At 52.0% G+C, this 268,366-nt stretch overlaps 3 protein-coding genes across 5 annotated transcripts; 2 read left to right on the top strand and 1 right to left on the bottom strand.

Annotated features, from left to right (window-relative positions):
• Positions 1 to 41,526: 41,526 nt before the first annotated feature.
• NDUFAF5 (NADH:ubiquinone oxidoreductase complex assembly factor 5) lies at positions 41,527 to 58,482 on the bottom strand. 2 transcript variants are annotated; one of them, XM_048501307.1, is made up of 11 exons: positions 58,220 to 58,482; positions 55,206 to 55,246; positions 52,886 to 52,949; positions 52,425 to 52,472; positions 52,217 to 52,320; positions 51,208 to 51,247; positions 48,437 to 48,634; positions 45,728 to 45,788; positions 43,791 to 43,887; positions 42,185 to 42,267; positions 41,527 to 41,862 (listed from the first exon to the last, which is right to left on the bottom strand). In XM_048501307.1, exons 1-10 carry the CDS (start codon positions 58,436 to 58,438, stop codon positions 42,249 to 42,251), a joined length of 891 nt encoding a protein of 296 aa, XP_048357264.1. In that variant the 5' UTR covers positions 58,439 to 58,482; the 3' UTR covers positions 41,527 to 41,862; positions 42,185 to 42,248. The 2 variants fall into 2 exon arrangements, with proteins under 2 accessions (XP_048357264.1, XP_048357274.1); XM_048501317.1 differs by lacking the exons at positions 41,527 to 41,862; positions 42,185 to 42,267 and having other exon boundaries at positions 43,868 to 43,887; positions 48,391 to 48,634.
• A 933-nt stretch (positions 58,483 to 59,415) lies between these two features.
• ESF1 (ESF1 nucleolar pre-rRNA processing protein homolog) lies at positions 59,416 to 156,582 on the top strand. Of its 2 annotated transcripts, none has more exons than XM_048501294.1 (14): positions 59,416 to 59,496; positions 76,549 to 77,185; positions 81,607 to 82,013; positions 86,512 to 86,625; positions 89,014 to 89,114; positions 95,591 to 95,743; positions 99,233 to 99,347; positions 101,030 to 101,168; positions 115,838 to 115,999; positions 124,740 to 124,864; positions 132,737 to 132,827; positions 151,964 to 152,028; positions 153,890 to 154,042; positions 156,010 to 156,582. In XM_048501294.1, exons 2-14 carry the CDS (start codon positions 76,573 to 76,575, stop codon positions 156,274 to 156,276), a joined length of 2,505 nt encoding a protein of 834 aa, XP_048357251.1. In that variant the 5' UTR covers positions 59,416 to 59,496; positions 76,549 to 76,572; the 3' UTR covers positions 156,277 to 156,582. The 2 variants fall into 2 exon arrangements, with proteins under 2 accessions (XP_048357251.1, XP_048357241.1); XM_048501284.1 differs by having other exon boundaries at positions 59,419 to 59,496; positions 76,543 to 77,185.
• An 18,679-nt stretch (positions 156,583 to 175,261) lies between these two features.
• Positions 175,262 to 241,948, top strand: TASP1 (taspase 1). Its single transcript, XM_048506361.1, has 11 exons — positions 175,262 to 175,553; positions 177,988 to 178,204; positions 181,165 to 181,232; positions 182,771 to 182,839; positions 197,993 to 198,113; positions 199,966 to 200,050; positions 204,911 to 204,990; positions 214,319 to 214,425; positions 219,444 to 219,563; positions 221,977 to 222,042; positions 241,916 to 241,948. The coding sequence occupies exons 2-11, from the start codon at positions 178,060 to 178,062 to the stop codon at positions 241,946 to 241,948; spliced, it is 894 nt and encodes a 297-aa protein (XP_048362318.1). The 5' UTR covers positions 175,262 to 175,553; positions 177,988 to 178,059.
• Positions 241,949 to 268,366: the final 26,418 nt, after the last annotated feature.

The following is a 268,366-nucleotide window of genomic DNA, read 5'->3' as shown; positions in this document are numbered from 1 at the left end:
GGGGGGGGGGGGGGTGGGGGGGGGGGGGGGTGGGGGGGGGGGGGGGTGGGGGGGGGGGGGGGTGGGGGGGGGGGGGGGTGGGGGGGGGGGGGGGTGGGGGGGGGGGGGGGTGGGGGGGGGGGGGGGTGGGGGGGGGGGGGGGTGGGGGGGGGGGGGGGTGGGGGGGGGGGGGGGTGGGGGGGGGGGGGGGTGGGGGGGGGGGGGGGTGGGGGGGGGGGGGGGTGGGGGGGGGGGGGGGTGGGGGGGGGGGGGGGTGGGGGGGGGGGGGGGTGGGGGGGGGGGGGGGTGGGGGGGGGGGGGGGTGGGGGGGGGGGGGGGTGGGGGGGGGGGGGGGTGGGGGGGGGGGGGGGTGGGGGGGGGGGGGGGTGGGGGGGGGGGGGGGTGGGGGGGGGGGGGGGTGGGGGGGGGGGGGGGTGGGGGGGGGGGGGGGTGGGGGGGGGGGGGGGTGGGGGGGGGGGGGGGTGGGGGGGGGGGGGGGTGGGGGGGGGGGGGGGTGGGGGGGGGGGGGGGTGGGGGGGGGGGGGGGTGGGGGGGGGGGGGGGTGGGGGGGGGGGGGGGTGGGGGGGGGGGGGGGTGGGGGGGGGGGGGGGTGGGGGGGGGGGGGGGTGGGGGGGGGGGGGGGTGGGGGGGGGGGGGGGTGGGGGGGGGGGGGGGTGGGGGGGGGGGGGGGTGGGGGGGGGGGGGGGTGGGGGGGGGGGGGGGTGGGGGGGGGGGGGGGTGGGGGGGGGGGGGGGTGGGGGGGGGGGGGGGTGGGGGGGGGGGGGGGTGGGGGGGGGGGGGGGTGGGGGGGGGGGGGGGTGGGGGGGGGGGGGGGTGGGGGGGGGGGGGGGTGGGGGGGGGGGGGGGTGGGGGGGGGGGGGGGTGGGGGGGGGGGGGGGTGGGGGGGGGGGGGGGTGGGGGGGGGGGGGGGTGGGGGGGGGGGGGGGTGGGGGGGGGGGGGGGTGGGGGGGGGGGGGGGTGGGGGGGGGGGGGGGTGGGGGGGGGGGGGGGTGGGGGGGGGGGGGGGTGGGGGGGGGGGGGGGTGGGGGGGGGGGGGGGTGGGGGGGGGGGGGGGTGGGGGGGGGGGGGGGTGGGGGGGGGGGGGGGTGGGGGGGGGGGGGGGTGGGGGGGGGGGGGGGTGGGGGGGGGGGGGGGTGGGGGGGGGGGGGGGTGGGGGGGGGGGGGGGTGGGGGGGGGGGGGGGTGGGGGGGGGGGGGGGTGGGGGGGGGGGGGGGTGGGGGGGGGGGGGGGTGGGGGGGGGGGGGGGTGGGGGGGGGGGGGGGTGGGGGGGGGGGGGGGTGGGGGGGGGGGGGGGTGGGGGGGGGGGGGGGTGGGGGGGGGGGGGGGTGGGGGGGGGGGGGGGTGGGGGGGGGGGGGGGTGGGGGGGGGGGGGGGTGGGGGGGGGGGGGGGTGGGGGGGGGGGGGGGTGGGGGGGGGGGGGGGTGGGGGGGGGGGGGGGTGGGGGGGGGGGGGGGTGGGGGGGGGGGGGGGTGGGGGGGGGGGGGGGTGGGGGGGGGGGGGGGTGGGGGGGGGGGGGGGTGGGGGGGGGGGGGGGTGGGGGGGGGGGGGGGTGGGGGGGGGGGGGGGTGGGGGGGGGGGGGGGTGGGGGGGGGGGGGGGTGGGGGGGGGGGGGGGTGGGGGGGGGGGGGGGTGGGGGGGGGGGGGGGTGGGGGGGGGGGGGGGTGGGGGGGGGGGGGGGTGGGGGGGGGGGGGGGTGGGGGGGGGGGGGGGTGGGGGGGGGGGGGGGTGGGGGGGGGGGGGGGTGGGGGGGGGGGGGGGTGGGGGGGGGGGGGGGTGGGGGGGGGGGGGGGTGGGGGGGGGGGGGGGTGGGGGGGGGGGGGGGTGGGGGGGGGGGGGGGTGGGGGGGGGGGGGGGTGGGGGGGGGGGGGGGTGGGGGGGGGGGGGGGTGGGGGGGGGGGGGGGTGGGGGGGGGGGGGGGTGGGGGGGGGGGGGGGTGGGGGGGGGGGGGGGTGGGGGGGGGGGGGGGTGGGGGGGGGGGGGGGTGGGGGGGGGGGGGGGTGGGGGGGGGGGGGGGTGGGGGGGGGGGGGGGTGGGGGGGGGGGGGGGTGGGGGGGGGGGGGGGTGGGGGGGGGGGGGGGTGGGGGGGGGGGGGGGTGGGGGGGGGGGGGGGTGGGGGGGGGGGGGGGTGGGGGGGGGGGGGGGTGGGGGGGGGGGGGGGTGGGGGGGGGGGGGGGTGGGGGGGGGGGGGGGTGGGGGGGGGGGGGGGTGGGGGGGGGGGGGGGTGGGGGGGGGGGGGGGTGGGGGGGGGGGGGGGTGGGGGGGGGGGGGGGTGGGGGGGGGGGGGGGTGGGGGGGGGGGGGGGTGGGGGGGGGGGGGGGTGGGGGGGGGGGGGGGTGGGGGGGGGGGGGGGTGGGGGGGGGGGGGGGTGGGGGGGGGGGGGGGTGGGGGGGGGGGGGGGTGGGGGGGGGGGGGGGTGGGGGGGGGGGGGGGTGGGGGGGGGGGGGGGTGGGGGGGGGGGGGGGTGGGGGGGGGGGGGGGTGGGGGGGGGGGGGGGTGGGGGGGGGGGGGGGTGGGGGGGGGGGGGGGTGGGGGGGGGGGGGGGTGGGGGGGGGGGGGGGTGGGGGGGGGGGGGGGTGGGGGGGGGGGGGGGTGGGGGGGGGGGGGGGTGGGGGGGGGGGGGGGTGGGGGGGGGGGGGGGTGGGGGGGGGGGGGGGTGGGGGGGGGGGGGGGTGGGGGGGGGGGGGGGTGGGGGGGGGGGGGGGTGGGGGGGGGGGGGGGTGGGGGGGGGGGGGGGTGGGGGGGGGGGGGGGTGGGGGGGGGGGGGGGTGGGGGGGGGGGGGGGTGGGGGGGGGGGGGGGTGGGGGGGGGGGGGGGTGGGGGGGGGGGGGGGTGGGGGGGGGGGGGGGTGGGGGGGGGGGGGGGTGGGGGGGGGGGGGGGTGGGGGGGGGGGGGGGTGGGGGGGGGGGGGGGTGGGGGGGGGGGGGGGTGGGGGGGGGGGGGGGTGGGGGGGGGGGGGGGTGGGGGGGGGGGGGGGTGGGGGGGGGGGGGGGTGGGGGGGGGGGGGGGTGGGGGGGGGGGGGGGTGGGGGGGGGGGGGGGTGGGGGGGGGGGGGGGTGGGGGGGGGGGGGGGTGGGGGGGGGGGGGGGTGGGGGGGGGGGGGGGTGGGGGGGGGGGGGGGTGGGGGGGGGGGGGGGTGGGGGGGGGGGGGGGTGGGGGGGGGGGGGGGTGGGGGGGGGGGGGGGTGGGGGGGGGGGGGGGTGGGGGGGGGGGGGGGTGGGGGGGGGGGGGGGTGGGGGGGGGGGGGGGTGGGGGGGGGGGGGGGTGGGGGGGGGGGGGGGTGGGGGGGGGGGGGGGTGGGGGGGGGGGGGGGTGGGGGGGGGGGGGGGTGGGGGGGGGGGGGGGTGGGGGGGGGGGGGGGTGGGGGGGGGGGGGGGTGGGGGGGGGGGGGGGTGGGGGGGGGGGGGGGTGGGGGGGGGGGGGGGTGGGGGGGGGGGGGGGTGGGGGGGGGGGGGGGTGGGGGGGGGGGGGGGTGGGGGGGGGGGGGGGTGGGGGGGGGGGGGGGTGGGGGGGGGGGGGGGTGGGGGGGGGGGGGGGTGGGGGGGGGGGGGGGTGGGGGGGGGGGGGGGTGGGGGGGGGGGGGGGTGGGGGGGGGGGGGGGTGGGGGGGGGGGGGGGTGGGGGGGGGGGGGGGTGGGGGGGGGGGGGGGTGGGGGGGGGGGGGGGTGGGGGGGGGGGGGGGTGGGGGGGGGGGGGGGTGGGGGGGGGGGGGGGTGGGGGGGGGGGGGGGTGGGGGGGGGGGGGGGTGGGGGGGGGGGGGGGTGGGGGGGGGGGGGGGTGGGGGGGGGGGGGGGTGGGGGGGGGGGGGGGTGGGGGGGGGGGGGGGTGGGGGGGGGGGGGGGTGGGGGGGGGGGGGGGTGGGGGGGGGGGGGGGTGGGGGGGGGGGGGGGTGGGGGGGGGGGGGGGTGGGGGGGGGGGGGGGTGGGGGGGGGGGGGGGTGGGGGGGGGGGGGGGTGGGGGGGGGGGGGGGTGGGGGGGGGGGGGGGTGGGGGGGGGGGGGGGTGGGGGGGGGGGGGGGTGGGGGGGGGGGGGGGTGGGGGGGGGGGGGGGTGGGGGGGGGGGGGGGTGGGGGGGGGGGGGGGTGGGGGGGGGGGGGGGTGGGGGGGGGGGGGGGTGGGGGGGGGGGGGGGTGGGGGGGGGGGGGGGTGGGGGGGGGGGGGGGTGGGGGGGGGGGGGGGTGGGGGGGGGGGGGGGTGGGGGGGGGGGGGGGTGGGGGGGGGGGGGGGTGGGGGGGGGGGGGGGTGGGGGGGGGGGGGGGTGGGGGGGGGGGGGGGTGGGGGGGGGGGGGGGTGGGGGGGGGGGGGGGTGGGGGGGGGGGGGGGTGGGGGGGGGGGGGGGTGGGGGGGGGGGGGGGTGGGGGGGGGGGGGGGTGGGGGGGGGGGGGGGTGGGGGGGGGGGGGGGTGGGGGGGGGGGGGGGTGGGGGGGGGGGGGGGTGGGGGGGGGGGGGGGTGGGGGGGGGGGGGGGTGGGGGGGGGGGGGGGTGGGGGGGGGGGGGGGTGGGGGGGGGGGGGGGTGGGGGGGGGGGGGGGTGGGGGGGGGGGGGGGTGGGGGGGGGGGGGGGTGGGGGGGGGGGGGGGTGGGGGGGGGGGGGGGTGGGGGGGGGGGGGGGTGGGGGGGGGGGGGGGTGGGGGGGGGGGGGGGTGGGGGGGGGGGGGGGTGGGGGGGGGGGGGGGTGGGGGGGGGGGGGGGTGGGGGGGGGGGGGGGTGGGGGGGGGGGGGGGTGGGGGGGGGGGGGGGTGGGGGGGGGGGGGGGTGGGGGGGGGGGGGGGTGGGGGGGGGGGGGGGTGGGGGGGGGGGGGGGTGGGGGGGGGGGGGGGTGGGGGGGGGGGGGGGTGGGGGGGGGGGGGGGTGGGGGGGGGGGGGGGTGGGGGGGGGGGGGGGTGGGGGGGGGGGGGGGTGGGGGGGGGGGGGGGTGGGGGGGGGGGGGGGTGGGGGGGGGGGGGGGTGGGGGGGGGGGGGGGTGGGGGGGGGGGGGGGTGGGGGGGGGGGGGGGTGGGGGGGGGGGGGGGTGGGGGGGGGGGGGGGTGGGGGGGGGGGGGGGTGGGGGGGGGGGGGGGTGGGGGGGGGGGGGGGTGGGGGGGGGGGGGGGTGGGGGGGGGGGGGGGTGGGGGGGGGGGGGGGTGGGGGGGGGGGGGGGTGGGGGGGGGGGGGGGTGGGGGGGGGGGGGGGTGGGGGGGGGGGGGGGTGGGGGGGGGGGGGGGTGGGGGGGGGGGGGGGTGGGGGGGGGGGGGGGTGGGGGGGGGGGGGGGTGGGGGGGGGGGGGGGTGGGGGGGGGGGGGGGTGGGGGGGGGGGGGGGTGGGGGGGGGGGGGGGTGGGGGGGGGGGGGGGTGGGGGGGGGGGGGGGTGGGGGGGGGGGGGGGTGGGGGGGGGGGGGGGTGGGGGGGGGGGGGGGTGGGGGGGGGGGGGGGTGGGGGGGGGGGGGGGTGGGGGGGGGGGGGGGTGGGGGGGGGGGGGGGTGGGGGGGGGGGGGGGTGGGGGGGGGGGGGGGTGGGGGGGGGGGGGGGTGGGGGGGGGGGGGGGTGGGGGGGGGGGGGGGTGGGGGGGGGGGGGGGTGGGGGGGGGGGGGGGTGGGGGGGGGGGGGGGTGGGGGGGGGGGGGGGTGGGGGGGGGGGGGGGTGGGGGGGGGGGGGGGTGGGGGGGGGGGGGGGTGGGGGGGGGGGGGGGTGGGGGGGGGGGGGGGTGGGGGGGGGGGGGGGTGGGGGGGGGGGGGGGTGGGGGGGGGGGGGGGTGGGGGGGGGGGGGGGTGGGGGGGGGGGGGGGTGGGGGGGGGGGGGGGTGGGGGGGGGGGGGGGTGGGGGGGGGGGGGGGTGGGGGGGGGGGGGGGTGGGGGGGGGGGGGGGTGGGGGGGGGGGGGGGTGGGGGGGGGGGGGGGTGGGGGGGGGGGGGGGTGGGGGGGGGGGGGGGTGGGGGGGGGGGGGGGTGGGGGGGGGGGGGGGTGGGGGGGGGGGGGGGTGGGGGGGGGGGGGGGTGGGGGGGGGGGGGGGTGGGGGGGGGGGGGGGTGGGGGGGGGGGGGGGTGGGGGGGGGGGGGGGTGGGGGGGGGGGGGGGTGGGGGGGGGGGGGGGTGGGGGGGGGGGGGGGTGGGGGGGGGGGGGGGTGGGGGGGGGGGGGGGTGGGGGGGGGGGGGGGTGGGGGGGGGGGGGGGTGGGGGGGGGGGGGGGTGGGGGGGGGGGGGGGTGGGGGGGGGGGGGGGTGGGGGGGGGGGGGGGTGGGGGGGGGGGGGGGTGGGGGGGGGGGGGGGTGGGGGGGGGGGGGGGTGGGGGGGGGGGGGGGTGGGGGGGGGGGGGGGTGGGGGGGGGGGGGGGTGGGGGGGGGGGGGGGTGGGGGGGGGGGGGGGTGGGGGGGGGGGGGGGTGGGGGGGGGGGGGGGTGGGGGGGGGGGGGGGTGGGGGGGGGGGGGGGTGGGGGGGGGGGGGGGTGGGGGGGGGGGGGGGTGGGGGGGGGGGGGGGTGGGGGGGGGGGGGGGTGGGGGGGGGGGGGGGTGGGGGGGGGGGGGGGTGGGGGGGGGGGGGGGTGGGGGGGGGGGGGGGTGGGGGGGGGGGGGGGTGGGGGGGGGGGGGGGTGGGGGGGGGGGGGGGTGGGGGGGGGGGGGGGTGGGGGGGGGGGGGGGTGGGGGGGGGGGGGGGTGGGGGGGGGGGGGGGTGGGGGGGGGGGGGGGTGGGGGGGGGGGGGGGTGGGGGGGGGGGGGGGTGGGGGGGGGGGGGGGTGGGGGGGGGGGGGGGTGGGGGGGGGGGGGGGTGGGGGGGGGGGGGGGTGGGGGGGGGGGGGGGTGGGGGGGGGGGGGGGTGGGGGGGGGGGGGGGTGGGGGGGGGGGGGGGTGGGGGGGGGGGGGGGTGGGGGGGGGGGGGGGTGGGGGGGGGGGGGGGTGGGGGGGGGGGGGGGTGGGGGGGGGGGGGGGTGGGGGGGGGGGGGGGTGGGGGGGGGGGGGGGTGGGGGGGGGGGGGGGTGGGGGGGGGGGGGGGTGGGGGGGGGGGGGGGTGGGGGGGGGGGGGGGTGGGGGGGGGGGGGGGTGGGGGGGGGGGGGGGTGGGGGGGGGGGGGGGTGGGGGGGGGGGGGGGTGGGGGGGGGGGGGGGTGGGGGGGGGGGGGGGTGGGGGGGGGGGGGGGTGGGGGGGGGGGGGGGTGGGGGGGGGGGGGGGTGGGGGGGGGGGGGGGTGGGGGGGGGGGGGGGTGGGGGGGGGGGGGGGTGGGGGGGGGGGGGGGTGGGGGGGGGGGGGGGTGGGGGGGGGGGGGGGTGGGGGGGGGGGGGGGTGGGGGGGGGGGGGGGTGGGGGGGGGGGGGGGTGGGGGGGGGGGGGGGTGGGGGGGGGGGGGGGTGGGGGGGGGGGGGGGTGGGGGGGGGGGGGGGTGGGGGGGGGGGGGGGTGGGGGGGGGGGGGGGTGGGGGGGGGGGGGGGTGGGGGGGGGGGGGGGTGGGGGGGGGGGGGGGTGGGGGGGGGGGGGGGTGGGGGGGGGGGGGGGTGGGGGGGGGGGGGGGTGGGGGGGGGGGGGGGTGGGGGGGGGGGGGGGTGGGGGGGGGGGGGGGTGGGGGGGGGGGGGGGTGGGGGGGGGGGGGGGTGGGGGGGGGGGGGGGTGGGGGGGGGGGGGGGTGGGGGGGGGGGGGGGTGGGGGGGGGGGGGGGTGGGGGGGGGGGGGGGTGGGGGGGGGGGGGGGTGGGGGGGGGGGGGGGTGGGGGGGGGGGGGGGTGGGGGGGGGGGGGGGTGGGGGGGGGGGGGGGTGGGGGGGGGGGGGGGTGGGGGGGGGGGGGGGTGGGGGGGGGGGGGGGTGGGGGGGGGGGGGGGTGGGGGGGGGGGGGGGTGGGGGGGGGGGGGGGTGGGGGGGGGGGGGGGTGGGGGGGGGGGGGGGTGGGGGGGGGGGGGGGTGGGGGGGGGGGGGGGTGGGGGGGGGGGGGGGTGGGGGGGGGGGGGGGTGGGGGGGGGGGGGGGTGGGGGGGGGGGGGGGTGGGGGGGGGGGGGGGTGGGGGGGGGGGGGGGTGGGGGGGGGGGGGGGTGGGGGGGGGGGGGGGTGGGGGGGGGGGGGGGTGGGGGGGGGGGGGGGTGGGGGGGGGGGGGGGTGGGGGGGGGGGGGGGTGGGGGGGGGGGGGGGTGGGGGGGGGGGGGGGTGGGGGGGGGGGGGGGTGGGGGGGGGGGGGGGTGGGGGGGGGGGGGGGTGGGGGGGGGGGGGGGTGGGGGGGGGGGGGGGTGGGGGGGGGGGGGGGTGGGGGGGGGGGGGGGTGGGGGGGGGGGGGGGTGGGGGGGGGGGGGGGTGGGGGGGGGGGGGGGTGGGGGGGGGGGGGGGTGGGGGGGGGGGGGGGTGGGGGGGGGGGGGGGTGGGGGGGGGGGGGGGTGGGGGGGGGGGGGGGTGGGGGGGGGGGGGGGTGGGGGGGGGGGGGGGTGGGGGGGGGGGGGGGTGGGGGGGGGGGGGGGTGGGGGGGGGGGGGGGTGGGGGGGGGGGGGGGTGGGGGGGGGGGGGGGTGGGGGGGGGGGGGGGTGGGGGGGGGGGGGGGTGGGGGGGGGGGGGGGTGGGGGGGGGGGGGGGTGGGGGGGGGGGGGGGTGGGGGGGGGGGGGGGTGGGGGGGGGGGGGGGTGGGGGGGGGGGGGGGTGGGGGGGGGGGGGGGTGGGGGGGGGGGGGGGTGGGGGGGGGGGGGGGTGGGGGGGGGGGGGGGTGGGGGGGGGGGGGGGTGGGGGGGGGGGGGGGTGGGGGGGGGGGGGGGTGGGGGGGGGGGGGGGTGGGGGGGGGGGGGGGTGGGGGGGGGGGGGGGTGGGGGGGGGGGGGGGTGGGGGGGGGGGGGGGTGGGGGGGGGGGGGGGTGGGGGGGGGGGGGGGTGGGGGGGGGGGGGGGTGGGGGGGGGGGGGGGTGGGGGGGGGGGGGGGTGGGGGGGGGGGGGGGTGGGGGGGGGGGGGGGTGGGGGGGGGGGGGGGTGGGGGGGGGGGGGGGTGGGGGGGGGGGGGGGTGGGGGGGGGGGGGGGTGGGGGGGGGGGGGGGTGGGGGGGGGGGGGGGTGGGGGGGGGGGGGGGTGGGGGGGGGGGGGGGTGGGGGGGGGGGGGGGTGGGGGGGGGGGGGGGTGGGGGGGGGGGGGGGTGGGGGGGGGGGGGGGTGGGGGGGGGGGGGGGTGGGGGGGGGGGGGGGTGGGGGGGGGGGGGGGTGGGGGGGGGGGGGGGTGGGGGGGGGGGGGGGTGGGGGGGGGGGGGGGTGGGGGGGGGGGGGGGTGGGGGGGGGGGGGGGTGGGGGGGGGGGGGGGTGGGGGGGGGGGGGGGTGGGGGGGGGGGGGGGTGGGGGGGGGGGGGGGTGGGGGGGGGGGGGGGTGGGGGGGGGGGGGGGTGGGGGGGGGGGGGGGTGGGGGGGGGGGGGGGTGGGGGGGGGGGGGGGTGGGGGGGGGGGGGGGTGGGGGGGGGGGGGGGTGGGGGGGGGGGGGGGTGGGGGGGGGGGGGGGTGGGGGGGGGGGGGGGTGGGGGGGGGGGGGGGTGGGGGGGGGGGGGGGTGGGGGGGGGGGGGGGTGGGGGGGGGGGGGGGTGGGGGGGGGGGGGGGTGGGGGGGGGGGGGGGTGGGGGGGGGGGGGGGTGGGGGGGGGGGGGGGTGGGGGGGGGGGGGGGTGGGGGGGGGGGGGGGTGGGGGGGGGGGGGGGTGGGGGGGGGGGGGGGTGGGGGGGGGGGGGGGTGGGGGGGGGGGGGGGTGGGGGGGGGGGGGGGTGGGGGGGGGGGGGGGTGGGGGGGGGGGGGGGTGGGGGGGGGGGGGGGTGGGGGGGGGGGGGGGTGGGGGGGGGGGGGGGTGGGGGGGGGGGGGGGTGGGGGGGGGGGGGGGTGGGGGGGGGGGGGGGTGGGGGGGGGGGGGGGTGGGGGGGGGGGGGGGTGGGGGGGGGGGGGGGTGGGGGGGGGGGGGGGTGGGGGGGGGGGGGGGTGGGGGGGGGGGGGGGTGGGGGGGGGGGGGGGTGGGGGGGGGGGGGGGTGGGGGGGGGGGGGGGTGGGGGGGGGGGGGGGTGGGGGGGGGGGGGGGTGGGGGGGGGGGGGGGTGGGGGGGGGGGGGGGTGGGGGGGGGGGGGGGTGGGGGGGGGGGGGGGTGGGGGGGGGGGGGGGTGGGGGGGGGGGGGGGTGGGGGGGGGGGGGGGTGGGGGGGGGGGGGGGTGGGGGGGGGGGGGGGTGGGGGGGGGGGGGGGTGGGGGGGGGGGGGGGTGGGGGGGGGGGGGGGTGGGGGGGGGGGGGGGTGGGGGGGGGGGGGGGTGGGGGGGGGGGGGGGTGGGGGGGGGGGGGGGTGGGGGGGGGGGGGGGTGGGGGGGGGGGGGGGTGGGGGGGGGGGGGGGTGGGGGGGGGGGGGGGTGGGGGGGGGGGGGGGTGGGGGGGGGGGGGGGTGGGGGGGGGGGGGGGTGGGGGGGGGGGGGGGTGGGGGGGGGGGGGGGTGGGGGGGGGGGGGGGTGGGGGGGGGGGGGGGTGGGGGGGGGGGGGGGTGGGGGGGGGGGGGGGTGGGGGGGGGGGGGGGTGGGGGGGGGGGGGGGTGGGGGGGGGGGGGGGTGGGGGGGGGGGGGGGTGGGGGGGGGGGGGGGTGGGGGGGGGGGGGGGTGGGGGGGGGGGGGGGTGGGGGGGGGGGGGGGTGGGGGGGGGGGGGGGTGGGGGGGGGGGGGGGTGGGGGGGGGGGGGGGTGGGGGGGGGGGGGGGTGGGGGGGGGGGGGGGTGGGGGGGGGGGGGGGTGGGGGGGGGGGGGGGTGGGGGGGGGGGGGGGTGGGGGGGGGGGGGGGTGGGGGGGGGGGGGGGTGGGGGGGGGGGGGGGTGGGGGGGGGGGGGGGTGGGGGGGGGGGGGGGTGGGGGGGGGGGGGGGTGGGGGGGGGGGGGGGTGGGGGGGGGGGGGGGTGGGGGGGGGGGGGGGTGGGGGGGGGGGGGGGTGGGGGGGGGGGGGGGTGGGGGGGGGGGGGGGTGGGGGGGGGGGGGGGTGGGGGGGGGGGGGGGTGGGGGGGGGGGGGGGTGGGGGGGGGGGGGGGTGGGGGGGGGGGGGGGTGGGGGGGGGGGGGGGTGGGGGGGGGGGGGGGTGGGGGGGGGGGGGGGTGGGGGGGGGGGGGGGTGGGGGGGGGGGGGGGTGGGGGGGGGGGGGGGTGGGGGGGGGGGGGGGTGGGGGGGGGGGGGGGTGGGGGGGGGGGGGGGTGGGGGGGGGGGGGGGTGGGGGGGGGGGGGGGTGGGGGGGGGGGGGGGTGGGGGGGGGGGGGGGTGGGGGGGGGGGGGGGTGGGGGGGGGGGGGGGTGGGGGGGGGGGGGGGTGGGGGGGGGGGGGGGTGGGGGGGGGGGGGGGTGGGGGGGGGGGGGGGTGGGGGGGGGGGGGGGTGGGGGGGGGGGGGGGTGGGGGGGGGGGGGGGTGGGGGGGGGGGGGGGTGGGGGGGGGGGGGGGTGGGGGGGGGGGGGGGTGGGGGGGGGGGGGGGTGGGGGGGGGGGGGGGTGGGGGGGGGGGGGGGTGGGGGGGGGGGGGGGTGGGGGGGGGGGGGGGTGGGGGGGGGGGGGGGTGGGGGGGGGGGGGGGTGGGGGGGGGGGGGGGTGGGGGGGGGGGGGGGTGGGGGGGGGGGGGGGTGGGGGGGGGGGGGGGTGGGGGGGGGGGGGGGTGGGGGGGGGGGGGGGTGGGGGGGGGGGGGGGTGGGGGGGGGGGGGGGTGGGGGGGGGGGGGGGTGGGGGGGGGGGGGGGTGGGGGGGGGGGGGGGTGGGGGGGGGGGGGGGTGGGGGGGGGGGGGGGTGGGGGGGGGGGGGGGTGGGGGGGGGGGGGGGTGGGGGGGGGGGGGGGTGGGGGGGGGGGGGGGTGGGGGGGGGGGGGGGTGGGGGGGGGGGGGGGTGGGGGGGGGGGGGGGTGGGGGGGGGGGGGGGTGGGGGGGGGGGGGGGTGGGGGGGGGGGGGGGTGGGGGGGGGGGGGGGTGGGGGGGGGGGGGGGTGGGGGGGGGGGGGGGTGGGGGGGGGGGGGGGTGGGGGGGGGGGGGGGTGGGGGGGGGGGGGGGTGGGGGGGGGGGGGGGTGGGGGGGGGGGGGGGTGGGGGGGGGGGGGGGTGGGGGGGGGGGGGGGTGGGGGGGGGGGGGGGTGGGGGGGGGGGGGGGTGGGGGGGGGGGGGGGTGGGGGGGGGGGGGGGTGGGGGGGGGGGGGGGTGGGGGGGGGGGGGGGTGGGGGGGGGGGGGGGTGGGGGGGGGGGGGGGTGGGGGGGGGGGGGGGTGGGGGGGGGGGGGGGTGGGGGGGGGGGGGGGTGGGGGGGGGGGGGGGTGGGGGGGGGGGGGGGTGGGGGGGGGGGGGGGTGGGGGGGGGGGGGGGTGGGGGGGGGGGGGGGTGGGGGGGGGGGGGGGTGGGGGGGGGGGGGGGTGGGGGGGGGGGGGGGTGGGGGGGGGGGGGGGTGGGGGGGGGGGGGGGTGGGGGGGGGGGGGGGTGGGGGGGGGGGGGGGTGGGGGGGGGGGGGGGTGGGGGGGGGGGGGGGTGGGGGGGGGGGGGGGTGGGGGGGGGGGGGGGTGGGGGGGGGGGGGGGTGGGGGGGGGGGGGGGTGGGGGGGGGGGGGGGTGGGGGGGGGGGGGGGTGGGGGGGGGGGGGGGTGGGGGGGGGGGGGGGTGGGGGGGGGGGGGGGTGGGGGGGGGGGGGGGTGGGGGGGGGGGGGGGTGGGGGGGGGGGGGGGTGGGGGGGGGGGGGGGTGGGGGGGGGGGGGGGTGGGGGGGGGGGGGGGTGGGGGGGGGGGGGGGTGGGGGGGGGGGGGGGTGGGGGGGGGGGGGGGTGGGGGGGGGGGGGGGTGGGGGGGGGGGGGGGTGGGGGGGGGGGGGGGTGGGGGGGGGGGGGGGTGGGGGGGGGGGGGGGTGGGGGGGGGGGGGGGTGGGGGGGGGGGGGGGTGGGGGGGGGGGGGGGTGGGGGGGGGGGGGGGTGGGGGGGGGGGGGGGTGGGGGGGGGGGGGGGTGGGGGGGGGGGGGGGTGGGGGGGGGGGGGGGTGGGGGGGGGGGGGGGTGGGGGGGGGGGGGGGTGGGGGGGGGGGGGGGTGGGGGGGGGGGGGGGTGGGGGGGGGGGGGGGTGGGGGGGGGGGGGGGTGGGGGGGGGGGGGGGTGGGGGGGGGGGGGGGTGGGGGGGGGGGGGGGTGGGGGGGGGGGGGGGTGGGGGGGGGGGGGGGTGGGGGGGGGGGGGGGTGGGGGGGGGGGGGGGTGGGGGGGGGGGGGGGTGGGGGGGGGGGGGGGTGGGGGGGGGGGGGGGTGGGGGGGGGGGGGGGTGGGGGGGGGGGGGGGTGGGGGGGGGGGGGGGTGGGGGGGGGGGGGGGTGGGGGGGGGGGGGGGTGGGGGGGGGGGGGGGTGGGGGGGGGGGGGGGTGGGGGGGGGGGGGGGTGGGGGGGGGGGGGGGTGGGGGGGGGGGGGGGTGGGGGGGGGGGGGGGTGGGGGGGGGGGGGGGTGGGGGGGGGGGGGGGTGGGGGGGGGGGGGGGTGGGGGGGGGGGGGGGTGGGGGGGGGGGGGGGTGGGGGGGGGGGGGGGTGGGGGGGGGGGGGGGTGGGGGGGGGGGGGGGTGGGGGGGGGGGGGGGTGGGGGGGGGGGGGGGTGGGGGGGGGGGGGGGTGGGGGGGGGGGGGGGTGGGGGGGGGGGGGGGTGGGGGGGGGGGGGGGTGGGGGGGGGGGGGGGTGGGGGGGGGGGGGGGTGGGGGGGGGGGGGGGTGGGGGGGGGGGGGGGTGGGGGGGGGGGGGGGTGGGGGGGGGGGGGGGTGGGGGGGGGGGGGGGTGGGGGGGGGGGGGGGTGGGGGGGGGGGGGGGTGGGGGGGGGGGGGGGTGGGGGGGGGGGGGGGTGGGGGGGGGGGGGGGTGGGGGGGGGGGGGGGTGGGGGGGGGGGGGGGTGGGGGGGGGGGGGGGTGGGGGGGGGGGGGGGTGGGGGGGGGGGGGGGTGGGGGGGGGGGGGGGTGGGGGGGGGGGGGGGTGGGGGGGGGGGGGGGTGGGGGGGGGGGGGGGTGGGGGGGGGGGGGGGTGGGGGGGGGGGGGGGTGGGGGGGGGGGGGGGTGGGGGGGGGGGGGGGTGGGGGGGGGGGGGGGTGGGGGGGGGGGGGGGTGGGGGGGGGGGGGGGTGGGGGGGGGGGGGGGTGGGGGGGGGGGGGGGTGGGGGGGGGGGGGGGTGGGGGGGGGGGGGGGTGGGGGGGGGGGGGGGTGGGGGGGGGGGGGGGTGGGGGGGGGGGGGGGTGGGGGGGGGGGGGGGTGGGGGGGGGGGGGGGTGGGGGGGGGGGGGGGTGGGGGGGGGGGGGGGTGGGGGGGGGGGGGGGTGGGGGGGGGGGGGGGTGGGGGGGGGGGGGGGTGGGGGGGGGGGGGGGTGGGGGGGGGGGGGGGTGGGGGGGGGGGGGGGTGGGGGGGGGGGGGGGTGGGGGGGGGGGGGGGTGGGGGGGGGGGGGGGTGGGGGGGGGGGGGGGTGGGGGGGGGGGGGGGTGGGGGGGGGGGGGGGTGGGGGGGGGGGGGGGTGGGGGGGGGGGGGGGTGGGGGGGGGGGGGGGTGGGGGGGGGGGGGGGTGGGGGGGGGGGGGGGTGGGGGGGGGGGGGGGTGGGGGGGGGGGGGGGTGGGGGGGGGGGGGGGTGGGGGGGGGGGGGGGTGGGGGGGGGGGGGGGTGGGGGGGGGGGGGGGTGGGGGGGGGGGGGGGTGGGGGGGGGGGGGGGTGGGGGGGGGGGGGGGTGGGGGGGGGGGGGGGTGGGGGGGGGGGGGGGTGGGGGGGGGGGGGGGTGGGGGGGGGGGGGGGTGGGGGGGGGGGGGGGTGGGGGGGGGGGGGGGTGGGGGGGGGGGGGGGTGGGGGGGGGGGGGGGTGGGGGGGGGGGGGGGTGGGGGGGGGGGGGGGTGGGGGGGGGGGGGGGTGGGGGGGGGGGGGGGTGGGGGGGGGGGGGGGTGGGGGGGGGGGGGGGTGGGGGGGGGGGGGGGTGGGGGGGGGGGGGGGTGGGGGGGGGGGGGGGTGGGGGGGGGGGGGGGTGGGGGGGGGGGGGGGTGGGGGGGGGGGGGGGTGGGGGGGGGGGGGGGTGGGGGGGGGGGGGGGTGGGGGGGGGGGGGGGTGGGGGGGGGGGGGGGTGGGGGGGGGGGGGGGTGGGGGGGGGGGGGGGTGGGGGGGGGGGGGGGTGGGGGGGGGGGGGGGTGGGGGGGGGGGGGGGTGGGGGGGGGGGGGGGTGGGGGGGGGGGGGGGTGGGGGGGGGGGGGGGTGGGGGGGGGGGGGGGTGGGGGGGGGGGGGGGTGGGGGGGGGGGGGGGTGGGGGGGGGGGGGGGTGGGGGGGGGGGGGGGTGGGGGGGGGGGGGGGTGGGGGGGGGGGGGGGTGGGGGGGGGGGGGGGTGGGGGGGGGGGGGGGTGGGGGGGGGGGGGGGTGGGGGGGGGGGGGGGTGGGGGGGGGGGGGGGTGGGGGGGGGGGGGGGTGGGGGGGGGGGGGGGTGGGGGGGGGGGGGGGTGGGGGGGGGGGGGGGTGGGGGGGGGGGGGGGTGGGGGGGGGGGGGGGTGGGGGGGGGGGGGGGTGGGGGGGGGGGGGGGTGGGGGGGGGGGGGGGTGGGGGGGGGGGGGGGTGGGGGGGGGGGGGGGTGGGGGGGGGGGGGGGTGGGGGGGGGGGGGGGTGGGGGGGGGGGGGGGTGGGGGGGGGGGGGGGTGGGGGGGGGGGGGGGTGGGGGGGGGGGGGGGTGGGGGGGGGGGGGGGTGGGGGGGGGGGGGGGTGGGGGGGGGGGGGGGTGGGGGGGGGGGGGGGTGGGGGGGGGGGGGGGTGGGGGGGGGGGGGGGTGGGGGGGGGGGGGGGTGGGGGGGGGGGGGGGTGGGGGGGGGGGGGGGTGGGGGGGGGGGGGGGTGGGGGGGGGGGGGGGTGGGGGGGGGGGGGGGTGGGGGGGGGGGGGGGTGGGGGGGGGGGGGGGTGGGGGGGGGGGGGGGTGGGGGGGGGGGGGGGTGGGGGGGGGGGGGGGTGGGGGGGGGGGGGGGTGGGGGGGGGGGGGGGTGGGGGGGGGGGGGGGTGGGGGGGGGGGGGGGTGGGGGGGGGGGGGGGTGGGGGGGGGGGGGGGTGGGGGGGGGGGGGGGTGGGGGGGGGGGGGGGTGGGGGGGGGGGGGGGTGGGGGGGGGGGGGGGTGGGGGGGGGGGGGGGTGGGGGGGGGGGGGGGTGGGGGGGGGGGGGGGTGGGGGGGGGGGGGGGTGGGGGGGGGGGGGGGTGGGGGGGGGGGGGGGTGGGGGGGGGGGGGGGTGGGGGGGGGGGGGGGTGGGGGGGGGGGGGGGTGGGGGGGGGGGGGGGTGGGGGGGGGGGGGGGTGGGGGGGGGGGGGGGTGGGGGGGGGGGGGGGTGGGGGGGGGGGGGGGTGGGGGGGGGGGGGGGTGGGGGGGGGGGGGGGTGGGGGGGGGGGGGGGTGGGGGGGGGGGGGGGTGGGGGGGGGGGGGGGTGGGGGGGGGGGGGGGTGGGGGGGGGGGGGGGTGGGGGGGGGGGGGGGTGGGGGGGGGGGGGGGTGGGGGGGGGGGGGGGTGGGGGGGGGGGGGGGTGGGGGGGGGGGGGGGTGGGGGGGGGGGGGGGTGGGGGGGGGGGGGGGTGGGGGGGGGGGGGGGTGGGGGGGGGGGGGGGTGGGGGGGGGGGGGGGTGGGGGGGGGGGGGGGTGGGGGGGGGGGGGGGTGGGGGGGGGGGGGGGTGGGGGGGGGGGGGGGTGGGGGGGGGGGGGGGTGGGGGGGGGGGGGGGTGGGGGGGGGGGGGGGTGGGGGGGGGGGGGGGTGGGGGGGGGGGGGGGTGGGGGGGGGGGGGGGTGGGGGGGGGGGGGGGTGGGGGGGGGGGGGGGTGGGGGGGGGGGGGGGTGGGGGGGGGGGGGGGTGGGGGGGGGGGGGGGTGGGGGGGGGGGGGGGTGGGGGGGGGGGGGGGTGGGGGGGGGGGGGGGTGGGGGGGGGGGGGGGTGGGGGGGGGGGGGGGTGGGGGGGGGGGGGGGTGGGGGGGGGGGGGGGTGGGGGGGGGGGGGGGTGGGGGGGGGGGGGGGTGGGGGGGGGGGGGGGTGGGGGGGGGGGGGGGTGGGGGGGGGGGGGGGTGGGGGGGGGGGGGGGTGGGGGGGGGGGGGGGTGGGGGGGGGGGGGGGTGGGGGGGGGGGGGGGTGGGGGGGGGGGGGGGTGGGGGGGGGGGGGGGTGGGGGGGGGGGGGGGTGGGGGGGGGGGGGGGTGGGGGGGGGGGGGGGTGGGGGGGGGGGGGGGTGGGGGGGGGGGGGGGTGGGGGGGGGGGGGGGTGGGGGGGGGGGGGGGTGGGGGGGGGGGGGGGTGGGGGGGGGGGGGGGTGGGGGGGGGGGGGGGTGGGGGGGGGGGGGGGTGGGGGGGGGGGGGGGTGGGGGGGGGGGGGGGTGGGGGGGGGGGGGGGTGGGGGGGGGGGGGGGTGGGGGGGGGGGGGGGTGGGGGGGGGGGGGGGTGGGGGGGGGGGGGGGTGGGGGGGGGGGGGGGTGGGGGGGGGGGGGGGTGGGGGGGGGGGGGGGTGGGGGGGGGGGGGGGTGGGGGGGGGGGGGGGTGGGGGGGGGGGGGGGTGGGGGGGGGGGGGGGTGGGGGGGGGGGGGGGTGGGGGGGGGGGGGGGTGGGGGGGGGGGGGGGTGGGGGGGGGGGGGGGTGGGGGGGGGGGGGGGTGGGGGGGGGGGGGGGTGGGGGGGGGGGGGGGTGGGGGGGGGGGGGGGTGGGGGGGGGGGGGGGTGGGGGGGGGGGGGGGTGGGGGGGGGGGGGGGTGGGGGGGGGGGGGGGTGGGGGGGGGGGGGGGTGGGGGGGGGGGGGGGTGGGGGGGGGGGGGGGTGGGGGGGGGGGGGGGTGGGGGGGGGGGGGGGTGGGGGGGGGGGGGGGTGGGGGGGGGGGGGGGTGGGGGGGGGGGGGGGTGGGGGGGGGGGGGGGTGGGGGGGGGGGGGGGTGGGGGGGGGGGGGGGTGGGGGGGGGGGGGGGTGGGGGGGGGGGGGGGTGGGGGGGGGGGGGGGTGGGGGGGGGGGGGGGTGGGGGGGGGGGGGGGTGGGGGGGGGGGGGGGTGGGGGGGGGGGGGGGTGGGGGGGGGGGGGGGTGGGGGGGGGGGGGGGTGGGGGGGGGGGGGGGTGGGGGGGGGGGGGGGTGGGGGGGGGGGGGGGTGGGGGGGGGGGGGGGTGGGGGGGGGGGGGGGTGGGGGGGGGGGGGGGTGGGGGGGGGGGGGGGTGGGGGGGGGGGGGGGTGGGGGGGGGGGGGGGTGGGGGGGGGGGGGGGTGGGGGGGGGGGGGGGTGGGGGGGGGGGGGGGTGGGGGGGGGGGGGGGTGGGGGGGGGGGGGGGTGGGGGGGGGGGGGGGTGGGGGGGGGGGGGGGTGGGGGGGGGGGGGGGTGGGGGGGGGGGGGGGTGGGGGGGGGGGGGGGTGGGGGGGGGGGGGGGTGGGGGGGGGGGGGGGTGGGGGGGGGGGGGGGTGGGGGGGGGGGGGGGTGGGGGGGGGGGGGGGTGGGGGGGGGGGGGGGTGGGGGGGGGGGGGGGTGGGGGGGGGGGGGGGTGGGGGGGGGGGGGGGTGGGGGGGGGGGGGGGTGGGGGGGGGGGGGGGTGGGGGGGGGGGGGGGTGGGGGGGGGGGGGGGTGGGGGGGGGGGGGGGTGGGGGGGGGGGGGGGTGGGGGGGGGGGGGGGTGGGGGGGGGGGGGGGTGGGGGGGGGGGGGGGTGGGGGGGGGGGGGGGTGGGGGGGGGGGGGGGTGGGGGGGGGGGGGGGTGGGGGGGGGGGGGGGTGGGGGGGGGGGGGGGTGGGGGGGGGGGGGGGTGGGGGGGGGGGGGGGTGGGGGGGGGGGGGGGTGGGGGGGGGGGGGGGTGGGGGGGGGGGGGGGTGGGGGGGGGGGGGGGTGGGGGGGGGGGGGGGTGGGGGGGGGGGGGGGTGGGGGGGGGGGGGGGTGGGGGGGGGGGGGGGTGGGGGGGGGGGGGGGTGGGGGGGGGGGGGGGTGGGGGGGGGGGGGGGTGGGGGGGGGGGGGGGTGGGGGGGGGGGGGGGTGGGGGGGGGGGGGGGTGGGGGGGGGGGGGGGTGGGGGGGGGGGGGGGTGGGGGGGGGGGGGGGTGGGGGGGGGGGGGGGTGGGGGGGGGGGGGGGTGGGGGGGGGGGGGGGTGGGGGGGGGGGGGGGTGGGGGGGGGGGGGGGTGGGGGGGGGGGGGGGTGGGGGGGGGGGGGGGTGGGGGGGGGGGGGGGTGGGGGGGGGGGGGGGTGGGGGGGGGGGGGGGTGGGGGGGGGGGGGGGTGGGGGGGGGGGGGGGTGGGGGGGGGGGGGGGTGGGGGGGGGGGGGGGTGGGGGGGGGGGGGGGTGGGGGGGGGGGGGGGTGGGGGGGGGGGGGGGTGGGGGGGGGGGGGGGTGGGGGGGGGGGGGGGTGGGGGGGGGGGGGGGTGGGGGGGGGGGGGGGTGGGGGGGGGGGGGGGTGGGGGGGGGGGGGGGTGGGGGGGGGGGGGGGTGGGGGGGGGGGGGGGTGGGGGGGGGGGGGGGTGGGGGGGGGGGGGGGTGGGGGGGGGGGGGGGTGGGGGGGGGGGGGGGTGGGGGGGGGGGGGGGTGGGGGGGGGGGGGGGTGGGGGGGGGGGGGGGTGGGGGGGGGGGGGGGTGGGGGGGGGGGGGGGTGGGGGGGGGGGGGGGTGGGGGGGGGGGGGGGTGGGGGGGGGGGGGGGTGGGGGGGGGGGGGGGTGGGGGGGGGGGGGGGTGGGGGGGGGGGGGGGTGGGGGGGGGGGGGGGTGGGGGGGGGGGGGGGTGGGGGGGGGGGGGGGTGGGGGGGGGGGGGGGTGGGGGGGGGGGGGGGTGGGGGGGGGGGGGGGTGGGGGGGGGGGGGGGTGGGGGGGGGGGGGGGTGGGGGGGGGGGGGGGTGGGGGGGGGGGGGGGTGGGGGGGGGGGGGGGTGGGGGGGGGGGGGGGTGGGGGGGGGGGGGGGTGGGGGGGGGGGGGGGTGGGGGGGGGGGGGGGTGGGGGGGGGGGGGGGTGGGGGGGGGGGGGGGTGGGGGGGGGGGGGGGTGGGGGGGGGGGGGGGTGGGGGGGGGGGGGGGTGGGGGGGGGGGGGGGTGGGGGGGGGGGGGGGTGGGGGGGGGGGGGGGTGGGGGGGGGGGGGGGTGGGGGGGGGGGGGGGTGGGGGGGGGGGGGGGTGGGGGGGGGGGGGGGTGGGGGGGGGGGGGGGTGGGGGGGGGGGGGGGTGGGGGGGGGGGGGGGTGGGGGGGGGGGGGGGTGGGGGGGGGGGGGGGTGGGGGGGGGGGGGGGTGGGGGGGGGGGGGGGTGGGGGGGGGGGGGGGTGGGGGGGGGGGGGGGTGGGGGGGGGGGGGGGTGGGGGGGGGGGGGGGTGGGGGGGGGGGGGGGTGGGGGGGGGGGGGGGTGGGGGGGGGGGGGGGTGGGGGGGGGGGGGGGTGGGGGGGGGGGGGGGTGGGGGGGGGGGGGGGTGGGGGGGGGGGGGGGTGGGGGGGGGGGGGGGTGGGGGGGGGGGGGGGTGGGGGGGGGGGGGGGTGGGGGGGGGGGGGGGTGGGGGGGGGGGGGGGTGGGGGGGGGGGGGGGTGGGGGGGGGGGGGGGTGGGGGGGGGGGGGGGTGGGGGGGGGGGGGGGTGGGGGGGGGGGGGGGTGGGGGGGGGGGGGGGTGGGGGGGGGGGGGGGTGGGGGGGGGGGGGGGTGGGGGGGGGGGGGGGTGGGGGGGGGGGGGGGTGGGGGGGGGGGGGGGTGGGGGGGGGGGGGGGTGGGGGGGGGGGGGGGTGGGGGGGGGGGGGGGTGGGGGGGGGGGGGGGTGGGGGGGGGGGGGGGTGGGGGGGGGGGGGGGTGGGGGGGGGGGGGGGTGGGGGGGGGGGGGGGTGGGGGGGGGGGGGGGTGGGGGGGGGGGGGGGTGGGGGGGGGGGGGGGTGGGGGGGGGGGGGGGTGGGGGGGGGGGGGGGTGGGGGGGGGGGGGGGTGGGGGGGGGGGGGGGTGGGGGGGGGGGGGGGTGGGGGGGGGGGGGGGTGGGGGGGGGGGGGGGTGGGGGGGGGGGGGGGTGGGGGGGGGGGGGGGTGGGGGGGGGGGGGGGTGGGGGGGGGGGGGGGTGGGGGGGGGGGGGGGTGGGGGGGGGGGGGGGTGGGGGGGGGGGGGGGTGGGGGGGGGGGGGGGTGGGGGGGGGGGGGGGTGGGGGGGGGGGGGGGTGGGGGGGGGGGGGGGTGGGGGGGGGGGGGGGTGGGGGGGGGGGGGGGTGGGGGGGGGGGGGGGTGGGGGGGGGGGGGGGTGGGGGGGGGGGGGGGTGGGGGGGGGGGGGGGTGGGGGGGGGGGGGGGTGGGGGGGGGGGGGGGTGGGGGGGGGGGGGGGTGGGGGGGGGGGGGGGTGGGGGGGGGGGGGGGTGGGGGGGGGGGGGGGTGGGGGGGGGGGGGGGTGGGGGGGGGGGGGGGTGGGGGGGGGGGGGGGTGGGGGGGGGGGGGGGTGGGGGGGGGGGGGGGTGGGGGGGGGGGGGGGTGGGGGGGGGGGGGGGTGGGGGGGGGGGGGGGTGGGGGGGGGGGGGGGTGGGGGGGGGGGGGGGTGGGGGGGGGGGGGGGTGGGGGGGGGGGGGGGTGGGGGGGGGGGGGGGTGGGGGGGGGGGGGGGTGGGGGGGGGGGGGGGTGGGGGGGGGGGGGGGTGGGGGGGGGGGGGGGTGGGGGGGGGGGGGGGTGGGGGGGGGGGGGGGTGGGGGGGGGGGGGGGTGGGGGGGGGGGGGGGTGGGGGGGGGGGGGGGTGGGGGGGGGGGGGGGTGGGGGGGGGGGGGGGTGGGGGGGGGGGGGGGTGGGGGGGGGGGGGGGTGGGGGGGGGGGGGGGTGGGGGGGGGGGGGGGTGGGGGGGGGGGGGGGTGGGGGGGGGGGGGGGTGGGGGGGGGGGGGGGTGGGGGGGGGGGGGGGTGGGGGGGGGGGGGGGTGGGGGGGGGGGGGGGTGGGGGGGGGGGGGGGTGGGGGGGGGGGGGGGTGGGGGGGGGGGGGGGTGGGGGGGGGGGGGGGTGGGGGGGGGGGGGGGTGGGGGGGGGGGGGGGTGGGGGGGGGGGGGGGTGGGGGGGGGGGGGGGTGGGGGGGGGGGGGGGTGGGGGGGGGGGGGGGTGGGGGGGGGGGGGGGTGGGGGGGGGGGGGGGTGGGGGGGGGGGGGGGTGGGGGGGGGGGGGGGTGGGGGGGGGGGGGGGTGGGGGGGGGGGGGGGTGGGGGGGGGGGGGGGTGGGGGGGGGGGGGGGTGGGGGGGGGGGGGGGTGGGGGGGGGGGGGGGTGGGGGGGGGGGGGGGTGGGGGGGGGGGGGGGTGGGGGGGGGGGGGGGTGGGGGGGGGGGGGGGTGGGGGGGGGGGGGGGTGGGGGGGGGGGGGGGTGGGGGGGGGGGGGGGTGGGGGGGGGGGGGGGTGGGGGGGGGGGGGGGTGGGGGGGGGGGGGGGTGGGGGGGGGGGGGGGTGGGGGGGGGGGGGGGTGGGGGGGGGGGGGGGTGGGGGGGGGGGGGGGTGGGGGGGGGGGGGGGTGGGGGGGGGGGGGGGTGGGGGGGGGGGGGGGTGGGGGGGGGGGGGGGTGGGGGGGGGGGGGGGTGGGGGGGGGGGGGGGTGGGGGGGGGGGGGGGTGGGGGGGGGGGGGGGTGGGGGGGGGGGGGGGTGGGGGGGGGGGGGGGTGGGGGGGGGGGGGGGTGGGGGGGGGGGGGGGTGGGGGGGGGGGGGGGTGGGGGGGGGGGGGGGTGGGGGGGGGGGGGGGTGGGGGGGGGGGGGGGTGGGGGGGGGGGGGGGTGGGGGGGGGGGGGGGTGGGGGGGGGGGGGGGTGGGGGGGGGGGGGGGTGGGGGGGGGGGGGGGTGGGGGGGGGGGGGGGTGGGGGGGGGGGGGGGTGGGGGGGGGGGGGGGTGGGGGGGGGGGGGGGTGGGGGGGGGGGGGGGTGGGGGGGGGGGGGGGTGGGGGGGGGGGGGGGTGGGGGGGGGGGGGGGTGGGGGGGGGGGGGGGTGGGGGGGGGGGGGGGTGGGGGGGGGGGGGGGTGGGGGGGGGGGGGGGTGGGGGGGGGGGGGGGTGGGGGGGGGGGGGGGTGGGGGGGGGGGGGGGTGGGGGGGGGGGGGGGTGGGGGGGGGGGGGGGTGGGGGGGGGGGGGGGTGGGGGGGGGGGGGGGTGGGGGGGGGGGGGGGTGGGGGGGGGGGGGGGTGGGGGGGGGGGGGGGTGGGGGGGGGGGGGGGTGGGGGGGGGGGGGGGTGGGGGGGGGGGGGGGTGGGGGGGGGGGGGGGTGGGGGGGGGGGGGGGTGGGGGGGGGGGGGGGTGGGGGGGGGGGGGGGTGGGGGGGGGGGGGGGTGGGGGGGGGGGGGGGTGGGGGGGGGGGGGGGTGGGGGGGGGGGGGGGTGGGGGGGGGGGGGGGTGGGGGGGGGGGGGGGTGGGGGGGGGGGGGGGTGGGGGGGGGGGGGGGTGGGGGGGGGGGGGGGTGGGGGGGGGGGGGGGTGGGGGGGGGGGGGGGTGGGGGGGGGGGGGGGTGGGGGGGGGGGGGGGTGGGGGGGGGGGGGGGTGGGGGGGGGGGGGGGTGGGGGGGGGGGGGGGTGGGGGGGGGGGGGGGTGGGGGGGGGGGGGGGTGGGGGGGGGGGGGGGTGGGGGGGGGGGGGGGTGGGGGGGGGGGGGGGTGGGGGGGGGGGGGGGTGGGGGGGGGGGGGGGTGGGGGGGGGGGGGGGTGGGGGGGGGGGGGGGTGGGGGGGGGGGGGGGTGGGGGGGGGGGGGGGTGGGGGGGGGGGGGGGTGGGGGGGGGGGGGGGTGGGGGGGGGGGGGGGTGGGGGGGGGGGGGGGTGGGGGGGGGGGGGGGTGGGGGGGGGGGGGGGTGGGGGGGGGGGGGGGTGGGGGGGGGGGGGGGTGGGGGGGGGGGGGGGTGGGGGGGGGGGGGGGTGGGGGGGGGGGGGGGTGGGGGGGGGGGGGGGTGGGGGGGGGGGGGGGTGGGGGGGGGGGGGGGTGGGGGGGGGGGGGGGTGGGGGGGGGGGGGGGTGGGGGGGGGGGGGGGTGGGGGGGGGGGGGGGTGGGGGGGGGGGGGGGTGGGGGGGGGGGGGGGTGGGGGGGGGGGGGGGTGGGGGGGGGGGGGGGTGGGGGGGGGGGGGGGTGGGGGGGGGGGGGGGTGGGGGGGGGGGGGGGTGGGGGGGGGGGGGGGTGGGGGGGGGGGGGGGTGGGGGGGGGGGGGGGTGGGGGGGGGGGGGGGTGGGGGGGGGGGGGGGTGGGGGGGGGGGGGGGTGGGGGGGGGGGGGGGTGGGGGGGGGGGGGGGTGGGGGGGGGGGGGGGTGGGGGGGGGGGGGGGTGGGGGGGGGGGGGGGTGGGGGGGGGGGGGGGTGGGGGGGGGGGGGGGTGGGGGGGGGGGGGGGTGGGGGGGGGGGGGGGTGGGGGGGGGGGGGGGTGGGGGGGGGGGGGGGTGGGGGGGGGGGGGGGTGGGGGGGGGGGGGGGTGGGGGGGGGGGGGGGTGGGGGGGGGGGGGGGTGGGGGGGGGGGGGGGTGGGGGGGGGGGGGGGTGGGGGGGGGGGGGGGTGGGGGGGGGGGGGGGTGGGGGGGGGGGGGGGTGGGGGGGGGGGGGGGTGGGGGGGGGGGGGGGTGGGGGGGGGGGGGGGTGGGGGGGGGGGGGGGTGGGGGGGGGGGGGGGTGGGGGGGGGGGGGGGTGGGGGGGGGGGGGGGTGGGGGGGGGGGGGGGTGGGGGGGGGGGGGGGTGGGGGGGGGGGGGGGTGGGGGGGGGGGGGGGTGGGGGGGGGGGGGGGTGGGGGGGGGGGGGGGTGGGGGGGGGGGGGGGTGGGGGGGGGGGGGGGTGGGGGGGGGGGGGGGTGGGGGGGGGGGGGGGTGGGGGGGGGGGGGGGTGGGGGGGGGGGGGGGTGGGGGGGGGGGGGGGTGGGGGGGGGGGGGGGTGGGGGGGGGGGGGGGTGGGGGGGGGGGGGGGTGGGGGGGGGGGGGGGTGGGGGGGGGGGGGGGTGGGGGGGGGGGGGGGTGGGGGGGGGGGGGGGTGGGGGGGGGGGGGGGTGGGGGGGGGGGGGGGTGGGGGGGGGGGGGGGTGGGGGGGGGGGGGGGTGGGGGGGGGGGGGGGTGGGGGGGGGGGGGGGTGGGGGGGGGGGGGGGTGGGGGGGGGGGGGGGTGGGGGGGGGGGGGGGTGGGGGGGGGGGGGGGTGGGGGGGGGGGGGGGTGGGGGGGGGGGGGGGTGGGGGGGGGGGGGGGTGGGGGGGGGGGGGGGTGGGGGGGGGGGGGGGTGGGGGGGGGGGGGGGTGGGGGGGGGGGGGGGTGGGGGGGGGGGGGGGTGGGGGGGGGGGGGGGTGGGGGGGGGGGGGGGTGGGGGGGGGGGGGGGTGGGGGGGGGGGGGGGTGGGGGGGGGGGGGGGTGGGGGGGGGGGGGGGTGGGGGGGGGGGGGGGTGGGGGGGGGGGGGGGTGGGGGGGGGGGGGGGTGGGGGGGGGGGGGGGTGGGGGGGGGGGGGGGTGGGGGGGGGGGGGGGTGGGGGGGGGGGGGGGTGGGGGGGGGGGGGGGTGGGGGGGGGGGGGGGTGGGGGGGGGGGGGGGTGGGGGGGGGGGGGGGTGGGGGGGGGGGGGGGTGGGGGGGGGGGGGGGTGGGGGGGGGGGGGGGTGGGGGGGGGGGGGGGTGGGGGGGGGGGGGGGTGGGGGGGGGGGGGGGTGGGGGGGGGGGGGGGTGGGGGGGGGGGGGGGTGGGGGGGGGGGGGGGTGGGGGGGGGGGGGGGTGGGGGGGGGGGGGGGTGGGGGGGGGGGGGGGTGGGGGGGGGGGGGGGTGGGGGGGGGGGGGGGTGGGGGGGGGGGGGGGTGGGGGGGGGGGGGGGTGGGGGGGGGGGGGGGTGGGGGGGGGGGGGGGTGGGGGGGGGGGGGGGTGGGGGGGGGGGGGGGTGGGGGGGGGGGGGGGTGGGGGGGGGGGGGGGTGGGGGGGGGGGGGGGTGGGGGGGGGGGGGGGTGGGGGGGGGGGGGGGTGGGGGGGGGGGGGGGTGGGGGGGGGGGGGGGTGGGGGGGGGGGGGGGTGGGGGGGGGGGGGGGTGGGGGGGGGGGGGGGTGGGGGGGGGGGGGGGTGGGGGGGGGGGGGGGTGGGGGGGGGGGGGGGTGGGGGGGGGGGGGGGTGGGGGGGGGGGGGGGTGGGGGGGGGGGGGGGTGGGGGGGGGGGGGGGTGGGGGGGGGGGGGGGTGGGGGGGGGGGGGGGTGGGGGGGGGGGGGGGTGGGGGGGGGGGGGGGTGGGGGGGGGGGGGGGTGGGGGGGGGGGGGGGTGGGGGGGGGGGGGGGTGGGGGGGGGGGGGGGTGGGGGGGGGGGGGGGTGGGGGGGGGGGGGGGTGGGGGGGGGGGGGGGTGGGGGGGGGGGGGGGTGGGGGGGGGGGGGGGTGGGGGGGGGGGGGGGTGGGGGGGGGGGGGGGTGGGGGGGGGGGGGGGTGGGGGGGGGGGGGGGTGGGGGGGGGGGGGGGTGGGGGGGGGGGGGGGTGGGGGGGGGGGGGGGTGGGGGGGGGGGGGGGTGGGGGGGGGGGGGGGTGGGGGGGGGGGGGGGTGGGGGGGGGGGGGGGTGGGGGGGGGGGGGGGTGGGGGGGGGGGGGGGTGGGGGGGGGGGGGGGTGGGGGGGGGGGGGGGTGGGGGGGGGGGGGGGTGGGGGGGGGGGGGGGTGGGGGGGGGGGGGGGTGGGGGGGGGGGGGGGTGGGGGGGGGGGGGGGTGGGGGGGGGGGGGGGTGGGGGGGGGGGGGGGTGGGGGGGGGGGGGGGTGGGGGGGGGGGGGGGTGGGGGGGGGGGGGGGTGGGGGGGGGGGGGGGTGGGGGGGGGGGGGGGTGGGGGGGGGGGGGGGTGGGGGGGGGGGGGGGTGGGGGGGGGGGGGGGTGGGGGGGGGGGGGGGTGGGGGGGGGGGGGGGTGGGGGGGGGGGGGGGTGGGGGGGGGGGGGGGTGGGGGGGGGGGGGGGTGGGGGGGGGGGGGGGTGGGGGGGGGGGGGGGTGGGGGGGGGGGGGGGTGGGGGGGGGGGGGGGTGGGGGGGGGGGGGGGTGGGGGGGGGGGGGGGTGGGGGGGGGGGGGGGTGGGGGGGGGGGGGGGTGGGGGGGGGGGGGGGTGGGGGGGGGGGGGGGTGGGGGGGGGGGGGGGTGGGGGGGGGGGGGGGTGGGGGGGGGGGGGGGTGGGGGGGGGGGGGGGTGGGGGGGGGGGGGGGTGGGGGGGGGGGGGGGTGGGGGGGGGGGGGGGTGGGGGGGGGGGGGGGTGGGGGGGGGGGGGGGTGGGGGGGGGGGGGGGTGGGGGGGGGGGGGGGTGGGGGGGGGGGGGGGTGGGGGGGGGGGGGGGTGGGGGGGGGGGGGGGTGGGGGGGGGGGGGGGTGGGGGGGGGGGGGGGTGGGGGGGGGGGGGGGTGGGGGGGGGGGGGGGTGGGGGGGGGGGGGGGTGGGGGGGGGGGGGGGTGGGGGGGGGGGGGGGTGGGGGGGGGGGGGGGTGGGGGGGGGGGGGGGTGGGGGGGGGGGGGGGTGGGGGGGGGGGGGGGTGGGGGGGGGGGGGGGTGGGGGGGGGGGGGGGTGGGGGGGGGGGGGGGTGGGGGGGGGGGGGGGTGGGGGGGGGGGGGGGTGGGGGGGGGGGGGGGTGGGGGGGGGGGGGGGTGGGGGGGGGGGGGGGTGGGGGGGGGGGGGGGTGGGGGGGGGGGGGGGTGGGGGGGGGGGGGGGTGGGGGGGGGGGGGGGTGGGGGGGGGGGGGGGTGGGGGGGGGGGGGGGTGGGGGGGGGGGGGGGTGGGGGGGGGGGGGGGTGGGGGGGGGGGGGGGTGGGGGGGGGGGGGGGTGGGGGGGGGGGGGGGTGGGGGGGGGGGGGGGTGGGGGGGGGGGGGGGTGGGGGGGGGGGGGGGTGGGGGGGGGGGGGGGTGGGGGGGGGGGGGGGTGGGGGGGGGGGGGGGTGGGGGGGGGGGGGGGTGGGGGGGGGGGGGGGTGGGGGGGGGGGGGGGTGGGGGAGGGGTGGGGGTGGGGGGGGGGGGGGGGGGGGGGGGGGGGGGGTGGGGGGGGGGGGGGGGGGGGGGGGGGGGGGGGGGGGGGGGGGGGGGGGGGGGGGGGGGGGGTTGGGGTTGGGGGGGGGGGGGGGGGGGGGGGGGCGTGGAAGGGGGGGGGGGGGAGGGGTTGGGGTTAAGGTGGGGGTGGGGGGGGGGGGGGAAGGGGGGGGATGCTGGGGGGAAGAATTAGGACTAATAAAAGGAAACACTTCTTCACACAACGTGTGATTGGTGTTTGGAATATGCTTCCACAGGAGGTGGTGATGTTCACTACCCTGGATAGCTTTAAAAGGGGCTTGGACAGATTTATGGAAGAGAAGTCGATCTATGGCTACCAATGTTACAACTGATTCACTTTCTCATATTTTGCTTTATTGTTCAAAATACAACAAGATTAGAACTGATTTGAGGACTGTATTACCAACAGGATTTATGCTCCTTTCTATTAAGTTAAAAATGGCTAAGCTTCTAAATAATTCTAATGTTGAAATCTCAGAAGCTGTTGCTATATTTTTACTCTGTGTACTACAAGTTGTGCAATAATGACCTTCTTATTGTATTTGGAATTCTTGACACACACCGATTTTATGCCTAATAAAGGTTTTGGATTGGATTGGATTGGATTGGCTACCAATGTTGATCCTCCTTGATCTGAGATTGCAAATGCCTTAGCAGACCAGGTGCTCAGGAGCAACAGCAGCAGAAGGCCATTGCTTTCACATCCTGCATGTGAGCTCCCAAAGGCACCTGGTGGGCCACTGCAAATAGCAGAGTTCTGGACTAGATGGACTCTGGTCTGATCCAGCAGGCTCACTCTTATGTTCTTATGTTCTTATCAGTGACATAGGTATAGATTTTTTATGGGAAGGTTCGGAGGTGGGGCCACGCCCCCACCCACCCCTGGGGGCATGTCCACACCTTCCCAAGCCCCGCCCTCGGCCTCAGTGCTTATAAAAGCAGCTCTCTGAGGCCAGGGACAGCAAACTCCCCTGCCCCCCTGCCCCCTACCCCCACCGGCTGGGCTCCCAGCTGGCAGTCGGCAGTCCCTTCTGCCCTTCCCTCCTCTCCTCTCCCCTCCCCTCTGGGCAGAGGTGTAGCTAGGAAAAATGGAGCCCGGTGCAAAATCTGAGCTTTGCGCCCGCCACCCCCCGCCCCATGGACGACCGCTGTGATGCTGGAATCAACCCCCAAATAGCATCACTTTCAATGGTGTTTAAACTAAGGAGCCCAGATTCTCCTTTCAAATCCACCTTAAAGGGAGAATCTGGGGTCCCAAGTTAAAACAACATTGAAAGTGATGCTGTTTTGGGGTGGATTATCCCCCACTCTGAAACAGCATCACTTTCAATGTTTAAACTGGGGACCTCAGATTCTCCCTTTAAATCCATGCCTAAGGGGGTGGATTTAAATGGAGAATCTGGGGAATCTGGAGAATCTGGGTAAATTTGAGGGGTGCCTGCTGTCAAGGGTGCAATTGTTAAGCTAGCACCATCAAACATTCAGGGTATCTTTAGGAGACTCTCCTGATGATACCACCCAGGTTTGGTGAAGTTTGGTTCAGGGGGTCCAAAGTTATGGACCCTCAAAGGTGTAGTCCCCATTTTCTATTAGTTCCTATTGGAAACAATGGGGGATGGGGGCACCTCTTCTGGGAGTCCATAACTTTGGACCCCCTGAACCAACCCCCCCCCCCAAACCTGGGTGGTATCATCGGGAGAGTCTCCTAAAAGCTCTCTGAAATTTTGGTGCTGCTAACCTAAAAACTGCACCCCCTGCAGGTAAAAAAACACTGAAAATACAAAAAAAACCCACAAACGGAAGGCAGAGCTTTGGACATGCAATGTGGGGGTTGAACCTGAGGGAACCCCCCCCCCACCTACGTCCTTGGTTCTTATAGCACAAGATCTTTATTTTATAATTTTAAGAGCAAAATCAAAACTGCTGGATTGAACCCAACCCACTTTTCCACCACTGAGAAAGGCCAAAAGGGGTTCCCTTGGGTCATGAAACAAACTGCACTGGGGATAATGGGATCTGCATGGGGAAAAGTCTGAGACAGAGGCGTATCTGCCCGGTGACACGGGGTAAATTAGTTTGCATATTTCGCAAAAGCGCATGGGTATGTTGTTAAAATGATCACTATAACTTGAAAACATAGTCCAAGGCACTGACCTTGGAGATCAGGAATGTGGCCCTGTCTCCCTGCTTTTAGCAGGCCCAGTTCTGCCTTGGAATATCTTTTCAAGTTATTTGGGAAATGCTCACCATAACTTGAAACAATAGTTCAAGGCTAAAAGACATGGAATAAGGCCATGGCTTGGATCTCCAGGCAGGCGCGGGGGTGGAACTGAGGGAGGCTAATCTCTGCACACTTTTGCAGGGGGCAGGGCTGGGGCGTTTCCAGGAGGCTCCAGGGAGGGGACGCCTAGAAGAGGCTTTGTCTCTAGTCGGAGAGGGTTGCTGCTGTAATAAGGGTGGGGATTGGGTGAGACGAGTAATAAAGGTGGCTGCATCCAACCTGCTGTCTTCTTTACTGAAAGATAAACTCACTCCATGTCGAAAAAAACAGTTCAACGAGTACAAGCAATGCTGCTAAAACAGGATGAGATTTACGCCACTTCTCTACTAGTTTAACCCTGACTCTTCAAAAGACAGCCCTGATCTCAAACAGATCTTGCATTCCCAAAAACTTCCTCCAGCTGTCCGGGCCCTGTGAGACCTTGGCGAGTTCCGCAGGGCCTGTAAGACCGAGCTGTTCCACCGGGCTTTTGGTGAGGCTGGCTGCGGACTGGCTGCCCCCTGGTGAAGCCCTGCCATAGTTTTGTCATCTCTGGCAGTGCCCTCGCTGATTTCATCTTTGGGCGCTACCAGCCCCTCCCAGCCTTAAGGCCGGCTTATGACCGGGGGCCACCAATATGGTTAGTCTGTTATTATTGGAATTGATGCTGCATATTGAACCTTAAATGTTTTAGATGTTTTAAGTAATTTATTGGCTTTTATTGTATTGTGAACTGCCTAGAGCCCTTTGGGGATGAGGCGGTCTATGAAATAGAATGAATGAATGAATGAATGAATGAATGAATGAATGAATGAATGAATGAATGAATGAATGAATGAATGAATGAATGAATGAATGAATGAATGAATGAATGAATGAATGATACTTAGGAGTGTATTGGCCACTGTTTTTTGGTTCTGAGCCCTGATTGCCAGGGAAGGAGTGGGATAAAAATGGAATGAAATAAAAATAATAATAATGTGATGTTGACATGAATCCTACGTTACCCCAAGGAGCCTTTTTCCAACTTAAGTCTGGAGGAAGGCTTCCTGCTTTGCTCAGAGGAAAGGGGTCAGATCTACTCAACCACGTTGCTATCAAAGCTCCCTTCACACATATCTGATCAGGAGGTAGACCATGTTGTTGGATATCATGTGCCATTTTCACAACGCTCTTGAAAAGCGGTCAGTCAGCATTACGGAGGCACAAAACAGAATTATGCTTGACTTAATTATTCCAACTGTCTGGTAATAATAACCATGAGATAATTTTTTTAAAATGTCTTTGTTTTCCAGGCAATGTATTTGCTGCAGTTAAAATAGGAGATTACCACTACTATGGCTTTGGAACACAGAGAGATTACACCTCAGCAATAGTTCATTACATCCTCGCTGCTAGTCAACTCAGCGCTCAAGCCATGTTCAATATGGGATATATGTATGAGCACGGCTTAGGCATTTCTAAGGTAACGCTAACTTTCAACTATAAAGTTTCTGCTTAATAAAAAGAAGCGGTGAAGCGGAGTTTCCTATGGGGTTATGTAGCATGACTGTTAAAAGAAACGTGGCCAACTGATCAATTACGCCAGGAGTCCCGAACCCTTCTGAGCTGGTAGGGCACTTTTGGAATTCTTACACAGGGGGATGGGCACAGCCACAAAATGGCTGTTGCAGGAGGTGGGGTCAGTCACCAAATGGCAGCCATAGGAGGCGGAGCCATGCACAGAGGAGAAGCCCCAGTTCAGGGGAGAAGGGGGTGATTTATAAATATATATTGGGAAAAGAGAGTGGCAAAGAGTAAATACACGGTGGTGGCAGCTGCTGCCAAAGCAGCATTACTTTGATCTGCCTAGCCAATCAGAAGACCTCCTGGGCAAGAGCCCCACCTGGCCACACCCACTTTCTAAACTACAAAAAACACCAGGAAAGGTATCGGAGGTCCCCACGATGCCCTCAGCATCTCATTCAACACTAGCCCAGTGGTTTTTAAAAGCTTTGGTATCTTAGGACCAACAAAGGCCCACAACATTTGACTATATTAACTTACAAGGATGACTGGATCTCAACCATGCAGGTCAAGAATAAGGACATTTATGAATTTGTGATATAGCCAGCACAAATTATTTTGGCATCAACATAGCCTGCTTCCACACAGCACCAGTGCTCCAGCATGGTGTAGTGGTTAAGAGCGGCGGGCCGAGGGGAGGGGTGTGGGGGGTAATTCTTCACCCCTCATGTGACCAGCTGCCATGCGCCCGGGGACACATGGCCACACATGTCCCCGTGAGCGCTCAGCCTCTGCCATAACCTCCTCCTGTTTCGATATCAAACCAGTGCAGAAGTGCCATGCAGCAGAAACTGTATTGAGAAAGCTCCATGAGCCCTTGTCTCAGGTCCAAGAGGAACCTTCTGTAAGCGCACAAAGTCAGTATTTCTTTCCAGTGGTACCCTCTCGTGCCTTATGGGGCAGTGTTCCAGAGGACCCCAGAACTTTGAGGTGGGCCTTTCATGGAAATGGGGACTGCCACTGGAAGGGGTAGCTGAAGAATTCCCATACCTGAGCTGAAACTACAGATCCTGACTGGCCTTTCTAAGATGTGTGTTTGTATACAGTGCCATCGAGTTGCAGTTAACTTATGGCAACCCTGTAGGGTTTTCAAGGCAAGAGGTTTTCAGAAGTGCCTTGCCATTGCCTGCCTCCATGCTGGGACCCTAGTATTCCTTGGAGGTCTCCCATTCAAATACTTGCCAGGGTCTGACTGACCCAAGGAGAGGAGACGTCTGAGGGGGGATATGATTGAAGTCTATAAAATTATGCATGGGGTAGAAATATTGACAGAGAGAATTTTTTCTCTCTTTCTCACAATACTAGAACCAGGGGGCATTCATTGAAAATGCTGGGGGGAAGAACTAGGACTAATAAAAGGAAACACTTCTTCACGCAACGTGTGATTGGTGTTTGGAATATGCTGCCACAGGAGGTGGTGATGGCCACTAACCTGGATAGCTTTAAAAGGGGCTTGGACAGATTTATGGAGGAGAAGTCGATCTATGGCTACCAATCTTGATCCTCCTTGATCTCAGATTGCAAATGCCTTAGCAGACCAGGTGCTCAGGAGCAGCAGCAGCAGAAGGCCGTTGCTTTCACATCCTGCACTTGAGCTCCCAAAGGCACCTGGTGGGCCACTGCGAGTAGCAGAGTGCTGGACTAAATGGACTCTGGTCTGATCCAGAAGGCTAGTTCTTATGTTCTTAAGGTCACCCAACAAGGTTCCATGGCAGAGTGGCAGTTTGAACCAGGGTTTCCCAGATCCTAGTCCAACACCTTAACCCCTACACCATGCTCACTCTCGTTTTTAAAATAACTTTCGGCTATAGCCTAATGTACTGAAATTCTGTTCTGATTAATGGTAGATAAGGACAGGTAATGGTCTTAAGAACCCGGAGCGAATCACGGCATCTAAACGCATTTGCAAGAATTCCATTTTGTTGTCTTCAGTGGGTGAATCAGTGGGAATTCCAAGAGTCCACCAATTCCTTTATTCCTGGAAGTCAACTCCAGGTGGCTAGCTCTTGTTAGTTTGCTGAAAGGTGCCATAATTTTAAGACACGTGATCAGAGTCGATCGGTTAGAAATGACTTCCTACTTTTAGGATATCCATTTAGCTAGAAGATGGTACAACATGGCTGCGGAAACAAACGGCGACGCTTTGACCCCGGTGTTTCTGGCGAGTGTTAATCTAGAAGCTACCCATCTGCTCAGCGAATTACAGCTTCTCAACGTAAGGAATGTTTACACAAACTCAAGTCTTGTCATTTTGTGTGTGTGTAGGGCCTGCCTTTCTAAGTCAAGTTTCTTCTGAAAATGCTGTCTCTTTCCCCCGACTCCCTTTGGAGATTCTTCACTGTTGTCAAACTTAGGGTGTTGTTACAGCAGTTCTGAAATTCGGACCATCTGAACTGTGCCAAATACGTAGATGCAATTACTGACTGAAATTTCACACGCTGCATCCTTAAAAGTGGGAAACGGCTCTTAATCCACGGAAATGTGAATACAAGTGTCCAGTCCTCAAGATGAGGCTCTGGGAAGGTTCCTGTTGAATTTAATGGCAATGCTGCTTCGTCTACTCTTTCCTTAAGGGAAGGGCAGTTTAAGCTATTAGCAGGCAAGATCCAGAGCCCTGTAAATGATGGGTTGGATCCAAACTAAATTTTCTGCGAAGGGAAAGGCTGGCATAATTTTCAATCAATTTCCTCTTCCAGGCTGAAGACCCCTGATTTGCCTCTTGTACTGTTCCTGGGAGCCCCCCTCCCTCCTCCCACGAAGCAGCATTTTGGGCACAGTGGTTATGGGTTGCAGGGTGCAAGGGGCAGGAATATTTGTAATTAAGCTGAGTGGAAAACTTAATCTGGATCTAACCCACCAATCCCTAAATCACGCCAGCATTTGTTCAGCTTTCACTGCCAAACATCCGCCGCCTTTTTGTTGTTTTGCGGCTAGGAATAGAAACTCTTAACAAATATGGATCAATGGGGAAAAAATTGCATGGGTTGCATTCTGTCACCTCTCCGTGTCACTTGGGAACAGAAAGGAGACTCGCCCCCCCCCCCCACTCCAAGGAAACTATTTGGGGCCCTTGGCAGTCCTTTTGCTGACACGAGGAAACAAACCATAGCTTATTCGGTTAACAACTCTCATCCCCAGTCGGGAGAAGCTCCCTCTGCTGCCTTTGAGTTTGGGCGCTGGAGAGATGATTGTCTGTTCAGGCCTTCTCCTCAGGACTTTCCAAGAATGGCAGGGAGATGTCTAACCCTGGTATTTGTCTGCAAAAATGTGTGCCTCCTTTCTGCCTCAAGGAAGACAGGGCGGTATGGGGGCTGGGGCAGTTCACGTCTCTCTTCTTTTCAGTTCTCTTTCCGACTTCTCTGGTTAGGATCTGAGTTCATCTGTTTGGAGGGGGGGTACACATTGCGAAAGCAGCAAATGGATGGATATATTATTGTCTTCAGGGCCGCTCCCGCACAGCCACGCTGGGGGTTGGGTTGGCGTACCTTCCCTGCGACCGCCAAAAGATATAAAACGCCGAGGCAGGGGACACCCTGCTCCTGCGTGATCAGCCTCCGAGTGCGCAGGGCAGGGGCATGTCCCCAGGCCTCGGCAACACGCCGGACGGTTGCAGGGATGGTAAGTCGATCAGGCAAGGGGGAAGGAATGGCACCTTCCAGCTGCTGCCGTTCCCACGGCAGCGGCTGGAAGCCGCTGTTTTCCAAAAACCTCACTCAGGGAGCGAGGTGGGAAAATGGCAGCTTCGCGCCACTGGGGAGGAGCAAGGGTGGCGCGGCTGTGAAGCAGCTGCGCCCCCTTGCAAACAGCTCCCTTGGGACGACGTTTTTGCCGTCCCCAGGGCGCTGTAAAAGGCCCGTGCAGAAAGGTTTTCCAAGAGCAACAGCATCTTTTCTCAGCTCATTTCAGGATGGCGAAACTCTAACTTCGTCTCCTGCCCTCAGATCTGGGGAAGATGCAGTATCTGTCGGTGTGCCCATGAACAATATGTGCTTGCCCCCATCCTAAATTCATTGATTACAGCCCCTGCACCACTTAGGGGAACAACGTGAAGACTTGGTATTACACCTGTGAGTTTTGTGCTTCCCAGCCAGACTCTGGCTCTTTTCAGTTTGACACACCAGCATACAGGGAGAATCATCTCTATTCTCCCTCCTTTTTACATCTACATACTGAGTTTTGTTGGGAAACTTATTTGTAACGTGGCAGATACTTTTTACAAGGGAACCAATAGCATCTCTCTGATGGGGAATGGGTTGCAGGCATGAAAATAGTTGAGCTGGGAACAACAGATATTTCCGTCCGTGTGCATCAGATTCTTATCTCACTACTCGCAAGCATTTCTGCCCCCCAAGCGTACTGATTACATTACAACATGCATGGTCCCTTTGTACCCTTTACAAGCATTCTTTACAACACCTCTCTCATCTTCTTAATGGGATAAAAAGACTCAGAGATCTGTTCCCACTGGTGTCTGATAGAGCTTGGACTCTCAAAAGTTTATTCCCTGAAAATCTTCTTGGTCTCCAAGACGACATTGAACTCAAATCTAGATGTTCTAGTGGAAACCAAAATGACCACCTTCTGAAACTGTGCGCTGTGGTTGAAAAAAAAAAGAACCAGTTTTTGTCTGGGAGGTACAGAACCCCCATCACAAGGACTCTACAACTTGTAGGTGACCCTTAATTTGTTGTCCACACAAGTCACACAATCCCCAGCAAAGTCTTTTTGGTCATTGAAAGAAACCCCTTCCTCTGTAGGGGCAAAGGTTGTTGGATCAAACCCAGCATCTTCCAGAAGTCACCGGAACATTAAAAGAGCGATTTAGGAACCAATATAAAGAAAGAACGTCTCTTGTACATAAAAAGGGACAGGGCTTTGCAATCCTGACCACATAGGGCAGTGACGGCGAACCCAGTGCGGACCGAAGTGCCCCAAATTGCAACCCAAAACCCAATTCCATTTGCTTCGCAACGATGCCAATAATGCAATTTTAACTCTGAATACTGAGGTTTTAGTTTAGAAAAGCGGTATTGGCTCCCAGTAGCGTGCGCTACTCGGGGAGCCGAAGCAGTGGTAGTCGGTGGCTTCTAGCTTTGAAGCCAACCGTGGCAACTCTTCCAACGGGTTGAATCACGACCCTAGGGGTTTACTCAGAAGCTAAGCCCCATGTGCCAAAGCAACCGAACTTACTGCCAGGTAAAGGATCGCGCTGTAGTTCTTCGCATGAAAATCAGTGGGGTTTAAGTGCGCTTAACAGGGTTACCTACACTGCTTCCCCAAAACTAGGTCTTAGGTTTAATGCTAATAATCGAGCCCAGCGGCCCAGGCCAGCCTAGATGTGTGTGTGTGGGGGGGCCACTCTGCATGTGCCCACAGAGAGGGCTCTGAGTGCCACTTCTGGCACCCGTGCCATAGGTTCGCCACCACTGACATAGGGAAAGGACTTGAAAACAATTCCTGGGACTTGACAGAAGCTAATAAATGGAAGAAAGATTAGGATGAAATAGTTATGAATAGTCTTTCTTGTGCCAACTTTAGCTATTAGTGGAATTCCTAGGGACACCCACCTGTTACACATGAAACTGGATAGGAACAGAAAGGATACAAACTTCTGAGCCTCTGTAAAGCTTTCCTTGTGATCCAAGCAAACAAAATCCAAAAGTCATAGCAGCAGCCAGAAAGGACTCAGCCTAGAGGGCCCCCATATTATAGCGTGCAAGCCCCACTTTCTAAAGGGCGCGGGTCTTTCCTTTTGTAAAAATATTTCCCCCCTCTTCTACACACAGCTCACAGAAATCTGGAAACTGCCCGAACTGCGCAGAACAATAAGACGACATTGGGATCTGTTTTTGATGCTGTCCATTGTTATTTTACTTGTACTGCTAATAAACGGCAGGCAAGGCTAAGCAGCGGTGGCACACAAGGCTGTTTTCTGAGATGGTCTATTTAAAATAAAAAAGCAAGTCTTTATTCAATATTAAAAAGAAACAAAAAAATGATGTATTACTTCTTGAAATACAGGCAAAAATCTTTTAAATGCATTCAAAAGGTGCCTGACTGAAACTCACATGCTGTGCCTACACTGGTATTTCCCTACTCTAGCTTGAGAAATTCCTAGAAATTTGGGGGTGGAGTCTGGGAAGGCGGGCTTGGGGGGACCCAGAGGTGGGATCCAGCAGGTTCTCCCAGGTTCCCGAAAGCAGGTTACTAATTATTTGTGTGTGCCGAGAGGGGGTTCCTAATTGGCGATTTTGCCACGTGATTTTGGCCTTCGTTACGCCCCTCCTCTCAGCAGTAGCGCGCAGAACTTGAAGCAGTCTAGCAGGAGGTGCACCGGCGTGCGTGGCAGCCTGCGCCTGCGTGCATTCGTTTCCCGCCCAAGGACCGGCACAGCGGCTGTAAGTCGCTGCCACAGCGCCCCGCCTTCAGGAATTGCCACCCGCACTTCAGGAATGTTCCCGAGTCATGCTGCCTGCCGTCATGCCCCGCCCAGCCCCATTGGCGCTACGCCACAGTTTGAATCCCACCACCATGGGAACCTGTTACTAAAATTGTTGGATCCCACCACTGGGGGGACCTCAGCAGGGTACAATGCCATTGAGCCCACCCTCCAAAGCAGCCATTTCCTCCACGGGAACTGATCTGTCATCTGGAGACCTGTTCTAATTCTGAAAGATCTCCAGGGCCCGCCTGGAGACTGACAATCCTAGCAAACATCCAAGCTAGAATTGGGCAATACCTGTCCAGAAAACACCACATGAAAGGGGCTGGATTTGTCACTCATCAAAGGGGGAAAGCCTTCCAAAAATGGTTCCATCCCTTCATTGTCCTAGGGCCAAGAAATCCTGTCTGGAAATGTAATTGTCAGCTGCTACTACTAAGCGGGTAGCTGCTATCCTGGGCGTGCCATTTTCTGAAGGTCAACGTTTTTGTCTCGTGCGTCTGGTCCCAGCCTCTTTTGGACTGTTCGTTCTTGAAATTTCTGAAAGGGCGCAGCTTCAGATCACCTCGGCTTTTGATATTGCTATCTTAAGAGTAGTCCCAGGAAGACCTACCAGCAAGCCACCTTTTCAGTCTTTTCAAAAGGACCACAAAGGCTCAGAGTGCAATATAGTTACAGCTAAGTCTGTTGAAGGCAGTGGGCGTACAAAGGTGTAAACGTGCACAGAACTGCACCGGTAGACATTATTGGATGTTTAAGTTGATTTCAGCCAGGCTGTATATTTGAGTCGGCTGGCACTCGCATTTTTACCGTATATTTTGTTGTGTGTCATTTTGCCGTCAAGTCACAGCTGATTTATGTGGACCCCATAGGGTTTTCAGGATAAGAGAAATTTTGAGGTGGTTGGCTGTTGCCTGCCTCCCTCTGTTTTTTTTTTTCATGATAGCCTTTATTGGCATTCCAAAATACAATAAATACAATAAAACAATTGTCCATGAAAGACAGATAGTTACAGCAGCCATTCAGAGCCTCCCTGTGTGTGTGGTGAGGGAGTTTTAAAGTCGAAGGAGAGTTTGGATTGATACCTTGCCTTTGTCTCCTGTAAGGAGACTCAAAGGGGCTTACAAACTCCTCTCTTCCTCTCCCTGCAACACACACCTTGTGAGGTAGGTGGGGTTGAGAGAGTTCCCAAAAACTGTGACTAGCCCAAGGTCATCCAGCAGGAATGTAAGAGTGGGGAAACAAATCTGTTTCACCAGCTAGAACTCCACCATTCATGTGGAGGAGTGGGGAATCATACCCAGTTCTGTTCTTAACCACTATGCCTTGCTGTGTCTCAGCAATTCTGTTATGTAATTTTAAATAGTGTTTATCACTCAGCAACTTTGGAAGACTGAGATAGAAACCAAAAGACAGCCCCCAAAACATTCAGTAATAGCCACAGGAGGACTATGTGGGGGACAAGATTGCATGTTTGATAACAAATGCATTGCGTTGAAAGTGGTGGCAATTACCCTGGCCAGCAGCACAGAAGTTGGCCAAGGGCTGGGTGTTTTGGGACTCTCCCTTATAGATCAGTGGTTCTCAACCTGGGGGTCAGGACCCCTTTGGGGGTTGAATGACCCTTTCACAGGGGTCGCCTAAGACTCTCTGCATCAGTGTACTCCATCTTAAAATGGATAAATGTTAGGGTTGGGGGTCACCACAACACGAGGAACTGTATCAAAGGGTTGCGACATTAGGAAGGTTTAGAACCACTGTTATAGATCCTCAGACTTCCAGAAGCTGACGGATTTGAACCTCTTCGTGAGCACTTTAGAGACTAAATAAGATTTACCGTGTTAAGTGAGATTTTCTTGAGAGTCAAATCTCCATTTGTCTGACTGAGCTTTGACTCTGGAAAACTCTTGCCCCCAAAGATCTTGCTGGTCTCTGAGGTGCTCCTGAGCTCAAATCTAACTGTTCTTCTGCAGACCAATGTGGCTACCCTCTGAAACAATCTTCCGGAAGCTGTTCAGGGAGGCATTCTTCCAAAGAAGCCTTTGCTATGGTTCAAGGGGCTGCGTTTGGAGGGGGAAATCATCATACCTGCAAAAGTCCCTTGTGCATGCATCCCAGGAGCAAGGAGCTTGAATGTGAAATTTCTTAACTGGTCATGGCCTCATTCTTAGCAAATACGAATTGTTTTTAATACATATACACCATGATGGCTAGACATCTCATTAACAAACCAAGTGTATGCTGGGAACAGAGTCATTGACGTACATGAATTCCTCACACCGTGGAAAAGTGTCAGCAAAAGTTACATCTAAGGCCAAATAAGTACATAGAGAGAGAGACCCTGGGGCCTAAAATCGCCATCTATCCTTCCACCTAGATGGGCGGAGGCAGCCAAGTACACATGAAGACTGAACAATTGCAGCTTTCCCACAGTGAGAAGATTTTGTGTACATCAGTGATTCTCTTCCCAGCATAAACTCTGTTAATGAGATGTACCCCCAACATTTGCTTCCCACCTCCAGCTGCCTCAAAGGATAGCAAGTAAGACTGTAAACAGTACTGCTGAGTCACAATGCAGTTTGTTTCTGCCCGGTTATGCGTTCATCACTGTAAAAGCTCGTTTTCAGAATCAATTTCAACTCAGTTAAAAGCCCCCGCATGTGCCTGAACCTTTTAAAAAAACAAACCAAGGAATTTGTATTGGCATAACATAATAATTTATTACTGTATATCTGGTTTCAGAAGGGCTACATTCAAGTCCAGTAGCACCTTAGAAGCCCCTTCCGCACATGCAGAATAATCCACTTTCAAAATTGTTTGAAAGTGGATTTTGCTATTCCGCCCAGTGAAATCCAGGTGCAATGGACATTGAAAGTGGACTGAAAGTGCATTATTCTGCATGTGTGGAAGGGGCCAGAGATCAACAATATTTTCAGGGGGTGGTGGTGGTGGTTTGTGTGTATGTTTGTGTATATGTATATATACATATGTATATGTATGTATATATATATGTGTGTGTGTATGTGTGTGTGTGTACATCAGTGATTCTCTTCCCAGCATACACTTTGTTAATGAGACCCTGACCTGGCTTGCCCGATCTTGTCAAATCTTGGAAGCTAAGCAGGGTTGGCCCTAGTTAATACTTGGACGGGTGACCAACAAGGAAATCCAGAGCCCCTACGCAAAATCAGGAAGTGGCAAACCACCTCTGAACACCTCTTGCCTTGAAAACCCTACAGAGTCACCATAAAATGTGATTTGATAGCCATCAAGTGATTACTACCATGAAGTAATCCTGCAGATCCTGGCTATTTTGGCTGAAAAAGCATCAATGTGGTGTTAAGGAAGTATGTTGGCTGAAGGGTATTTGTTAAATAGTTGCATGGTTGGGGCAATAAATGGTCCTTCCCTCCAAACTTCACTATTGGTAGGCCAGCTGTTGGCTTCGCTCTGCTGAAAGATATGGCCCCGTAGACAATACATTATTTCTTGTTATATTATCATAATGTTAGACAGGCCCTTTACACCACCACAAGATGTCACAATTTTATTTGGCAGACGCTTCACAAAATAAAATTCACACAGTTTACAAAAATGAGCACAACCAATGAAAAAAGAGAAAAGCCAAGCGTCGTGTATTATCTCCAGGACACAAGTTAATACGTCAGGAAGTCTCAATGTTGTGCACTTTTCAAAACCGACTGCCAAAAAGTGTCTACAGTGATGATTTATGAATCTGGGGCATCCAAGACTGTCACGCCACACCTCAAAGTTTTTTCCTTCCTGCCGCAGATGCGTTAATCTTTTTAAGGTCTCCAAATGACGCTGTTGCAGAACCTCTCTGGGCTGGCCTTGCCTGGAAGGACACAAACCATCATTTCATTCAGTCACTGTACATTTAACTTTTCCATGTCTGTGCTTCAAGAATGAGAGGCCCTGAAAACATAACATGCATTATAGCAGGGGTGTCCAACTCTGGTGCTTATGGACTACAATTCCCATCGGCTCCTGCTGGCATGGCCAAGACTTCAATTCCCATCAGCTCGTGCTGGCATGGAGCTGATGGGAATTGTAGTCTATGACCATAAAAAGGGTCAGAGTTGGACACCCCTGGATTATAGGCAATGCTTTTTTAGGCACCCCTATGTGTAACAGCAAGAGAGAAGGGGATACATTACCTGTGATTCATGAAACTTCCATCCTATCATGTAATAGATCTGAAAGGTGGCAGGTACTGTCCCGTCACTGTTTCCCGCTATTACTTGGGTAAAGAAACATACATATTGCCACAATAATTAAAATCACCATCCTCACGCTCACGCCTTTTTTAAATGGCAACGAATTGGCTTAAATGCTACGGTGGATTATTTATTTTAAACATTTTTAATGCGGCCTTTGTATCCTGCAAGGATCTCCGAGGTGGCACACATTTTAAAACGTTCAAGCACTTAAAAACATGCAACGTTTTAAAATCATTCAAGAAAAACACATAAACAATACCAGAGCCCAAGAGGAAGGCCATTAATAGGTACTGGCCTGCCTAAACAAAACACAAAAGGGCTTCGTTTAAATATTTAGCTTGCTAGCATTACAATGAAACAGATTGTATGGCGCATATTAAATACTGAGAAAACGGATAATTGATTAAATTACTGCTCCTGGATACTGACAAGCTGCACATCCAACAGCGTCGAGCAAACGGTCCTGTGCTGTTTTCAAGCAGGCCTAAACAGGCTGATCCTACTTGTTTTTCCCGCTGTTGTCTTTGGGGACCAAGAAAAAATCAAATCGTCGTGGTCTCTGTGCTTTACACTAATAGATTTCGTGCCTGCACAGAGGAGCAATTCAGAAGAGTATACGTTCAGGCACAAAAAAAAGACTTTTCAGTCCAACAGTTTTGGCTAACCGGGAGGAACCACATCTGCCCGCTCAGTTTCTTCCAAAATGTAGCAAGGCGAAGACACGGCCGTCGAAGCGCAGTGCTATGTAAGGCTCGGGAGCACAAAATGCATCAGTGATCACTTCTGGCGTGCAGGCAAGCGTTCCGGATTGGTCACGCATTACACCAAGTTGGTATTCGGTACATTTCCTTGGACAGCAAAAAATGGTAACCAGCGTAGCATTGCCCTGTGCCAAACTAGTCAGCCTCAAAAATATGTGCTGAGATTGGATTTGCAAGTGGCAAGAGAGAGAGAGTGAGAGAGGAAAGGCGAGGAACTGGCACAACCAGTCACGAAACACAGGACTGATGAACCCAGCAGTGGTATGAAGCAAGAATCTTCCAAGCCAACCATCACTCCCAATAGTGCCATCTAAGCTGGAGCATCTGTACCAAAGCTGCCCATGTCACGGCAGGACAACAGATGAGTCCCTTGTTCTGTACTCCAAGGGAGGTTTCTTAAAATTGACTCATTGATGAAAATGGCCCTAATTCGGTATCATAGGCAAGGTGCAATCCATGGAATATATAATGCCTTTAATCCGCCCCAGTACATGGTAGCTAGGACTAGGCTTTTTACTCTTCTTCCAACTCAGCGAAGGAATACTCTGTTGCTGGGAAGGTTGCATTCCTACTAAACAACTCTTCTTCTGTGATTTTACATTCTGTAGCTAGGTTCCTTTTAGGAACTTTGGAATAATACCTGTGATGGTTTTATGTATGGAACATTTGTCTGGATAAGTCTGGTTGTTATATTGGTATTATGCCCAATAGCGGTGGTTTCAAGGTGAGCTATGTAAAAAACAGGTGAGTCCAGATGGGTAATTCTGTTCCAGAAGCATTACCCTTGTATACTCATTTTGCCAAGCCACAAATATGGTTTCCCTGTGGTGTGATTTCCGGCTCTTCCTACTCCAGGTGGAGCAATGCATTCTCCCATACCTAAAAAAAAACAGCTCGCAGGCTTTAAAAAAAATATACAGTATTAATTTCCGCGAGTTTCACATGTTGTGCGCACTTCCAGTCAACAGCACGGGGTCAGATCAGTGAGTTGGACCCCAAGAACTATCAGCAGATGTTGTTAGATGTATTTTTTCTTTTCTTTTTTTTCCTGTGCAGCTGCACAGGACAGAAAAGGCAGGGATTCTTTCCTACTTCCTTCTGTTTACTGCAGCCCCAGGAAGCATTTTTCAGGGGCTGGGAAGGGATTCTCGGGAAGGAAAGGAACGTGACAAAAACCCACACTCCTGACAGATCCCAACTCAGCAATAACTTGGCTGGATTTTGTAACTAAAGATCTCCTTGCTCCAGTAAAAAAAACCCTGCAGCTCTATGCACTCTTCGAAAAGTGAAAATATGCAGATGGAAACTGACTGAACTCAACTGTCCTGAAATTCAAGTATCTTCTGTGCTGCTACGGGGGAAATAAATTTCTATACCCATTTAATTCAACATGGTTTTAAAACTATAGTTTTGTCTCTAAGCACCACCACTGTCAATCCACATTATTACACGCAAGAACAGAAAGGGATGCTCAACCAGATCTGAAGTTAGATTGAACATTTACAACTAAATTGGCATTGCAGAGTGCTTATTCAAAAGGTATACTTCTAGCTACATTTATTAAACAGGAGCAGCAGTGGCATAGGAGGTTAAGAGCTCGTGTATCTAATCTGGAGGAACCGGGTTTGATTCCCAGCTCTGCCGCCTGAGCTGTGGAGGCTTATCTGGGGAATTCAGATTAGCCTGTACACTCCCACACACGCCAGCTGGATGACCTTGGGCTAGTCACAGCTTCTCGGAGCTCTCTCAGCCCCACCTACCTCACAGGGTGTTTGTTGTGAGGGGGGAAGGGCAAGGAGATTGCAAGCCCCTTTGAGTCTCCTGCAGGAGAGAAAGGGGGGATAGAAATCCAAACTCTTCTTCTTCTTCTAAACAAGAGTTTTATCTTGCTTCGGAGGCTAATAGGCAACACGGAACAATGAAAGTGACTATCAGTTCAACACCCACAAAAAATATTTTGCTTTGATGAACCTATGGAGTCAGCAGCTAGCTCACTGCATAGCCAGTCACAGCGTCACAGCAAAGTTTTAAGTGTTCGACCATAATATATAGAAGTTACTAAATCATGTAATGCACAGAGTCTGCTTTCCTTTAAGGTGTGCAATTCCTATAGTGTGAAGTTAAACTTCTCATTACTCCAATGCAGGGTACTGAATGGACCTACATTAATTCCCAACAGCAATAGCACACAGGACATGAAATGCAAAAACAAGACAATAATGCAGCTAATTAAAGCAACAGTAGACAATTTATAGAAAATAAAGCAGGTACAAAACTACACAAAATATAACAATACAGATTCTACGTCGTGTAAATAATCTATAGTTCATGCAATGGAAAATCCTAGCTTCAAATCCATGCATATTCCAATACCAAGTGGAATCTGTACTGTTACATTCTGTATACTTTTGTATCTGTTTTCTAGAAACTGTATACTATTTCTTGCAATTTACTCTCTAATCCTTCCCTGGTGTTCAGAAGTTTCAAAACACTGTGTAGAACTGAACAGCCTGGGAGAACTTCCCATGCCAGGCGGCCCCTTATCTGCGCAGCACCAATATGGTGGCTGAGCCACAGTTTACAGGGAATGATGGTTGCTTAAATTAGCCAGGTTACAACATTAATCCCCAGAAGTGTACCACACCTCAACCGGATGTCCCACTCGCTCCTCCAGAACTTATGATTATGCTGGCTTGCTATTGAAAAAGCGTGAACTTGCCTTGTAGATCATCCATAAGTTCAAACATCCCAGGATAGTTAACTTGAATTTCATCTGTATCCTAGAAATTGCAACATTTATATTTTTAGACATATTTAAAACAATGCGTTTTTCAAAATCGAATAAAAGAATGACTCACTGCCCGCTGGCTGGACTTCAGTGTTGGCTGGACAGAACATTTGTATGCACTTGAGGGGAAGCTGGGCGAAGGGGACGAAGGATGGAGGCAAAGGGTGGTTGATAACTAGGCTTGGAGATTCAGGTGCAACAAATACCAGATTTGGCCTGAACCTGGGCAAATTTGGGCACATTCAGGAAAAAATCGGCCGAATACGTCCTGCCTGAATATGAACAAATCTGAATGCAAGGTATTTGGAGATTTTTTGGGGTATATTTTGCATTTCAGCCTGCAGGGGGCGCATTCTTAAAGCTAGCGGCACCACAATTTCAGGGTATCATCCGGAGACTGTCCTGACGATACCACCTGAGTTTGGTGAAGTTTGGTTCAGGGGGGCCAAAGTTATGAACCCTCAAAAGGGTAGCCCCCATCTCCTGTTAGCTCCCATTGGAAACAATGGGGGATGGGGCACCCCTTTTGGGAGTCCATAACTTTGGCCCCCCTGAACCAAACTTCACCAAACACAGGTGGTATCATTAGGACAGTCACCAGATGATACCCTGAAATTTTGGTGCTGCTTGCTTTAAAGATGCGCCCCCTGCAGGCCAAAATGCAAAACCCCACTAAAAATACAAAAAAAAAATCAGACAGACCTGAATTGTTCAGATACGCCCGAATATTCGAGTACATCCGAATATGTTATTTGTCTTATTTGGACTTACAGACAATTTTATGCCCGAATAAATCCAAATCCGAATTTTATCGAATTACTAGGGTATTGACCAAGCCTACTGATAAGTTCAAAGGTAAACTGGAGGGAAACCTCTCCGAAAGCAAGAGGAACAGAGCAGGCTCATAAAGGAATTCAAGAAAGACTAGTGCCGCCAGCAGAAGCACATGGCAAAGGGGAACAAACCTACATGGGGACATTGCAGAAAAAGAAGAAAATAACTGGAAAAAATGAAAGAAAAATGAAAGACCAGACGCTTCCAGGTAGAAAGAAAATGGATGTGATAATACAGGAGAGGCATTAATTGGAAGAATACAGAACCTATGCTGCATTCCCTAAACCAGTGGTGGCAAACCTTTGGCACTCCAGATGTTATGGCTGTTTCATCAGCCTTCGCCGCGTGGTGGTATGCTGGCAGGGAATGATCAAAGAATAACCTATCAGGTACCAAGGTCAACTGACCACAGGTCTAACAGGGAAAAATCAAAACTTGTCTTGCTTAGGATACAGCTGTTTTACCACAGTTTCACTTCCATAACAGGACTCCTGCCCAGGAATTATATGTTTCTCATTTAAGTGAGATTCTAATCCGAGATAATCTTTTTTTAAAAAAATTCCGTGCATATGGAGACAGAACCTTGGGAGTTTGCCATTAGGTCTTCTTATAAGCCACACACCTACTGCAATGCTGTGTTGATACAGCTGTTCAGCAGTTCTGCGTGAATCATATTGTTCTCTGCCAATAAAGGCACAAAACTGTTGCTACTGTAAATGTACTGAATCAAATCAGTCTCCTTGCACGGTGTGCAATATTCTGCACAGATGATCTTCCAATTCAACATCTACTTCAACTATATTCACCCTTTTCGAGTTCGAATATACATATTACTTTAAAATCCGTTCAATGTACACCCAAAACTCTTGAGATTAAGGCTCCTTCCGCACATGCAGAATAATGTACTTTCAATCCAATTTCATAATTGTTTGCAAGTGGATTCTGCAATTATACACACTCAAATCCAGCTGCAAAGTACACTTAAAGTGGACTGAAAGTGCATTATTTCTGCGTAATATTGAAGGGACTGGGGGCACTTGAGCTCATTTGGAGGTTCTAGCAGGAGAGAACAGCTGTCGTATATCCTTGACCTAAAAACAGTACACTCCTATCTGGGATGGGTGTCCTCTTCCACCAAGTGCGCAGCTTTGGGAGAGATGCACATGGAGCGGTGAAAGAGGTAGGGGGCACCGGCCTAGCCAGCAAGATCAGCCAAACCCACCCTAGTGATCAATGGGGTAACAGATGTTGCAGCCGGACCGCCCTCACATTCAAAACCACTGCATACTTCTTTTTCCGATGGATCGACAGATAGATAATTTTAAGTATAAATGTAATTTTAATAACCCGATTAGAGTAAGGACCTTGTGAAGTACTGCAATACTTTTTGCATTATGTACACAAAATTATATGTATTTGATTATTAATTTTTTATCTAAATATAACTAATGGGAATGCAGCAAAAAAATTAGACTGTTTAAATGATTAATGAAGATGGCTGTTCTCCTTCAGTATACTAATTAATATTAGCTTATTTTTAATTAACATAAGAAACTTATAAGATTAGAAATGCAGCTCCATTACGATTGTTTTTAATTGCATTATTAGGTCTATGCTTGCTTAGGATCACTTTTCTTGTTCTTTCAATTTTTTCCCTTTCTGTAAATTCTGTTGGCGAAAGAAAAAAATAGTTTAAAAAAGAGATTAAGAGCTTGCATCCTAACTTACTACAAAACAAAAGAACAAGCACTGATCAGCACCTGTAGTAGTTTTCTGGGCTGTTCCTTTCTTGCTACTGATAGTTACCACGGTCAGCGTGTTGAAGCCGGCTCTTCCTAGCAGATGTCCCAAATCGCTGACAGCAGTAAAAGGAGACACGTGTGGAGCAAATCCACCTTCTCTTTCCAGTTCTGCCAGCTGCAAAGAACAGCGAAGCTCGTAGAGGGTGTCTCCCCCAAACATGGCCCCAACAAACACTCCGTCGGGTTTCAGGACTTGATGTATCTGGAAGAAGTCGCCATAACTGTGTATAAGTCATCCATCAACGCTTCTTTAATAGTTCGCATTATTATTATTGCGTTATATTTATATTCCACTCTCCCTCAGCTGAAGTGCAGCTCGATGATAAATCAGGGGAACGTAGAAACAAATTACTCGAGCAAATGAGAGACCCTGTAGGATATCTGAGGCAACAGTCCGATCCTTTGCGAAGTAGGAGAATTTGGTCTACCACCTGCTTTTCACAGCCATAAAGAGTCTCAAAGCTGCTTACAAATGTCTTCTTTTCCTTTCCCCCGTTTGTAACGACTATATCACGCTGGCCTGTTGGCACCTTTGGAATTCTGACATGGAGTGGCAGGTGCAATCACAAAATGGCTGCCACACAACAGCTGCTGCAGGAGGTGGAGTCAGCCACAAAACGTCTGCTGTGGCGTATCGTCCATCAGACAGTGAAGATCCTTGAGCTATGGTGGCAGATGCCGCCGAAGCAATGTTTTAAGAAAATTTGCATGGCCAATCAGATGCCGAGTTCGTGTTTGGTGGACGAAAGCCATACCCTAGGCCCTTGCGCTTTTATGCAAGAATAATGCATTTTCAATCCACTTTCACAACTGTTTGCAGGTGGATTTTGCTATTCTGCACAGTAAATTGCAGCTGCAAAGTGCATTGAAAGTGGATTATTCTGCTTGTTCGGAAGAGGCCCTAGTCTCAGCCACTGTCTAAAACACTTGATAGGCATCAGGAAAGGTGCTGGTAGGTACCATGGCCCCCATGGGCACCAAGTTGAGGACATCTGCCCTAGAGTAACAACATTTAGTTCAGGATGAACTTTTGTGATCCACTTTTCATCTCATCCAAAGAAGCGAGTTCTGACTCTTGGAAGCTTATGCTACAGGAAATGTTGTTAGTCCCTAAACTGCCAGCAAATTTCAGCTTTGCCTTCTGGAGCAGCAACAGGTAAGCTGTGAGACGGAAGATGTTGTGCTCTTGAACCTGATTTTACACAAATGAGAGGGATGACTCGCCATGGTAAATTTCTAAACTAAGACTGCTCTGCTGGAAAAGATCTTACATGACCACTGTAAGCACTGGGCCATTTAAGAAATGTTTAACCAGCACGTATGTACCCTACCCTCTTCTAGGCAGCTGAATTATCTGCTACCTTTTTCTCACAACCTTCCTGTTAGGCAGAAGCAGCAGTAAGTCGCCCATGACAAGCTAATGAACACTGGGAATTATCAAGTAAGAAGAAGTTTGGATTTATACCCTGCTTTTCTCAAACGTAAGGAGTCCCAAAATGGCTTACAAACTCCTTCCCCGCAACAGATACCTCGTGAGGTAAGTGGAGCTGAGAGTGCTGAAGGCTACTGGCTGGCAAGATCATCCAGCAGGCTTCAGCCCGGGAGGAGTGAGGAAGCCTGGTTCTGGATGGAAGTCGACCACTCCTGTGAAGGAGTGGGAAATCAAACCCGGTCTTCCCGATTAGAATCCACCTGCTCTGAACCCCAATCTTTCATCCACTACTACCCCACACTGACTGAAACTGAAATTTCAAGTCTGACCAGCAAATTATCAAGGCCGAGACAGCACAAAGATTAAATTGAGACGGAGGACATCACTAGACACTGAAGAACTGGTTCAAAACAAACAGTAAACAGGATGCCTTAGTGGGCATCGGACAAACAAGTTGCAGTCCTTGATATGCCCAAGAACCGATCATAAAGAAAATGGAAACTGTTCCAGTAATTACTACCATCTAGGAAAAGAACAGTAAATCTGCGCAGAGAATCAACGATTTCAAGACTAGAAATGTACTCCAAGTGTCTATTTTATATGGATCTAACTGCAAACTGTTCTGCCATAAACTATGGCATTGGCAAGTGGAAAAAATCAATGTTCCACTTCATCTCTCAGAGATCAGGCATGGGATTAAGAACCAAAGCGTCAGAATCAGAAGGACAAACAGCAACAGACTGAGGGCGGCGACAGATCAAGGCTGGTGGAAGACAAGAGTTATTTTGAAGGGAAGGCAGTACGGGGAAGGAAAAAACCATGATTATAGCATAGAAAGGAAAAGAAAGCACGTTATTACAACGTCTGTGGCAATGAGTGCTCATAACCGCTCTGATCTAGTACCCAGAGTAGTTAGAATGAAAGACTAGGATCTGGAAGACCAAGGTTTGAATCTCTGCCATGGACACTGGCTGGGTGATTTGGGCCAGTTACCTGCAGTCCAACCTACCTCAAGGGGTTGTTATGAGGATAAAATGGATCAGAACAGAATGATGTAAGCCATAGGTGTCAAATTTGTGGCCCTCCAGATGTTATGGACTACAGTTCCCATCACCCCTGCTAGCTGTCTTTGCTTGGGCTGTAGTCCATAACATCTGGAGGGCCACAAATTTGACACCTGGGATGTAAGCTGTTTTGGGTACCCACTAGGGAGAAAGTCAGAATGTAAATCAAGTAAATAAAACAAACAGTTCCTTTATCAATAGTTCTAGAGAGAAAACTGACAAACAGTAACAAATGAGGCATATCAGCATCTTCACAAGTTCAGCAAGATTTGTGTTTACCTCATGCAAGGCTTTGGGAAGGTCATTCACCCAATGCAAGCTAAAAACAGATAAAGGAGAAAATGTGTCAAGAGATGGAACAAACATTTCCTTACGCTGCACATTTGCGGAATGCAGCTCAGGCTGGCTTATCGATACAAAGGCGCAAGTGCCCGAATGGGGACAAACACAAAAGAAAGAAGAGTTTGAATTTATATCCCCCCTTTCTCTCCTGTAGGAGACTCAAAGGGGCTTACAATCTCCTTGCCCTTCCCCCCTCACAACAAACACCCTGTGAGGTAGGTGGGGCTGAGAGAGCTCTGAGAAGCTATGACTAGCCCAAGGTCACCCAGCTGGCGTGTGTGGGAGTGTACAGGCTAATCTGAATTCCCCAGGCGGCAGAGCTGGGAATCAAATCCGGTTCCTCCAGATTAGATACACGAGCTCTTAACCTCCTACGCCACTGCTGATCCATACTGAGGTTCCTTCAACACTAAGGAGATGAGGTTTGATTTATACCGGCTTTTCTCAATTGTAAGTAGTCTCAAAGCAGCCAACAAACTCCTTCCTTTCCTCTCTCCACAACAGACGCTTTGTGAGGTAAGTGAGGGTGAGAGAGTTCTGAGAGAACTGTAACTGGGCCAAGGTCCCCCAAACAGCCTTCTTGTGGAGAAGCAGGGAAACCAGTTCACCAGATAAGGGTCCGCTGCTCAATGTAGAGTAGTGGGGAATCAAACCCAGTTCTCCAAATTAAAGTCCACCTGCTCTTAACCACTACGCGGTGCTGGTTTCCTATTTAGCATTTTTTATTTGCAGCTGGGCACTTCAACACACATACAATTGTAGACACACTGATGAAATACATGAAGTAATATTAGAAAAAAATAAGATCAACCAGCAGGGAGGCTTCAGCAGTTTGACCCTCTAATGTCCAACATTTAACCTAATATTCAGTTTTAAATCTGTGGGCTGAGACCCCGGAAAAACCACTGCCCTGTGAGTTCACTACAATCCAGTAAAAATCAATTACCTTAAGCTGCTGACGACCAGGTCAAATGTGTTCTCTTTGAAAGGAAGGAATTCTTCATCCGCTACAACACTGACCGTGGGTATCTCTGATTCCATGCTGTTTTTCTAAAATGGATTAGGATGGAAATGGTTTAACAGCAGCAATTTGGACCATTTTACTTATCAGCAACAGGCACTGAACAGCAGGCAAGGGCTGCGCAGGAACTTACCAGCGCATTTTCTGCAATGTCAGCTCTGCAAAACTTTTCAACCACATCCTGAAACAGAAATGGATCACCGTTCTTAAGCGTTTCACATTATTTGGGGGGTGGAAGCCCTGGCTTTGGGTGGGAGAGGAAGAAAAACAGGTTCCACCTCATATACTGATCTGCAAAGGTTTCATTCAAAAGCAGACGACCCTTTTGGGTGTATTTTAAAAACTAATGCGCTTTTTTCACTTCAGTCTACGCAACTTAACAGACCAGGTGATCGGGAGCAACAGCCGCAGAAGGCCATTGCTTTCACATCCTGCATGTGAGCTCCCAAAGGCACCTGGTGGGCCACTGCAAGTAGTAGAGAGCTGGACTAGATGGACTCTGGTCTGATCCAGCTGGCTTGTTCTTATGTTCTTAACTTTAAACTCACATCACATGCACACAAACGTCAGACACAGAGAAAGCACAATCAATACCTTGTTTAAATGCTGAGCTACGTAGCTTCGTCCACAACCAAGGTCCAAAGCAAGCGAGAAAGTCCTTTAAGATCAACAAACAGAACTGGATTACAAAAATGCAGCTGAGCCAGTATTATGCCTTGACAAAATGGATGCTTTTCCCAACAAAATGGAGGTTGAGCTTAGTTGGGAATAAGTCCCTCTTAGGTTTCTGAAACTTAGGTTAGAAAAAAAATATTCCCCTTGATGTGACTATATATAGATTTTATGATGAAGTCACTTCATCAAAAAATATGTACTACCTCCGTGCCTTCCCACTACATCTGATTTAGTCAGGAGAACGTTCTCCGTATCTACCATAAGTGCAAATACAGGAACTTCCAATACTAACTTACTACCCTGTTTCCCCGAATATAAGACATCCCCTGAAAATAAGACGTAGTAGAGGTTTTGCTAAAGTGCGAAATATAAGGCATCCCCCGAAAGTAAGACGTAGCAAAGTTTTTGTTTGGAAGCATGCCCGACAAACAGAACACAGAAAAATAAGACATCCCCTGAAAATAAGACATAGACCATATTTGAGAGCAAAAAATAATATAAGACACTGTCTTATTTTCGGGGAAACACGGTATTACATTCAAGAGTTCTAAAAAATAATTGAAAATATTTTTGGACGTACTTCTTAGATTTGACAAGAAGTTCCACGTATGTCTGCTAATTTTTGGGAGTTCCATCCACATCCTCATTTGAGTTAAAATAGGCAGGGTTGTGGGTGCAGCTCCCAGAAATTAGCTGCCTCGCTTGCAAATGGGCGCAAATCACACGTAAACTCTTGAATGGCTAACACTTATACCTTAATCTTAGTTTGCAAGGATGACTTCTTTCAGATAAATATATGCCCTGTTGTAAAGATGGCAGAAGATAGTTATTCAGAGAAGTATGAAAGGAAAAAACAAAGATAACCTTCAGATATCCTCCCATTTTTTACAACGCACAGAATAACATGTGTCCTACGCCCCAGGAGGGGACCGCCACTGGGGCCCCTGTTGCCAACCCTCCTTCCCCTGCCCGGATGCTGGAACCTCCAGCCTCACTCCCGTTCTCTGGGCAGTGGACTAAGTGAGTCAGCCTTTTTAGCCACAGCTTGCTTAGGCTGACCACAGCTTGCCTAATGACTGCCAGAAGCTGAGGAGAATGGCTAGAGAAGTCCTCCTGCCAGCCTCTGCAGTGGGGCTCTCCCTTGTTACCCCAGCCTCCTCTAGTTCCCCGTTCACTCTCCTTCTCTCCCGCTCACTCTCTGTTCGTTCTCCTTCTGTGCACCCCCACTCCTTTGGTCTTTTCTCCCCCTCTTTCCACTTCCTCTCCTCTGTTCCTCTGCACACAAACTCTCCCACCTTCCACCACGCACGCCCCCCTCCTTCTGATTCCCTTCTGCCTTTTATCTTCTTCCTGTTCTTCAACGGGGCTTAAAAAAACCGCCCCTTTGTCCCGCCGCCTTCCCCGTAGTCTCTTTGGCTTGCCGTGAGCCTTCCCAGCGCGTCCGTTTTGCTGCCCCTCCCCGTTGCCGCAACGACGGCTGGCATCTTCCCCACCGCTTGTCACCCTGTCTGGGGAGGGGGCGAGGCACGCCCTTGGACTCTCCCTGCCGCTCGTCGCCGTGTCTGGGGAGGGGGCAAGACATGCCCTCAGACTCCTGGTGGCGCTGGGCCAGTCATGCGCCCATCCCCGGCCAGAGGAGGGGTCGTTGTTCATCGGCGAGTCCAGGGATGGGTGGGGCATACCCCCGCTCCCAGACACCATGACTTTTGCCAACAACTCCCAAACACAAACAATGCAAATATTCAGATCCTCTGAAGATGCCAGCCACAGATGCAGGCAAAACATCCGGAGAAAATACTACTGGAGCCTGGCCACACAACCCGGAAAACCCACAACATCCTAGTTCACAGGTGTCAAACTCGTGGTCCTCCAGATGTTGATGAACTACAATTCCCATCAGCCTTTGCCAGTATAGCCAGTGCTCATGTTTGGAGGGACTAGTGGGAATTGTAGTTCATCAACATCTGGAGGGCCGCGAGTTTGACACCCCTGTCCTAGTGATTCCGGTCATGAAAGCCTTCCACAATGCAAATACTCTAAAAGAGTATCTTATTGTAGAAGAAATACAACCCAACCCCAACTTCCTCACTCCTCCAAATATAAATATCAATACTGCCTAGTGCCACTAGGCAGGGAACTTCTTAACACGTGCCCATATTTTGAAGCTTTACATTAGACGTGCCTGGGGGAAAAATCTTTATGGAAAAGATACATACCAGTAAATATGTCAATATCTTACCTAGAAATATCAAAGACACGGTCTGCTATTCTCCCACCAACCTGTAAAGGAGTAAAAATTAAGATGAGCTAGTACACTTAACGGGTAAATCAATATTGCTATTGCATTTGAACTGAGAAATGGCTTTATTTTTCCAAATTTCCCCTCAAAAGATACGGTGCGACAGTGGCTTAATTCAGACATGGCACCAAGCGGCTTTTAAGTTCGTACACAGAAATCGGAATCCTCAAAAATGCATGGTTCAGATTCCACATTAATGCATAAAAAGTTCCAAAAAGAAATTCAACATAGGTACATAGAATTGACATAGACACAGAGACCATGCATGGCTGGGCCGTGGTGGGGGACATGGGGGTTTTCAGACGCCGGTATTGGAAGGGGTGTCTCTCACCCCTACTTCCCTGGCCCGCAGCCTGGGGGTCCGCCTGGACTCTTCCCTCTCTATGGAGAGCCAGGTGGCCCATGTTACCCAGGTTGCCTTTTACCATCTCCGCCAGGCCCGACGGCTGGCCCCCTACCTCTCCCAGGCCGACTTAGCCACTGTGATCCATGCAACGGACACCTCCAGGCTGGACTACTGTAACTCGCTCTACGTGGGCCTTCCCTTGCGGCTGATCCGGAAACTGAAACTGGTCCAGAATGCGGCGGGACGGCTGTTGGTGGGTGGCTCCTTTCGAGAGCATATCACCCCCGTGTTGCGTCGCCTACACTGGCTTCCAGTGGAATTCCGGATCACTTTCAGGGTGCTGGTGTTAACCTTTAAGGCTCTTCGCGGCCTGGGACCCTCATATCTTCGTGACCGTCTCACCCCATATGTCCCGGGTAGGCCTCTCCGATCAGCTGAGGCCAATCTACTGGTGGTCCCCAGCCCTTCAATGATGCGGCTTGCCTCTACCCGGGCCAGGGCATTTACGGCACTGCCCCCTGCCTGGTGGAACACCCTTCCATCAGATGTACGGGCCCGGCGGGACCTTGGTGAATTCCGCAGGGCCTGTAAAACGGCTTTGTTCCACTGGGCTTTTGGCGAGGCCGGCCGCGGATTCCCCCTCCAGGATGCCCCTGTGTTGCGTGCTGTTCCGCTCTTGGCACGCCCAATATAATATCTAAAGTTTAATTGCTGCCCCGCTACTATCTTTAGGATCGGGCGTCACACTTTTATAATGTATTTTATAATGCTGTCTGATGCTGCTAGGTTTTAAGAAATCTGTGAATTGTTTTAACTTATTTAATGTATTTTATGGTGTGTAATGTAATGGCCTATTGTGCGTAATATTGTTTGGCCTTCTGTACACCGCCCAGAGCCCTTTGAGGGTGGGCGGTTTAAAATAATAAATAAATAAATAAATACATACATACATACATACATACATACATACATACATACATACATGTAGTCGACCCACGCGGTCAGCGTAAGAACGAGACGAGACGCGGAGATAACATCTGGTGGAGATCGCCAGCAGCGGGAGACCGGAGGTCCGTGTTCCTAGCGAGTCTCCCGTCTGCCGGTTCCTGGCACCTTTTATTGTTATTCTATCGGGGGCGTGTAGGAGGGAGGACCGGGGGGAGTTCCGGGAGAGCGGGAGGCGGGAGGTCGGGAGATCATGCATGTGATGCATGATCTCATCTGGCTACGCATGAGAGGACAGTAAGCTGCCTGAGCCTAATCCTCACCTGGGGGCAAGACCATTGTCCCTGCGCCCGGTGATTGAGCCAGACAGTTCATGACCCGTGACGCATGGGGGGATGAGGAGTGGGGGTGCGGTGCGACCAGCAAGGCCGTAGGTCCGTTGGCGTCCCAACGTTCTACCACGGCACTGCTGGGTCAGCAGTGCATCACTACACATACATACATACAAATAATGAAATTTGTGAAAGGAAATACTGGTTTAAGCCCTAGTCAAGCACTGTGGTATAGGACTGCACCAAATGGCCCCATGACAGCTATATACACGCACCGCTGACTGGAATGGACAAACTATCCAGAATGCTGAAGCCTCCCCAGTGGCAAAGCGGGGGGTGGGGGGCCTGCAGAGACAGTCAGCAGCACATTCGGGGTCAAAGCAGTCTGGCATTGGGAGTTTTGGTTAATGACCTTGAACGGGCAAGCAAGTCTCTAGTTCCCATACAGAGATGATGAAAAGGACTCTCCTATTTCAGTCCCATTCATTTCCAAAAAAACTACATGAAAAATGAATATGGGAGATATATGGGAGCTGGCTTCTATTGTCTCGCAATCACTCCAGAATTCCAAGTATCACCTGTAGGTGGGCAACTCGAATTCTTTGCTCGGCTAACTTTCTACCTGTAAGGTACACATGCAAAGGAAGTGTGGTGTAGTGGTTAGCACGCTGGACTAGGATCTGGGGGATTCAAACTCACATCCTCACTCTGGCGTGGAAAGATGACCTTGGGCTAGGATTGCTGATTCTGAATTCGGAAATACCGGGAAAATTTAAGGGTGGAGCCTAAGGAGGGCGGGGTTTGGGGAGAGGAGGAGTCTAAGCAGGGCACAATGCCAGAATCCATTCTCCAAGGTGACAATTTTCTCCAGATAAACAGATCTCTATCTCCTGGAGATCAGTTGTATTAGCAGATCTCCACCTCCCGTCTGGAGGTTGACAACCCTCCCTTGGGCCAGTCACACGTTCTCAGCTTAGCCTACCTCAGGGTTGTTGTGAAAATAAAACGGAGGCGAGGAAGCCACCTTGGGTCCCCACAGGGTACCCCAGAGATCATGGTGAGCATATTAACCACAATCTGGGAAACCCAGGCTCAATCCCGACTGGTGCCATAGAAGCTCACGGGAGTCTTGGGCCAGCTGCACCTTCAACCTAGCCTACCTCACAGGGTTGATGTGAAGGAGGAGAACGATGGAAGCCGCTTTGGGTCCCCACTGGGGAGGAAGGCAGGATAGAAATAAAGCAAATCAATAATCAATAATAAGCCACCACCTCCCCCCCCCCCACCGGCCGCGAGGTTCAGAAGCGGCCCCGCCCTCCTCCAGCCATGACCTCGTGGCGCAGGTACTCGCACTGCTCGGGATGGGGCTGCGCGGCCGCCCAGTTCTTCTGCTTCCTCTTCAGCCGCCGGTCGAAGGGGCTGAGGGCTCCGGGGCCGCCGGAGGAGCGACACCTCGCCGCTATCACCGGGCGCGGGGGGCGGCAGGGCCAGGCATCCCAGCACAGCCGCCCGGGCAGCCGGCGCCATCGCTTCGCCAGCGCCGCCGCCATTTTGTCCCCTGCGGGCCTCCGTCGCCAGGACCTCTCCTCGTCTTCCGGCCGCGACCATAGAGGGCAACCTTTCCATAATGGGCTCCCTCTTTGCGGAAGGCGCGCGCCGCTCTGTCCGCGGTATCTCGGTGGTCGGGCGTAAAAGTGGTCGGGAGGGCGCAAAGCGGTGCTTTCCCTAAAGCCGTCTTGTCACCGCGCATGCGCTGCTCCCCAAGACTCCGGTCCTCTGCTAAGAAGGGCGAGAAAAGCGCCTTCCAAAGGCTTCACGGAGACGCTCCGGTTGTTTTAAAGAGCCAAACAAATGAGTGCCTCTATCGATCGATGTACACAAGCATTTATTTACATGTACACACACACACACACACACACATATACATGGATGCACATAATGTACATACATCTATAGATTAGCCAGATAGATACATGTGTACACACATACACACGTGTGTTGGTTGTTGTGGGCTTTCCGGGCTGTGGCCATGGTCTGGTAGAAGTGTGTGTATATATGCATATGTGTATCTATACACACATATATACATGATGTAGATTATTTGTCCATATATACATACATATGTATCCATGTACAGACAAACATGTATATATATGGATGTGCACAGAATCATAGGCTGATTCCGCATGGGCCAAAAACAGCAGCGTGAAAACGGTGTGAAAATGGTGTAAAGGGGTTTAAAATGGTCTAAAAGGGTTTATACTGTTTTCACACCGCTGTTTTTGGCCCATGCGGAATCACCCATAGAGTTGGAAGAGACCCCAAGGGCCCTGCAAGGCCCAGCAGCGCCCCACCTTTCAGCGCTCCAGGGCCTCGGAAGTCGCCGGCTGGGAGAAGCGAAGCCACTTTACATGCAGCAACCAAACTAGCCTGCCCCACTGGAACCGGCAGTATTAAGCCAACGCACCAATCTTTTTGTCCCTCTTGAGCCGCCGTCGTTCCTCCTCCGCAAGTGCTCTGAAAACAACGTCATCTCCCTGCGCTCGGAAGTTGGGAGAAGGCGGCGTGGCGCGCGTGGGTACGGCTTCTCAGCTGCGAGGAACTGAAGGTGAGCGGTTGTTATTATTTATTTATTATGATTGAAAACGAGCGTCGCCGTCTCCTGACGGGCCGCTCCTTCCGCGGCGCTCCTGCTCTGTCCCCGCTGAGCATTCACACGTGACGTTTTCGTTCGCCCCTGCCAGGCTTGGCTCTATCGTTTGAGAGTATGCCTGATGACGCTTAGGGTTGCCAGCCTATCTGTGGTATTTATAGTCTGCCTTACTTCCTGGGACTCACTGAATAAGTGGATCTGATCGATGGAGCAAGATATCCAATGGGCAATACAATAGGATTTGATTTGGAGAAATCTGGAAACCAGTCGGGGTGAAGCACAGCATAAAGTATGAATACAGCATGTTATCAACTAGCCAGTAGTAACCTACTTAAGCAACAGAAAGTACTAACAGCACATGATGGTATAGTCTACAGTCCCTAACCCTTTATTCTAATTCCTTCTGAGCTCTGTTGTTACAATGTGATCTAAATTCCTGCACAAAAAAAGCCCAATTGAATAATTCAGTTTTTCACGGTATACCGAAAGTTAGGAGGGCTTTCTGAGTTGGGAAATTTCTGAGTTGAGAAGTTCCCAGAGGTTTAGGTAGTTGGGCAAGGTTTGAGGAGGGGAGGGGCTCAACTACAGAGTCCACCCTGCAGAGCTGTCATTTTCTCTGCAGGAACTGATTTCTGTTGCCTGGAGATCAGTTGTAATTCTTGGAGATCTCCAGTCCACAGCTGGAGGTTGGCAAGCCTACTTGAGGATCTGCAGCTTCTCAGTTCTGCGAATAATAGGAACAATTTCCCTTTAGGATAGAAGCTAATCAAGTCTCAGGGTTTCCAGCTCAGGATTGGGAAATACCTGTAGATTTTAAGGGAGGCGCTTGAGGAGGGGAGGGACTTCAGAAAGGTATAATGCCATAGAGTCCAGCTTCTAACTCCATTTCATCTAGGTGAATTGATTTCTGTAGTCTACAGATCAGTTATAATTGCAGAGATTGGGTACCCTACTATCAATGAACACATTTCTTTCTTGAGGTGCATCAGTAAGGTGGATTCGATCTCAGAGTTTTAGACTTTAACAGATTTATTGCCAGAGAAGCTTGGGTGGATGCAGCAAATAAGGTTACACTGTGAGAAATATCCCGATGCTCAGCCATGTTAGCTGTAGCAGCAAAGTAACAGAGGCGTCCAGGGCTCCTTAGAGACTTAATAGAATTTGCCGCAATATAAATTTCAGTGAAACATAACTACCTTCATCAGATGCATGATGGCTCCATTAGGATCTCTTTGTTTGTTTCACTGCTGCAGGGTGCCAAAGGTAGCGCCCTGCACTTATTGTGACCGGAGACGCTGTACTCTAGCCGTATGGAACAGAAATGCATCAGTAAATGCATCTAACACAGTGTTTCCCAACCTTTTTGAGGTCAGGGTACCCTTGACCTCACTCTTCATATCTCACGGTACCCCTGCCGCCACCCTCCACCTTCCCCTCCCATTGCCCCTGCTTGCCACACCCCCACCTTCCCCTCCCAGGGTGAAGGGTAGCACTGGGGGTGGGGGTGGCTGCTGACCTTGTGGCAGGCCCTGCCCCATGGGCCAGCTCCATGTCCTTGCTGGCGCCAGTGGGAGACACCACAAAAATGATGGGGGGCGGTAGTGTTGCCGCAGTACCCCTTGGACATGCTCATGGCACCCTAGGGTACCACTGAACCCTGGTTGAGAATGGCTGATCTAACATTAAGTGCTGTGGTTCCCAAACATTTTCTGGCCCCTATCCGCCTTTTTTCCATAAGCTCCTATCCAGTGCACCCTACCCTATAAATAACATTAGTCAGAACAGTGATTTACACAACCCGCTAAGAAAAATCATAACAATATTCAAATTGCAACAATTGATTGAACACTTATTCAAAATTCAGTTAAAACTTTTGCATAGGGATATAGCAGGGCATGGTTGACTCTTAATAGTATATATAATATTGGAAGATTCGCAAATGAATGCACCTGAGATGGTGTCGCTGCTGGCGTTAGATCCAGTGATTGTGTTGTCAACATGCATACATGTGTGTGTAAAGTACAGGCAAGTCACAGCTGAATTATGGTAACTCCACATTGTTTTCAAGGCAAGAGATGCTGAGAAGTGGTTTACCATTGCCTGTCTCCTCATGGACGAAGAGAATTCTGAGAGAACTGTGACTGACCCACACCAGGTGGCTGTTGTGGGTTTCCGGGCTGTGTGGCCATGCTGTGGTAGCACACCACAGCCACACAGCCTGGAAAACCCACAACAGCCAGTTGATTCTGCCCGTGAAAGCCTTGTATAATATGTCACCCAGCAGGCTTCATGCAGAGGAGTGGGGAATTGAACCTGGTTGTCCAGATTAGAGTCTGTTGCTCTTAACTACAACACTACACTGGCTTACCTTTCATATTAGAGGCAAAGCTAGCATATTGGTTTATTGTAGGCCTACCAGTGGTGGCGAACCTTTGGCACTCCAGATGTTATGGACTACAATTCCCATCAGGTCCTTCCAGCATGGCCAATTGGCCATGTTGGCAGAATGATAAGAATTATGAATCCATAACATCTAATTTTGCCAAGGACTCACTCCCTACAACCCTAGTCCACATTAAGCCCATATTAGTTATTGCATTACCATGAGACATTGTTTTGCTTGCATTGGGGGGGCTGTCTACAGGGGAAGAATCAGGCACAGTCCTGCTTGACTAATGTCTGAACATGGAATATTGGTTTGCATCATAGGTTGTAGGTCATTAATAATGTATTGAACTGGAAAAAAGCCTTGAACAAATTGTTTTGGCATCTGAGTTGCTACTAGACTTGAATCTTGTTACACTATTCCAGACTTAACATGACTACCTAGCTAGCTGAAACTAACTCTGTGATAGTTAGCCTATCTATCCCCTTTACTATATAGACCAGTGGTGGCGAACCTTTGGCACTCCAGATGTTATGGACTACAATTCCCATCAGCCCCTGCCAGCATGGCCAATTGGCCATGCTGGCAGGGGCTGATGGGAAGTGTAATTCTTATCATCTGGAGTCTCAAGTCACTCCTCTATGAACTCTCGAACTCTTTGAATTTGTCTCTCTTTTTTAAGGATTTGAAAAGGGGGAGATGTTTGAATAGATGGCATCGTAGACGCTAGGGTTTAGTATAACAAAGAGATAATGTCACTTTATCAGCGAGTTACACCATTTTGAGCCTGTTTACATCAATGGGACTTAGAAGGATGCAAGCTTGTTTAGGACTGCACAGTTAAAATGCTGGTCCTAATCCTGCAAAAATCTCTTCTGCCATGGAAGATTATCAGATGACCTTAGGTCAGTCATCAGTTTCAAACCATCCTCTCTTGCAAGGTTGTTGTGAGGATAAAATGGAGGAGAGGAGAATGATGTAAATCGCTTTGGGGAGAATAGCGGGGGTATAAAATAAACAAATAAATAAATGAGTTTGTTTACATTCTGTCCATAATAGCAGTCCCCTTGCACCGTGAGAGAAAGGCCTGGGATCCCCACCCATATTTAAGAACTGTAGTAATGCACCGCTGACCCAGCAGCACCGTGGTAGAACGTTGGCACACCAGCGGACCTACGGCCTTCTGGTCGCACCGCACCCCCACTCCTCATCCCCCTATGAGTCACGGGTCATGAACTGTCTGGCTCCAGCTTCACGAGGCGCCAGAGGACAATGGTCTTGCCCCAGGTGAGGGATTGAGGCTCCAGGCACCAGCTTTACGCCTCTCCATGACGTGAGCCAGGTGAGATCATGCATCGCTATGATGATCTCCAGGTCTCCCGGGTCTCCCCAGCTCATCTCCCTACCGCACCTCCTTTTAGCGCCACAATGAGGCCTCCTAATAAAGGTGCCAGAGACCAGCACAGGGCAGAGTTGTCAGGATGCAAGGGATCCCGCTTCCTTGTTGCTGACGCCTGCACCAGATGGAACCTCCCTCCCGTCTGCGCCTATTCCTTAGCGGCGACTCACGCGGGATGACTACAAGCTAGTGCCGAAACCGGAATCTCAGAACCTCCCACCCCTGCTCACGTGCGCTTCGGGAAGGGGCGCGATACATACCGAGAAGTCCGGCTGGATCGAGCGATCCAGGGGACTCACCCGTTTGATGTCGCCTCGTCCTCTGGATCGGCAGCCCAGAGACATCGTCGGCCCTAGGACCTCTCTCGTCCGGCCGGAACACCCGGTGAGTATGGGGAGCTTGCAAAAAGCGGGGCTTGCGGCAAGCATGCGTTGGCGAACTGAAAGCTGCTTAGCGAAATGCGGCAGGAGTCCCGGTGAAGAGAAGGAGCTGCGCCAAAATTGGTTGAGGAGATTGAAGCTCAATGTCCATGGTAAAATTCCAGAGGGGGGACATTGGAATCCCTTAAGGACTGGGGAAAACATCGAGCGACTCTTCTAGCACAGAACCTGTGGCGCCACGATGTCACTGCTACTGGCGTGGAGACAATGTTATGTAAGCCATCAGCCTGCAGACCTATGGCTCCCTTACGTGAGCCGCCCCTCCTTCGATCTTTCACCTTCAATTTCCAACCCGAGATTTTCTCTATCCGCTAAATTGGGCGCTTCGTCCTCCTTTTGCCCCTGCTCATACCAAGCCCATTTCACAATTCTCCAGCGGCTCAGCCGCTACTCTACTGCTCGCCGCCTTCATTTTCCGAAGCCACGCACCTCCGTCAGCCGCGTATAATGGCCTTGGCGGGTTTCAAAACTCTACGCCCAGGCGTGGTAGCCCGCGATCTGCAAAGGAAAGAAGCCCTGGCGGAAGGCGATGCCGATATTCTCGCGTATTGCGCCCTCATTCATCCACAGATACCGAGGGGATGGCATTGTTCAAGTGGGTTGTCGAAGTACCGCCCCTTGAAACTATGGCATCACTCACTGGAAGCTCCATAAGCGATGCGGGGCGTAAAGAGCCACTAGCCCTACTCGTGAGAGGCATGCTGGAGGCAATCGCGAGGGGAATCACCTAATGGTTCCGGTTGACTGGAAGACCACCTTTCGCTGTGCTCACAGAGCCCTGCACAATTTGTGATCTGGGAAGCGAAGTTCCGCCAGCAGTGCTTCAACAGAACTGACCGCATAGGCGCTTACACGCGCCACAGCGCAGCTTTTCGGCTTCGGGATGCCTTCTGCACCAACCCCATGATCAGATTGTCCTGCCTGGGGCCACCCTTACGGTGCAGCCTCTGAGTGCGCTACAAAGCGCGTTTATCAGGTTCCCAATGCCGGCCAGCCAAGCCAGAGTTTCTCCACCATCCGGCAAAAATCCCCAGAGCCCTATGCCGAAGTTTGTAGACAGGCTCCAGGAAGCTCTCAAAAGGCAGGTTGACGCGAGGGAGGCCCAGGGCGAAGACTCCTTAAAGCGCCCTCGCCAAAGAGAACGCACTCAGCTGAGTGCCGCGAAAGCAGTCACAGGCTTGGGTAGGAACCTCCTGAATTTGGCGACATGCTCCAAAGCTTGCCAGGTTTATCGGGTCTTTAGCCCATCAAGCCAGCTCTTCTTAGCTGCAGCCCTCTCCATTGCCCTGAGACAGCCCCCCCCGGAGACAAGTGTTTCAATTGCAACAAGCCAGGACACCTCCGTGGGACTGTAGACTGCCAGCTGAAGGACTTACAGCCCGAGCGAGGAGGGTCTCCCCAGAGGCGAGGCTAAGACTCCCCGGGAGGTCCCTGGACGGGTGCTCCCCAAAACCTGCTGGGAGGCAGTCCGCGCAGACATCTCCCCAGCCGGAACCGAGGCCCACACCTCAAACCCTTCCCGGGCTCCCCGCGAGATCGCCCGGCTGCTCCAGCTCAGGTATAGTGATCCCACATCCCCACGAGGAGACCATTAGGGCTGGTCTTGCCAAAAGCTTCCCGCCCGCTGAACAGGGGTTGTTCATCATCCCAGGGTCGCCGACTCCAGCCACCAGGGGAGCCAATCCACCATCCAGGTATGGACAAACATCCCATGCAGAAACTGCCAGGATTCATCTGAACACCCTGCCTCTATGCTCTCACTTTCGAGGTCTAATCTGCAAGTTCAGCTAATCTTAAATCTGGATTGCTGCTCCCCTCTACGTCTATACTTCCTGCTCTGGCTAGCCCCTCTTCTGTTTCCAAAGTCACCATGTACCTCCGTAGCCAGTGCCACAGGTGGCGCGATTTCAAAATCTCTGCAGAGTCCACAATCACTGAACTACTGAAGCGGCTGTGGGATCAAATCAGATCTAAGTAGCCTCTGAGCCTGTGCAAAGCCTTCTAAAGCTCAAAGCCCTGCAGTGGCAGCAAAATCGTCAATACCTCAGAGAGAGCAAGATCTCAAATCAGAGTTACCAATCCTCCTCATTACTTTTATCTTGTGGCTCTGTATGCCTATATATATGCTCTGTATGTCTTTACCCCTTTCAAGAGAGACCCTAAAATTTTCCCCTTCATCAGAGGGATTTGTCCGTTGCTTCCTAAGCTATGCTCTTGTGCTTCAATTAAAGTCTCTCCTTTTGATTATGTGTGCCAATGCCTTGAGGAAGGCTTCACCCATTACAGCATCAGCCTTAAACAGGACTGTGTGTGCACCAAGCTGACTCTTGCAGCACCGTGGTAGAAACGTTGGGCATGTAGCGGACCCTCACGACCTTCTAGTCGCACCAGCACCCCACTCCTCATATCCCCTATGAGTCCACGGGTCATAGCAGGCTGTCTGGCTCAGTCACCGGGCGCAGGGACAATGGTCTTGCCCCAGGTGAGGATTAAAACCCAGGCAGCTTTACGGCTCCTCTCTCCATGACGTAGCCAGGTGACATGCATCATCCCATGATGATCTCCCGACCTCCCCGGGCCTCCCGCTCTCGGAACTCCCCGGTCCTCCCTCTGCGCCCCGCATAGAATAGCTAATAAAAGGTGCCAGGAACCAGCACGCGGGGGGGCTAAGCTGGGAACCACGGACCTCCTCGGGCTCCCCCGGCTACTGGCGTCTCCACCAGATGTTATTCCACGGCCTCGTCTCGTCACCGTTCTTCGCTGACCACGTAGATTGACTCGGCACAGGGCGCCTTCGTGCATGCTCCCTAGGTTGCCATGAGGGGAGTCAGAGCATTTAGAAGAAACCAAAGGTCCATCCAGTCCAGCAGCCCACTAGTGGTCAGCCAAAGGCATCCAGGAGAGAACTGCTTCCTTGAAGGTTGCATGAGATCATTACTCTATTTTGTGCAGTGACATCATGAAGGGGGTGGGAGGGTCTAGTTTGTGATTGGTGGTGTTACTATATGCAATCCTTATGTATGTATGTATGTATGTATGTATGTATGTATGTATGTATGTATGTATGTATGTGCCATCAAGTCATAGCTGATTTATGGTGATCCTAGCAAGGGGGTTCCAAGGCAAGTAAGAGGAGGCAGATGTAGTAATGCACTGCTGACCCAGCAGCACCGTAGTAGAACGTTGGGGACGTTTTCAGCGGACCCTCACGGCCCTTCTGGTCGCACCGCACCCCCTACCTCATCCCCTATGAGTCCGCGGGTCGCCCAGACTGTCTGGCTCAATCGCGAGCGCCCAGGGGACAATGGTCTTGCCCCCAGGTGAGGGATTAGGCTCAGGCAGCCACGGCCTTCCTCTCGCAAGATCGCGTAGCCAGGTGAGATCATGCATCACATGATGATCTCCCGACCTCCCACGCCCTCCCGCTCTCGGAACTCCCCGGGTCCTCCCTCCCTACGCCCCGATAGAATAACAATAAAAGGTGCCAGGAACCCGGCATCACGGGAGACTTCGCTTAGGAACAGGATTGCACTCCGGGTCTCCCGCTGCTGGCGATCTCCACCAGATGTTATCTCAGCGTCTCGTCGTTTCTTTACGCTGCCAGCGTGGGTGACTCTACTCCTGGCTAGTGCCGAAACCGGGGAATCCCTCCCGAACCTCCACCCTAAGCTCACCGTCGCCTGGGAAGGGCAGCGGTACGAAGTCCAGCTGGATGGCGCATCCAGGGACCACCCGTTTGTTATCGCCCTGCTCCTCTGGATCGAGCGCGCATCCAGAGATGCTGATCCTAGGACACTCTCGTCTCATCGGCCAGACACGGTGAGTATGGGGAGCTTGCAAAGAAGCAGGGCTTATGACAAGCACGCGTTGAAGCGAACTGAAAGCTGCTTAGCGAGAAATGCGGCAGAGTCCCGGTAAGAGAAGGAGCTGCGCCAAGGTGGTTGGAGGAGATTGAAGCTCAGTGTCCATGGTACCCAGAGGGGACGTTGAATCTTAAGGACTGGGAAGGCTTGTCAGAGGCGACTCTTACGCGCGACCTCGCGCCGATGCCGGCTAAGCTACTGGCGATGGAGACAATGTTTTGTAGCCATCAGCCTGCAGACCCTATGGCTCCCTTTGCCCAGCAGGCCGCCCTCCTTTGATCTTTTCACCTTCAATTTCAACTCCCGAGATTTTCTCTATCCACTTCGGTGGGCCGCCTGTCGCTCCTTCTCTGCCCCCCCCTTGCTCCCTTCACCCGGTTTCAAACTTCCTCCCAGCTGGCTCAGCCTCTACCCTTTGCTCCGCCTTCATTTTCCGAAGCCACTGTGACCTCCCGGTCAGCGCCCGCGTAATGGCGCGGGTTTCGAAACTCTCGCCCAGAGCGGTATTGATAGCCACGATCTGCAGAAGGAAAGAAACTCCTGGCGGAAGGCGATGCCCGATATTCTTGCATTGTCAGCGCCTCCGTCCATTTCCACAGATACCGGGGGGGGGAGGGTACTGAAGCGTCATTCGTGAGGGTTAATACAAATTACAGCGCTTTACAACTATAACATCCTCACTGGAAGCTCCGCCAAAGCGATTACGCGAGGCGTGTAAGGAATCACTAGCCCCTACATTAGAGGCATGCCTGGAGGCAATCATGAGGAATCACCTAATGGTTCCGGACGCTGGAGAAAACCACCTTTTCGCATGCTCCTGGAGCCCTGCACAATTTAGATGATCTGGGAAGCTGGTTCAGCCATGGCAATGCATCAGCAGGAGCCGCCTCCGGTGACCTACACACCCGCTCAACTGCGGTTTTGATGCTTTTCGGGCCAACCCCAACTGATCAGATTGTCCTGCCTGAGGCCACCCTTACGGTGCGCCTCTGGAGTGCGTTATAAGGCATTTATCAAAGTCCCCTAATGCCGCCGGCCAACCAGCAGAAGTTCTCCACCATCCGGCCGAAACCCCTAAGAGGCCCTATGCCGAGTTTGTAGAACAGGCTCCAGGGGCGCTCAAGAGAGGCAGGTAGATGGCGAAGAGGCCCAAAGCGAGAGCTCCCTCATGCGCCCTCGCAGAAAAGAGAGAACGCCTCCAGTCGGAGTGCTTGGAGGGCAATCCGCGGGCCTGGGCAAAAATCCCTGAACTGGCCGACATGCTTAAAGGCTTGCCAGGACGCTCGGCGGATCCACTCCGCACCACCAAAGCTAGCCTCCTCCGCCACCAGCACTCTCCACCCGGCGGAGGCAGCCTCAGGATGACTGCTTTTAACTGCGCGCAGACCGGACACTTCGAAGGGAGTGTAAGGCAACCCGGTGGGGAGCCTTACAACCCGATGGGAAGGAGGGTCCTCCCAGGAGGAGGAGGCCACCTAAAACCGGTGCCCAAATGATGCCAGAAAGGCTTCCACTGGAGAAAGCGACTGCCCGTCTGGAAACTCCCACTGCCAGCGTCTCCCAGCCCAGGACCAGGAGGAGAATGCCAAAGAGCAGACCCAAAACACCAAGGCCCCTGCCAAAGCCACCCCCCCCCCCTCGTGGCATCACCATTTCGCCAAGATGCATAGCCCATCTCCTTAAGGATTCCCCGAGCAGGTTCTTGTCGCCCCAACCCAGTATGGCCGAACGGCCCATCCCTACCGGGACCATTGGGCTGGAGTGCTGCCCAAAGAGCCTCTACCGCTTCGAACAGGGACTGTTCATGCGTCCCGGAGTGATCGACTCACGCACCAAGTGACCCATCCATCTCCAAGTCTGGACAAACATCCCATCCACAGGAGTTTATGCCTGGAGCCAGCTGCGCTCAGTTGATTCTTCTTGCCCCATGCGCTGCCTGCTGCCCGACCCAATAAAAGGCTAGCAAGCCCCAGCAGCCAACATGAAGCGAGCCTACACCACCGTGCATGCCCGCGTGGAGGCGCTTCCTATCAGGGAGCTTCCCGCCCCATACCTGGAGCTTCGCCATAGAAGGGATGTATGTTCCAAGGGGCCTGGTGGACACCGGTGGCGCTGATGTTACCGTCTATCAGGAGCAGCCGAAAGTGGCCCGACCAGTGCGGCCGACCGAGGCACCTACTTCCGCACATCTGGGGGGTGGGGGGGGAACAAACCACAGCCGAGGCAGAGCATCCGCCAGCTCACGTGTCAACAACAGCCCAGGACTTCGAGCGGCAGCTCACAGTCCATGCCCCATGCGCTTTAGACATCCATGTCAATCTCTGGGGAAGGGACCTCATGGAGTCCAGGTCAAAAGCGACTTTGGTCTGGGATGGGTAAAGCCGTCACAGATCATTGATCTGTCGTGCCTTCCGAAAATTACTTTCTAATTTCCGGCAGATGAAAACTGTTTCCCTCTCCCCTCCTCTTCTCCTTCTGTTTTCGACCAGTAGAGGCGGGAGGGCCAATTGGCTGACTGGCCCTCCCTGGATTAAAATCTGGGGCCCGATCCTGATACCGCAGCACTGCCAGGATAGCCCCAGCAGGCAGGTTAAAGGGGCTGCCATACCATTATGCTCAATACCCAAACCTGTTTGGGTTATGAGAAACTGTGGCCTACAGCAACTTTATCAATACCACGTTAAAGGCCGGAAACTTAGCGGGAAACTCGCCCTTAAGCAGAGCCCGGTCTGGGCGAAGCGGCAATTCCCCAAGATAATTAGATCACAAAACTTTAGCACCATCCAAAGCTTCCCTGGGTCAGCCACCAAGGTACACGCGGTAAGTGCAACTCCCTTGCAAAGAAACCCCTTTTTTTTGTTTGTGTGCGAAATTCGCCCTCTAACGCCTGGATTTGTATCATTCTCCTCGATGCACCTATCCCCAAAAAAAGGCGCCTAAAAGCCCCCTCTTTGTGTTGCTGATTAAGCATGCATACCCACAATCCCCCAGGACCTTCCCCTCGAGGCTGGGACTCCACCAGCTTTGCAGCACCCTGATGGCAGCTCTGAAGCCAGATTCCCACCAGGGTAGCCCTACCTCCTGCCACTCCCCTGTCAAACAATTAAAGAAGAGAGGAGTGGGCTGCCCTCAGGAGGATTGCATTAAAAGCAACCTTCACAGGCTGCCAAAACAAGCCTTCTTATATTAGAAGCTCACTAAATACTCTAAACCCCAACTCAAACAAAAAACCGCATCCTGATCTCCCGCCATGCCGGCTCTAGGGCCCAGAGCCTGGGCGGGACCATTTCGCCCCCCCCCCCATAACCTGGGGAAAGGGGTGATGTTTCGAGTCCCCTCTTCCTACAGGTCCCTGTAGGACTCCGATTAAGCCATGACAGGGCCAACCGGTATGGAGATGGCGCCAGAAGGAAACCAACCCCATCGGAGATGGAGACACATCTTCTCTAAAGCGATCCCGCCCCAGCCAGGTCTCAACAGGAACGCCCGTCGCCAAGCCCGAAGACCCGGAATGACCTTTGGGGAGGCGTCCAAGGCTGACCACCAACCAAGCTCCTCCAGAGCTGCTTTCACCAGCCAAGACCACCCCCCGGAGCTTACACCGAGAACCTCTGTGCGGCTCTCTTTGCGATCATCACCGCCTAACTTCGGCGGCCACCACCATCCTTGCCTGCTCTGCATGCCTCCTGCCACAGTGGCTATCGGCCCACCCCACAACCATTTCACCAGACCAACATCTGGGAGCAGGTTTGCTGCAGCTGCCAGCGTCTCATCTTTCTGCCTGGGCCGGTACCACAGGAGTCCGAGGAGCCTGCTAAGCTCCCTGCCTGCTCCCGTCTACCGGCAAAGCCGGAGACTTCCTAGCGGAGTCTGGGCTAAAGCCCCTTCATGAATGCCTTCATCCATCAGGGTACTCTATGGCGCCTCGACTGGGGACCCACGTCGTCCAAACCCTCGGCTGGCGCTCTCTCACTTGTCCACCAAGACTGTCTTAAGCTAACCACGAATCTAACACCTGCGCCCGCCATCACCGGCGCCGAAATTGACCAAGCGAGGAACCGACCGGGCCCATTCATCCGGCTCGGCCAGGTGGAACTGCACACACATGGGAGTGACATTCCCCCCCGTGGTTGGAAACATACCTGCTCCCCAGGGGCTGGTTCCCTGGACCTCTGGGGGGGAGAAGGCGTTTAATTACATTCCCGCCCGACTCTCTGCCGGAACTCTTTGTTTGCCTCCAGTGGTCGCCTCACCATCGTCCTACCCCAGGCTCCCACACCCGGGGGGCCGGGCCGCCCGGCAGCCGCCCGGCTCCGGCTCTGCCTTTCTCGACCCCTCCTGTCCATCGGCGGCCACGCGGTCAGCCTCTCTCGAAGCCGGGGACCGTCTCCCTCGGGCATAGCTTCCTAGTGGGAGTCCCGGACTTCGCTTCTGCCTGAATGCTAAGACTATTGGCCGGCTGGCCTGTGCCATCGCTCTGAGCGATCCATCAACCCCTACCTCCATTGCTCTGGATGCTCTGGCCTCCGAGGCAGCAGGGCTTTTCGATCCATGACCCTGAACAATCGTGCAGCTATTGATTACCTTGTGTTGTTATTACATCACACCAAGGTTGGCCCGAGGAATGTACATAATATGTGTTGTTTTAATCTTTCCTGATAATTCCCAATTGATTCATAAGTGAAATCACGTGAGGCTGCAAGAAGTTGTATCTAATCTGAAGTATGATGTTTTGCCCCATTGGTGGTCAGCCCTCTGGAGCTGGCTGCCGGGGAGGGATGGTTGAGTGCTATTGTGCAGCTCTGCATTGGTTTAGTTATTGTGCCCTCGTTATCGGATCTTGTTTGGATTTCAATGTGTGTCTAATATTGCCTGTAGCGTGTGTAAGAAGCCCCTCGAATTTCCCTTACCCGCCAACCAAGTTCTAATCGTTACACAAGCAGCTTCGGTCAAGCTTGACCAAGGCGAGCGGAGGAGACCAGCGTCCCGCCTTTTAAATCACAATTCCCACTTAGCATTGGTCCCCTTCTAAAATGTAAAAAAGGAGGAGATGTAGTAATGCACTGCTGACCCAGCAGCACCGTGGTAGAAACGTTGAGGCAGCCGCGGACGACCTCTCTGACCTCCTGGTCGCCCACCCGCGCCCCATTCTTACCTCATCCCCTATGAGTCCACGGGTCGCTTATGACACAATGCAGCTCAGTCACGGGGACGGTGAATTGTACGCTCCCCAGGTGAGGGATTAGGGCCTCAGGCGCTTACGCTCCTCTCCTTGCAGTAGCCAGGTGACATCATCAATACACGCATGATGATCTCCCGACTCCTCCCGCCCTCCCGGCTCTCCCGAGACTCCCCGGTCACTCCCTCCCTGCGCCCCGATGGGAATAACAATAAAAGGTGCCAGAAGACCAGCCAGCCGCGGGGGGGGCTTCGCTTAGGAACCACGGACCTCAGACTCCCAGCTACTGGCGATCTCCACCCGGAGATGTTGCTATCTCCGGCGTCTCGTCTACGTTCTTACACTGGCGCTTTGACCACGTAAGATTGACTACACAGGGCCTTGGCTTCGACGTTCGCATGCGCTCCCAGGAGGCCGATGGGACTCGCTGCTTCATGGGGCCGCCTCCATCTTAGTTTAAACCCTCAAAAACTCTTCTTCAAACCTTTCCTTGAGAACCTTTTCCCTTCGATCCATCTGAGCCTACACTGCCCACATTGGCGTAGGCATAAGGATTTATATAGAAGCCAAAATCATTTTCCCATGCTCCCACATTTCTCTGCTGTAAGCTCCCTGGCTAAGTTACGAAGGCAGTGCCAAGGGGGGTCTCTCAGCCCACACCTATCTTACACAGCCTCACGCTGTGAAGGTAGGGAAATGAGCTCAAACCCGGCCAAAGTCCCCTTACAGGAGGGAAGGTAGAGCTGACTTCCAAACCCTTCCCCCCAGCCTTCCTTTCTTTGCACACCCTCCTCTTCTTTCCTAATGGGCTGGCAGCTTTTCCCCACCTCTAGATCCAGGATCTGATAAAGGGTTTTACAAGCCCCTCTCAATTTGCTCCCTGTGATCAAAACCTCAAACTAGGGAACTGTTTTTTCTTTGCATCTTCTCTACATCTTTCCTATAGATGCTGTATTACGATATGACTTATAATTGTGAATTGTTTGAAGTTGCTTTGCAAAAAAACCCACACCTTAGGCCCGGTGATTGGGATTGTTTTACAAACATCAAACCTGGATATGACCTCTCCCTTCTCCTAAGCCTTGGGCAATTCCTCGCCTTGTATCTCTTAACGCGCCTTGAGATGTTTGCAAATTGTCGATTTGTGGGAATGGGGCCAACTATAAGCCCTTTAACGAACAGCTTCTTGGCCAAAACAAGCGAGAAAGAAGGGGGGATGAGTCCCCCCCTATCCCCCTATCGCACTCCAATCGAAGGTCTCATCCAGCAGACCATATCCAAAGTATCGTTCTCTCATCAATCATTCCAAAATTTATATTTCGGCCCCCCCCCCCCCCCACTCAGGGCTCAGGTCCTCTATTGTCATCTACTAACCCTGCCATAGCGCATAGAGCCCCTGGGGAAAAGCGTTGCTTGTTTTTTTCTCTTCCATACAGGAGTCCAGCCGCCTCGGCCATGCCAGGCCAGCCCCATCCCGAAATGGGTGGGCTGGCTCCCTGGAAGTGATCCAACTCCAGCAGCCTCTGTCGAGGAGGGGTCCCGACAGGTGCCCCCAGCCTGGGCCGAGATGGTGGGAGGGATCTCTCTGGAGCCAGCACACCCACATTCTTCCCACAGGGATCCCCACAGCCCCGCTGCGTTCACCCCCTGGGGGGTGACGGCAGCCTGGGCCAGCTGTGGCTCAGGAGAGGAGTTGATGCAGATGTTGCTGCTCCTCATCTACAATTAGCTATTCTCTCTCCCTCTCCTGCCGTTTCCCCTGGCTGAAGCAGGAGTTGCAGCCAGGGACGATTTCCCTGATAGGTTAACCCCTTGGAACTCTCCGCTGTTCTCAGCCGCTTGAATATTGTTGGAACCGCGCTTCTCTCACAACCTTGCTTTCGTTGAGAATCACTGAACCTGCAATGCTAAAGACTATCAGTAGCTCTCCCTAAGCTCTTGAGAAATCCATGGACTCTAACGCCATGCGGCTCTGTAGCTTTGGTAGTCAAACAGCAAGAGCCATGCATTGGACAATTATGCAACCACGGGTTTGCCTTCCTTCCGATACATCATCCAGCCTGTGTATCGTTTAGCCATGTTTTATTGCTTGCATGAACCAACTATTGCTGAAGTTGTGCATGCCTTAATTTTTAGAAGTTATGTTATTTGTTGTTGCTGCATTTCCGCCTGTGTCTGCGGAACTCTCTGCTACCGCCTCACCGTTCTGCCTCAGGCTTCACCCGGAGCCCAAGCACAGCTCCTGTCCAGCCCTTCCCTCGACCCCTTGCGGGCGGCAGTGACTCTAGCCAAGGCGGTGTGTGTTTCCCTCGCCAGCTTCCCTTGTGGGAGTCCCGGACTTGTTTCCTGTAACACCAAGACTATTGGCGGCTGGCCTGTGCCCTGCGAAGTCCATCAACTCCACCTCCATTGCTCCTGGATGCCCTGGCCTCCGAGGCAGCAGGAACTTCGTCAAGCGACTTTAGATAATCGTGCGCCATTGATTATTTGTTGTTATTGCATCCTGGGGTTGTGAGAATGTACATAATATGTGTTGCTTTAATCTCTCTGATAATTCCCAGTTGATTCATAGGAAAGTCGTGAGTTGCAAGAAGTTGTATCCAATCTGAAATCGATGTATTGCCCCATTGGTGGTCAGCCCTCTGGAGCTGGCTGCGGGAGGATGGTTGAGTGCTATCGTACAGCTCTGCATTGGTTTGATTGTATGCCCCATCGTCCGGGTCTTGTTTTGTTCAATGTGTATCCCTGTATTGCCTGTAGCGTGTGTAAAGCCCTCGACTTTCCTGCCCTTAAGTTCTGACGTTGCACAAGCAGCTTCGGTCCAACTCGACCAAACAGCGGGGGACAACGTCCCCTAAATGCATCCCTCAGCATTTTGGCCTCCCTTCTAAAATGTAAAGGAGGAGATGTAGTAATGCACGCTGACCCAGCAGCACCCGTGGTAGAGCGTTGGCAGCACACCAGGGGACCCTCTGACCTTCTGGTCACCGCACCCCACTCCTCACATCCCCTATGAGTCACGGATTGTAGACTGTCTGGCTCCAGTCACGGGCAGGGACAATGGTCTTGCCCCCCAGGTGAGGATTGGGCTCAGGCATGCAGCTCCTCTCTCCATGCAGCCAGGTGAGATCATGCATCACATGATGATCTCCCAGTCTCTCCCGGTCTCAGCTCATCTCCCTACCCACCTCCTTTGAGCCCACAATGAAACCCTAATAAAAGGTGCCAGAGACCAGCACAGGGCAGAGTTGTCAGGATCACGAAATCCCGCGCTTCCTGTTGCTGACGCTCTCCACCAGATGGAACCTCCTTCGCGTCTCGCCTATTCCTTAGCGACGACCCTGCGGGGATGACTACAAGAACCAAGTTGCAGTTTAGCATAAAGGAATTGCTGATGACAAGATTATTATTATTGTTATTGTTATTAATTATATAATTAATTAATTAATTATATACCGCCCTCCCCCGGAGGGCTCAGGAGTGGGGAATATTATGCAGAAACCATTCTATGTGCCCAGATCATGCCATATACTTTGGAGTGGATCATTTGCGTGCTTGTGCGTACGTACGCACAGACACACAGACCCGTTACAGTAACGTGAAATTATTATACTGCTTAATGATACTTTGCTATTTTACTAGAACTACCTCTGTAATTTTACAAGGAGCTGTTGTTCTTTTCATGTGATGTAGACACTTTATCAATTTAATCTTCCTTTTTCTTCCCTCTGTAATTCAAGCTTGGATCTTTAAAAAGCATCAAGATGTCGTCGAAGAAGGAGGTTATTAACGACCAGCGGTTCACCCGTGTTAACAAAGACCCGCGTTTTTGGGAAATGCCGGAAAAAGACCGCAAGGTCAAAATCGACAAAAGGTTTCAAGCCATGTTTCATGACAAGAAATTCAAGCTGAAATATACTGTGGACAAGCGAGGGCGACCCATTCATCGCAGCTCCACAGAAGATATGAAACGCTTTTACGCCCTTTCTGATTCAGATTCGGATCTCTCGGAGGACGAGAAGAAAACGAAGGGAAAAAAGGCAAAACCTAAAGGAGAAGGTGACTTTGGGGAGTCCAGCGATAAGAACCCGCAAGAGGAAAACAAAGTGATAAATGACGTGTCAGTTTCAGAATCCGTTTCCGCAAAAAAAGGTCAGAAAAGGACATTCCTCAAGCCCCAAAAGAATCGGAAAGAAACAAATGCCGCTAAATTGCCGCAGGATAAAAAGGAACTTGTACCAAAAAAGCAAAGAGGAATTTCTGCAGAGAACACAGGATTACCTCAGAGAACTTCGCAGAAGTTTGTAAAAGACTCTACTGGAGCAACAGAAGATCGCAGCGGTGAAAGATATTTAGAACCTCAGAGAATTGCATTAGGTTGGTTGAATGAAGTTAATCCTTTTTCTGGGACCTGGGCCCTTACTGCTTTTCCTTGGAAGTAAATTTTATTTATTTCAGTGGAATTTACTTACAAGGAAGTTTAAGGTTTCAGCAGTAATGAACGGTCTGTTCTGTGCTTCAACGAGGCTTCTACATGTGAATTCACATTTTAGGGCGGCATGCAGGGTTCTCCTCGCTTACATTTCTTGCTCACGAGGCCCTGTGAAAGAGTAAGCTGAGGGAGTTACTAGCCCATGAGTTTTATAGCTGAACACAAAACTGAACATAAGGGTTGCTGGTCATAGTGAAATACTCTGAATGCTATGCCATACCATCTCTCTGGCTCTTTCCGCACACGCAAAATAATGCGTTTTCAAACCACTTTCACAACTGTTTGCAAGTGGATTTTGCTATTCCGCACAGCTACAAAGAGCACTGAAAGCAGTCTGAAAGTGCATTATTCTGCATGTGCGGAATGAGCCTCTGTTTTGATCAAGAGGGTTAATTTGATTTGTGACAAAGACAGTATGGGAAGACAAAGAAGAGTTTGGATTTATATCCCCCCTTTCTCTCCTGTAGGAGACTCAAAGGGGCTTACAATCTCCTTGCCCTTCCCCCCTCACAACAAACGCCCTGTGAGGTGGGTGGGGCTGAGAGAGCTCCGAGAAGCTGTGACTAGCCCAAGGTCACCCAGCTGGCGTGTGTGGGAGTGTACAGACTAATCTGAATTCCCCAGATAAGCCTCCACAGCTCAGGCGGCAGAGCTGGGAATCAAACCCGGTTCCTCCAGATTAGAATGCACTTGCTTTTAACCACTACACCACTGCTTCTCCCAGAGGCCCAGAGGTGGGAAGGAAATGCTGACTGAGCTGCTAACGAGGTGGGGGAGGGTGGGGGATGTTGCTCCCCTCCTTGCTCTGCTCTTCCTGCGCTGCTTGTAGAGTCCCAAGAAAAAGTCCCCAGGTACTCTTCAGGTACTGTTGTTACACTGCCTGCCTTTCTTACAGTCTCTACTCTTGGATCCAGTTGTTGTTTGAAGTTCTGTGTTTGTGTAAAGCCCTTAACTTGGCATTAAAGAAATCATGCCACCCGAGACCCACATTTGGAAAGTCTTACTCATCAGCATCGCTGGATATTGCAGAAAGCAGTTTGAAAGCCGTTCGATTTTGACGGTTTTCTCAAAATGCTGAAATCCTGAGACTGAGAGACCCATCTAAATTTTCAATTAGTAAGCTCTTTGGGGTCACCATAAGTCCGCTGTGACCTGATACTGAATGTGTGTGCCTGTGCATGCCCACAGACATACGCACGTCCTGACCAAGATAGCCTGCTCAGACTTGCCTGATCTCATCAGATCTCAGAAGCAAAGCGGGATCCACCCTGGCAAGTATTTGGATGGGTGACCTCCAAGGAGTATCCGAAGAGCGATGCAGTGGCAAACCACCTAAATCCAAATCCAAAACCTTTATTAGGCATAAAACCGGAGTGTGTCATGAATTCCAAATACAATAAAAAGATCATTATTGCACAACTTGCAGTACCCAGAGTAAAAATGTAGCAACAGCTTCAGAGATTTCAGCATTAGAGTTATTTAGTAGCTTAGCCATTTTTATCTTATCAGAAAGGAGCATAAATCCTGTTGGTAATACAGTTCTCAAATCAGTTCTGATGTTGTATTTTGAACAGTGAAGCAGAATATGAGAAAGTGAATCAGTTGTGTTAGGACAAAAACGACAGCAACGCTCATTTTGTGGGATATTAGAGAAGCAACCTTGAAGATGTACTGACGGAAAAGAGTTACACCTTGCTCTAGTCATGACCCATCTGCAATTGTAATTAACAAGATGTTCCAGGTATATAGCAGGGCTGGATTTCTGAGGGATAAAGGCAAACCACCTCTGAATGTCTCTTGCCTTGAAAACCCCATAAGTCAGATACGATTTGATGGTCAAAAAAATAAAAGTAAAAATGTAATAATAGTTAAAGTGATCTCAAGGAAGGGTCAAACAACTTGTGTGCTTTTTCCTGAATAAGCGTGGTAATTCTTCACCACTATCACACCCCGCCCCTCTATGATGCAGGGTCCCTGCGGGACCTTGGGGAGTTCCGCAGGGCCTGCAAAACTGAGCTTTTCCACTGGGCTTTTGGGGGGGGGCTGGCCGATGAGCTGCCACCCCTTCCTGATGCCCATGTACCATCTGTTTCTCTTCGGCTTCTGCCGGTCCCCTCCCGGGGTTTGGACTGGACGCCATCCATCAAATTGTGGGTGGGTTATATCGCTGCTACCTATTTTATTGGTTTTATGTATTTTAATGATATTATTCGATGTTTTTTTGTATTCTGATATTTATTGCTTGTACACCGTTCTGAGCCCTTTGGGGGAGAGCGGTTTATTAAGTCGACTAAATAACAACAACAGCAGCAATCTTTTAAGAACTGGTTGTCTTGTATTCTATCGCTCCGCTCTGCCAAGGTTGAAGCCTTGTTCTGACAGAAAAGGAGGAACAGCTCAGGTTGGAAGAAGGCTAGGTTAGACTGGAGGAAGACTTCCTGCTTAGGTGAGAGGCACGGTAGGATAAGGACCTTGAGACTCTAGGGCCCCTTCCGCACACGCAAAATAATGTGTTTTCAAACCACTTTCACAACTGTTTGCAAGTGGATTTTGCAATTCCGCACAGCTTCAAAGAGCGCTGAAAGCAGTTTGAAAGTGCATTAGTCTGCATGTGCGGAATGAGCCTAGGTTTCTGTGCTGCTGAAAAAAAGAAGGCAAGAGTCTCCTTCGTCCACCAAAGAAGACTATGCTGGTTGTCATGGGATCTGAATGGACAAAAGTTGTATCTTGCTGGAGGAAAGAGGGAAATTGGATGAGATGGCAGGAACAAACTGGCTGAACCCAACCCCATTGATTTGCAGGCCCCTTGATAAAGATTTCTGTTTGCCACTCAGCCGGGTCATTGTGGGCAGCCGTCAGGCATTTCATGTCCACGATTGCAAATTGCTGTTTGGTTTATTGTTACCTGTATTTATTTGGTCAAAGGAAACGCAGCCGCTGTGTAGCACGAGCAGCGAGACTCCCTTTTTTACCTGATACGTATTATGTGCTCTTTTTGCTTTCGTGAGCCTGTACCACCTCCGTTGGCTGCCCATCGAGTTCCGAGTCACGTTCAAAGTGTTGGTTTTGACCTTCAAGGCTATTAGCGGCCTTGGACCTACATACTTGAGGGACCGTGTCTCCCCATATTGCCCCGTTAGGTCCCTCCGATCTTCGGAGGAGAACCTACTAGAGGTCCCCGGCCTGAAACACATCCGGCTGGCCTCTACTAAGGCCAGGGCTTTTACGGTCCTGACCCCTCTCTGGTGGAACAGGCTCCCTAGGGAGACCAGGGCACTGCAGAACCTACAAAGCTTCTGCGGGGCCTGTAAAACGGACCTGTTCCGCCAAGCATTTGCCAGCCTGGTTGATTATTACCCCGGACGATCCGGGCCTCCGGAAGGTCATAAGAACATAAGAACAAGCCAGCTGGATCAGACCAGAGTCCATCTAGTCCAGCTCTCTGCTACTCGCAGTGGCCCACCAGGTGCCTTTGGGAGCTCACATGCAGGAGGTGAAAGCAGTGGCCTTCTGCTGCTGCTGCTGCTCCCGAGCACCTGGTCTGCTAAGGCATTTGCAATCTCAGATCAAAGAGGATCAAGATTGGTAGCCATAAATCGACTTCTCCTCCATAAATCTGTCCAAGCCCCTTTTAAAGCTATCCAGGTTAGTGGCCATCACCACCTCCTGTGGTAGCATGTTCCAAACACCAATCACACGTTGTGCGAAGAAGTGTTTCCTTTGATTAGTCCTAATTCTTCCCCCCAGCATTTTCAATGTATGCTCCCTGGTTCTAGTATTGTGAGAAAGAGAGAAAAATGTCTGTCTGTCAACATTTTCTACCCCGTGCATAATTTTATAGACTTCAATCATATCCCCCCTCAGCCGTCTCCTCTCCAAACTGAAGAGTCCCAAACGCTGCAGCCTCTCCTCATAAGGAAGGTGCTCCAGTCCCTCAATCATCCTCGTTGCCCTTCTCTGCACTTTTTCTATCTCTTCAATATCCTTTTTGAGATGTTGTTGAAGGGGGTAGCTTTTGTTGTTGTTTTTTAACCGCCATCTGTTGTAGATGAGTTCCTTTTTTTGGTATTTATTGTTGTTAGTTTTAAATGGCTTTAACTGAATGGATTTTATGATATTGTATAATTTTATGTTGATCACTGCCCTGAGCCTCTCGGAGGAGGGCGGTCTAGAAATTTAAAATATAAATATAAATACATTATGATAGGTGTCATAACTTTTTTTTCAAGAAGGAAAATATTGGCTCAGATGTCGCCCTCTAAATGTGCGTTAACGGTATCATCTGATGACTTCCTTCTCTGTATAGCAAAGGACGGTGATGTCTCTGCCGCTCACGTCAACAAAAACGATGCGGAAAGTAAAACATGTAAAAAGGCACAGAGCTCTGAACGTGAAGAATTAATTGCTGGAGCACGAGCTGACACGGAAAGCGAATCGGAAGACAGCGGAGATCTGGAAGAGGAAAGCAGTTCGGGAGATGAAGGAGAAACGGCAGAAGAGAGCGATTCAGAAAGCGAAGGGGAAACGGGAGATGAAATTGGAACAGATGGTGACGAAGATGACAGCGGACCAGATTTGGCCAGGGGGAAGGGCAACGTAGAAACGAGCTCTGAAGATGAGGATGAGGAGGATTTGACTGAGATAATTCCAAAGGAGGCTGAAATTGTGCATGACTGGGGAGAGCTGGCTAGAGATGCCCCTCGGGCGGATCAGGTAAGTCTCTAGAAAATATAATAAAGCAGAGGACCAGTGTCCCTTTCAAGACTAGGTTCATGAATCAGAGGTCACTTCCTCAGATGCACTTGAGGGTATGTCCATTAGGTCGATGCTGACCTATTTATCCTTTCCGTAACTCTTGGAAATACTCTTTGCCCTGGCATCCCAGTCTGACTTGCATTTGTTCTGAAGAAAGTCCCACTAGGTTCAATGAGACTTGCCACAGATTTACAGGGTAGACTGCTGTCGATCCAGTGAATGTCTTGCCCGGTAAAGGGAATTTCAGATTTGCCTTTCAGCGACAGCTCGATCGTTTGACCTTGAAGCCGCCTTGGCTGTTGAGAATAGATATTTCTGCCACCAAATCGGGCAGTGGCAAAGTTAGCTGACTTCAGGAGCAGCAGTGGCGTAGGAGGTTAAGAGCTCGTGTATCTAATCTGGAGGAACCGGGTTTGATTCCCAGCTCTGCCGCCTGAGCTGTGGAGGCTTATCTGGGGAATTCAGATTAGCCTGTGCACTCCCACACACGCCAGCTGGGTGACCTTGGGCTGGTCACAGCTTTTCGGAGCTCTCTCAGCCCCACCCACCTCACAGGGTGTTTGTTGTGAGGGGGGAAGGGCAAAGAGATTGTAAGCCCCTTTGAGAGAAAGGGGGATATAAATCCAAACTCCTCTTCTTCTTCTTCTTCTTCTTCTTCTTCTTCTTCTTCTTCTTCTTCTTCTTCTTCTTCTTCTTCTTCTTCTTCTTCTTCTTCTTCTTCTTCTTCTTCTTCTTCTTCATTTACACCTTTCTTTTCTCCCCAGTGGCTTATGTCATTCTCCACGCCTCCATTTTATCTTACCAACACCCCTGCGTGGAAGGCGAGCGTGAGAGTTTGTGAGGACCGAAAGTCCCCCAAGAAGGGTCAGTCTGGGTCTCCCAGAGTTCTAGTCCAGCACTGTAACCAGTACACAGTCCTGCTTTGTGTCCACATTGGGAAGAAAGGCAGGGTATAAAGCAGGGGTGTCCAACTCTGGCACCCCAGATGTTCATGGACTACGATTCCCACCAGTCCCTGCCATGCTGGCAGGAGCTGATGGGAATCGTAGTCCATGAACATCTGGGGCACCAGAGTTGGACACCCCTAGTAGAAAAAGGAATTAAATGAATCATGCAGGGTAGTAGAATACTCTCACTGGGCTGAAAGTCAGAGCAGTGTGTTGGATCCAGAATTACTTTGTGTTTACACCAGGGGTCTTCAAACTATGGCCCTCCAGATGTTCATAGACTACAATTCCCATGAGCCCTACCACTTGGCCATGCTGGCAGGGGCTGACGGGAATTGTAGTCCATGAACATCTGGAGGGCCATAGTTTGAAGACCCCTGGTTTACACCTATCTTGTGTTCCCTAGGTGGGGAAAGCCCTGAAATCAGTGAAAGAGAGGGTAGTGTGTATGTGTGGTCACCTTTTGGACTAAGTCAGATTTACGGTATCCTCTATCGTTTCTGCTTGCGTGATGTCATATGCAACCAATTTTCGGGCACCATAATAACGTAGGGGAAAAGTGCTGGGTTCCATACAACGTCTTTCCCCAGCAGAACTGCAATGTGTGGGTTTTCGTTTCTGCTTGCGCATTGCTGGATCAAAGTCCCGAGCAGTGTTACACGTGACCCTGCTTAAATTATGCACCCGCTTCAACGCAGTGGCCATTCCTCTTCCTACATTTACGGGATGTTTTTCAGGAGTGTGTAGTTAACACACAGACCCACGAGACAATCCTCATGCAGCTTTCTTGTGGGAGACTGAATGCGACTCAGTGGTGTTCTTTCTAGTGCCAAGTATTTTTTTTTATTTATTTATTAAGCTTGTATACCGCCCTCCCGCGAGGGGCTCAGGGCGGTTCACAACATAGTTATGCAAATACAATTAAATATATAAAGAAACTCCCTGCATCTCAATACCCCTCCCCGTTAAAATACAGCGCTCAATTACTACATTACATTACATTACAGAAGATAACAGATGGCGTCCGACAGTTTAAAACTCCCCTAAGGGAGGGCAGCAGGGCTCGCGCTGTCAGAAGTAGATGGTCTTGGGTTCTATCCCGGGATCTCCCGTTAAAAACCAGGCAGGAGGTGAAGGGGAGGAGCTTCTGCCTGAATGAGCAAACAAGACTGACCCAGATGGACCAGGAGTCTGATTTCAAACAAGGCGGCTTCACTTGCCCATGTGTGTCCGTGTGGTATGGCTATCAGTGGTTTGGGGTCATGACTCAGTGGAAGAGATTCTGGCCCTTTCCGCACAACCAAAATAAAACGTTCTGAGGCAGGAAATAAACCGTTTCCTCCTAGGAGTTCCGCAACATTTTTAGCCCAAAGGGTTTTATTTCCAGCCTGAAAACATTTTATACACGTCCTCGATTGTAGTGGTTCTTTTTCTGAAAACGTATTGAAAACGTTCTCGCTTGCTGGGCGATCTCTTTGAAGCGTTTCCCACACATCTCTGCAGTCCCCAGACTTTCTCCTCGGCACCATATTCTGAGCTCACTCAGTTGTCTCGCCTGTTTATTTTAATCAGGTTCTTTTTTTTAATTTTGGGGGGAGGGTGATATCTTCACATACTTCAGTGCATGACCTACGAAGAATTGCAGCACGCGACTTTGAAGCATCAAAGCATCACGTCCGGAGAAATTTTTTTTAAAAAAGGAATAAATCACAAAATGGCAGCCAGGAATTGTTTCGAGGGGGCGAGTGTGAAAAAACAACGTGGGCGGGGATTGAAAGCGTTTTGCAACGTTTTCATTGGCTTGTGCGGAAAGGGCCTCTGTTTTGCCCGCAGAAGACCCCAGGTTAGCTCCCCATCAACTCCAGTTAAAAGGACCAGGTAGCAGGTGATGTGAAAGACGTAAAGCCTGCGACAGATTTATGGAGGAGAAGTCAATCTATGGCTACCCATCTTGATCCTCCTTGATCTGAGATTGCAAATGCCTTAGCAGACCAGGTGCTCAGGAGCAGCAGCAGCAGCAGAAGGCCATTGCTTTCACATCCTGCATGTGAGCTCCCAAAGGCACCTGGTGGGCCACTGCGAGTAGCAGAGTGCTGGACTAGGTGGACTCTGGTCTGATCCAGCAGGCTAGTTCTTATGTTCTTATGTTCTTATGACTCTGGAGACTGCCAGTCTGCCTCAGACTGCCAGTCTGGAGTTGACGCTGGAGACTGCGACTCTGGAGACTGCCGGTCTGCCTCAGACTGCAAGTCTGAGTTGACGGTGCTGGTCCTGATGAACCAAGGCTCTGATTCATTGTAAGGCACCTTCAGGTTATCTGCGTGAGAGTCCTTCAATCATTTTGATCCCTTTGGAAGACCTCTGCGTTGGCTGCCTTTTCGTTTTCTTTTAACACGGCTCTTGGTTCCTGGCCCCTGACTGCATACGCCGCTCGCCTCACAGCCCATTGCTGCGAAGCAGCAGCATCTGACCGTCACGCTGACTGATCGAGGGTCACAAATAATCCAGGCTTAAAATGAATGCTGCGTCACTCCCACACCCATTTTTTCCTTTGCAGCAGTACTGGGTTGAACAGCGTATGTACATCTCCTGAATCCTGCCTTCTGGAGTGCGGTCCGTCTTGAACTCGTGCTGGGTTTGTGCCTGTAGACACCGAGGGGGGAAAAAACCCAGCCTCAGTGAAATGGGACTGTTCACAGGTGGGGAGAGGGACGGTCCCTGCTTTTTGGCCCTCCCCCAAAGCAGGAAGCCCTCCCCCAAAGCAGCTGCAAATGCATCACTCTGTCCTTGGTTGTGCCGAAGTCTGATTTTCCAGCTAAACGGCCCCCTCCTGCTTTTTCCTTGCAGCGGCATGACACGTTTGTTGGATTCTCAAGGACCCCTTCCGCACGTGCAGAATAATGCACTTTCAATCCACTTTCAATGCACTTTGCAGCTGCTTTTTACTTGCAGCGGGATGACACGTTTGTTGGATTCTGAAGGACCCCTTCCGCACGTGCAGAATAATGCACTTTCAGACCACTTTCAATGCACGTTGCAGCTGGATTTTACTTGCAGCGGGATGACACGTTTGTTGGATTCTCAAGGACCCCTTCCGCACGTGCAGAATAATGCACTTTCAATCCACTTTCAATGCACTTTGCAGCTGCTTTTTACTTGCAGCGGGATGACACATTTGTTGGATTCTCAAGGACCCCTTCCGCACGTGCAGAATAATGCACTTTCAATCCACTTTCAATGCACTTTGCAGCTGCTTTTTACTTGCAGCGGGATGACACATTTGTTGGATTCTCAAGGACCCCTTCCGCACGTGCAGAATAACGCACTTTCAATCCACTTCCAATCCACTTTGCAGCTGGATTTTACTGTGCGGAAGAGCAAACTCCACTTGCAAGCAATTGTAAAAGTGGATTGAAAGTGCATTATTCTGCACGTGCGGAAGGGGCCAAGCTTAGGTCCAATCTAGTTAAGCAGACAAACTGAATACCTGGTTATTGTCTTCCATGCAGATCACATCCAGATTGGCAGTTTGCAGCATGGACTGGGACCGGCTGAAGGCTAAGGACCTCTTGGCTTTATTTAACTCTTTCACACCAAAGGGGGGTGTTATCTTTTCCGTCAAGGTAAGCGGTGGTCTTCAACAACCAAATGCAGGGGTCTGATGGGTGAGACCAAGGGACTTCCTTCCTTTATTTTGATCTTGTTGTTCTGTGAGCCCTGATTGGGATGACCCAGGCTAGTTTGATCTCAGCAGATCTTGGAAGCCAAAAAGGGTTGGCCTTTTGAATGGGTGACCCCTAAGGAAGCCCGGGGTTGCTATGCCGAGGTTGACCATGGCAATCCATCTGTGGCCGTCACTCGCCTTGTCATCAGTCTGCCAGGAATCGGTGCCCGCCCCCCACAACGGTGGCCCGCACTGGCCAATCCTGGCGCCGAATGCCTGTGACATCTACCCTCGGGGGAAAAACCCGCCATTTGCAAAGCGCAGCCGTGCGAAGCGCCGCGGTTAAGCTGATGCACTACCTATCCACGGAGCAGCTGGCCATGCAAATGCTGCAGCGTTGCCAATAACACCGACAGCACAGTGCTGTAATTGGCTGGGCAGAAATGGCCGTAGAGTTGGAAGGGACCATATACGCCACTTAGTCCAATCCGCTTCTCAACGTAGGACCAGCCTAAAGCAGCCCAAACAAAGCGTCTAGTACAGGGGTAGGGAACCCGCGGCTCTCCAGATGTTCAGGAACTACAATTCCCATCAGCCTCTGTCAGCATGGCCAATTGGCCATGCTGTTAGGGGCTGATGGGAATTGTAGTTCCTGAACATCTGGAGAGCCGCAGGTTCCCTACCCCTGGTCTAGTACCATGTTAAACCTAACATGCTTGCTGTGGAATATGAGTTGGATCCAAAGCAGAATTTATTTCAGCTGGTGGAAGAGGGTATTTTAGCCAGTCCCTTCCACTGGAGACCTTCAGCTTTCCTCTCATGGTGTTCCTGTGGGCTCCCTTGTCCCCACTCTCAACCTTTGAAGAGACCTGTGTGTTCCTTGTGGTGCTAGAGAGATATTCGTTCAGTTGCTAGCTTCTGCATTTTCTATAAGACGCTTCTGTGTCTTGCTTCTTCCTCTCTCAAAGGTCAGAGTTGCAAACCATTTTAAATACGCGTTCCTGCTCAGAATTTCACACAGGAGGTTTGTTTGTTTGTTTGTTTGTTTGTTTGTTTATCATATTTATATACCGCCCCATCCCCTGAGGGCCCTGGGCGGTGAACAACAAAAATGTTACATAAACAGCAATAGCAATAAAAATTAATATAGCTAACATCATTGAAACATAAAATTACAGTGTTCCACATAAATCACTTGGCGTCCAGCATTAAATTATCAATAAAAACCCTCCCAGAGAGCAGGACGGTAAATCCAGATGTCACAAGCTCCCAGAATGTTAAAAGGGAGGGACAAAAAGGTTTGAAGACAAGGCCTTAAAATCTTGGCCGTTCACGTTCTCCCTCCCTCTTCAAAACAATCTAACCTGAAGAAGGGTACTGAAGAACCCAAAAGTTCTATACCGAGCGTCTGCTGTCTCTTTGAAAAATAAATAATTGAACGGCTTCCAATCTTGATCCTCTTTAATCTGAGATTGCAAATGCCTTAGCAGACCAGGTGCTCGGGAGCAGCAGCAGCAGCAGAAGGCCATTGCTTTCACCTCCTGCACATGATCTCCCAAAGGCACCTGGTGGGCCACTGCGAGTAGCAGAGAGCTGGACTAGATGGACTCTGGTCTGATCCAGCTGGCTCTTTCTTATGTTCTTAATGTGTACAAGTGCATTTTCAGGCATCTGTTGCTCCATTTGCTTGTCTGTGCTCCCTCATCTCTTCTAGATTTGAAGGCAGGCTTGGAATAGAAGAGAAATGATCCTTGGTGATAGAAAAGATGAAGGAGAGCCGAGTCCACAGCATTCCTGAATATGGAAGGCCAGCGGCTGGATTCCTGTTTAATTTTTACACTGTGCACGCAACGTATCGCCCCCTCAGTTGTTCAACCCCAGACTCATCAGGTGGCCAGTGAATGTAAATCTGGTCGCCGTAGATCCCACGAGGTCTTTTTGGGTCATGAAACTCTGTGACGCTTCATGACAAGTAATAAATAGCCCTTGGGGATGCTGGCGTATCTTTTCCACGGAGCTTTGGAAGCAGAGGAGCAGCAGGAAAATGGCCCGGTTACCTTCCTGCTCACACAGTGCATCGCTCACTGCCCTCCATTTCCAACCTCTTCTTTTGGACAGGTGAATTAGGTCTTCCTTAAAGTCGCAAGCCAAAAGACTGGTTGGCATTTGCAGTTTCAGGTTAGCAACGCTGATTTTTCTGTGACTTGTTTATAGTGCTCCGTGAGTGGCAGATACTGTCATATAGCGGTCTGAGCGACGGGTGTGCGAGAGAAGATCTAAGCCTTGTACACCTCTCAAGTCTTTTTTGTCGCTGTGATCCGTTTGAACCTTGTTCTGCTGTTTCTAGATTTACCCGTCTGAATTTGGGAAAGAGAGGATGAAAGAAGAGGAGGCAAATGGGCCGACGGAACTGCTGAGCCTTCCTGAAGATGTCACGGAGAAAGACAGGTATCAAATATGACTTTCTATCCCTCTGAGCCTTCAGGCCTGTGCACACTTGGGAGTAAGCTCTATTTGACTCAGCGTCACTTAGTTCTGAATAAACATGCCCAAGAGTAGGATGTCAGTCTTCGAGGCTCAAGTCAAGAAACGGCCTTAAAAAACTGTCTCCATAAGTATGTCCTTGAGCATCGAGCTAAAAAGAGCAGATAACGATATTTGTCATCACCGTGAAGACGGACCACGATGGATTTAGACAGATGGACAAATAAAAAGCAAAGATAGTCAACATTAAGCAAAATAAAATGTAGTGTTGAGTCTGAAAACTAAGAGTTTTCAGTCATATCTCAAAGGTTCTATAGCAGTGATGGTGAACCTTTTCGAGACCAAGTGCCCAAATTGCAACCCAAAACCCACTTATTTATCGCAAAGTGCCAAAACAGCAATTTAACCTGAATACTGAGGTTTTAGTTTAGAAAAAATGGTTGGCTCTGAGGCACGCGAGTGAAGTAACTGTGCAATGCTTCAAATGGGTGAATCACGATCCTAGGAGGATTTACTCAGAAGCAAGACCCATTGCCAGCAACCGAGCTTACTCCCAGGTAAAGGATCATGCCCAGGCCAGCCTAGATATGTGTGGGGGGGGGAGTGATTTTCCATCCCCCTCGCACATGATGAACTCTGTGCGCGAGTGCCCACAGAGAGGGCTCTGAGTGCCACCTCTGGCACCCGTGCCATAGATTCGCCACCACTATTCTATAGGAAGACTCACCTTGCCAAACGTCAATGCTTGGCAGAACCAAAGCTCACCCTTTGGCTGTTGATTCCCTAAGTTAGAGAGAATATAAATAGTTAGCTTCTGTGTAGTTTTATAGCATGTTCAGCCCCACAGACCTCATAAGGTGTCTGTTGTGGGGAGAGGAAGGGAAGGCGTTTGTAAGCCACTTTGAGACTTCTTACAGGTAGAGAAAAGCAGGGGATAAAAACCAACTCTTCTTCTTCTGAGAAAGGATACAGTAAAACCAGAATTGCTGCTCTGTGAGTGTATATGTGTGTGGGGGGGAGGGGGTTCAGATTTTCCAGCTGACGTGGCAGCCATTTTTCCTGTCCCCAAGGATATCCTTTCCTTCCCTACCACTGGGGAGCCTTTTCTTTTTAAGAAATAAGCACTAAAAGATTGTTATGGCATGATGCTGTTGTAAAAATAAGGGTAGCATTGTCCCTGAATCCCTAGCTTTTACTTTAAAAAGTAAATCTCAGGCCCCTTACGCACACGCAAAATAATGTGTTTTCAAACCACTTTCACAACTGTTTGCAAGTGGATTTTGCCATTCCGCACAGCTTCAAAGAGCACTGAAAGCAGTTTGAAAGTGCATTATTCTGCATGTGCGGAATGAGCCTCTGTCTCTTTACCATGTGAAGAGATGCCTTTTCCCTTATATCTCCACAAAGGAAGGGTCTAGAGATTTTTTTTAATGAAGCTGAGAATTTAGAGAAACCTGTAATGAGAAGTACAGTGGAACCTCGGTTTTCGTTGGTAATCCGTCCGAAAAGAATCGATGAAAACCGAAACCGATGAAAACCGAGGCAAACTTTTCCATGATTCCATAGGAATCAATGTAAATCCAATTAATCCGTACTAGGCACTCCAAAAAACATACCAAAAACACATTTTTGGTGAATAAACATAGTGTTTAATGCTGTGAAAACAGTAACAAACAATCACAATAGGACCAGCTTCAGAGCCAGTGGACCAACGTCGCACCAGAAAGCTGTCCAAAGAGGTCTGTTTCTGACGCCTCTTGAAGATTTGTCTGAAATGGGGCGAGACGTGGTCATTAAACAAGTTGCAGACACGGCCTGCAACAGCTTGGTCCGGGTGATTTTTCTCCACAAACCCCTGCACCTTACTGCAAATTGATGAAAACCAAGACACATTTTTCACTGAAAAAAATCGATGAAAACCGAAACCGATGAAAACCGAAGGCAATGAAAACCGAGGTTCCACTATATCAGTGGTAGCGAACCTATGGCACAGGTGCCAGAGGTGGCACTCAGAGCCCTATTTGTGGGCACGCGAGCTGTCGCCCCTGTTTGGGCACTTGGCAGTGGCATAGTGCCAAGGGGGCGAGGGGTGCACGACGTACTGGGCGCGTGTCCCTATGGGGGAGTGGAGAGGGTGTTTTGGGGGCAGAGCGGGGTCGTGAAAGTGGCACAGGGCGCACACGTGCCCCAGGTGCAGTTTGCCCTCGCTCCGCCCCTGGCACTCGGTCTCTAAAAGGTTCGCCATCACTGCACTATATAGTATGGTATATCAGTATAATGCTATCCTGATGCTTTAAAAAAGATTTCCTGAGCTTTTGTGGCCCAGGTATGGGGATCTCTACATCAAGGGGATCTCTAGTAGAAAAACTGGGGACTTGCCACGTGGAATCCCTGTTTATGCTGCCATTAATCTGCCACTGCAGCAGAATGGGGAACCACAAAATCACATCCCCAGTGTGGAAGATGCCTGCGTTTGGGACGACCAGTTGTTTTGCAGCACACATTTAACTCTAGGTGGCGCTTTCCTCCAGCACTGGGTGACTGAGCGGTCTGGAAATGTGAGAGCTGTTTCGCCTTGAACATTTGAAGAGGGAAAACGCTTGCTGGCTTCAGCTCTTCTTTTCGTACTTTGCTTAGCCTCTTCTGCATCTCGGGCGATTTGGTGAGATTGTCGGGTCCCGAACCTTGAAGCGATAAACGGACTCTGTGTTGTTAATCGGCAGCGTTTATTGTTAGGCAGCAACGCAACCAACTTGGAAAAGCCAGTTCTGCTGAATCTGGCTTTTGCTATCCCCTTTATTCAGAAGTGGATCCCCCCTCCCATTTCCCCAAGAAACGTGAGAAAGAATTATTCCAGAGCCCCGGCACCCCAAGATCGGCGATAGATAGAGATAGAGCCACCTGGCTCCACCCCCCCACAGGACAATGGAAACATCCCGTTTCCCATGGGACCAAAAATGCCAGGAGAAGCCTAGTTCCCGTGTTTCCCCGAAAATAAGACAGTGTCGTATATTAATTTTTGCTCCCAAAGACGCGCTATGTCTTATTTTCAGGGGATGTCTTATTTCTCTGTGTTCTGTTCGTCGGGCATGCTTCCAAACAAACACTTTGCTACATCTTACTTTGGGGGGATGCCTTATATTTCGCACTTCAGCAAAACCTCTACTACGTCTTATTTTCAGGGGATGTCTTATATTTGGGGAAACGGGGGTATCTACTGTGCCATAAAAGAAGATCGAGGAAAGAATGCCTCTGTTAACATAAAAGAAGATCAAGGAAAGAATGCCTCCATTAACACGTAGCAGGCTGGTTACGTATATCTTGGCGCGATTGCATTGTGTTAGGAACGCCTCTCGGCTATAATCCCTGGCAATATATTTTGTAACAGCTTCAGAGGCTAGGAATACATCTCAGTGAACTTGGCGCATCCCTGACAGAAACTGAGTGTGGCGTGATGTTTGCCCAGAGAGTCTTTTCATCTCACTGGGGGGAAGTTCTCAGCGCAGCCACCTGTGCTGTGGTCTACTTCCTGCCAAGCGGCTCTTAAGGGGGAATGTGGAAGAACTCATCACTACTTCTTACTGAAGTGTCTGTGCTACGTTCTGGCCTGGGTAGTAAAACTGGGGTGGGGAGAGGTGTCCCCCTGCACAAGGCAGGTGCCCCATAGCATTCTACAGTCTGGTAAATGAGCCGGCGCCAGGAGGGACTCCCAAACTCCAGCCAGTATTGTGAGGACTGGATCCTAACATCTGGAAGCAGAGTTTTGTGCGTGGAACAGGGCTTCCCTGCTTTCTTTGCTGTCGCGCCACCCGTATGCCCTGGAAAGCCATTTCTGAGCATTAGGAGACTTCTGGAATAGCATGGTTCAGTGGTTAGGCATGCAGTGCTTCGCAGGTAGAAGATCCCGGTTCACTCTCCAGCTTCTCCAGTTAAAGAAATTGGCAGTAGATAAATTGAAATAACTCTATGATTCTTGAATTTAAATATCTAAGATGGCAAGCACCATATCTGTTTTTCCTTGAAAACCGTAACACAAGAAGAGCTTTCTCATTGGCCAGATGTAATTCTCTTCCCTCCTCACTGTTAGAGGGGAAATACAAGAAAATCCCTTATGAAAAGAGGCTCTGCCCCTGCCCTCTAGGCTAAATAGATACATAAGAACACATGTTATTTAGATGTCCCACTTTTGAAAAGCCCCGAAAGGAAATCCTCAGCCCAGCCATGACAGGTCTAATAGGCCTAAACTACAAAGATGTACTGGCCTACATATTGACAGGTAGGGACCAGAAAATTACACGGGCAACAGCCCGTTTTTGTTCTTTAATCTGCAAACACAATAAGAGATATCTGCCGGCTGAATAGTTTAGGGAGGGAAAGACTGAATAAATTGTGATCCTTAGAAGATATGGTCGGAGGCCGGAGTTTTCTAGTAATGTCACTATAGGTTTTAGCAAGACTGCACAGGCACTTTACAAGTGTAGCTATATTAACTTTTTAATCTTTTGTCATAATCAAATGTATTTTACCTACTACTTGCTTTTTCGCGAGTTGACCTTTTAGTAAACAGTCACCGACTGTGTATAAGTGCACTCCTCAGTTTGTATTATTACGTGCTGGTCTTTGACTGCAATAAAGAATTTGATTTGATTTGAATTTAAATATAATTATGAGTTAATGTTAATTTATATGGATTTGATTTGTGCCATACTGAGTTTGTTTTCAGTAACGATTTATTCTGCAAAGTAGTGGAATAAGAGGAACACCTAAATTAGAAGATAGATGATAGGGGGGAAAAGGGAGTAAATTGACTATACCGCGAGAGGAACACTTAAGTTGCTATGAAGACAGTAACTGTGGTAGAAGTATTAAGGCGACTAAAAAAAAGGAAATATTAAGAGGTGGGAATACCTACCTCGCATCAAAGAAGATGATAATGAATTATGTAAGTTTTTGAGATCTGTTACGTTGGTTTCTTTCATTTGTAGTGAATCAGGAAGTAAATGGACTGTATTTTTTTAAAATTTTAATAAATTCAGTAATAGTGAAAAAGAAATTGGCAGTAGATGATGTGTCGGACCTCGACTTGAGAACCTGGAGTGCTGCTGCCAATCTATGTAGACAGTGCAGACTTGATGATAATGTTAGCAGCTTCCCATTTTCAGCTAAACGTTAGGAAAAACTTCCCGAAAGAGCAGTTCCTCAGTGGAAGCTGGTTCCACTGAGGAACTTCTCTTCGGGAAGTTTTTCCTAATGTTGAGCTGAAAACGTCAAGCTGCTAATATTATCACTGGGAGGTGATGGGCTCTCCTAATATTATCGTTAGGAGGTGATGGGCTCTCCTAATATCAACATTGGGAGGTGATGGGCTCTCCTAATATCATCATTGGGAGGTGATAGGCTCTCCTAATATCATCATTGGGAGGTAGTAACAATCCTTTATTGGCATAAAATAAACATACAAAATAAGCATACACAATTTGCCCATTATTGCTCACCGTTATAAACACTGGTACTAAAATATATACATGGTCCTTCTGTAGGACATTCCTTCAGCTAAGTTGACTCACGTAAACGTCATCATCATTGGGAGGTGATGGGCTCTCCTAATATTATCATTGGGAGGCGATGGGCTCTCCTAATATTATCATTGGGAGGCGATGGGCTCTCCTAATATTATCATTGGGAGGCGATGGGCTCTCCTAATATTATCATTGGGAGGCGATGAGCTCTCCTAATATTATCATTGGGAGGCGATGGGCTCTCTTAATATTATCATTGGGAGGCGATGGGCTCTCCTAATACTATCATTGGGAGGTGATGGGCTCTCCTAATATTATCATTGGGAGGCGATGGGCTCTCCTAATATTATCATTGGGAGGTGATGGGCTCTCCTAATATTATCATTGGGAGGTGATGGGCTCTCCTTCTTTGGAGGCCTCACAAGGCATCTGTTGTGGGGAGGGAAAGGAGCTTGTGAGCTACCTTGAGTCTCCTTACAGGAGGGAAAGGTGGGGTATAAATTCAAGCTTTTCTTCTTCTTTGGTCATAGGATTTGTTCACATGGCATTGAATCCGGGAAAGAAATTCATGAGTTGACACATACTCTCATGTGATCCTTCCCAATGTGTGTATAACAAAGAAATTTGATCGCAATGCGTTGCTTGGCATGGTGTGAGTGAAAAGTGCTGTGAAGTCACGGCTGACCTACGGCGACCCTGTAAGGTTTTCTAGGCAGGAGACATTCAGAGGTGGTTTGCCATTGACTGTGTTTGTATAGTGACCCTGGCCTTCCTTGGTGGTCTCCCATCCAAAACAGGGCTGACTCTGTCTTCCAAGATCTGACAAGATTGGGCTAGCCTTGGCCCTCCAGGTCTGGCCATATTCCTTTGCAGCTCCTTAGTTTTGTAATCCTGACTTCACCGTCTCCGTTTTTTTGGCAGCATTTTCAAGGAGAAACTAAGAGACTACCAGTTCAAGCGGCTGAAATATTTCTACGCTGTTGTGGAATGCGACTCTCCAGACACGGCCAATAAGATTTACGAAGAATGCGATGGGCTGGAATTTGAAAGCAGCTGTTCTTTTGTGGACCTGAGGTATAGTGAATTGACTGCTTGCGTAATTTCTTTTGAGAAGCATTGGCTCATTCCGCACACGCAGAATAATGCGCTTTCAAACTGCTTTCAGTGCTCTTTGTAGCTGTGCGGAATGGCAACATCCACTTGCAAACAATTGTGAAAGTGGTTTGAAAACGCATTATTTTGCGTGTGCGGAAGGGGCCTTAGTTTCAAATTATTCCATTTAAGCATCTTTTTCAAGCTGATGCTGAGAAGTGCTTCAAATCTCTGTCAGCGTGAAAATCTTCCAGTGCCTTCAGAGAACTTGGAGATAAATTCAGAATACCCTAGAACCGTGGTGGCGAACCTTTGGCACTCCAGATGTTATGGACTACAATTCCCATCGGCCCCTGCCAGCATGGCCAATTGACCATGCTGGCAGGGGCTGATGGGAATTGTAGTCCATAAGATCTGGAGTGCCGCAAATTTGACACCGCCCTAGAAACTTGTGTGGGAGAACTGCCTGCAAAAAAACCAGGAATAACTCCAAAAAGCAGCATGGAGATGCAAACGTTGAACTTCACACTTTGTCTAGATACGTGCATCAGCCTAGCGCTCATTGGTTATTTGATTGGCGGTGGGATGAGCAGGGTGTATGAAGGGTTAACAGTATACGTTCAGTTTTAGAGGATTCTAGCCAGCGGTGGGATTCAAATTGTTTAACAACCGGTTCCGGTGGTGGGATTTAAATCATTTCACAAGCGGTTGTTTACAAGAGGCATTTTAACGACCGGTTCTGCTGAAGTGGTGTGAACCTGCTGAATCCCACCACTGATTCTAGCCATGAAACTTCCATGATTCAGAAGTTGCCACCCCAGGGTATTCTTTTAATACTGTTTTGACACGATCCCTAAGGCCCCTTTCGCACATGCAGAATAATGCACTTTCCATGCACTTTGCAGCTGTGTGGAATAGCAAAATCCACTTGCAAACAGTTGTGAAAGCGGATTGAAAATGCATCATTCTGCATGTGAGGAAGGGACCTAAAAGTCCCAGATATGCCATATTTTAAAGTTATCAGTGTTGGAGTTTACTGCACGGAGAAGTAGCCAACACACTGATTAAAGAGGTAAAAGGTAAATGTTTGTTAAGAACTAATTTAGGATAGGGAAGAGGAAAAGGTAGCTGTCAAGGCTGAGCCTGTCAGCGACGGATGGCAGGCCGAGCAGGGGGAGGCAGTTTACCACTCCTTGATACTGGGTGAAGGTCCGGTGTCCTCCCCTCGCCACCCCAGGACATCCCGGACACAGATCCTATCACAGGAAGGTGTGAACTGTTCCCATGCTCGCAGTGCTTTGTAGTAAATGCTTTGTAGTTTGTAGTGGGGATAGTATTGATTGATTGATTGATTGATTGATTGATTGATTGATTGATTGATTGATTGATTGATTGATTGATTGATTGATCTTATATACCGCCCTATCCCCCGAAGGGCTCTGGAGCCGTTTGGCTTGGTGGGAGGGGGCAATGGGATATAGTTGGTGGGTTTGAGCGGGAATCGCCAGATTCCTCTTTTGACGATGTTACCTACACTCTGAAATAAAGGCTTTAGAACAAATCTACAGTTTCCATTGTTTTCAGTCCCGAGGTCTGGCAATAGCATGCTACTATGCTAACTAGGAAGAATCTCTGCTGCTCACCTCCAAGAAGAAGCAGGATATTAGAACTGAGAGTATCGGTCTAAGGACGGACAAGAGACGACACAAAAGGATGCAGGGGTTGCTAACTTTGCAGCCCTCTCCAGCTGACCACTTGACCACCTTCTGGGTCTTCATCTCAGTTCCTTGGCACGTTAGACATTGCTACATCCAACAATCACCACCGATCAATTATAGGAAGGTCTGGGTAGAGTAGATGTAGTCAGAGGTGGGATCCAGCAGGTTCTCACAGGTTTCCAAGAGTAGGTTACTAATTATTTGTGTGTGCCGAGAGGGGGTTACTATTTGGTGATTTTGCCACGTGATTTTTGCCTTAGTTACGCCTCTCCTCTCAGCAGTAGCGCGCAGAACTTGAAGCAGTCTAGCAGGAGGTGCTCCGGCGTGTGTGGCAGCCTGTGCCTGCGTGCATTTGTTTCCCGCCCAAGGACCAGCGCAGCGGCTGCATCCTTGACACAGCCCCGCCCAGGAATGCCCTGCCCCTGGAATGCCTGGCCACGCCCCCGTCGTGCCTTGCCCAGCCCCATTGGCGCTACGCCACAGTTTGAATCCCACCGCCATGGGAACCTGTTACTAAAATTTTTGGATCCCACCACTGGATGTAGTGACTTCTATCCATGGTGTCTAAAGGGAACCACCACATTCAGAGACAGTAAACCTCTGAATCCCACTGCCAAGAGTCAACATGAAGGGAAGGCCTTAGCTCTATGCCCTGTCGTTGGACCTCCAAATGAACTGGTTGGCCACTGTGTGAGACAGGATGCTGGACTGGATGGACCACTGGTCTGATCAGGCCAGGGTTTTCTTGTGTTTCTAGAATGCCCTCACCATCTGCCAAAAGCAGAATGATAATTGGGTCTGCCAGGTGTGGATTCAGTGTTGTCGTTCGATCCTAGGTTGGATCCAGAACACCATCAGGAGTGTGGAGTTTGGAACTTCTCTCTCTCTCCTCCTGCAGCCCTCCTGGCAGTGCCAGGGAGTGAACTCTACTCTGTTCCACAGAAAGGTGATAGTAGGGTTGTATGTTCCTCCGCCACAGAACAAAGCATGCTTCTTTGTTGTCGAATCCTCCGCCTGGGTCCTAGTGCCTACCTAGTCCTGCTCCCCCTGTCCGTTTGAAAGTGAAAAATACATGTTGGCATAAATTCTTTTGTATCAAAGTACCATGTACTGAGCCCTTTGGGGGTAGGGCGGTTTATCAAATCGAATAAACAACAACAACAACAACAACAACAACAACAACAACAACAACAACAATAATAATAATAATAATAATAATAATAATAATAATAATAATAATAATAATAATAATAATGTTCAATAATGCACAAAATAGTGCCTTTGACAAAGGCAGTGTGTAAAAGTTAATGATAATTCTCATATTTGTTTGGGACTATATTCTAATGCAGAAGCATACGATTTTCTCAGCCACTGCCCCTCAACTGACAGAACTACCATCTTTCTGAGGAACAGAGTATTGCAATTTCATGCCTACAAAGAGAAGGCTGAGATCAGGACTTCTTCTTCCAAGATGTTATCACATAGTCTGTCCTCTTCTTGTCAGTATCAGTAATCAGAAAATGGACCTTGACCATTTTTCATGGAGCTACTCTGGAGGTGGTCAGACATTTCCAGTGGCCAACAAAAGATCAGCCTCCCCTCCCTTACTTAGCCCAAAGAACAAGTCTGTTTATTTCTCAGCTAATATGTACTGCATTAATGGGAAAGAAACCGGGACCTATTACTGTTTTCCTCCTTTGAAGCCTTGCTCTGTGCAATTTGAATAACACTTCATTTTCTTTTGCCTTTCAAGATTTATTCCAGATGATGTGACATTTGACGACGAGCCAAAGGATATGGCGTCAGAAGTGGACGGAGCACCGTATAAACCGAAGTTCTTCACATCTGCTGCTGTAGCGACATCAAAGGTACCTTAACAATGTTTTTTTTCCAATTCCTCAGAAGTTGTTTGGCTTTGCATGGTCTTAATTTGTAGATTATGTAAATACAACTGTGATTGCGCTGGAGACAGAAGGGTTATTGGAGCTGTCAAAAAACGGTTCTAAACCATTACGATCCCCGGGGACTTGTGCCACAAATTCCAGTGGACACATCTTGTCATTATGTGGATGCCAAGATGCAGTTGACAGTGCTGATTGACAATCGCAAGACTTCAAAATAAACATAACCCCCTTTTTTCTGTTATTGCCTTGGTTCCTTTATAATCTGCGTGCCGAAGTTGTACGGAACTCCAAAAGCATTTGGACGTTAGGCACGTCTTGCGGACAAGATGTTTCTGTGCTCGGAAACAAAATAATTTTTTTAAAAAAGCAGCTTGATATGGAACACATTCTGAAATTGGCGTTCTCGCTGTTTATGGATACAGCTGTTTTCCCCAGAGAATTTAAGTACGTCCGTCGGCGAAGGGGGTTTCTGCTGTTGAAAGCACTTGTCTGTTTTGTCACAAATAGTTTGTTCCACGTTTTGGTTTTTCGATCTTGGGAATATGATAAACTGGAGGAGAAGTATAAATCAGAAAGAAAAGATGATCTTTAATTGCTAGAATGATAGCAGACAGCTAACGACTAACAGAAATGTGTGTCCTGAACCCATTTGGATCGTATAACCAACATGGGGAAGTGGTTGCATAGGTGTCAAACTCACGGCCCTCCAGATGTTATGGACCACAGTTCCCATCATCCCCTGCCAGCATGGTGCTGGCATGGGATGATGGGAACTGTAGTCCATAACATCTGGAGGGCCACGAGTTTGACATCTGTGGTTAGAGTATCAGACTAGGATGTGGGAGACCCACGTTGGAATCCCCACTCTGATGTGGAAGCTCCTTGGGTGATCTTGGGTCAACCATACACTCCCGCCTAACCGACCTCACAGGGTTGTTGTGACGACGAAATTGAAGACAGGAGAATGATGTCACCTGTTCGGGGGGCCCCGTTGGGCAGAACAGCAGTGATAAAGGAAGTAAATAAACAAATACAAATTAAATGTTATGCATGTGTTGGGCAGGGTTGCGGAAGAGCATGTTTCAAACTGTTTACTCTGCAAACCATAAATCCTTAAACTCTAGCAAAGGGAAAGAATAGGCAACTGTTTGTCCACTTACCGACCTTTTGTCAAGTAAAGGGCTGCAGCAGCACCCCCATCGAAGCAAGGGAGAGAAACAGCCCTACTAGCTACCTGGCCTTTGCCAAACTCTGCCCCTTAGGGTGCTTCAAGGCTGTGTGCACTGTGAGTTCTAGTCTGGTGGCTGTGAGTTCCAATTCTGCGTGTTAAGTTTGAATCAGTGTCCCAGGATCAGAACATTTGTGTGTGTGTGAGCTTTTTAGAGTGCAAAAAGACCTATCCCACTAATACACAAGCCTCAATGTAAAGTGCGCAGTGCATTTATTGGGCTAGTGTGATTCCAAACTTCCACTCATAACTGTACCTAGCGGACTACCACTATTTAGTCTAATGCCTGTTTACTTTCATGCCTAATGCATTGTTGAATATTAGCTTTTAGAGTGCACACAGCTTTAATTGTATGCGATTTTCAAAAGCCTATTGAGAGTGCCAGATCTCACAGGGTTCCTTTTTGCCCTCCCTGAAGATAGACATCACATGGGATGAGACAGATCATGAACGGGTGGCGTCCCTAAGCAGAAATTTCAAGAAAGATGAACTTCTGGACATGGACTTCCAAGCTTACTTGGCTTCATCAAGTGAGGAAGAGGAGGAAGAACAGCCAGGTACCGCTCACTTTCTATGTTTTGTGTAGCTCAGAAGTGAAAAGCAAGGCAGCACCAGGGTTTGCAGACTATTTCTTTGCTTTTGTCTGTTATCTCCTCCACCCCCCCGCCCTGCCCAAAGGTAAAACTGAAATATCAGTCATTCTTTTAATAATGAAACGTTTTGGGGTTTTTTTAAAAAAAATATTCCCTGATCGCTTGCTAAATGGAATTGCAGTCCAGTTTAGCAAACCACACGAGCTGATGGGGTTTATTTTATATAGAGCCAAATTAACTAATATTTAACTAATATTTAGTCTCTGGTTTTATTGTGCTCTATCAATGTTTTGTTGTTCACCGCCCTGAGCCCTCCGGGGGAGGGCGGTATATAAATATAATCAATCAATCAATCAATAAAAGCTATAAAACAGAGGCCTTGGTTAAGGGACCAATAGCTCCATCCAGAGCTGTCGGGCAGGCAAGGGCGGTGCAGCTTCAGCGCTGCTCCCCACCCCCCCTCGCTCCAAAAGGCTTTCCCGTGGCACAGAACACTTGAACAGTAAATAAAAAGAACTCACTTTACACTCCCCTGTAGCACAGAATAGAGATGTGCCACAAAAATCGTGGCATATCTCAACCGGCAAATCTGGCAGTTCAAGCAGGCCGAACAGGGTCTGGGGGCCGACTATAGTTGGCGCAGACCCCCAGCCTGCCCTTGGAACGCCCCTAGCCAGGCCAACGCAGTGTTTTGCCCTCTTAGGCCTGGGTGATGGATGCTGCTTCCGGGTCGGATGCTGCAGAGCCACGTCACCCGTCCGCCCAGCCAACTACCTCCTCTGCCAACGCATTGGCCCCTCCTGCTGGCAGAGTGGCCATTCCCGTCGGTGCAGGGGCACGCCTGTTCCACAGGTGGATCCCCCCCCCGATGGGGCTGCCCGTCTTTCTGTGCCATAATGCGTGTCCACTCACTGATCGTTCGAAGAAAACGACTTTTTCTGAACATGCTAACATTCAAAGTGCCCCAGAGTTCTCTCTAAGCAGCACGTCACGGGTTGACATGATTGCTTTCTCTTCTCCCCGTGCCCCTTCACCCCCACTCTCAGAAAATCTCCACCTGGACAAGTCAGCGCTTGGCTCTCGTGGCCCTTTCTTACCTGCCCAATGTAATGCCGACCGCCACTCTGGGGTCCGGAAGGAATTTTCCTCCAGGCCAAATTGGCTGTGGTTCCTGGACGTTTTTTGCCTTCCTCTGGGCATGGAGCAGAGATCACTGGAAGAGTAGGAAAGGAGGTAACTGTGAATGTTTCCTCCTTGTGTAGAAGTTTGGAGTAGATGATCACGGAGATACCTTCCAGCTCTGTGTTTCCATGCCTGGCTTGTAAGTCTGTATGTCAGTAGTGGTCACTACCAGTGGTGGGATCCAAAAATTGTAGTAACAGGTTCCCATGGTGGTGGGATTCAAACTGTGGCGTAGCGCCAATGGGGCTGGGCGGGGCACGATGGGGGCGTGGCCAGGCATTCCGGGGGCGGGGCTGCGGCAAGGATGCAGCCGCTGCGCCGATCCTTGGGCGGGAAACGAATGCACGCAGGCGCAGGCTGCCACTCACGCCAGTGCACCTCCTGCTAGACTGCTTCAAGTTCTGCGGCCTACTGCTGAGAGGAGGGGTGTAACTAAGGCAAAAATCACGTGGCAAAATCACCAAATAGTAACCCCCTCTCGGCACACACAAATAATTAGTGACCTACTCTCGGGAACCTGTGAGAACCTGCTGGATCCCACCTCTGGTTACTACAGAACTGTGACAGAAAGGAACATCTTTTTATAATTTCTGTACTAGAGACAAGGATTGTGACTGGTTAATAGAAGTTTGTCCGATACTGTCTGGTGGATTGGCAGCTGAACTCTCAGCAGGCAGTATTCAGTATTCTACACCAATTTATTGTGTACGCTGTCATATTTTTGGAGTAGGGATGAGAATTTGAAACCCACCCCTCCACCCCCGAAGAAAAAAAATGACAGTGGAGATTTTCATTATTTGAACATCAGTTTCCCTGATTTAAGCATGAAATTGCTGTGCTTCACGATACGTTTCAAGGGAGCTGCTTCTTGGCTTCCTTCAGATTTTGCATTTGGTGTTGCGTTGTCCTATCCACCATAACCAAAATTGGTAATGGTCCTCTCTCACCGTCTCTGTGTGCTTTGGCTGTATGGAAGCAGGAAAATTGTTTCTTCTTTTTCTGTAAATACTTTGTGAATGTAGTTGTGGCGCCTCCCCTGACCGCCTGTCCCCCTGGGGCGAGTGTGCCGTCCCTCCTCCCTTTACCTGGGGATTGTCCTCCCCAGCCGAGATCTTAAATAACCTCGCCCACAGGGTGCCTCAGCTCTAGGCATACCCTGACACCCTTCCTGCACCTTTTCCCCCACCCCGTTGCCTCACGGAGCGAGGGTTAGCCCGCCTACTGGGCTCCCCACTCTCCCTCCCTTGTTGCACCTTCACAGGGTCGGGTCCCAACAGGAGTCCCCCAGCACCGCTGGGATACAAGACTCTCCCAGTCCCTGCCCTCCTGGGCTACACCCTCCTCTTTCCCTGCCTTCACACAGCTCTCTCCTCCGCCCTCTTCCCTCAGACAACGCCCCTGAGCTTCCTTTCCCACCCCTTTATATACCCTTCCTCCCCTCATCTCCCTGCCTCGTCCCAGCTGCCGTCCCCCCTGACCAGGCTCAGCTGAGACTGGGCGAGCCCGGCCGGGCTCAGAGCCCCACCCCCGCAGTCCCTCGGCCTGGTTCGTTTGTGGCGGCGGATTGGCTGATCGCCCGTCTGAAGGATCGGTAGGTCGACGTATCGACATGGCGTCCGGTCCGGGTGCCGGTGAATCGCCGTGTCGGGGCGGCGGCGTCCCATCGGGGTGGGGAGGCGGCAGATCGGCCCAGCAGCGCGTCATCCCCTCTCTGGCCACGGACGGGGCCGCAGTCTAGCGCGGCACCGGAACAAGTCCGGGCGCCGCACTGGGGCTCGCGTCCAGACAGTTGTTTTAGTGAGAGACCCCGCACATTTTTAAAGTTTGTGCTACCTTAGTCACGAATGATGGATAGAATCCTGTTTTTACAAAGCCAGGTCTGAAAAGTTTGGCTAATTCAGCTCTTCAAGGTAGAGCTGATCATACTGTAAATAATACTTCTGGCTTGGAGAATATACGTAGCAGAATCATTGTGGAAAGAGTACCCCTTCTTGGTGCTGAGGAATGGAGTTTGTTTTCAATTTAATTCTTGAAACAGCCTTTCCTAATTTCATTCGTGACTCCCAACTGGGATTTTTTAAAAAGTGGTTTGAAATATAATTGTCCCCGTTTGACACTTCGGCCTGTACATTTAGCTTAAAACTTCAGAGTACAAACTGTTCTCTTCCTGTATTGGAATGAGGAATCCAATACATGAACAGGTTTGAACAAATTAATCAAAGGGGCTGTCTCAGTTCCCCAAACCGTACATAATTTCACAGGTGCTGAAAACGGCGGGGGGGGGGGGGGGCTGCTCTTTTTCTAGGTTTACCTTCTCCATGATCGTATGTTTTGAACACACATCCACACACATGAATTGCTTCATGCTAAATCAAATCATCAGTCCAGCAAGATCGATATTGTTTGGGTTTTTAAAAATTTTTTAATTGTATCATTTGAATTTTACAGTTTATAGTATTTTCCTTCTTCATACATTTTCAAACGATACTTTCCCCCCCTTTCCTCCCTCCCCCCATTACTTCTTCTTCATAGTTTTGTCACACAAACAACAGTAAGTTCATTCTCTGTAGCCTCTTCTCCCATATTTCTTCATCGACTCGAGCTTCTTTCATCCAGTCCACGTATATTATCCATATCTCTTCAAAATTTCATTCTGTTTATCTTGCCACGTCTTATTTTCGGATAATATGTCGAAAATATCAAGTGTCACTTGTTCCCAGATATATTCTAACCATCTCTGAAGTGTCCATTTTTTCAAGATCGATATTGTTTGACTGGCAGCCGCTCTCCAGGGTCTTGGAAGGAGGTCTTTCATACCACGTCCTGCTTAGTCCTTTTTAACTGGAGATGCCAGGGGCTGAATCTGGGACCTTCTGCATGTGAAGCAAGAGACTGATCCGCTAAGCCAGGGGTCTGCAACCTGCAGCTCTCCAGATGTTCGTGGACTACAATTCCCATCAGCCCCTGCCAGCATGGCCCATTGAGCTGATGGGATTTGTAGTCCATGAACATCTGGAGTGCTGCAGGTTGCAGACCCCTGCGCCAAGCCGTAGCCCCTCACTGCAAATGTTAAACTCTAAAGAAGTTTTAAAGCAGATTTCAATTCTTTGACAGGCTGCTGTTGGGTTTTAAAACTGCAGCTGTTGAAGTAGGATCACCTCAGCCTTGATGGTGGGAACAGGGCCGTTCAAATTAGCTTTTTGTACATGGTTCGAATTAGCTCACCGGGAGAACTTGATTGCTGCAGTTTGTAGCTGGGTTTGGTTTTTTTGTCTTCGTCGTTCTCGGTGGAAAATATTTCTTTCCCTTAGAAACTGAACTCAAGATGTGCAGTTGTAGAACCCCACATGATGTGGAGCATAGACCTTGACAGCTAAAGTGAGCATGTAACCGTTTATATTTGGAATAAGAACATAAGAAGAAACCAGCTGGATCAGACCAGAGTCCATCTAGTCCAGCTCTCTGCTATTCGCAGTGGTCCACCAGGTGCCTTTGGGAGCTCACATGCAGGATGTGAACGCAATGGCCTTCTGCGGCTGTTGCTCCCGATCACCTGGACTGTTAAGGCATTTGCAATCTCAGATCAAAGAGTCCCAAACGCTGCAGCATTTGGAATATATTTTATAGGCTTGAATTGTTGGTGTGGTTGCCAGGTGAAAGAAGAAAATTATTCTCAAAATGAGCTTTTACAACGATGAATGCATAACCGGGCCGAAACAAACTGCACTGTGAATCTGCAGTACTGTTTTCAGTCTTACCTGCTATCCTTTGAAGCAGTTGGAGGTAGGAAGGAAATGATGGGGGTACATCTCATTAACAAAGTGTACGCTGGGAAGAGAATCACTGACGTACACAATGCTCATTCACAAAAAACGAGATTTAATTCTCAAAAGCTCGTATGCAAACAATCTTGTTGGTCTCTAAGGTGCGACAGGACTCAAATCTAGCTTCTGGAACAGTGATTTTCAACCAGGGTTCCGTGGTGCCCTGGGGTACCGTGAGCATGTCCCAGGGGTACCGTGGCAATGCTACCCCCCCCCTTTTGTGGTGTCTCCTGCCGGCGCCAGCAAGGGCATGGAGCTGGCTCGGGGCAGGGCCTGCCACAAGGTCAGCAGCCACTTCCTCCCCCCCCAGTTCTTCCCTTCACCCTGGGAGGGGAAGGTGGGGGGTGGTGCAAGCAGGGGCATTGGGAGAGGAGGGGGGGGATGGCAGGGGTACCGTGAGATATGAAGCGTGAGGTCAAGGGTACCCTGACCTCAAAAAGGTTGGGAAACACTGTTCTGGAAGGATACAAGGATCTATGATAACTAAGGGAGAGTCCCAAAACACCCATCCCTTGGGCAACTTCTGTGCTGCTGGTCAGGGTAACTGCCCCCACTTTTAACGCAATGAGTTTCTTATCGAACATTGCAATCAAACAGTAGCAAGGTCACCATCAATTTCCATCTCGCTGTACTTTCTCAGCAGCTCCCAAAAAGGATGCAGGACCATCCTCAGCTCTTTTGGCATGTGGTGCGTCATCGGGTTATCATTTTAATTTTGAATACAAAAAGCAAAAACAAAAGTATAACAATAGAAACGCTATAAAAGATGTTGTCATTCAAAATAAGCTGGTTGACTGGATCCCACCCATGGTGAATCATCTATCCCAAGTCATCCCATTGATTTCGGTAGGAATCTTACCAGTGGTGGGATTCAGTCCATTCGCACCTATTCGGTAGAACCGGTAGCTAATTTTTTGTCTAGTTCAGAGAACTGGTGTAAACCCACCACTGAGTCCTTTTGGAACTGGTTGTTAAATTATTTGAATCCTAACACTGAATCTTACCCCATCTTTAACTTTTCCCCATTGAAGGCATAGAACTGATTAAAATTCACCAGATTATGGCTAAATAATTTTCTAAATTCTTTATAATTATTTGGGAATAAAATCACAATGTTGAAACAATCTTTGACTCTTTCATAAGAACATAAGAACTAGCCTGCTGGATTAGACCAGAGTCCATCTAGTCCAGCACTCTGCTACTCGCAATGGCCCACCAGGTGTCTTTGGGAGCTCAAGTGCAGGATGTGAAAGCAATGGCCTTCTGCTGCTCCTGCTCCTGAGCACCTGGTCTGCTAAGGCATTTGCAATCAGAGATCAAGGAGGATCAAGATTGGTAGCCATAGATCGACTTCTCCTCCATAAATCTGTCCAAGCCCCCTTTTAAAGCTATCCAGGTTAGTGGCCATCACCACCTCCTGTGGCAGCATATTCCAAACACCAATTATGTGTTGTGTGAAGAAATGTTTCCTATTATTAGTCCTGATTCTTCCCCCCAGCATTTTCAATGAATGCCCCCTGGTTCTAGTATTGTGAGAAAGAGAGAAAAATTTCTCTCTGTCAACATTTTCTACCCCATGCATAATTTTATAGACTTCAACCATACCCCCCCCCCCCCCCCCGGACGTCTCCTCTCCAAACTAAAGAGTCCCAAATCTTGCAGCCTCTCCTCATAAGGAAGGTGCTCCAATCCTTCAATCATCCTCGTTGCCCTTCTCTGCACTTTTTCTATCTCTTCGATATCCTTTTTTTTTTGAGATGTGGTATGCACTAGAACTGAACACAGTTACTCCCAAGTCTGCGGTCGCACCACTGCTTCTATATAAGGGCATGACAATCCTTGCAGTTTTATTATCAATTCCTTTCCTAATTATCCCCAGCATAGAGTTTGCCTTTTTCACAGCTGCCATGCATTGAGTTGACATTCCCATGGAACTATCAACTAAGACGCCCAAATCCCTTTCCTGGTCTGTGACTGATAGCACTGACCCCTGCAGCGTGTATGTGAAGTTTGGATTTTTTGCCCCTATGTGCATCACTTTGCACTTTCAAGCAGCTTGGGTCTTGCTGTAGTAAACCATATAAAGTTGCTAGCATTTGCTCTGACTGGGACATTAGACAGTTCACTTGTTACATTTCTGATAATCATCCAGGTTGCCTCTGCCATTCGAATGTCTATTCTTCTAACATATTCTTCTGACGTAACTTTTAAAATTAACAAACTAACTTCTTGACTGCAACAAAATCTGACCCGTTCAAAACTTGGCCACCCTCTTCTAATCGGTTTATGCAATTGTCGTGTTTGCACAAAATTAGTGGTGTGAAAATTATTGCAGTGATTTTGCTTAAGTATTCCAAGTTGCTTCAGGAGCCTGTTTGACTGAGAGTGTGGGTTAAATGTTATTAAATTAGAAATAGGTCTGAAATCATTAGATGGCACTTCTAACCACTTTATATTAATATTTGGAGTGGTGCTCCGTGGGCTTGGATTATAGGTGTTCTGGGGTAAACTTAAAAGTTACCAACAGATGACTAAGAAATTCTTCTACTCCAGAATAAAAACCTCCTTTCTGAGAAGCTGTCTTATTCAGGTTTATTTTCCCTTCATTTGAATTCCAGGGATGAGTATGCCTAACATGTATTTAATGGGGAAAAAATGGCCGAATACCTAGTCGTTTTCAGTCTCCCGTATTTTTAAAAGGGTGATTTCAGCTGTTTGCATTTTGCTAAATGAAGACCATTATAGGTGAATCACAGGAACAAGAGAGTTCCACAAAGCAATGACTGCAGTTCTAATAATCCAATTTTTTTTCTCTTTGGCAACACCCTCCTCCAAATTTTTCTTGGTTAGTTTTTTTTTCCAAAGACAGTGCCCATTTTGTATGCATTTGTAAAAGAAAATAAGCAGCGATCCAACCAAAATTGAGCTCTTTCATTTCCAAGAGAGAAGTTTTAAACATACTTTATTTTCCTGTTGAAATCAATTAAGCTTGCTTTGGTTGGATCTTGCTCATGTATTATAGAATTTTTAAAAACGGAAGGGGCCTAAAGACAATACCGTTCCACACACTGCCCCTTTCAGGATGACATAAAACATCCCTGACAAGTAATTGTCCAACCTCCATTTAAACACCTCCAAAGGGGGGAGAACCCATCATCCCCTGGGCAACCAATTCCACCACTGAACTGCCTTTATTGTTAAAAAATTTTGTTGTAATATCCTGACGATACCTCCCCACCTGTAATTTAAACCCATTATTCCGAGCTCTATCTTCTACTGGCAACTGAAATAGCTCCCTGCACTCTTCTAAATGACAGCCCTTCAAATATGTAAAAGAAATAATCATATCCCCCCTTCAATGTCTTCTGCAGGCTGAATGTTCCCAATTCCTGCAGACTTTCTTCATAAGGCTTAGTCTTCAAACTCCTGGTGGTGGGATTTTGTTGTTTGTTTGTGTGTAGAACACTTACAGCCCCCTTCTCTACCCAAGTGGACACAAAAGGGACTCGCAGTGAAAAGTAAAAATAGTCACAACAATATTTGCAAACAATTTCACAAAAAGGGGCTATCCTACTAAAGACCCTTGAGTTCCCTCCTAAATATCTTAGTTGTACCATTAAGAGGAAGCCACGTATTCAAGGCCATGTACGTTGCTCTGAATACCTTGAAGAAAGGGCACAATAAAAATATACTAACCAGATAAGGCCGTGGTGGCGAACCTTTGGCACTCCAGATGTTATGGACTACAATTCCCATCAGCCCTTGCCAGCATGGCCAATTGGCCATGGTGGCAGGGGCTGATGGGAATTGTAGTCCATAGCATCTGGAGTGCCAAAGGTTCGCCACCACTGAGATAAGGAAATGAAAGGGCAGATGCCTTCCCACTGTTTTTTGGGGAGACCGTCGCTTCCCGTCGAGTCTACCATTTTGAAAACTTGGGTCTGCTAAGTGATCGTTCTTGCGTCTATACATGAGGAAGTAGAGAGGAGACATTATATATACGGTACATACTATTTTCTCTACATATAGAAACACAAAAAGAAATAATAAACGTAAACACGATCCTACCTCACCAGACCAGTACAAAACATAAGCATGAAATACAAAAAAAAAAGAGAGAAAAAGATCAAAGAAAGCAGAAAGATATCCAAATAATGACTTCCCATTGCCTCGCTATTGAATTCTAATCCATTCTAATTAAGATAAAGCATCTTATCGGTTACACTCTACATAATTTCTAATACACTATTTCAGTCTGCTGTTTTCTTTTAAATCTCAAATCCTGCGGTTAATTCTCTTCTAGAAGAAGAAGAAGAAGAAGAAGAAGAAGAAGAAGAAGAGTTTGGATTTATATCCCCCCTTTCTCTCCTGCAGGAGACTCAAAGGGGCTTACAATCTCCTTTCTCTTCCCCCCTCACAACAAACACCCTGTGAGGTAAGTGGGGCTGAGAGAACTCTGAGAAGCTGTAACTAGCCCAAGGTCACCCAGCTGGCGTGTGTGGGAATGTACAGGCTAAACTGAATTCCCCAGATAAGCCTCCACAGCTCAGGCGACAGAGCGGGGAATCAAACCCGGTTCCTCCAGATTAGATACACGAGCTCTTAACCTCCTACGCCACTGCTGCTCTTAACACGAGCTCTTAACCTCTTAACTGCTGCTGTTAACACGAGCTCTTAACCTCCTACGCCACTGCTTCTACCATATTTTCTCAGTAAGTAGTCCATAAAACATTTCCAGTTTTCTACAGAATTTTCTCTATTACTGTCTTTCCCTACAATTGTTCGCTTTGCCATTTCTGAATATTCTGTGACCAATCTTCCTGGGCTGGTGCTTTCTCCTCTCTCTGTTTTTGGGCATACAGTGTCCTTGCAGCAATACACATGAACATGGAAAGCAGTCTATATTGATTTGGGAGAGAGGAGACATTGATAGGGTGGGGCAGAATTGCTGCACAGGTTCACGCAAGGAAGAGGCAGTCCTTTAAGTAAGTGCATTTCAGGCCATGGAAGGTTTGAAAAGCAAGAACCGGCACCTTGCGTTGAACCCAGAAATGAACGGGCAGTTGACACTGGGATCTCAAAGTCGTGATAGTTTGTGCAAAGAGATTAAGTGTAGGTAGCCATTGAGCTGACAAATTCTGGATTGACTGAAATGTCTTCAAGGGCAGCCCCGTCAGGAACAGATTACAGTCATCTAGTCTCAAGGTTACCATCGCATGGATTTGTGGAGGTTATTGGCTGATCCAATGAGGGAGAATAATTGAAGGTGACTTTAGTGAAATCACTTTTAGCCATCAGGCCAGATTTGTTTTTCTAAGAGTGCTGGATCAATAAAAATCTGTATCAAAGATAGCCTTGCTCTGCCAAGGATAGGCAGCTGAGTTCCTTTCAGGACATCAGTTTTGCCAACCAAAACTGACTCCACCTTAACCGGATTTCAGTTTCAGCTTGTTCTCATTCATACACTTGAGGATGGGGGAAGAACGCAGTCCCAGGATTTCTAAAACAGCATTTCATTCATTCATTCATTCATTCATTCATTCATTCATTCATTCATTCATTCATTCATTCATTCATTCATTCATTCATTCATTCATTCATTCATTCATCAGATTTAATATACTGCCCCATCCCCAAAGGGCTCTTGGCGGTGTACACCCAATAAAACCATCACATTAAATCATGATCACGAAAACAACATTTTCAGTTAAACATAATTAACAATCAGCTTCAACCTCCATCTTAAAATCAGATGATGACATAAACAATGGACTCATCAGGCGGTCGGCATAATATCCTCTGGTCTCATCATCTCATATGCTTCTGGCAGTACAGCCTAATCCAGGGGTCTGCAACCTGTGGCTCTCCAGATGTTCATGGACTACAAATCCCATCATCTCAATTGGCCATGCTGGCAGGGGCTGATGGGAATTAGAACATAAGAACATAAGAACTAGCCTGCTGGATCAGACCAGAGTCCATCTAGTCCAGCACTCTGCTACTCACAGTGGCCCACCAGGTGCCTTTGGGAGCTCACATGCAGGAGGTGAAAGCAATGGCCTTCTGCTGCTGTTGCTCCCGAGCACCTGGTCTGCTAAGGCATTTGCAATCTGAGATCAAGGAGGATCAAGATTGGTAGCCTTCTCCTCCATAAATCGGTCCAAGCCCCTTTTAAAGCTATCCAGGTTAGTGGCCATCACCACCTCCTGTGGCAGCATATTCCAAACACCAATCACCAGAGGCGTACCTCCCATTGGGCAAAGTGGGCAGCTGCCCTGGGTGCCACCTTGTGGTGGGCGACAAAATTGCAGGTTTGTGAGGGATTTTGTATTTTCAGTGTTTTTCTGTTTTCGGCCTGCAGGGGGCGCAGATTGTAGGCTAGCAGCACCAAAATTTCCAGAAGGAGTTTTTAGGGAGACTCTACAGTAGATATCACTTCAGGTTTGGTGAGGACTTGGTTTAGGGAGTCCAAAGTTATGGACTCCCCAAAGGAATGCTCCCATCCCCCCTTGTTTCCAATGTGAGCTAATAGGAGATGGGGGCTACACCTTTGAGGGTCCATAACTTTGGACCCCCACAAACCGAACTTCACCAAATCTAGGTGGGTATCATCAGTGGGGTCTCACGCAGAGATACTCCTGAAATTTTGGTGCTGCTATCTTAATAGTACACCCCTGACAGCAGGCACCTCAACATTTCCCCAGATTCTTTTTTTTAAATTCACCCCCCCTTCCCACATAATGCTTGTTTTCTTTCTTTCTTTTATACTCTCAGTGCCTAATAAAGGTTGTTACATTTGTTGTTGTTGTTGTTATTAAAATCTACCCCCTTAAATGGATTTAAAGGGAGAATCTGGGGTCCCCAGTTTAAACACCATTGAAAATGATGCTGTTTGGGGGTGGATTCCAGCATCACTTGTTTAAACTAGGGAGCCCAGATTCTCCTTTTAAATCCACCTTAAAGGGAGAATCTGGGCTCCCTAGTTTAAACACCATTGAAAAGTGATGCTGTTTCCCTCAGTGGGGGGGACTGGATACAACACCATAAAATGTTTTCATAGCAGTAATAAAACATTTTGAAAGCATTTTGAAAATGTTTTCCAAATATTATTTCAGCTGTGTGGCATGGCCCATTGCTATGTTCAGATTTGTGAGTTGGGGGATGTTCTATAATGTGACGGTGACTTTGAAATGACCTGGTGGAAAAAATCATTGTTTGGTCATGGTGGGGAGGGGGGCCACCCATGGGGGGGGCATCAAACTCAGGTTTTGCCCAGGGCTCAAGTTCGCCTAGGTACGCCCCTGCCAATCACACGTTGCGTGAAGAAGTGTTTCCTTTTATTAGTCCTAATTCTTCCCCCCAGCATTTTCAATGAATGCCAATTGGCCATGCTGGCAGGGGCTGATGGGAATTGTAGTCCATGAACTCCTGGAGAGCCATAGGTTGCAGACCCCTGGCCTAATCTCTCTGCTCCACATGAGGATTGGGTTGCCAACCCTCAGGCAGCACCTGGAGATCTTCCGGAATTACAGCTGAGCTCCGGACTGCAGGGATCAGTTTCCTTGGAAAAAAATGGCTGCTTTAGAGGGCGGAGCCCATGGCACGATATTGCATCGAGATCCATCCCTTCACCCAACTCCACCCCCAAAACGTCCGGGAATTTCTCAGCTCAGAATCGGCGAGCCTATTTGAAGACCTGGATAGTGTGAGTGTGGGATTGGAGGAAATGAACAGCCAACTCTTCTAACATTGGGAAGCCACACGAAAGACTTCCAAATTAAGATGCCTCTCCTTTTGCGCTACCGTGACCCTGAATAGTGGCGACTAATAAATGTTATGCTGATCCGGGACACACCCTAACCTAGCAGTCTCCAGTGCCCGCCCTCTTCATAGCAACACTTCCTTTTTTTCCAGTTCATCCTTTGCATTGGAATGTGGCATTGTAACTGAGCCCTCTGGGCTAAGCATTTCAATTTTTCCTGTATTGTTTTCTTTGTGGTCCTGTGGGCGACATGAAAGCGCACCGTCAGCGACAGCTAAGAATCCTGCTTCAAGCTGTGTCACCGGGCCAGAGACATGCTAGTGTATTTTCAACCTGGAAAGTTCTGGAATTTAATAATGTTTTCAAAAATAAGCTTTCAGTAGAATGGGACTCTGCCATTTCTTTAACGGGTTCCTGATGTTTTATCCATTGAGTTATAAGGCGCACAACTTAATTTTTGCCAGTGTGTTTATTGTGGCATTGAGTACAAACAGGGGGAAAAACAAATGTCAGCTCTTTGATTAAAAATGTAAAAACTGTGATAGACGGAAAAAATGTTCTGTACTTACTTACAGAGAGCAGCAGTGGCGTAGGAGGTTAAGAGCTCGTGTATCTAATCTGGAGGAACCGGGTTTGATTCCCAGCTCTGCCGCCTGAGCTGTGGAGGCTTATCTGGGGAATTCAGATTAGCCTGTGCACTCCCACACATGCCAGCTGGGTGACCTTGGGCTAGTCACAGCTTCTCGGAGCTCTCCCAGCCCCACCTACCTCACAGGGTGTTTGTTGTGAGGGGGGAAGGGCAAGGAGATTGTCAGCCCCTTTGAGTCTCCTGCAGGAGAGAAAGGGGGGATATAAATCCAAACTCTTCTTCTTCTTCTTCTTACATGTATTCATAAAACACACAGATATTATACATTTAAAAGTGGTAAATCTGTTTCATCCTGCCCTGATACTTGGACATACTTCTTGGAAATAAAACTAAATCTGAGCAAAATCTATTAATTATCCATCCTCGCCACCTGAGCGTGTGGCCGACATCTGACCTGCTTATCAGATAGATGGAGCCACTGCTTTTAGAAATTGAAAGGTTAGGATTCCAGAAATGTCCATCTGCTCTTTCATTTTCTATTTTTGCATATGTTTTTCTCTAAAACCAACTTGTAATCCAGATAAACAAAGTTGATCTCAAAAGTGACCTTGCCGTTTGCTGTGGAAAATGAAGCTCCGATCTAAATTTCATAGCCTCAAGGGGATTGAGCTGCGGCCAAAACCAGCAGGACCTTATTAGTGGTGAGGCCTTCATTGTGGAAGTTCACCTTATCTGTTTTTCTCTTTGCAGGGATGTCAACCATGCCTGCTCAGTTTCCATTTTGTAAACATTGATTCAGCCTTCCTTTTTGGAACAGTTTTGTGGGGTTGGAAAGTTAAGAGTTCTGCTTCTGTGCCACCTAGATTATGGAGTTGGTTGATGCAAGGCACAAGTGATTACCACAAGTTTAGATGCCTGGGTGGGGGAGTAGTCAAATTCATGATAGCGTTTAGGCATTTTAACAATGCTGCTTCCATGAACTGGCACTGTGCTACATGTTCGTAATTGATTTTGTAATTCATTTCCAAGAATATGTCCAGGAATTCAGTGGTCCTGTATAAATAACCAGGAAAGACTTTGTTGGTCTTCTTCTGTACTTGCTTGACACATTGACTATGCAGTCAAGGAATGGTCTTGTTATCATCTAGGTTTAAAGCAACAGAACCTCTGACCTATTTCTTGGACATTTGTGTTTGTCAGTCCCGGCCATATTGCTCAGAACAACCATGGCTACCTTGTGGTTCTCATGAATGTTGGGTTCCCTGCTTCTTTACAGAGGATGGTGGAATACTCACAGCGGATCTTGACGGGCACGTGTCCCACCACAAGGACGATGAAGAGCAAATTGCAAAATACCGAGAACTTCTGCAGAGCATCCAGGAGAAAGAGAAGAGGCATCGAGAAACTGATATGGAGATGGAGATCAAGTGGGTTCCAGGTAAGTGACTTCGGTTCTTTGCAGTGTTCATTCTTCAAGTCTGTTCCCTTTCCAGTACCCACCAGCTTCAAATCAACTGTAGAAATATGCAGTCATTCCTCAACGGGAACTGGCATTGCTTTACGTCGTTCTCGTTCCAGGACATACTAGCAGAAATATTAAAATATTTGTTCAAGGCTAAGCTTTCAGTGTCGGTGTTTGCTAATATATTCAGTTGAGATTTGAACCACTCACATGTTTGAGTGAAAACATATTTGAGGAAGAAGGACTGTCGAAGTTTGTTTTTAACAGAGACCAAGTTGGCTATTGCTTTTGTAGCCTCGGTGATTTTCTATTTCCTGAAAGTGGCACGAGTTGCCAACTACCGACCCACAGTGGGCCTTTGTGTTCTAATGTGCGTGTGGAGAGATTTTCAGTAAGCATGGCTGTTTCCACAACGGTGCTTCAGTGATGCTAATAACTAAAGTTCTCCTTCCTGTGAAGCTGCTAAAAGCCAAGGAACAGACCTCAAAAACAGGCATCGGTTAGATAAGCTTTATTTCTTTGTAAAAATCAGCCTTTCACTTGGGCCTTTGAGGTTAAAACGAAGAAACTATTTCCAAAGCAGATCAAACAATAATAATAAAGGTTGGAACCCACAAAGACTTATAGTGGGTATCTCATATTTCTCTGTATACCTTCCCCCACTGTTTCTTCTTTCCTTCCTCCTGACTGCCCCTAAATCCTTTTTTTGGCTTTCTTCGCTGCTCATCGCCTTTTACCTGTCCCCCTCCCCAACTACAGCTGTATTTATTATTTCACTTATACCCACTCATTCTCCTGTCTTCTATTTGATCATTCTCCTGTCTTTCAACATCCTGTTAGGAAGCTTAGGTTGACAGCATATGACTGGCCCAAGGTCACCCATTAAGCTTCCATTACAAAGTGGAGATTTGTACCTCAGTCTCCCAGATCCTAGTCTGAACCTCTAATCACTGAACAACACTGGCTTTCATGTGGCGGCTGCTGTATAGTAGTAGAATAATAGACCAGCTGGAACTGCCAGTGGTTGTTGCCAGACCTAGCTCTGAGAAGTCCACTCTCAAAGGCCAAAACAGCCCTGGAAAAGGCCCTGCTTCCTCCCCTTCCTGTTACTGGCAGAAACCCAGGCTTGAATGCTGGCAATATTGTTATGGTTGCCTGGCCACCTGTGCAGTGGGCACTGACTGGGGAGGGTATTTCTTAAAAGTACAGATGCTATCCTTCTCATTATTAAAGATTGCTGATTTTTTTCTGGGCCTTTTCTCATGTTTATAGAAAGATTTGTCTTGGGTGTCTATGGCTCCAGACTTTGGATTTAAGTATCCACAGTTAAGGCCACGTTGAGATTAGATAGCGTGATGATTCCAGGAATCCTTTATCTGAGGCCATTTCAAGGGGATTTAAGTTGGAGTTAGCCACTTTGTGACACCTCAGCGAAATGTCTTACTGGGGAAGGAAGAATTATATTTTTGAGGATGCTTCTATCCTACTGCTGGGCAAGGAGGAATTCCACCGCACCTTTTGATAAGGCCTAATGAACAACATGGGGAAAGCAACGGCAAAACTACCCCACAAAAAAGGCTTGCCTGTGAAATCACTGCTTGCAGGGTCAGACACGACTGAAGGGGAAACTTTACCTTTAATGAACAACAACAATAAAAGGGTATAATTGGTCTATCTGCTGGCTGTGGCAAAGAACAGCATGCAAAGAAATTATCTTATAATAATAATTGTGCTGTTTGTCAAGTTGCAACTTACTTATGGCAACTCCTCGTGGGGTTTACAGGGCAAGGCCTCGGCGTAGCAAGAAACGGGCTTGCTTGAGAAAGTATTTTGGATTCTTTTCTTGTGGGGAAGGTGGGAGCCCTTGGAAGACTTGAAAATGACCAGGTTAAATTGACCAGACCAGAAATAGTGTGCATCGCTTCTAAATTGGGTTTTGGAAGAATCCTTTTAAAAACAAGTAGTGTAAATTATTGTCGAAGCTTACAGGGGACAGGAAGGACGTGCTCAACACTCATCTGGGATCTGATTTTTCTATAACTTTTTTAAATCGAAAGGTTGGAAATGTTGACTTATTGCATGCGTTTGAAAGGACGGATGTCAGATTGACTAGCCACATGGTAGTTGTCTGTTTCATGAGCAGCAGTGGCGTCAGAGGTTAGGAGCTCATGTATCGAATCTGGAGGAACCGGGTTTGATTCCCAGCTCTGCCACCTGAGCTGTGGAGGCTGATCTGGGGAATTCAGATTAGCCTGTACACTCCCACACACGCCAGCTGGGTGACCTTGGGCTAGTCACAGCTTCTCGGAGCTCTCTCAGCCCCACCCACCTCACAGGGTGTTTGTTGTGAGGAGGGAAGGGCAAGGAGATTGTCAGCCCCTTTGAGTCTCCTGCAGGAGAGAAAGGGGGGGATATAAATCCAAACACGTCTTCTTCTTCCTCTTCTTCATGAGAGGCGGTATAGAGTTTATATGGTGCTACCACCTCAGTCTCATGTGGAAAACTATTTTTGGGAAACGCTCTCCGTGTGGGGAAAAAATAAACAATCCGCAATAAACAATCTGCATGTGCTCGTTGTCCTCAGTGTTATTTTTTGCTCTGCGGTTCACGGCCTCCATTTTCTCCAGAACGTCTTTCTCTTTTTTGATGGAGGAAAAATCCAAATTTCATGGCACAAAAAGTAGCCCAACCTTCCACGTGCTAAAGAAAATTCTGAGCAATCCATCACTGGGGTGCTGTGTGGTTTCCGGGCTGTATGGCCGTGTTCTAGCAGCATTCTCTCCTGACGTTTCGCCTGCGTCTGTGGCTGGCATCTTCAGAAGATCTGATGCTGGGAAAGCAAGTGGAGTATATATAGCTGTTGGAGTGTCCAGGGTGGGTGAAGAAACATTGTCTGTGAGTAACAAAGAAGACAGCCAGGTCAATAGGTGAGGGCATCTGAATAGAAGTATGAGTAACAATGAAGTCTGTAGCATGGGAGTAACAATGAAGATAGCAAGGTCAATAGGTGGGAGCATCTGAATAGAAGTATCCAGCTCCACACAAACATAGGATGACTATAGACCAGGGGTAGGGAACCTGCGGCTCTCCAGATGTTCAGGAACTACAATTCCCATCAGCCTCTGTCAGCATGGCCAATTGGCCATGCTGGTAAATGATAGGAAGTGCTGGATTCCTGATTATCAGCGCGAAACTCCAGCTCTGCCAACACCAAAGTGATTCCAGTAGCAGTGAAAGCCTATCGTGCAATACATCACTGTCCTTTGCGGCACTTGAACATCTGCACTGATGGAGAATAATTTTTGTGTGGTGTTTTTTTTTAAAAAAAATCAATTTAACATGTGTGTTTTGTATCCACAAGCTCTGTTGAAAGTGAACGGTTCCTTTTATTTCTTCAGCTATGTCCTGTTCAGCCCCCTCTGCCTGCCTCCAGACAAACCCTTTCTTTAGTCGATTTGGCCTACCGTTTATGGGAGAATCTAATCTGCGGAGGAAGTTGAATCCCTTTCTGGCTTCCTGAAAGGCCTCGTTATCCCCCAAGCCCGACTTTTCCAGATGGAGCAACTGATTTCATTTTCTACACAGCTGAATAAGAAATTTCGAAAACTGGTTTCTTGCGTGCGTGCTTTCGTACTCCCTCCTAGTATAGTTCAGCACGTCGCTTCTTATAAAGACAGATAATCTGATTACTTGGTCATCGCCAGATGTGATAACTGGAGAAAGGCCATTGTGATAACTCTACGGTCAACAACCCAACTAGTGATAACCATTTATTTGGATATTTATATCCAACTTTCCCCCTCATTGTGGGCCTAAAGGGGCTCATCCAGAGGTGGGATCCAGCAGGTTCTCACCAGTTCCCGAGAGTGGGTCACTAATTATTTGTGTGCCCCCAGAGGGGGTTACTAATTGGATCTGCTTTTGCGTTAGAAATTCCATTAGGTCCAAAAATCATGAAGTCCTGTTGTTTCCTATGTGGCTGGTTAGCGAAGGTAGAAAACGGGATAATTCTCCCTGTTGGGCTGTTTCAAAAACATCTTTTAGAACTATGGTAAAGTTCCTTGTTTAAGGAAAGTATCCTTCTTTTGATTTCTAGAAACAAAATTAAGTATTTGAAAGTATTAAGTATTTGACAGGCAGTCAATTAGAGGAGTGTAGGGGTGAGCCCCGCAAACCCAGCAGAGCCTCAGAGGGAGCGCAGGAATGCCTGTGCCATCTGTGCCCTTCTGTGCGCACACGCTCACCTGTCACAAGACCCCCATGAGTCATAGGTCATGAGATGCCTGACTCACTGTCACAAGATGTCCCGGACAAAGGGGTGCATACCCCCAGGTATGGATTGGAAGGCCCGGACAGGAGCGTTTCCTCTCTCACTGTCACGCAGCCGCCCATGAGTCATGTGCACTGTACAATATTCTCCCACTCTCCGCCTCGACCCGCCTCTTGGCAAACCCCTAATAAAGGTGCCCAGGAGCCAAACTACATCCACGAGTAGCCAGATCCACGGATCATGCTTCCTACCACTGGCTCTCTCCACCGGATGATATTGCTGCGTCTCGCCTCTTCCTTGCAACCCTCGCGGGCCAACTTCAGAGGAGAAGTAGTTGTTTCTGTTGGCAGTAGACGATAGGACTTGCTATAATGAGTTTAAATTATGGACAGAAAGATAACAGCTGGAAGTTAGGAACTTTTTTTTTACAGTAAGAGTTTTTTACAGTAACAGAGGAATTATTAATGCCCCGCCCCCGGAATGCCCGGCCACACCCCTGTCGTGCCCCACCCATCCCCATTGGCGCTATGCCACTGTTTGAATCCAACCACCATGGGAACCTGTTACTAAAATTTTTGGATCCCACCACTGGGCTTATCACAAAATTTCCAGGAAGGAGGTTAAGTTGAGAGTGTGTGACTCGCTCAAGGCCGCCTTCCAACCACCCGTGACAGAATGAGGTTTTCAACCTAGGTCTCCCAGGTACCAGTCTGATTGTCTAAACACAGTGCTTATGCTGTCTTACAGTTCTAGAAAAAAGAGATTTGGAGCCCCTTCCAAAGGGAAGGGGCAATTCTGCCATTGGCGGCGGTGTGGGGCCACACTGGTGGATTTGCCCTCCCCAGGGCACTTACCTGGGATCCAGAGGCAGGCAACCGTCCCAGTTCTCCATGGTCGATTCCGCACTTGCGTTATCGACCTAAGTTGGAGCTGCGTTAAGACCCTAAGGTGCTCCAGCTGGCAACGCACTGGGATGCGGCGGTGGTTTTGTACCAGCTTTGCCCCGTGTAACGGTCAAATTTCCGACTCCAGTTGGGAACTACTACTTTTTCAGGGAGCCACGCTCGAACTCAGCTCAATTCCAGTAAAGTGCGGAATCTCTGGTGCCAGGATCCCCCCATTCAGCCAATCACAGCTGAAGGTGTTTTGGGCATGCATACAGCCTGGCCAATCAAAAAGCGCCACCTGCCGTCCCTCCATTTCCTGTGGCAGTTTTTTTTTATAGCAGGTGTGGGATGAGGCCGGCGAACATGGCCATAGAACAGTATGTCCAATGGCGGAGCGAAGCCCGGTGAAGAGGCACAGGATGATTCCGCCCTCCGAGCTGGGATCAAGCTGGTTGCAGTGGGGAACGACAATGGCTTCGACCTAGGTCAGTACCCTTCTCAGGGAACTGGGTCGAACCTATTTTACTTGTGTGCGGAATCGCCCCATGTCAGCGGGACGCAGCACTGAATGCTGCATCCCTGCACCCCCACCGTCGGTTTAGTAGGGGCAGTCCGGGGGCATGGCCGGGGAAGAACCGACAGTTCTCAGCTTCCACCCAGCCATTGCCTCTTTACACCGACATCCAGGGCTTTGGACTAATGCCACGTTTTCGGTGGCATAAGTCCATTAAGCCCAATGAGGACTTTTCAACGGTAGGGAGGGGTTTTTTAAATGTTTTTGGCCTCCCCACACAGCTGGAAAGACCCCTCTGGAATGGCGGCACTGCATTTAGGCACCCGACCACTTGGATGGGGATGTTGAATTTGTTCCCTTCCTCGTTTTTTTAATTCCGCTTAGCAGTTTGATAGCATTTTACTTTAAAGTGCCATACTGCTGTTTCTTTCATCAAGCACATTTAGAACAAGTACGTTTAAGGGGATGAAGTGAAGAAGGTAACCATTTTCTCTTAGGTGAAGAGGCTAGTGGGCAATATCTCCTCTGGGCTTCCACTATGCCCTTTCCCCTGATTTGAAGGACCTCTGTCACACTTCTCCTCACCAGCACCGTGCTCACCTTGCCCTTTGTGGTCCTGTTTGAACACAACTCTCCCCTTTGATCATGAAGTTGCTGTGCAGAAATTTACCCGTGGCTACAATTCTCTTCTAAATGGGTGACTGTTAAAAGAGTTAAACATTCTCCCGTGACAAAAAAAAAGTACTGTTTGACCTTCTGCTTAATGTCCACTATGAAAATAACATGAGTGTGTCTAAACCAGTGGTGGCGAACCTATGGCACGGGTGCCAGAGGTGGCACTCAGAGCTCTCTCTATGGGCACGCACAGAGTCCCCCCCACACACATCTAGGCTGGTCTGGGCCACTGGCTCGATTATTAGCATTAAACCTAAGACCTAGTTTTGGGGAAGTAGTGTAGGTAACCCTGTTAAGCACTGTTAAACCCCACTGATTTTCATGCGAAGAACTAAAGCGCAATCCTTTACCTGGGAGTAAGCTCGGTTGCTTCTGAATAAACCCTCCTAGGGTCGTGATTGGAAGAGTTGCATTGGAAGAGTTGCACGGTTGCTTCAAAGCAAAGCCACCGACTATCACCAAGCTTACTCCCAAGTAACGCACGCCTCGGAGCCAACCGTTTTTTCTAAACTAAAACCTCGGTATTCGGGTTAAACTGCCCTGTTGGCACTTTGCGATAAATAAATGGGATTTGGGTTGCAATTTGGGCACTCGGTCTCGAAAAGGTTCGCCATCACTGGTCTAAACAAACATGCTTGTGTATTAAGGCTTGGATCGAAATTCACCCGTTTCTCCACCGTCATCTGCAGCATAGAATGGCGCACCAGTTCCTCTCGCCCTCTGGAGTGGCTTTTCTGGATCCCTAGGGGGGCAAGAAAGCCCCTGTGCATGTGCAGAAAACCGTCAACCGTTCTTCAGACCGAAGCCTGAATCTTTGCAAAGATTTGCTAATTTTGAGACTTCTTTCGGTGAAGTTTCTGAATAGGTGTGTTGATTTTTTTTTAAAAAAGTGTTTTTGATAGCTTCCCATAGCTTTTTCAGGCTTTGGGGGTGGGAGCGATGGAGCTGTTCAGTATGCGTTTCTGTGAAATGCCCCTCCCCTCTCCCCCGCCCGTCACCTTTATAAAGTTGTCACTTGCTGTGGATGAAGAGGATGTTTCTTTCAACCCAGCATTTAATGGGATATCCCGAGTTCTTCCGACTGTTGACAGGCCAAGATGTGGGAACTTCGACTTCTTAGATCGCCTAGATGACAAGAGGGCAACAGAGAGATGAAAATCCGAGTTAACAATTTGATGGTCTCAGCTCATGTGGCATACATTGGGGGGCGGGGACAGCAACCGCATGTCCTTTAGATCTTTCAGTTCTTACAGCTGCTGAACATAAACTAGTTTATGAAGCAACTTGATAAATTCCAGCAAATGAGAAGATAATTGTTGGACTCCTTTAATTCTTTTTCCTGGTACTGGCCACTCCAGAATGATTTATTGGTGTGGGTTTCTGCAATTTCCATAGTCATGCTAACAACTATTTTTACAGCAATCAAATTACCTTTGAAGCTTTTGAGTCTTGGATTTCCTTTTCTATCAGGAGTCCTCTGTTTCTAATTTATAAAGTGTGCTTCCGTAACCAAAGAGGCTGTTAAGGTTTAATAAACAATGGTACGTATGAACGTGGCATCTTTTCTTCCAGTGAAATCAATTGCTCCCTGCGAAAAAGGGTGTATAAATAAGATTTACCTAGAGAAATTAAAGTTATAGAGGTACACGCTCTGGTTACCATTAATCCTTCCCAATCTCCGTGGTTTTTTGATGCATTACCAGTTGTTCCAACTCCCTTTTCTATCTGTTTCTGCATCGAACGGCCTGAAAAAAAACTTGTTAAGATGTTGACAGCCATCGATTTGAGCAAAATGTACCCGTGACGTTGACAGGCTATTGAGTGGATGAAAAAAAATAATTAGATCTGAGCAAAGTTGGTGAGAGGGAAAAGGAAACTGTTGTTCATCCCATGTTGTTCATCCCAAACTCCAGCCTAGTCTAATGGTCTCATGTACATACTGAATAGGAAGGGTAATGAGATAGAATTGTGCAGAATTCTACAAAGCAGATCCTGGGAAGGCAATAAGGGATAGGCAATTTTCGATGACTTCCCTGCAAGATAAGTATGAAATTCTTTAACAGCGGCTCTGCAGAAGTTTCGCTCTACACCAAGGGTCTTCAGACTATGGCCCTCCAGATGTTCATGGACTACAATTCCCATCAACCCCTGCCAGCATGGCCAGGATGGGAATTGTAGTCCATGAACATCTGGAGGGCCATAGTTTGAAGACCCCTGCTCTACACTGTTGTGTCATCAGTATTCATACGGCATTTTTCTCCATTTATTATTTTCTCTGCGTTGTGATGCATCTCCTTTCTTGAACCTTTTAAAGTACCAGTTTTGGTTAATTGCTGCGCAAACTACGTGTGTTTTTCCGGTTGACCTTAGGGCTGAAGGAAACCGCTGAGGAAATGGTAAGGAACAAGTTGGAAGGAAAGGACAAACTGACTCCGTGGGAACAGTTTCTGGAAAAGAAGAAAGAGAAAAGGAAGACCAAGAAGAAAAAGCAGAAGGTAAGGCATGACTGAGTCAGGTGGTTTTCGAGCTTGTTAGCTTCATGAAACTTTTGCCATGTAAGACATATCTGACAAGGGCCCCTGGCATGTCTGCTGTGAAATGCCAAAGAACAACACGTTTTAGGTCTCACCCTGTTCGTGCAGTGTGTTTATTTTGCAAAATTTATATCCTGCCTTTCTGCCCCCATAATGGCCACTCCAAGGGGCTTGCAGATTGTAACATACATCCTAAAATCCCATCTAAACACACACACACCCCGTTAAAACAAACAAACAAAAATCATTAAAACAGTTTAAACCAGAGCTAAAATATGTTCAAAAACATAAAAACAACAGTTAGAATGTATCGTCGACGGCTTTCATGGCCGGAATCACTGGGGTTCTGTGTGGTTTCCGGGCTGTATGGCCGTGTTCTAGCAGCATTCTCTCCTGACGTTTCGCCTGCATCTGTGGCTGGCATCTTCAGAGGATCGGATCCTCTGAAGATGCCAGCCACAGATGGAGGCGAAACGTCAGGAGAGAATGCTGCTAGAACACGGCCATACAGCCTGGAAAACCACATCACCCCAACAATTAGAATGTTGGTTAGGAAGGAGGGATCATTGAAAGGACACCAAACAAAAAGAGAGAAGTCTTCAACTGCTTTTGGACGATGGCAACAGAGGAAGAGTTTGGATTTATACCCCGCTTTTCTCAGCTGTACACATTCTCAAAGTGGCTCACAAACTCCTCTCCCCTTCCTATCCCTTCAGCAGACTCTTGTGAGGTAGGTGGGTCTGAGAGAGCTTTGAGAAAACTGGCCCCAAATCACCCAGCAGAGTTCATGTGGAGGAGTGGGGAAACAAATCTGATCCCCCCAGATTAGAGTCCGCCACTCTTAACTATTGTAACACGCCGGCTCTCAAGGGGGTGGATGGGTCTCCCTGGAAAAAGCGTTCCAGAGTTTTGGTGTCACAACATTACTGGGCAGGCCATTCAACCTCCCTCAGGATCCCCTCCTAATTCTCTTGTGAACTGGAGGGGGCGGGGCAAGTGAGCAGCAGTGGCGTAGGAGGTTAAGAACTCGTGTATCTAATCTGGAGGAACCAGGTTTGATTCCCAGCTCTGCCGCCCGAGCTGTGGAGGTTTATCTGGGGAATTCAGATTAGCCTGTGCACTCCCACACACGCCAGCTGGGTGACCTTGGGCTAGTCACAGTTCTTCTGAGCTCTCTCAGCCCCCCCTACCTCACAGGGTGTTTGTTGTGAGGGGGGAAGGGCAAGGAGATTGTAAGCCCCTTTGAGTCTCCTGCAGGAGAGAAAGGGGGGGGGGATATAAATCCAAACTACTCTTCCTCCTCCCATCACCACACACTGACTTTAAGTGCATCATCAAATGCAGCAAACTCTTGACCATGGCTGTGCATTGGGTTGGATCCAGCAGAAAACCTCAGAGAAGGTCTTGTAGGAGTGGCTATCCCCAGCCATCCCCTTCCCCAATCATCTTGCTGTTTGTATTGAAAACCCTTTCCAAGGTTTCCTGAGCATCTCAGAAACAGAAGACTCCTGACCATGGATGGCCCAGAGTAGCCCGATCTCATCAGAACTGGGAAGCTATGGGTTGGCCCTGGTTATTACTTGGGTGGGAGACCACCAAAGAAGTCCAGGGTTGCAGTGCAGAGGTAGGCAATGGCAAACCACTTCTGTTTTGACCTGGGTGCCCCTGGGTAGCCTGGTCTCATTAGATCTCGGAAGCTTAGCAGAGTCGTCCTGGACAGGAGGCCACCCAGGAACACCTGTCAGGGATGCTCCAAGCTGATCCTGCACTGAGCAGGGGAGGGGGGGGTTGGACTAGATGGCCTGTTTGGCCTCCTCCAACTCTGTGATTCTGAGTCCAGAGTCACTTACAGAGGTAGCCAATGGAAAACCACCTCTGAATGTCTCTTACCTTGAAACCCTATGGCCGTGGTGGCGAACCTTTGGCCCTCCAGATGTTGTGGACTACAACTCCCATCAGCCCTTGCCAATTGGCCATGCTGGCAGGGGCTGATGGGAATTGTAGTCCATAACATCTGGAGGGCCAAAGGTTAGCCACCACTGCCCTATGGAGTCACCTGTGTCTTGGCGGCATTTTCCACCACCAGAAACTGAGTACCGCATGGCACTGCATTGATGAGACAGAACTGTGTAAAATCACTGCTTCCCTGTTATTCTGATGGCTTGCATCAACAAGGGCAATTTAACCTGATTTTCCTGTTTGTTACTTAACAGTGCCCTTTGCAAAGAGGATTTCCTTTGCAAAGAGGATTTTCAGGGCAGACAACAAATTGTTTGGGGATCAGCTTCCCCAGCTCCTTATATCAAAAAAGGATATCGAAGAGATAGAAACAGTGCAGAGAAGGGCAACGGGGATGATTGAGGCACTGGAGCACCTTCCTTATGAGGAGAGGCTGCAGCGTTTGGGACTCTTTAGTTTGGAGAGGAGACGTCTGAGGGGGGGATAGGATTGAAGTCTATAAAATTATGCCTGGGGTAGAAAATGTTGACAGGGAGAAATTTGTCTCTCTTTCTCACAATACTAGAACCAGGGGGCATTCATTGAAAATGCTGGGGGGAAGAATTAGGACTAATAAAAGGAAACACTTCTTCACGCAACGTGTGATTGGTGTTTGGAATATGCTGCCACAGGAGGTGGTGATGGCCACTCACCTGGATAGCTTTAAAAGGGGCTTGGACAGATTGATGGAGGAGAAGTCGATCTATGGCTACCAATCTTGATCCTCCTTGATCTGAGATTGCAAATGCCTTAGCAGACCAGGTGCTCAGGAGCAGCAGCAGCATCAGAAGGCCATTGCTTTCACATCCTGCATTTGAGCTCCCAAAGGTATCTGATGGGCCACTGCGAGGAGCAGAGTGCTGGACTAGATGGACTCTGGTCTGATCCAGCAGGCTCTTCCTTATGTTCTTATGTTAGGTTTTCCTCTGGATCTAGTCCATTGCGTCCGGTGATCTGCCATGGTAGACAGGTTGACTTTTCAAAGAGGCTTATGCGCCTTTACCGATCCTGATGAACCTAGAGATCCCCAGTTTAAAAAGAGTGCCCTGTTCATTGAAGTATTCAAATTTATACCGCGAAGTTCCCAGTGCATTTGCAGAAACCATAAAGGTGGACAAACGATTGACCCACAGGAGTCATAGCAGCCGTGAGCACTTTTCATCTGCCTCTGACAACCAACCAAAACGAGGGGGAAAAAAGTTCTGATTCCAGGGAAAGAAATGCATTAGCGCCAATGCTGAATAATCCTCCTTTGATCTTGCGTCCTTGATAATTTTTGCATTGCTTAAAGGGATGGTCATTCACGCTGGGGAAATATCATTACGTTGAGCTGCCAAGCCTTGGATAAGGATTATAGCATTGTTCAAATAAAAACAAAAGATGAGCAAATTTTGCCTGCAGAAATGTTAGATGCGCTTGGGAAAAAAAACTGGGAAAGCCTTCAAAGAAAATACTCGTTTTGGAGATTCTTTTTGGAAGGCTGACGACATTGTCTTCCGTAATGACTGACTTTCTCCGTCGTTTACAATCAGGAGTAGAGTTGCTAGGCATTAACTGTTCTAAGGGCGCCTTTTGGTTTCTGGAGTGTTTTCCCTCCATATGGGGGAGCGGTTCATTTCAGAACGCACTTGCCAAAGGGACTTCGTTGAACAGGCTGAGGAGCTGCGACGTGTGCCTGATTTTTGGAGATCTTAATTGCGAGACGGTGGGCGGACTTTGCTGCTTGGTTTTTTGATCGACAGCTGTTGAATAGGCCGTCCATTTTCATAACACTGTAGATATGCTTTTGATCTTGAGATTGGTGTACATGTGACAAATGAAGGGATCTTTAAATAGCTTGTGAGTTCTTTGTACATTTGGGTTGGTTTCAATAGTCCCTCTAATCGTCCCCAATGCTGCATGGAACTTAGCCCACGTGGGAGAGTTCTCCCTGCCGGGTGGCTCCCTATCTGCGTGGCACCCATACGATGCCTGTGTACCTGCGCGGCTTACAAGGAACATTGGTCGGCTTCCCAGATGGCTGGTTTCCTAGATGGCCAATTGGCCATGCTGGCAGGGGCTGATGGGAATTGTAGTCTATGAACATCTGGAGCACCATAGGTTGGCCACCCCTTACCCCCTGCTTTGCCAGATAGACAGGAACAAGATCGTCTTCTTCCTGTTTCTGCGGGAGTGCCCTTTCTCTCTCTCTCTCAGTCCTTTTCCTGCCTTTGGGAAGAGCAGACATCCTTTTGCTATTCTGTCTGAAACTTTATTCCTTTTCATTCCCTAATTCTCTACCTCTCCTCTTGTGATCTCCTCTCTGTACTGTGCTGACTCTGCCTCTGTTCCTTTTCTAGTGCTTCTCCTAGGACAGAGATGGCGAACCTTTTCAAGACCGAGTGCCCAAATTGCAACCCATAACCCACTTGTTTATTGCAAAGTGCCAACACGGCAATTTAACCTGAATACTGAGGTTTTAGTTTAGAAAAACCAGTTGGCTCTGAGCCGTGCGTTACTCGGGAGTAAGCTTGGTGCTGGTTGGTGGCTTTGAAGCCCCCGTGCAACTCTTCCAACTGGTGAATCACGACCCTAGGAGGGTTTACTCAGAAGCAAGCCCCATAGCCAGCAACCGAGCTTACTCCCAGGTAAAGGATTGTGCTTTAGTTCGTCACATGAAAATCAGTGTGGTTTAACAGCGCTTAACAGGGTTACCTACACTGCCTCCCCAAAACGAGGTCTTAGGTTTAATGCTAATAATTGAGCCCAGTGGCCCAGGCCAGTCTAGATGTGGGGGGGGGGGGCTCTGTGCGTGCCCACAGAGAGGGCTCTGAGTGCCACCTCTGGCACCCGTGCCATAGGTTCGCCACCACTGTCCTAGGAACTAGCATTAGTTTAGGTACAAGGAAGAGAAAAAGAGATCTCACTAAGAGAGGAAAGAGAGCAAACTCCTCTCTGCTGAGGGATAATGTTGGATGCCTCTGATTTCATGGAGGGCAACCCAGCGCAGGTTGCAATTGTCCTGGATGGGACTTTAGCGCTGCTACTGGCAGGCATGTCCCTCTGGGCTGCCTCAGCCGGGGGCATGAAGAGGGGGACGCCATTACAGTCACCTGAGCAAAAGCGCATGAAAATGGACGGCCACAAGATGGCGCTCGTGTACACTGTCGCCACAGATTGTGCCCAGGACAAAGGGAGCAAAGGCAGCCAGGAGCGAAGCAACATAACTTTGGTTGGGGGGTGCGTGCTGCCTCTGAAAGCAAGTTGACATGTCAGAGGGGTAACATACCACCTAATGCTTCCTTAACCATTCACCCTGACTTCATGGACTTTCTAAGGCCCCTTCCGCACATGCAGAATAAAAAGGTAAAGTTTCCCCTTCAGTCGTATCCGATGCAAAGAGTGATTTTATAGGCAAGCCGCTTTTGTAGGGTAGTTTGCCATTGCTTTCCCCGGCTATTTTTTACCCCTTAGCTATGAGCTAGGTCAGTGATGGCGAACCTTTTTGAGACCAAGTGCCCAAATTGCAAACCAAAACCCACTTAATTATCACAAAGTGACAATTTCACCTGAATACTGAGGTTTTAGTTTAGGAAAAAATGGTTGGCTCCGAGGCGCGCGTTACTTGGGAGTAAGCTTGGTGAAGCAACTGTGCAACTCTTCCAATGGGTGAATCACGACCCTAGGAGGGTTTACTCAGAAGCAAGCCCCATTGCCAGCAACCGAGCTTACCTCCCCAGGTAAAGGATGGCGCTTTAGTTCTTAGCATAAGAAAATCAGTGGAGTTTAACAGCGCTTAACAGGGTTACCTACACTGCCTCCCCAAAACTAGGTCTTAGGTTTAATGCTAATAATCGAGCCCAGCAGCCTAGGACAGCCTAGATGTGGGGGGGGGGGCACTCTGCGAGTGCCCCCAGAGAGGGCTCTGAGTGCCACCTCTGGCACCCGTGCCATAGGTTCGCCACCACTGAGCTAGGTACTCATTTACCGACCAAGAAATGGATGGATGGCTGAGTTGACCATGGGCCAGAGCTGTTCTGTACTCAAAAGGGACATTGGATCAGATCCAGGGGGTCCTTCCAACCCTCCTAATCGCAAGAACCCCCTTGCAATAAGGATAAGGGAAAGCGGAAACCTTGGCTCGCAGAGGCTGCTGTTAATGAGTTAGCCCCACCAGTGTTTCTTCCCCAACCTCAGACAGTAATTCTGATTCCAGGGAAGAAAGGGAACGTCTTTCCTTAACTCAGCTGAAATGGACCTTTCCTTAACTCAGATGAAAAGTACCAATAGTCATTCTCCCCCACCCCCAATAGAAACTGATTGCATCCGCTTATCGCATCTGTATCCTGGCTTATTCCAAGAATTTCAGAGCCTCATACAGAGCTTGGGGTGGCAACACACTCTCGGCTTTTCGCCGAGCTTCAAGACCGAACGTGGATTTCCTCCTGGCCATCTCAAACCAGAAATCACTCTCCTGGCCATGAAGTTGCTTTAGTTCCATCTCCACTGTACTCGTTTTGCAATTTATTCAAAATTGTGACCTGAGAATCTGCTTCCTATAAGAAAAAACCTCCCATCATAGCTGCTCGTTTCTGGTCAGCTTTTGAGCAGAAGCAGCTAGAACAGGGGTCTGCAACCTGCGGCTCTCCAGATGTTCATGGACTGCTGGGAATTGTAGTCCATGAACATCTGGAGAGCTGCAGGCTGCAGACCCCTGAGGTAGAAGCTCCGCTTCTTCTTTCGGACCTGGCACCTCGGCCACATTAGAAAGGCAGAGCTTTTTTCTGAGTGGCGACAGATGATGACGTCATTGGTTTAGGACCCGCTGTTGTTTGTGGTGGGCTGGTTAGTCGCAAGTGGCAGAAGAAGAAGAAGAGGAGGAGGAGGAGGAGGAGTTTGGATTTATATCCCCCCATTCTCTCCTGCAGGAGACTCAAAGGGGCTTACAATCTCCTTGCCCTTCCCCCCTCACAACAAACACCCTGTGAGGTGGGTGGAGCTGTTCCTAAGCCAGTCCTGTTCCTATCGTCAGGCGGCAGAGCGGGGAATCAAAACCGGTTCCTCCAGATTAGATACACGAGCTCTTAACCTCCTACGCCACTGCTATGTAGGAGTAGAAGAGTAGAACAAGAGTTTGCATTTATACCCCTCCTTTCTTTCCTATAAGGAGATTCAAGGTGGCCTACAAACTCCTTGTGAGGCACCTTGTGAGGTAGGTGGGACTGAGAGAGTTCCAAAGAACTGTGACTAACCCAAGGTCACCCAGCACTGCTGCTCCTTTTTATCCTATACCCCACCTTTCTCTCCTGTGACTCAAGGTGGCTGACAAGCTCCTTTCCCTCCCTCTCTGCACAACAGACACCTTATGAGGCAGGTGGGGCTGAGAGAGTTCCGAAGAACTGTGACTAACCCAAGGTCACCCGGCAGGAATGTAGGAGTGCGGAAACACATGTGGTTCACCAGATAAGCCTCTGCCCCTCAGGTGGAGGAGTGGGGAATCAAACCCGGTTCTCCAGATTAGACTGGGCATTAAAGCCATCTTCACTCGCTGTCCGCTGCAGAACAACCACTGCACTTAAAAACAAATACAAAGCCCAGCAGGAGGAGGGATCCGGTCTCATTGAAAATAATCTGGTTCGTTTGGTTGTTTTTGCACATGCGGCTATATTCAAGCTCATCCTGACTCCTACTTTAGTTTCATCGACTTCAGCGAATGGTGGTCGTGGAAATCACTTCTTGTGTTCCAGGTCCGGGCCCTCAGGGTACTGCTTAAAACTCGTATGTGGCCGCTTTGTTTGCCAGTGAAGTTTTACGTATGGCTAACCAGTGTTGGTTGTGCGATCTGTTTCATTTCAGGCTGCTGCTGAGGACATCCTGACTGACGACGAATGCCCGTCTGATGTTGATATGAACGACCCGTTCTTTGCTGAGGAGATCGCGAAGCCAGGTTAGGTGTCGTTCTTTACGTGCCGTCTGCTGAAGGGCGATTCAGACGGCCCAGACGTCTTTTCACAAAGACACTTAAGGAAACTTTGGCCTTTCTTAATCATTGGTAATTGGCTTAAAGAGGGGCGGGATTAAGTAAAAATGGAGTGCTGGCTGTTGTGAGTTTTCCCAGCTGTGTGGCCACACTCTGGTAGTTGTTGCTCCTAACCTTTTGTCTGCATCCATGGCTGGCCTCTTCAGCGGTATATCCAGAGGTGGGATCCAGCAGGTTCTCACAGGTTCCCGAGAGTAGGTTACTAATTATTTGTGTGTGCCGAGAGCGGGTTACTAATGGGTGATTTTGCCACGTGATTTTTGCCTTAGTTACCCCCCTCCTCTCAGCAGTAGCGTGCAGAACTTGAAGCAGTCTAGCAGGAGGTGCACCGGCATGTTTAAAGAATGTGCATGTGGATTTCGGGGGAAAAAAGCACAAGTCTATTTCTCACAATACTAGAACCAGGGGGCATACATTGAAAATGCTGGGGGGAAGAATTAGGACTAATCAAAGGAAACATTTTTTCATGCAACGTGTGATTGGTGTTTGGAATATGCTGCCACAGGAGGTGGTGATGGCCACTAACCTGGATAGCTTTAAAAAGGGCTTGGACAGATTGATGGAGGAGAAGTCGATCTATGGCTACCCATCTTGATCCTCCTTGATCTGAGATTGCAAATTCCTTAGCAGACCAGGTGCTCGGGAGCAGCAGCAGCAGAAGGCCCTTGCTTTCACATCCTGCCTGTGAGCTCCCAAAGGCCTCTGGTGGGCCACTGTGAGTAGATGGGCTCTGGTCTGATCCAGCAGGCTCTTTCTTATGTTCTTATATTTTTAAGTAAAAATTGGAAGATATGAAAATTGCTTAGGGCCTATCTCCTGAACAATGAAGGAAAACACAGCGATGATTGACACCAACGTTGGATTAGTAGAAGTTTATAATGTTGTAAGGCTGGCTAAAAGAGCTTCTTAACCCAACACAATAGAAAATACAGATTTGGGTCAAGAGAGTCCCCTTCCAAAAGAAAATCCAGCTTCCCAGTACTCTGACATCAGACTTGGCGTTTGCAATAAGCTTAAAATATATATCCTTCGATTGGTCTCTTAAATCGAGCTCCCACCGGGCTCCCATCCAAGGGACTTATTGTATCCGCACCTGCTTAGCGTCGGCTGCTTCCCCAAATGCTTTCTCAGCTATTCTTGAGACCCTTAAACTTCATCATGCAAAAATGTTCAGCTTCAATGAAAGCCTAACATTCTGAAACCAGGAAGTCAACAAAGCCAGACTTGCAACTGGAGAGGGAAAACAGCTGATTAAAAGCGTCAGATAGAAAGGGGGATGAGCCAGGTTGGCAGAGCAGTGTCTGATGCTAAGATCTGGAAGTCCCCGGTTCAAATCCCACAAAGCTTGCTAGGTGACCAAAGCCACAAAGCTTGCTGGGTGACCTTAGGCCTATTAGTATTAGTTTGCCCAGGATAGCTGCAAACGAAAATAACAGTAGTACCATGGAAATGAGAAAAACATTGGACAGCAGTTGTGCCTGGGTTCTCACATGAAACAAATGAATACGTTCCAAAAAATTTATTGTGCTTTATTTTTGCACTCCAGATTTCTGTAAATCTAAAATTTAGAGATTGCTATAAATCTGCAGTATTAATCAGTTACAGCAAAAGTTTGCACAGGTTGGACACCTTTATTGCAGATTGAAGTACTGCTGTATGAATAGATGAATATGTTATATATCATCTCTAAAGGGGGTACCAGATTCTACTAACAAGCAAGACCGGTTTTTAAGCAGAGGCTGGGTGAACATATGTCGGGAGTGCTTTGATTGTGTGTTCCTGCATGGCAGGGGGTTGGACTTGATGGCCCTTGGGGTCTCTTCCAACTCGATATGGACTGAAGAAGTAGAAATTGTTTCACAAAATGAGCAAGATACCAGGCAGTTCATAATTTTTGCTGATGAACTTTAGTATCTGGATCTCATGATACTTTTTAATATTTACTCCCTCCCCTCCCCCTCCCTCCCCTCTCCTCCCCTCCCTTGCATGCCACCCCACACTCTCTCCCCTCCCCTCCCTCCCCTTACCTTGCATGCCACCCCTCCTTCCCCTCCCCCTCCGCTAGGGTGGGTGGCCCATCCTCCCCTCCCTTGCATGCCACCCCTCCCTCTCTCCCCTCCCTCCACTTCCTTTCCATGCCACCCCTCCCCTCCCCTCCCTGTGTATAAAAAAAATCTACATATATTGGAGATTGTGTGCACAATACATTTTTGCTTATATAGGCACTCATTTGTTGCATTTGTTAGGCCAGGTACAATTGCTTTCCAGTGCTGCTTTGCCCAGAATAGTTGCCAGGATTTCGGGTGGGACTAAGTGTACTACCTTGGGCCCCCTGAAGGAAGAATGGTGGAATGGCGATAATGGTAGTCAAAAAAGAGGAACAACTTGCCTCCCGTGTTTGAGAAAAGACTGAGAAGGGGATATCACGGAGTTTCTCATCTCCTAATGCTCAGTTGGTGGTAATAGTTGATGGAAATTGGCCAGTGGGCCAGGGCCTCCTTGTCAGCATGACAGAAGTCGACATCCTCCCTTATATCAGGAGCAGCAGTGGCATAGTGGTTAAGAGCAGGTGCACTCTAATCTGGAGAACTGGGTTTGGTTCCCTGCTCTGCCACTTGAGCTGAGGAGGCTTATCTGGGGAACTGTTAGCCTGTGCACTCCAACACACGCCAGCTAGGTGACCTTGGGCTAGTCACAGCTCTCCAAGGAGCTCTCTCAGCCCCACCCACCTCACAGGGTGTTTGTTGTGGGAGGGGAAGGGAAAGGAGATTGTAAGCCCCTTTGAGTCTCCTACAGGAGAGAAAGGGGAGTATAAATCCAGACTCTTCTTCTTCTCCTCTTCCTCCTCCTCCTCCTTAAAAGAGAGAGAGAGAGAGAGAGAGAGAGGAGCTTGTCACATAAAACAATTAACAGATTTCTTTAATACGCCACTTGAAGAAGTAGACGAGTGGTCGCTATCCTGAGCTGCTCCTGCTGACGGGGCAAGTGGTTTATGTTTATAGATTTCAAGGAGGCATTTGCCCCCATATCCTGGGCAATCTAGGATTTTGTTACTTTTCTTGCAAGGGACCATGTTGTCAGTCCTATGCTCCGTCCTTTGGATTTGCTGTCTCTCCAAGGATCTTTGCAAAAATCCGTGTAATTGTGGCTGTTTATTTTATTTATTTAAAACATTTATTAGCTATTTTCCTTGCTTATGGAGCTCAAGGTGGTTTTATCCAACAATGGAGTCCTCCTGTAAAACAGCAGCTTGTAGCCAAGTTGTTAGCAGACTGATCTGAGTGTGACCTTGTCAGTCACAAATATGTTGTCTCTGGCATTTAATGCCTTTATTCTCTAAATCCTAATAGTACAATTTCATATATTTATAATTTTAGGTAAGCTTTAGAGAATTGTAAACGTAATTTTTCAAACTGAATTTTGCATATACGAATTCTAGAGATTATGTTGGTAAATGCACCCATTTATTTTGCTTACGCCTTAACTGGTCTATGAGCATTAAATAAATGGATGGATGAACTCAAGGTGGCTTATAACATAGATAAAACCCTTAAGAGAGCCAGCATGGTGTAGTGGTTAAGATCAGGTGCGCTCTAATCTGGAGAACCGAGTTTGATTCCCCGCTCTGCCACTTGAGCTGTAGAGGCTTATCTGGTGAACCAGATTGGCCTTTGCACTCCAACACATGCCAGCTGGGTGACCTCGGGCTAATCACAGATCTTCAGAGCTCTCTCAGCCCCACCTACCTCACAGGGTGTTTATTGTGAGGGGGAGGAAGGGAAAGGAGATTGTAAGCCCCTTTGAGTCTCCTTGCAGTAGAGAAAGAGGGGAATATAAATCCAAACTCTTTTTTTCCTTCTTCCAAAATAAAATACATTTTAAAAACATTAAAAACAAATAATAAATGTAATCAAATGCAGTCCTTAATAAAACAGCCTTCTGCTGCTTCCTAAAGAGTGCATCCCCCTGAGGAAGTTGCTCTATAACAGTGGTGGCGAACCTATGGCACGGGTGCCAGAGGTGGCACTCAGAGCCCTCTCTGTGGGCACGCGCAAACAGAGTCGCCCCCCCCCCCTCCACACACATCTAGGCTGGCCTGGGCCGTTGTGCTCAATTATTAGCATTAAACCTAAGACCTATTTTTGGGGAAGCAGTGTAGGTAACCCTGTTAAGCGCTGTTAAACCACACTGGTTTTCATGCATAGAACTAAAGCATGATCCTTTACCTGGGAATAAGCTCAGTTGCTGGCAACAGGGCTTGCTTCTGAGTAAACCCTCCTAGGGTCGTGATTCACCCGTTGGAAGAGTTACACGGTTGCTTCAAAGCAAAGCCACCAAGCTTACTCCTGAGTAACGCAAGCCTCGGAGCCAACCATTTTTTCTAAACTAAAACCTCAGTATTCAGGTTAAATTGCCGTGTTTGTTTGTTTGTTTGTTTATTTTATTCGATTTGATAAACCGCCCTACCCCCGAAGGGCTCAGCTTTGGCACTTTGCGATAAATAAGTGGGTTTTTGGTTGCAATTTGGGCACTCGGTCTCGAAAAGGTTCACCATCACTGCTCTATAATTATGGGGATCCCACCAAAAAAGGTCCTATCTCACCCACCAAAGGAGCTTCCTTGATTGATAGGACAGTGGGGAGAGCCTCCTAATTTCCAGGCAGGAACACACAGATCTCGAACTCATAAACAATATATGGATCAGATAGCCAATTCCCCCCCCCCCTTTTTTTTCTTGAAGTGTCAGAATGTAAGCCCCAGAATGTAAGCCTAGTGGGTCTTCATACAAGTCTTTCAAAAAGTACTGAGACATTTTGCAGCCAGCTTCCAAGGCAGTCAATGTGTGTTTCTTTCCAGTAATGTCCAAAAAGGTTTCATTCACTTTTTAAAGAAGCATTTTTATGGTTTTGAGAAAGCCGTCTGCTCTGTTTGAAATATCGGGCAAACATGAGAGAATTGCTGCAGCCGAACGCCACTCCGAGGCCCTGCTATAAATCCCTTTTTCACAACTGTTCCAGCCTGGATTATTAACTTTTCAGTAGTAAATTTATTTTTGCTGCAGAAGGCAGCATGGATATTTCCTACTGGCTGATGATGATGGAAAACAAATTCAGATGAACGGCCCCTGGTGGGCTTGTAAAAGAGTTCGTACAGATTTAAGAGGGGAAAGGCATACTGGAATTCTTACTGTCGTTTAATATATATATTCAGCTTTTTATCATACCCACACAGTTACTTTATGAGATGGTGAATTTGAGGGCTGTTTCTGCTTGAATCCTGGCAAGAAGCTGTTTGTAGGAAACGCGTACAGGGCCGTTGTTGGCTTACTCAAAGGTTTTCATGCTGTGGGTGATTTTTATACTGTTTTGATAGATTTAATTTCCATGGGGAATTTGTAACAATGAGTTCTGTTGGCTGGGCAAAAGAGTGCCTTTAATACAGTGGCCATTACTACTGTGTTTCCCTGAAAATAATACAGTGTCTTATATTAATTTTTGCTCCCAAAGATGCGCTATGTCTTATTTTCAGGGGATGTCTTATTTTTCTGTGTTCTGTTCGTCGGGCATGCTTCCAAACAAAAACTTTGCTATATGTCTTACTTTTGGGGGATGCCTTATATTTTGCACTTCAGCAAAACCTCTACTACGTCTTATTTTCAGGGGATGTCTTATATTCGGGGAAAAGGTAATAAGGAGCAGCAGTGGCGTAGGAGGTTGAGAGCTCGTGTATCTAATTTGGAGGAACTGGGTTTGATTCCCAGCTCTGCCGCCTGAGCTGTGGAGGCTTATCTGGGGAATTCAGATTAGCCTGGACACTCCCACACACACCAGCTGTGTGACCTTGGACTAGACACAGCTTTTCAGATCTCTCTCAGCCCCACCCACCTCACAGGGTGTTTGTTGTGGGGGGGGGGGGGGGGGGGAAGGACAAGGAGATTGTAAGCCCTTTGAGTCTCCTGCAGGAAAGAAAGGGGGGATATAAATCCAAACTCTTCTTCTTCTTCTAAGATGACAGCAGTTATGCTGGATGGATCTGATCAGTGGTCCATGTGGTCCAGCATTCTGTTTCACGCCGTGGCCAACCAGATGCCCGTTGAGGGCCTCTAAGCAGGGTGGTGAAGCCAAAGCTTTCCCCCTCTTGCTGCCTTCTGCCTCTGAATATGGAGGTTCTGCTGAATCGTTTAGCAGTTCATTATTAGCTCAAGTAGTGGCTGTTTTACTTGGTAAAGCTACTCTGCTCTGACTGACCGGAGTTCAATCCCAGCAGAAGTCACTTTCAGGTAGCCGGCTCAAGGTTGGCTCAGCCTTCCATCCTTCTGAGGTCAATAAAATGAGTTCCCTGCTTGCTGGGGGTAAATTGTAGATGACTGGGGAAGGCAATGGCAAACTATCCTGTAAGCATAGTCCACTTGGTAAATGTTGTGATGTGACATCACACCGTGGGTCAGTAATGATCTGGTGCTTGCATAGGGGACTACCTTTACCTATTGAGTCATTGTGGCCATCAGCCATTGATGGACACTGTGTGTATGTGATATGTGCTGTCAAGTTGCTTCCAATTTATGATAACCCTGTGGATTAATGACCTCCACCACATCCTATGATTTTTTTTTTTAATTTTATTAAGTATGAAAAATTAACAATTTGAATTTCAGTTATTACAGAATTCACAGAAATTGTTACATATAAGTTTTTACATAAAATTATTTCGTGAAAAAAACTATCCATTTAAAAACAACTCATTCTAACTTATACATTACAGTTTTTAAACTAATATACTTCCAGCTAGGATACAAATAATTTGATACATATAATTCAGTTCAGTTTTGATTATCTATTTAGTATATATACTTGTTACTGTTTTATACAGAAAGAGATTTATATATTAAATTCTAACTAGATGACCTGAGATACGTATAAACTAGTCCATCGTATCTATATACTTCGTCTTTAATACTTAAATCTAATATTTCCTCCTTAATAATTTAAGTTTGAATAAGGTTTGTTCCATCAATACATACAACAATACATATTATCTATACATAAAAGAAACAACTAATACTTAGTCTTCCGTAACGTGCTATCTATAGAGAGGGAAAAAAGAAAAAAAGATGATTTAACAATTTATTACATTTTGAAGGAATACGAATTTTTTTTCACTCGTCAAGTATTTTACTAACGGTTCCCATATTGGTGAAAAATCAGTTAAATTATGATGTTCTATAAGATTTGATATTTTGTCCATTTTTATATACTCTATTAATTTAACAAAAAAATCTTCAATTGAGGGAACATTTCTTACTTTCCATGTTTTTGCGTAATTAATTCTGGCAGCTGAAACCATATATAAAATTAATTTATCGTTTTTCCTGGTCTTTACAGAATCTAACATATTTAATAAAAAAATTTCTGGCAAGAATTTAAACTGGTATCCTAAAATTTTGGTCATAACTATATGTATTTCTTTCCAGTATATTTGGGCTTGTCCACATTGCCACCACATATGAAAATAGGTGCCTTTCTCTTTCTGGCACTTCCAACACTGACCAGATTCCCCTTTACTTATTTTTGCTAATTTTTGTGGACACAAATACCACCGATGGAACATTTTATAACAATTTTCTTTAATATTAGTACACCTTGTAAATCTCATATTCTTTGTCCATAGTTTTTCCCATTGGTCCATGTGGATGTTTTTCCCAAAGTCCTGCGCCCATCGGATCATACACTCTTTTATTTGCTCTTTTTCTAGTTTTAATTTAATCAACATACTGTATATCCTACTCAATAGTTTCTGTTGGCCTTTCTGCATCGTTATCCAAAGTTCAGAGTCTTTACTTTCAAAATCCAGTATCTTATCTTTGTTATATTTATTTTTAAGTTGATGGTACAGAAACCATTGACATTCCTTTCCTTCTATCTTTATTTCTTGTCTTTCTTTCAGTTGAAAACCGTTTTGACTATGTTTTAGGATATCTGAGTATCTTAAAAAATTTATTTCTAAAGTTGGATTTAATCGGATTGCTTCATGTGGAGATAACCATTTAGGAGTTTTTATCATATACTTACTTCTATATTCTCTCCATACTTTATTTATAGCTTTACGTATGTAGTGGTCTAAGAATTCTCTTGGCATTTTCCCTTTGTTGTGCCAAATATAATGGTGCCAACCATAATGTAATTTATATCCTTCAATATTAAGGACTTCCTTGTTCTCTAGAAGCATCCAATCCTTAAACCAAGATAGGGCTGCCGCTTGATGATATAATTTAAGGTCCGGTAGCGCAAATCCTCCCTTTTCTTTTACTTCAATTAAATTTAAATAACTAATTCTGGATTTTTTCCCCCTTCCCCATATAAACTGTAATATTTCTTTTTTCCAATTTTCAAAGTATTTGTTCGTAATAATAATTGGAATTGTTTGGAAAAGAGACAACATTTTTGGGAGTACATTCATTTTTACCGCTGCAATTTTACCTAATATTGATAAATTTAATCTAGTCCATCTATTTAAGTCTTTCTGTATTTCTCTCCACAATGGCTCGTAATTTTCTTTAAATAGTAGGATATTATGTTTTGTTAAATGAATTCCTAAATAACGCACCTTTTTTACTATGGTATGGTTCGTTAAGGTTTCTATCTTTTCTTCTTGTTTTTTATTCAGATTGAATGTCATTATTTTAGTTTTTTGTTCGTTTACTTTGAGACCCGAAACTTCATAAAACTTGTTCATTTTGTCTTTTAATGCAACTAAAGATTCTGATGGATTGTCAACTAAAATAACTAAATCGTCTGCAAATGCTTTTAATTTATATTCGTAATTGTTGATTTTAATTCCTGAGATATTTTGGTCTGTTTTTATATCATAAATTATACTTTCTAATGATAGAATAAACAATATCGGGGAAAGGGGACAGCCTTGTCTGGTACCTCTAAAAATATTTATTGGTTTAGAAAGTTCATTATTAATTTTTATTTTTGCCGTTTGATGATTATAAATAGCCTCAATTGCGTTTTTCAATTTAGATGTTCCTCCTATTGCATGAATTGTTTGTTTTACAAATCTCCAGTTTAGGTTATCAAAGGCTTTTTCGATATCATAGAAGACCATTGCTCCTTGTCTATTAATTTGTTTATGGAAATATTCTATCATATTTATAATGCATCTAATATTGCTGTTTAATTGTCGACCAGGGAGAAATCCATTTTGGTCTTTATTGATTTTTTCTCTCAAAATGACTTTTAACCTTTGGGTAATGATTCCTGTAAATGAGAATTTGTAGTCAATGTTTTAAAAGTGATATTGGGCCCGATAATTTTTGACATTCTTGGGTCTTGGCCCTCTTTTTTGGGATTAATGTAATTGTTGCATCTTCCCATGAGATAGGGCAATTTCCCTATCTCCATTATGTTGTTCATTACATCTTTTTAATGAGGGTGTTATAGCTATTTCAAAGTTTTTTATAGAACTGAGCAATAATGCCGTCCTGGCCCTAGCGATTTCCCTATTTTAAGTCTTTTCCATTTCTTTCCTTTCTGCTTCTCCCTATTTCTTTTTCCAATATCTTAGTTTCACTTGATGTTATTTTTTTTTGTTTTTTGTATATTCCTAAAATGTACTTTCGTCTTGTTTCTTAATATCAATTTGTTGCTTACTGTATAAATTTAAGTAATATTTACTGTAAAGATTTCTGCCATGTCTTTCTGTTTTGATTATATATCTTCCCTTCATGATGTATTTCAGTCCACAATTTTCCTTTGCCTCTCTACTTAATTTCCATACTAACCATTTTCCGGATTTGTTTCCTTGTCCAAATTCTTTAGCTTTCAGATAATTTAACTTTCTCTCTTCATTGAGGTATACAATAAAATCCATTTGATTTTGTAGTTCTCTGATCTCCCACTTTGTCCAAATTGTTTGTTTGGGATTCTCAATTAATTTTTTCTCTCTCTTATTTTTATCTCTTCTTTAATCTTCTCTTCACATTTCATTCTTTCTTTTTTCATTATTGAATTTTCCTTTATGAAAAAATCCCCTCATATAAGCTTTTAGTGAATCCCATACTGTTTCGATTTTAATCTCATCTGTCCAGTTATTGTTTAGAAATTCCTCTATTTCTTTACAACCTTTTTTGTACAATTTCCTTTCTTGTAAATAAGTAGTCATTCATTCTCCATTGCAAACCCTTTCTTTCCCCTTTTAAATTCCAAATAATAGGGCAGTGGTCTGATAATATCTTTGCCTCTATATTAATGTTCATGGTTTGGATACTAAGATCTTTGGATTCCCAAGCACATATCTAGCGTGTCCACGTATTATACTGCTTTGAATGGTATGTGTATTCCCTAGAAGTCCCGTTTGGTACCTCCAGATGTCAGTTACTCCTATCATATCACACATGTTGAAAAAAGATTTTGCTTAATTTACCTGTGATTTTTTCGAATCGTTTGTCACTTGCTTGTCAGCGCTCAAAGAGATTACCCCATTCCAGTCACCTATTAATGCTACACTTTCATATTTATTTATTTCCATTATTTTATCTTCTATTATTTAAAAAAAATTGCCTTCCACTTCCATTAGGTACATATACACCTACCACCAGCATTATTCCCTGCGGAAGCCATTTCCTTCTACTCCTAAATACCGACCATTTAGGTCACTCAATGTGGAATTTTAGTTAGAATCTTTTCTCTAATGTACGGCCCCACTACCCCCTTCTTTTTTAAGTTTGCTGAATTGCTGTAAACATTTGTTCCCCAATTTTTTTTATTAATTAGATGGCCCCATCATCTTTTTTTATCACATAAGGACTCTTAGAGGCAAATCATATACTTATCAAACTTATTTTTCTCTAAATAGTAGAAAAACTTTTTTTTCCTCTTTTTGGGAGTAGAGTTTAGTTCGTTAACATTCAATGAAATTAATTTAAATGCCATAACAAAATTTTAATAAATAATATTATTAATCAAAATGCTGTGTTTAAGGATATTAACCCACCTTAAGGCATGATTCTATCTTTTTTTATATCTTTTTGAATTAAATCCAATAAATCCACTGCGCCTGATGTGGAGTTACAATTCTATAATTTTTGCCATCATACTTTGTAAGCAATTGCCTTCCAAATCTTCCCATCTAAAATTTTATCTCATTTTTCCTTAATAGATTAGTTAAAAATTATATATGCTTTTCTTTTTTGCAAAATTCTGCTTATGGGATTTCCTTCAAAATCAACACTTCCTTAGACTTAATTCCTCCTTTTTTCCTTTGGAGTTTCTTTCTTAAGATTTCATCTCTGGTTGTTTTTCTAGCCAAAATTATCACCCAAAATGTCTCTCTCTTTGTGTGAGAAGTCTTTTGTTGGCTTATTCAATCTTGTTACTTTAGAGATGTCTTCTACCATCACTTCCTCATCCACATCCAAATATTTGGCTAGTTGAGTCCTCATCAGTTGAGTTATATTTTCTTCTCCTTCAATTATGACACCACGAAATCTTAACATATTTTCCTTCTGCCGTAATTCTAGAAGTGCCATCTGGTCCCACATTTTGGACATGGTTACATCCATGTCCTGCTGTTTTTGTTCCATGTCCTTGTGTGACTCCGTTAAATTGACCAATTGTCCTTCCATATTATTCACTTTCTTTTCCATCACTTTTAATAGTGTTAGATCTTGTTTTATTTCTCTAATCTCTTCCTGTATTTTCCCAAAGTTATTCTCCATTATGGAGAGAATTTTTCAGCCTATCTTTATAAAATTATTTCCGTGGACTCTTTCTGCATATTTGTAATTGCCTCCTAAAAGGCAGTGATCCAGCTTTGAATCCATCTCTGAGTCTTTTTCTTGGACCCCTTCCTTTTTCTAGTTTTTTATTTGCCATTTTGCTACTAAAGGGGAAAAAAGGAGAGGAGACAAATGCCCTTGGCTATATATGGGAGATATTTGGCTTTTCTTTTAGTTTGATGTCTTGCCAAAGATGTTAAAGGAGCCACCAGAGCAGCATATAAAGTAGAAACTTGGCTTTTGAACTAGGAACTGTAAAGCAGGAGTTACCTAGATTATAAGAAGCACGTTTGTCCCTCTGCAGCCACCCCATCACCTCTAGAGACTAGGAAGCAGGAAATTTGCCTAAATTATGAAACACATTTGGCCCTCTACAGCCACCGTCTCCTCTGTTTTCAGTGTACACAAACAAATAGGGGCCAAATCACTTTAACAATCTCAGACGAAACTAAAATACACAAACACCTTTTTTTCCTTTTCCTCTTCCACCCTCCACCTTCTAAGATTTAGCAGTCTTTTATAGTGATATTAACTCACAGTCTTTCGTCCTCTCTCTTACTTGCTTCTCATTTATCTTCCTTATTCTTCAGAATCATTTTTCCGGATTTATTTCCTGCATCCTCAATTCTCACAGGTCCTAGTAAGTTTTTACCTTCTCTTTCTTGCTTTACTCCTAGTTGATTTTGGTGTATTTTTCTCTGTTGCGTGTTATCCTAGGCTGTATTAAGCTTTCTCTCCCCGGTTTCAACCCAACTCACATGGTCGTATCAGCTGTATCAGCTCACCGTGCGGGACTCCGATGAGTCTCACAGCCCCTGACGACGACCTAGACACCAGCTGTCACCTTCCCATTCGACTCCCTCTTCTCCAGGGAGGATTCCCCCCGCTACCCACGGAGTTTGGTTGACTCCGAGTTTTGCAGGCAGGGAAAAAAAGGGGAGAAAGTTTCACCGAGCTACTCCTAGCTCTGCTCAGCCTCACCTCGCAACCGGAAGCTCTCCACCACATCCTATGATTAACAGCCTTGCTTAGGTCTTGCAGACTGAGAGTCATGGCTTCCTTCATTGAGTCAACGCATCTCATCTTGGGTCTTTTCTTTAATGCTGCCTTCAACCTTCTTCTCTTCTCTTTACTGCTGCCTCCTTCACTTGGGTCTTCTCTTTACTGCTGCCTTCAACCTTCTTCTCTTGAGTCTTCTCTTTACTGCTGCCTTCAACCTTCTTCTCTTGGATCTTCTCTTTACTGCTGCCCTAAACCTTTTTCTCTTTACTGCTGCCTTCAACCTTCTTCTCTTGGGTCTTCTCTTTACTGCTGCCTTCAGCCTTCTTCTCTTTACTGCTGCCTTCAACCTTCTTCTCTTGGGTCTTCTCTTTACTGCTGCCTTCAACCTTCCTCTCTTTACTGCTGCCTTCAGCCTTCTTCTCTTGGGTCTTCTCTTTACTGCTGCCTTCAGCCTTCTTCTCTTCTCTTTACTGCTGCCTTCAACCTACTTCTCTTGAGTGTTCTCTTTACTGCTGCCTTCAACCTTTCTTAGCATGATTGTCTTTTCCAGGGAATCTTGTCTTCTCATAATGTGACAGAAATACAGTAGCCTCAGTTGGACACGATCCTCTCTCCTCCATGAGGATGCGCACTCTTTCTTCCATGAATCTGTCTAAACTGGCAGTTATTGTACTTTGTGGTATTGAGTTCCACAAAATTGTTTGTTGAGTGAAGAAGGGCTTCCTTTTGGGTGGAAGGGATCATAGAGGCATATTCATTTCATCTGCTTCCAGTTTGGGTTCTCCTCGTAGAGTACATTCTATACATAAAATGTAATTGTGACATCTTTGAAGTTAGGTTAATTTCAGAGTGTGACAGTTAAGAACATAAGAACATAAGAACAAACCTGCTGGATCAGACCAGAGTCCATCTAGTCCAGCACTCTGCTACTCGCAGTGGCCCACCAGGTGCCTTTGGGAGCTCACATGCAGGAGGTAAAAGCAATGGCCTTCTGCTGCTGTTGCTCCCGAGCACCTGGTCTGCTAAGGCATTTGCAATCTCAGATCAAGGAGGATCAAGATTGGTAGTCATAGATCGACTTCTCACTCCGGCATCAATCTGTCCAAGCCCTTTTTTAAAGCTATCGGGTTAGTGGCCATCACCACCTCCTGTGGCAGCATATTCCAAACACCAGTCACCGTTGTGTAGCAAAGAAGTGTTTTCACTTTTATTAGTCCCAATTCTTCCCCCCAACACTTTCAATGGATGCCCCCTGGTTCTCGTACTGTGACAAAGGGAGACAAATTTCTCTCTGTCGACATTTTCTACCCCATGCATAATTTTATAGACTTCAATCATATCCCCCCTCAGACGTCTCCTCTCCAAACTAAAGAGTCCCAAGCTGCAGCCTCTCCTCATAAGGATAGTTTTCCTTCTAATAGGAGCAGCAGTGGCGTATTGGTTAAGAGCAGGGGTACTCTAATCTGGAGGAGCCTGGTTTGATTCCCCGCTCTGCCGCCTGAGCTCTGGAGGCTTATCTGGGGAATTCAGATTAGCCTGTACATTCCAACACACACCAGCTGGGTGACCTTGGGATAGTCACAGTTCTTCAGAGCTCTCTCAGCCCCACCTACCTCACAGGCTGTTTGTTGTGAGGGGGGAAGGGACAGGAGTTTGTAAACCCCTTTGAGTCTCCTATAGGAGAGAAAGGGGGGTATAAATCCAACTGTTCTAATAACAAATGCTTTTGGGGAACCTAGGTATTAGGGTATCTGGGGAAAATTCTGCCTCTAGAAATAAATTTTGCTACTACCACAGTCCTGAATTTGATACAGTTTATCTTCTAATAACAAATGCTTTGGGGGGAACTTCGGTATTAGTGTATTTTGATGAGATTCTGCCTTTTTGGAACATAAAAGCACTCCTTATTGACAGCTGAGACCGCAGACGAAGAAAGCTCAGTGGAAAGTCTACAGATGTGGATTCTTTGTGCATAAATGAATATGGCTACAAACACAGATGGAATGGCAAATGGGGAAACTAACCCTGAGCCGAAATTAGAAGTCGCTTTACGGGAAAGGATGGGGGCGGGTCTTGAAAAGTATTTTAGGCTTTTCAATCCGGTGTCTTTTTCTCACATTCTCAGGCTCGAAATCCATTCTTTAAAAACGTGCTCTGTTATGGTGCTAAACCTTAACAGAGCAACTTGGCCAAACGCAGGATGATTTAAACTTCGTCTGGAGTGGAGGGCTGTGATCTACATTGGCATTTGGATCAACAGTCTGTAAAATATCTGTGATCTGGGCATTTATGCTTCTATTATTTTTCTAGTTAGTTTCTGGTACAACGGCATACAGTTTATAAAAGGCTTAAGCGATGTTCTGGCATGTACTTCTCGGTTCACTTCCTTCTGTTTTTCATTTTCAAAGAAGAAGAAGAGTTTGGATTTATATCCCCCGTTTCTCTCCTGCAGGAGACTCAAAGGGGCTTACAATCTCCTTGCCCTTCCCCCTCACAACAAACACCCTGTGAGGTAGGTGGGGCTGTTCCTAAGACAGTCCTGTTCCTATCGTCCCTTTTTCTGTTCTGTATTTCTTGTAACATTCCCCTCCAACGTCTCACTGTAGATGTTGTCTGTCCCTTTATTTTCTTTCCTGCTCTCGTGATCAGTGCATCAGGCAGACATTCAGTGATGGAAATGGCATTATGGTAAATGTAATCATCCGTCGCCTTTTGTTGTTGCCTTCATCTTGTTAACAAAGGAGACTGAGGTTAGAACGGCCTCGTAAATTGCTTCCAGCGCTGCAAAATTAAAATCTAATGTTGTTTGTGGTCAGCGTATGTTAACTGGAAGAATCTTAGCTCTACTCATATGAATTTTAAAAGTATGATTTTATTAGAACAGCCATGGATTCACCATCAGTGGCACATCAGAAACATAGTTTATTTCTTTCATTTATTTACACTCCATCTTTCTCCCCAATGGAGATCCAAGGCAGCTTACATCATTCATTCTCCTTTCTCCATTTTATTCTCACAACAACCTTGTGAGGTAGGTTAGGCTAAGAGTGTGTGACTGGCCCAAGGTCGGCATGGCGCATTGGTCTCCCATATCCTAACCCAGCCCTCTTAACAGGTACCGCCATCTATCTGATATAGTTCCTATTATCGTTATTGGTTACATGTTTGGATTTTTTTGTTGTTTTAAATTATTATATTATGTTGTATATTTTATGTTGTTCACCGCCCTGAATGCTCTGGAGGAGGGTGGCCTATAAATTATTCTACTTCTAAGAAAATTATGTTAATGTTATTGAGCCTTAAACCCAAGTAAATGTGTGCAGGGTTACAGCCTTAGTGTGTGTTTCATATGCCACTTCCTTTATAGCTGTCCTCTCCTTTTTTCTGTCTGGTGATCTTGCCTTTACGGCCATACAGCCCGGAAACCACACAGCACCCAAGTGATTCCGGCCGTGAGAGCCTTCGACAATACATTGATCCTGCCTTCCTTATTGCCATGGGTTAACCTGGTGTAATGTTGTCGTGGGTCTCTGGGTGTTGGAAATTCTCTGGATGTCATTGGCTTGGCTGCTGTGATGCAGCAGAGGGCCTTACAATCTTTGCATTAGCTTAGAAATAAATACCTGGATCCCTTCTGAATTCCAGACTCAGAAATATGACTGCCTGCCCTTCTTGCAGCCTGAGAAAAGCTAGTACCAGAAAATCCGGAGAAAAATAACTCAATTCCTGGATTCATAGACTTTTCCATAGGATCCAACCCATAACGAAAAACGTTGGTTTTGGTTTCGAATCCCATGGGGAACTAGGTTATCCACATAATGGTGTTTTAACTGGCATGTTGCTAGTTGCCATTGGTTGAACACCCTTTTTGATGGAAACCAGTGGTATGGGTTTTTCTGAATAACTAGATCAGAAAAAAATTGTGGAAAATTATCCAACATCCTAAATGAAATGTGCTTGGATTTAGCATGTTTATTTTGACTTGTTTCTAGAGAAGAAATATAAGAAGTTTCTCATATTAATTTTACGTCTCAGTAGCAGCTTATGTTTTAAGTGAAATGTTTGATGAAAACAAGGAAAAACATTTCAACTGTGTTTTAAACATTCAAACAAACACACAGCTTTATGTGGAAACTATTTTTACTAAAGTAGCACTTGTAAAAATTTAAAGCATATACTTTCCTTTCTTAGTTTAAATTTAAGGGGGAAATGACTACACTCAGTCTTTGCACACCCAAAGAACTGTGCGTGGCGTGAAGGACTGGATCTTCATTATTTTGGAAGGGGGGCAAAAGTACAAAATGACAATCTCCATGTATACATAAAATACGTATATATTTTGTAAATACATATATAATATACATATATAATCAAGAACTCTGTTAAATGATACCGTTTCCCCGAAAATAAGACATCCCCTGAAAATAAGACGTAGTGGAGGTTTTGCTGAAGTGCTAAAATATAAAGCATCCCCCAAAAGTAAGACGTAGCAAAGTTTTTGTTTGGAAGCATGCCCGTCGAACAGAACAACAGCTGTGGAGCGGAAAAATAAGACATCCCCTGAAAATAAGACATACTGCATCTTTGGGAGCAAAAAGTAATATAAGACACTGTCTTATTTTCGGGAAAACACAGTAGTATAAATTGTTGAATTGTTGCTATACGTTCTGACTTCTGCAAGAATGGTATTTGCACATCATTGGAAATAGCCAATGTTGCCTGGCAAATTAGAATGGTCCTTGAAGGTGCGGGAATAATTATCAGTAGTGAAACTTACGGCGATTCAGAGTATTTTAGATAACTAACATTGTCAACAACTGGCTGTATTTTTTAAAAAGCCTTGTTAGAAGTGAATGGAGAAAGAGAAGAACAATTGTAACGGTGTCTATTTCCTTGCTTTAATTTTAACTTGTGACTTGGATGGGTTGTTTTCCCTGTATATTGATTCTGACTATGGACTGTTGCACTTTTAACAATTTTTTAAAAAGAAAAATGGAAAAAAAGCACCCGTTGGTGGAAAGCGTTGTCTAGTCGCAGCTGACTTAATGGCGACCCTGTAGGGTTTTCAAGGCAAGATATGAACAGGTAAGGGCAGAGCCGACTCATCCTTACCTGCCTCTGTGTAGCAACCCTGGACTTTATCGATAGCCTCCTATCCAAGCACTAACCAGGACTGGCCCAAGTTCTGATGAGATCAGGCTAGCCAGGGCCATTCAGGTTAGAACAAGCGTGTAGGTACCTTTAGACCATAGGTGTCAAACTCGTGGCCCTCCAGATGTTATGGACTACAATTCCCATCATCCCCTGCCAGCATGATGCTGGCAGGGGATGATGGGAATTGTAGTCCATAACATCTGGAGGGCCACGAGTTTGACACCTGTGCTTTAGACAGTGACTGCGATCCCGTGTCCCCACCCCATCGTTTTCCCACTACATATGTGAGAGGACAGTAGGCCTTGGTGATATTTCCTTTGGACAGCCGCCTTTCCTCCTGTACGGGATGCAGCTCTAGAATCCTAGTGATGCTTTGAGTGGCCGTTGCTGGAAGGGGAATCTTGAAAGGCCCCCGTACCCAAGTAGAACTCCACTTACTGCACTTTGGAGCTTGGCCAAAAAGTGATCATATAGCAACGATTGCACATATATAGCACTTTACAGGGGCGTGTACAAATTCCTGGATTTTACTAATAGGGAGGAGGAGTAGGAGTTTGGATTTATATCCCCCCTTTCTCTCCTGCAGGAGACTCAAAGGGGCTTACAATCTCCTTGCCCTTCCCCCCTCACAACAAACACCCTGTGAGGTGGGTGGGGCTGAGAGAGCTCCGCGAAGCTGTGACTAGCCCAAGGTCACCCAGCTGGTGTGTGTGGGAGTGCATAGGCTAATCTGAATTCCCCAGATAAGCCTCCACAACTCGAGCGGCAGAGCTGGGAATCAAACCCGGTTCCTCCAGATCAGAGTGCACCTGCTCTTAGCCAGTGCTCTTAGCCACTGCGCCACTGCTTCTCTCAGAGAACCATGGAAAAGAGTTTCATGCTCTTTTATTGACAACACCTCCTTCATCTTGCTTTTAACTTGCAAAGTTTGCGGTCGAAGAATTTCCGGTGAAGATATTTCGTGTGATTTTGGTCTCCTTTTTCTTCACTGAAGTCATCTTTGAGCCGCTGGCGTTGAAAGGAGGGGGGGAGGGTTCGCTCTTCCTTCTGTTTCCCTTGCATGTTTTAACCCTGCTTCTTATTCGTGCTTTGTGTTTGTGATCAGGTGTGAATAAGAAGCTGAAGAGAGAAGAAGATGCCCAAGAAAAAGAAGATGTGGAAAAACGCAAGGTAGAGATCTCCACCCTAAAATGTGTTAAGAATTAGACAGGGTACTGTGGCCCTGTGAGTACACATGTTACGCACAGGAGTCTGGCAATGTTGTGTTAAGCCTGAAAGCATCATATGGGATCCTCAGGTGTGCAGCTGTGGTTGTTCTCTAAAACCTTGACCATGAGAACTATATTGGGTGAATATAAGATATAAGACTTCCCTGCGTCTTTGAAACTTCCTCTAATGCTTGGACAAACACATGGAGGAGGAGGAGGAGGAGCTTGGACTTATATCCCCCCTTTCTCTCCTGTAGGAGACTCAAAGGGGCTTACAATCTCCTTGCCCTTCCCCCCTCACAACAAACACCCTGTGAGGTAGGTGGGGCTGAGAGACCTGTGACTGAGAAGCTGTGACTAGCCCAAGGTCACCCAGCTGGCGTGTGTGGGAGTGCACAGGCTAATCTGAATTCCCCAGATAAGCCTCCACAGCTCAGGCGGCAGAGCTGGGAATCAAACCCAGTTCCTCCAGATTAGATACACGAGCTCTTAACCTCCCACGCCACTGCTGCTCCTAAACCGTTCCTTCAAACAGTCAAGATAAGTAGTAAACATCACAGCCTCCTTGACGGGACCACAGGAAAAGCATTTTCCCCATAATGGCTCTCCAGGTAGGGCCGTCAGTGTGTGTTGTTAATTCAGAGCCACTGTGTGTAGTTGAGAGGGCACGCGGAAGCAGCCTTTTTATATATTTCGCCAGCCTCACCTGCACATATTTTAAGCATTTTTGCACGTGCTGGCTGGAATGTTTAAGTCCCTCTTTAGTTAAACCAGTAAAAGTGTAACCTTTTTTTTTTTTAGTGTACGAGGCATGCATTCGTTGGGCAATGAAAACATTGCTTGCATTGGTCAATTCTCAGGATGCAGGGCTTTGCATGTACTATTTGCAAGTACTTTTGTTCCACCGTGGAGCCTTATGAACTTCCGTTAAGCTTCCTTGGCCCATTTCTGAAGAGTGTTCACTCAGACAAATTGGCTGTTGCTTTGTTTAAACGCAGTTTCTCAGCATGCACGCATGTTGTTGATCTCAGCAAAGTATTGCCTGGCTGGCTTTATGACCTTGGGAATGAATGAGACCTGATGTTTGGCTAATGGAAGGAAGCTCTACTAGAGCACACTGGAAAATAATAGACTGCTTAAAGCATACTGGAGCAGTTGACTCGATCTGGCATAATGGCTATTCAACTGGAATGCCCCTAACCTTACTTACCGTTAGGCGTGTAATCTCTGAAGTGCTACAAACTATTCCCACAACATGTGGCCTCTCTACACACTGTGCATTGTACAGACTAGTCCTGACCTGTAAGTAGCTCCCCCTGTTACATTCTGACCCAGGACCCAAGAACCATCTCGGTCACGTATAACCTTTTACATGTTGTGAATGTAAGACCCATGCTTCCGTGCTCCGTCATGTGCGGCCCAAACCACATGGTTCAGAAAATGGGGGGGGCATGATAACATTGTTAAAATTAAGCAGATCTCCCACCTCAGAGAATTTGTCTGGCAGCCCCAACGTGGTAGGTCCACTTAAGCTTCCTCCAGGAAGAATGATATGAAACGACACTCAATAAATCATAGAGATTAGCCCAAGAATTGTTGGCCTAACCTTGCTGTGGTGAAAGTGATTCTCTTAATTGCCTGCGCGGTACAAGAAAGCCCCGCCATCCTTGCCAATACAAATGTTTTGTAAACAGATAGGCTGTTGTAGCCGTTCCTGTTGTGCATTAGCAACAGAGGCCTCGGACGAGACGCGGAAACATCTGCAAGCCATATTCCGTGAAATGTTGTGCAAACCGAGTCCCGTCTCTTTCCGATTGTAACAGGCTGAGTTGGCTCTGCTGATGATGGACGAGGAGGAGGAAGCGGGCGGGAGGAGACACTTCAATTACGACAAGATAGTGCAGCAGCAGAACCTGAGCAAGAAGAAAAAGAAGCTGTTGATGAAAAAGGAGGAACTGCTGACGGACGACTTCCAGGTAACGCTGCGGGCTTCTGCGTCCTGAAACACAGTAACAAACACTGGTTGTTTTTAGTTAGTAAATCGTAGAAATCATAGAGTTGAAGAGACCCCAAGGGCCATCAAGACCAACCCCCTGCAATGCAGGAACACACAATCAAGGCACTCCTGACAGATGGCCATCTAACCTCTCTTTAAAAACCTCCAAAGAAGGAGACTCCACCACTCTCTGACGTAGTGCATTCCACTGTCAGCCATTTTGAGGGCCCCATTTTGTAACTGTGCCCACTCATTTTTTGGCTTTGTCAAAAGTCCAAAGGTACTTGCAGACTCAAAAAGGTCGAGGACCCCCGTTATAAACCATAGTTTTGATGATACCTGAACTGAGCCCAGGGCCCCTTCCGCACACGCAAAATAATGCGTCTTCAAACCACTTTCACAACTGTTTGCAAGTGGATTTTGCTATTCCGCACAGCTTCAAAGAGCACTGAAAGCAGTTTGAAAGTGCATTATTCTGCATGTGCAGAATGATCCCAGGTTAGAGGTTCTTGGGGAATTTTGTTTGGGACTCATTTTTTTCTAAGCTCTCAGGGCTTGAGCAAGCTAATTTTACTTCCTCTGTATCTTTCCTTTTAACCGAGACTCATCATCCTGTGCTCCTGAAGCATATTCAGGTAACATCAGACCAGTTTTTGGAGGATTTTCCCCCTTCTGGCTTATTCACAAAGTTGTATTGTCCTGCATACCTGGGGGACTCTCTCCCTCCAAATATGTAAAGATTTCTCTCTTTGTATTGTCGAAGGCTTTCACGGCCGGAATCACTGGGGTGCTGTGTGGTTTCCTGGCTGTATGGCCGTGTTCTAGCAGCGTTCTCTCCTGACGTTTCGCCTGTGGCTGGCATCTTCAGAGGATCTAATAGTTGGAAAGGAAAGCAAGTGGAGTATATATATCTGTGAGTAAAGGTCAATAGGGTGCAGAACACATAATAAACCAACATGGATACAGAATATTATTTGAAAACACAGAAATTCTGGACCACTCTGACAACCACTACGTCAGACTACACAGAGAAGCCATTGAAATCCACAAGCACATGGGCAATTTCAAGGAAGAAACCATGAAAATGAACAGAATTTGGCTTTCAGTTTTGAAAAACACTAGAGTCAAGACAGTGACTAATGAGCTCCACACAGACACAGGATGACTATAGACAATAAACGATCAAAGGGAACAAAGGCCAGACTACTTCTATTCAGATGCCTCACCGATTGACCTTGCTATCTCCATTGTTACTCACACGCTACACTTCATTGTTACTCACTTGCCAGGCCACTCCTATTCAGATGCCCTCACCTACTGACCTTTACTCACAGATATATATACTCCACTTGCTTTCCTTTCCAACTATCAGATCCTCTGAAGATGCCGGCCACAGATGCAGGCGAAACGTCAGGAGAGAACGCTGCTAGAACACGGCCATACAGCCTGGAAACCACACAGCACCCCAGATTTCTCTCTTGTTTGGGTGCAGTCTGATATTGTTTTATCATCCACACAGTTGCCAGCCAGTTTACTGTTAGGAATTAGAATGTCAACCATCATGTGTATAGTGTAGATACAAATGTTTATTTTTTATGAGTATATGCATTTAGAGACAACACACAGCAAATAAGCATGTTTGCCGTGTTTCATCTATGAAAACATGTGTGCAGTTTCCTGTACCTTGATTTTCTCCAAGTACGTAAAGAATTAAAAAGTTCCAACACAATTGGCACCCTTGGATGTAATCTTCCAGCTACTAATGGACTAGATCCATCTCATACTGATGCAGCAGTTTATTTTAATTGAACATAACCTTGCTGGAAACAGCAACCTAAAGTTGAAGGCAGTGGCATTTTATATATGTTATTAAGATCAAGCTTGTCCATTCTCCACCTCCCCATGTAACACTGAAAAATAATCTCTTTTTTTTTGTACTGTTCTTAGGTAAATGTTGCTGATGCCAGATTTCAGGCCATGTATACCTCCCATTTGTTTAATCTGGATCCTTCCGATCCAAACTTCAAGAAAACCAAAGCAGTGGAAAAGATTTTGGAAGAGAAAGCTCGCCGAAGACAGCAGGGGCACGCAGAGACGGCCGAGAAGGAGACAGCTGCTAAGAAATCCATTGATCCTGCGTTATCAGCGCTGGTGAAATCTGTGAAGAATAAAACCGAACAGTTTCAAGCGAGGAAGAAACAGAAAGTCAAATAAGCAAGACCACATTTTTTACTGAAAATATGGATTAAAGGCAGCTGTAATTCGCTAAAGGAATCCAAGCAAAGATTGGTTTCAGGGCGAACACGATCTCAGCCAGAAGGATTTTATTTTTCCATCTTTTTTGCTAATCCAAGATAAAAAAAATCCAGTTGCCAAATGAATCTTGGTTAGGTTCACACTAAAAACAATGTCGGATTTTCTTGCAACAAACTCCTGCAGTTTGATGTTATCGACATTATTGTTTTTATATTATGACTGGGGGTATTGACCCTCAAGGGTGGGCTTCAGATAAATTGTTTTCTCTAAGGCTGATTCCGCATGGGTCAAAAACAGCAGTGTGAAAACGGTGTGAAAACACTATAAATCCTTTTACACCGTTGTAAACCCTTTTACACCATTTTCACACTGTTTTCACACTGCTGTTTTTGGCCCATGCGGAATCAGCCTAATGGTCGACTTATGATTTAATAGTTTTGCAAATGTAATATTAAAAGGGGTTAATTGAAAAGATTGTACAATTCCTTGAACATGTGACTTGTACCATGCTAACGAAAACTACTGGATTTATTATAGTTCATTTAATTAATTATATTTATTTTTAAAAACATGTCTTGCCCATCTGTTAAATGTAGCATCTCAGATGACCTCCAAAGATTGAAACGAATCTATTAGTGCAAAAACTAGTGTTTTGTTTTTTTTCTTTGTTCACAATTATATTAGTTCTGTTTGTAACAGTATTTATTTATTCCTATATATAATTGCAGTGGAGAAGTGAAGAAGAGGAGGAGTTTGGATTTACCTTGCCTTTCTCTCCTGTAAGGAAAACCAAGGTGGCTAACAAGCACCTTTCCCTTTCTCTCCCCACAACAGATACCTTGTGAAGTTGGTGGGGCTGAGAGAGTTCGGAGAGAACTGTGACTAGCCCAAAGTCACCCAGCAGGAATGTAGGAGTGGGGAAAGCATCTGTTTCACTAGATAAAACTCCACTACTCATGTGGAGGAGTGGGGAATCAAACCTGGTTCTCCAGATTAGAGTGCACCTGCTCTTAACCACTATACCACACTGGCTCCTATGTTCCTACCCTACCATCTGTGACACAAAAACTGGCCGTGACACGAGGGAGAGTCCATTGACAGCATCGCTATACTGGCTCTCTCACATCCTACCAATAAAGACCCACCTTATAATATATATATACTAGCGGGACCTGGCCACGCGTTGCTGTGGCAATTGTCCTTCTCATCACAGTCCGCAACCCACACAGATGTCCATGCAGGTCCAATGATCCCCAGCATAGCCTTCTGGGGTGGTCAAATGGAATCCCTCTTTCCCTTTTCAATGCACATCGTTATATGGTGCTGTCTTGTTTTTTTAGTATAAGGTAATCCTTTCCATTCCACAATGGAACTGTCCAGAGTGTGAATCCCGCTGTCCATGAGGCTGGTTGACACGCACAGTCCTGGCTTGGGTAAGGCAGAAGTGGGGCAAGCAGGCTATCCCAGTCAGGCAGCAGAGGCAGGGTGGTGAGGCACTCAGATCGAGGCCAGCTCCCTGGGTTCTTAAAGGGCCACGTGCAAAAGAAGCGGAGCCAGTAGTGTTGGTTCACCCCCACCCCACAGATTTTCTTAGAAGAAAAAGGCAAACCCCACCTCGCTTTTAGTAAAAGAGAGCTGTGGCAAATATGGGGGAGGAAGTGGGTAAGTGGTGGTTGGATATGAAGGAGGGCAAAGTGAGGTGTGTGAGGATGAGCTGGATGCGTGTTGTGTGGTAGCAGTGGGTGAGGCGCAGAGAGTGAAAGTTACCTGCGTGTGAGGGGGGGAAACCCCACCTGACATCTCACATGGCAAAGTGTGTATGTGTTTCACTTCCACTCGTATTACCTATGTACTGTTCCCACTGCTCATCTCTGCCCATCTGCACGAACATTCTAAGCCCTCAGGCCACAGACAGACAGGCTGCATGAACATCCTAAGGGTGACAGTTAAACAGAGGCAGCTTCATGGCCTGGTGCGCCAGGGAAAAGACGTTTTGGCGATTTGAAGGTCCGATTACCTGCCCGCAACAGGGATGAACGTCATGTGAAAATTTGGGGGCGATCCGTCCAGCAGCTTCTGAGGGAGACCATCAGGGACAAACACACGTTTAGATTTGTGTGTGTGTGTGTGTGTGTGTGTGTGTGTGTGTGAGAGAGAGAGAGAGAGAGAGAGAGAGAGAGAGAGAGAATCTAAGGCTGTGACCCTTTTTCCTTGCTGTTGTGAGATGGCTACACCACTTCCAACCAGACTCTATTTGCTGCCTAACATAGTTCTGAAAATGCCCTCCTCTCCTTAGTGTGTTGTGTTTTTTTGGTGCATTGTGTGTGAAACAAACGGGCCAAAGGATATGGACCTTGATTTGGTTTCAGGTATGTTCTGGGAATGACATACTTTACAGCTCAAGATGGAGTGCTTGAAGGTTTCCTTTTTAAAGGCATTGGCTTACAGAAACTCGTGGACAAGGCTAATCGTTTGTATCTGGAAAAACGAGAATGTTGGAGCAACCACAGATATTTGCTTTGGACTAGGCCAGCTTGCAGTGTGGTTGATTGGAAAGCTTTCATGGCTGTGCTTCAGGAAGAAACGGCTTGCAGGAAATGCATAAAACTCTTGAATCCGTGTGCCTTTTAAAAAGAATGCTTTGCCCTCGTCGGCATTTTATTTTGCAGTTCTCTTGCAGTACTTCGATGTTCATAAACGATAACTATGGAGGGTCTTTAGAAGAAGAGTTTGGATTTATATCCCCCCTTTCTCTCCTGCAGGAGACTCAGAGGGGCTGACAATCTCCTTGCCCTTCCCCCCTTTACTTCTAGCATTCACCTTCAAGGAAATCAGAGTAAAAATGTCCTTATATAACCCTTATAGTTTCAGTTTTGGGCCCCGCAATACCTCTGGCCTCAAACCCTCCCAGGAACACAAAAAAGGAGAAAATCCGTGTACACCACCATGATCTCTTCGGAGGAAAGGTGGTGGTATAAAAAATGTAACAGGATAGTATACTTCAATGTGTATCCCTGTCCCAGATGGTCCGAGCTAGTTTGATGTCATGATATCTCAGAAGTTAGGTAGGGTCAACCCTGGTTAGTGCTTGGATGGGACACCACCAAGGAAGTCCAGGTTCACTACCCACAAGTAGGCCTTGGCAAGCCATCTCTGAACGTCTCTTGTCTTGAAAATCCCATGATGGATTGCCGTAAATTGCCTTGAATTGACAGCACTTCCCACCACCACATCATACAGCCAAGTCAACATGCTGGGCTTAGAACAAGACTGTCCACCAGAATATAAGCAGCCATTTTGTTTCAGATGTGTCCTGATTTGCTTACTTTGGTATCTGTATGTTTGCTTTATTAGAAGTTTGATGACAAAAGAAGCTCTGACATTCATAGAAGAAAGACTGCTTGAAACGAGCTTATTTAATATTTATATTTATTTAGAACCAGCATGGTATAGTGTAGGCTGACCAGACGTCCCGCTTTTGGCAGGACAGTCCCACCTTGAAACAACTTGTCCCGCGTCCCGTGGGTTTTTTCAAATGTTTCGGGTTTTGGAAGGCTGCCGCACTGCCTTCTGGGGCGCAAGGCAGTGCGCAGCCTCCTGTGCGGCCGCAGGAGCGCACGGCCTTCTGGGGCGCTGCCATTTACCGCCCTGTGACAGGGCGGGAAACGGGAGCGCCCCAAAAGGCAGTGCACTCCTGTGGCTGCGCGCGCATGCCCACGGCCGCCCGGCCACCTGTCCCGATTTTCGAAGGTGACCATCTGGTCACCTTAGTATAGTGGTTAAGAGCAGGTGGAGTTTGTAAGTGGGGTGATTCACATTTGCATTCCCTGCAGCAGCAACAGTCTTAGTGAATGCAAACCCTGTGTCTGGGTGGAGTCATTCACAACAGGGTTTGCATTCACTAAGACTGTTGCTGCTGCAGGGAACGCAAATGTGAATCACTCCCTGGACTGAAAAACCCCACCCGCAATAAGTACTATCAACCACACCTTTGCATAGCAAGTTCCACCCAAACACTTACTGATTGGTTCACCACCCTGGGACACATGGACAATGTGTACCCCACTAAAACATTCCCTTCTCACAGTGTGTAAACAGACTTCCCTCTGTGATACACCTCTGAAGATGCCAGCCACAGATGCAGGTGGAAGGTTAGGAACAAGTTCTACCAGACCATGGCCACACAGCCCAGAAAACCCACAACAACCAGTTGAATCCAGCCACGAAAGCCTCCGACAATACATCCAACTCTTCCTCCTCACCTCTGCCTGGAAATCCCCCTTGGGGAGAGCAAACTGCAGCATTTTAGCAAAATAGACAGCAGCGATGCTGTTGGCTACTTATAAATTAAACTGGACTTCTGTGGCACTAGGGATACCAGCCTTTGAGTGGGAGATCCCTTGAGATTTCAGCTCTCCTCCAGATTGCAGAGAAGTATTTCCCTGGAGAAAATAACTGCTTTGGACGATGGATTCTGGCATCGCACACCACTGTTACCTTTCATTTCCTGTACAAAACGATACATATCTAACGCCTCATCTGCTTCAGGAATGCCATATGCCCCAATACCAAGATGTTTATCCTGTCTCCAAAACAATCTATGTCCAGCTAATCACGTTTTCAGAGGAGCCCAAACACGGCTAGCAAATATATTGGTGAGTGTTTACAGGGCAAGAGTGAGTTAAACCACTAAACGAATGTCAAGTAACTGGATTACAACATTAGGAAATCATGTAATAAAGTTGGAGTGTTCCACTGGAGAAGAGGGAAATAAATGCAGTTATGATATTCTATAAAGTGTGTTGTAGGAAGAAAGAAATAGAGAAGACTGCTTAGGACGTATCTACCTTACAGATTGAGACTGGTTCATTCCTCAGCTCTCGGGTACGAATTTCATTTTATGGACAGAACATTCCCACACTTTTCCCTGCTTTCTGCAAAGCCCTGAGAGCAGGGGTGTCAAACACTGGTGCTTCAGATGTTCGTGGACTACAATTCCTGTCAGCCCCTGTGGCGTGGCCATGCTGCAGCCCATTTATTTATTTAGTGTATATACATGGGCCACCTTTTTGTCCTTAAAGTCTTCTGTGAGTTTTTAGCAATAAGCAAATCAAATCATGATATTATATATCAGTTGCAGCAGCCAGAGGAAGGCTCTGGAGTTGCATTTTGGTTGATACTTTTCCAGGTCCTCTACATGTTTACATCTCTGCTCTTTTTCCCATTTTACATGGACCATGTAAGTCACCCTGCTTCAGGGATGTTGATCTTCTCTAGGGAGGGATTGCCTCTTCCCAATTTGCTACGGACAACACAGCTGCTTTTGGGCAGTCATGGCCTTGTCACGGAGATGACAAGAATGATCAACTTTGTTCTGGCTTCCTTGGGGCAAGGCTGGACATAGGCCCATCCTCTGCTTCAAAGAGGAATCCCAGATGCCAGTCTTTCCTAGGAAGCAAGTGTCATGGTTCGTAACTGTTTATCATGCATTATCTCTTAGGGGATGAATGAAGGGAACTAAATTCGGGGGGGGGGGGGTCTTCGTCACCCTGGGATAGGGTTACCAACCTCAAGGCAAGAATCTATTGGTATTACAACTGATCTCTAGACTACAGAAATCGGTTCAGGTGGAGGAAATAGCATCTTTGGAAGGTGGACTCTATGGTGTGCTGCCATGTGGTATACCATAGAGGCTAGGAGAAATGGAACTCCTAGAGTGACACTACATCCCTGCTGAGCTCCTTGCCTGCAACAGGACTACCCAGAACTTTCCAAGCCAGAGCTTGTGGGTTCTGTGGGGCAGTACTTGGAAGGAGTTGCAAAGAACCAAATTTAAACAAAACAGTTTACTTCTCTTTACAAATAACATTAAACATCAACATTTAACATTACAATTCAAGGTCCTGTTCAGGTTGCATTTCAAGTCCTTCTAGTTACAGTCCACTGATACTGCCAAGTCCAATTCCTCCTTGCAAGTGGGTTGGCTCCTGAAGACTCCAAGGGCTTGATGAACAGGATGCAACATGATGAAGGTTTCCAGGAGAACTCTCACCCATTACAACCACAAAAAGAAACCCTGAAACAATAAACTCCAACATTTACAACATAGCAACAACAAACAATTACCTTCCCAGTAGTTCCCAATAATATTGCAGTTTACCTTAACAAGGTGTTAAGGGCTTATAGAACCAAGGTCCGAGTCTGGTAGCCTTGTCTTCTCCAAAAAGCTCTTCAGCCTTTCTGCTGCTCTGAGTCTCCACCCCCTTACTGGTTCAACCCATTCTGGGCATGGGGGTTACACTGACAACCTCACTGTGGGGGTCTCATGAAGCCAAGCTTCATTTACCATAGGAAGTTTGCATTGGGTACAGCGGGTATGTGTGGGATGGGTTGGAGAGGACCTCTGCTTGCCCCCCTCCCATTGTATGTATGTGTGTGTGTGTGTGTGTGTGTGTGTGTGTGTGTGTGTGTGTGTGTTTGTTTGTTTGTTTGTTTCATCTGGATTTATATCCTGCCCAATCCTCGAAGGGCTCTGGGAGGATCACAATGTAGAGTATTGCACTAATGTTATAGCAGTTAACTGCTACTGGATTACCTTATTCTTGAAGAGTAATCAAGCGGTAAACAATTGCTGAAGCTCAGTGATACAATAATATCCAAGAATATGTGGATGCAAACTTTATCTGGGGCCTGTGGTAGCTCTTGGCCACATGGTAAATAGTCTAAATATGTAAGCCATCCAAACTTCCATCTGAAACCACAACGAAGTAAATTCCTTCTGAAATCAGAAAACAGAAAAATAACTGCATTTCCGTAGTAATAAATACCTGTTAAAAAGTCAGTAAAAAAGTAACCTTGCAAATGGTAAATGATATCTGTTTGAGGCGTGTGTTTTAAATGTGATTTGATGTCCTGCCATTCCCCTCCGAAGTTGGCAGCCATTGAGGTGATTACTGAGTGTGTAAGTCGAGCATTTAGACATCTAATGTTACCGGTTGGCCCCGCAAGAGGTTTTGATTTATTTAATAACACAAAGAGAAAGATCAGACGATCACAGATAAACAGACACGCATGTTTTCTATTATTTCTGCTCTCCAGAATTAAATTTATTATTTCCAATCAACAGCGACAGTTGGTTTTTATTCCCTTTCATATTCCTGCAACTTCCAAAAATAACATTGCAAAGCCCTGCTGACACACAGTTCAAATAAATGGTGCTATTGAAGAATTTAAAACACACAAACACAGAGTACCTAGAAGTGCTGCCATACCTGGCAATCTGTATTTTACATTTCGTTATAGTTTTACACCAGATTGTTACATACACATTTCATTCTCAATTTAAGTCATTTTCAGAACTCTGTTTATTTCAGATCTGTGATTCTAACACACTGAATTGTAAACTCTTGGGGTAAAAACCTGTCTTTTTTTACTCTGTGAAGTACAGTGGTAATAATTTTCTTCTTCTTCTTCTTCTTCTTCTTCTTCTTCTTCTTCTTCTTCTTCTTCTTCTTCTTCTTCTTCTTCTTCTTCTTCTTCTTCGTCTTCGTCTTCGTCTTCGTCTTCGTCTTTTTCATGATCCTCCTCCTCCTCATGTTTAATATCACAGCTGCCAATTCTTTAACTGGTTTTTGGCTTTTCGTTACAATTCGAGCCCCACCCAGAGACCTAAGACCAGAGACGTATCTAGGGAAAATGTAGCCTGGAGCAAAATCTGAGTTTTCTGTCCCATCCCATCCCATCCCCCACCCCTGTATAGAGCGTACCCCTTCCCCTCAGTGTATGGACCCAGGGGGAAGGAGGAGGGGTGTGTGGGGTGATTCCCCCCCCATGTGACTAAATGATCGCAGCCTAGGGCCGTTTGAACCCATATGTTCCCCTGGGTGGTACACCTCTGCCTAAGACGATGTAATGTGTATCAGCATGGTATTTGTGCGGATTCCAGCAGGGCTGCCTTTTGAATGTGACAGATGCTGATTTTGTCAGTTTGAAGGTGTTTCAAGTGCAGCCCAAGTGCTTGCAGAATGGGTGCCAGATACCACTGGGATAACTTTGGCTGGTTTGTGCCATAGTAGCTGAATCTCGATCGTCAAATCATGGTATTTAGTGACCTTCTCATGTTCTTTTTCACCAACCCTGCTTTCACCATATATTTCTATGTCAACGATGGTGGTTTTCTCGTCCTCCATCACTGTAATGTCTGGCGTGTAATTCTTTGAATCTGGTGTGTATTATCGAATGTCCCTGTGGGCTTTTGTATATAGGGCAAACCAATGGTGGGATTAAAATAATTTAACAACCGGTTCTGGTTGTGGGATTCAAATAATTTAACAACTAGTTATTTACAAGCACCGTTTTAACGACCGGTTCTGCCGAAGCGGTGCGAACCTGCTGAATCCCGCCACTGGGCCGGCAAACTTCACGCAAGATCCAGATCAGGATCCGCTAGACATACATCAAGGATCCAGAATAAGGTTCTGGATGTGTCCCTTGTGAAACATTTCATCAAGGGGAATCATATCCCAGAATCTTTAGATTTTGCAGTACCGGCGACAGTGGATCACCCTGATGGCTGATGGAAATGAGTTTTGTCTTTGAGTTGGGAACCACTCACCCTGGAGGACTTAATCAGGCTTTGGACCTTTCTTTATTCTTTTAACTTCAGCTGGTGCCACGCATTAGAAGTGTAGATTCTTAACATTACACTAAATGAAAGCTTTGTTGCTCCTCATTGAAGAGCTGAAGCAAGAGAGAAGCGGCTACACTGAAGTCTCGGTATGGCTATATCATTTGTGTTAAGTCATGATTGTAATTTATGTTGATAATAATTGTATTATTACTGATTTCTTAGGGGAGCAATATAGCCTATGAGAGTGTTGGAGAGGTATATGCACAGATTTACATTTCTGCTTTGAGCTATATTGTAAGTAAGTAATAATTTTCAGCAGAATGTATTTCATTAATAGCTTGCCCATACATGCAGTTAATTTTATTTATTGTTTTGTAATTTATTGTTATTCCAGATAAATTATTCAGTTTACTCCTGGGGAAAACCTTTGGAGGTGTAGCATATCTCTATGCACTTTGGATTATCTAAGCAGAGTAAGTGTTTTGAGAGTTAAGTTTAATATAGTATTGTAGTGAAAGCAAGGAGTCTGTTTTTGAAATATGTTTTAATTATTTTTAGAAATTGGACTTGAAGAAAGAGATCCGAAGTAACGACCTATCTAGAGATTTCATATATATTTAGTTGATGCTATTACAATAGAAGCCCAGGGTTTGTAAGAGGATTTCACTGCATAAAAATTGTTAATAAGACAAAAACAGAGAATATACTGTTCATTTTGTTTACTGGAAAACATTTATGTAGTCTTCTTTGCTGTGTTTTCATCGGTTATTATGTAGAAAAATAGAAAGTTATTTGAGAGATTGTATGAGATTAAGATTTACAGGTGCTGTTATACCTTTATGATTTTGGTGCAGTGAGGCATTGGCTTAATCTTTAGGTGCACCTACCACATTGTTTGATGGTTGACTATCTGAAGCTCAACAGTGCAGACAGTTGGGATTGCTTGTTGGTGCTCCCATCCCCCATTGTTTCCAATAGGAGCTAATAGATGGGGGCTACACCTTTGAGGGTCCATAACTTTGGACTCCCTGAACCAAACTTCACCTAACCTGGGTGGTATCATCAGGAGAGTCCCTTAAAGATACCCTGAAATTTTGGTGCTGCTAGCTTAACAATTGCACCCTGACAGCAGGGCACCCCCCCAAATTCCCCAGATTCTCCTTTTAAATCCCACTCACTTTGGCATGGATTTAAAGGGAGAATCTGAGTCTAATTTAAACATGTTAGAAAGTGATGCTGTTTCAGGGTGGGGATCCACCCAAGAAACAGCATCACTTTCAATAATTGTTTTAACTAGAGGACCCCAAGTCCCACTTTAAGGTGAATTTGAAAGGAGAATCTGGGCTCTCTTGTTTAAACACCATTGAAAGTGATGCTGTCTGGGGGTGGATTCCAGCATCACAGTGGCTGCCAGCAGGGGCCCCACAAAACTCAGATTTTTGCACCGGAGCCATTCATTTTTCCTAGCTATTCCCTCCCAGCCCAGGGGGGGAGGGCAGAAGGGGCTGCCCGGCTGGGGACCCAGCCAGTGGGGGGGTGGGGCAGGGGATCTCTGCCATCCCTGGCCTTGGAGGCTGCTTTTAGCAAAGCCGCACTGAGGCTGGGGGGCGGGACTTGGGGAGGCATGGCCACACCCTCAGGGGCGGGTGGGACATGGCCACACCCCCAAACCCATCCCATAAAAAAATCTATACCTATGCCACTGGTGCAAGTAGGGTTGCCAGCTCCAGGTTGGGAAATGCCTAAAGATTTTACAGGTGGCGCTTGGGGAGGCCATGGTGGGAGGATATTCAGTGGGGTATAATGTCATAGAATACACCTTCCAAAGAAGTCATTTTCTTCAGGTGAACTAATCTCTATCACCTGGAGATCACTTGAAATCCTAGGAGATCTTCAACCACTACCTGAAGATTGGCCAACCTAGGTGCCAGGATCCCCAGCCTTTTGAACCTATGGGCACCTTTGGAATTTTGGCAGAGAGTAGTGGGACAACCACAAAATGGTGACCACATCGTTGCCAATCTCCCGGTAGTGACTGAAGATCTTCTGCTGTTACAATTGATCTCCAGGCAACAGTTCACCTGGAGCAGGGGTCTTCAAACTATGGCCCTCCAGATGTTCATGGACTACAATTCCCATCAGCCCTGCCACTTGGCCATGCTGGCAGGGGTTGATGGGAATTGTAGTCCATGAACATCTGGAGGGCCATAGTTTGAAGACCCCTGACCTGGAGAAAATGGCCCATTTGAAAAGTGAACTATGACATCACACACCATTGACACACTTCCCCTCCCCATACCCTGCCCTCCTCAAGCTTTACTCTCAACATCTTCAGGTGTTTCCCAGTCCAGAGCTGGTGACCCTACTGCCACAGATGTCAGAGCTGGACACAAAATGGCTGCTACAGCTTATCTCTAGTCACATAGGGAAGATCCCTGAGTTGTGATGGCAGCTACTGCTCAAACAACATTTCTGAAAACCTTCTTGAACCTGTGGGCACCTTTGGAATTCTAGCAGAGAATGGTGGGAGCAAGCACAAAATGGCGACCACACAGAGTTGCCAATCTCCACTTAGTGACTGAAGAGCTTCTGCTATTACGACTGATCTCCAGGCAACCGAGATCGGTTAACCTGGAGAAAATGGCCCCTTTGCAGCCAATCAAAGCTCTGGTGCAAAAGTTCTACCTCACCCACTTTCTAAAATCACTGGGTGGGCACCAGAAAAGGTGTTTGTGGCCCTCGTGGCACCCATGAACAGCATGTTGAGAACCCCTGGTTTGATCAAATAAATATCTAACTAACATTCCTTGTAAAGAAATCACAAAGTACCAGGTGTGTCAGAAACGGATTCAGCTATGTGGTGAACATTGCTTCAGGGACATGGCCAGTGGTGGGATCCAAAAATTTTAGTAACGGGTTCCCATGGTGGTGGGATTCAAACTGTGTCGTTGCGCCAATGGGGCTGGGTGGGGCATGATGGGGGTGTGGCCGGGCATTCCGGGGACAGGGCATTGGTGGGCAGGGCTGTGGCAGGGCCATGGCTGCTGCATGCAGTCCTTGGGCCGAAGCTTAGATGCACACAGGCATGAGGCCTGCATGCCTTGAGGGGCACCTCCTGCTAGACTGCTTCAAGTTCTGCGCGCTACTGCTGAGAGGAGGGGCGTAACTAAGGCAAAAATCACGTGGCAAAATCCCCAATTAGTGACCCCCTCTCGGCACACACAAATAATTAGTAACCTACTCTCGGGAACCTGTGAGAACCTGCTGGATCCCACCTCTGGACATGGCATGTTTGCATGCATTCATGAGCAGTGGCCTCACAGCAGTTCTGCGATGATGTCGTCGTGATCTTCATTTGTAGAAGCTTTGACTTTGGTCGTAATTTAAGATATTCCAGAACTGTACCAGTCTTATGCATTTCATATTGCCGTTATCATTAAGCCACATGGTGCAGAGCCACTGTAGCAGTTCAGACGTGACCTGAGTTCGATCCCGACAGAAGTCGGTTTCATGTAGCCGGCTCAAGGTTGATTCAGCCTAAGTTCAATACTTTTATATCATGGACAAGAATTTATACCAAACACGAACAATCCCGGCTGAAACTTATGTCACTAACTGGCAACTCTGGACAAATTATGTAACCAAAGAATTAAAGGTCAATATTTACCCAGTTGATTATTAAAAGGTTAACTATGATGTAGTGATGTATGAATTAAGAGATGTATAATAGAGGAAACAGATCATAGTTTACAAAGCAAGTCTAGACACGGAAATATTGTAAGTTATAGTTGATACCAATCTTCTGTAAATTATTTAAGGTAATGGAATGTATTAGCTGCACCATAAAAGGGCAGCATTAGCTCTTGGAAGAAGTTCTCAATCCAGTTAAGATAAGAGGAAGAGATATGAATGGTGTTCATAGAGAACACCACAAAATATTCTTTCTTATGCGCTTTCTCTTACCCTCTTCTTTCCTCTTCACTCTCTTTGATCCCCTCCTTTTCCTACTTTTTGAATTGATCTAACTAAATACTTCTCTGTTTGAACCTACCTTCATGAGGGAATTTCTTTCCTCTTTTATCTCTGGAAGTCGACACAGGATGAAGATGTACTGTATTGTACTCGATTTGGAAGAAAAGATGTAAAACGATATTTTATGGTGGTATTCAATCATTACATCTGTTATCTGTAAATTTTTAAAAACTTTTGCAAACCTTTGTAATTTCCATTTATATAACTAATAAAATCATTTACAGAAAACAGATGTAATGATTGAATACCATCATAAAATATCGTTTTACATCTTTTCTTCCAAATTGAGTACAATACAGTACATCTTCATCCTGTGTCGACTTCCAGAGATAAAAGAGGAAAGAAATTCCCTCATGAAGGTAGGTATATATATATAAAGGTTGATTCAGCCTTGCATCCTTCTGAGGTCAGTAAAATGGGTATCCCAACTTGCTGGGGTAAAGCGTAGATGACTGGGGAAGAAAATGTCAAACCGCCCTGTAAATGTTGTCTGCCTATCAAATGTCATGATGTGTTGTCACCCCATGGGTCAGTAATGACCCGATGATTTTAACATCAACTTTATTAATTCACCTCACTCCATTCTTAAAATAACCCTATGCCCCGCCATTGCTCTGCACTTCAGAAGGTCCACATGATAGCATGTGAAAAATAAGCAATTAGCCAAGTGTATGGCTCATCTATTGCCAGGGGAACAATACAAATTCACGATTATAAGCAGCCTGCTTTTAATTGCTCTCTTTGTGCAGCGAAATGAGCAATGTTTTTCTTGCTGTAGCAAACTTACATTTAAAAAAAATTGGTGTGAGAAAAATGTTCGGTCTGTGCGGCAAGACGCCGAGTATGGCCAGCCTGCCATATGGAGACAGCTGTCCTGAGAATGCGGCCTCCATATGGTGGCTAGATACAAACCCAGATTTTCCCCAAGTCAGTGAGGAAATGCAAAAGAAATTCAGCCAAGCCCTGTGAAGTCAAGATTGCATGTCTTCTTCTGACACTAAGTTCCCTGTTTTAAACGCTAGCTCATATTTCAGATAATTTCGGTTCACAATGCATATTGGATGGGATGAATCAAGTCACTTTTAAAGGAAAATATGCACAGAGATATGAAAGGGGTGGTTGGGATTTTTTGGTTAACAAGCTACCGGATGGGGTGCTGTGTGGTTTCCGGGCTGTATGGCCGTGTTCTAGCAGCATTCTCTCCTGACGTTTCTCCTGCATCTGTGGCTGGCATCTTCAGAGGATTTGATAGTAGGAATGGAAAGCAAGTGGAGTATATATACTGTGAGGTCAAAAGGTGAGGCCCTCTGAATAGAGTAGCCTGGTATGTGAGTCACAAAGAAGTCTGTAGCCTGGGAGTAACAATGAAGATAGCAAGGTCAATAGGTGAATGCATCTGAATACAAGTATCCTGGTCTTTGTTTCCTTGGTTGCTATTGTCTATAGTTGTCCTGTGTTTGTGTGGAGCTGATTAGTCACTGTCTTGATTCTAGAGTTTTTCAACACTGGCAGCCAAATTCTGTTCATTTTCATGGTTTCTTCCTTCCTGTTGAAGTTGTCCATGTGCTTGTGAATTTCAATGGTGCTTGTGAATTTCAATGATCTTCCCTATTCTGTTACCCTCATTGGTATGTTGGTCACTTTAGAGCAGGGGGCATCACACAGCCCGCTGACATCTTTTCTTGTACTTGACAAGTGCCTTCAAAAAGTGAGCAGGGCCAGGCGGCAGTTTTGGCCAGCAATGCTTATGACTGGCTGTGCAGGTTTTTTTAAAAGAAGAATTGCTTTGCCAGCATCTGCCATCACAGCACAAGGATCTTCACTGTGTGACTGAAGGTACATTGCAGTAGCCACTAAATATGTGAACACATGAATCTGCCTCACTCTCAATTGGACGGCAGGTCGATCAAGGTCAGTATTGTCTGCTCAGACCGACAGCAGCTTTGCAGGGGCTCTGCTAGAGGTCTTTCCCATCACTACTTGATCCCTAACTGGAGATTCCGTCTTCCTCCCAGTTTTATAGTGGGGCTTTCCCCACTACAGAAGGGAGCTAAGGTCGACTCGGTTCCCTTCAGTGGAGGGCGATTCCAGGCTGTCCCCACAGCAACTGAGTTGGCCCCTGGAACCGAGCTAAGTGGGCGGGATCATCTTGGTGCCTGTTTCACTCCTTGATCATGATTGGAGCTTGTGTTACGGCGGAAAACGGGAGCATTCTTTTTTTTATACAGTTTACAGTTACATGCCCTTTCTGACCGCCACGACTCTCCCGTTCTGCACATGCCACAAAAGCGGCTCATGATTGGTTGAACGGATGAGGTGTCGTTTTGATGCTTCCCCACTTCGAAGCTTCGAAGCGGTATCAACCTTGTTCCGGCAGAAAAGTGTAGTTCATAACTGCGACAAGGATGTTGCAGTTCTGGGGGTGGGGTGGGGACTGAGACAAAACAATGTTGAGCTCGGTGGCAGTGGGGATTCACTGAGGCGAACCTAGGTAGAAACCAGTTCAACTCTGTCAGTGGGGAAGGCCCCAGAGTAGTGATACCTTCAGCCACATGTGCTGCCATTATATCACCTATGTGCACACTTTCTTGCTGGCCTTTGACTGACTGACAAGTAAGATTGTGAACCTCCAGATAGCACATGGAGGTTTCCCATTACAGTGGAACCTCGGTTTTCATTGCCTTCGGTTTTCATCAGTTTCGGTTTTCATCGATTTTTTCAGTGAAAAATTTGTCTCGGTTTTCATCGATTTGCAGTAAGGTGCAGGGGTTTGTGGAGAAAAATCACCCGGACAAAGCTGTTGCAGGCCGTGTCTGCAACTTGTTTAATGACAATGTCTCGCCCCATTTCAGACAAATCTTAAAGAGGTGTCAGAAACAGACCTCTTTGGACAGCTTTCTGGTGCGACGTTGGTCCACTGGCTCTGAAGCTGGTCCTGGTGTGATTGTTTGTTACTGTTTTCAACATTAAACACTATGTTTATTCACCAAAAAATGTGGTTTTTTTGGAGTGCCTAGAACGGATTAATTGGATTTACATTGATTCCTATAGAAAAGTTTGCCTCGGTTTTCATCGGTTTCGGTTTTCATCAATTCTTTTCAGACGGGTTACCAACAAAAACCGAGGTTCCACTGTATTACAATCGATCTCCCGATGACAGGGACCAGTTGCCCTGGGGAAAATGGTTGCTGTAAAGGGGCAGCTCTATGGTGTTATTCCGTACTGAGGGCCCTCCTTTCCTCAAACTCCATCCCTAGGCTCCATCTCCAAAATCTCCAGCTATTTCCCCATCCAGAAGCGGCAACCCTATTGGCAAGGGAAAGGGAGAGAAATGGACCACTTTTAAGCTCCACCTATGTTTTTTATGATTGACACACTCACTGATACAGAGGTGCGTGAAGCCATTCTCTTGCACACTCAAGGAATACCTCCTGCCTTGTAAATATGCTTCTGGTCTTGTTAATTTATCTCATTTGCTTTTAAAATAACAACTGAAAAGGATTTTTTCTGAAGAGGATATGGTCTTAATTGTTGTCTAGTGGGGCTTAATTGTTGTCCCGTGTGAGGGAAAAGTACAGAATATAAAAAGTGTATGGTGTCAAAGCAGGCACTTTTGAGTCTCGGTTGTCAATGTCTAAGTGGGGCATGGAGATCTCCCTGCACAAAATTACCATTCGTTGTGATTGTAATTTATGTTATGTGGGGCAAACCTCTAGAAAAATACACGTCATAATTTTAGAACACGTGTCACATATTCAAAAACCCCCATCAGTGGAACATTTTCTGCAAAAAGGACTTTGTCCAGATTTGCTGAGTTTCCTGATTTTTACCCCAACGGAACATGGAATGAAGAATTGAATGTGAAGAAATTACTACAGTAAATAGAATCTTGATATGTCTTTAGACTCAACTCCATTATTCCCTTTGGACTCAACCATAGCATTGAATATGCAGCATTTCTGTAACAAGGAGCTGGTGTTATCAGCAATTAATGGTAGCTGCATTTAGGAACTACATGGCAGAATTCACTTACTTTCCATTAATGACTAAAAGTGTGCCATAGAATCTATTGCAAAAAGCTGTCCTAGTAATTATGTTTTCTTGAGGATGATGTGCATGTGTTCTGGAATGATTTTCGGATAATTAGTGGAATGATATGTGACCATTTGTTTCTCCCTTTGGAAAGCCTACCAAATTGCTGAGAGTAAAAATTATTTGAAGAGGTTTAAGATGGGTAGAGATTACTTCCCAAGCAACAGTGTAAGTGTAATTACTTCTCCTCATGCATTGAATATGTGGTGCATAAGTAATGCTTATTAACACTAATTAGATATGTTGTCATTTTTAGGTTCATGGGTCAAGGAGAAGGTTCAAAAGGGCAAACCATATCAGTGCTTGTCTGGCCCAAGGAATGTTCTTATTTTAAGTATTGGTAAAGTACATGACAAGCTGAATTATTTTCATTATGCTACAACTTTAAAAGAGTGTATTTGGAGTGCTCATACGTTTTTATTGCTTTGTGCATTTTTACTGTATTGAAGACTCTTTGATCTGTTTACACCTTGTGTGGTAATGAGACATTTTGGTTGTTAAAGTTGTTTGTAATCAATAATACAAAAGTCATAAGATTTTTTAAACTTGTGAATTTATTATAATACATTTGAAAAGAGGATTTATATTGCTAGTGCAGTACTTATATGGTGCAGAGTGGTTTAACCTGGTACTGCCCAGGTGGGGTCTGGAGAGCTACTCATATTACAATTGATTTCCAGAGATCAGTTCCGCTGGAAAAAAATGGCTGCTGTGGAGGGCGGAGTCTATGGTATTATACCCCATTGAAGTCCTTCCCCTCTCCAAACCCTCCCCTCCTTAGGCTCCTCCCTCAAACCTCCAGTTATTTCCCAACTCTTGCGATTTGTTGCAAGTGATTTGAAATAATTACACCCTTGGTCCAATAAAGTGCAATCAAAGCTGTAGAAAAAGCAAATATGTATATTATCTGGGTCAGTTTCAGAGGTTAACCTGGGGCCTTCTGAATGCAAAGCACGGTCCTACCCCAAAACACAAATCTGCCTTAAATTGGATCACACCTTTGGTCCATCAAGGTCAGTTTTATTTTATTTATTGATAAAAAGTATTTATAGCCAGCCTTTCTATAGCGTATTTAAGGAGAATTATATAAGGCACAATAATATTCTGTATTATTGCCTACTCTGACTGGGTGCAACTCTCCAGGGTCTCAGGCAGAGCATCTTTCATGTCACCTACTGCCTGGTTCTTTTTATTGGAAATGCCGGGAATTGAACCTCAGACCTTTGTGCACGCTAAGCAGATTCTTCTCCTGAGCCAGACAAATCAAGCTGCTTTCTGCTGAACCAAACCCTTGGTCCATCAGTGTCAGCACTGCCTACTCAGACTAGTAGCAGTTCTCCAGGATCTAAGATTGAGATCTCTCACATCATTTACCACCGGATTCTTTCAGCCGGAGATTTCAGGGAATGAAATCTGAGCCAGGGCCTCTGGTCACTTGCTTTAAAAAAGCAATAACAGAAGCAATCACAGGGGTGCTATTCCAAACAGCTCAGCAGTGGCGTAGGAGGTTAAGAGCTCGTGTAGCTAATCTGGAGGAACCGGGTTTGATTCCCAGCTCCGCCGCCTGAGCTGTGGAGGCTTATCTGGGGAATTCAGATTAGCCTGTACACTCCAACACACGCCAGCCGGGTGACCTTGGGCTAGTCACAGCTTCTCGGAGCTCTCTCAGCCCCACCCACCTCACAGGGTATTTGTTGTGAGGGGCGAAGGGCAAGGAGATTGTCAGCCCCTTTGAGTCTCCTGCAGGAGAGAAAGGGGGGATATAAATCCAAACTCTTCTTCTCTTCTTCATGAGGGGGCCTAGTATTATTTTCCTTTATTTGTCTTTAGCACAAAAAAGTATGCAGAAACGCCACGGCCGTTCCACGCCCCCCAAACTTCTCTATTTCAGGTTGCACATCGACCCATTTTCCACGCGTCCCCTCCCCGCACATGGCGGAGGCGTTTTAATCACAACCGGAAGTATGGGCTGTGCGGAAACCTGCTATTTTATCCCCTCTGCGTCCCTCCCGGACGCGGAGGGCACCGGAGAAATGACAAACTCTCATTGCGCGTGCGCTTGCCTGGCCGCGCGCGAGTTCTCTGATCACGCCCCTGTTTCTGTGAGTGAAGCTGCCTCATTGGCCCGGAGTGGGCTTTCTCCCCCCCTTCTCAGCGGGAGGATAGGGACAGGGAGGGGGAGCCTCTCGTCCCTTGCGTGACGTCACGAGAGCGCGACTCCTTCCCGGTGGTTGCTCTGGCAACGCCCTCTCGGGGCTCCGAGGGGGCGGAGCCTAAGGGCACCTGAGCGGTAAGGGGTGGCGTGCAAGAGGAGGATGTCACCTGGCAGGTGAAACGGCCCTGGGTGGAGCCTGAGGGCGGGGCTCATAGGCAAAGTTGTCATTTGCTCCGCCCTACCCCAGGGATTCTGCCCTTCCCTCCCACCTGAGGGTTCGTTCCTGCCCCAGAAGACCCGGAGGAGGCTGCAAGCTTGGAAGGACAGGTCAGCAATGGCCCACCCCGGTTGGCTGTTCCCGCCTGTTTGCATAGTGTTGTGTGCAGGGGCCCAAAAGCCACCAGGAGCGCGGTGTGGGTGGGGATTTGCTGGTTTTTCCTCCAACAGGTTCTGAAGATGTTTGCTCCTGCCTTATTTTCTGTGGCTATTACATCTAATACCCCCAATTCACTGCTTGGTCTTTTTAGTGCAGGTTCGAATCCTGTGTAGCCAGTATGCAGGTATTGTAAGGGTGGGGAAGGAGAACATTTGTGATCCTCAGCATGACAGTGTTTTAGATGGGTGGTTCACCCATTGTTGGGCCTTATGCTGGCTTCATGAATGCAGTTTCACCTCTTGGCTTGTCTTGCTCACACAGCTCACAATGTAAGCCCTACTATGTAATGTTTGCATCATTTGATGTGTTGGGCTAGCTAGCACTTATACTTTGCTTCGGTTCTGTTTTCAGATTTCTGGTTGGTTCTACAATCCTAATTCCAGATTGTTCTCTGAATGTCCTATCCTGTGTTGACTCACTTTGGGTAATCTGCCTGGTGTCCAAATGAGAAAGGCAGACTATAAATCAGGGGTCCCCAAACTTTTTAAACAGGGGGCCAGTTCACTGTCCCTCAGACTGTTGGAGGGCCGGACTAAAAAAAAACTATGAACAAATTCCTATGCACAAATGATTGTAAAATGTTTGATTTCACCTTTCAGCCTTTCTGTCATGGTCTATTTTTAGAACAGTAACCAAAGTATGTCAAGTACAGGGTGGGCTCCAAATATTGTTGGGGAGGCTGTGGAATACCTTCCTCTGTAAAAAAAAAAAAAAAAGCAGAACTTTCCCAATGAAGCATTCCATCTAACCCAGGATCAGGTATCTTCCTGGGTTCTTTCCTCCCTAGCAGCCAGCGAGCGATTCGCCAGCCTGGCTGATGCCAATGGGAAGGTGAGTAGGAACAGAAAGCCTGAGAGCAACACATGGAGTAGCTGAGAGGGAAGGGTGGAGCAGGAGTTGCCACATGTAAGGTTTCCAACTCTGGGTCAGAAAATTCATGGAGACTTGGGGGTGCCATCATGTAACTGCAATCAACAGCCGTTGGGGCCGGTTCCTCCTCTCCCTCGAGCCCCCACTGCACATGAATGGAGCCATCGCCGCCATGCCTGGCGGGCCGGATAAATGCCTTCAGGGAGCCACATTTGGCCCCCGGGCCGTAGTTTGGGGACCCCTGCTATAAATGAATAAATTGCGAACAAATTCCAAAGTACAATAGTCATCCAATATCGAGTGGTGTGTGAAAGCAGCCTAAGTAATCTTGGGTGTTAGCACGTGGTGATGTGGTCACCCTGCTGACCTTTTTGCCCTATGCATGCTAACTGTGAAGCGTGTGGTTCAGTAAGTTAATGTACATGGAAGTTTTCGCCTCACCCTTAGTTGCACTTGTAGTGGGGACAAATATGTTACAGTTCATAAAGGGATAACATTCCACTGACCACTTGGACTGTTATTTGAAGTCCTACAGACTGATCACAATTACAAATAATATGTAGAATCTTGCTAGTTGGAGGAGGAGTCACACAGTTCTCCATCTGCACAATGCATTCTCTTCCATGAATTGTCAGGGATTTTCAGGGTTAGCTATAGAGATTCTTCTGAACGCATGCTGTCTGCTGACTCTTAATCACTGTATTTTTTGCGCTTTTTAAAAACCCACAGAGCAGTATATTTACCACAATAGAAAAGTCAGCCATATATCTATAGTGTCATGCCAGATATATAGAAGAGTTTGGAAGAAGAGTTTGGATTTATATCCCCCCTTTCTCTCCTGCAGGAGACTCAAAGGGGCTGACAATCTCCTTGCCCTTCCCCCCTCACAACAAACACCCTGTGAGGTGGGTGGGGTTGAGGGAGCTCCGAGAAGCTGTGACTAGCCCAAGGTCACCCAGCTGGCATGTGTGGGAGAGCACAGGCTAATCTGAATTCCCCAGATAAGCCTCCACAGCTCAGGCGGCAGAGCTGGGAATCAAACCCGGTTCCTCCAGATTAGATACACGAGCTCTTAACCTCCTACGCCACTGCTGCTCCTATAGACTATTGTCAGTATCTTTCTGCTGTTTTGAATAAACCTGGACTGGATTGGTATTGTGATATCATTGTATTATAGTAATAAAATGCAACCAGATTATTCTATGTGGACAGGTCAGTAAAGCTGTAAGGAATCCTTATGGCATTACTGTAGCACAATATTTAGTGATGCTTGGATGCATCTGCTGTCATAACTTAGGTAATAATATGCTGTCAGGTATCTCATCAGGCGTAGTATCCTTGAGGCTCCCCTGTTTGTTTGTTTTTTCCCTGAGAAGGATGATCGTGGTCATGCATTTATTTTAGTTTAAAACCTTCCAGACAATTGTCATTTCGTGTCTGTAATTTTTCTTTCAGGGAGTGTGCCGTACTGTGTTTTCCTCCGGATGGAAGCATGCTCTTTCCCACAAAAAATGGTAACCTTGAAGTATGATCATGGAAAAGGGGATAAGCTCAGTAGAAGTTTTACCCTCAAGATCCTCTCCTGCTGCTTCAGTCAGAGTGCTGGCGAAAGAACATGAAACCAAGCAAACTCAGAAAGGGAGACGGGTGGGATTTGTACTTGTACATGCCGGTAAGACTTAATGAGCATTGTGTGGTGTCTGTCAGAAACCCATCTCTGTGTTTTCATTTGCGTGTTGCACATTTGCTTGCACCACCATCCGAAGATATAAAACTATATCTGTCAAGTAACCAGTGCCTTGGGGTACCCTGGTAAAGACTGTCTCTGAGCAAGTACAAAAGGCAGAGCTCCAGTTTCTTTAGCTCCCCCTTTAGTGTGTAAGAGCAGTCTTCAGGGTATGTGTGCAATTTCAGACCCTCTCTGCTTAAATGGCAAAAATCTTTATTACTGAAGATTGAAGTAGCGCACATAAATTGAAATGGCAATCACGGTAAGAGGATTCAGATTTAAGAAAATAAAAGCAAAACAACAAACTAATTACATTGCATTACAAGGAGTAAACATATTCATTTATTTGTTTGTTTGTTTGTAATTTGACTTAGAGGCCACCGTTTCCTTGATGGGCTCAGGACAATTTGCAACAACATTCATAACAAAACTGTACAACAACGGTCAAGATCCTCACCATAAATATATATCACCTGTTGCCCCAATTAATTCTAAAATAAGAGGGGGAGAGTGAAAGGAAGCCAGTTGTGTTGGAAAACCATCAATGGCCTCAGCTGTAGGCCTGGTAGAATAGCTCTGTCTCATCGGCCTGTCTTACATCCCCTTCTTCCCGTTACACTGTTATAGAGGAAGAAGAGGCCCTCTCGCCACTACATCTGGCTAAGGGGTTTGAATCCAGAACATCAGCGACCCTGATCATAACTGTGTGTGCCATAGTCTCACAGGGACAGATGGAGGTGTTGGTAACTTATTTCTTGATTTGGAAAATCGATGTGCTGCTTCTCCAGGGACCTGCTGGAGCTTGCATACAGCTTCAACAACAACCAAATATTAAAACTCAGCCATTAAGAAACAAATCAAAACCAGTAAAACAAGCTGAGGCATAAAAACAGCATCAAGCATTCATCAAGCAGCTTAAGAGAATATTGACAAAACGTTTTTCAGGCCAGGAGCAGACCACAAAACGCCAAAATATTTACCAAGTCAGTAACTTATTCAATTTTATTATGGCCCTTGATTATGATCCTACCCATCAATAACATACTCAACAATGCTGAATAGAAATGTGTACCTGCAGTAAAGATGCATATCCTCATTTAAGTAATTTCTCTGAGATGTGGATAATTAATGAAAAGATTTAACCACTGACCGCTACAACATGCTTGCTCTCTAACCAGCATATGTTGGCATGATCAGTGCTTGGGACGCACTTGAAATGCTTCCATGGTCCCATCCCACACCTAAAATCCACTAAATTATGGGTGGGCCTTACTGTTGCTACTGATTTTATTGAATTTTAACTGTATTATTTGATTTGTCTCTCTTTTGTACTTTGTTGTTTACTGTTTGTCTTGTTTGACCTGTAAACCGCTCTGAACCCTTCGGGAGGTAGAGCAGTCAAACAAACAAACAAACAAATAACAACAACAATATAATAATAATAATAATAATAATAATAATAATAATAATAATAATAATAAACAATAAACAATAAACAATAAACAATAAACAATACTCCTGACCTCACGATTGTGGAAAAAAAGAAAGTGTGGATAGTTGATGTTGCAATTCCTGGTGACAGCAGAATTGATGAGAAGCAACTGGAAAAACTTAGACGATACGAGGATTTAAGGATTGAACTACAAAGACTCTGGCACAAACCAGTAAAGGTGGTCCCAGTGGTGATCGGCACACTGGGTGCAGTGCCTAAAGACCTTGGACGGTACTTAAAAACAATAGGCCTGACAAAATCACCATATGTCAGCTGCAAAAGGCCACCCTACTCGGCTCTGCACACATTATTCGTCGATACATCACACAGTCCTAGATGCTTGGGAAGTGTCCGACGTGTGATGTAATACAAAATCCAGCATATTGATCTTGTTTGCTGTGTATAACTGTTTTTGTATCAATATAATAATAATAATAATAATAATAATAATAATAATAATAATAATAATAATAATAATAATAGAAGACAAAAACAGCATATCATGATAAGGGACAGGCAGTCTCCCCCTCCCCGTCCTGTGCCTATGCATGGGTCTTGGTTATGTCAGGATTCTCCACTGTATAGAAAGCAACTGAATGTATAGAAAGCAACATGTTTTACTGTAATACAGTGGAAAAGTTTATGGGAGAAATTTCATATTCTCTTTAAGTACATTGTGTAGATTGACTTGACCTTATGCTAGCTGCTGTGGGCATCAGAAACACGTATTCTTGGGGGGAAAAAACAAAATAACTTGGGCATCAGCAGTGAAATCTCAGTTTAAAAACTGCCATGTGTGCGTATGACATTGCCTTATACTGAATCCGACCTTTGATCCATGATGCTCAGCGTTGCCAACACAAACTGGCAGCCGCTCTCCAGGGTACCAAACCGGGGCCTTTTACATTACCTATTGCCTTAAAAAAAAAAAACTAGAGATGCCAGGCATCGAACCTGGGACCTTCCGCATACCAAGTAGATGCTCTGCCACCGAGCCACATCCCTCTCAGATTTGTGTTGAAATGTTGATAGACGTTTGCTGAAAGGGAGCCATATTACAGCAATTGCCCCCCCCCCCCCAAATTTCCGGATGACATTTGTATTAAGACGCCCTTCACAAATGTAATGATCCCACACTTGGAGCAATTGAATGCTACAGGGATGTATGCGCTAGTAATGTGTGTGAGTGTAAGGACAACCTGATTAGCCTTGTGCCCGCGTGACCCACCTTTATGATGGGATGAGATCAGGCAGAAATATTTTCCACTCCGCTTCCTGCGCACGCAAAGCGGGTTGAATATCAAGGCATGTTGCTTTGTAGACTACTTGTATGAAACACTTGGCTTATAGCATACTGTAGCAATCACTGAACTTTGATTTCTCCCTCCCCCTAAATCTGTTTTGCTGTTAGGTGCAGGGTATCATTCGGAATCCAAAGCCAAAGAATATAAGCATGTGTGTAAACGAGCTTGTCGGAAGGTAAGACTTTAATGTTTATTGGGTGGCTTTTTACAAAAAGTTTCTTTTCCAGTTAACTGTAATTGTGATTTTTTAAAAATCTTTTTTGGGACGTGTGAACGTTACAGCATTACTTGATGAAGCATAGACTTTGAAATACAGAATTGGTAAACAGAAGAATAGCAACATTCTCTTGATATAGGTATGCATGTAACTTCTGTGGTGGTGGCTAGAAAGTCAAGTACCAACCTCGCAATGCCCTCCTAAGCTGAAAGAATTCAATGCTGCAATGTATTCTAAAGTCTTATATTACTTTATATATGGCACCAAGCTCTTAACTGTGTTAACCACATCAATATGCACAAATTATGTTGTTATTCAACTCATATATACATAATGTTAATCGGTCCTGATTAAACCAAACAAACCCAAATATAAACAATTCCCTTGCCGGGATTCAGTGAACGTAAATAATCCCTTTCATCGGGAGTCAGTAAAGTTCATGCGCTCAGTTTGTAAATCTAATGGCTGGATGTCTAGCTTCCCAAACGTGTCAACAAGCATCCAAATCAATGCAACTGCAAAGTTCCTGGGACATTTCCTTTTTGCAAACAAACACAGTGAATTAAAGTGACAGACCAGTCCTGGGTTTCTCCATTTGTATGTGTAAATCTTCAATCCAGAAGCCCTGTTTGTGCACTCACAGCTTCTATATTGGGCACTATACCGGTGAGACTTCTGGCTGCTGGTCTGTCAAACAACATGTAGAACACTTCACGCGTTAGAGGTGTTTTCGTTTTCACTTTCACATAGGACTCTGGATGTGCCAAAATTTTTGGCGTTGACTTAGCAGACCTGCTCTAGTTTTATATGTGTGTGTGTGTGTGTGTGTGTATGTACACACACACACACAAAATAAATATTCTGTACCTTTAAGACTCAAGTACTGTGAAACAGTTCCCTTAAATAGTACTTGACACACACATAGGTATTACTACCTTCACAGTGACATTTTTACTACAGAAATAATATTTATGACTTCACAGTGATATAACTCAAACAAAAAACTCTCTTTACAAGGAAATAAGAGAAGTATGCAATATACAAGGGGCTAGCTAACCCCCAGGGGTTAGCTGTAGTAAAAACATCATTGTGAAGGTAGTGAGCCTTAAAGGTACAGAATATTTTTATTTTTTTGATAACTTTCAGGTGTACCTGCCCTTTTTTCTTACACACACACACACACTCACATACACACAACACACATACACGTGTCTGCCTGCCTGCCTGCTTACCTGCCTGCCTACCTAATCTGCATGTGTATGTGTATATCCCCCCCCTCCAAATCACATCCCTAAAAATTTCCTGGAAGGGTCATTGAATAACATCTCCTCCCTTCTCATCATTCAAGGTGACTCACCTGCAGTCATAATCAGAGTTGCACTCTCTGAAGCCCATTGAAGTCAATAGACTTAGGCTCTGTGTGACTGTTTAGGACTGCACTGTCAGTGGACTTTTCTCATGCTGAAGACTGATCATGTAACAACTCTGTCTTCCAGGCAATTGAAAAACTACAAGCTGGTGCCCTCGTAACAGATGCAGTGACTGCCGCGCTGGTCGAATTAGAGGTACTTCCAGTTATTCAGAAATTTACTCTCCTGGTTGCAGTTTGCTGACCAAAAGGGTTTTTTTTTTTTGTCCTGTGTTAGGTGCAGTAGTCGGGTAAGCTGTATTAGAAATCCTCAATATTTAACAAACTAGCAGGCTCCAGAGCTATTCATTTTCTGTTTTCTTGTGACTGTTTCCTAACAATCCAGATACATTCTTTTCTGGACATAGTTGTCTGGTTGCTTTCACAGTGGATTACCTTCCAAACGTTTTCTTTTCTCTTTGACAGTTGTGCTGAAGACTTTCTTTTTAACATTTATGGGGTGTTTGTGTATTGGGGGGGGGGGTCTCTATTAATCCTGAGCTCGTCGCCTGGAAACGCATTCATTAATTTTTCTTTGGTGTTCTGGAAAACGTTCTGCTGCCCTCCTAGTCAGAAAAGCTCATTCTATTGCCCTCCCCGTTTTAAACCTTGTGCGTGAAAAGGCAAGTTTATGAAATCCAGCACGCCACAACAGAACTATTAATAGTCGTTGGTGGATCCAGACTCATCCACTGAATAGGTCAGAGCCCCGGTGCTAGTTTTGGTGAAATCTTAGCACAAAGTTTACACAGATTCATTCTGTCCAGTGGGGCTTACTCCAGGGAACAAGTTTTTAGGATTGCATGGGTAGCCAATAATTAATTGCCGAGGAAGAAATTGAGCAATCTTAAGCAACAGTACTCAGAACCCTGCTCAGATTTGTTTAATTGGTCCAGGAAAATGTGCTTTGATTGCACAGCATGATGGGAGGTGGACGTACATCCTTGACACCTTATGTAACTGTTTTGCTTATTAGCAAGACGCTTACTGAGGAAAGGGGATATATATGGAAATGTGGTCATATAGGTGGGACAGGTGACTGTTTATCTCACATGGATGGATCTGAGGGCTTGGGGAGAGACCCAGTGATCTAACAATAGGAACAGACAGAAAGTGTAAGAATGTAAGGGACTCTTTGCTGGAGCAGACCGGTGGTCCATTTAGTCCAGTATTATACCTTATATACTCGCGTATAAGTCTACTTTTTCAGCACTTTTTTTGTGCTGAATAAGCCCCCCTCGACTTATACACGAGTGAGGGTCCCACTTAATTCTTGTGTGGTTTCCCTTCTCTTCCATCTTCGCTCTCTCCTGCTTTCTTCTCTGCCTTCCCCCTTTCAGCCGCTTTCTCAGCCTCCTTCTCTGCTTCGCTCTCCTCTGCCTTCTTCTTTGCCTTCCCCCTTTCAGCTGCTTTCTCTGCCTCTGCCTTGTTCTTGGCGATGGCCAGCCCCTGGTTCTCGGCGGGTGACAGCCAGTTGACCTGGGTGATCTGGACAAGCTGTGGAATGGAGAGGTCGGTGGCAGAGACCTTGGGATTGGTGAGATGGGGGGGTCAGTGGCAGAGACCCCCAAATAGCGCCCGACCATATCTATTTTTATTTTTGAAATTATTTATTTTATTTTTGTTTTTGAAATTTACCAGTAGCTGCTGCATTTCCCACCCTAGACTCGAGTCAATAAGTTTTCCCAGTTTTTTTGTGGTAAAATTAGGTGCCTTGACTTATATTCGGGTTGACTTATACACGAGTATATATGGTATATGGAAATGTGGTCATATAGGTGGGACAGGTGACTGTCTATTTCACATGGATGGATCTGAGGGCTTGGGGAAAGACCCAGTGATCTAACAATAGGAACAGACAGAAAGTGTAAGAATGTAAGGGACTCTTTGCTGGAGCAGACCAGTGGTCCATTTAGTCCAGTATTGTAACTCACACAGTTGCAAACTGGCCCTTCTCCGGACGTCGCCTCCCGGCACTGGTGTTCAGAGGTTTACTGCCTGTGAATATGAAGATTCTCTTTAGTCACTACAGCTAGTAGCCTACCCGTCATGAATCCCGTCAAATCCCCTCAAACTCCATACCTTTTGCAGAGTTCTCTGCATCTATGGACAGAACTGGGTTTTCTTCCAATAGGAAAAAGCACAGCAGATAGAACAGAAAGAGAATTTGTCAGTTGACCCGCAACAACAGAATCCAGTGAAGAAGGCTCTCTTGGAAAAAGCGGAAGGGTGCCTCGGTCTTTTGAAAAGATTCTGCTTGTAGCTCCCGCAAATCCTGTTAAGGGGGCCCTCATCTGCCCTCAGACTCCTAAGTTTCTGTCAGGGCCGAAAACATTTCATCGCTTTTATACAGCAAATGACAAAAAGGACTTTATCTTCCCCTGGTTTAGAACATAAGAACATAAGAACCAGCCTGCTGGATCAGACCAGAGTCCATCTAGTCCAGCATTCTGCTACTCGCAGTGGCCCACCAGGTGCCTTTGGGAGCTCACATGCAGGATGTGAAAGCAATGGCCTGCTGCTGCTGCTGCTGCTGCTCCCAAGCACCTGGTCTGCTAAGGCATTTGCAATCTGAGATCAAGGAGGATCAAGATTGGTAGCCATAGATTGACTTCTCCTCCATAAATCTGTCCAAACCCTTTTTAAAGCTATCCAGGTTAGTGGCCATCACCACCTCCTGTGGCAGCATATTCCAAACACCAATCACTTGCGTTCGCGTAGAAGAAGTGTTTCCTTTTATTAGTCCCTAATTCTTCCCCAGCATTTTCAATGAATGCCCCCTGGTTCTAGTATTGTGAGAAAGAGAGAAAAATTTCTCTCTGTCAACATTTCTACCCCATGCACAATTTTATAGACTTCAATCATATCCCCCTCTCAGGCGTCTTCTCTCCAAACTAAAGAGAGAGTCCCAAAGCGCTGCCAAAGCCTCTCCCTCATAAGGGAAGGTGCTCCAATCCTTCAATCATCCTCGTTGCCCTTCTCTGCACTTTTTTTTCTATCTCTTGATATCCCTTTTTTTTTTTTTGAGGATGTGGCTGACCAGAACTGAACACACAATTTACTCAAAGTGCGGTCGCACCACTGCTTTATATATAAGGGCACTGAGCAATCCTTGCAGTTTTATTATCAACTTCTTTCCTAATTATCCCCAGCATAGAGTTTGCCTTTTTTTTCACAGCTGCCATACATTGAGTTGACATTCCCATGGAACTATCAATTAAGACGCCCAAATCCCTTTCCTGGTCTGTGACTGATAGCACTGACCCCTAACCAGCTTAAGCGTGTGTATGTGAAGTTTGGATTTTTTGCCCCTATGTGCATCACTTTACATTTTTTAAGCTACATTGAACTGCATTTGCCATTTTCTTATTGCCCACTCTACCCTGAATTTATCAAAGGAGTCCGGCTTGGAGCTCTTACATGCAATCCTTTGTGGTTCTCACCACCCTACATAATTTGGTTTATCATCCTGCAAAGAGCTTGGCGCACCACACTACCCACCCCTACTTCCAGGTCATTTATGAATGAAGTTAAAGAGCACGCTGGTCCCAAAGCAGGATCCTTGGGGGACTTTCCCCTCCGTTACATCTCTCTCCATTGTGAGAACTTCCCATTTATACCACCCTTTGTTTCCTGTTTCCTCTAACCAGTTTTTTTTTTTTAATCCATAGGAGGACTTCCCCTCTTATTCCTTCATTGCTGTTTTTTCTCAACAGTCTCTGGTGAGGGAACTTTGTCAAAAGCCTTTTGGAAATCCAAGTAGACAATGTCCACTGGATTTCCCCCTTATCCCACATGTCTGTTTACACCCTCAAAAGGAACTCCTAAGTAGAAGTTTGTAAGACAGGACTTGCCTCTCTACAAAAGCCATGCTGACTCTTCACTCAGCAGTTCTTGCTTTTCTACATGTTTAATAATTTTATCTTTAATGATAAGATTCTACTAATTTACCCAGGAACCAGATGATGTCAAACTGACTGGCCTGCTGTAATTTCCGGGTCCCCTAAGACCCTTTCTTAAAGAATTGAAAGGTGCTTGACATTGGCCCATCTTCCAGTCTTCAGGGATGGAGCCTGATTTCAGGGATAAAGGATTGCATATTAATGTAGAGAACATCAGCAATTTCATGCTTGAGCTCTTTAAGAACTCTTGGATGAAAGATGCAATCTGAGCCCAGGGGATTTGGGTAGCATTTGGATTTTATCAATGGCTGCCAGGAACTTCTTCCCTTGTCATACCACTAACCAGCTAGTTCACCAGATTCACCTCCTAAGAAGCTTGGTTCCAGGTGCAGGAATTTTTCCTCACCTCCTCTTGGGTGAAGACAGATGCAAAAGAATTCATTCAGCTTCATCTGCAATCTCCCTGTCATCTTTTAGCACTTTTACCTTTTGTTTCCTTCATCATCTACTTGGGCCTACCCGGCTTCCTAAGCTGGCTTCCCTGCTTTTTTGATGTACTTGAAAGGAACTGTTTTGTTCAAAAAACTTGTCTTGATGTTAAGCAGCCAAAATGTCGTTCCTCATAATCCTTTTTTGCCTCCCTTACAGCTAACTTGCTTCTCTTTTTGCCACCATTTGTGTTTCTCTCTGAAGTATTCTTCATCCAGTTTAAGTTGGACTTCCATTTTCTAAAAGACATCTTTTTTTTCCTAATGAATTTCCCACAACCTCCCTTGTTAACCATGGTGGCTTTCTTCTTTTGGACTGGGCGCTGCCTTTCCTATAACCCTCTGGAACCACATTTCCAGCTGAGCTTTTAAAGACTGTGTTTTTTAAATAGCCTCCAAGCACCTTGGACATTTTGACTCATCTTAATTTTTTTCCCCTTTCCAGCTTCCTCGCACTATCTCCCCTCATCTTTTGAGAATTTCCGCTTTCCTGAGAGAGGGCAAAATGTCGCCAACTACATTAAGTAGTTTGTCACTTGTTAGCATGCAGAGATATTGAGATCTGACAGCATTGTGGTGGGCTGTTCCTTATCGGCTCAACAACACTGACTTCCCGCACCAGGTCCTGGGTCCCACATAGAATTAGATCTAGGATCCACCTCTCCCCTATGGTTGGTTTCACAACCATCTTAGCCTGCTTTAAGCCACAGTCATTTTAAGCATATCCAGGAATGTTCCTCTCCTTACTACTTGACCTGGAACATTGCATTTTTTCCAGTTTATGTGGGGATAAGTTAAAATGCGCCCATTACCCGCGACATTTTTTTTGCTTTTGTTGGCCTCTCTGATTTCTTTTTCCATCCTCAGAATCCTCTTGTTGCACTTTGGTCAGGAGGCCGATAATATATTCCCTAATGTTAAACTATGCTTCACCCTGGTATTAATATCCACAGTTAGCTTCTGTAGAGGAATCAAGCTCCCCTGCATTGCTCTATTTTATGCTGACACTATATGCTCTCGCCTTTGATGTAGAGGGAGCCACCCCACCCCAATCGCCCTGTCCCTGTATCCTTCCTGTAGAGCCTGCTTAACCTGGGATAACAGCATCCCACTGGTTCTCCTCATTCCACCATGTCTCTGTGATGCCCACTATATCAATATCCTCCTTCAGAAGAGCTCTGTACTCCAGCTCCCCATTTTAAAATTCGAATGCTTCTACTATTAGCATAGAGGAACACTTGTATACTCTGTCTCTGTATCCCCTAACCTACAGGATTTATGTGTTTTGCCCTCTAGCCTTTTGTAGACACTCTCACTTATCACGCATTGCTATGCTCCCTCAAGGCTTGTATGTGGTTGATTTAGAAAAACCTCCCTCTCTGTCTGCCATCCCCAGGGACTCTGTATTTCGAACCCGAGAGTCACCTCAGCTCCCTGTCGGCTTTCCCCCAGTGATCCAGTTTAAAAAAGCTGTTCTGCCACCTTTAGCCCGTTGGCGCCAGCTAGCCTGGTTCCCTCTTTGGGTAGAGAGATGAAGCCCGTCCCTTTTAGTACAGGCCTGCCTTATCCCAAAAGGTTCCCCAGTTCCTGACCAAATCTGAAACCCTCTGCTTTTACACCCGCACCTTCTCATCCACGCATTGAGGACCCTGTATCTCCAGCTTGCCTACCCTGCGCCCTGCTTGCGGCGATCGGAACAGAGTAGCATTTGGGAGGAATGCCACCTTGGGGGTCCCTGGATTTTTTGAAAACGCTTTTTTCCTAGCAGCCTAGAATTTGGCTTCCAGAGACCTCTAGAGCTACATTTCCCAATGTCATTGGTACCAATGCTGGACCACAACTGCTGACTCCACCCCTGGCACTGTCTAACAGCCTATCTAGGCCGAAGGGCGTGACATCCCGACAACCGCCAGCACCAGGCGAGGCCAAGTCACCCATCGCGGTCATTCACAGCCTCTCACAAGCCCAACTCTCTATATTCCTAATGAGAGTCCGAGATCCCACTTCCACTGCAAGGGGCCCCCCCCACCTCCCCGAGGGGTATCCTCAGTCTTGAGGAGGATATCTGAAGCCACCAGCTAAGGAAGGGGTCCCATCTAAGGGAGCATCTTCCCCCACCTCAGACTGGCACCCTCCGTCCCCAGACTCTCGATTTCTCCATGACATCTGAAGAGATGTCACCTTGGGAGTGGGACCCGGCTGCTAGGTCCCTGAAAGCCTCGTTTGTTGCCCTCTCTGGCTCTCTCAGCTTCGCCAGGTCTGCCACCTTGGCTTCAAGAGAACGCACACGTTCCTTGAGTGCCAGGAGCTAATTGCAGTGAGGGCACACCCATGACTTCTGCCCTAGTGGCAGATAGTCATACATGTGACACAGTGCAAAATACTGGAAAGCCCCCATCCCCCATCCCCCCATCAGTGGGCTTATGCTGGAATAACTCTGCAGAGGATCACGTTGCTTGGGCTGCCCCAAAAAAACCCATTTAAAATGAGCAGCAGTGGCGTAGGAGGTTAAGAGCTCATGTATCTAATCTGGAGGAACCGGGTTTGATTCCCAGCTCTGCCGCCTGAGCTGTGGAGGCTTATCTGGGGAATTCAGATTAGCCTGTACACTCCCACACACGCCAGCTGGGTGACCTTCTTGGGCCTAGTCCACAGCTTCTATAGAGGAGCTCTCTCAGCCCACCACCTATACACTCACAGGGGGTGTTTGTTTGGCGAGGGAGGGGAAGGGCAAGGAGATTGTAAGCCCCTTTGAGTCTCTTGCAGGAGAGAAAGGGGGGATATAAATCCAAACTCCTCCTCCTCCTCCTCCTCCTCCTCCTCCTCTTCTTCTTCTTCTTCTTCTTCTTCTTCTTCTTCTTCTTCTTCTTCTTCTTCTTAATTGAACCTAGTCTTCAGCTCTGCTCTGTTTGTTGCCCTATTTCTGATAAATCCAGTGAAGTAGCCATGTTGGTCTGTTGTAGCAAAGCAAAACAAAACAAACTCTTCTTCTTCTTCTTCTTCTAAAATATCTGCTTGAGTCGAGCAGATAGAAGAGAGAAATCTTTTCTCCCCCCATCTGTTCCGCATCCCCCCCTCCCCCACGGTCTTTCGTTTCTGCTGAGTTTACACATTGCCAATTGCACAATCCCTGCTGTCCAAGAGGCATCACTTCAAAGACTCGTCAAAGAGCAGGGGTTTCCACTGATCTTTTACGAGCTAACTGACAGTTTGCTTGTGATACACCGGTGGTTCGTCCTTCATCTGCTGGGTGGAAAGAACACACGCTCCTTCTGCCAGACCGGGTGGACTTCACAGAGGCAGCCGCCGGCTACCATGGCTCCGAAGTGCAGAGAGCAGTCGCATATGTAGGAAAAACATTTTGCAGCACTTAGCTGCTCCGTCCCTTTCCATTAGCACTATTGGTACCAGGACTGCAGGTGTCGGCCAGATGGAAGCACGGTTTAAGCACATTTTCTGAAGGTTGCATGAACAGAAGGCGGAACGAGTTGTTGGGTAAAATACAGCCAGAAGAACGCTTAAACCAAACGGATAAGTTGGGCAGCTGAAATGGGAAAAAAATTAATCCAGTGAGCGGTGAGAGCCCCTCCGCAGCCAGAGTGCCAGAAATCCGCACAAAGCGTGACTCAGTGTAAAGACGTGCGTACCCTCAATCTGGTTCTTTCCAGAGAAAGTTCCTTTGGAAGAGCACGTTGTCCTCTGCGTGAGGAGTGCAGACTGTTGCGATGGTATGAGGCTCGGTGAAATGTGCTTTCCTCCTTCAGTGCCTTGGAGGAGGAGAGAAAAAGTCTTCCTGTATCTTGCCCTAAGTTCTTAAGTTCTGGGTACACCAGTAAGAACATCAGAAGAGGCCTGCTGGATCAGACCAACAGTCCATCTAGTCCAGGGGTCTGCAACCTGTGGCTCTCCAGATGTTCATGGACTACAATTCCCAGCAGCCCCTGCCAGCATGGCTTATTGGGCTGATGGGATTTGTAGTCCATGAACATCTGGAGAGCCACAGGTTGCAGACCCCTGATCTAGTCCAACATCCTGTCTCCAGTTACTCTGGAGGTCCAACGACAGGGTATAGAGACCGAGGCCTTCTCCTCATGTTGTCTCCTGGCACAGAGGTTGACTGCCTCTGAATGTGGAGGTTCCCTTTAGCCACCATGGCTAGAAGCCACTGACAGACTTGGCCTCCATAAATCTATGTAATCTCTATTTAAAGCTATATATGCCTCTGGCCATCACTATATCCTCAGGTAGCAATTCTACTCAGAGGAATATTATCTGTAGATGGCACACCGGTCAGTACCTCAGTACTCATGATGTGATTGGTACCAAGTGGCCAGATAAACTCATCACGTCCTGTATATGACGTGAGCCCTTTGGGGATCGGGCAGGATATGAATCCAAAATAAATAAAATAAAATATGCACAGTCTTCAGTAAGTGTAATTTTTCTGCGGTTCGCACTGGCAGAAGGCATAAGAATGATATGTAAACACTGCGCTAAGGAATTTGCAATTGGTAAAAAAAGCTCAAACTGAAATTTTTTAAATCTGGTCACCATGTCTGTAGACCCAGAGGTCATCTCTAATCTGGGGAACCGGGTTTGATTCCCCGCTCTGCCGCCTGAGCTGTGGAGGCTTATCTGGAGAATTCAGATTAGCCTGTACACTCCCACCACACACGCCAGCTGGGTGACCTTGGGCTAGTCACAGCTTCTCGGAGCTCTCTCAGCCCCACCCACCTCACAGGGTGTTTGTTGTGAGGGGGGAAGGGCAAGGAGATTGTCAGCCCCTTTGAGTCTCCTTACAGGAGAGAAAGGGGGGATATAAATCCAAACTCTTCTTCTCTTCTTCTTCTATCTTGGGCTGGGTGCTCCACCCCTCTTAGATGCTGTCCAGCTGCTATGTTATTTACGTAACATTTCTGTTTCCACTGTGCAATAAAACTATGACAACTTCCAAATGCATCCCAATTTTTTTAAAATACCAGCTGATTTTATATGTTAGAACTGAAGGAATTCTGATGAAGTGCACGCCATAGAAAGTCAATCTGGAGAGACTAGGTCTACTAGGGTTGAGAAGAACAGCCATGAGAAGAAGGCTCATTTAATTGAACCTAGTCAGGAGAAAGAGCCAGCGTGGTGTGGTCGAGAGTGGCAGACTCTAATCTGGAGAACAGGGCACGATTCTCCACCCTCCTCCTGAAGCCTGCTGGTACTGCGTGACCTTGGGCCAACCACAGCTGTCTCAGAACTCTCTCAGCCCGCACCGAGGCAGGCAATCACAAGCCGCCTCTGAACATGCCTTACCATGAAAACCCTTATCGGCTGTGACTTGACACACTTTCCACCGCCACCGTCGGGAGAAGCAGCTTAGAACTTTGTGCGCGCTTCGGTCACGTTGAATATTTTTAGTTGCTTTGGCGGTTTTTGGTTCCAGCACAGTGGGCCGGGACAGAAACAGCAGAGGGCTTTACCAACCAACGAACAGAAGAGGAAAAAATAGAGCCTGTTGCTTTTTCAATAGTTCATCACTCAGCTTGTCACTCCAACTTCAGTCTCCTGATCTAATTGGCAGACTGTGGAGAGGAGTTGGCCCTTGGCAAGGTATGTGGGTGGGCGAGCGAGCCAGATTCTTGAGCGGTTTCAGATTCTTGAGCGGTTTCAGCCTTGGCACGTGGGTGTCAAGTCCCATCTGCTGTCAAGTCCCATCTGCTGTACCATCTGCTGTTGAGTTCTCCGAGAGTCTGGGACTGGCTTAGCTGTCTTCCCAAACAGATAGTTCAACGGTGGCCCTTAGCTGTGTCCTCAAAGTCTATGAACATCTGGGGCGCCAGAGTTGGACACCCCAGGGTTAGGAGATCAGTCATGTCGCCATAATTAGAGGTTCTTTTTCTTTCTCATCTCCCCTTCTCTGATTTCGTGCTGCAAATAACAAGAGATTCCTTCCCACTTCCTGTTAGAGGATCTGCGTTAAACAGTTTTAAAGGCTTTGCTGTGCAAACTGTCTAGTGGCCGAGTACTGCAGGATTTAACTGCGATGAACAACCTTTAATTCTCATAGTACAAAAGAGTCAGGGAATTGAGTTTGATTCTTTTAACTATCAACATGCAAACCAGGCGAAGCACCTTTTATTGGACTAAGCAAACGTTACTACTTTTATTGAGCAAGGCAGAAAAAAAACATAGACGTGAAAATTACTGTAAAGATAAATTACTGTATTACTGGGCCACTGCGAGTAGCAGAGTGCTGGACTGGATGGACTCTGGTCTGATCCAGCAGGCTAGTTCTTATGTTCTTATAAATGCTACATTTTTCAAAGTTTCTAGCATTGTTTAATCCAGTGGTTCTCGATCTTTTTTCACTCGCCTGCCCCTTGGGAACCCATTTCTCTAAAATTTTACCTACATATTATTTATTTATTTATTATTTTTATATACCGCCCAATCCCCGCAGGGCTCTGGGCGGTTTACAACAAAATTAAATCATGATATAACTAAACACAGTCAAAACTAAACAATTAATTTTCAACACAAATAAGTTAATAAACCCCCTTAGTTTAAAAACAGCGGTTAATACAAATTTAAAATAAAAAAACGAAGGCGCCTAGTGCAACCCATATTTAAACCCTCCCTAAACGGGAAGACTGCTGACTCCCTCAATAGAAGATGTAAATAGAAGTGAGAACAGATGTGAGAACAGATGGGGGCACCATTCAACGGCTGGTTACTCCAAAGGCCCGGTGGAACAACTCAGTCTTACAGGCCCTGCGGAACTCACCAAGGTCCCACAGGGCCCGGACAGCTGGAGGAAGTGTGTTCCACCAGGCTGGGGCCAGGGCCGTAAAGGCCCTGGTCCATGTGGAGGCCAGCCGTATCATTGAGGGGCCGGGAACCACCAGCAAATTGGCCTCTGCTGAGCGCTGAGGCCGAGTGGGGACATATGCAAACTCATTATGTAGTTTTTTTCACCCAGGGTTACGCATACCCCAGGTTGGGAACCACTGGTTTAATCATATTTGAGCAAGTGATAATTTTAAATGCAAACCAGGTTTCCGCTTTTTGACTCACTGTTTTTCGGGATTATCAAAAAGCCCCAAGTTATCCAAGGCAGTATTCTTCTGAGACTTCCATTCAAAGAAATCTGATTTGCTTTTCAGATTTCAGAAACCTTTAATAGGCATTAGAAAACCCCCCAAAACAGTTAAAACTAAATAAAACTAAATGAAGTTACAGTTAAAAGAACATTATTACAAGGCGTGCAAAACACACATTAAGAATGTGGCTACAGCTTCGGATATTTCTACCTCAGAATTATTCAGTAACTTAATCAATTTTATTTTGTCTGGAAGAGATGCAAATCCTGTAGGAAATAATTCAACCAGGTCAGATCTAAGATTATTATGTTTAGGGCAGTGAAGCAAGACATGAGCAAGGGAGTCTGGTATATGGAGACAGAACAGGCAGCGTTGCTCAAGATGAGCAATATTAGAAAAACGACCTTGGAGGAAAGCTGAGGGAAAGGAGTTACATCTTGCTCCGGTCATAACCCATCTAAGTTTATAATTTACCAATTGGTCTAGGTAAGTAGCAGGGTTGAATTTCTGGGGAGTAATTCCAAAAAATAATGGAAGAGCGCTTTGTTTTCCTTAAAAGAAATTGGTATTCCTGTTCAAACAGTCTAGCTTTTAGTTGGTGAAATAACTCAGTAAGCATTAGTAAAGACTCCCAGGTAAAACCCAGAGAAAGGACTTTGGCTTCAACCAGTTCGAGCGCTGAAGCTCCCAGATTGCTAGCTGAGTTAAACTACACGAGTCTGTATGAAAACAAAGGCGCACCCAAAATTTGAAGGTTGCCACCCATGCCCTTGATTCCAACAGGTGTTGCCCCGATTCTAAACATAAAACTGCGTATGGGACGCAACGGGGGACACCAAAGATCTTTTATAGGCAGTTAGATTGAATCCGTTCCATAGTTGGCTTCCAGGCATGGATCCAAGTTGGGACAATTTGCTTGTCATAGGAGTGCATATTTATGGAAAATAGCTATCTTATCTTTCTCCGAATCTGCGTGATCATAATCATGTGGTTATTATCTAGATAACTGATTGGATCATAACTAAATACCAGGCAGTCGACACAAGTGCAAATAAGCTAATCAGCCTGTGCGTACGAGTTACATCTGATGTAACAAAATAAGGCCAGTCTCAACTCTTCACCTCTATTAAAAAGCCATCTAAATTTTCTGCAACTGTTTCAGTGAACTGTCTAAGATGAAAACAACTTCAAGCAAACAAGGTTCACTGACAGTTGAAAAGTGTTTGAACTCTCCGGTAGGCTTACAAACTCGGCAAGGATAGCGTAATGATAACACAGCTGCTGCCGTAAGAGTGCTTGAGAAGGACCTGGGAATCGATAAACGTGACTTGGGAAGTGATGCCAGGCAGACCTATCATCAAATGTTGCGGGGGGGGGGGGGGGACATTTGCGCTGGGGTCAGCTACAGTGCCCTATCCAATCATCGACTTGATATCACACACTCACTGCCTGGCCTCATGGAGCAGTGTAAGAGTAAGATGGATGCCAGGTTTGATTCAGGAATTAAGCAAGAGTTTGATACCAAAAGGATCTGCCTGACCCAGGTCATCATTCTCCCCCCTCTCCTGAATTAGTAATGTAGAGCGTCAGATAGTGCATATCCGAAGGGCACAGCCATTCACATCTGGTTGACAATAGCCTAGCCCTGATAAAGGACACCTGACTCCAGTCTCCTGCCATGAGATCCGCACCTTAAGCTCATCAGCACACCTCCTGCCCTGCCCTACACCTTCCTTCTGTCAGAATCAGGAACATGAACTTTATCTTGGTCACCTCCTGTCATTTTTAAGGGTGGTCAAGCTTCCTCAGTTTCGTTGTCGTAATCTCATCAGGACAGCCCGTAACTCATCAAGCCCTGGGTCCTCCTAGGTTTCATCTCTTCAGGTCATTTCCAGCAGCATTGTGTGTGCCTGGGAGCGGAACTTTGTGTTGTCCCAACCCTTTGGTTTTGAGTGATTTCCTTGGGGAACCAATCTTCTGCGTACACAGGTGTGGGTCTCCTGACCACCCCTCTCATCGCTGGTCTGCTTCATTCTAATTGCTTCGCTATTCCAAGAGGCAGACCCGATCAGTTCGGGTAACAGAATAGTCTGTAAGACGCAAGAACTATGCTGTGGAGAGTCTGGCTCTCTAGATCCTAACTAATTCGTAGTATGGGGAATTTGGATGTTGGGGCTGGAAAGAAGTGATGGGTACTCCTGGCCCCTTCTTGCTTCATGTTGCAGGAAAGTTAGCAGTTAGTTAACATCCTGATTGATGGACCCTGTAGGTCACAGGTGTCAAACTCGTGGCCCTCCAGATGTTATGGACTACAGTTCCCATCATCCCCTTCCAGCACATGCTGGCAGGGAATGATGGGAACTGTAGTCCATAACATCTGGAGGGCCACGAGTTTGACACCTGTGCTGTAGGTGAAATGATATAGATTTCTTATTTAAAAAAAGATATACCTTTGTTGGAAGAAGTTGCAGAAGTCTGCTTTAGATCCCTGTTTTGATTCCTTGATCTCGAGAGAGAGAGAGATAACCCTGATTATTTCCTAGTGATTGGACGGCAGCTCCATTTGTTGTAGGAGCAAATTAGTGTCCATCCAGCTGTGTCCACATTTGATGAAATGTTGCTTAGCGCCTTGGGAGCAGCAGTGGCTTGGTGGTTAAGAGCAGGTGTACTCTAATCTGGAGTGCCTTTCTTTTTCATGGCAGCGGCAATGCAGTCTGGGCTTCCCTCCCTGTGTAAAGGGAGCAGGAGGGGCTTCTAAGGCAGAAATTGTTAACTTGGGAGAGGGGAGCACAGAGGCCAAATGAGGAATTACAAACTCGGCAAGGATAGCGTAAACAAACTTACAAACTTCATGGCATTGATTCCCTGCTGTGCCGCTTGAGCTGTGGAGGCTTATCTGGGGAATTCAGATTAGCCTGTGCACTCCAACACACGCCAGCTGGGTGACGTTGGGCTAGTCACAGCTCTTCGGAGCGCTCTCAGCTCCACCTGCCTCACAGGGTGTTTGCTGTGAGGGGGGAAGGAGTTTGTAAGCCCCTCTGAGTCTCCTACCGGATAGAAAAAAGGGGGATATAAATCCAACTCTTCTTCTACTGAAAATGAATGTTTTGCCTTTTAATTGCACTGGAGCAGCAGAGTCCAGGGGCTTTTTCTCTGAGCTCAGCTAAAAGGTGTCGTGTGTTGGTGAAACAGCCACTGGTTTTCAAACGCATCTTGAAAGTTTCATGGTCTGGAAATCAAGATGTAGTCAGGCTTCGTGGTGCTTGACACGCAGAAAGACCCCTAGCTCAGTCCCTGGCATTTTAGGTTGAAATGACCAGGGAGTAAATGGTATGAAATACCTTCACCTGGCACCCTAGAGATCCGCTGCTGGGCTGACTAGGCAACACTGATTGTGGTGGACCAAGGGTCTGATTCAGTGTGTGTTCTTATACAGAACTGTCTATCTGTAACTGTACGTTTGTTCTAGATCGGATCTCTGTGGCCCAGTGAAAAGCAATTTGGTTCCTCCTGACCTCTTCCATGGCTGACAGTACATCTGCTGCTTTCCACTTTATCGTTTTCCATAACTTTAGTGCTTTTCTTGACTTTCCTCCTTTCCCTCTTCCCAGGTCTTTCTGTGTTCCTGGAGAGATATTTGAGTCGCAGATCAAGGAATGTGTTTCAGGGAGCCGATTTTTGCCAAGATTGTCATTGTTTGATCTCTGACCTGTGCTGTTGTGCTCATGGATGTTGGGTCTTTATCTTTGTTTTTAAAACACTTATTTGTAGGATTCACCGTTTACAAATGTTTGGTCTTTATATCTTTAAAAAAAAAATCATTTCTTTGTAGGATTCACCGTTTACCAATGCAGGAATGGGATCCAATCTAAACCTTTTGGGTGAGATAGAATGTGACGCTAGTATTATGGATGGAAAATCGCTAAATTTTGGAGCAGTTGGAGCACTCAGTGGTATGTTGATTGAACTTTTATGAAGTAGAATGTTGAAATCAGAGAGTGTTTTGAAGTGTGCACTTCAATTCACAACCACTTGCAATGCTATCAGAAATGGTGCGGAGCAGTGTTTCAGATCTCCTTTTATGGGCATGACGTGGTTCATAGCTTTTTATGTACATGTAAATAGCAGCTTATGGACTGGACTCCATTACTTATATGGCAACCTTATGTTAAGTTCCTCCAAGGTAGAATGACTTCGTCCAAAGGGGAAAGGCTTTCTCTGACGAAGAGAATTTCTTTGAAGGAAGTCTCTTAGTCTCTGATGGTGGAAGGGAGTCACAGGATCCAACAGAGCTGAATTGAATAATGGGATCCAATAATATCAGTCCAATCCAAATGTCCCTGGTGGCCAGGGACAGTACTGCTGCTGTGCCACCCTGCTGCCTCCAGAGGGCTTTCAGGTGGTGCGGGGAGGCAGCTAAAACAACCCCCCACATGAAAGCCATCCGCAAGGCTAAATGGAATTACACCATCCTTTTGGGTGGCATAACTCCAATGTCCTGCCATGTTGCCAACCCTGAAGCCCCGGTGGAAGCCGATTAATGTTGGCTCCACCCCTGAGAACACCCCGCCCCCCTGCGCCAGCATCCACTCAGACACCAGCATTCCTCTACGGTAGCGGCCACTTCCTGGTTTTGCTGTTGTGAAACTGAGGTGTGCCTGGCCTCTGTCTCTGTCGGCCTGTTCACCCTCCCCCCCATAGGATGGGGCTGCCTGCTTGAAGGTTTGTCTGACCCCTTCAGCTGTTTCATTTTTTAGTTTTGTGCCTACATTTCTTTATCATCTGCTTTAGTCTGAATTAATTTGGCTTCTCTAAAGTTGGAACAGTACAATGAAACTTATTTTGATTTCCTGATTGAAAACCAGGAACTGCGAAAGCAGTTTTTTCTGCTTATTGATAATTGGATCATGTTGTTAATAGTTAATTGCTGACTTGCCATATTGGTCATTTCCCCCCCTCAATGATTCTTAAACTATCTTTATAAAGTCACTTTCATTTCACAGACTGGGGAAATGGAGCTCAGATGTTCCGAACCATTATATGATTTCATGGATAAGATAAGCTTCCGGTCCAGGTGTCCAGAGTGTGCTGCTATCTTCTGGAACAAACCCATGTTGTACAGAATCATATGATAACTATTTGTACCTGTTTGAAAAATCATAGAGTCTCATAGTTTTCTGAAATGTTCCTTGATTTTCTGAACAGCGTATGAAATGAGTGGAACAATCATTTTGGGGGAAACATTTAAATCATCTTATTTTCAATTTAAATTTAATTGAAATTGAAATAAATTAATCTATTTGAGTTTAAACTTTTAAATTATGCTTTTTCAGAACAGCATGGTTTACTTTGCCATATTCTGATTAAACGTTCACTCCAGTAAAGTATACTTTTACCCAACTCATTCCAGTTTATTTTGTATTTCTTCCCCCAAATCCTATCTGACAAGTTTCTAAATACACTCAATTCAGCCCTCTAAATTTGATTCTTCTGTCTCTTCCTGCTTGTCAGCAAGGTTTGGTTTTGTCCACAATTTATTGCTTAAACCGTGCAAAAAAAGATTTGATAGCCTGTAGGACTTCTCTTTGTGAAACCGTCAGATTGACAGCTGTCAGGCAATATTGTCAGCGTGCACCGATGAACAGCTTTGTCAATGACTTTTCAGAATACCTTCCTATGTATAAATGACCCAGGTTCCCTTCGTAAAAAAACAGAACAGTTTCTTCAATTAAACGATGGCGCTGGCGTTTTTTTTACTGGCTTGCTCAACGCGGTAGTCTTCTTGAATAACTCTCATCTTTTCAGGAATCAAGAATCCTGTTTCTGTTGCAAACAGATTGTTGTGTGAAGGACAGAAAGGAAAACTCTCGGCTGGCAGAATTCCACCTTGGTAATTGGCTTTACTCTGTTGTTGTTTTTTCCTTTTAACTGCTGAATCTTATCAGAAGGAGGCTTTGCGCTACTCGTTGCTAATGAGTCCCGCCATGCTCTTAAGGAGGAAGGGCTGGCTTCGCTCGTTGATCTTGGGACATCTTGCCGCACTTAATTGCAGATATAAATAGATGTAATATTGAGGATAAAAAGCTGTCTCCCGCTGAGCCTCAGCCTTTTGCTTTGGGGTTGTTTGTATAAATATTTACGCCGATCGAGCTTTTACTTCTGATGTTTTGGCTGGAAGTAGAAAACTCCAATAAATCAGATCTCAGAGCTCAACATAAGTTGTTGTTGAGAAATGTTCCATTTGTGCTCTCTTTTTACTTTGAGGTTTTGTTTTGTTTTTCAAAGCAAACGGGCAGGATCCAACCAGCTTTTCTGCTGGCGGAAAAGAGAGGAGACTGCCCTCTTGACCACCAAAAAAGGTTAGGCGAGGGATCATGGGACCTGCATGGACAAAAAGCGTGTGGGACAGGCTGGAATAAAGATGAGAATTAAATGAGACCAGCGGGGCACCTGTCAGGACTGGCAGAGGGCATCTGATTTGCGGAGGGCATCCTCTTTCCTTTTCCTGAAAGCCCTGGCAGCCTCTCGCCTTTTTTTTGCTTCCTTCTCTTCTTCCTACATGCTAGCCAACCTCCCTTTATCTTCCCATCTCTCTCCCTCTACAGTTTCCTTTTCTTTCCTTCCTTCAGCAACCTCTCTCCAGAAAAACTCTGACCCATTTATGCTCTGCTGGCTGATTTCACCTCAGCTGCACAGGGGGGAACTTTCAAGGACTTGCAGAAGGCACCTGAGTTTCCCCTGCATCTCTCTCCCTGCTCTATTTTCTCTTTTCCTCCTCCTAACAGCCCCCCATCTCCTCACCTGTCCTCTTTCCCTGCTTCCCACCCACCTTCTTATCTTTTGTCTATCCCCCATCCAGCATGGTGTAGCGGTTAAGAGCAGGTGGATTCTAATCTGGAGAACCGGGTTTGATTCCCCACTCATCCACTTGAGTGATAGAGGCTTATCTGGTGAGCCAGATGTGTTTCCGCACTCCTACATTCCTGCTGGGTGACCTTGGACTAGTCATAGTTCTCTCCGAACTCTCTCAGCCCCACCTACCTCACAAGGTGTCTGTTGTGGGGAGAGGAAGGGAAAGGAGCTTGTAGGCCACCTTGAATCTCCTGACAAGAGAGAAAAAGGGGGTGTAAATCCAATCTCTTCTTCCTCTTCAGCTATATTTGTTATTTACTTCATATATTAGCTTACCTTTCTCCACAATGTGGACCCAAAAGCAGCTTACATAATTCTCCTGTCCTACATTTTACCCTCACAGCAGCCCTATGAGGTAGGCTAGGCTGAGAAGGTGTAACTGGCCCATGAGCTTCCATTGCAGGGTGGTGATTTGAGCCTGGGTCTCCCGAATCCTAACCACTATGCCACTCTGGCTCTTGTTTGTGGGATGACTACTGTTGAACTGTAGCAAGCAGCCAGGCCTGGGTGAGTCAAGGAAGTCCTGGGGTGGTCAGAGGACTGCCGGTTGCTGCCCACCCTGAGCGTGATGAGTCCTTTCCTCCAAACCCAAGTCGGCCCTGGAAAGGGTCTGCCCTCTCTCCCCTCCCCCTGCCTTGGGCTGACAGAGATCCAGACTGGAAGTACTCTTGTAGTTGCCTAGCAACAGCCACTGAGGGCATCTCTTTCTTAAAGCTACAAGTGAAAAACAACATTTATCATTTTGGGAGGTTTTAAAAAACCCTCCCCCAATATATTTTTTTAAAAATTCCAAATCATTTTTGCAAACCTGGGGCTGTTCTTAGATGTGTAGAAAAATCTGTCTTTTCTGTCTGTGACCCCAATTTTCCAGATTTAAATATTCACAGATAGGGACACATTGAGAATTAGATGTGTTGATTGAGGAAAAAGCTGGCTGGATCCAACCCAGTGTTTTAAAGATTAGTTCGTATATACATAATTCTGAGCACAGATTATAACTATGCCAGTATTTATAATAATTTATCTTCATGAGGGGAAATTATAAAGCTGTTACATTTTTAAGGGTACAGTCAGAACTAACGGTTCAAGTTGAGCTTTTTGTGGGATTTATCATTTGTGATCATGAACATTCCAAAATATTTGTTCATTATGATTGTAGAAGAATCCAAACTGAAGGTACTTTGAGTGTCCTTGAGTTCCTGGCAGTTTCAAAATGCCCAGTGAACTGGGATGGTCCATAGAGCCCCCTCAACCTTTTTTAAAGGAGCTTTCGGTGAAAATCCCTCATCGGGCATTTTTGAGGAGAGATGCTGTCTTTGCTATGAGAAGATCATTCCTGGTAGTCCTGTGAAGCCTTCTCCTGCCCTTCACTGCCTCAGGGGGCTATTTAGCCAATATCCTGCCCTAGGGAGCCTGCATGGTGTAGTGCAGTGATGGCAAACCTTTTCGAGACCGAGTGCCCAAATTGCAACCCAAAACCCACTTATTTATCGCAAAGTGCCAATACAGCAATTTAACCTGAATACTGAGGTTTTAGTTTAGAAAAAACGGTGGGCTCCAAGGTGTGCGTTACTCAGGAGTAGGCTTGGTGGTAGTCAGTGGCTTTGCTTTGAAACAACCGTGCAACTCTTCCAATGGGTGAATCACGACCCTGGGAGGGTTTTCTCAGAAGCAAGCCCCATTGCCAGCAACCGAGCTTACTCCCAGGTAAAGGATCATGCTTTAGTTCTTTGCATGAAAATCAGTGGGATTTAACAGCGCTTAACAGGGTTACCTACACTGCTTCCCCAAACCTGGGACTTAGGTTTAATGCTAATAATCGAGCCCAGCGGCCCAGGCCAGCCTAGATGGGGGGGGGGGGGCGCACTCTGTTTGCGCATTCCCACAGAGAGGGCTCTGAGTGCCACCTCTGGCACCCGTGCCATAGGTTCGCCACCACTGGTGTAGTGAATAAGAGCAATGGATTCTAATCTGGAGCACTGGGTGCGATTCCCCACTCCTCCACATGAGTGATGGACTCTAATCTTTATTTCCCTGCTCCTCCACATGAACCCTGCTGGGTGACCGTGGGCTAAGAACTCTCTCAGCCCCACCTACCTCACAAGGTGTCTGTTGTGGGAGAGGAAGGGAAGGAGTTTGTAAGCCACTCTGGGACTCGCTACAGCTGAGAAAAGCGGGGCATAAATCCAAACCCTTCTCTTTTTCTTCTAAGGGTGTTTAGAAACAGAAAAGCCGCTCAGCTAATCTGCTGGGAGGAAGAGGAGAGTTCTCCTGTGACAAGCATGAAAGCCAGCGTTTGCAAAAAAAAAAAAAAGTTCCTCAGCTCCTGTGATATATCCTAGTACTTCTCTTGAACATTGTCCATAGGGAAGAAGCAATTCATCTTCCTTAGGGAAGAAGCAATTCATAAATGAACAGTGCCTGGGAAATAAAGACTAGAAACCAATATGACATTGGCAGAGGCATATCCTCCAATATTTTCCAGATGAAAATAGAGGGACAGTCTTGTCAGTGAGCAGGGCGATATATGAGAGAGAGAGAATGCTTGTGGATGGACTATATGCGGATGGACTATAATGCGGAGACCGCATTACCCCATATGCCCCTACTCGGCCTCTGTGCTCAGCAGAGGCCAATTTGCTGGTGGTTCCTGGCCCCTCAATGATGCGGCTGGCCTCCACACGGGCCAGGACAGCTACTGACCCCTGGCCTCGGCCTGGTGGAACACTCTTACTCCAGCTGTCCGGGCCCTGCGGGACCTTGGTGAATTCCGCAGGGCCTGTAAGACGGAGTTGTTCCCCCAGGCCTTTAGAGTGTCCAGTCGCTGAGGTGCGCCCCCCCCCCGCCCCCCTTCTTTGCTTTGCTCCTTGGCTCTCTTTCTCCCTGTTTTTTATAATTTGTTTTTGCATATTTATTGTTAATTTTAGGGAGGAGTTCGGTTGCTCCCTTCTTTTTGGGGTGGTTTTAAAGGAATTGGGTTAGGGGATGCCATTATTATTGTTATTATTGTTATTGTTTTTGACCGCTGTTTACATGGTTTTAATGGTTTTTAATAGATTTTCGTATATATGGTGACTACTGTGACCCTTGTTATATATTGTATAGATAGTGTTGTGCACCGCCCAGAGCCCCTTGGGGATTGGGCGGTCTATAAATTTAAATAAATAAATACATACATACATACATACATACATACATACATACATACATACATACATACATATATCCAGTACTTCCCAGTGTCATTTTTGCCAAGGGTTATCAAATCCCATAAAAATTCTGCTGGCCATTAACACGATTCATGGAGCTGTGTGTGTTTTCTCTTAAAGCCTCCTACCATCTAGTAGAGGACTCCCCTTGCTTGGTTTCAGCAAGAACAGATCAGCATGTGTTAGAACTTCATGATTGACCTTTGTTTTGGCTCTGAAAGGAAAACTTTGCTCCAAGAAATAATTCTCCTGGGTGTCCTGAAAAGGAGTTAGTTGGGGTCTTTTTCCTTCATTGTAATTGAGCCCAGCCCTTCATTGTCCTGAAGTATTTTGGAAAGGGGAGCGGAAAGCAAACTCCTCTTCACTTGTTGAAAAGGACGACGGCCCTCTTTTCCAGTTCCTGAATTATTAATTTAACTCAAATTTGTAAACTGTATTGTTTTTTGTAGTTTCCTACCACTTTGCTTTGATTACTGTACAACCCCACCCCCCCTGCAATGTTCCATTGCATTCATAAAACAAATGGTTTGTAATTAAAGTTTTAAAAAATGTTCTGAGTAAAAAAAAAAATCCGCTGGTTTTCAATGCTCTTTCCTACCTTTTCTTCTGCCCTTTTGTTACTTTTCTAGTTTTTTAGTTGGCGAAGGAGCTTTCCGGTGGGCAGTAGATCATGGGATCCCAGCCTGTCCTCCAGGCGTCATGGCTACACGTGAGTAAATTGTGCTGCTAGGAAAGAAGCAACTCGTTCCTGTGCTTCGGGAAACTTTAAGGGTGCATTCCAGAATGGCCATCAGCCATGCCTGAACCTCATTCAGATCGCTGGCATTTAAACATATGGTCAGGGGAAGTCCCCAGTTTGTAGCCACCCCTTGTTTTGGGTGGCTCTCATTCTAAATATCATCTGTATAGCTGTGTTTGATCTCTAATGCTGGCTGTGCACCATTATGCTGGGTTGCAACTTTGGTTTTTCTTTGATTTTTCTTTTTAGCTCCATTTTCTGGTGCCTAATGTAAGCAAATGAGCCACAGGAATCTAGCATTAATGCTCAAGAAGCGATTGGAGATAGTAAACAGATTGTCTGCATTCAGATGTCACATGTCACCAACATACACACAATTCTGGCTCTACTCCTCCTTCCCCGCTCCAAATCCCCAGTTGCAAACAAACTCTTGTTGCTCATGATGTGCAAATGCAGGTGCTAAATTTATTCACAGTGGCAAAAAATTATTTTTGCTAGATACTGGAAGACTCAGATGCTTCCTGATACAAAGCATGACTGGTAAAAACTGATGATATTCTGCGAACGGTCAAATTGATCGTCTGCGTTGCTGCTTGACACTTTTGTAAAAGGGTCGTAGTGACTGGATGCTTGTTCTGATGTAGAATTTCCTGGTTTTTTTGCTTTGGGAAGAGAGTCATTGGCATAGTGCATGTGCACTTCTTCTTGTCTAAGCAGCAGGTCTGTTTTCCCATCAAGGGATCTTAAGGACTCATTTATTTTTTCCAAGGCTGCTGCTGTCAAGTTATAGAGCATTCTTAACTTCCTTGCTTTTACTAATCCCACTGTGGTTAAATTGACATAAGGGAGTTTCAGGGCTTGGTTGGTCAGTAGGGGCGCTATTTTCAGTAGACTCGACGTGCTCATTAGCTTCAGATGCCTGTTCATTCTGCTCTACAGTCTCTGGATGACTCCGCAGGGCAAACCGGTGGGCAGTCGGAACTCCAATATGATGAATGCAATCCTCAGAAGAGTCTCTCGTGGCAAAATAGGTGTTTGTTTTTAATTGTTTCTGAACTGGCCAAGTGCTCGAATCCTCCATGTCACGCTGACGCTTTCTGGCACCCATATTCTATCAATGAATTAAAACACTTTCTTCAGAAAGTAAAGAGCATTCGCACTTAAGGGAACAATCCTGAGCATGTTTACTAAGCCCAGTGTAGTTCAGGAAAGTGTCTTTAGGACTGCAACCTTCATTGCATATTTAAATGTAGCGGCAGACCCAGCGCATAAAATAGTGTGGTTTGTTAGTTAGAAATGAATGTACATCGGCTGGTTTTGCAACTGAATATTGTTTTGCACAATTATAATTTATGTAATGATTGCAGTAGGCAAAATGTCTCTGGGGCAAGCTAATCAAATTTGCAGGTGACACCAAATAAGGAGGCGTAACCTATACCCCAAAGGACAGTGTTGGAATTCAAAATGATCTGGACAGATTAGAAAGCTGTGCCAAAACTAGCAAAATGAATTTCAACAGAGATAAATGTAAGGCAGAACAAATGAAATGCACAGAAATAGGATGGGTTTTACCTGGCTTGACAACAGTACAGAAAGGGATCTGGGAGTCTTAGTAAACCATAAACTCAGCTTGAGTCAGCAGTGTGATGCGGCAACCAAGAAAGCCTATGCAATTCTCGGCTGCATCAACAGCAGTATAGTGTCTAGATCAGGGGTCGGGAACCCGCGGCTCGCGAGCCGCATGCGGCTCTTCCGCTGCTGTTCTGCAGCTCCACGAGCCGAGCCGCTGGCCCCATCTTCACCCGCCCTGCAAGCAGCAGGGTGGGCACATTCCTCTCCCACGGCCGGCCAGGCCAGGCCGCGCAGCGGGATTTGGCTCCTGCCCGCCTCGGGCGCTCTGCCGGCTGCCAGCTCCATCTTCGCCCGCCCTGCAAGCAGCAGGGCGGGCGCAGCCTTCTCCCGCGGCCGGCCAGATATCAGGCAGCGCCATATGATTTGGCTCCTGCCTTTAGGCGCTTTGCCGGCTGACTGGCCAGGCAGAGCCGCCCGGCTCCATCGCCGCCCGCCCTGCAAGCGGCAGGGTGAAGCATTCCGCGGCAGGCCAGGCCGCGCCGCGGGATTTGGCTCCTGCCCGCCTCGGGCGCTCTGCCGCCGGCTCCATCTCTGCTGCCGGCTCCATCTTCGCCCGCCCTGCAAGCAGCGGAGGCGAGTATCCTTATCATGACGGCCGAATCAGGCCATACGGGATTTGGCTCCTGTCCGCCCGCCGAGCTCTCTGCCTGCGGCCCGGCTAGACCGAGCCGCCGGCTCCATCTTCGCCCGCCTACCAATAGCAAAGGCGGGAAGCATCCCTCTCCCGCTGGGCTACAGCCAGGGGCCGCTGGGCCTTCTGATTTGGCTCTTGGTGCTTTTCCGGCGGCCGGCCAGGCCGAGCCGCCGGACCCATCTTCGCCTGCCCTGCAGGCGCAGGGGGGGTGTGAGCAGGTGGGGGGGGTGAGCGGGCGGGCGCAAGCGAGCGAGCAAGTGGGCGGAGGGGGGGCCTGCGAGCGAGTGGGTGGGGTGAGCGGGGGAGGGTGAGCCAAATGGCTCTTTGAGGGGAAAAGGTTCCCGACCCCTGGTCTAGATGGAGGAATGTAATAGTACCACTGTATTCTGCATTGGTCACACTTCACCTGGAATACTGTGTCCGGTCTTGGGCACCACATTTCAAGAAGGAAATTGACAAGCTGGAACGGGTCCAAACGAAGGCGACCAAAATGGGAAAAGGTCTGGATTCCATGCCCCATGAGGAGAGACTTCGGGAAATCAGTATTTTTAGTCTGGAGAAGAGAATGTTAAGGGGTGATAGCCACATTTAAATATTTGAAGGGATGTCATGTTGAAGCTGGAGCAAGCTTGTTTTCTGCTGCTCTATAGACTATGAGAAGGAGTAATGGATTCAGTGTGCAGGAAACATGATTCCACATAAGCATGGCGAAGAACTTCCAGACTGGAAGGGCTGTTTGACAGTGGAATACACTGCCTCGAAGTTTGGTGGAGTCTCCTTCTTTGGAGGTTTTTAAAGAGAGGCTGGCCACCTGTTGGGAATGCTTTGATTGTGTGTGCCTGCATGGCAGGGGATTGGACTTGATGGTTGTGTTGTCTCTTCCAACTATGATTTTATGAAAATGTGATTTTTCAATTATGTAAAGAAAATGCTGCTACCCCCCCCCCCCAACCCCAAACAGGTGCATGAATTAACCAGGGTTTGTCTCTCCTCCCATATACTAGAATTCTAACCCTGGTTTAAAATTCAGTTTAGAGTCTTTGGCCCTTTCTGCACGGACCATAACGGCGCCCTGGGGACGGCAAAAACGCCGTCCCCAGGGAGCCGTTCACACAGGTGGCGCTGCGAAAATGCAGCAGCACCGACCTGGCTTCCCTCCCCCAGGGCGGTGTCAGGCCGCCTCCAAAAACAGTGCATTCCCAGTGCATTGGTAAACAGTGCATTCCCGGCGGCGCGGTGCGAGCAGGGCGACGGAGGCGACGAGGTGAGTGGGAGAGGGACGGGGAAGAGGCGGCTCCATGCAGAGCCGCCTCTCTTGCGCCGGCCTCTTTGGGGGCCGCTCGCACGCTCTCATGTCAGGCCGCCTCTTGTGTCCATTTATGTTGTTGTGTTTGTCTGTAGCAGCAGAACAAAACACAACTCCAGTGGCACAGTAAAGACGGATGAGTTTTATTCTGGCATAAGCTTTTGAGAGTTAGGGCCAGCCTCATCAGATGTATTGGAGAGGGTTTAGCCTTTACCTCCTACAGCCTGGGTTGTCACATTACGTTTCTAACTGGGATTCCTTCATTGAATTCTGCATGAGTAAGATTGACTCTCAAAAGCTCATAGCCGACAAATCGTGTTAGTCTCTAAGTTGCTGGACTTGAATCTAGCTGTTCTGTTGCAGACCAACACAGTACTCTCTGAAACTGTCTAAAATTTAGCAAGTCTGCGGCAACAGTCCCTCTAACCACGGGAGGGAACTGTGCAGAAGTGAGCTGCCCACGGGAGCTTCCCCTGCTGGCGGCCGCCTGATCTGCGTGGCACCAATATGGTGTTTGTGCGGCTGCGTGGTTTACAGGGAACATTGCTGTGCAGATTAGGCCTGTAGATGCAGCATGGTTTCATTTTAAGAACATAAGAACATAAGAGCTAGCCTGCTGGATCAGACCAGAGTCCATCTAGTCCAGCACTCTGCTACTCGCAGTGGCCCACCAGGTGCCTTTGGGAGCTCACGTGCAGGATGTGAAAGCAATGGCCTGCTGCTGCTACTGCTCCTGAGCACCTGGTCTTCTGAGACATTTGCAATCTGAGATCGTGGAGGATCAAGATTGGTAGCCATAGATCAACTTCTCCTCCATCAATCTGTCCAAGCCCCTTTTAAAGCTATCCAGGTTAGTGGCCATCACCACCTCCTGTGGCGGCATATTCCCAACACTAATCACATGTTGTGTAAAGAAGTGTTTCCTTTTATTAGTCCTAATTCTTCCCCCCAGCATTTTCAATGAATGGCCCCTGGTTCTAGTATTGTGAGAAAAAGAGAAAAATTTCTCTCTGTCAACATTTTCTACCCCATGCATAATTTTATAGACTTCAATCATTTTCTGACACTAAAGTTATTTTCTATCCTTTGTGTCTGATCTAACTGTAGTTAATTGAGTGACTGCTGATGTCTTCGCATTGCTGAACTGGGTTGCTTCCCGTGGGCTACCTTTGTTTTACCTTTGCCAGTTATGTTTTTTCCTCTTGCAATTTTGTCTTCAGAGCCTGTTTCACTCTGAGGAATGACTGCCAGGGGGTGCTGTGTGATTGGTCAGAGTTCCATAGCTTTTCTAAAGTCTGAGAATGAGTATTTTTTTTCTATTGGGCTTATTCTGTTTTCTGGGTCGCGTGGCTTGTTTCCCCCCAGTGTCTATGTTGTATTTAATGGTGACTCCCAACAGGGTAGATTTGATTTAAATTACAGTCAGTTTGAATCATGATTTAAACCACTAGTCAGTAAGACTTGACTTGCATCATTTTTTTAAAACATAAAGACTCATGCTTGCTGGTATAACGTTTGCAGCCAGATGAAGGGTTCATTTTTTGAAGAATAACTTTTCAGATTAGTGATATAGTGTTGGTATGTGATGTATTTGATATGACCGAAACACCATCCTGGACATATAACTCTGAAAATATAGAACAGGAGGATGGTGATCTCTGAGGTGGATAGTTTCCAGAATCCTTTAGGTTGATGGTGGATTGCCATAAAAACAAAAAAAAGTCAATGCTGTTATTTTATTATTTATATTATTTCAGCTTCTCCTTGTGATCCTAGGCCCTTTCCGCATGGGCACTGAGTGGAGGTGCATCGGCTGAATCACACACACACACCCCTGGGGCCGTTCGCACAGACAATCCTGGTAGGGGCTCAGGGGAAGGCGCAGCCTTCGCACAGGCTGCACCTTCCCCAACCGGCTTACCTGCTCCTGCTGGCTTCCATCGCGTTGTGGAGGCCAGGGGACATGCCCCCCTAGCCAGAGTGATGGCTCTGGAGATGGAGGCCAGGGGGCATGTCCCCTGGCCTCCACAATGCTACGGAAGCCAGCAGGAGAAGTTAAGCCGGCTGGGGAAGGCGGGAGGGAAACGCCGCCTTCCAGCTGCTGCCATTCGTACGGCAGCAGCTGGAAGGTACCACTTTTGAAAAACCTCGCTTGTGGAGCGAGGTTCAAAAGTGGCGTTTCTGCGCCACTCGGGCGGCGCGAGCACAGCGCTGCTGCATTGCAGCAGCACCTGCTGTGCAAACGCCTCCCCAGGGACAGCGTTTTTGCCATCCCTGGGGCACTGTATTCCACCCGTGTGGAAACAGCCCTAGTGTCCAGACAATAACTTATGGGAGAAGGGCGTTCTTTGCAGGCCATTGGGAAGAGAATACAGCAGACTTCTATCCTGGCAGATCAAAAAGCTTTCCAAAAAGGGTCACTTTTTATATTTCTCCATGCTCCATTTCTCTGGGACACCCTCGAGAGAGTCTCCAATATTTGTGAGGAAGACTTAGCCCTGCTAGTTTTCTCTCTAGGACCTACCACTGATGACCACCATTCTTTTCTCCTCTCCCCTGTGCTCAGGCAAGGTCGGGAGGCCTGATGATCTAAAATCCACAATAGGGCCAGTGTGGAATAGCAGATAGATTGGGGAACTGGGACCCTGGGCAACTTGGGTTTGAATCCCCACTTTTATCATGGAAGGTCACTTAGGTGACCTTGGACCCAACATAAACACTCATCCGGGCTTACCTCACAGGTAAGTTGCGAGAAAATGGAGGAGGGCCCCATGATGTTCTAAGCTGCTTTGAGTTCCAGGAGATAACAGTGAGGTTTAAAGAAATAAATGCAAATGCACAGTTCTGAGGATGCAGCTGACACAAATGTATGGGCATCTTTCATCTTTCTTGCTAAGAACAAGTAGCTTTTCCACCTAGCCACCTGCTTTTCCTACGTGTTGAGTGAACCATGGCAGGTCCAAAGAGCCAAGAAAGAGGTTTTGCTAGAGATTTAAACAACTTGGGTATGGAGTGTCCTTAATGAAATAGATTCAGGCAGGCATATCAAAACAAGTGTAATGATAATCTTCCCTCTTACACTGTGATTTTAAGATAGACCTCAGATACCATAGGGTGCACTCCACACCAGTGATGACTCTAGTTATCTATGCTGTTGTGGAAAACAAAAAGATTGTTCTGCCTGGCTTGCCAGATGTATCTCCAAAGCAGTTGGTGAACACCTGACTTCAAACAGAGCAACTTCTCCCTTCAAGAACGCCATTCCTTTCAAGGTGGAATGGCCTCATACTGCTCAGGGAGGCAATATTCTTAGGTTTCTTTCATGTCTTTATCCTTTTTTTGTACATCCTTGTTGCAAATTTGGCAGTTTTATTTCTAAAGCGTAATCCGCTTTATTTCTAAGAAAGGCAATGCAGCAGTTCTTTAATTATTAATAGCGATACGTTTATTAGCATAACTTTTTTCAGCTGTTGAAAGTATCTAAAAGGAAAATTATTATTTTTTTTAAAAAATCACAACTAGTGGTTGCTGACCTAGATATTTCAGAAAGGAAAGCAATGATTGTGTGGAGATGAAAAGATGGAATTTTTAAAAAATCCATCCTCAAAGATTAATAGGGCTGGGAAATCGTAGAGTTGCCAATAGCCTGGAGGGAAAAATGTCTTCTCCTTTAACAGAGACTTATGAATGTGTCGAAATATGCAGACGACGACATAAATAAGAGGTCCTGCTAAATAACATCTCATTGTGCCTCTGTTACAGAGATAGGTCATTTCTTTTCTTCGGGTTGTTTTCAAGCCTTGGAACATGACAAACTTTTTATTACAAGTCAGATAGAAAACAAATTGCAGCATGCTTTGATGATTACTCACGTGGCAAAAAGTATAGCCAGCAATACTGGCCCATGTAAAATCCCAAAGGAAACACCAAATCCACGTTATACCTTTTATTAGGCCCAACCTAAAAGGTCTTACATGGATTTTGTGTTTTATTCATGGGACAACCTGAGTTCAACAATTCCTTGAATAGGTCTCATGGTTGGGAGACTTTTTGTGTTTTCAAATAAATGTTGTAGTTGGCAGGTAATAATAATACTGGAAAGTAACTTTATATGCTATTTTGAGTTTCTTGAGAATCGAACTGGTGAATATTCTTGAATCAGCAGCTCAACACTTACTATTGATTAAGAGTTTTTGATGGCAATTTTTTTCCATTTGTTATATTACTGTAGACAATATAATTGTGGCGTTTCCCCTAGTTGCCCCGGCCCCGCAGGTGGCTGTACCGACCCACCTTCCCTGACCTGGGGGTTGGACTCCCCAGACGATGTTAGCTTGGCCCTGAGGGCCAAGGAACAGTCTTGCCCACCGGGCGCCTTGCGCTAGGTCATGCCTTGTACCCTCCTCCCGTACCCTGGCCTGGGGTCCCAGTGCCTTTTGCCAGAGCTACCGGCTTGCCTGACCCCTCTCACTCTCTCTGTTGCCTCACAGAAGAGAGCCCTCTGATTGCTTCTCCCCTTCTTCCTTGCCCCACCCTGTTATGCTTCACAGGGGTGGGGTGGGTGTGCAGCCGGTGTGAAGCCCGGGGTTCCCCAGCCTGTTCCCCCACAGCGCTGGGCAGCAGCCCCTTCTAAGCTCCTTGCCTCTCTACCACTCCCTTCCCCTGCCAGCGCCCTCCCCAGTCCCCACTGCAGCGGCAGCTCCTGAAACCCATTTCCCTTCTCCTTTTATCTACTCCTCCTCTTGGCCCAGCTGCCCCTCATCACTCTGTCTAACAGCTGGTTCAGCTGTGAGAGGCCCCTCCCTGCCAACACTCACGCTGGTTTTTACTCTGTCTGCTGTTATCCTGCTGTCTCTCCCTTTGCCAGCCCTTGTCCTGCCTGCTGTGCTGAGTCCAGGCGCTGGGGACAGGGCTGCGCCCGGACAATAATGTAGAGATTATGTCCATTTGGCAGTTATCTAGGGCCCCATAGTTGGAGGGGTGGCAAAAGGTGTTGATGCCTGATAGAGTTAGCCATTCTGTGAAGGGTCACAGCAGCCCTTCCAGGGCATTGAGTACCAATGTAAGGGTCTGTTACTCCAGTCAATAACAAGTCTCAGGAACGGTTCAAGAGCTTTATTAGATCTGTGTCAGCCCAACGGCCAGATAGCCGAAACTGGGGTTTGGCTCTCTGGCCCCTGGTATATTCCTGTAGGTTACAGTTTGACTCAACCCATAATCCCCCCACCCTTGCATTCCCATAATATCAGCATGAGAAAGGACAGCGAGAAAGAGGCATTGTTTTTGGGACAGGCAGTTTACTCCCTCAGGAAGGCAGATAAGGAGAAACAGTTAAGCACTATTGAGCTAGTTACTTGCAAGCAAGAAGAGGCCCCAGGGCCTTGGGCAATAATAATAGCTGGACCATCTGCACCAAGGCGGTGTACATACGAGCTGCCAGGCCAAGCATGGCACAGACCTGACAACCACCTTTCCTGGGAAGGGCACAGCTTGCCCAAGCAGCACTTGCCTTCCTTTACCCAATCAGATGGGACTGCAACTCTAATTTTGGTACACGCTCCCAACTCTCTTCTGTGGGGTAGGGTCAAAGTTGTAATTGGGCCTTGGGGCCAGCCCTGAGAATGCCGCTTGGTTGCAGATTTCAAAACGTTGCTCTGAACGACCCTGTTGCTTTTGTGTGGATCTCATCCTTCGGCAGTTGAAGCACCATTCGATGTTTTTTTTAGGACTCAGCTTAGCGGCTTTCAAAAGGAACAAGAGGAAACTGGAGTTGGCTGAAAAGGTGGAAACTGATCTTTTCCAGCTGAAGAAAAGACGACAATCAAGCGAAAAGGTCAGTAGCTCTTCAGAAAACAGTCTGCTGCTCTTAACCCACTGCCGCTTAATGGAGTTCAAAGTGGAAAACTAATGACATCAGAAGCTATTACTTGTGAATTGAAACCTAATGAGCTGTAATATTCTTTGTCTGTAATGGCCGCAGTCAGAAAAAGCACCTGTGTCCTACCACATGTGTGTGTGTACGTGTTTGTGTAAAGTGCTTCTTCCCTGGTACCAACTCCTTCCACCTAATGAAATGCAGTTCCAACATTTGGGAAGATTGCCAGATGGGAAGGCTAGCAACAGTCCCTGGATGTACAGGGTAGACCAGGGGCGGCCAACCTATGGCACTCCAGATATTCATGGACTACAATTCCCATCAGCCCCTGCCAACATGGCCAATTGGGCTGAAGGGAATTGTAGTCCATGAACATCTGGAGTGCCATAGGTTGGCCACCACTGTGTATAGTTCTTTGGGTACAGGCAGTACATTTAATGGTTTGGATCCTAAGATATTTCACATTTGATATTATTACCCTGAATGTCATGCTCATTGTGAGTTCCTTGCAACTGAGTGCACCTGCCTTTCCGTATTAAAAATGTCATCAGCATATCTCCCCCATTTAGGTAGAAATATTTGAAAGGGATTCCTTTCTTCTCCTCAAAATGGTTCACATACAAGTTAGCAATGGAAGACCCTACGGCAGTACCCTGAATCTGCCAAATCAGTTTTTTTGTTAAAAGAAAAATAATTCTTAGTTAGTGCTAATTCAGCTAATTCAGCTAGTGCCACAAGAAAAAAATGTAAGTGGGTGGCATCTTTTCGTAAGTGTTCTTTCTACAACTGACAGTGTGATGATGCCATTCACTGGCAGATCTGTGGCTCCTTGCTGTTCCACCTCCACAGGTACCCTGCTGTGGACTCCTCATTTAGCTCTCTGCACTGTTCCTTTGGATCCTCAGACTCACAGGTGTCAGACTTGCGGCCCTCCAGATGTTCATGAACTACAATTCCCATCAGCCCTTGCCAGTATAGCCAATGCTCATGTTGGGAGGGACTGATGGGAATTGTAGTTCATGAACATCTGGAGGGCCGTGAGTTTGACACCCCTGCTTAGGAGCACAATTTCAGGGAGAAATAGCAGGTTGAAAGGTGGGTGGGTGGGGAATAGGGGAGTTGCCTTCCTCTCGCATAAAATTTGAATCCAGTATCATCTTGGACCATCAAAATTCCACCTTTCAAATGTCACTTAGTCACTGACTAGAACATCATTGGTCTTTTAAAATGTTATTGGACTCAAATTTTGTTCGGTTTTAGCAGACGGGCAACCTCAACCAAGAGGCCGTGTGCATGGCTGCGCGCCACAGCCACCTCACTTCCAAAGAGTTTTCCTGGCGCCACGGGGAGACTGGAAATGCAAAAAAGCCTCCCCACTGCCCAGAAGACCCTATTTGCCATAATAGACTTACACCATCCTTTTCGGTGCTGTAAGTCTTAGGCTTTGTCTGCTGGAGTAACACAATAAATGTCTGGGGGGAGCCGAGTAACATTGACTCTGCCATGCCCCTGCTATGCCAGCATTGCAGTTAGGGGCGCTGGAAAGCTGGTGCTAGTGTCCATGCCCCTCTCCAGCCCCAGGGAGGGCAGCAGTGGCTGCACACTGATGACATTACCCTTCTGCCAGGGTAAGTGCTGAAGAAATCTGGCGGCGCGGCCATGTGCAGATTCCCCCCCTTCCCCGGGTGGGGCTCTAACATGTCTATCCACCTGAAACTGCCCTCCTCTAGCGTGATGCTTCTAGCACCGTACTTGTAAGATTTTTCCATATTCTTTGCAAAGCAACAGCAACAACAAGCCGACCACTTAAAAAAGAGTTCTGAAGAGATGGCAGGGTCTGTGTCTTTGCAGAAAAATAAATAAATCCGTCCTATCGTTGTGATTCATCTGTCTTACTATTCGTTTTCACTTTCAGAATGTGCATAACAAAAATGCAAAACATGAAAAGATAGCTCTTTTCTCCAGTTTAAGATTTTGGTGAACATTTCTCACTTTAGAACACTTTCTGTGGATCTGGAGCGGGATGAAATTTGAAATACCAGGTAGGTAAACGTGTCTGTGCATTGACCTGGCATTGACCTGGCCCGTATTGCTTACTGTTACTTTATTGGCGGCGGGGGGGGGGGGGGGGGACATCTATACATCACTATCTTAATACTTTAAAAAAAATCTCTGCTGCCAAATATTTTTGAGTGCAGTTTTTGCTATCAAGTATTAAAAGGGGGGAAATAACTTTGGCTGATTCCGCATAGGCCAAAAACAGCAGTGTGAAAATGGTGTAAAAGGGTTTAAAATGGTGTAAAAGGGTTTATACTGTTTTCACACCGTTTTCACACCGCTGTTTTTGGCCCATGTGGAATCAGCCTTTGGTCTGTAGAATGTTTTGCTTTAGATTACCCCCCCCCCCCCTCATTTTTGCAGGAAAAAAGCATGTCGACGAAGTTATGTTACGCTATATGAGATGCATCTTTTCTTGGTAATGTTTAATAATGGGAGGGGGGTAAAACAAAAACTTCGAGGTATCTATAGGGGACAGTGGGACTGTATCCGGTATTAGTTTGTGTAATAAGGGGCAAGTCAATGCTTGACACATGCCAGAACATGAGCTTACCAACCTGCCATTTTAAATTTTGAAGCTACTGATGAATGGATTTGCACAACACTCCTGTGTAGGGTCTGTTTCTCCTACTCTGGTGTTCATAATATCAGCAAGGATTTGGTTGGGGTTTCTCTTCGCATTCTTGCCTTTAGGATTTTCTCTCTGTATCCTTGTAGTTGTATAGCAGTAGCTACCCTGTTTCCCCGAATATAAGACATCCCCTGAAAATAAGACGTGGTAGAGGTTTTGCTGAAGTGTGAAATATAAGGCATCCCCCGAAAGTAAGACATAGCAAAGTTTTTGTTTGGAAGCATGCCCGATGAACAGAACACAGAAAAATAAGACATCCCCTGAAAATAAGACATAGCGCATCTTTGGGAGCAAAAATTAATATAAGACACTGTCTTATTTTCGGGGAAACACGGTACCATGGTATGGTGCTGTTCAGGCAGAGAACACAGAATGGGCAAGAGATACAAATTTGCCAGTCAACAAGATAAGCTAGTTTGAGAGCAAATTAGTGACTCAAATTCTGGATCCATTACCCACAGAGTGATACTAATTGGTAACATCAAGTGACAAATCTGAAGAAGAACCAAAGGGGGGGGGGGGGAACAAAACAGGTTTTCTCATCTGCCTTCGGTGTGCCCATTTCCACCGATGTGTGAGCTCATACTAAACAGGTAAAAGAAGGAAAGAAAGCACAGTCATGGAATCTGAGATCTGTGAGGTACCCACAACTGCCTACTGTTCTTTGCAGGCAGTGAGTGTTGGGCAACATTGATGGCTATATCTTCCCAGCTCCTTGACCATCTTTTGGCATGAAAAGGTCCTTTCATCTCTCCCTGTTTACATCAAAGCATCCTTTCAAGTTGACCACACAAAGTTTCTTTTTAGGTTGTCCCGGAATTCTTTGTGTTCCTGTTTGTTGGTGAAGTTACACAATGACGTTGTTTGTTTCCCCCCTTTCTCTTTAGGCATCAAGTCTTCCTGCATTAAACCTCCCTCCCATCATTGTCCTTGTTTGTATTCGTTGTGTGTGTTCATCAAAGGAACCAGGATGTTTTGAGAGATGATCCTCCGATGCCCTGTCTTTCTTCTCTCCCTTTACTCTTGAAGCTGCCTTTAAATGCTTTGATTTACTTTCTCTGTTGGGCATTCTTATGCCCACTTTGTTTTTCGTGTGGTTTCCTGGAGAGAGGGAGACCTTCCTTTCTCTTCTCTGACTCGCAGAAGGAGTTGATTTGATAAGATTTGACAAGGGCCTCTCCTTTTCTTTCCTGGGTGACGCTTGTGATCTCTCCTGGCGAGTTTTCTGGTGTCCTTCTTGTGTGAATAGGGCAAAGTGACCGGCCTTCTGCTACAGATTGCGCGGTCCTTTTCTAACTACTGTTTGGAGCCTCTTGGGAATTTCTGGTTGATGAGTGAAGAAAATTAAGGGAGGACACATGGATGATTCTTAGCGCTTATGGTTGACCTTTCCTGCAGCCTGTGAGTGAAGGCAGTCGCTCTTGGGTATGAAACATGATTGTCATCTGCATTAACCTTTATGAGCCTATGGGCACCTTTGCATTTCAGTCCCAAGATGGTGTGATTGTTTGCAACCAAAATTTATATAAAAATATTTAAACTGCAATTTGGTCTTTTGTGAATTCTCTGCAGATACGTTTCAAGCCATTTCTGGTATACATCGTCTTTAAAAGATCCCTACCCAGCCTGCCTCTCGCATTGCTAAGCCAAGTTATTTTCCCCATTGCTACTTAAAATATTTGTGTGCTGTTACACTCTTAGCAGTTGGTGGAGATTCCTTAAAAATAAGTTCACAACCTGTGAAAGCTGGGTAATAAGCCTATGGGCACCTTTGCATTTCAGTCCCAAGACGGTGGCTGCAACTGCTAAATGATTGCCGCAAGAGGTGGAGCCAAGCGCAAAATGTCAGGGAGTGAGGCCATGCGTAACTCTGAAAACAACTCAGGATCTCCATCAGAAGCTCTCTTTACAGGATTGCCTTTTAAAATAAACGCGTTGGTTAAAAATATTTTCTTGCACGCACTTCAGTTGCACAGTGAAGATCTTTGGGCCATGGCAGCAGCAGCAGCTGCTAAAGCGACTTTTAAAAAGTCTGCACAGCCCATCAGATCTCCAGGAGCCAATAGAAGCCCTGCTGGGCAAAAGCCCCACCTGGCTCCACCCACATTCTAAAAGTAGGTGATGGACACCAGGAAAAGCGTTGGTGTGCGCTATGGTGCTCTCAGGCACCACGTTGAAAACCCCTGTAGTATACTCTGAAGACCAATTTGGCTCTTGTCTTTAGAAGCCTGATGTGATGCCCACCTTAAGAATATGCTTTCTGTGCTCTTGTCTCTCTGTCACGTAGGAGAATGACTCAGGAACGCTGGACACTGTTGGAGCAGTGGTGGTCGACCAAGAGGGAAACGTTGCTGCTGCGGTCTCCAGTGGAGGCTTAGCCTTGAAGCATCCTGGGAGAGTTGGTCAGGTGGGTTGAATTGGGTCTCATGGGCTCCTTGCCATCTTAGCCTTGTTGTGTCAAAACCTACTGCTGACTGGGAAAAGCTGGTGGACGGCTTAGGGATAGTAGCATTCCTCCAGAGTAGGCCTTTACAAGATCAGTTGTGCTAGGCCGCAGGGGTCTGCAACCTGCGGCTCTCCAGACATTCATGGACTACAAATCCCATCAGCTCCTGTCAGCATGGCCAATTGATGGGAATTGTACTCCATGGACATCTGGAGAGCCGCAGGTTGCAGACACCTATGCTAGGGGAGGATTGATCTAGAACTGGATAACATGAAAAGGAGCTATGCCTTTTGTAAAGGTATCGTTGTTCTTAAATTTTTGCCTGTCCCAATACTGGATGCATTGCGTTGGAAACCGTGGTTCTAGTAGCATAACGGTTGTGCACAGCCTAAATCGGAATGTGAGTTGTGACATACAAACTTCCACTGTATCTACTAATTTCATCAAATCGGAATGTGAGTTGTGACATACAAACTTCCACCGTATCTACTAATTTCATCAAAGATCCTCTTTGATCTGAGATTGCAAATGCCTTAACAGTCCTGGTGCTTGGGAGCAGAAGGCCATTGCTTTCACATCCTGCATGTGAGCTCCCAAAGGCACCTGGTGGGCCACTGCGAGTAACAGAGAGCTGGACTAGATGGATTCTGGTCTGATCGTCAGCAGACATATCCAGAAGTTTAACTAAAATATACTCCATGATCACCTGCCCTGAAATATACTACTGACTCTTAGTAGACAATTCCTCCGTTTTTACCTGTCATCCTTGCATAAGGGCAAATTGGCCGTTGTGGCCTCTGGGACCTGTCCTGGTGGGCTGATAGTCTTCTCTCTGACTTTTGACCCAGCCTAGCTCAGCATCAAGGAGAGTGATGCTCAGCTGTGCCCTGCTCGGGTTCAGAGAGGTTCCACTGTTTTAGTGTGCTGACAGTAGAAAGACTTGATGCTTTCACACTGACAGCCCAATCCAAAGGGGTGGTGGTAGTAGTGGTAAGCCTTGGATCTGCAACCAATATCAGATTTGGTGATTTCAATCAGAAGTCTTTATTGACAGACGACAGCATAGCTATTGAAGAAGCCAGTTCTAAGAACTGGCTTTCCCAAGTACCCTTTTATGCCCACCAATGTGTCCCCCCTTCTTCCCTTCCCCCAGAGATATCAAAGCAAAGCAATACAGAACAGGAATGCAAAAGCTGTTAGGTCTCAAGGCCGTGTGAAGAGATATCAGGACGAACCGGCACTTGGGCGCATTCTCAATCACTACACGTTACAAAGCACAAAGACAGCAGGAAACTGAACGTAAAGTGAAACCCGTTACCATGACAGAAACCAGGAACCCTTTTGATGTCAGGCGGCCCTCCTGACATGGTGGGGTGGTGGCTGGGACATTGTCATGGCAGCACGCTCGCGCCTCCTCCAATGGCCTTTTGGGAGATATGGGAAGGGGGGGAAAACAGAAAAAATCCCAGCCGCCTGAAAAATCCTATAGGAAAGACTGACTTATATCACACTTGATGTAAGTTGGCTGCTAGCAAAGGGGGTATTCTGGGCTGAAAGTCCTTTAGAAACTGACTATAGTCAGCTCCCCCCCAAGAGTACCCCCAGAACACTCTCCGGAACAACACACAGCCTCCTTTGGTGCAGGAACAACGGTGTGGAAGACCCGTTCCTGGTTACTGTGCCGTGGCGCCCTGCCAACCAGGGTAAGTCTCTCTGCACCAGCATCTGTGTCACTTTGCATGATGCTGGTAGCGTGGGCGCTGGTACAGTCCTTCTGCTGCTTCCAATCCAGCTTCAGTCCCCCACCCCTGACTTAACAGTAATAGTTAAGGGGTTTTTTGTAGCCAAGGAAAAAGGAAATGCTCATCAAATTATTCACCCAGGGTGCATTCACTCGTGCCAGAAAATGCACTTTCAAACCAGTTTCAATGCACTTTAGCAATCAGGATTTTGCAGTTCCACACAGGGCACTTTTGCACATGCAGAATAATTCACTTTCAGTCCACTTTCACAATTGCTTGCAAGTGGATTTTGCCATTTCGCATAGTAAAATCCAGCTGCAAAGTGCATTGAAAGTGGATCGAAAGTGCACTATTCTGCATGTGCAAAAGTGCCCGCAGTAAAACGCAGCTGAGAAGTGCATTGGAAGTGGATTGGAAGTGCATTATTTAACATATGTGTCAGCACTCCCAGGGTTTTCAGAAGTGTTATTGGAGTTTTGGGGTATTGGGTGTGGCAGGTATGCAGAAATGTACTACGATTACTCTTTTTTTATTTCTCAAGCAATATTAGCTTGCTTTTAGTAAATACATTTGCTTGAAATGCAGGATTAAATCTGTTGTTGTTTTTTTGTAATTTCTTTTCCGAGGGACAGGCAGCTCTTTATGGATGTGGTTGCTGGGCTGAAAATACGGGAATTCAGAATCCTTATTCTACAGCTGTGAGTACCTCAGGTATTTGCTATTCCTATAAATATTTGAGCTGTAATTTATATACGGTGATGTGAGGTATGTTGCTGAAGTACATTAATATATAAGAGTCCTTCTTTTCAGCTTGAAATAGCCCTGCCTGTAATTGGTAACGCTGCCTCTTAGGTTGAAGTACCTTATGTTCACAGATTGATTGAGCTGGAAAGAGCCATGTAGGCTGTTTAGTCCAATCTCCTGCTCAGTGTAAGATCAACCTAGAACAGGGATCTGCAACCTGCGGCTCTCCAGATGTTCATGGACTACAATTCCCATCAGCCCCTGCCAGCATGGCCTTTTTGAACGTAGACTTCCAGAACTACACACAGTACTTCAGGAAAAAGAAAGCAAAATAATTGTTTGTTGTGGGTTTTCCGGGCTGTGTGGCCGTGGTCTGGCAGATCTTGTTCCTAACATTTCGCCTGCATCTGTGGCTGGCATCTTCAGAGGTGTATCACAGAGGGAGGTCTGTTACACAGAAGTCTGGACACTGTGTTACAGACTTCTCTCTGTGATACCCCTCTGAAGATGCCAGCCACAGATACAGGCGAAACATTAGGAACAAGATCTGCCAGACCACGGCCGCACAGCCCAGAAAACCCACAACAACAAGTTGAATCTGGCCGTGAAAGCCTTCAATAATTCACAAAATAATGGTGTTTTCGAAAGGCTCTGGTTTTTAATTGTAAATCCCCCTCAAGCAGAAGAACTCTGAAAACATGCCATAGAAATATTTTCACCAATAAACAACAATTAATAATTCGGTTAGTGGATAGGTTGTGTGGCAGCAATTCCATGGGTAATTATTTCACCGCGAGCTGTAATTGATGTTTTGACTTCTATAGATGAGTGTTGTGATACATATGCCATCAGCTAATGAGTCTGCAGGAATTGTTTTAGCCTGCTTGACAGTTTTGCGAAGAAAAAGCAGAAATGCATTTGCGTGATGAGCCAAAAGCCAGCTGTGCTTCCCCAGGCCATGCAAATTCAATCCTTGGGCAGAATTTGGCGTCTTGTAAAAGCCGTACAGAGAGCAGTTGGGAGTAGGTCTGCTCAAAATCCTACTCGGGTCTATTGAGTGGGGCTCATTTGCAGGCGGCCCAGGAGCACAATGATGAAGTCTGGGGAGTTGTAAAGAAAGGCATGGGTGCAGCCTCTAAATCAGCAAGTATGCCTACCCTGTTTCCCCGAAAATAAGACATCCCCTGAGAATGAGACGAAGTAGAGGTTTTGCTGAAGTGCTAAATATAAAGCATCCCCCGAAAGTAAGACGTAGCAAAGTTTTTGTTTGGAAGCATGCCCGTCGAACAGAACACCAGAGCATGCAGCTATGGAGCTGAAAAATAAGACATCCTCTGAAAAAAAGACATAGCGCATCTTTGGGAGCAAAAATTAATATAAGACACTGTCTTATTTTTGGGGAAACACGGTAATACTCTAATAGATACAGATTGCAGAATCTGTTTTACAGAAGTTTGATTTGCAGTTTAAACTGCAAATTGATGGAATGAGGTGGTAGAATTAGGAAGGAAATACCCCTTTTCAGTGCTCCTGCATATATATATATATATATATATATATAAAAGTCCCATAATGAGAATCAGGACATACAAAATTTCTCATATGCTCTCTGCCAGGTGGAATGCTTTGAGACTCGCCCTTTACTTCTACAAGCTGGGCTTCTCGTTTGGTATATGAAGCCGCCGCCAGTCTAAACTGTTTCTACTTTGCCACTACCGTTGCAGAATTTAAAATAATTGTCGGCATGGTAAATCTCTGCTGTTGCTATCATTGATACAAAGTGGGATTATCACAGCTGATTATTATAGCCCTGGTTTTCGGAATATGAAAAGGGTTTCGTTGTCACAGTTTTACATGTTTTATTGCATATATCATTGTCAATACATTTTTCAAATTGTTTAATTTATTGGAATGTTTTGGAGATGTAAATGATGTTGTTACAGAACAGCAGCACTGATTTAGAAAAGGACAAACCAATCTTTCCAGAGTACATATTTATTTGGAATTAGATGCGATGGAGTACTTTTAAAATGCACCATCTATAATTTGTCGGTGACTCAGTGTAGTTAACTTTAATCTAAAGTATGCAGTTTAACACTGGTGATGTACAAATATCTACTAAATGTCAGAAATTATGCAAACTCGCAAAGTTATGGATCCGATTCACAAAAGGATCTTTTTCAGATTTCTTAAAAGGTGACAGATTTAAACGATTTGTAGAGAAACTGAAAGCTGGAAGGGTCTTTTTGAATTCAACCTTGAGTGGCTCTGTTTACATTGGTCCTGGCTTAAACTTGATGCATCACTCTGATGAAACATCATGTCTGATTATCTAGTTAAGTTTTGGTCTTAAAAACAGTTTGTGAAAGTGTGTTTGAAATGGGGTTTGTTACAAATAGTTTGCAGTAATCAGGGTAAAATGCTAACAATTTGCCTTGAACAAGCCACAACTGGAGTAATTATTATCCCTCCAAGCTCTGCTTGCAGTTGTCCTCATTAGTGTCTCCTGTACACATTATTGACTTTGGGCTTAGTCTAGTTTCACTTCATATGCTTAGCATCCTAGCAGAACCAAGAAACGCTGTAGCTAATTGGTATATCTGTACTGCAACATGGGTTGCGTTCAGATGCAGCAACATACTGTAGTTTGTCATCGCAAGAATAAGCTTTGAAAGTCATAGTGCTCATGCATCCTGTTCACCCCCACCAATGCAGCTTGAAAGTTGAAGTTTTCCACGTTCCCATCAAACCACTGTTTGTCTTCTAATTTGTATCAGAGGACTAACTAGGGTTTGTTCTCCTGTCTACAAAACAGGGTTCTAAACCATGGGTTGCATCCAGCCAGCTTTTTCACTCAATGATGCTCACTTATCATCCTTACAACAGCCCCTGTCTCACATAACTGTTCTCCATACTGGTCATGCTGTCTCCCAACATATATATTTTGGGTGGTGAAAGGGGACCCTTTTTCCTTCTGTTTTTCACTAGTGGAAACATTGACTGGGTCCAAGCCCACAGTTTAATCTCGATTCAAAATGCTAGTTTGTAGGCAAGAAAAACAAGATCTAATTTGTTGTTTCAGTTGTCTAGACATGTAGAAGTTTTCAGTTTCCTGGGAGGAGGAACGGGATGATCAAAGCCAAAGGATTTCCAGTGCTGATTCCTGTAGCAGCAAACTGTGATTTGTTGTTAAGTCTGAAGCCATAGACAGGGTTATTTCCACACATAAGTATTTGTCACAGTGTCTCTTGTAAGTTTTTGGAAGCTGCACGTTGTGTGAGGGAAAATGCAGGCGGGATTTACTTTCATTGTTGTCGAGGTAACTGGTTTGTTTTGAGGGATATGTAAATTCAAGCAGCCATCCTGATGCACTTAAGAAAGACGGAGGTTTCTGGATTTTGTCTTGACCCTGGAGAAAACTGTTTCCCTTTCATGTGGGTGCCAAATATTATAGCAGTACATATTTTAATGGTTATTTACAGCTGTACACTTTTTTGAAAATTCCAGTATTTTGAATTGTCCTTTGTATGATGTTACATTAGTAACTATTTGAGTTAGCTGAAACACGCCAATCCAGACCCCCAGGCGCTGGGGATGGTGCCGCTGTGGTGCTGCCCCACTGCCTCCAGAGGGCTTTCTGGCAGTTCAGGGAGTAAGGAAAACTCCCCAGACCTCTCCACCACTGTAAAGCCCTCCATAGGGATCAGTGCCATCCCAAACACCCCTGCTGTGCCGACAGGGCTGGTGGCAGTGGTGGAGTGCTGATGTGGCACTCAGTGCCACATCCAGTCATCTTGGAGCGGTGTGGCAACTGCCTGCCAATGTGTTTTCCCCTCCATAGGGGTAGGTGCCCCAAAGAGGACAAATGTGCCAGCGTGGCCCTGCGCTGGGACGATTCCATCTGGATTGAGCCATACGGGTCTCAGTGTTAGCTATCTGTTTATTGAATGTTTTACAGTCAAGGAGTGTTTAACTGAAGGCTTTTCAGTTTCTGGTTTTCTTTCCAGTCTCTTTGTACTAGTCATAGATCAGTCGGCTCATTCTTCCGTTTTTGAAAGTTGATTATCTTATTTTTTTTAAGAAGTACACATTATTCTTCATTTAGACTTCAGTTGTCTACTACCACTATAAAAGCTGGAATCCTTTCTCTGATTCATGTTTCTTCCTTGGTATAAGTAGCTGATAAAGAGATGGGACAAGTTGATGGTTGATATTTAAAGATGTGTGTAAACGAAGGACAAGAGATCTGTTCCACAAGATCCAAGAAATGAAGGGGACATGTAAAGAATGGTTAGAGGCACTGAAAGATCCACATGAAAATACATTAACTGAATAGGACAAAGTAAAGAAAAGGTTGGGACAATACACTGAAGAACTGTGCAGAAGATGTGAAAGGATAACAGATCTCTTCCAAGGAGAAACTTTTGAATAAGAACCTGCAGTTTTAGAAAGCGAAGTGAAAGTGGCACTCAAAGCAGTTGGGAGAAACAAATCACCAGAAGTAGGTGGGATATCAATAGCATTATTCCAAGCCACAGAAACAGATCATCAAAATCTTAATAAGAGTATGCCAACAAATATGAAAAACAGAACAATGGCTTTCAGAATGGAAATGCTTAGTCTGCATTCCAAAAAAGGAGGTGTCAAAGACTGCAGCAACTATCAGATAATCATATTAACTTTTCAAAATCTGCTACCATATATGGAACAAAGAATTCTAGATGTTCAAGCTGGACTCAAAATTGGAAGAAGCACCATACATCATACGGCAAAATTTTTTTTGGTTACCAAGCATATAAGCAAGTTCAAGAAAAAAAAGTAGATTAGAGCAAACCATTTGACTGTGTGGATCATGGAAAACTTTGTTTGGTTTTAAAAGAAATTGATGTACCACAATATCTGATTGTTTTGGTGCACAATCTGTACTCCAGACAAGAGGACAGAATATGGAGAGACAGAATGGTTTCCAGTTGGCAAAGGTGTCAGACAAGGATGTATTTGATCTCTTTAGGAGCAGCAGTGGCGTAGGAGGTTAAGAGCTTGTGTATCTAATCTGGAGGAACCGGGTTTGATTCCCCGCTCTGCCGCCTGAGCTGTGGAGGCCTATCTGGGGAATTCAGATTAGCCTGTGCACTCCCACACACGCCAGCTGGGTGACCTTGGGCTAGTCACAGCTTGTCAGAGCTCTCTCAGCCCCACCTACCTCACAGGGTGTTTGTTGTGAGGGGGGAAGGGCAAGGAGATTGTCAGCCCCTTTGAGTCTCCTGCAGGAGAGAAAGGGGGGATATAAATCCAAACTCTTGTTCTTCTTTATCTCTTCAATGTTTATGTAGAACACATCATAAAGAAAGCTGGATTAGATTTAGATGAAGGTGAAATGAAAACGGGTGGAAAGAATATTAACCATTTGAAATGTGTAGGTGACACTACATTAATGGCAGAAAAGCATAAGCATAAGCATAAGCATAAGCATTTTATTGTCATTGTGCACGCACAATGAAATTTACAGCAGCATTCCTCGATGCACACAATTTCAGACTCATACATCATCATCCTCCACCCATCCCTACACAGCCCCAAATACATCAATATGAAGCAGCGGAGTTTAGCATAGCCACAGCTCTAGAGTAGAAGCTGTCTCTAAACCTCTTTGTCCTAGTTCTGAGGGCCCTGTATCGTCTGCCAGATGGTAGCAGTTTAAAAAGAGAGTGTGCTGGATGAGACGGGTCCCTCAGAATATTTTGGGCTTTATTTAGGCTTCGGGCATTATAGATTTCTTCCAAGGAGGGGAGAGGGCAGCCGATAATCCTTTGTGCAGTGGTGATCACCCTTTGGAGCGCCTTCCTATTCGCCACTGTGCAACTGGAGAACCATACACAGATGCAGTAGGTTAGGACACTCTCTATAGCACAGCGGTAAAAGGACACCAGGAGTTTTCCATCCAGTTGCTGCTTCCTTAAAAGTCTCAGATAGTACAGTCTTTGCTGGGCTTTCTTAACCACGGCGGCAGTCTGTACTCCCCAGGTCAAATCCTCTTTAATCATAACGCCCAGAAATTTAAAACTAGCCACCCGCTCCACTTGATCTCCATTTATAGTCAAGGGCTGAATTTCTGAGCTATTCCTTCTATAGTCCACTATGAGCTCCTTTGTCTTGTTAGTGTTAAGAACCAGGTTATTTTCCCTGCACCATGAGAGCAGTCGGTCCACTTCATTCCGATAGGCAGACTCATCCCCTCCAGAGATGAGCCCCACCACCGTTGTGTCATCAGCAAATTTGATAATGGTGTTACTATGATAGACAGGAGTACAATCATATGTATAAAGGGTGAACAGTAAAGGACTCAACACACAGCCCTGTGGCGTTCCCATATTTAGAGTAAGAACTGAGGAAGATCAGAGTAAGATTTAGAGTAAGATTTAGAGTAAGAACTGAGATTTAGATTTAGAGTAAGAACTGAGTAAGATTTAGAGTAAGAACTGAGGAAGAAAATAGTGAAGATCTGAAACAGCTCCTGATGAAGCAGAAAGTGCCAAAAAGCAGGATTATAGCTGAATGTCAAGAAGACAGAAGTAATGGCTGTTGAGGAATTACACCTTTAAGGTTGGCAGTGAAGAGAGGGTAGCTGTGTTGTTCTGCAGTAGAGCAGCTAGATTCAAGTCCATTAGTACCTTAGAGACCAGCAACATACCCCCCCTCTCTCCCTCTCCCCCTCCCCCTCTCCCTCTCTCTCTCTCTCTCCCTCTCCCTCCCTCCCCCCCTCTGTGTGTGTGTGTGTGTGTGTGTGTGTGTGTGTGTGTGTGTGTGTGTGTCAGAGAGAGAAAAGACTCTGGCTGAGAGCTTCACATTTCTTGGGACCTCTAGCAGATCTTGAACTGTATGTACATTCTGGCCTCCTGGGTCCCAGATCATGGCCACCAAAAGGTGTATAGAGCAGCAGCTTTCCTTGGTCCAAGGGCCACATATTGTTTTTGTTGACCAGGTTCGGGATGGTAAAGACTGCACTTGCATAGGTACCAACAGTCTTTGTTAGCCATGTGTTGTGTTGGTTCTGCACAGATTGGGTGGCTGCAGGCTGGGGGGGCTCTCGCACGTGGCTTAGTTCCATGCAGAAGTAGGGAACTTTGGTGCAGTTCCCTACTATGGTTAGGAGGACTATTGGTAGGTAGAGATTCTTTCATCCACCTTTACTCCTGGACACCTATTGGGGTTTGACCTACCCCTACCCCAGTCTTCCAGTATGGTTCTATCTCCAGTGTTGTGTGATTACTGCTTTTGTAAAATTGTGCTATAGAGAGTGTCTTAACCTACTGCATCTGTGTATGGTTTTCCAGTTGCACAGTGGCAGATAGGAAGGTTCTCCAAAGGGTGATCACTACTGCACAGAGGATTATCGGCTGCCCTCTCCCCTCCTTGGAAGAACTCTATAATTCCCGAAGCCTGAAGAAAGCCCAAAATATTCGGAGAGACCCGTCTCATCCAGCACACTCTCTTTTTGAACTGTTACCATCTGGCAGACGATACAGGTCTATCAACACTAGGACAAAGAGGCTTAGAGACAGCTTCTACTCTAGAGCTGTGGCGATGCTGAACTCCGTGGCTTCGTGTTGATGTGTTTGGGGCTGTGTAGGGATGGGTGGAGGAAGGGGAAAGTGAGGATGGGGTATGAGTCTGAAATTGTGTGCATCGAGGAATGCTGCTGTAAATTTCTTTGCGCGTGCACAATGACAATAAAATGCTATTCTTATGCTTATAAAGCTGCCTATACTGAATCAGACGGTCCATCAAAGTCAGAATTTCTACTCAAACTGGCATCGGCTCTCCAGGGTCTTCCGTGGAGATTCTTCCCATTGCCTACTTCTTGGTTCTTTTAACTGGAGGTGCCGGGGATTGAACCTGGGATCTTTTGCATGCCAAGTAGACACTGTGCCACTGAGCCACAGCCACGGCCCCTTGCCTGCCGTGAGAAGCAAGGAGAGGCAAGAATGCGCCTCATAGACTTACATGCTGCTTTGTTTGGATTAATGCTTCAGAAAGAGGCACAGTAAGGAGGTTATATAATGAAACACAGGTGCTGCAAAGTTGTTTTAATTCTGTGGGTTTTTTAATAGTTTTAATTCACTGTGGCCCACAAAATATGCAGCGTTATCATCAAATGACCTGGGGGTATAAAAAAATACATGAACATAAAACCAGCATAACAGAAAAAGAATAATAAATGCAGGCGAAACGTCAGATGCAGGCGAAACGTCAGGAGAGAATGCTGCTAGAACACGGCCATACAGCCCGGGAACCACACAGCACCCCAGTGATTCCGGCCGTGAAAGCCTTCGCCAATACAATAAATAAATAAATAAGATCTTAAGATCTGCATAGATAATCATCTCTCCGGGGACCAATTGGAAGCCTCACTGGGTAAAACCCCCACCTGGCTCTGCCCACTTTCCAAAATACTTGATGGCGGGATAGAAGGCGCCGGGGGCACCATCGTGCCCATAGGTGCCGTGTTGGGGATCCCTGACCCAAGCCATTGGATCTTCTTTGGTGCTGAGGAGAAGAAAAAGTTCAGGGAGCGTGGTCTCTCATCCAGCTGTCCATCAGAAGGGAAAGTTCTTGTTGTCAGGTATTCTAATTTTGCACTGTTCGTTTCTTACTTTAGTATGGTGGCATCTCTTTGTGCTTTCCTATTTGAGAACAGGTTTTCCTCAGAAGAGGTACTGCATCTTTTCCGGCACTTCACCACTACTAGTTTATCCATTTGCTTTATATTCTGGTCAAAAAGATAATTTTTTTCACAGCGAGTTTTAGTTTTAGCTGTCTCTTAAAAAAACCTCTGTGATTTTTGATTGATTTTTTTCACTGCAGGAATATGTGAGGGGCTTCCCTTCAAACCCACCCAAGGGTTCTCGAAGGTTAGACGCAGGTCTCAGTTTTTTCCACTTTGCAAAAATGGAAGAAAAGCTAACCAAACAAACCCCACTCATCCCACAAAAATATATTGCCTGTTGTTTTGAATTGTGGCAGTTTGTTTACATAGAGTTGTGATAATTTGTGAATCATTTCTATTGACCGGAAGAAAAGTTTAAAACATTAGAGGAATTTTTTTAAAACGTTTGGTATTTAGGTGATTGGCTTAAAAATACTCTGGATGACGACCCTGTCTGTTTTCCTTGCTCATTAATCCGTGTAAAGGGCTTGAATCCGACCAAATTAAATTTGAAATCTGATTTCAATTTTTAAAAGCTGCTTTTGTGGTCTTGCGGAAGCTTTTATAGTACAGGCCTTAAATTTAATTTTATTATTGCTTTTCATTTGGCTGAAACTTGTAAATTTGGCAGATGCTTCCTTTTGATTTTTCCTTTCCAAGTAAGACAAGAATAGAAAGTGGTTGATCGCCTAGTTTACATATTGTAATTGTGCTACAGCGAATGGCCGTTCATCGTGGATTATAGAAATGTGTCTGGCCATCTCTGACTTAAGACAACTAAAGCTTATTTGCAAGCATTTCCTAAATTTGTAGCAGAGAGATTGTTTTAAACTCTTGAAATGATGATCTGCACACAGCTGCCACACCATTTTTAACTATGAGGACTAGCCTTGCCTTGCTGTTAATCAGAGACGTATGTATGCAAACTGGAACCTGGGGACAAAACCTGAGTTTGGCGCCCCCCCCCCCATACGGGTGGCCACCCTCCCCCACCACAACCAAACAATGATTTTTTTCACCAGCTCACAGAACACCTCCCACCCCCAGCAAAACATACATGACTCTCTCCCCACCAATTCTCTTTCCTAATTTTGTCCTCACACCAACCATATGAGGTTATTAGCCTGAGAAACAGCTCCAAGCCAGTGCAAGTAGGTATTAAGCATGTAAATCTCTCACAAATCACCCCCAGCAAAACATTTACCAAACAAATGTCAGCATCATCTCTCACAAAACACCTCCAGTGGAATCCACCCCCAAACAGCATCACTTTCAATGTTTAAACTAAGGACCTCACATTCTCCCTTTAAGTCCATGCCAAAAGGGGTGGATTTAAAAGGAGAATCTGGGGAAATTTGGAGGGTGCCTGCTGTCAGGGGTGCAATTGTTAAGCTAACAGCACCAAAATTTCAGGGTATCTTTAGGAGGCTTTCCTGATGATACCACCCATGTTTGGTGAAGTTTGGTTCAGGGGGTCCAAAGTTATAGACCCTCAAAAGTGTACCCCCCATCTCCTATTAGCTCCCACTGGAAACAATGGGGGATGGGGCACCCCTTTTGGGAGTCCATAGCTTTGGACCTCCTGAGCCAAACCTCACCTAACTTGGGTGGTATCACCAGGAGGGTCTCCTGAAAAATCCCTGAAATTTTGATGCTGCTAGCCTAAAAACTGCGCCCCCTACAGGCCGAAAGCTGACAAACACTAAAAAATACACAAAACACACAAATGAATCTGAATTTTTTGCGTCCCCCCCACTAGGGGGCACCCAGGGACATAGGGTACCCCATGTCTCTTAGGTAAATACGCCACTGCTGTTAATTATCAAAGTCATGTACGGCGCTACAATCGCTCCCCACTGTCTTGTCAGGTATTTGGTTAAATTTGCTGAGACCGACTGACGATAACATTCTGCTGGTAAAAATTCAAGCTGGTGAGCTGTAGCAGCTTCAGTGCTGGGCTAACATCTGGGAGACATAGATTTGAATCCCTACTCTGCCTTGAAAATCTCCCAGGTGCCCTTGGGCCAGTCACACTGTCTCATCCTGACCTACTTGACATGATTCTCGTGAGAATAGAATGGATGTGAGCTGCTTTGGGTCCCCAATGGGGAAGAAGCAGGGATATACATCAAGGTTGTTTCTTTATCCCATTTTTCTCTACCTTTAAGGAGTCTAAAAATGCCTTCCCTTCCCCTCCCCACACCTTTTGAGGTAGGTGGGGCTGAGGGAGGTTAGAGAGAGCTGTGACTAGCCCAAGTTCACCCCTCAGACTTCATGTGGAGAAGTTAGGAAACAAATCTGGTCCTTCCGATTAGGGTCCGCCACTCTTAACCACTACACCATACCAACGAGTTTATACAACTCATTCTATTTGTGTATTGATTGGAAAGAGGCCTGAGTGGCCATCTTGCAGTCATTATTTGCTTCAGTACTACTTGGGGCAAGGACAACCAGAGAAAATTCAACTTGACTCAGCTCATGTGTTCTTCTTTCCACGGACCTCTGTCCTGTGCCAGGACTTCGAGGAGAGTCTGCTTTTGTGACTGCAGAGGAGAGGTAGCCATAGGGCGGGGCCTCTCACTTATGTTGGTTGAAGATAGAAAAGACCAAGCTCAGAGGGAGGCTGTTCAGTTCCTCTCTTGGGCCTGTTACCCAGCTTAACAGTATAAGAACTTATTTTCAAATAGCAATCGGGAATTACTCAGCTTGGCAGTGCGAGAGGCAGGCTGGGTGGGATCTTTTAGACAACTATACCAGAATTGGCTATTGAAACGTTCTACAGAGAAGGCAAACAAGACCAAATTTTCCAGTTCTCCCCTTAACCTCTGTTGGGGGGAAATGGTGAGGGGGGAGATCTGCCCCTTCCTGCACCTCTCAGTGCCCACAAGGGTTGAGAAAAGCCAACAGCAGACAGATTCTGTGTATGTGGGGCTTTTCTATATCAGCTCTGCATGCAGGATCTGGCCTGCTGTCCTCAGACTCTCCTGTCCAAGCCTCAAAGGGCTTGGGTAGCAGAGGCGAGGGGGGGGGATCTTGCATGTGGGGCTGCTCAGCTCTGCATGGTGTCAGGACTGCAACTCCCAACATGCACCGGTTCCCGCCTTTTTCCAAAAAGTGCAGGAAAACAAACTGAGAAGCTACATTCCACCGGAGCTTCAGAACCAATGGGAGACCAGCAGCTGGGAGGAGGGGAAAAGCTGATTGGTTGCTGTCTGTTTTTGTAAATAGTTTAAATACTGGAACTGAGGACACGAATCCTCAGTTTCAGCACCCAGTACCTAGGGCGACATATATCAATAAAGTTCTTTTTTTAAAGCTGCTTTGTTTGAGTGTGTTCAGCCTTACACATGGAAGATTGTGCCTGCTGTCTCCCCATCTCTACTGTACAAACCCCAAAGGACTTGGATAGCAGTGGCGGGGGGGGGGGGATCTTGCATGCTCTGTGAGGTAGGTTAGGGTGAGAGTGTGTGACTGGCCAAGGTCATCCAGCGAGCTTCCGTGACATGAATGGGGATTCCAATCTGGGTCTTCCAGATTTTCAAACTATGCCACACCAGCTTTTGTGAGGTGGGTGCATCATTCAAGGTGATTGCCTGATGGTTGCTGGCAGGTTAGACCACAAAAAGCCCTGAAAGGGGCCCTTTGCCCTTCCCCGCCTTTTACTGATAGAAACCAAGGCTTCAAGGCTGGCAGTACTGTTGTTGCCAGGCAACCCCCCATGACGACCATTTAATGGAAATTTGTTTCCTAACAGTAGAGGCATCACTCCTGTTATTTGGGGGGGGGGGGGCGTTAATTTCCTTTTTAAGATTTCAGTTTTTTCTGCAGGCTTTTTCATGTTTGTAGAAAGCTTTTTTCTTGTCTGTTCACAGCTGTGGTTTCCAGATTTCCAGATTTAACCATCCGTAGATTTGGCCACATTGAGAATTAGATATATTGACAAGTAGGGGATGCATGGAGGGCATCTCACTTCTCCCTCCCTCTCTATTTCCTCTTTCTGTTCTCTGAAATCCTTGATACTTTCTGCGGTGAGAGTATTTGTTTTATAAAACTACAAGTTTTAAGAAGAAAGGGTCACTTATTTATATATAAGTTATGTCTGATAATAATTTTTGCATGAGCATAATTCTTGTTAATGGGGTAGTCTTAGATTTACATTCATCTTCCTTTTGAGTAAATATGGGTAAGGTATATTGGAGGTAGGTCGGGTGCTAGAAAGGAGAATTATATGGGTGAAGAGTTGCCAGCAATCCAAGTGTGAATTGTGCACCGACCTGTCTTGGTGCAATAAAACAGGTGTGCTAGGTGCTCCTTTGTATATTTATTACTGAATGTGAGACCTTGTGAGTCTCACTTTCTAGTAAATGACTTGCAACAACCAACATTTGAGGTCAAGATACTCCAATGATTATTAGTCAGCAAGTCAGTTACCAATAATGTTTGTATAATTTCGGTGAATCACACAAGCCATCTTATAGTGAATCCTTATTGCTCTGAATTATGACTTACCGTCGTTTAGCTCTTCGAAAAGGTGGCTGACCTCACTTTATTTTTGCTTGTCTGTTCCTTGAAATACAGCAGAGAGCAGCAAGAGATAGCTTGCCTAGTTACACTCCCCTTCTTTAAAAACCTTGGACAGCACTACGCGTTAATGTGATTTTAAAGTGCCAGTCATAAAAATGGCCGTTCAAAGGCCATTTTTGCGGTAGCAAAACAGATTTTTGATACATGGATGGATGGGAGCAGCGACAAGGTTTCTTCCCCTTCGTATTCTACATTAGGTAATTCTCTTCACCCCCGCCTGGATATTTCTGGGGTAAATTCTCATCTTTGTTCCTCGATTCTCAATGCATGGTCTTCTGGCCCTACTGTTCAACAATCGCTTGCAAGGTTTAATGTCAGGCCTGACTTTCTCCCTTGGAGGCTTTTGCATATGGCTTGCAGAAATGGGACTGGGTTTTTCATTCATCTGCCGTTCAATAGGAGTCGCTTTCATGTTTGAAAATTGAAAACTCGTGGCTTCCCCCTCCTTCTCCACCTCCCCCCCCCAAGTGGGATGTGTGACTGTGGATGCCCTCTGATACACCTGCTTCTAATTTCCCAACTTGAAAGGAGACGCCCATCAAAAGAAGCAAAAGAAAACAATTTCTTTGACACGCCGTTCTGAACCCCCTTGCTTTACAGCGTTCCTTGGCTGCGCCGTTATTTGATAGACGACTTGAAAACGCAGGGCTCGGGTAATGTGATTTCAGTTTATCCTGCGCTGACTTTTTTTTTTAACGGCTCTTGTTGTGGTTACTTTTAATCTTCAGAAACCTACTTGTAAAGTCCTTTTGCGTCGGGAAGGTTGCGGCTTCCCGGGGTTTTGTGCCCCGCTCAGATGAGAAATGATACTAATAAAGTTTACGCATGCTGACGAAGCGAGCAGGGACGCTCGAAGCCCTGCACATTTTGCGGAACAATCCACAGTAGAGTTATGCTCTTCTGAGTCCACTGAAGTCAGCGGGCTTAGAAAGGCACAAATCTCCTGAGGGCAGCACTCGTTACATTCTTGTAAAACGTGGGATCTGCTGGCAAAACAAAAGAATTGTGGGCATCCTCGAAACCTGTCCAGACATAAAAGAAAAGAAGGTTTGTACATTTTTAGGATGGCGCGAAATACACGGTTCCTGTGAGTGTGGTGCGCAGCTTTGGGAATGACTCACCACGCCCTCAGTAGACAAGCTAAAGGACGGCTCCGTGGTAGAGCATTGACTTGCCAGGCAGAAGGTCCCATTTTCCATCCCTGACATTTCCAGATACAAGGATCTGGAAGTAAGTAATGTGGAAGTCTTTGCCCATGTGCTGGTCCAGCTTGGTGGGAGAGCTGTTGGTTCAGGCTCCTAGTTGGCCTGCAGAGGAAATAAAGCCTGGTTCTGGAGGGTTTTCCGGCCTGCGTGGCCGTGGTCTGGTGGATTTTGTTCCTAACGTTTCGCCTGCATCTGTGGCTGGCATCTTCAGAGGTGTATCACAGAGAAAAGTCTGTTTCTCACTGTGTCTAAGTGAGAAGGGAAAGTTTAGTGTGGTATATTGTCCATGTCCCAGGGTGGGGAACCAATCATTAAGTGTTTGGGTGGAACTTGCTATGCAAAGGTGTGGTTGAGTGCATTGTATTGCGGGTGGGGTTATCAGTCCATTTTTTAAGTACTGGGAGCCAGGCCCTGCTAATCTTCAAAGTCTCTTCTTTCTTATTGAAGTTGTCCTGATGTTTGTGAATTTCAGTGGCCTTCCTGTGCAGTCTGACATAGTAACCTTCTGAATTGTCCAGAATTTCAGTGTTCTCAAATAAAATGTTATGTCCAGTTTTGTTTAACACATGTTCTGTAACTGCAGATTTTTCTGGATGATTAAGCCAACAGTGTCTTTCATGCTTCTTAATACAAATCTCAATGCTGCGTTTTGTGGTTTCTATGTAGATCTTTCCACAGCTGCAGGGTATGCAATATACTCCTGCAGAAGTGAGGGGGTCTCTTTTGTCCTTTGCTGAGCGTAGCATCTGCTGTATTTTCCTGGTGGGTTTGAAGATGGTTTGTAGGTAATGCTTTTTCATCAGTTTCCCTATTTGATCTGTGATTCCCTTGATGTATGGTAGAAATATTTTTCCTGTGGTAGGCTGTTTCTCCTCAGTCCTCTGGGTTTCTCAATAAGAAAGAAGAGACTTTGAAGATTAGCAGGGCCTGGCTCCCAGTACTTTAAAAATGGACTGATAACCCCACCCGCAATACAATGCACTCAACCACACCTTTGCATAGCAAGTCCCACCCAAACAGTTAATGATTGGTTCCCCACCCTGGGACATGGACAATATACCACACTAAACTTTCCCTTCTCACTTAGACACAGTGAGAAACAGACTTTTCTCTGTGATACACCTCTGAAGATGCCAGCCACAGATGCAGGTGAAACGCTAGGAACAAAATCCACCAGACCACGGCCACACAGTCCGGAAAACCCTCCAGAACCAGTTGAATCCGGCTGTGAAAGCCTTCGGAAATAAAGCCTGTTTGAGGGGAGTCAATGATAGCTGCAGGGAACAGCTGGCCAAAGGATCTAGCAAGAACTAGCCTGTGGCTGCCCTTTCCAGGCTGAGTGGTTCATCTTTAAGGCAAAGACTGTGCTAACTCTGGTCAGTTCTTGACCCTGACCTCTTTGGCCTTTGCCTCTGACTTGAATTGCTTGGTGGATTCTGATCTCTCAGCTGACCTCAGCCGTGCCTCCCCTAACAGATTTCCCCTTCATGGCTCCTGACCTTGGGCTTGACCCTAGCTTTTTTTGTGCGTGGTGTGACCTATGAATGCGTTACTCAGCTGTGACCTTATGGCTGCCTGAAAGTGTTCCGTGGCCTGAACTACCTGCTTCAGCACCTGACACCTGTGGGCTTTGTAATATAAGGCAGAACGTATAAAGTAAGACTGTTAACACTACTGTTAGGCACGAGAAAGATTCTGCTAATAGGAATGGCCAACCTTTGCATTCTTTGACCATATAATAAGGCCTTGCTGTCTGCAGTTCTTGGTCTGTGCCCTGTAGTGAATGGTATGTGTTTGCTGTGTTGTATTCCTTTGGTCGTACTTACAGCGCCTGACGGGGAAAGCGGCAATTTCGTTCCGATTTAAAATCGCGTCTATTTCAACATGATCCCAAAAGTGTCACCCCAACTGCTTTGGCCATGACTCAAAGCTGCTCAGTCATTCGCCTGTGTTCTTTGAACCATCATTGTCAAGGTTTAAGTGGGTTGAGCGGAGAATGTGGTGTTCATTGTGCCAGACAGCATGAAGGCTGCACCCATAACAGCAGTGGCATATCTAAAGTATGGCATGTGCCCTGGGCACCACTTGATCTTCCCTGCTTATCTGCCTGCCCACTGCAACGGCACCATCTGCCTCCTCTGTCAAAAGCCTAGGTATGATTCTGGAATCCTCCCTTTCTATGGAAGTCCGGGTCACGCACCATCTGTGTGCCTGCCCATTATCCAGCCCCTCAATGCCACTCAGCCACTGGTGGTGCCATGCCCACTTCATGCTGACCCAAGCTTTGAGCAGAGGCTCCCACTGCCCTGAGCCAGCAACAAAGTGCTCTGCCAGCCAGCTTACCATAGGCGTGATTTTCTGTAGACAGGCCCCTGCATAGCAGCAACCTGCAGAGCGATTGCTACATGCTCTATTTAAAATGCCTGCAGTAAACATTGTACAATGGACGTTTTGCTGCTTTCGTTAAATCACTTATACCCCACCTTTCTCCCCATAGGGGGCCTAGAGTGGTTTGTAGGGTTTTCCTTTCTTTTGTTTAATCCTCGCAGTAACCCTGTAAAGTAAATTAGGCGGAGAATGTGTGATTGGCCGAAACTCATCCAGCGAGCTTCCACGGCAGAGTGGAGGGTTGAACCTGAACTTCCCTAGTCTTGGTCCAGCACTCTAACCACTTACACTATGCCCGTGGTGGCGAACCTTTGGCACTCCAGATATGGACTACAATTCCCATCAGCCCCTGCCAATTGGCCATGCTGGCAGGGGCTGATGGGAATTGTAGTCCATAACATCTGGAGTGCCAAAGGTTCGCCACCACTGCACCACGCTGACATTCATGGGCAGAATTTCACGTACAAACCGCTTGGAGGAACCACACAGTGTTCCCAAGGATCTGCAGACTCCCGGTAGCTTGCAGTTCGTTTCCTTAAGAGAATGAAAATTCATCTGAGGAATTTCTGCATGTGGCCAAGTGAACCTGCAATTCTGTACATTGCTTCATTAATACACATAGCCTCAGGTGATGTCGGAGGACGTGCATAAATAACCATACTCTTTTCCACTGAAAAGACCTAAGTAGAATTGAACTTCATCCGCGATGTGCTGGACCGTCTTTGTTTTAGAATCCTCCTCTTGGGTTCTAGTGCTATGACCTAAGCGGGGGAAAGGCAATATATAAATCTGATCATTCATTCATTCATTCATTCATTCATTCATTCATTCATTCATTCATTCATTCATTCATTCACAGACAGACAGACAGACAGACAGACAGACAGACAGACAGACAGACAGACAGACAGACAGACAGACAGACAGACAGACAGACAGACAGACAGATAGATAGATAGATAGATAGATAGATAGATAGATAGATAGATAGATATTCTAAAAAAAAAAGATGGTCCAGCATGTGCTGGATGAAGCTACAATTCCACTTAGATCTTTTGGTGGGAAAGATGGACTACAATTCTCCACAGATGTGGAGACAATCTGAAAGCATATATTTTTTGTCAACTTGAAATCAGTCTGGTTTTATGTAGCCACAGGATAAGAGTACGACTGGACTCTGTTGCATAGATAAGATCCCCCAAGGTATACTGTGATCATCGGGTCTTCCTCTTGCCCTCCGTTTATGTTTTTAACTGCTGCGACGTTTTGAAACCTCCAAGGTTGCTTATGGTCATTGGTTCTACCCAGAAACCAATCTGTTCAGAAACGCTATTTGCAAAGTGCTCATTTTTTAATGTAGCAGAGGAAACTGAAGAGGCAGCTTGTCTTATGCCGATCTGCTTGGTCTGTGTTTCCTGTCACTGCATTGCTTCATCTGTCCTGGACTGGGTGATACACCCTGTTGTATGACTACTGTCAGTTTGCAACTGACTTAGGGCGACCCCAGCAAGGGGCTTTCAAGGCAAGTGAGAAGCCTTTGTTGGCAGGTGTCAGCAGACGTAGAGCAGAGCTACTCAGAGTAGACAAGCCGAGCAAGTAGTCCACTTGTACTTACCCGCATACACTGCAGCCCCCCACCTCTCAGGAAGAAGAAACACTCCACACAAGATGTCTTTCTTGGTGGTCCCCCATCCAAGTACCAACACTGCTTAGCTTCTGACATCTTAGCTTCTGACAGCTTCTGACGAGATTGAGGCATCTCATACTACCTTTCCATGGTAGAGCTTGATGCCACACAAACATTTGCCCCACTGAAAAGGGTCTTCAACATAGCTGATGAGGGTGATCAGCAGGAGAAAATGGAAGGTGGTCCTCTTACCCTTTATGACCAACCCATGTGGCTTTGTTTGCAAAACAACGAAAGTTACAATGAAAAGTTTATGACAAACAAAACCAAATGAGCCATGGAGAGACCGTGGAAGACTGGTTTTCTTTCAAAGCCTTACTGTAGCAAATGACTGCTAGAAATTAAAGGTGACAAATCCAAAATTGTTTTCAAGAACTGAGAACCTGATACTAGAAGAACTTGGGATGTTTGACTGTAACAGAAGAGTAGAGACTTCTCTCTGCAGTACTTCTGGGGGTGCCGGGAGGACACAGTACAAAACAAAGACTTTTCTTGACAGCATGTACAATATGTACTTGGTCTTGGTGACAGGTCTGGGATGATGAAATATAAGAATATTATTGCTGAAATGGTAAGACTTAAACCTTGGAGCCCCGTGCAGACAAAGGCCCTCTGTTTCCAAGAGAAGCTTGGTAGTAAAACTAGTGTTGTTTTAAGAAATTAATTCATGCTTCCAGATTGAATTGCAGAGTTAGTGGAACATAGAATAAAAATTCTTATATATCAGGAGCATTGTACCAATTTGTTCTCCTCCGGGACATAGAAAGCTTTGTGTAGAAGACTTGGATCTTCAGTGTTTTTCTGCTCATGAGAGGTTTCCACCAATTCTTTACTCTGCTTACAGATTTCTCACAGGCTCATGTTGTTTCCACGAGCCCACCAACGGTTGCAGGCCACGGTTAATGGTGCAAGGTGCGCGGGGAGCCAGCGCAAGCCAGAGGGTTTTCTGAGAGGGTAGTCAAGCAATCCAGCGAAGCCAAGGAAATCGAGGGAGTCCAAACCTGAGGGTTGTTCAACGGAGTGTGGTCAAGGCAGGGCAAGGTGGTAGCCAGTCCTAAGTCAGTCAAGGCAAAGCAGGCAGATCAAGGTTGCAAGGGGCAGGCCCACGAGCCCAACAGACTTGTTGCTTCTGCAGGGGCTGTGCCATCTTTGCCTCTGTTTTATGTGTGAGGGTTGGCTGTTTCATGTTGACTCAGACCCGTCATCTGGGTTGAGTGCTGTCTGGCTATCCTGAAGCTTTTCCTTCTTTCTTGCAGTTTGCTTCTCATCTGCTTGTGCCTCTGTTCTAACAGTGGGGGAGAACCTGGTGGGCTCGAAACAGCGGCCTGTTCGGAGGGTCCAGAGACAGGAGGAGCGGGAGGCGCAAGATCAGCAAGGTCTGAGCCCACTGGGCTTCTCTGCTCTGTTGGCTTCTGATCCAGCTCTGTCAGGAGCAGTGGGTTCAGCAGCTGGCCCTACGGCACAGGTGTCAAACTCACGGCCCTCCAGATGTTCATGAACTATAATTCCCATCAGCCCTTGCCAGCATAGCCAATGCTCATGTTGGGAGGGACTGATGGGAATTGTAGTTCGTGAACATCTGGAGGGCCGCGAGTTTGACATCCCTGCCCTAGGGAGTCATGCAAGGCTCACCTGAATCCATCACAGCTGTGTCCAAGCTGTGTCCAAGTCAGAGGAGATCAGGACACCGACACCCCCTGGGGCTTTGGCCCAGTGGAAGGGCATCTATTTGGCACACAGAAGGTCCCAGGTTCAATCCCAGGCATCTCCAATTAAAAACACTAGGAAGCAGGTCATGTGAAAAATCTCCACCTGTTGCCCTGTTAAAAAAAGGACAAGCCTTTATTGGCATTCCAAAATACAATAAAACAATTGTCCATAAAAGACAGATAGATACAACAACCATTCAGAGTCTTCTCAATAATTTAGTCCAAATGGACTCATCAAAAGTGCCATTCCCATACACCTCTCCACAGACCAGACTGAAAACCCACCAACAGAGCCCAGGCATCACAACAGCATACAGTATCAACACTCCACTATAAAACACAGAGTTTGTTAGAGTGGCACCTAACACAGAACAAGGGATAGGGGGCAAGGAAATGGGACCCAAAGCCAATTGACTTGACTCCCAATAAGAGTTACCACAGCCAACTCAGTTGTCCACACCATCTGGCAATCAATAACATGAAAACTACGACATCTCTCAATGAATCACCCACAGGTTATTTGACTTTGGGTGACCGTGAACCCAAAGGTTGCTGGCAGAGGTAGGCACTGTATACCAGTAGCAAATAGTTAATGTAAGCAACATTGTTGTTATGATGATGGCAATCTAATGCTTAGTATCCATCTAGCGTTGTGTCTATAATCTTTAAAAGATATTTTGCTACGCTTTCGCAAAAGTAAGGATCAAGATTATCTAAGATAAAAGGAATCCTAAGAGCATCAGTTAAATGATTGTATAGGAGTGAAGCAATGATGGGTTGGGTCATTCTGATCTTGGCAAATCTGTGGCCCTGTAGAGCCACTGCCAGTCTGAGTATCAGTGGTGGCGGACCTATGTCACTCCAGATGGGAATAGTCCACGAACATCTGGAGCACCATAGGTTGGCCACCTCTGCTGTAATGGGTTAATTTTTATAATGCGCTTGTGAGACTCAGGGTAGGGTTGCCAGCTGTGAGTTGGGAAATACCTGGAGATTCTGGGGGTGGAGCCTGGGAAGGGCAGGGTTTGCGGAAGGGAGGGACTTCAGTGGGGTATAACACCATAGAGTTTATCTTCCAGAGCTGCCATTTTCTCCAAGAGAACAGACATCTGTCGCTGGGGATCAATTGTAACTATGGGTCCCATGCAAAATTTCCTATAATGAAAGGGATTCCCATATGTGGAACAGGACTTCCCTGCCTTCAGTAACTACTAGAATATTGTGTACAGTTCTGGGCACTGCAGTTCAGGAGGGATATTGACCGGCTGGAGCGGGTCCAGAGGAGGTCAACCAAAATAGTAAAGGGTCTGGAGTCCATGCCCTATGAAGAGAGGCTTAGGGAGCTGGGGATGTTTAGTCTGGAGAAGCGTAGGTTAAGGGGTGACATGAGAACCATGTTTAAATATTTGAAGGGATGTCACGTCGCAGAGGGAACAAGCTTGTTTTTGGGAGTTCTTTGATTGTGTGTTCCTGCATTGCAGGGGGTTGGACTTGATGGCCCTTGTGATCTCTTCCAACTCTATGGCCCTTTCCGCACAGCGGAAAGGACACCTCTCCACCGGCAGAAATTATGTCGGTGGAGGGGAGGGGGCCGTTCGCACGGGAGTTTGCGAGCGGCTCCCACAGAGGCCAGCACAGAAGAGGCAACTCTGCATGGAGCCGCCTCTTCTGCGTCCCCCACCCACTCACTTCGTCCTCCAGGGTCGGTCTGGAGGGCTGCAGGGACCTGCCCATGCTGCCCTCTGACCTCCAGGAGTCAGAGGGCAGCGGGGGCGGGTCTCAGCAGCCCTCTAGACCGACGCTGGAGGACGAGGTGAGTGGGGGGGATGGGAAACCGGCCCCTTCGGCGCGGTGTGGTTTGCACCGCGCCAATGGGAAGGTGGCGCTTTCCAAAAACCTCCCTTGGGAAGGGAGGTGGAAAGCAGCACCTTCACGCTGCTCGGGGCCGCACAGGAAGGTGCTGCCTGTGCGAACAGCTCCCCAAGGGCCAGTGTTTTTCCATCTCTGGGCCGCTGTTTTTGGCCCCGTGCAGAAAGGGCCTATGATTCTATTATTCTACTGCAGCTCAAAATGATATTTGAAATGCTCTTGGGGGCGGGCTGTCGAAAGTATGTTGTGTGTGTGTGTTGGGAGCAGCAGTGGCGTAGGAGGTTAAGAGCTCGTGTATCTAATCTGGAGGAACCGGGTTTGATTCCCGCCTGAGCTGTGGAGGCTTATCTGGGGAATTCAGATTAGCCTGTACACTCCAACAGACGCCAGCTGGGTGACCTTGGGCTAGTCACAGTTCTTCTGAGCTCTCTCAGCCCCACCTACCTCACAGGGTGTTTGTTGTGGGGGGGGAAGGGCAAGGAGGTTGTAAGCCCCTTTGACTCTCCTGCAGGAGAGAAAGGGGGGATATGAATCCAAACTCCTCCTCCTCCTCCTCCTCCTCCTCCTCCTCCTCCTCCTCCTCCTCCTCCCCCCCTCCTCCTCCTCCTCCTCCTTCTTCTTCTTCTTCTTCTTCTTCTTCTTCTTCTTCTTCTTCTTCTTCTTCTTCTTCTTATTCTTCTTCTTCTTCTTCTTCTTCTTCTTCTTCTTCTTCTTCTTCTTCTTCTTCTTCTTCTTCTTCTTCTTCTTCTTCTTCTTCTTCTTCTTCTTCTTCTTCTTGTGTGTTGTGGGGGGAGGGGATTGGTAGAAACCTTCCCTCTTTCCATCAGCATAATTTTTTTGGCTGGATCCAACCCTTTGTCTCAACCTACCCTGTGAGAGAAAGATATAGCCCCGAGCCCTCAGGATATAAGAGAAGCAAGCTGTATGACAACCAACCCTTTTGAAGTTTGCTGAATATTTTCCTTCTGGTACTATCGCAAAGTCATCCACTATCTTTTAAAACGGAGTAACTTCTGGATGATTTCTTAACTTCTATAGGTAAACTACAAATCCTCCCCATGGAACGTTACCAGACTCAGTCCTCTGGAAATGTTTCTCATTTAAGATGTTTTTAATGGCTTGGTTTAAGTTGGAATTGTATAGTTTGAGCTGGATTTTGCATAGATTAAGTAGTCTTTGCGTCTCTTAAGCTCTTAGTTTTGTGCAAAGCTAAGTATGTGGTGGTAAGAATGAGCCAGAAGACAGCAGCAAACTAGTAATATTTTTTTTGCTTGTTTGCCCCCCAAAAGCCCAACAGATTTTTTATAATGTGCTTTTGTTTACTGAACAACGGCCGTTCCGGTTTTTAACCATTATTGTTTGCCTGCTCCGTACAAATGTATGTGCTGCAGTTCTCAGTTGTCCTGTGTTTTCTAAGTTCAGCATTTTCACTACCAACTGAACGGCATCTCTGATCTAAAGAATCAAGGGCCAATTACATCAGCTTATCTTTGCATGCACCATGGTCAGCCGGTCGAGCACATAGTTAAGCGTGCTTAAAGGTCTCTGAAACCATTGGGCTTCACTGCACCTAAGTCTGTTGGATTGTAACTAGGCTTGCCAACTCCAGTTTGGGAAATTCCAGGAGATTTAGAGGTGTAGCCTGCAGTGGGCACTCAGTGGGGATGTAAGGCCATAGAGCAGGGGTGGGCAATTATTTTTCCATGGGGCCGCATAAGAAACAGAACATATTGTGGAGGGCTGGGCCAAAAGGCTGAACTCAATTCTGCATAATAGGGGCTGATAAGTGACAGACAGGTGCACAGATCAACTTGGAATCAGTGGCAACAGTTCTGCTTACAACACTATTTGGCACAAAGAATCACAGGCTTAACCTACCTGCATAGTTGTCCACTGTGACAATCAAGCGAGTGGGGAGACTTAAGTCCCTTGACCTACTTTTTTCGACTGGTGCTTTTGAAAGCCCCGCAGAAGCTGGTTGCCTTGGTTGCCAGCTTCTGCGGGGCTTTCAAAACACCTCGCTAAACTCCAACAAGAGCAGGGTGCACAGGCTGAAAGCCCCTCAGAAGCCGGCAGCCAAGGCAACCGGCTTCTGTGGGGCTTTCAAAGTCGCCTCGCTCCCCAGCAAGGCAGGGGGGCCAGTCAGGATCATCCGGCGGGCCGGATGTGGCCCCCGGGCCGTATAATGCCCAGGTCTGCCATAGAGCCTGCTCTCTGAACCTTCGATTTTGTCCAGGGCAGGGGTCTGCAACCTGCGGCTCTCCAGATGTTCATGGACTACAAATCCCATCAGCATGGGAATTGTAGTCCATGAACATCTGGGGAGCTGCAGGTTGCAGACCCCTGCTCTAGGGGAACAAATCTCTGTAGTCTGGAGATCAGATGTAATTCCAGGTGACCTCCAGTCCCCACCTGCAGATTGGCAATCCTAATTGTAACCCATTTAGTTGAGATGCGTGAGGGACCTAACAAAGGTAAGCATTTTCATGAAAGATAGTGATTTAAGAAGAAGATGAAGAAGAAGAAGAAGAGGAGGAGTTTGGATTTATATCCCAACTTTTCTCTCCTGTAAGGAGACGCAAGGTGGCTTACAAGCTCCTTTCCCTTCCTCTCTCCACAACAGACACCTTGTGAGGTAGGTGGGTCTGAGAGAGTCCGGAGAGAACTATTAAATTTCATTTATATCCTACCTGACTCTTTGATGAGGACCCCCAGCGTCTTGCACAATTTTTCCTCCGTTGTTTGCTCACAACAACCCTGTGAGGTAAGTTAGGCTGAGAGAGTGTGGCCAAGGTCGCCCCACAAGCTTCCACGACAGAATAGGGATTTGAAACTGGCTGTCCCAGCTCCTAGTCCGATGCTTTAACCGCTACACCACGGTGCATATTCTTCCTTGTGATATTTTCTGTCCGCAGACAATTAGATGACGGGAAATAGGACTTGGCGGGAAATCTTTTTTTCATGATACCTAGTGCTACATGTGTAGGGCATTATTTTTGGGGAGCTGTGCTCCTCAGTCCCCATGTCAGAAATAGTACAGCCCACACACAGGTTTACCATCTCGGTAGGAACCGAGCCAGCGTTGAAGCTTTGTCTTGTAATTTGTGCTACTGTGCTCTCGTCCCTCAACAGGCATGTATTTAAAGTGTGCAGCTTTTTTGTTTATAGCTGGAATGTTTTCAAAATTAAAAGAAAAAAAACCCAGCCAACCAGCTGTTGGCCCAGTCAGAGGGTGAGTTTTGTGGACCCAGCTGTGTTCTGCGTTCCCCAAGAGGTGCCAGCAGGCCATGGGTGTATCACAGCTGGCGGGCTTTGAGTGCTGAGTTCACAGATCTTGCAGCTGGCTAAATCTCTGGTAGCTTGGCTTGGTAGCATTAACTTTCAGAAACAGTCGGGTAGTGGCCCTGGAGGTAGTCCCTCACTGGGGCACAGTACAGTTACTAAGCATTCATTCTGAAAACGTTTCCCTCTTTAACAGCTGTATTTCAGAGCAGCCCTGGGAACGAAGTTTATTTATTTATTTCCTTTTTAAAACCCCGCTCTCCCCCACCATAGCGGGCTGGGAGCGAGTTTTCAACATATAATCAAGTGACAAAATTACAGATTGCAAACACAATACGATAAGTTAAGAACATGAGAACATAAGAACGAGCCAGCTGGATCAGACCAGAGTCCATCTAGTCCAGCTCTCTGCTACTCGCAGTGGCCCACCAGGTGCCTTTGGGAGCTCACATGCAGGATGTGAAAGCAATGGCCTTCTGCTGCTGCTGCTGCTCCCGAGCACCTGGTCTGCTAAGGCATTTACAACCTCAGATCAAGATTGGTAGCCAGAGATCGACTTCTCCTCCATAAATCTGTCCAAGCCCCTTTTAAAGCTATCCAGGTTAGTGGCCATCACCACCTCCTATGGCAGCACATTCCAAACACCAATCACACGTTGCGTGAAGAAGTGTTTTCCTTTTATTAGTCCTAATTCTTCCCCCCAGCATTTTCAATGGATGCCCCCTGGTTCTAGTATTGTGAGAAAGAGAGAAAAATTTCTCTCTGTCAACATTTTCTACCCCATGCATAATTTTATAGACTTCAACCATATCCCCCCTCAGACGTCTCCTCTCCAAACTAAAGAGTCCCAAACGCTGCAGCCTCTCCTCATAGGGAAGGTGCTCCAGTCCCTCAATCATCCTCGTTGCCCTTCTCTGCACTTTTTGTATCTCTTCAATATCCTTTTTGAGATGTGGCAACACAGAACTGAACACAGTACTGAAGTTACGACAAATAATAAAATACACTTTTAAAAATCCAAGCGTGGAATAATACAAGACAGTTTCCTACCCCATAACTAACGTATAGCCCAGTCATGCTGACCAAAAAGATGGGGAGGGGACCAGCCAGATGGACATAACCCTGTCGCTGCCCTTAACCGTAGGCCTGGTGGAACAGCTCCATCTTGCATCCATACCCTCTCAGTTTACAGTAGTCTGTCATATTTTTAAGCCTTCAAGATGTAGTAGCATCAGCAAGAAAAGTTAAATGGTGTGTCTCAGCCAGGGACTAGCCTTTCAAAGATTTTATTCTCCTTTTACTTAGGTGTAATACGGGGATAACTTTTTCTTGTAGCTAGATAACAGTGACCCTCTCTAAGGTCCCTTCCGCAAACGCCAAATAATGCGTTTTCAAACCACTTTCACAACTGTTTGCAAGTGGATTTTGCTATTCCTCACAGCTTCAAAGAGCACTGAAAGCAGTTTGAAAGTGCATTATTCTGCATGTGTGGAATGAGCCTAAGATTTTCTGCTCCCAGATCAACCAATGGTTTGGCTGACCAGAACATTCTAAGAATTCCAGGAAATTTAGGAATATTTCACAAAACGGTAGCTTTTTTTTTTTAAAGAAAGAAGAAAAGGGAGTAAGATCAGGCACTCAAGAAAACCCACAAATGTTACAAAATTTGCACAAGAAGGTTAGTTGGAGACTCCAGCATAGATCTGGAAGTTCATTCTGTGAATGAAAGGTCACTTCCGTTTGTACCATGCGTGTGCATGGTTGTGGCTTTTGCCAGTCCCCATCTTCCAGTGCAGATCTCAATATCTCCCATGCTGTCGCTGAAAGTCCCCTATCCCTTAGAAGTTTTACTATGATGGCATTCTAGTCTACGGCTCTGGCCCCTGCCTGGTGGAATGCTCTACCTCCAGCTGTCCAGGCCCTGCGGGACCTTGGTGAGTTCTGCAGGGCCTGTAAGACAGAGCTATTCCACCGGGCTTTCGGGGGGGCTGGCCGTGGTCCTACTGCCCACCACTGAGGCTGCCTGTTTTTCCACCTCGGCTGGGCCTGATTCCATCTCGGGCCCTACCTTTCCCCCTCCCTCTCTGGCCTTTAGATCGGGCGCCTGTTTTAACAACTGTTTTAACAACTTTGTTGTTTTAATCTGTATTCATTTAAAGTCATTGCTGCTATCAGATTTTAATGGGGTTAAATTATATTTTTGTATTTATTTGCTGTCATTGTGAACAGCCATATTGTGAGCCGCCTTGAGCCCTTCGGGGGTGAGGCGGCCTATAAATCTAACAAATAAATAAAAATAAATAAATAAATAAATATGTTTGCAAGTAAATCCCACTTTCTATCTTCAAATAACAGCAGCAGCAGACGGCCATTGCTTTCGCATCCTGCACGTGAGCTCCCAAAGGCATCTGGTGGGCCACTGCGAGTAGCAGAGTGCTGGACTAGATGGACTCTGGTCTGATCCAGCAGGCTCTTTCTTATGTCCTTAACAGCCATTGTGTTCCATATGTATCCTGGAACACAGAGTTGATAAAAGATGCTACGGCTTTGAGCTAATACAAAACAGTTATGCTTTTTTAAAAAATGAAAGGTGGAGACATCTGCATTTGCTTAATATCCCCCTCTTTTTTGCCTTGTACTTATGTCTAACTCACTGAAATCTTTGCAGGGAGAGAAATGGACTGTCACAGAGTTTTCCAAATATGCTGCTTCGTTCAATTGACTTTTGGTTGCGCACGCATTAGTTTGCTGTTCTTGCTAATACCTGTGTTTTTCTAGGTTGTGGAGAGCACCTTGTACGGACTTTACTGGCCAGAGAATGTTCATGTGCTTTGCAAAACGAAGATGCTCACCAGGCTCTGCTTGAAACTATGCAAAACAAGTTTATTAGTAAGTACCTGATTTGCCTTCCGATTTCAGAATGCTTCCAGGACTGTGTTGGAGACAAGGAAATGAATGGTAGGGCTGCTTCAAAGAAAAGAAATACAAAGAACAAGAGGAGTTCGGATTTATACCTTCCTATCCTTCCCTCCCCACAACAGACACCTTGTGAAGTAGGTGAGGCTGAGGGAGTTCAGAGAGGACTGTGACTGGCTCAAGGTCACCCAGCAGGCTTCATGTGGAAGAGCAGGGAAACAAACCTGGTTCACCAGATAAGAGTACACTGCTCGTGTGGAGGAATGGGGAATCAAACCCAGTTCTCCAGATTAGTCACTGCTCTTAACCACCACACCCTGCTGGCTCTCTGATTATCTCCTTCTCTCTTAGCTCTGTATTTCCCTCAATCTTACCAACATGGCAGACATCTGAGCAGCAGTGGCGTAGGAGGTTAAGAGCTCGTGTATCTAATCTGGAGGAACTGGATTTGATTCCCAGCTCTGCCACCTGAGCTGTGGAGGCTTATCTGGGGAATTCAGATGAGCCTGTGCACTCCCACACATGCCAGCTGGGTGACCTTGGGCTAGTCACAGTTTCTCAGAGCTCTCTCAGCCCCGCCTACCTCACAGGGTGTTTGTTGTGAGGGGGGAAGGGCAAGGAGATTATAAGCCCCTTTGAGTCTCCTACAGGAGAGAAAGGGGGGATATAAATCCAAACTCTGCTTCTTCTTCTTCACAAACTGCGCTTGCCTTTGAACTCTCTAGTCTGGTTTGTGCACACGGCCATTTCAACACTCTAAAGTCCAGCTCTAAACAATCTTGGTCGCCAGTGGAAAAGATGTGACTTTGTATATTGTATGGGGGCAGGCGTGGCAGGAGACCCAGCATGGTGTAGTGGTTAAGAGTAGCAGTCCCTAATCTGAAGAACCCAGTTTGATTCCCTACTCCTTCACCTGATGGATTGTACTCTGGAAAACTAGCTTTATTTACCTACACATGAAGCTTGCTGGGTGACCTGGGACCTGTCACAGTTCTCTCAGAACTCTCTCAGCCCCACCCATCTCACAAGGTGTCTATTGTGGGGAAGGGAGAGGAAAGAGTTTGTAAGTTGCTTAGAGTCTCCTTACTGTTGAGGAAAGCAGGCCATAAATCCAAACACCTCCTCTTTTGCTGCTTTTGCTTTTACTATACAAATACAGAGCTAGTAGCTCCATTAAATCCAAAACCAAACCTTGGCATGGTCTTGACAATGTGCAGCCTAAGGGTGCTCCGTGTGGCCCTCGGTGACACTTTGTGGCACCCGCAAAGTGTTTTTAGAAAGTGGGTGGGGCCAGATGGACTTTTGCCTATCAGGGCTTCTGATTGGCTCCTGGAGAGCTGACTGACAGTGCAGATTAAAAATCAAACTGTTGAACCAAGCTTCTGCCTGGAATATTGAAAGGTCGCTGTTGGAGGTCCATGACCTCACTCTGTGACAGTTTGTGGTTGGTGCTGCCTCCTATGGCAGCCATTTTGTGGTTGGCTCCAGCTCTTATGGCAGCCATTTTGTTGTTGTGCCCACCACCCTGTGTCAGAATTCCAACAGTGCCCACACGTTCCAGGGGTTTGTGGACCCCTGGTATAGCTAGCAGTCTCCAAATCACAGTCACAAAACAGCCTAACAGGTGACAAAGTAAATTCCATTCCAAACAATCTAATCTGGAATCTTGCTGTTCTGCTGCACACCCAATACGGCCACCACCGAACTATTTTCAGGGGAAAACGTTTCTCTGTAGAAAGTTTGCTTGCTGTTTTTCATGCAGGTAAGGATCATTCAAGAGTGACAAAATGGAGTTTGGTCAGGGAAGTGAGGCACATGAACATATAACAGAATGATAACTGAAAAGGCAAAATGTTTGGATCAGAAATATTTGATTTTGACAGCCTCGCATGCTTTCTGCAAAGCTGTGTTTAACTTGAGATTAAAGGAATAGGTTTGTATTGTTGTGCAGGCACCTTCAGAGGGTCATCAGGTCTGCCACATCTTTGATAACTGTAACCTTTTGCCCTTCATTCACCGGCAATGCAGTGCTGTGCAGATTTACCCCAGTCTGCACCCACTGATTTAAATGGGCCTAGACTGCAGCAACTACAGTGGAACCTCAGTTTTCATTGTAATCCATGGTAATCCGTCCGAAAAGAATCGATGAAAACCGAAACAGATGAAAAACAAAGCAAACTTTTCCATAGGAATAAATGTAAATCCAATTAATTGTTGTAGGCACTCCAAAAAACATACCAAAAACACATTTTTGGTGAATAAACATAGTGTTTAATGCTGAAAACAGTAACAAACAATAACTCTAGGACTAGCTTCAGAGCCAGTCGCACCAGAAAGCTGTCCAAAGAGGTCTGTTTCTGACACCTCTTTAAGATTTGTCTGAAATGGGGCAAGACATTGTCGTTAAACAAGTTGCAGACACGGCCTGCAACAGCTTTGTCCGGGTGATTTTTCTCCACAAACCCCTGCACCAAATTGATGAAAACCGAGACAAATTTTTCACTGAAAAAATCGATGAAACCCGAAACCGATGAAAACCGAAGGCAGTGAAAACCGAGGTTCCACTGTACCTGACAAGATAGTGGGGAGCGATTGTAGTGCCATACATGACTTTGATGAGATAATTAACAGCAAGGCAAGGCTAGTTCTCATAGTTAAAAATGGTTAGGCTGCTGTGTGCAGATCAGCAATCCACTGTATACCTATTACAGTGTGGTTCATCATCAACATAAGCATAATAGGGATGGAAAAATTGCTCTTTAAAATAGATTAAGACTTGGATAGTAATGTAACTGCATCCTTGATATGTTTTTCCCCTCACAAAATACGACTGTCTTTTCAAGGGTTTTAAAAGGGGTGTAAATAATACCATTCATTTGTAACACATGCCTTTTTGTGGTGGTATCCTACTGAGTGGGAGCTAATGCATTTCACTGTCAAAACTGAACGGGAACTATTTGGGGACAGCATGGTTCAATATTAGTACTGCTGGAAGCACGCCATCAAACCCAAGGAAGCCTGAAATCCATACATGGGGTTTGGTAAAAAGCTGCCGTTTCTCGGAATCTGCTAACTTTTGTGTGTGTGTGTGTGTGTGTGTGCGTGCAAAAATACACCTAAGAGGGTTATGCAAAAAGTCTGGGCATATGCTGAATAGCTCTTTTCTTGAAATTTCCTGCTGTTGATTTTAAACGATACGAAAGTTTGCTGGAGCCGTAATGTATGATGCAGGTTTTCCCTCTTCCATGAAAGAACTGTGGATAAACTCGGTTAATAGCCGGCGGATGACAGCATGACTTGTTCTCTTGATCTTTTCATGAAAAAGTGGCCTGCTTTGTGGTCACGTTAAAACTTGTCACGATGGATCTTTCCAGAAATAATAGCTTGGCGAAAAAGAACCGACAGGGTTCATCCAAACTGAAAAGGTCCCTTCATTACTTTCACTTCCAGAACAGCTGAATTTGGTGTTCACCACCAGATTCTTGCTTCTATTTTATAGATTTCATGTTTCCACCGAGACTTGGGAATAGCACTTACTAAAGAATGTCCGGCTTGGCCATTTGCAGCCATTTGAAAGAGCAGGTGATGAACAGATCTACTGACAGATGTGCTTTTCCGCATCTCTTTTTTCTGTTTTAAAATTAGAACAGTAGAATTCATGAAACAACAAAGCGCAGAGCATCTAACAAAAATTTAGGACAATAGGCACAACAGGCCAGCATGGAGTGCGAACAGTTCTCTGTAAACACATGCACCTTTCATACAGAACACTGGGTTTTAGGAGTCATCTCTGCCTTTCAAATTCAGCCAAGTTTATGGAATGCAGACTTCACAGTAAATGTTTATCCTGCTATGCAGGCAGGCAAATCTGGGAAACCAACAATGGAAACATGTGTTGTGCTTAAGAGTTTTGCATAAAGTAGTCTAAAACTTGCAAGCCACAGACACTTTTTGAAGGACAAATGTTGGTTTGCAAAGAGAATTCTGTTCACTTATTGTCTTTTTTATTGTCTGTCAGCCCATGTCACTGTGTGGAATGTTCTAGACCTTTGATGAGAACAGAGAATGTTCATGGTCCAGTCTCTTTGTGGATAACGGCCCTTTCCGCACATGCAGAATAATGCACATTCAATCTACTTTCGCAACTGTTTGAAAGTGGATTTTGCACAGTAAAATTCAGCTTCAAAGTGGATTGAAAATGGATTGAAAGTGAATTATTCTGCATGTGCGGAAGGGGCCATAGTTTCTTTGTTGGGTTGTAAGCCAGCAGTTGAGGCAACAACCTTCTGATTTTGCTTTTCTTCAAACTGTTATAGAGTTCAGCAGCGGGGAACATCTCAAAAATCACCTCACGCTAACACAGTGTCTTGACAAATTAATTTATTTTCTGATGGTTACTGCTTGCCAACGTCTTGGCTTCTTTGGAGCGGCTCCTGTCAGCCACAGGATGTATGATAAGAACATGCTGTAAGGTGCTGAGCCCCTTCCTGCTGGATCAGACCAGAGTCCATCTAGTCCAGCACTCTGCTACTCGCAGTGGCCCACCAGGTGCCTTTGGGAGCTCACATGCAGGATGTCAAAGCAAGGGCCTTCTGCGGCTGCTGCTCCTGAGCAATCTGGTCTGCCAAGGCATTCGCAATCTGAGCATCTAAGAAGGGTCAAGATTGGCAGCCATAACCTGGACTTCTCCTCCATAAATCTGTCCAAGCCCCTTTTAAAGCTATCCAGGTTAGTGGCCATCACCACCTCCTGTGGCAGCATATTCCAAACACCAATCACACGTTGCGTGAAGAAGTGTTTCCTTTTATTAGTCCTTATTCTTCCCCCCAGCATTTTCAATGGATGCCCCCTGGTTCTAGTATTGTGAGAAAGAGAGAAAAATTTCTCTCTGTCAACATTTTCTACCCCATGCATAATTTTATAGACTTCAATCATATCCCCCCTCAGACGTCTCCTCTCCAAACTAAAGAGTCCCAAACGCTGCAGCCTCTCCTCATAAGGAAGGTGCTCCAATCCTTCAATCATCCTCGTTGCCCTTCTCTGCACTTTTTCTATTTCTTCGATATCCTTTTTGAGATGTGGCGACCAGAATTGAACACAGTACCCCTAATGTTTGTCAAGGATTTGTTGAGATGACGCAGGAAAATGGATCTTTGCACCTGAAATTGGATCTCTGCAGATAGGAATTAGCTTTTGCTAGACAGACTACAACTCTGACATGGCATGCACTTGTCAGTTGTCAGAAGCTAAGCAGGGTCAACCCTGGTTAGTACTTGAATGGGGGCACCATCAACAAAGGCTAGGGTTACTTTGAAGAAGCAGGTAATGGTAAACCACCTCTGTTCATCTCTTGCCTTGAAAATCCTTCGAAGTCACCACAAGTCAGTTGCAACTTGATGGCACTTTACTTACAGACAGACTACAGTTGGTGAAGCAAATGGGTTTGGAACAGAAAACTGGACTATGTCATGATATATAAAAAAGAGAGTAAAGGTTCACTAAAGGGTCATTTCAAGTTAGCAGAAGTTTGCCAACCCCAGAGGTCAGAGACAGTCAGTCTGGGGGTGAAGGAGCAGTTAACCTTTAACATGATTGGTGAGTTCAACTGACTCGTCTAGACCAATGAGAGGCTGATGCCTGGGCGGGGAAAAGTATCCAGTTGGATGTATAAGCAATGCTTTGTATATGCTAAGTTCAGATAGAGTCTGAGTTGAGTTCTGTGTGTGTTGAACTTTGTTATTGCTGAAGAGTTCTGTATAGTATTATAGTCTTGTATAGAATAGACTTGTGTAACCTTGCAACTGCAAAAGTAAAACCTTCCTATGGAAAAAAGCATCTTGTGTGGAGAGTATTCTTTTCCAAGAGTGGTAGGAGGCTGCAGTGAGTGCAAGAAGACTATAAACCTTCTCATCTTACCAGAGTGACTCCGCTTTAAACTCTGCTGATATACTAGTTGCAATGTCCAAATCCTCCAGACTCAGAACAGTACCAATGCAGTCTGTCAGCCAGTGTCCATCTGTTCCACATCATCAATGAAAGCCAGCTCTGATGGTCAGCATTCATTCCTGTTGCCAGCCAAGGGCCTCACTTTGAATTACCGGCTGAATCAATCCATTTGAATATGTACAATGTGCTCTCCTGTCTGGGCCGAACAAAACAGTTTGCAGCTTACTGCCACATAAATAAGTGTTGTTGTTGGTTTTTTAGTGAATGGGTGTCAGCATAGCAATTGGAACATATGAAGTTGCCTTAAATCAAACCATTGGTCTATAAAAATCATTATTGTCTACTCTGGTTGGCAGCTGCCTCCACAGTCTCAAGTCAAGGTCTTTCTCATCATTGATTACCTCATCCTTTCAACTGGAGATTCCAAGGATTGAACCTGGGAATTTCTGTTCTACCACTGACTAAGTATCAGCAGAGCCGCCTTAATTCTTATCTTTGTGAGCCACTTCCACTGGAATATAACAGGTGGAGTGAAAAGTCAAGATAATTATCAGTGTAGATTCCAGTGCTTCCTCGTCTTCCAGTCCGCTCTTCGTGAAGTACTTTTGCAAGTGAAACTGGGATGATGCTGTCAAAGAAACCTTTAAATCATATAGTTTATCGGTCTCCTACTTAACTGGACTGTGCCAAGGGCATGAAGCAGAAAGCAAGGACCGTGGCCTCTCAGAACGTCCTGTTCCCCAACCTAAACTTTGAAGCCTGTCTTTCTCAAAACTCTTATCGTTGACCTCCTGCTATTCTGATAGAGATGAGTTAGGAAAGCACCCAATCATCTCTCTCCATTTCTCTTCCTGGATAAAGTACAAAGGAGGGAATATGAACCCGGTCAAGGAAAGGAGTGTTTCCAATTACTGCAGAAGACACTTGAAGAACAATAGCTAACAACCAAGGACTCCTGGTTGGGGGAGGGGGGGGGGGTTGGCCAGAAAATGCTTCCATTTCTTCAGCTTCCATTCAGAGTATACAAGAGTACAAGATGTCTTTTTTAAAACCCTAAATATAGAACTGTATAGAGGAGAGAGAGAGAGAGAGAAATATATTGAAAATATTGAAAAATATATGTAGAACCAGGCATCCTTTCCAACGTTATCATGGGGGTGTAAGTGAATTTTTTTTTTTAAGGATGGAAATTTCTTCCTCATTTTCTCCACGAAACTCATTAGCCTGTTTGAAGTCTTTTGATTATGGAATTTTAGAGTCCCATAAAAGCACAGCAAAAAGTACACTTTGTTTTCAGTTATGACCTAGAATCCACTTGCATTTACATCATTAATATGGAAAGGAAAAGGCTTTGGGGAGACGCCCTGCCAATCGTCCCCCAAACTACCACCCCCTCCACTCCGCTCCATAAAACTGGTAAGCAGATCTCAAAACATCCAGCTAGACTTGTTTGCTGTCTTCTTGCTGTGTGTTGCCACGCAAGTGAAGGAGCCAAAGGCCTTGGACAAATCCCAACGCGCTGGGTTTAAAAGCTTTCCTTTTTTTAAAGCTCAGAATCTGATTAATAAACTTAACTATATAATTGGCAGTGACGAATTATTGGCGGGATAGTTTGTCTGCCTTGAGCATTGGCCATCAAAACAGTGCATTGTTCGACTGAATATTTCTGTGGCATAAAGACTTCTTGTGTGGATAATTCTGTGTGTGTGATGATAGATAACACTTAGCCAACAAGTTTTCTTCTTCAAATAAAGCATTGGTTTATATGGTTTCTATTAATGGAAATTAAATTATTGATTCATCTTATTTTTCCTATGTGCTTTTCCTTAGGGACTGTACTATTGCAGATTTTCCGTTTATGCAAAAGCGGGCAGTCAGAGAGAAGAATTTTAGCACTAATGCTGTTGTGCAAGAAGTCTTCCATGGTTTTAAATTTATCTTTCACGGGGAAAAACAGAACTTGTAACTATTTGGTTTATTAGTAGTGAAGGAGGTTGACTTATGGATGCATTTGGTAAATATATGGAAAGTTCAAGCATATAATTTAATTTTTTTACTACCTGAACAATGTGAGAGAGAGAAAAAGAGAAAAAGGCCCTGAAGAGTTGATTGGATCCAAACTGATGTTTCCATAGGCACAAAGATTTCTGTTCATAGAGTATGGTCCCCCCCCCCCCCAAAAAAAATCTTGTTCTTGGGGGTGCCCTGTTCCTCCAAGAACAGGATTTCCAAATCCAAATCCAAAACCTTTATTAGGCATAAAACCAGTGCCAAGAATTTCAAATACAATAAAAAGATCATTATTGCTCAACTTGCAGTACACAGACCAAAAATATAGCAACAGCTTCAGAGATTTCAACACTAGAGCTATTTAGAAGCTTAGCCATTTTTATTTTATCAGAAAGGAGCAGGAGGGTAGAGCTCTTCCCAGCTCAGGGGAGGTTGGGGGAGGGGCACCCACTGCGCTCTGCTGGGGTCGCCTGAAGATCCTGCCCCAAACTTCAGCGGCACGACCGGGTTGTGCCATTTTTTGTTTGGAGAAGCCACACACACGATCTCTCAGTGTGTTGCCTGAAAGGATTCAGAGGGGGAATAATGAGCAGAGCTAAGAACTTTCCAGGAAAAGGGTGTTGCTACGCAAGAACAGGATTTTTGGAGGGGGGATTTTGGACTGCCACAAAAGGGGGGCAGAAAAATCACATTCGACGAGTGGAACTCCGTGGAAACATCTGATCTGGATCCAACCCTGCATAATTTGATGTGTTGCTAAGCTGTCCATATATCAGTGAACTGTAAACAGTGCATTGGTTTCAGTGCATTTCCGAGCTGTATGGCGGTTGTTCTTAGCAGCATTCTCTCCTGACTTTGCCTCCTGGCATCTGTGGTTGGTATCTCAGAGATGAACGCTGTGGAGAATGCTGCGAACACGGCCATACAGCCCGAAACCACAGCACTCCAAATCGATACCCACGCGAAAGCTTCCGACAATACAGCATATTTGAATTGTTAAGCAATTTATCAGTGTAATAGCAGCTGATACATTCAATCAGAATATGAGTGTTAACTATTTTTATTTTATAGTTTAATTAGTTATATTAAACCTAATCAGGATAAATTAAAAGTTTATCTGGTTTACTAGTTCAGTTACTCTTTTTAAATTTAGCCTGCAATCCCCAGAATTCCTGTAGGAGTTCAACAAACCAATGGGATTTTTTTCACATTTTCTTTCAAATTTAATATCTTGTTGCTAAAACTCTCCCCAAGTTTTAGAACTGTCTTGTTGGGATAGGAGAAGGGTTGGCTGGCAACCATCAGCTGATGGGAACATCGGGGGAGGGCACTGTCAGAGTTGAAGTGGTTTTACTTCAGAGTGTTCCCAGGAAGTGATGTCACACCAAGCGAGCTGACAGTCATTTTTCAATTTATTTGTTCCCATCACCACTCCGAGCACCAGCGAGAAATGGGACCTGGGGGGATGGGAAATTCCCCTCCGGGGAACACTTCCATTAACCAAACTACCTGTCATCCATAGTTAAACATTGATAGACCCTGAGTCTTGTGGAATAAGCTTACATTTGGAAAGTTCTAGAAAGAAACAGAATTCCGTTTCCAGAAATATCTTTGCTAGTGCTTTGCATGAGTACGAATTCTTCCCTATCTTCGCTAGAAATTATTTGCCAAAGAATTGTACACCCAGTAATTAACATGCATACCTTTTTGAAGTTGCATCCCATTGTAATTTATGGGACTAATTAGTATCATAAGATTTTCCTTCTTTGCTTGCTTGTTAGCTTGGTTTTGAAAATCCACATTTTGGGAGGAATGGAATACTTGATTATAGCATTCACATGGATGAGGTCATGCTGTTGATTCCTCCATCAGTGTCCAGTGCTTTTCTGTTTTGTTTTTTTAATACCTTTGTTTTTTCTCCGATCTCATCAACCTGCTTTTTCTTTGCTCTTTTGTACTTTAATAACACTGTAAATGAAATAAGCCCCCAAGACTGATCCCTGAGGAATTCCACTGATTACTTCCCTCCAGGTTCACAGTTGATCTTTTACTGAAACCTTTAATCAGGCCTTGGCCAACCAGACGTATTTGGGCCAAGATCCAATGAGCAACATGAGATTCGGTCAAGGGCTTGCGTGCACCCGTTGAGATGTGAAGTGCTTTCCAATCAACCGACACCCTCCCTTTCATCATGTAGTGAAAACTGTTTTTGCAGTTTGGGGCTGTAATCAGCCTTCCCTGGTAGATAGGACCGCCACATTTCCTGGTGCGACTTCAAAGAACTGAATGGAAGAACAGTGGTTTCCTCATAACCAATAGACAGTGCTAGAACCGGGCCACCAGTTCTCATTGTTTGTAGGTATTGTATTGTGTTCGTATGGTTAACATCACAAATAGGGGCAAGTTGAGAATCAGCACAGTTGGTTTTGGGGTGCTGTGTGGCTTCTGGGCTGTATGGCCGTGTTCTAGCAGCATTCTCTCCTGACGTTTCGCCTGCATCTGTGGCTGGCATCTTCAGAGGATCTGATGGTAGGAATGGAAAGCAAGTGGAGTATATATACTGTGAGGTGAAAAGGTGAGGCCAACACTGAAAAATCTAGAATCAAGACAGTGACTGATCAGCTCCACACAAACACAGGACATGGGGTGGGGGGGGGGGGTGGTGGGGGGGGGGGGGGGTGGGGGGGGGGGGGGGTTGGGGGGGGGGGGGGGGGGGGGGGGGGGGGGTTGGGGGGGGGGGGGGTGGGGGGGAGGGGGGGTAAGGGGGGGGGGGGGTTGGGGGGCGGGGGTGCGGTTGGGGGGGGGGGGGGTGGGGGGGGGGGGGGGTGGGGGGGGGGGGGGGTGGGGGGGGGGGGGGGTGGGGGGGGGGGGGGGTGGGGGGGGGGGGGGGTGGGGGGGGGGGGGGGTGGGGGGGGGGGGGGGTGGGGGGGGGGGGGGGTGGGGGGGGGGGGGGGTGGGGGGGGGGGGGGGTGGGGGGGGGGGGGGGTGGGGGGGGGGGGGGGTGGGGGGGGGGGGGGGTGGGGGGGGGGGGGGGTGGGGGGGGGGGGGGGTGGGGGGGGGGGGGGGTGGGGGGGGGGGGGGGTGGGGGGGGGGGGGGGTGGGGGGGGGGGGGGGTGGGGGGGGGGGGGGGTGGGGGGGGGGGGGGGTGGGGGGGGGGGGGGGTGGGGGGGGGGGGGGGTGGGGGGGGGGGGGGGTGGGGGGGGGGGGGGGTGGGGGGGGGGGGGGGTGGGGGGGGGGGGGGGTGGGGGGGGGGGGGGGTGGGGGGGGGGGGGGGTGGGGGGGGGGGGGGGTGGGGGGGGGGGGGGGTGGGGGGGGGGGGGGGTGGGGGGGGGGGGGGGTGGGGGGGGGGGGGGGTGGGGGGGGGGGGGGGTGGGGGGGGGGGGGGGTGGGGGGGGGGGGGGGTGGGGGGGGGGGGGGGTGGGGGGGGGGGGGGGTGGGGGGGGGGGGGGGTGGGGGGGGGGGGGGGTGGGGGGGGGGGGGGGTGGGGGGGGGGGGGGGTGGGGGGGGGGGGGGGTGGGGGGGGGGGGGGGTGGGGGGGGGGGGGGGTGGGGGGGGGGGGGGGTGGGGGGGGGGGGGGGTGGGGGGGGGGGGGGGTGGGGGGGGGGGGGGGTGGGGGGGGGGGGGGGTGGGGGGGGGGGGGGGTGGGGGGGGGGGGGGGTGGGGGGGGGGGGGGGTGGGGGGGGGGGGGGGTGGGGGGGGGGGGGGGTGGGGGGGGGGGGGGGTGGGGGGGGGGGGGGGTGGGGGGGGGGGGGGGTGGGGGGGGGGGGGGGTGGGGGGGGGGGGGGGTGGGGGGGGGGGGGGGTGGGGGGGGGGGGGGGTGGGGGGGGGGGGGGGTGGGGGGGGGGGGGGGTGGGGGGGGGGGGGGGTGGGGGGGGGGGGGGGTGGGGGGGGGGGGGGGTGGGGGGGGGGGGGGGTGGGGGGGGGGGGGGGTGGGGGGGGGGGGGGGTGGGGGGGGGGGGGGGTGGGGGGGGGGGGGGGTGGGGGGGGGGGGGGGTGGGGGGGGGGGGGGGTGGGGGGGGGGGGGGGTGGGGGGGGGGGGGGGTGGGGGGGGGGGGGGGTGGGGGGGGGGGGGGGTGGGGGGGGGGGGGGGTGGGGGGGGGGGGGGGTGGGGGGGGGGGGGGGTGGGGGGGGGGGGGGGTGGGGGGGGGGGGGGGTGGGGGGGGGGGGGGGTGGGGGGGGGGGGGGGTGGGGGGGGGGGGGGGTGGGGGGGGGGGGGGGTGGGGGGGGGGGGGGGTGGGGGGGGGGGGGGGTGGGGGGGGGGGGGGGTGGGGGGGGGGGGGGGTGGGGGGGGGGGGGGGTGGGGGGGGGGGGGGGTGGGGGGGGGGGGGGGTGGGGGGGGGGGGGGGTGGGGGGGGGGGGGGGTGGGGGGGGGGGGGGGTGGGGGGGGGGGGGGGTGGGGGGGGGGGGGGGTGGGGGGGGGGGGGGGTGGGGGGGGGGGGGGGTGGGGGGGGGGGGGGGTGGGGGGGGGGGGGGGTGGGGGGGGGGGGGGGTGGGGGGGGGGGGGGGTGGGGGGGGGGGGGGGTGGGGGGGGGGGGGGGTGGGGGGGGGGGGGGGTGGGGGGGGGGGGGGGTGGGGGGGGGGGGGGGTGGGGGGGGGGGGGGGTGGGGGGGGGGGGGGGTGGGGGGGGGGGGGGGTGGGGGGGGGGGGGGGTGGGGGGGGGGGGGGGTGGGGGGGGGGGGGGGTGGGGGGGGGGGGGGGTGGGGGGGGGGGGGGGTGGGGGGGGGGGGGGGTGGGGGGGGGGGGGGGTGGGGGGGGGGGGGGGTGGGGGGGGGGGGGGGTGGGGGGGGGGGGGGGTGGGGGGGGGGGGGGGTGGGGGGGGGGGGGGGTGGGGGGGGGGGGGGGTGGGGGGGGGGGGGGGTGGGGGGGGGGGGGGGTGGGGGGGGGGGGGGGTGGGGGGGGGGGGGGGTGGGGGGGGGGGGGGGTGGGGGGGGGGGGGGGTGGGGGGGGGGGGGGGTGGGGGGGGGGGGGGGTGGGGGGGGGGGGGGGTGGGGGGGGGGGGGGGTGGGGGGGGGGGGGGGTGGGGGGGGGGGGGGGTGGGGGGGGGGGGGGGTGGGGGGGGGGGGGGGTGGGGGGGGGGGGGGGTGGGGGGGGGGGGGGGTGGGGGGGGGGGGGGGTGGGGGGGGGGGGGGGTGGGGGGGGGGGGGGGTGGGGGGGGGGGGGGGTGGGGGGGGGGGGGGGTGGGGGGGGGGGGGGGTGGGGGGGGGGGGGGGTGGGGGGGGGGGGGGGTGGGGGGGGGGGGGGGTGGGGGGGGGGGGGGGTGGGGGGGGGGGGGGGTGGGGGGGGGGGGGGGTGGGGGGGGGGGGGGGTGGGGGGGGGGGGGGGTGGGGGGGGGGGGGGGTGGGGGGGGGGGGGGGTGGGGGGGGGGGGGGGTGGGGGGGGGGGGGGGTGGGGGGGGGGGGGGGTGGGGGGGGGGGGGGGTGGGGGGGGGGGGGGGTGGGGGGGGGGGGGGGTGGGGGGGGGGGGGGGTGGGGGGGGGGGGGGGTGGGGGGGGGGGGGGGTGGGGGGGGGGGGGGGTGGGGGGGGGGGGGGGTGGGGGGGGGGGGGGGTGGGGGGGGGGGGGGGTGGGGGGGGGGGGGGGTGGGGGGGGGGGGGGGTGGGGGGGGGGGGGGGTGGGGGGGGGGGGGGGTGGGGGGGGGGGGGGGTGGGGGGGGGGGGGGGTGGGGGGGGGGGGGGGTGGGGGGGGGGGGGGGTGGGGGGGGGGGGGGGTGGGGGGGGGGGGGGGTGGGGGGGGGGGGGGGTGGGGGGGGGGGGGGGTGGGGGGGGGGGGGGGTGGGGGGGGGGGGGGGTGGGGGGGGGGGGGGGTGGGGGGGGGGGGGGGTGGGGGGGGGGGGGGGTGGGGGGGGGGGGGGGTGGGGGGGGGGGGGGGTGGGGGGGGGGGGGGGTGGGGGGGGGGGGGGGTGGGGGGGGGGGGGGGTGGGGGGGGGGGGGGGTGGGGGGGGGGGGGGGTGGGGGGGGGGGGGGGTGGGGGGGGGGGGGGGTGGGGGGGGGGGGGGGTGGGGGGGGGGGGGGGTGGGGGGGGGGGGGGGTGGGGGGGGGGGGGGGTGGGGGGGGGGGGGGGTGGGGGGGGGGGGGGGTGGGGGGGGGGGGGGGTGGGGGGGGGGGGGGGTGGGGGGGGGGGGGGGTGGGGGGGGGGGGGGGTGGGGGGGGGGGGGGGTGGGGGGGGGGGGGGGTGGGGGGGGGGGGGGGTGGGGGGGGGGGGGGGTGGGGGGGGGGGGGGGTGGGGGGGGGGGGGGGTGGGGGGGGGGGGGGGTGGGGGGGGGGGGGGGTGGGGGGGGGGGGGGGTGGGGGGGGGGGGGGGTGGGGGGGGGGGGGGGTGGGGGGGGGGGGGGGTGGGGGGGGGGGGGGGTGGGGGGGGGGGGGGGTGGGGGGGGGGGGGGGTGGGGGGGGGGGGGGGTGGGGGGGGGGGGGGGTGGGGGGGGGGGGGGGTGGGGGGGGGGGGGGGTGGGGGGGGGGGGGGGTGGGGGGGGGGGGGGGTGGGGGGGGGGGGGGGTGGGGGGGGGGGGGGGTGGGGGGGGGGGGGGGTGGGGGGGGGGGGGGGTGGGGGGGGGGGGGGGTGGGGGGGGGGGGGGGTGGGGGGGGGGGGGGGTGGGGGGGGGGGGGGGTGGGGGGGGGGGGGGGTGGGGGGGGGGGGGGGTGGGGGGGGGGGGGGGTGGGGGGGGGGGGGGGTGGGGGGGGGGGGGGGTGGGGGGGGGGGGGGGTGGGGGGGGGGGGGGGTGGGGGGGGGGGGGGGTGGGGGGGGGGGGGGGTGGGGGGGGGGGGGGGTGGGGGGGGGGGGGGGTGGGGGGGGGGGGGGGTGGGGGGGGGGGGGGGTGGGGGGGGGGGGGGGTGGGGGGGGGGGGGGGTGGGGGGGGGGGGGGGTGGGGGGGGGGGGGGGTGGGGGGGGGGGGGGGTGGGGGGGGGGGGGGGTGGGGGGGGGGGGGGGTGGGGGGGGGGGGGGGTGGGGGGGGGGGGGGGTGGGGGGGGGGGGGGGTGGGGGGGGGGGGGGGTGGGGGGGGGGGGGGGTGGGGGGGGGGGGGGGTGGGGGGGGGGGGGGGTGGGGGGGGGGGGGGGTGGGGGGGGGGGGGGGTGGGGGGGGGGGGGGGTGGGGGGGGGGGGGGGTGGGGGGGGGGGGGGGTGGGGGGGGGGGGGGGTGGGGGGGGGGGGGGGTGGGGGGGGGGGGGGGTGGGGGGGGGGGGGGGTGGGGGGGGGGGGGGGTGGGGGGGGGGGGGGGTGGGGGGGGGGGGGGGTGGGGGGGGGGGGGGGTGGGGGGGGGGGGGGGTGGGGGGGGGGGGGGGTGGGGGGGGGGGGGGGTGGGGGGGGGGGGGGGTGGGGGGGGGGGGGGGTGGGGGGGGGGGGGGGTGGGGGGGGGGGGGGGTGGGGGGGGGGGGGGGTGGGGGGGGGGGGGGGTGGGGGGGGGGGGGGGTGGGGGGGGGGGGGGGTGGGGGGGGGGGGGGGTGGGGGGGGGGGGGGGTGGGGGGGGGGGGGGGTGGGGGGGGGGGGGGGTGGGGGGGGGGGGGGGTGGGGGGGGGGGGGGGTGGGGGGGGGGGGGGGTGGGGGGGGGGGGGGGTGGGGGGGGGGGGGGGTGGGGGGGGGGGGGGGTGGGGGGGGGGGGGGGTGGGGGGGGGGGGGGGTGGGGGGGGGGGGGGGTGGGGGGGGGGGGGGGTGGGGGGGGGGGGGGGTGGGGGGGGGGGGGGGTGGGGGGGGGGGGGGGTGGGGGGGGGGGGGGGTGGGGGGGGGGGGGGGTGGGGGGGGGGGGGGGTGGGGGGGGGGGGGGGTGGGGGGGGGGGGGGGTGGGGGGGGGGGGGGGTGGGGGGGGGGGGGGGTGGGGGGGGGGGGGGGTGGGGGGGGGGGGGGGTGGGGGGGGGGGGGGGTGGGGGGGGGGGGGGGTGGGGGGGGGGGGGGGTGGGGGGGGGGGGGGGTGGGGGGGGGGGGGGGTGGGGGGGGGGGGGGGTGGGGGGGGGGGGGGGTGGGGGGGGGGGGGGGTGGGGGGGGGGGGGGGTGGGGGGGGGGGGGGGTGGGGGGGGGGGGGGGTGGGGGGGGGGGGGGGTGGGGGGGGGGGGGGGTGGGGGGGGGGGGGGGTGGGGGGGGGGGGGGGTGGGGGGGGGGGGGGGTGGGGGGGGGGGGGGGTGGGGGGGGGGGGGGGTGGGGGGGGGGGGGGGTGGGGGGGGGGGGGGGTGGGGGGGGGGGGGGGTGGGGGGGGGGGGGGGTGGGGGGGGGGGGGGGTGGGGGGGGGGGGGGGTGGGGGGGGGGGGGGGTGGGGGGGGGGGGGGGTGGGGGGGGGGGGGGGTGGGGGGGGGGGGGGGTGGGGGGGGGGGGGGGTGGGGGGGGGGGGGGGTGGGGGGGGGGGGGGGTGGGGGGGGGGGGGGGTGGGGGGGGGGGGGGGTGGGGGGGGGGGGGGGTGGGGGGGGGGGGGGGTGGGGGGGGGGGGGGGTGGGGGGGGGGGGGGGTGGGGGGGGGGGGGGGTGGGGGGGGGGGGGGGTGGGGGGGGGGGGGGGTGGGGGGGGGGGGGGGTGGGGGGGGGGGGGGGTGGGGGGGGGGGGGGGTGGGGGGGGGGGGGGGTGGGGGGGGGGGGGGGTGGGGGGGGGGGGGGGTGGGGGGGGGGGGGGGTGGGGGGGGGGGGGGGTGGGGGGGGGGGGGGGTGGGGGGGGGGGGGGGTGGGGGGGGGGGGGGGTGGGGGGGGGGGGGGGTGGGGGGGGGGGGGGGTGGGGGGGGGGGGGGGTGGGGGGGGGGGGGGGTGGGGGGGGGGGGGGGTGGGGGGGGGGGGGGGTGGGGGGGGGGGGGGGTGGGGGGGGGGGGGGGTGGGGGGGGGGGGGGGTGGGGGGGGGGGGGGGTGGGGGGGGGGGGGGGTGGGGGGGGGGGGGGGTGGGGGGGGGGGGGGGTGGGGGGGGGGGGGGGTGGGGGGGGGGGGGGGTGGGGGGGGGGGGGGGTGGGGGGGGGGGGGGGTGGGGGGGGGGGGGGGTGGGGGGGGGGGGGGGTGGGGGGGGGGGGGGGTGGGGGGGGGGGGGGGTGGGGGGGGGGGGGGGTGGGGGGGGGGGGGGGTGGGGGGGGGGGGGGGTGGGGGGGGGGGGGGGTGGGGGGGGGGGGGGGTGGGGGGGGGGGGGGGTGGGGGGGGGGGGGGGTGGGGGGGGGGGGGGGTGGGGGGGGGGGGGGGTGGGGGGGGGGGGGGGTGGGGGGGGGGGGGGGTGGGGGGGGGGGGGGGTGGGGGGGGGGGGGGGTGGGGGGGGGGGGGGGTGGGGGGGGGGGGGGGTGGGGGGGGGGGGGGGTGGGGGGGGGGGGGGGTGGGGGGGGGGGGGGGTGGGGGGGGGGGGGGGTGGGGGGGGGGGGGGGTGGGGGGGGGGGGGGGTGGGGGGGGGGGGGGGTGGGGGGGGGGGGGGGTGGGGGGGGGGGGGGGTGGGGGGGGGGGGGGGTGGGGGGGGGGGGGGGTGGGGGGGGGGGGGGGTGGGGGGGGGGGGGGGTGGGGGGGGGGGGGGGTGGGGGGGGGGGGGGGTGGGGGGGGGGGGGGGTGGGGGGGGGGGGGGGTGGGGGGGGGGGGGGGTGGGGGGGGGGGGGGGTGGGGGGGGGGGGGGGTGGGGGGGGGGGGGGGTGGGGGGGGGGGGGGGTGGGGGGGGGGGGGGGTGGGGGGGGGGGGGGGTGGGGGGGGGGGGGGGTGGGGGGGGGGGGGGGTGGGGGGGGGGGGGGGTGGGGGGGGGGGGGGGTGGGGGGGGGGGGGGGTGGGGGGGGGGGGGGGTGGGGGGGGGGGGGGGTGGGGGGGGGGGGGGGTGGGGGGGGGGGGGGGTGGGGGGGGGGGGGGGTGGGGGGGGGGGGGGGTGGGGGGGGGGGGGGGTGGGGGGGGGGGGGGGTGGGGGGGGGGGGGGGTGGGGGGGGGGGGGGGTGGGGGGGGGGGGGGGTGGGGGGGGGGGGGGGTGGGGGGGGGGGGGGGTGGGGGGGGGGGGGGGTGGGGGGGGGGGGGGGTGGGGGGGGGGGGGGGTGGGGGGGGGGGGGGGTGGGGGGGGGGGG

This window comes from Sphaerodactylus townsendi, linkage group LG01 (assembly GCF_021028975.2).
Source record: "Sphaerodactylus townsendi isolate TG3544 linkage group LG01, MPM_Stown_v2.3, whole genome shotgun sequence".
In the NCBI taxonomy this organism is placed as follows: domain Eukaryota; kingdom Metazoa; phylum Chordata; class Lepidosauria; order Squamata; family Sphaerodactylidae; genus Sphaerodactylus; species Sphaerodactylus townsendi.
The sequence above is the reverse complement of the archived record's forward strand: the minus strand, read 5'-3'. Positions and strand labels throughout refer to the sequence as shown.

What these genes read in the sequence shown, in the direction of transcription:
- ESF1 (XM_048501294.1), top strand. Translation starts at nt 76,573, where the DNA reads ATGTCGTCGAAGAAGGAGGTTATTAACGACCAGCGGTTCACCCGTGTT. An exon ending in GTGTTATCTTTTCCGTCAAG is followed by an intron (nt 86,626 to 89,013) that starts GTAAGCGGTGGT and finishes TGCTGTTTCTAG; the next exon opens with ATTTACCCGTCTGAATTTGG. An exon ending in AAGATGTGGAAAAACGCAAG is followed by an intron (nt 152,029 to 153,889) that starts GTAGAGATCTCC and finishes CGATTGTAACAG; the next exon opens with GCTGAGTTGGCTCTGCTGAT.
- TASP1 (XM_048506361.1), top strand. Translation starts at nt 178,060, where the DNA reads ATGATCATGGAAAAGGGGATAAGCTCAGTAGAAGTTTTACCCTCAAGA. An exon ending in GTAAACGAGCTTGTCGGAAG is followed by an intron (nt 181,233 to 182,770) that starts GTAAGACTTTAA and finishes TCTGTCTTCCAG; the next exon opens with GCAATTGAAAAACTACAAGC. An exon ending in AGCAGTTGGAGCACTCAGTG is followed by an intron (nt 198,114 to 199,965) that starts GTATGTTGATTG and finishes TCATCTTTTCAG; the next exon opens with GAATCAAGAATCCTGTTTCT.
- NDUFAF5 (XM_048501307.1), bottom strand. Translation starts at nt 58,438, where the DNA reads ATGGCGGCGGCGCTGGCGAAGCGATGGCGCCGGCTGCCCGGGCGGCTG. An exon ending in CGTGTCTTTGATATTTCTAG is followed by an intron (nt 52,950 to 55,205) that starts GTAAGATATTGA and finishes TTGATCTTAAAG; the next exon opens with GACTTTCTCGCTTGCTTTGG. An exon ending in GCTTCAACACGCTGACCGTG is followed by an intron (nt 45,789 to 48,436) that starts GTAACTATCAGT and finishes TGCAATTTCTAG; the next exon opens with GATACAGATGAAATTCAAGT.